This window comes from Anser brachyrhynchus (assembly GCF_964034855.1).
Source record: "Anser brachyrhynchus genome assembly, chromosome: 18".
NCBI lineage: Eukaryota > Metazoa > Chordata > Aves > Anseriformes > Anatidae > Anser > Anser brachyrhynchus.
The window spans coordinates 924011-1199370 of NC_137711.1; the positions used below are offsets into that span (position 1 = coordinate 924011).

Here is a 275360-nt window from a genome sequence, read left to right on the forward strand (position 1 = left end):
CCGGGTGGACGGGGGGCATGGATGTGGCTGCGAGCCAGCACAGCCCCAGGGGCTGGGGGACCTCTGCTCCCCCGCAGGGCACCTGCCACAGCCGTGCCCCGGAGCAGTCGCGAGTTCCAGCAGCATCGGGGCTGCCCTGGGGACGTGCGGGGCTGGCGGGGGGCACGCGGCCCTGCTGGGGGGGGGGGCTGGCACCCGGGGCTCCTCTGGGCCCTGCACGCCTTGGCAGAGCTCACGACCGCTGACAGCGCCGACGTATGGGTGATGTGGGGCAGCAGAAGAGAGGAGCGGGAGTGCTGCCGAGTGCCAGGCGCGGCCCCCTCCAAGCCTCGCATCGGCGCAGCTCGGGCGCGGGACGGTGCCCGGCTCGGCCAGCTCCGGGTGATGTCCTGGGGGGTGGCCAAGGGCTGCCCGCGCTCGGCTCTGCTCCCTGGGGGCTGCTAATTCCCGGCTTTCCTGAGCAGCGGCTGCCGGAGCCCTGCGCTTCTGCTCTTGCCTCTCGGGGTTGGGGGGGGAGGTAGAGGAGGTAAGGACAACGGGGACTCGGGGGCGCACCTGGCTGGGGGCGGCCCTGTGGCCGCACTGGCTTGCATAAGAGCCTTGCAGCAGAGCAGCCAGGATGATAAATGTTAAAATCTGCTGCAGGCGATCGCTGACCTGATTTCCAGTACCGCTGCGGATCCCGTCATCTGTTGCTGGCAGCCTGGGTGCAGATGGGCGCAGTCAGGAGAAGGGGGCGCAGGGACCCGTGCTGCTGGGGCTGGGGTCCCCAGGGGGGCGATGCGGGGGGCCAGGCGTTGGGCTGAGCGCAGGGCACAGCCCCGGCCCCACTGCAGCCCGACCCTGCCTGGGGCCTGGGCTTGGTGCCCACAGGACTCTTGGGGTCCAGCTCCGCTCCCTGTGGATTTCTGATGAGCAGAAACCAAATGCTAATTACACAGCATAATTAGTGTGATGCTGCATCTATTTTTAATCAGCTGTGGAACACGTTCTTCCTTCCACTGCTCGTGGCTTCACTGGGGACCCTCCTGCGGCAGCCTGGCTGCTCTCCCCCCGCCGTGCGTCTGAGCTGGGGCTGCCCCTCCTGGGGTCCCCACGCGAGGAGCTTCCCCCACACCCCTCGGTGCCGCCTGAGGCTTCTGCTGAGATCCCGGCCCCTCTGGAAGCCATCAGGGATGGACGGGAAGGGTGGAAGAAATTGGCTCAGCTCCGCCAAGGTGGCGTTCAGCGGCGGCTGGTAATGTCACAGGAGGGGAAGCCCAGGAAAAGGATGCAGAAATGTTCTGAGAAGGGGAGACGGCAGGGCCAGCCCTGCTTCCCCAGCAGCTCTGCGCCCCTGCTGGGGGTGGGAGGCTGGGTTCACTTCTTGGTGAAGGCTCGCTTCCGAGAGAGCTGTGGGGTGCAGAAAGCAAGGTGTGCTCCGAAAGGTTCAGCAGGGATACAAAGTGCTGTGCACAGCAGGGGCGCACGCCCGCTGTAGCGGGGGGGGGTCCCAGTCCTGCTGGCGTGGCACCAGCAGGATCGTGGCACGTGTCAGTGATGTGCAACGGGGGGGGGTTAGGGACCCCCGGGAGGGCAGAGCTCTCCTTCCGCAGCCAGCAGCAGGGGAGGCAGCGACTTGGGAAGGAAGGATCCAGGAACGGCCGGGCAGAGGGGCGCGAGGTGCCCGTGCGTGAGAGTGGTTTCCCTCCCATGTGAGCTGCCAGCGAGAAGTCGGATCAGAGCTGTAAATCCCAGCTGTGTCCTGCCCTTAAGAACTCTCCCTCGCCCCCGTCAATATTTCTGAGCCACCTCCCCGCGTCGCGGGGCCTGTCCTCACGCAGCCCAAGATCTCCATCTGCTCCGCTGCTCTAAAAGCCCCCTGGATTTAATGCACTCAGCGCTGGTGCGGGAAACGCTCTCCCTTATCCACGCTCTCCCCGTGGGTGCTGGGCTGGCTGTCACCAGCATCCCGGAGGCAGGGCTGGCTCCTGGTGCCATTAAACAGCTCCGTGCCCCAAAGCAGCAGCTTCCAGTCGCAGGGTGAGGCGTCAGGATCGGTGCATCCGTCCTATTGATGGGCCTGCGCTGCTCGTCTCGTCTCGCAGGATCCTCCCTGTCCGCTGCTGGCATTGCTGCAGCGGTGCTGGGGAGCACCACGATGTGCAGGATGCACCCGGAGCTGCTGAGCTGTGCCGGGGGGGGGCTGGGCAGGGGTGGCCGCGGCCACTGTGTCCCCATGGAGGGGGGGACAATGCCCACAGCTTTTTGTGGGGCACCGAGGCGATGAGCAGGGGTTGTCACCCCCCGATGTGGAAGCCTCTGCTCCGCCGGCGCTCGGTCCTTCGGCTCGGCTGAACCCCCGCGGCCGTCGCCCCTGCACCAGCCCCTCTCGCACACGCAGCCTCCCCGCCTGCCGCTGCCACCCGCCCTGCGAGCAAGGCGGCCCCGCTCCAGGCACAGCGATGGCAGGAAAAAAAAAAAAAAAAGCCTGTTAGTGTAGGTTTTTTATTGCAGTTTGAACTGCGGTGCAGCACGCGCTCCAGCTGACAGCATCGCTCCCCTCTCCTGCAGGAGCGGGCGGGCGCTGGCGTTTCATCCCGGCTGCCGGAATGGCTGGGGGCAGCTGGGGGGTGACTGGGGGGTGACTGGGGGGTGACTGTCACCCCCCCACCATGTCCCTGCTCGGAGCTGGGGCAGGGCCGGGGGGCTGGCAGCGATGGAGAACAATGCCGGAGCTGCCGCCTGTTTGCCGAGTAAAAATAGCATTCGCCTCGCAGAGATGTAGGCTGCTCCCACTGCCACGAAACCGAGCAGCCTGTCCTCGGAGCAGCTGGTTCCCGGGGGGGGGGGAGGTTCGGTGTCTGCACCCACAGAGCTCCAGGAACCGGGGGTCGGGGAGCGGCTGCTGGGGGGGCCGAGGGGAGGGGGGGGGGGGGCTTGTGGTTGCACCGCGCGGCTGTGAGGCTGTCGTGCTGCTGATCCGAATCGCTTCTACACCCGGTGGGATCTGAGGAACTGGGGGGGGGGGGGAACCCTCGGTTGCACCGTTCTCAGCACCCCTTCTGTGTCCTCTGGCATCACTCCTCTGATTTAATTCCTGTGCCTGCGTTGATCCCCCTCCTGTCCACCTACGAGCCTTGGCTGAGGCTCCCTTGGCAGCCCATCTGTGCCTTCTTTTTAATCACCTGCGAGAGCGACTGGTGAGTGGCATGTTACGCTCTCAGCCTCTCCCCTGTGGGGCTCAGTAAATTGCCCTAAAACCGTTTTGATGGATCATTTTACCTTTAGCCCCAGGAGGATTCCTGAGGCTGACGGTCTCCTGCCAAGGGTACCGAGCGCCCGTAATTCCGCATCTGCTTCTGCCCCTGGCTGGAGGCGCAGGAAACGCGCTGGGCCTCCAGAAATGCCATCAGACCTGCGGTGCGGTTCGAGGCAGCCTCCCACTCCCTCACCCTTTACGTTGCTGGCTGTATTGAAACACTGAGGCATCCTTAAAAGGACCCGGAGCAGCCCCGGGAGCCAGCGTGCCGAGGGAACGCAGGCTTTATGGCAGGCTGGCACCCGCTGGGGGAGGAGGGGGGCCACGGGGTGGCCTTGGCAGCGGGGCACACGGGGGACCCAGGTGCACGGTCAGGGGAGTCAGCGGCAGAGGCTGCAACCGCCTGCAGGCACTGCTTGGGCAGATGCAGCCCTAAGGGCTGCGGGAGTCTCACCACGGCCGTGCCCTCGCCAGCCCCAGGGAGCCGGGACCGCGGCGTCCCCCTGGCCCCTCGTGCCCCGTGTCCGGGTCCTGGCTCGCTGCCTTCCCCGTCCCTTCCACGTGGTGACTGTCAGCATGTCGGGGTGTGATGCTGGGACGCTTCCCCCTCGCTGACGGGTCTGTTCGTGCCGTTAGAGCTCCACTCTAGAGCCAGCGGCATCCCCTGGGGCCGTGCCACCTCGTCCTTGCTCTTATGGGGCGAGGAAGGGAGCGCCGGTGTCCCCAGGGGCTGCCGGTGCCCGAGGCTGCAGCGCCATCCGTCTCCCCTTCCATCTGCAAGGGGCTGCGGGGGGATTACAGGCGGAGGGGGGGGAATTGTTTCTGCCTGGTTATTAGGAGCACACGGCCGCTTTCCTACTTGTATCTTCCATGCTAAAAGCAACTCATCTGGCAAGCCTGTTGTGCAGCAGATGTGCAACAAGTGGGAATTCGAAGCAATCGCAGGAAATAATGCCGGCTGCCCCGCGCGGCCACGTCCCAGCCTCAGCGGCACGGGGGCAGCCGCCACTGAGCTCTGCCCCGGCATCACCCCATGCCCCAGGTGCCTTGTAGGGTCCCCCCCAGGGCCAGGGCCGCTGGCAGCGGGGGCCGTGGGAGCACTCGCTGCAGGACACGGGTGTCGCCTTCAGGGAGAGCCAGAGGGACTTTGGCTTCCAGCCCGAGTCTTCCAGCAATCAGGAAAAAAAGAAAAAAAAACGCTGCTGTGCACGATGGTGCCGCACACAGCAGGGAAGGATGAGATCGGGTGGTGTGGGTGCTGCAGCCAGCCCCCCAGGCACGGCACGGCTCCGCAGCGGGCAGAAATCCCTGCGTACGCCAAAGTCTTCCCTGCAGAAGGAGGGGACCTGCCCGGGGGTGCTGAGCGTGGGCTGCCCGGGCAGCTGACAGAGCACTTCAGAGAGCCCGCTGTCTTTCTTCACTCTTTATTGTGTAAAAATAAAGTCAACAATTCATGTAATCCCGGCAATAAAATGGAAAAAGCATGAGTATCAGTAGAAACAGTGCATTTTCAGAACTGCTGATGCGGACTGGATGCGTAGTATATCGTAACCCATTCAAAATCCAAAGGAGACAATAGCAAGTAATAGGAAATCTTACAGCTTTGGTTAGCAAAATAATGACAAATTGAGATACACTTACTCTCTCCCCTACTATACACTATGTACACTGCGTTGGTATCACACCCTTTTTATTTTTTTTGGCAAATCAGACGCAAGCGGGACCGGGGCTTCAACCTTTTCGGCGGCCTCGTTCTTCTCAGCAGGTCGTGCTTGTCACTTCGCTGACGGGAGCAGGTTCTTAAGAGGAACTCAAATTAACTCGAGGTGGTTTTTTAAAAAGAGCACAGTTAAAAGACGCTGCCCTGAGCCACAGTTTGTACCAAGGGGAACTCGATCTGGTGTGCGTGTCGCCGCGCGTGCCGCCCGTCCCGCGCCAGCCCCGTGCTCCTCACCAGCGTCAGCCTCGGCCCCGCGGGGCCCGTCCACGTCGCGCGTCGCCGATTTGCCGTCGCCGGAGGTGGTCGGGGCGGCTCTGGAGCCCTGTGTGAATTCTCGGCCTCAGCCTCCACTGCCCCCGGGGGGGGGGGTTCAGTGGGGGGGGGGCTGCGGGGTGATTTCTGCGATCTGTAGTACAAACCAGGAGTTTAGAAAAGGAAAACCATACAAAATGCATTTATTTCAAAATACGCTTCTTTATCTCTTTTTTTTTTTCTCTCCTGCAGAATCTCAAAGTACTTTTTCTCAGGGAGCACTGCTTAATTCTATATTCTTTTTTCTTCATAAAAATACCTTTTTTTTTTTTTATTATTGGTAATAAACTTCCTTTTACAGTAAGAGAAACAATATATTGTATTATCAAAAGCAGAAAGGCTTCAGACTTCTCAGTGGTAGCTAAACTTCCCGGGGACGGTAAAGGCTATTTTTTTTCACCAGCTACGGCGCGGAGGAGGCCTTGGGGGCTGCAGGCAGCGGCCGGGAGGACGTACCTGAGTGAGGCAGGTCGGGGAGCGAGGGGGCCGGGGGGGCCCCGCTCCTGCCCCGCAGCCCGGGGCTATGGCTGTGGTGCTGGGGAAGCGGTGCCAGCCGGGGGGGGGCACAGGTTCTACCCCTCCCGGGGCAGGAAGGAGAATGGGGGGGGGGGGGGATCCTCGCCACCTCAGAGCCCCGGGCGCTGCTGAGCCCCAGCTCCAGGGGTGGCGAGGGGCCCCGGGGGGGAGCACGAGCGGGTTGGGGGGGCTGCAGTCCTCCACCGGCTCCGGAGCGCTGCTCCCCCCCCCCCGGGGGGCTGCAGGGAGGGGTGCCCCGCTCCGCCGCAGCCTTTAAGGCGACGATGCTCAGGGCTGGAGCGGGGCCGGGCGAAGCGGGGAGATGGACCCGGGGCAGGGGGGAGAGGGGAGCAGGACGGGGGCGCAGCCGCGCCAGGCCAAGGCACGCAGGCGTTGAAGGACGTTGGCAAGACAGAAACCAGACGGTCGTGGGGCTCCGGGGGCGGGCAGCCCCGTGGCTTCGTTCTCAGTTGTTTTTGCGCAAAAAAAAAAAAAAAGGAAAAAAAAAAGGAGGAAAACAAAAATAAATAAAAGAACCCAATGAGGAGGCTTCTCTCGCTTGTCCGTGGCCCTAGTTGAGCTGGCGACAGGCCTCGAAAGTCCACTTGGTGGCCCCGCCATAGATGTCGATGTTGGCCTCGGCCCAGGCGATGACGTTTCCCGAGAGAGCCTTGCTGCTGCAGGTGGCCAGGCCGTACACCTCGCCGGGGCTCAGCTTGCGGTCCCACACGTTGAAGTGGGCCAGCTCCCCCACGAAGGCCTGCGTGGCGTCGAACCCACCGCCCAGCGTGTCCTGCGGGGGTGGCGGCTGTCAGGGCTGGGGGGGAGAGGGGGGGGGGGGCACCCGGCAGGGCTCAGAGCCCCGCGCCCGCCCCTCCGCCGGCCCTTACCTGCTCCTGGCCCAGCACCAGGACGCCCTGGGGCTTGATGGGGTGGTAGGGCGCCAGGTTCTCGCCGCTGCCCGTCTGCGTGCCGTCCTGGTAGGCCTCCCACACGCCGTCCCGCGTGGTCCAGGTGACGCAGATGTGGTGCCACTTGCCGTCGTTGATGACAAAGGGCAGCTTGGCCACCTAGGGGTGGGGGTCAGGGTGGTGGCGGTCCCCCCTCCCCGCGATGCCTGCCACCCCCCCGCCCCAGCCAGTCCCCCCGTGCCGTACCCCCCCCCCCCCGGTGCCGTACCTTGTCATTGATGAGGATCTCCATGGGGTTGTTGCCCCACTCGATGAGCACCAGCTCGTTGGCCTGCCCGGGCACGGCGTAGGAGAAGGGGGTGCCCATGCCGGGGGAGGCGCTGGACTTGATCCACATGCAGACGCTGAAGGCGTACATCTCGGGCAGGCTCTTCTTCACCTTGGCGTACATGTAGTTGGTGCGCAGCGGGAAGGTGAGCTGGAACCTGTCCGGGGGCCGGTTGTCCTTCTGGCCTGCGGGGCGGAGGCGCGCTGGGACCCCCTGCCACCCACCGAGGGGGGGGGGGATTCTGCCCCCCTCCCCACCCCGTTATGCAACGGGCCTTGAGACGGCAGCGAGGAGCAAATCCCTCCGGCGCGGCTCCGCTCGGGCCCTAATCCCCGGCACGGCAGCGCCCGCGGCACCCCCGGCTCCTGCCGCCGGGCACCGGGTGGGCACTGGGCAAGCACCGGGCGGGCACCGGGGGCGTCCCGCGGCCGGGGGCTCGGGGCGGAGGAGCGGCCGGTACCTTTCTCCAGGTCGCTGATGCGTTGGTGCAGTGACGTGAGGGTGCTCTCGATCTTGCCCCGCTCCTCGGACTCGTTCTTGGGGTTGAACTTGCCTTCCTCCAGGCTGTTCACCCGGGACAGGACCTGCTTCTCCAGGTCGTCGATTTTGTTCTGCAGTATGTCCTTCAGGTTGGTGGTCTGGCCGGAGGAGTTCATCCTGCTGAACTGCTGCGAGGAGCGAACAGGGGCGCGGGGCCGTTAGCGCCGCACTTACCGCCCGGCTCCGCGCCCCGGGGGTGTCCGGCGGGCCGGGCCGCGTACCTCCAGGTTCTCCAGGCGGGTCTTGAGGGACTGCAGGGTCTGCCCCAGCTGGCTCAGGGTCTCCGCGGCCGGCGCCCGGGACAGGTCCCCCATGGTGTTCTTGGCGAAGCCGGGCTGCCTCCTGCCGGCCCCGCCGCCCTTGGGCTCGCCGGGCGGCGCCTCCAGCACGCTCTGGCTCTCGCACCTGCCCAGCTTGGCCGTCAGCTCGCGGATCGTCTCCTTCTGGTTCATGATGGTCTCCTTCTGCTGCAGCACCGTCTCCCGCAGCTGCAGCACCGTGCTCTTCAGCTCCTCGGCCGAGCCGGAGCCCTGCGCGGCGGCGGCGCACACGTCCCCGTCCAGCGGCACCGAGGTGCAGACGAAGCGGCTCTGCCCGAAGCCCTGCGCGCGGCCGCGCGGCGCCAGCAGCAGCAGCAGCGCCAGCAGCAGCGGGAGCCCGGCGGGCAGCGCCGCGGCCATGGCGGGGCCGGGTGCGGGGCTGCTGCGGGGCCGGCTCCGCCGCTCTCCGCCGGGCCCACTGCGGCACGCGGCCGCTCTTATAGCGCCCGGGCGGGGCCGCGCGCCCTGACGTCACGGCGCGTGGAATCCCGGCCGCGCGGCGGGGGGGGTCCCGCGGGGGTGGGCGTGAGTGGGAGCGGGAGCGGGAGCGGGAGCGTGCGGGGGCGCGCCGCGGGGCAGCACGGAGGGGCCGCGGCGGGCACCTGCGGGGGTGCGGGGGGGGGCGTGCGGGGGGCGCCCGGGCCGCGGCTGCGTGTCCGTGGGCGACCGCCCGTGCTCCGGGGGTGCCCGGTTGCCGCCCGGGGGTGCCCGGTTGCCGCCCGGGGGTGCCCGGTTGCGGTCCGGGGGTGCCCGGTTGCGGTCCGGGGGTGCCCGGTTGCGGTCCGGGGGTGCCCGGTTGCCGCCCGGGGGTGCCCGGCTGCCGCCCGGGGGTGCCCGGCTGCGGTCCGGGGGTGCCCGGTTGCCGCCCGGGGGTGCCCGGCTGCCGCCCGTCCCCGCGAGCAGCGCGGCCGGGGCCGGGGCTGCCGGGCGCGGCGTTTCCCCGGGCTGCCGCCGGGGGGGCTCCGCGGGCTCGCCGGGTCCGTGGCGAGGCGGCGCGGGGGGGGGGAGGTGCGCGGACCTCGGGGCCGCCGTGGGGAGCGGCACGGTCCCGGCCCCGCTGCCCGCGGCGCGGCGAAGCGGCCCCTCGCCGCCCCGGCCCCTCGCCGCCCCGGCCCCTCGCCGCCCCGGCCCCCCGCCTCCCCCCCCGGTGCCGGGCAGGCCCCCGCTGGGGGCTCGGGGGGCAGAAGGGCGCCGGGCGAGGTCGGGGCACCGCGACCCGCCCCCCCCCCCCCCCGGCCCTGGGAAGGAGGCGCAGCGAGGTGCTGGAGCCGCGGCGCTGCTGTGGGCGAGGGAAGGCGATCGCTTCTCTTCGTTTTAAGCAGGGAAAATAAAAAAAAAAACCCTCCCCAGGTGGCGTTTGGATCCGTGCTTCCAGCGGCCAGCGGCACCGCCGCCTTCCTCACCTCCAGCGCCCGGTCCTCGCCAGCGCGAGGTTCGTCCCCGCGGCTGGGCCCCGGAGCCTTCCCTTGGCCCCCCCCGGCCCCGGCCCCAGCCCCAGCCCCAGCCCCAGCCCCAGCCCCAGCCCCAGCCCCAGCCCCGGGCCTCTCCCACCCGCTGGTTTTAGCCGTGCCTCCGCTCTGTGGTGTTGCAGGTGCTGGGGAGCACCCGAGCTGCTGCTGCTGCACCGCCGGTGGTTTCGGACCTCCCAGCCCGGGTCACCGCCTGCCCCACCGCCCCTGCACTGCAGCAGCCCGCGGGGCCGGAGCATTTACACAACGCCAAGTCCTCCCGCGAAATGTGAAGCAATTAATTTATTGGCGAGGTGGGTCAGTAGCACACAAGGTCTGTCTTTCCGGCCGTGGAGCTGCAGCGGAGCCCCTTCGCGGCCCTTTCCCCTCTTCTCCCCGCCCTGGAGCGCAGACCCGAGGAGCACTCCGCAGGAGCTGGCGCACGCGGGCACCGCTCACGGCCCGGTGACTCAGTTTGGTGCCTTTTCTGTTGCAAGCGTTTACCTAGCCCCGAGAGTTTTATGACACACCACCGTGGCACAAAGCGCTGCCTTCTCGCAGGCTTTCTCAGCTGCCCTGGGGAGGCGAGTTCCTCATCCAGCAGCACTCTGCAGGTCACAGCTAAAGCAGCGTTGCATGGCCAAACCCAGAGGCTTGAGGCTGTTGGGCACAGCGGAAAGCGTACGGCAAAGCTGTCAGATCCCCCCCTCTGCCTCGGTTGGGCACGACCCCTGATGCCCAGCCCGGGGAACTGGGCGCAGCACCGGGACAAAGTGGCCACGAAGCCTGGGAAGGTGGCAGCGGTTCTGCAGTGCCCGCGCTGGGCTCCTGGGGCGCTTTCGTTGTCCTCTTCCATCAAAACTGTCGCGACGCTTACGTGGTTATGTGGGCTGTGGGGTCACAGAGCCTCGTCGTCCTTCCTGAGGCTTCTGCTCCTGACCTGGTCCTGCCCCTGCTCAACAGTTCAGGGCCGAAAAGCCCTGGAGGAGCTCACCGCCGGTGCCGTGTGCTTTGTTTCAGGACCTGCTGGGGAGAAGTCTGCGTTTCCCCCCGGGTTCTTCACTTCTGGCTTTATCGCACTGGTTACTTTTCCTCTTCTTTGCTCTCTGCGCCATACAGCATTTGGCTGCAACAAGACTGGAGCAGAGGCAAGTGAAGGAGGGGGACAGGCAGGGGAGGTTTTCTGGGCCGCTCTCCCTTTCTGTGCTGTTTTGTTGTGTTTTTTTTTTTTTTTCTTGGAATAGGGGATGCTGTGGAAAAGGCTGAAAAGACTGCAGGTCTAATTCTTCTGCCACAGGCAGGAATGCAAACTAAAAATAATGTTACTGCAGGCAATGCGATTACACCAGTGTAAAACTGGTCTTAGAGGCAGCTGAATTGGTACCCACTGCTGTTAACATCTGCATGGTATTGACAAAGCTGTTCGTGTCACTGAACCAATTTAACTGGGAATCTTTTGTCATCCACAGTACATTATGCTGAGATGAGACCAAGGTGACAGGTGCAGTAAAATAAACACTCCGATACTATGGTGATGGAGGCCATATAAATACCTAGATAGGAAAAAACAACAAAGCTGCACTACAATAGATAAGCAAAATAACCCCCGTGTCTCCTAATGTGAGGAAAGGACGAGAAAATATGATCAAGATTTCAGCTTTTCCAGAATCACTGAATCATGCAGTAGGATCTGTTATTGCTTTTGCAGATTTAGGAGCTGTATGGGTATAATGGAATAATGGAGCCCCTATTATTTTTAACTCTTTTCTCGCCTCTTCCGAAGCGTTCTCTGTAGCTGGCTGATTTATTGCTCTGTAGATGAAAAGAGCTGAGCGCAGCTATCAGGGACCCTTGGAGATGATTTAGTTCTGAACAGGAGCCAGCAGGCGCATTTGTATTCATGATGGACACGTATAATTTTGGGTGGCCCGGGGTGCTCCCCCCAGGGACCAGAAGCCCTGGCTCTCCGGTGCCCTTGGCCAGTTGTCCAGTGCAGAGGTGCAGTCCGTAAATATTCCGTCTGTCCAAAGCCAACCTTTGTGTAAGCACAGCAGAGCTACAAATGCGTAAAGGACATTTTTAAAGTGGACAAATCTCTTTAATCCCAGGAGCCGGAGCCCTGGGGAGCAGGGAGTGGAAGCTTTCTCTCCTGTTTTGAAGCCTGCTGTACACAAACCATTCTCCTGTGGGGAACGCTGATTCCGCAGTTAAGTCTCCTCTGTGCAGTGGGAGCAATATGATCCATTATGGGATGGAAACAGCTTTGCAATGGGAAACAGTAATGGGTAGACTTCACCGGGCAAGAAACCCAGCTCCTCCTGTTTGTGCCTGCAGGTGCTGGGCAGCCGAGCCGCTGGCTGTGCCTCCGAGGGCCCCGGGGCCACCCCCTGCAGCCCCACTCCTGGCTGCGCCCCCAGCCCCAGCGTGCTTAGGGCAGGACACAGCAGTGGAGTGAGGCTGTTTTTTAATATCAGGGCTTGTTTTTTTTGGGGGGGGGGGCACAGCAAGGACAGGACCTCTGGTCACACGACAGCACCGCTGTCCGCGTGGGTGCCGCGGGAGCAGGGTGCTTCCCAAAGCCCTTCGCCTTGTGCAGCCAGACGAGACGCCTGAAATGAGCACGCACCTCTGAGCTGCTCCGTGGTTAAGTCTGGAGAATATATGCAAAATTTTTCCTTTTTCTAATGCCTTCAAAAATTTACAGATCTCATTAGAACAGCCTGAGCATGGTGTGTAGCTAGTGCAAACGCGCTGTTTGTGAGGCAGAGTATTCCCTCCTGTAGCAGACAAACACTTTGGACTGGAGTTCTGAAATTTGCTGCATTTTGCTGCAGTCTTTCTTTGCAGATCTCTCCCTCTCTGTTTCTCTCCCTCTCTCACTCACACATTCGATCTCTCTCCTTTTTTCCTTCCCTTTTTTTTGTTCTTCCCATCTCAAAAGTCAGTTTCCTTCTAAATTGCCTGACATTTACAGCCAGCGAGAATGAAGAGTGTGTTCTCCGTACTAGTATGTCTCAGTGATGCTATAGAGACATAGGTCCTTTCATTGCAAATAATTAATTTAGCTATATATTGCATAACATCCTAAAAAGCTTTCTAGGGCAATCTCATGCTAGCTGGATGCACAGCTCCTATCAATATTACATTACATTTGGGTACAACAGTTATGAAGTTTCATTAAAAATTTAATTTGTGGTTTAAAACTGCAGCATTCCCTTAAAAGTGTAGCAGAGAAACCATTTTGGCTGCTTGAGGACTGATCTTGCATTAGCCAAAATTGCAGGGAGAGCTGCAGAAGGGGCTCGGGTTCCGGGTGATGCTCCCTGCGCAGGACGCGACGGGCTGGAAGAGGAGCAGCGCTCACACTTGGCGTCTGCCAATACCGGGCTCCTGCTGGGCTCCTGCCAGCTGCGAGAGGCTTCTCTGGAGAGCAGAACTGAGCATTAACCTGTGCCTCTGGTTAGCAGCCACAAATGAGACAAAAAGGGGCCAGGTTCCCAGGTTCTCTGCTCTCACGGCACCCCATTTACCGATCCGGGGTCTGGTTCGTGCGGGAGGAAGGCGGTAACGCCCGAGGAGCGCGGTCAGAAACGCGTGCTGTGCCCCGGGGCTCTGGGACAGGAGCTGGTCTGTGTCTTGTGCAGGCTGCTGGGGAATTAGCTGGGAGCCCGGGAGTCCCTAAGGAGAGGATGCCGATGCCTTTGCAGAGATCACAGAGAGCCTTCTCCACCGCCTTGCGCTGGCGCAAATTAAAAATCTCTTTACCGTCAGCGGAGCTGCCCTGCAGCAGGAACTGGGGGACGGGAGGAGGACTAGGGCCCGGCATCGTGTTTTGTTAATGAAGTTTTGTTGCGACTCTTCAGCAGCGGATTTGAATGGAGGCAGGTTTGAAACATCCCACATCTGCCTCTCAGTTTCGGAATTGATTTGTACAGTAATTTCCAGCCCTATCCGCACATACGCGCACGCATCAGAAGAACCACCAGCTCTTCCTCCAAGACCATCCCTCAAGTCGTTTCTGGCTTTTCTGGCATTTACCTGCTGCAGGAGGCAGCGGGTGATGGACGCGGCTCCATGGCCGCACGTGGAGCTCCCGGCCCCGGCGGGCTCTGGCCCTGCTGCTGCCGCCTGGGGGGCGCGGGGCTGCCGGCGGGGACAAACCGTGACTCCGTTTCTCATAAGAAACCGCACTCGTGATTTTTTTTCTCTGTCCAAAAAAGGAGGAGAAATTCCTAACCATCATGGGGTGTTTCGGAAGCCAGCACAGTCCTGGTGTTTGCTTGAGGTCTCTGTAAAAGATCGCTTCCCTCCCACTACAGAGAGGATAATAATGGGGAGTGGGTTCCTAAATCCCTTAAGCTGCTTTGATAGCTTCAATATTTAGCTGTAATCCTGCTGCCGCCTCCGTCCCGAAACAGCCCCATGTCCCCGTGGCTCCGGGGCTTCATCCCACCTTGCAGCACTCCATTTGCACAGGAGAAAAGGCAGGGCAGGATGCGAGGAAAACATCAAAAGCCAAAGACACTGTTGTGCCCCATTTTTTTCTGTGATTATTTATTATTTTTCGCAGTCTCCTGCTCTCTTTCTCCCACGCTTTCTGCTTTATTATGTTAATGTGTGTGGAGGCTGGGCATGCCTCCGTGTGCGCCTTCGGGAGGGATTTGAAGGGCGGATGGACAGACAGCAGGATGGCTCTGGAGGGGCTTCCAAGTGCACGGGACGCAGAGGGGCAGCCTGTCGGAGTCGTGCGGGTCTGTGTGCAGGCACAGGTACACGCCAGCCCTGGAGCAGGGAGCTCTGCCCAGGCGCCTGCTCGTGCCCCGAGAGAAGCTGGGCACTCCCTCGGTGGTGGGCGAGGGAACAGGCTGCCGGTGCCAAAGTCAATTTGTGTTGGTCGGTGATGGTTCGGTTAAAACACAGCAAGGTTTTAAAGGCAGCAGAGAGAAAAAGGCTCTAATGCAATAGGAATTCATCGCATTTGCCTGCTGCGAGGCATGACCCTCACCTAAAATGTAGCTTTTAGTGGGGAGAGGAGCTCTCATGACATTGAAGATTCTCTGCTGGCAAGGATGCCATTAGGGCTGGGTACGTTATTGATTCCTCTTCCAAGATTTAAGCAGCAGATAGTAAGTGTAACTGGAATGACACAGAAGCTGCTTCCAGGCAGTAAGTGGAGCTGGAGACGTTTTGGCCGGTAAGCAGAGCTGGCGCTTCTTGAGCTGAAGGTGCAGCGAGTGGCAGGGGCCCAGTGAAGGCTACAAGCAGCACTGGGATAGGCAGCAGAAGCAGGATCTTTTGGAGGTGAAAGACTTGCAAAACTCTGGGCTCCAGGACACCTGGAGGGGTGCGCGTTTCTTTTAGCGTTTGTTACAGTACTTTGCACTTGGCTTCTAGAGCTGAATGCCATCCGAACTTGGGAACGTCAGCAATGCCCGGCTTTGGCTTGTGCGCAGTAATAATGTTGTCAGTATGTGGTCTGTGGGTCTGGTTGCCTCGCTTCTGAGGGCTTTTCTGCATGAGAAATCTAAAATAAGTTAAATTGTGAACCCAGAATACGCTAGCTGTGCTGCACTGCTTCCAAGGACAGAAACTCTTGGCATGGTCTCTGGAAGAGGAGTAAGCTTCTCGTGCTTGCCACATCCTGACTGTTCAATCAGCAGTTTAATGGGAAGTCATTAGCGTACTATAAATTCACACATTAGATTTATGTACTGCTTATTTTACCATGTTGAAAAGCCTTTACTTTCCTGCTGTATGGATGTTCCCCAGTGTAAATGAGAAGTTCGTGTATATATTCATCTTGTTTCCATTAATTATGATAAGTCTGGTCACATTATTTCTCTGAAACCTGCTGGAATTTCAGCAGCTAGCATATCAGCCATGAAGCCCACCAGGACTTAGAAAATAAATGCTGATCGTTGTGTCACTCTGTATCAGAAATCTGAGTCTGAAATATCCTAGGCATAAGGAAAAGTTCTCAGATGGTTTATTTCATGGGAATGGTAAAAAGAGGACTAGGGAAGCATGCTGCTTGCATGGACAGTTACATTTCTTGGGTGTAGGAAGAGATTTTTGGATTTCCCCATTTAAAAGGACATCAGTGGTAAACATTGCATGGGGCAGCCCAGGCTGTATGTTCCGTTCAGGGTTTGTTTTGGTTGCATCCAAGTCTCTTGGTTGTTGCCTCTTCTTCGCTCATCATAAAACCAGACCCTTGTGGCTCTGATTCTGAAGCAATCTCTGCATCATTGTGCTGGGCATTTCCAAAGGCTGCTCCGTGAAAGAGCTCTCCAATTCCCACGTTCAGGAAGACGGTACAAGAATTTCTCAGCAATGTCCAGTAAAATGCTGAGTTACTCCTTGTTAGCCGGCTCAGTTCTGGTTCAGGAGAACGCGGAGCCCAGCCTGCCCGCTGTGGGAAGGTGCGCTTGCTGGAAGGTACGCTGGAAAATGGGACGTCTGCTCTGAATGCTTTTGACAGGCTCAGAAGGGTCCAGCAGAATTCGCTGGCTTCTATTTCTAGTGTATTGGCTTTGTTTTGTCGCTGAGTCAGAGCTGATATGGATCTATACCGGCTACAGAGTGTTTAAGGAAAGATTTCTGCTCTTAAGACTGAGAAAAGCAGTGACTGTCTGCTGAGGTTACATCTATCATGTGTTTTTAAACACACATAGCCTGATAACCTAGCAAATTATACAGATTGTGAAGAGACAAAGAAAGATAATGATAACAAATGAGCTTACATTTATATAACGCCTTTCATTGAGATGGATAGTGAAGTGCTTTGAGAACTCTATTAACGGATTCTGCAAACTATCTAATCTATCGTATCCCCAAACGTATTGAGTGCAGCTTCACTCAGGCTTTATGAGAAAAACATCTCCATTAAGCAACCAATTTTTGTCCGTCTTCGGAGTGGTCGTTTAAGTCTCCACAGTGCAAGCAGGAATGCAGAAATCTTTACATTTGTCAGTGAACTGAAGCCACCTTTGGGGTGAAATGCAGCTATTGCTTCACAGTCCAAATTACTTCTAACGTCTTCACTACCTTGTATCCAAGGATGTCAAATACACTCATTAACTAAACTCTACAGCTACTAATTCATCAGGAAACTTGCCCTTTTGTAGCTTAGTGGTGGCAAAGAGTTAAAACAGAACTCCCAAATTTTCTGCTATGGTCGCTGCATCGCCTCTTCTCTCTCCCCTCTTCCTTGGTGAGATATTTCCCCTGATGGCAAACCGTTTCTTCCACTAAAAGGGCAAGGAGAGATTTTTGACCTAGTATTTATTCTGGCCTTTTCAAGGGAAGAGAAGAATCCCATCACACTCCTAATGGGGCACCCCTGACTAAGACACAGTTTACGCCCATTTTCTGTCTCCCATAATCTCAAGGCCACCTGAGTGGCTTCACACCAGCACATTGCTGCAGCATCAGGGGTGGGGGACGTGGGAACGACCAGCAGGTGAAGTGCTGCGGCCACCACCCCCAGCCCTCCCCACGTCCCCTCTGTGTCTCCTCCAACAGGCTGCTGCCTCCCGGGTGTCAGCCCTGGGATGCTCAGAGGCTGATGAGAGCGGATTTCCAGAAGGAAATCTGTCCTCAGAGTGCTGAAAGGGTTCCTGTGCTGCAGGAACCGAGTCCGTGCAGAGCGGGGCTGCGTGGCCGCGTGTGTGGATCTGGATTTGCTCGCTGAGAGCAGCGTGAGATGGTGAGACTCAGTTTGCCTCTGCTTTTCAGTGGTGGTTTCCTCTGCTCCTGGTTGGATTCGTGTTCTGCCCTCGGTTTTCTCCCCCCATTTCTTGTCTTGGCAGGGGAAAGCTTCAGGTTTGCTGTTCTCCCGAGACACCACCGTGAGTCCTGTGTTGCAGGTAAGCTGCTTGGAAAGCAGGCCTTGCAGCAACAGTGGTGACAGGAGGGCATTTTGTACTACAGGGCCTTTGGCAGGAAGGCAGGAGGGTACTTTGCAACACCAAATCTGGCAGGTTTGATACCATAGCTTCTTCTCAACAGCACCGGGACATTTCTCTGCCCGTGTGCATGTGTATCCAAAGAAGCAAGTGAGGAAGAGCATGCCCGTGGTGGGAATATACCCCCGGTTCTCTTCCTTGCAGGGGGAGGTCACTGGGATTCTTTTACAAGATGAAGAGTCAATCTGATGAATCATTTTTTTGATGTGTATCATTTTTTTGTGATTTGGCACATAACAGCAACCACCCCTTTCTCACCTGCCTCCTGATCCCGTCCTCCCCAGGCTCCAATTTCCGCTCCCAGCCTCAAGGCTCTGACTCACATTTACTGCAAGGAGGGAAGCGGGGAAGTCTATGTGCTGCACATGCATAAATAATAGAAATGAAATCATGCTTAGTTAAAAATAGATATTCTTCCTAATAAATATTTTACCTACTGTCTCCAGGATATAAAGCTTCCCTGACTAAAGTGTTAAAACAAACCTTGTTGTTAGCCCCTAAATGCTTAAAACAGCCCTGGCTGTGGCTGTACAAATAACACTTGGCTGAGAGTCCACGCATGGGGAAGGGATGTCTTCTCACGCGTAAGGACACAGGCATATGCTTACTCTTGGAGCCTTAAAACGGATAGACCTTTAGCTCAGGGCGCAGACCTTTGAATCTGACTTTGACTCATTTGGTGACCTGCGAATGTGACTAATGAAAATTAAAGATAAAATCTCTCTTGATATTTATGAATAGTTCTTCTTTACATATCTTTCTTTCTTCCCACCCAAGAGTGGAATTAGAAGTAGCTGGCTGAATAGGGCAAAACAATGGACGCTGACAGGGACCAAGACAGGAGGATTTTTCATTAAAAAGAGTGGCAGGTGGAAGAATTTGTCAAAGTGTGTTTCCAGAAGATAATCCTGCATTTTGGTCTTTAGGACTTCAGTTAATGTGCCTTACTCGACGTGACATTTCCATTCCCTAGATTCCCTAGGAACAAGGATTTTACTATGCTGCCCTAATCAAGAACAGATTTGCTAAACAAGGGCTCAGTTTTGTAAAAGATAAAACTGGGGCTGAAGCACACAGCGATCTGAAATGCAGCGAGACCCCAGCGTGAAGCACAGCAAGCGAGGTTTTGCCTGTGAGCACGAGCGTGTGCATGTTTTGGGGGGGGTGCAAACCCAGCGAAGCAATAAGTAAGTGCCACAAAGAATTCAAAGGGAAAAACTCAGCCTGCGGGCAGGCAGATGTTTGACTGTGGGACTCCCAGTTGTATTTTCAGAGCACTGAAACATAATTGGCATTCCAGACTGAGTATAGGCATGTTTTCCTTCATTAAGCAGGCAGAGACCCAGTCGATACAGCCAACCAAGCTCAGGACACAGCTCGCTTCACCCGGCGCTCGTGCTGATGAATTGCACTGCCAGGCTCTATCGACTGGCTCGACTGGACCTCGGTCTGCTCTCGCAGAGGCCTCGCTGCCTTGCTCCGACACAGACACCCACCTGGCCGCCCCCCGAAATCACGCGGCGCGCAGGGGTCAAGCAAATGCAGCGTAGATGAAATCCCAGCGAGCTGGCTGTTTGATCGCCAGGCAGGCTGGATGCGTGGTGCGAGTTACCGGGGCCACGCTGCCTCCAGGGGAGGAGCGGGGTGTTCCAGGGATCCGCCGGGGGCTGGCAGCTGCCTGGGTAACATCCACGGCTGGCTTGGCTGTGCGGCCGGGAAGCTGCGCAGCAGATTTTCAGACCGAAGCTGAGCATGCCTCAAGCATGTCAGAGGATGGGACTTGAATTAAGAAAGGTCTGGGCAAACTGGAGACACCCAGAAAGATTTTGTTTCGCTTCATTACGGAAAAATGCAATGTTCCTCACTCAGTGTGTGGTAACACGAATGAATGGTGCAGAAGAAAGAACAGGTTGCAGTACCTCCAGGACAATGGTGACAAAGAATCAGGGGATTACTGAGGATCAGCCGCTGCATATGAGTCAACAATGCTATCCTGATTCAAAAAGAGCTACTACCCTACTGGGGTGTGTAAGTAGGCAGGCAGTAAAACACATAATCGTCCCCTGCCCACAAGGCTGTGCCCAGAATGGTGCGAGCAGCCCAGGAACAGCTCAGGAAAGCTGTGAAACAACTGGGGAGAGTCCAGAGAGGAGCAGCAGGGTGAGAGGTCTAGACATGGGATCCGAAAACAAAGACGAAAAGGATCGTTTAGTGTGGAGAAGAAGTAACTGAGATGACTTGAAAACAGCTTTCATATACATAAGAGAGGGTGGAAGAGGATAAATTGTTCTCTCTGTCTACTAAAGGTAGGAACGAAGCACCCGCTTTAATTTTAAGATGGAAAATTGCTGTCGAGCACATAGCTGGAGAAGGTAAGCAGACTCGATCACTGGAGGTCTTAAGAGTAGAAATATGAACTAAACATTATAAATAAATAAGTCAGGACATTAAGAAAGCCCACACGTAGCCCAGCAGGATAAGCACGTACGTAGCCTAGATTATGTACTCTAGTGGCGTGGGGCATGCCATGGTCTATCGAAGTTGAGAAATATTTTGTCTGAGTAAAAGCTGCAGAATTTTCTCCAGAATGAGGGAAACCAGGACCTGACACTGGACTATGGAGTGAAATGAAAGAAGCCCAGGGAAAGGCATCACTTCTAATAACTATTTTTTATGGAGATATAAATGGAAGATTATTTATGTCGCCCTCCGGTCCTTGCCCTATGGAGACTGAAATAAGGTGAGTAGCTTTGATTAAAGCATATAGCTGCGAATGATCAAAGAGAGCCCATGACCACTGTCCTGGAGATTTGCATTATCAGAGAGCAGATGCCACCAGGGCCAACTGCTTGGCAGTGCTATATTTGAATAAATCAACTCATTCTGATTTCCATCAAAACTTGAAAAATTAGGAATTCAAATGGAGACTGATCCCTGCTGACCTGCAGCATGTGTCCTTTAAAAAAAAAAAAAAAAGGATATTTGTGAGGCTTATTCAGAGATCTGATAAAGTGCAGATACATTTTTTCATTTGATATTTATGGGCTCTGGTCAGTTTGCAAATTTCTAGTTGCGGCTTTGCTGAAACTAAATGTTATGCCCTTTTCATCGTGTCTTAAAAAATAACATGTATTTAGCATGGAGATTGTATCATCCCACCCCCATCTCAGAAACTGTCAGCCCCAGTGATAAAATCCGCATCCTCGTGGTAGCAAAGGCTCCATCCTGCCTGAATCACTGCACAAAGCCCGGAGGACTATTTGTTGTGAAAACTGCGAGGAGAGCCGTGATGTGCAGTTGTTCCCGGAACGGGAACGTGGCCGGGCTGCAGAGGCCACGGGGCCTGCCCTGGTCATACAGCCTGAGGCTGGATGGATCCTGCGTGTGCCTGCACCCATGGGCACCCCTGTAAACAAGGCTGGATTTATTCTTGTCTGGAAGGTTGTATACAGCTTCACCTGGCACGGTGTGGACATAAAGGCATAAAGGGCTGCTAAGCCGGCACTCTGTGCTTCTTTATCGCGCAGGTATAAAGAACTGGTGACATGCAGGGCCCTCCTATCAGCCTGTTATTCTAAGGCAAGAAGATCTTGTCATCTATCAATTTAATCTTTTTTTTTTTCTTTTTTCCTTTTTTTTCTCAGAATCAGCCTGAGGGCTTACTCTGCAAGGAAATGGGGAATCCTGATGGTTGTGACATGCATCACATGCTGCTTTCAGCATGGAGAAACTGGCAGCATGAGGAATCCTGGCCAGCAAGGACAAGAAAGGATGCAATTAGGGAAGGCAGAGTGGATCTGCAAGCGGAGCAGCGAGGTGGAGAGGCACAGCTCAGGCCTGAGGTCTGCCTGGAAGCTGCACAGGAGCGCTGCGGGTCAGAGCAGCCGCAGCCAGGGATCGCACAGCCTGCGCTCACCCCCGGTCCTTGTCCCCCTGGCCCAGCCGTCGCTGCAGCTCTGCTCTCCAGCATCCTCCTCCTGCCACCTTCCCTGTCCCTGTTGGAGTGGAACAGAGCAGAAGCGCTGGTGTGGGTGGGATGGCAGAACGGGGAGCACTGGGAACCTTGGGAGCAGGGCAGGGGTTTGGAGGAGTCCCTGAAATAAAGGGGAAGGATGTGTCTGTGCAGGAATGGGGGTACGGACACGGCTCTTCTGGCACAGGCCATGGACTTCGCCCAGGGCACTGTGAGACCACACGGCCCGTGTCTTAACCAGCCACTGCTTTAAAGCTTTGTCTGTGTGAAGAGCGGCACATCTGTGCTCGCTGCCCTCTGCCAGCTGTGTCCTTCAGAGGTATTTGTGGCTTCCAGTGCTGCCGAGCAGCACGTTGCGGCGGGGCAGGCGCCGGCCCCGGCACACGCTCCCTAATGCTGTCGAGAGCCGGGATTAGCGACCGACGCTGCCCGTGCGAGGACCCATCTGTGCCGTGCGGCTGCTGGCAGCGCTGCAGGTAGCGTGCTGGGACTGCGGCTCCCATTTTGCGCGGCTGCCGTTGGCATTAGGAATTCACTCAAGGTGAGCAGAACCACGGCCACAAGCGCTTGGCGTAAAGCACCCGTAAAACGGTGAACCGGCTCAGCCAGCCGAGCAAATGAGCAAAGCAAACGTTGCTGCGCCAGGATCAGAGCCTTCACGGAGCAGCCTCTTCCCGTCTGGAGAAAGGTCTTTGGAGTACGCATTGTCGCATGGATGTACACACACTGACAATGTTAGTCATTAGTACGATTCTATAAATCAAATTATACGTGCATTCTTTGATCTATGCTTTGAAATACTTTTTTTTTTCGCCTTTAAAACACTATGTATAGCTGTGAATGTATAGATACGAATGCAGTTGGACTTGACTACTGCTAAGAGCAAACACTCAGAGGACCTTCAGGAGGAGCGCTGTTTGATCTTAATTAACCTCCGGTTTATTTGATAGCGAGGAGGGTAATTTCTGTTCCTCGGATGTAGGGGAAGCAGCCCCGGCTCCGTGGGACCCCGTCTCACCCTTCCCCGGCTCTTCCCCCCAGCGCCTCCGGGCCGCTCTCGGCTCGGCCCCGCGGCCGAGCGCACCTTGAGCGATGTCCCCTCAGGGACGGAGCCGGGAGAGCCGGGGCCCTCCCCCCGGGTGCACGGCCGCCCTCCCGGGGCAGCCCGGCGGGCTCTGAGCCTCCGCCGCCCGGTGTCTGTGTGTGTGTGTGGGGGGCTCCCCTCAGCGACCCGCGGGCTGCTCCCGGGGCCTGCCCCGGGCCGGGCCCCGCCGTAACCATGGCGACCGCGGGCGGCCCGGCGCGGCGCGGCGTGTCCCGCGCGGCGGCCCGTAGCGCGGTGCATCGTGGGCCGAGGCAAGATGGCCGCCCCCTGGCCGCGGTGCTGAGCCGAGGCGGGTGCCGGTGCCGCGGGACGCGTCGCCCCTTCGCCCCCTCCGCTCCCCCCCCCCCCCCGCCGCGCCGCCCGCTCCGCCGATCCGCCCGCGGCCGCCGGTGTGCGAGAGGCGCGGGGCCGCCATGGGCCGGGCGCGGCTCCCTCCGCAGCGAACGCGGGGCCCGCGGGGCTAGAGGCGGCGAGGGGAGGCCCGGGCCGGGCCCCGCCGCTGCTCGGCCCGCCGAGGGGCCGGGAGGCGCCGCCGACCCCCGCGTCCTGGCGGGGCGGCTGCCCGCGGGCCGGAGGCGCGGAGCCGCCGGGCGTGAGGCGCCGCTCGCCCCGGGCGCGTCCTTGGCGCGGAGCGGGGCCGCCCGCTGCCCTTGCCCGTCCTCGGCCCCCGGGGCCGCCGGGCGCTTGTTGGCCGCCGCCGCCGCCCCGATGGAGTCCGAGATGCTGCAGTCGCCTCTGCTGGGGCTGGGGGAGGAGGATGAGTCCGACCTGACGGACTGGAACCTGCCCCTGGCCTTTATGAAGAAGAGGCACTGCGAGAAGATCGAAGGCTCCAAGTCCTTGGCGCAGAGCTGGAGGATGAAGGACCGGGTGAGGCTGAGGGGCAGGAGGCGCTGGGGGGGAAGGAGTCGGTGCTCTGCGGGCTGCCGCGCTCCCATCTGCGGGCTGCGTTCAGGGGAAGGACCCGCGTGGGATCTGATAGCCTAACGTGCCTTCGGCCTGTGTGCTCCTCATGTGCATGAGGGATGCAGACGGGTCCCAAACGTGGGGCTTGAAGATCCTCAAAGGTCCCTTCCAGCTCGGGGTATTGTGTGGAAAATGCTAATTCCAAGTTCACCGTAATATACTCTGTGAATAGCTCCCTCATTTAAGCCCTTGAAATGGAATTGGTACTTGGTGTTCTTCAGTGCAGGCAATAAAATTAATGAGGTCTTAAGCAGCGCTCTGGATCAGCAGGTAACGATGCCAGCACAAGGCGCAGGGAATGCCATTACAGGTGGCTGGTGGTGAAGGTGCACGGAAGCTTTGTGGTTTCGAAGTTCGCCACCAGCATGTTATGTGGAATATAAAATTAAGGTGTTCTTTGAGCGTGTGACTCAGTCTGAGAGGAAACTGAGATTATATGATTTTGGAGGCAGAAAATAATTAGTGGATGAAGCACTTAGTGTGTGCTATAGCAAGGCGATGCTCTTGTATTTGAATGCGGGCTGTATATTACACGGGTAAAGTCAAGAATGCCAAGCGAAGATCTGTTCCAGGGCGTCTTGAACCCTGTGCTATGTTTGTGTCCTAGCTTAGTTAGCCTAAGCTAAAATAAATATACAAGCAAACACCTAAGAAACATTGTGGATAATCAGCTCCACGCCTTCCAGTTTTGGAATTGGCTTTCGGTTGTTACCGGATTCCCGAGGTCTCAGAGTCGTGTCCGTGTACCTGTGTGCATGATTTTTTTGTGTGACCGAATTCCTGTTACGTTTATGATCCCGTTTGTAACGCTGTGACCTAAACTTGGGAACCGCTGGTGAAACTCCTTCCTCTGAGTTCTTTCCAAAGGCACCATGAGCAGGGACGGGGGGGCTGTGTGTTAATCTAAATGTTCCCGGGGGTGTTCACCCCAATGGTTACTGTGCCCAGAAGCGCTGGGGAAGGCTCGGGCAGAGCCAGAATTGTCTGAGTAGAGCCATGTAGTAAGGATCTGACTTGGCAGATCGTTAATGGACTGAATTGAGTTTTTTGGTTTAGGATCCCATTTAAATGAGCCGTAGAACAGAGTGTCTTGTGGTGTGCCTTCTTTAAAGGGTTTTGGCAAAAAAGTGACTTTCTCTACTAGACTGTGGAGGTGTGATGAGCTCGCTTGTCTATTTTAGTGATCCCTCCGCCTTCCCGTGAAGCTTCCTATTTGCTTACTTGATGATCTGCAAGCTGTCTTTTTCTAAATCGGGAGCGACTTTGCCTTGATGATCAATAGGTTACAGCATAAACGTGAGTACGGGGCTGGTAGTAACCAGCTGCCTTCTCTCTATTGTAGCACTTTTCACGTGCCTGTTACAGTAAAAGGGAATCGTTTTAATGAGGAGAGCGGTGGCTACAGCAGTCGTCATGGCTCAGCAAAATCAGGCCCTGAGTGAATTCATTCTCAAAGACACTGAGTTTTATTTCTGTAAATGAAGAAAATGGAATAAACTGAAGACTTCACATTTGCTTCTTTCTGTTTTCACTGTTAGCTCGAAGCAAGTAACTTTAGAGCAAGATGAGTCGTGCCGATCATATCGTTGTGCGTTTGGACAGCTTTGTTGCTATTGTTTGGTCAAACGTGCCATTATGTATAATTACATTCTGCTTGAAGAACAAGATTTTTTTTTTTTCCCCTCCTGATTTCACTTAACTTGAGGTGTGCTCTCTTGCTTTATAAATAATTCCTCTCGTTTTGTTGTTTTAGCTGACTTCAGAAACTCTCCTCTTTCGTTTTCTCTTTCTCTAGAGCACTGTTCCCCACCGACCCAAATTTTGTGTTGCAGCCGTGCTTGTTTCGGTCAGCATTCAAGGCCTCTGATACCTTTCTGTAGCTGCTAATCAAATTAAAAACAGGTAGTCGTTCCCCTTCAGCCTCCATCTGACTGCTGGTTTGTCGTGCTCCCCAACTGACTTCAGCTTCCTTTACTTGTCTGCTGCTGCCTTACTCCAGAAGCCGTGCCTGATTGCCCCAGGTGGGCGTTCTTCTCTTCCAGGTGCTGTCGAAAGATTTTCTTGAGGGCTGGAGGGGGTGTAACTCTCATCTCTTGGTATGATTTGAGAGCGTGGAAAGCGTTTACTTAGTTCCAATTTGATAAATTTGCTTGTCACAGCATAGGCTGAGCCTATATCTAAACTAAGAAATTCTTAAAGGTCTACCAACCAAAACCTGTATTTGCTAGAGATGCAGATAAGTCTGTGGCATTTTTTCCCTGTGAATCATGGAAAAAACACAGGCTGGGGCTGGTTTTGCCCTTGTACATCATCCTGAGCACTCCCTGCGAAGGGGTGACCCTAACTTCACTGTAGCTGTAGGAAGTGATTCCACTGAGGTTTGGGAATGGGATGACTTTTGGAATGACTTTTTTTTTTTCCATTGCTCTAAAAAACCCAGAGTTTATAGGAAATTGAAGATTCTTTAGAAAGCAGAAATCTAACGAGGGAAAAATCAAGTAAGAAAAGTAATCAGCGGTAAATCTAGGTAAAGTGACTGAACATTCACTTGCCCCCTTTCATCTGGAGGGACTGCTCTGAAGACATTTAATCTTTCGTCTCCTGCTTCGCTGGACTACATATGCCATCAAAGTGACACTGCTTTGATCTATTATTTATTTAAAGTATATTTTTAACACAGGAGGTTTGGAATTATGCTTTGTATATTGAATTAAATCTCCCAGCCTCAGTAGCAGTCAAGTCGTGAAACTTGATTTAAATAAAAAGGTTTCAAAGATACCAGGCTTTACTGACAAGTTGCTGCTAAATTCAGAATATTTAAATGAAGCCATGCCGTACTTACATTGATTTCTAAAATAAGTGGAGAGCAAGAGAGGTAGTTGTAATAGTTTTACTGTAGCATTTTTTTCTTGCTGCCTCGTAACTTGCTGAGTGAGAATTAAATCCTCTTTTTATGAGAAGAGGAATGCACGATCAGGTTTCTATGGAAATGTAGATTAAAACAGCGCCGCATACGAATGCGCTTAGTTCGGAGAAGCAGAGCTTACCTGCCTGCGTGGCACAAGTTTCGTACAGCAAAGGGAGTTAACAAAGGTGGTAACGCTGGAAGCTTGCGCACATTATTTAGCTTCGGGTGGTTGTTTCGGACTCCCCAACCAGACCTGCGCTGGAAGCAGCTTGGCCGCTTGGGCTGCAGCGGCGCTGCCCGCTGGTCTCCCCCCTTTCACCCAGGGCCAGGTCAGCGGGCGGCTGTGAGCCGAGGGAGCCTCCTCGGGTGCGAGGTCACGTTTTGGTGGCAGCCTTTGCTTCGGTTCTGCTTATTGCAGCCTAAGTGTTTGTCTTCTGTTTGCTTATGCGTTTTCACAGACCGTCAGCCGTGGTCGTGTTGAAGAAGCTCATAACCTGGGAATCCGCCTGGGGTCTAAACCAAAGGATGTGTGCTTTCTGCTCCTCCCCCGGTGTGTAGAGGAGCTCCTGGTGCGGCTGGCAGGGAGCGCTTTGCTCCTTTGCCGTGGAGTGGCCCCGGGAGCCGGGGGTGTTGTGACTCCGTCTCCCTCCCAGGCTGCGGCTGGAATCCGCGCTAGCTCGACCGCTACTCCAAGGGGCAGCAGCTGCCCCGCGAGGTGTGCGAGTTGAGTGCCAGTGTAGGGCGCCTGCTGGTTTACAAATGTCTTTCGAAATAAAAAAACAAAACAAAGCAACTCAGCTTCTCCCACCGCCGAACCCCCTGCTGTAAGTAATGAGCGCTGTCATCCAGGTTACGGGTTTGTATCGTCTCTTACCCAGAGCAGGGTTCGTTGTGAATTAAGATCGTTGGGTATCGATTGGATCGAGTTGGGAAGCTCGCGCTACATCTGTCTACAGACACTTTTATGTCTAAGGAGAGAGGACTTGAACAGCTCTGAAGAGTTCTGCAGACTTCTTGCAAGATGATACGTAACTTTTTGTGATGGTTGAACATCGAGTAAATGTGTAATGAGGGGTACATTTGTCAAATCAAGCTTTAAAGTGCCTTTTTTTTTTTTTAACAGACCAAAGCCAACATTTGAACTCCTATTTTAGTTTAAATTAATGCTGGTAGAGAGATGTCTATGTGGTGGAGGGAATCGTTCACTCATATCAGTTACACTTGTGTTCCTGGTAAGCTTAGATTAAAACCTGGAGATGTTCTGCTACATCCCAACTTCAAATGTTTTTTCCTGTGTAATTTAAGATACAAAGTTTTTAGAGATGCTCACTGGCATAAGGCTTTATTAGCAAAGGTAACTTGTGGGATGTGAATGACTACAGAATAAAAATATACTTTGCTGTATGTTTCTTTAGTCATCTGGATTTAATCAGTCTGCTCTTTCCCTAGAGGATTCCAAGACCAGGGACTCTGTAAGGAATTTGCTCCTGTCCCTTAGGAACTGGGAAGCAAGTCAGTTCTTGCTCTATGCATTGGCTGAAGTCCATCTTTAACAATGAGAACAGGCAGTGCACATTAAGCACCACAAGGCTCTGGTTTTGGTATTTCTACCTTTACCAGCTACATGGAGAGGAAAATAATTTTTTCAAATCTAAAAATTTAATGGCTTAGTACACAGAAATGTCCAGGAGTCGTATTCCCTTAAATAGCTCCGTGAGAGAGTTTCATTGTAATTACGTTTGCAATGTGAGTAATAAGTGACAGAAATGCAGTGTAACGTGTTGGGAAGGAGCTGACAACGTTATCAGTAGCAGAGATAATTTTAGAGTGGGGAGAGACGACTTCATCATCAAGTGGAACGATGGAAAACAGCGAGCTGTGTTCTCCATTCAGAAAAGTGCAAGGAGAGGATTCGTGTTTTTGTAACGTGCTTAGTTTTGGTTTTTTGCCAGGGAGACCAGGACGGTTGTGGAGATGTGTTGCTGCTTACTGAGCGTATGGTACCTGGAGAGGAGTTGGGCGATCGCTGCCGCTAACGTCACCGTGTACGTGGGGGGGGCTGATCCCTGCCCGTCTGTAGAAATCTGAAAGGCCTGTGAATAGAAGGCAAGGGGGCAGTACCCGCCTCGAGATCCGTCTGTAAGTGCTGGGCTGTTATTGCAAATGGCACACTTTAATTACAAATACTTAGCACGCTGCAAGGCTTTTCCTCCAACTTTCCGCGCGTGGCAGTGTTACCAAGGACGGGCAGAGCCCTCGTGCCGCGGGAGGTGACCGGGCGGCAGTGGGCTGCTTCGCACGAGGCTCTCGTGGGGAGCGCTGCGGAGCATCTCTTGTGCTGGCAGCTCCCGCTCCTGGGCTGCGGCTCCCTGCGCGCTCCGGTAGCTCAGAGGCGGAGGGTTACGTGAACCTTTTGGAAAGGCTTTGTTAAGGCTTTTCTGGTTCTCACGCTTCTCTCTGCCTTTGTGCGGGTAGAGAAATCCAAGGAGAGCAGCCTTCCTTGGAGCGTCATTTGTGTTTTTCTCCGTGGGTCTCTCTTTTCTGGAGAGGTCTGGGGGTGTTCTCGTTTCTTCTCTGCTGCCTCGTTGTAATCGGCTTGCTGCTGAGCTGATCTTCTACTCGTGAATGTTTGCGAAGGTGACTGTTAGCACAGGAAGGCCGCTGATAACCGAGGGAGATCATTGATCATTCCTTGTGTCTCAGTTTTGAGACAGACTTGTCTGGAAAGGAGAATGAGGGGCTCTTTAGCCAAAATACGTTCAGTAGCGTTATCCTGATCATCTTAGGTAGCTGGGCTCTTCAGAAAGCCGCTGTGTGCTCTCAGTCCTCAGGTTTTCTGCCCTATTTTGATGCTTTGCTACCGCGGTGAATCAGCCAGTTTCATAGCTCTTAACCGTAAGAGCAGTTCTGGCGCATGCGGTCACCTCCAGTCCCTGGGGGCACCTCGGGGAGCTGGGGGCGCTGGGCCGTGGCGCCGACTGACGGCGTTCCCCTGCCGGGTGCTGTTCTCGGGGCAGGTGAACAGCCCGTGTGTTTGTACGTCCTGGGTGTCGGCTGACAGGGACAGTTAGTCTCTGGGCGTAAGAAGGGCTAATAAAGTAAGCAGTGAAGCGGGCAGCGGAGGCCTGCTTTGTGGAGCTGTGCTGGCAGCACTGGCTGCTCTTCAGCTCCGACGTGCTGGGCAGCGCGAAGCTCGGAAGACATTTCGTAGTATTGGTGGGGGAGACAGGGGCTAGAAAAGGAAAACAAACGCGAAGGAGGAGTTGAACTAGGAATCTGGTGCGTGCTGTCACAGCAGGCACCGACCTTTTGGACTACAGATGGCGGAGGCTGCCTGCAGAGGTGTTGCATTATTAACGTTACCTTGAAGTTTTTCTTTGCCTTCTGCTATTTTTGTCGCCGTGGAGAAGCACGCTGATGTTTTTTCATAACGGCGCATTTCTCGTAAACTTTATATAAAAGCTTCCTTGCAGCGGAAAGCTCTCGGTGAAGCTGTGTCACCGCGTAAACGCTACAAATGAGCTGGAGAGGTTGCAGCAGGACTGGTGCCCCTCTTGTGTCTCGGTAGCTGGGTGCTGAAGGGAAGGTCCGTTCAAAAAAGGGACGAGTAGGGATCGATCCCCAGTCCTCGCTGAGTGGCACCGAGTCGCAGCCTGGCGGGCCAGGTGCCCGCGTGGCAGGCAGCGCGTCCAGCGGGGCTCTGCGCTCCTGCGCCTGCTCGCCGCGCGTGAGCGGGACGTGTCCCCTCCGAGCCCCTGCCCTCAGCATCCCTCGCGGTCACGCGCTTGTGTGCGGCTGGGTGAGGAGGGTCACGGCTTCGTCTGCCTCTCCCAAACAGTTGGTATTTCGCAGCTACCTGTGAAGCGACGTGCCAGGTGCCGGGCAGCTGCCGTCCTGGGGAAACTGCTTAAAAACCCGCCCCTAGGTTAAAACTGGAGCCTTGGGCTGTCCTGTGAGAGTCGCTGCATGCTTTGGGGCAGGTCGGTGCCTGACTTGGATGGGGAGTAACTTTTTTTTTGTAGCAGAGTTTTCTCCTTGAGGTCACCTGTGCCTGTTACATTTGTGAATGTATCGTTGGCTTTTTTGTTGCAGCTCTTGTAGCAGAGTTTTTATTGGGCTCCTCATTGTCCTGACCCACCAGGCAGACCTCTGTGCGGGGTTCAGCGCCGCAGCTGCCCTCTATCCCGATGAAACTACTTTCCAAACAAAGCCAAGAGCGAGGGGGACGGAGGGCAAGGCGCACGTGAGCGACGTGAAAGGGATCGACACCGAGTTGCTGGCACAGCTCCTTTTTGAGTAAAGCTTTGGCGTTGATAAACTAAGTGGGGGAAAGAGAGAGGGGAAGAGGTGAAGGTGGAAGGTAAGAGAAGCAGATAGAGAGGAGGAGGATGGCAGAGACGTCGCGGGGGAGAGGACTGAGTCGGCTTGGCTGTCAGCGCAGATGTCCGTTCTCCACCTGGAGACCCGGGGCTTGGCCGCAGACCTCTGGGTCTCGGTGGTTCTGCAGGGCTGCCCGACCGCTGCTAACGCTGGGGGACCGAGCGGCACCTTGCAGCTGGACCCCACGTTGCCTGGAACTGGACCTCTGGGTGTCGTTCCTGGTTTCCATCAAGTACCCGTCGTGCGTGTGTACTTTGTGCCGAATTTCAGCCGTGGGCTTTTTCGCCTGATCCTTGTGTGCTCCTTTGGGAGCCCTTCTGTGACACCCCGAGGCAACCTCCGCCGAGACTCTTGTGTTCGTCTGTGTTCTGGGAAGTGCCGCTTAGCCCTTGTTAGGGCAGCGTGGGGACGAGCGGCTCGCCTGGGACTGCAGGGCTGTGTTGTCAGCAGCACGGCTTGGGATGAAGCCGTTAGCTGGCTCTCTTGCTAATTTTCTACTCCAGAATCCCCATCAGGCTGCAGAACTCCTGTGCTGATGTGGAGCCGTTTCCCTTTCTCCGTGTGAATAGTGCTTCTCTGCTCCAGTTTCTGCTTTCTTTATAAATTATAAATTCCTGTGGCTCTAGCTCTTGGATTTTTTTTCCTGCTGTTCTGAATTGTAACGAGCACCCTGGGGAAGCGAGATGCGGGGGGCTTTGCTTCAGACAAGCGAGAGCCGAACGCTCGATGGAAGTACAGTGAGCCATGCTACTTCTTTTGTTTTCCTTCTTGGTATCAGGATCTAGGCTTGTATCGGTGTATTGGTATTGGGCTGAAGGAGTTTAGAGAAGAGAATGAAGCAGCCAAATAATGTAAATTATGTTTGATCGTGCTGGGTTTGCGTACATCCTTGCAGGGAGGTTGATTTAAAGGACGATGAAGTGGCAGTTAGTGCAATGCTGGGGGCCACGTAATAAACGTAGTTAGAGGTGGATTAATGTTGTCAGAAATACTAGTTAGAGCTTTCAGCTTTGGTAGCCGCTCCGGGATTTGCCAATATTTAAGGTGAATTGAAGGGGAAACTTTTGATTAGAAGCTTCAAGATAACACGTTTTCCATACGACTGTGGACCATTTGCGTGGGGTATACGTACCTGGAGTTCTAAACACCACTTTCTTTGTCTGCCAAAACATCTCCCGCTGCAGAATTTTAGAAAAATGAATAAAAGGTGGAAAAATACAGGATGGCTTCTGAATGTGGCAATATGAAAAAAAAAAATTAAAAAAAAGTGAAACCCAAATCCTTTAGTCTCTTCTTCAGATAATTATAAGCACCTTAGCAGGGTTCCGGTCTCTAGTGAACTGTGTCATTTCAGAGGTCTGCAAGATGTATCCAGGTTAGCTAAATGTGAAGGAAACAAAAAATAAGGACTAAACATTTGGTTATGGTTTAGTTAGTCACTTGGATGTTTTTCCTTTTATTGCTTTTGGTTTCAATATTAGAAAGGACATACTATATCTGAATATTGATCAGGAACCCTGAATAGCATATTCCCATATTTTAATAATACATTTCAGTTGGACAGTGACTAATTTAAGATGCATAGAAGTCCAATGATATCCATTTCCATGCTGTATAAAAGAAGAATGAGCTGTGGAAATAATAATAAAAATAGTAATGTAAAATCTCTAAGTACTGTTCTATTAAAAAAAATGAAAAATGTAATCGGTCATGCCTTGCTTAAAATAGTTTGTGTTAAAGAGCAGATAACGAAGCTTAGTTGAAACCCTTCAAAAGTTATAGTAGTGGTAAGACTTCAACACAAATAAAAATTATTTAGCTTCTACACTAAGTAAGCATTTTATTGTGTTTTCTTTCCAGATGAAGACTGTTAGTGTTGCCTTAGTTTTGTGCCTAAATGTCGGTGTGGACCCTCCTGACGTGGTGAAAACAACTCCCTGTGCCCGTCTGGAGTGTTGGATAGGTAAGTCTTGAATCTTCCAAGCTCCGGATAACTGCATTAGTCTTACAAATACTGAGGTATAGCATATATGGTAATTGCAAAGTTGTCGGTTTCCTGGACTTAAAACTAGGGTGAACAAAAGGAAATCTGGTTTATGATTTTTCCGTGTCTGTACGAGTTAATTAAGTGTCCAGCAGTATCAGCTGCCATAGGTCATCTTTCCTGCTTTATTCTAAAATGAGATAGTATGGAGGAAAAAAGGCTGCTAATGAGCTACTTATTTTTTTATATTTTTAATTTCTGTAGATTTATAAGTATCTGAGGAAACCTCTGAGCGGTTACATCCTTAGAGTGCTCTGCAAAAGTTTGAAATAACCCTGCATCATACAGTCGAGAAATAGGTCTTTAACACGCATGGACTTTGCAGCGGTTCGAGGTGACTGCTCTGAGGCTATTTGACTTGGGTACATAAATTCAGAAAACCTGGAATTATTCCCAAGAATGTCTTGCTAGCAGTGCTAACACATGGGCTTGATACTTTGATGCAGCATTGGATTAAATTTCTATTTTTTTCATTAGGAAGTGAAAAGTTTCCTTGGTTTTGGAGATTTTCAAGATGAGATAAATCTGAAATAATATTAAAAGGAATTGCCTTGTGTAAGAAAACTAAGAGATTTGGGTTTTATCTAGGAATTGAAAATGTTCAGTCTTCAGCGAGTAAGACGCAAAGCCCTGTAATCCTAAACACTGAGCCTTATAATGGGCTACAGTAGCAAATTAATCATTGTATGAACTGAACTTCTTAAAAAAACAACTTTCAGAACATTTCGTTTCTAACCTGTTTTATGAATCGGCAGCGTCTCATTTTGTTTTTTAAACCAAAAAATGCTGATGACTTTAAAGCAATTAAAAAGCCATGAGCATGCAGTAACAAATACGTCTTTTCAGTGGAGAGAACAGCTCGCATTTCTCACTGATCCATGGGTAGAGAGCAAAGAGAACGAGGAGCATTGCAGAGTCATTAAAGTTATTAGTGATTATCATCAACAAAGAGAATTTTGAATGCAGTTTTTAAATTAAATTTTGTGTGTATATACACAAGCACTCATTTCCATTTCTACTGTTTTCAGAAATGTAAAGTTGTGTAATCTGCAAAAACACCCACTGGTTTTTCTTCTGTACAAGAGTCTTAAGAGAAGCTGATGGTGTGTGCTGTGGGAGCACAGTGTCTCTGCCAGATGCAGAAGTGGAAAGCATTTTGCTGTTATTTAAGACTGAGCTGAGCTCACCAAACTCTGCTAACAAACAGCCATCGCTCTCTCTGTCAAAAGCCAGCCGCCGATCTCACCGTGCCTCCCAGATGTGCCCTGTTAACATCCGAAGTGCTTTGTTTTCTCCTCCCAGATGTGCCCTGTTAACATCCGAAGTGCTTTGTTTTCTCCGGAATTAGGCCCTGGCTGGCACGGGTGCAGCACTGACAGGCCGAAGGCAGCGCGGCCTCTGTCTTCAGGGCTTCGCCAGCCTCGTGTGCACGCTCGGGAAGGAGCTGGAAGCTCACACAATGACTGGTGGCACGAGCTATGCTTAGGACAATCTTTAGTTTCCATTGTTTGCCTCTTGGAGAGGCAGCAGCGTACTTTGTTGTAGCAGGAAGGGCATTGTTTCGTGCTCAGTGCTCCGAAGGCACTCCCAAGTCCACTAACTGTATTCCTCTGCTGTCAGAGTGGATCTGAAATATTTTACGTTTCTTTTTTAACGTTCAGCTTGGTCCTTTTGAAGGACTCAAATACATCAGGCTTATTTATTTATTATGCTGCATTTTTGTTATTTGAGCGGTAGCTAATGGCATACGAACTAACAAAAGGTCTTAGGAGGCAGTGTGAACCCTTCTAGTAGTATCAGTGCGAATGCTGCTGTCCTGCAGCTCAAGGGTCTCGGGAACCTTGCCTTAAATAGCAAGGGGACTGCTGCAGTTTGGAGTGACAAAGATTGCTGCAGTATGTAGAAACATTTCTGAAACGTATGTCAGTGAGTGCTGAAACTGCAGGCTCTGCAGAGAGGACCGGAGAACTCATTTTCTTCTGGTGATGCTTCTGTCTAGACTCGTGGAGCAACAGCTGAAGCTAAGCTGAAGGAAATAGATAGGCTTCTCGAAGTCGGAGCAGACAATTTACTACTGCTGGTTATTTGTTTTCAGTCTGTCTGGAAAAATGTGAATGATATATTACCTTAAATCATTCTACAAAAGAATACTATAACTTCAACAAAATCCTGGTTTTTATGTATTCGAGAAAAATAACTCACAAAATCCTGCTTTCATCATGCTTTATTAGGTTTTGTTTCTAACAGTATAAGGTAGAATATTCATAAAGTTGATTTTAAAAACTTCATTGAATCTGTTAATTGCTTTAAAAAATAATTTGTATTAAATTGCAAAATATTAGCTCCTAGACTTTTTTGAAACTTAAGTGTCAATTATAAGGCCATGCTTTTTTGAATGAGCACATAAGCTGAAATTATATTGCTATGGATTGTGATAATTATCTAGTGATACAATTAACTTATTAAAATGGTTATATTTGATGATAAACATTTTTTCCTGATAAAAGCAAAATCTTGCTTCATTTACTACCATTGCTCACTGCTTCAGAGACTATACACCATTTGTAATTTTTGTGTAAGCTATTTCAATTGTTGTTATTTACTACAGAAACATTTTTTTTCAGTATTAAAAGACACAAATGTTAAGCCTTTCCTCCTCTCTTTCAAAACAACTGTATTTATTACCTTAGTGAGAGAAATCTTCTTCCAACTTTGACAGGTTCTAATGGTTTTTAATTTATATCCGAGTGAAGAGTTTGAGGATAATTTTTGGGTGTTACACCTAAGTAACTTCCATGAAGAATGTAACGTTTATGAATTTTAAATTGAGTGCAGGAAAGGAATCTGCGCTAAGTTATCACTAAATGCCCTCTCTTGCATGCAGAACACTGGAGAGGAACGGTGCAGAAAGCTTTGATGCCTTTGTTCTGCAAGGTGTGCTGTTGTTCTTGCTCCGTAGACTTTGGTCTCCAAGGTTGTAGATCCGGATTTTACAGAAACATAATGCGAAAGTAGCTGAAGTTTTAAATGCACATGGGTAACTGGAAGTAATTTCGTCCTCTTGGCAAGCTGAATGGCTCGGTTGTGGTCAAAAAGACTCATTTGTATTTTGTTTCTTAGATCCTCTATCAATGGGTCCTCAAAAAGCTCTGGAAACCATTGGTGCGAACTTACAGAAGCAGTATGAAAACTGGCAGCCAAGAGTAAGTATTCCTTGTGCTTCCCCTCGGCAGCTGTAGACGTGATACTCCTTCATGGTAGAATTTCAACTTAGACAGAAAACTGAGGTGTGTACTATTGTGTGGCGCGGTGCTCTTGCAGCATTTGTTGCTTCTGTCATCCATCAGGATGAATACATTCTTGCAGGCTGTCAAAATATCAAGTTTTCTAGCGGTTGCTTCTTGGCTAGCACTTTCTTCAGTCATGTGTGGGATGGTTTAGATATTAAATTCTACAGCTGAGTTCTTAATTAATGTTCTCCCGTCTTTATTTTTGAGATGTTCTCAGGTTTTTCATTCTGAGTTTGTGGCTTCATCTGTAATAAAAGTGTTTGGCCTCAGCTAGTTTAAAAGTATGTGTCCCAGCACTCATCCGTACTTCCTTAATCTTGTGACTGGAAAAAGTAACTGTTGTATGGTCAGTAGCCAAGGAAGGCGTTTGGTTTGGTTGTAAAATGTAACTTGAGAACTTTGGTAACTGCTAAGTCTATCTATATAGAACTAATATAATGTGTATATAAGGTTTTGAAAGTGACTGTTTTGGATAATAGTAACAAAGCAGAAGTTAAACAAACATGCTCCTTACTGGCTATTTATTTTCTGCTTTGTAACATCTCAGTGTCACTTCTGGGGGAAGTATGTTACTGCTGGGTATTTCAATATCCATAGTTTTGTGTGTCTTAGTAAATAAGCTACATAAAGATCTAAAGAAGAAAATTTGAAGTCTGCAGCATTTTTCAAATAGGTACAAAAACCAAACTGTAGAATCATCTTCCCTATTAACATTTCCCGGTGTGTCCTTGTCCTTATCTGCGTGTTGTAGGGTATACAGATAAATACTGCTCTTCAAAGTACCTACACTATTGGCTACTAAAGCATAAATTTATGATAAGTAATGTGTAACCCAAACAGAAACAATAACTTCACTGAATGAACCTACCTGTAGATTTGCCTTTATTTTTTTTCTCCTTATGATGCGCCAATACGAAGCTGATCTTCATTTGAGGGAGATGTTTTAGAGAGGCCACTGTTTGATCTCTTCATTTTACATTGACTTCAGTAATAATAAGCATTTTTGTCAGCACTGGGACTATATTTTCTGCTTCTAACGTTGCTCGCTACCTTATTTAATGTATGACTAACTGACTTTCTGCGTAATGTTTGTTGGTGTATGGTTTAAGAGTGTGGTCTGCAACTGGCAAAGTTATTCCCACGTTCCTGTCCTCAGTATAGGAAGAGTGGTTGAGAAGGTGCTGGTGTTAGCAGTGCCCGTAGGTATTTTTAACCGATCTTTCTATTTAAACTGTGATGGGTTATGTTTGTTTACTGGTTTCTTCGTAATTTATAAAATCAATAAGGATAGATTGCCGCTGCCAATGCTTTGTTTGAGCGCGGAACTTACCAGCTCCGAGTCTCTGTTCTTGCGGGGAGCTGGGGGGGTTGGCGATGTTTTCTTTCCCCACGTCTTCCATTCCTTCATAAAGGACCAGTACTTTCAGAGTAAAGACAAACGGCTTTGGGATTATCTTTGCAACAGTAAACAATTTTTTCTTTTGCTAGATGCTGAGAATATTTTTCACCAAAAAAGAATTATTGGTGTGTGTGGTTAATAAAGGATGCTGGTGAAGGACTTCATTGTATGCGTTCTGAGTCCCTCTTCTGCTTTTTAACTCAAACTTGTTGGAAATAACATATGCAGAGCAGTTTGAACAGAAATACATGTAATACAGGTTCTTTTATTTCTTGCCTGTGTGTGATACTTCTCTACCCCCTTGTTCAGGGTTGGCTGATGAGAACTGAGTTCATTGTTCAGTGAAGGCTGGCTGTGTTACCTGAAGGAGACTTGCTGTATGTAGCGGCGAGATGTTTACGCTACTAAATCTGTGGGCAGTTTTCTACATAACACTTCAAACGTGAATGTTCGGTGGATATGCTTTTTTTCAGAAGTGTTTGGAAGTATACTTATGTAAGAAGGATTTGTCTTGAGGCGTGTAAGTAAGGTATATATTTAAGACAGAAGAATTTGCTTTGGTGTTTTTCCTTTTGGTGCATTGGCAATTTTTTTAATCTATCTGGCAGCCCAAAGATTTGGCAGAAATTACAAAGAGTGCCTGCAACCGAATAGGAGAAGTAAAACATCTTGATGCAAAGGTGACAACAAACCTTTCTCGGCTCTTTAATAACAGAGTCCATGTTAGTGAGGATGAGGGACAGGCAGCGAGGAGCAGCAGGTACTCTGCGTGTGGGCTGACCTCACGCTGCCTTGTAGAGTTTGCACAAAACATGAGGCAATTACTGAACTCAGATGTTTGTGTGCAAGGTGCCTGGTTCTTAGCAGTAAATCACAGCCCTTTGAAACATTGCAAAGCTAAACACGTACCGTTTTATTGCACTCTACAGGGCTCTTGAGTTTTCTGCAGTAATAAAGAGAAGTTGATGTGCCATCTGCAATAAAACAATAGGAACATTATTGAATTTCCTAGACCTTTCATATAAATACTAATACATCTAGTTTTGTCTATTTCTCAGTGTTTTGGAATGGTTGAAGAATTGATGGGAAGAAGACAATTCTGGGAAAGCTAGGCAGTCTGGAAAAAGACCAAATCATTAAAATCTTCTGAACTAGCGGGTGTTACTGGCTTGTTACTGTGGGTCCTTAAGCTAGGAAGTGCCTGCCATCAATATCTTATTGTGAATGCACAAATAGTGGTAACCTCTGGTAAATGGATTGTCAGTCCTTCCAGTACTGTCCCTATAATAAATGCTGTGTGAAAAGTCCTTTAACATCACTACCGGTGCAGCTCTAGTCTGCTTGTAATTGTAAGATGATGTTTGAATAAATGCCCATTTTTGCTAAATACAAATAGCTTAGGTGAAAAAGCCTTAGAAGGGACAATGATGGAAATTCTTTGTTTCTGGGAGCTCCCAGGCTGCACAGCTGATGCCAATTTCCCTCTAGGTCTTATTGAGCCCCTTTCTAAATAATTTATCAGCTTGCCATTGCTTGAAGTATTTCTTCTGATTAAATTTAAGACTTTGCTTTATTGTTGTGTAGCTACATAAATTTGTGTGCTGCAGGAGTAAGAAACACTTCAGCCATTCTTTCATCTGCAAAATACTGCAGTTAAACAATATCCAGTCATTTCACTGCAATTCTCAAATGAAAATGTTACTGGGGGAAGCAAGGAGGAGATGACAAAGCTGCAGGCATACAATGAAGAATTTATCTCTGAAGATTTTTTTCTGAACAAGTAAGAGGTTTTGCAATTCGGTGCAAAGATAATTTAGGTGCTAGTGAAAAAGTGGGGAGAAAAAACTGAGAGCCCTTCTCCAGTATTGCCATGTGCCATGGGCTTTGAGTTCCGCTGGGTGCAGAAGGGGTTAAACCTGAGGATAATCTGGAAAGGAGGCTCGGTTACAGGGCATAAGTTACAGGGCATAAGGGAGGCTGCCTAAGAAGCTGAGAATGAAAGGAGGAAAAGGTAGGGAAGGCTAGGAGCACAGGACCCCATAGCGCAGGTCCAGGGAAAGCCTTCCCTGCAGCTGCTCTTCGGGTGTTTGGGGGAATCTGCGGGCTGATGGATTAGGGAATGGCTGGAGGAGCTGAGCAGAACTGGGGCTAGCCAGTTACAGGACCCAGGTTAAGGGTTTCGGCAGGCAGTGCCAGGAGAACACCGTGGAAGAGGAGAGCCTTTAGCTAGACAACGCGTTCCGTCACTTTAATTGCCTACAATGAAATGTGTGTTAAGATTCGTTTGGAGATTCTTCATGCGCTCAGTACTTAAAGTATTTAGATAAGATATTGATCGCATGGAAATGGTATTTCTCTGCTTCTGGTCTTCTGTTACCCTTTGCAGAGTTCTGCTTGGGTCAGGTGCAGTGCTGTAGCGAACGACCGGCAAGAGCGCTGCTTTGCCCGTGCTGGCAGTGAGTAACAGATATTTCCCGTGGTGTTTGTGTGCACGTTTAGTTTTGGCAACATCACATGTTGCACCATTCAAAAAGCAGGGACTTTCCTTTTTCAAAGCCTGTTGACTTTTAACTGAGGAATAATACTCTGAATTCAGAGTGCTGCTGCAGTGGCGCAGTAGCTAGCGTGGGTTTTCGTGAGCAGAAGCTGTTGCTGAAGTCCCAGTTCACATCCGTTTGTGGGACGTGAGTTCTTTGCTGTGGGGTTCTGCAGAGCTGGAGCAGAGGGGTTAGGATGAAGGTGCTGCTCGGCTTTCTGCTGCTCCTGCAGACTGGTTTGAGAGAATTTTTTCTGCGTCCTCTTGGCTGGAGCTCTCTGAACCAGGCTGCAGTACCTCTGTATGAAAAGCCCCGATTACCCCGTGTAAATGTGTACAATGCTACCAGATGAGGTTGGCCTGTGATTTCCGGCTCATTCTTAGAAGGGTGCCAGACAATTCTTTTTCCCCCTTCTAGTAATAAAAGTCTCATTACTTGGCTTTCTAGCTTTCCAGGGACATTACTTCCCTTTGTTTCCATTCCTGTGTATTTACCTTTGAATGAGAGCAGGGCTGTGCAGCCAAAGGCAGAATTGCAGGTTGAATGATGCGCGCTTTACATAATTCAGGATCTGGTATGAAGTAGTCTGGAGCATATGCTCATTAAATTTGCATGGAACTCCAGCTTTATTTTTTGTCAGCTATGGCTTTTGACCATTTTTTTAACTCAAAACTGCCCAGAAAATTCACAGGATGTTTTTTTCCCTTTCTCTTATCACATTCAATTTTGACACTTGTGTTGTGATTTCTACTAGTCCAAAGGAATCCCAGCGGCCCTCCTGCACCAGATGCTTTTTACGACACTGTTCTTTATTCTCTGACAGAAACTTTCCCAGTCCTGCCACTGGAAGGTCAAAAAATGCTGTTCATGGTCCTTCCTGAGCAGAGGTTAGGTTAAGAAAGCTATCTCAGAGACGCTTATATTCCTCCGTCGCTTGTGAAGTGCTGCCTTAACACTGGGGGCAGGGGGGCCTGTCTCGACTAAAATCGGTGTGTTCCATTTTTATAAAACCTTTCTTTTCCGGACAGTTTGTGCCGTGTGGTTGTCTTTGCACAGCTAGGTGTGAGACAAATGAGGGATGGATGTTTGTGTCTCCCACAGGTGTGCTTCGGGAAGGCTTTAATTCCGTTTTTAATGGTTCTGTCGCAGCACACGGGAGCGCCGCTGATGGAGGAAGGCTCGCTTAGGCAAGGTGCTGTACAGATGAAATGGAAGCGCTGCTGCACAGCTTGTGGTCTGAAATAGATTCGGAGAGTCATAGAATGCTTTGGGCTGGAAAGGACCTGAACGGCTGTCCGACTCCAACCCCCTGCCATGGGCACCAGCCCAGGCTGCCCGCAGCCGCGAGCACTTCAGGCATGGGGCACCCGCAGCCGCTCTGGGCAGCCTCCGCCAGTGCCTCGCTGCCCTCTGAATAAAGAATTTCTTCCAACAGGACTGAGGTAGGCAAATAGGAGAGTACAGAGGGACCGTAAAATAAAAAATAACAGCAATCAATGTGATGGGGTCTTAGCGTACCAGAAGCCTAAGTCTGTGTGCTGGGAGATGTTGCAGCACGGTGTGATACAGGAACAAGCAGCAAGGGCTTCCAGGGGAGCTTTGAGGATGTGATGAGCAGATGGAAGAGAATGTACTGAGGGAAATGGGTTTGGAACAGCCTGGAGCGTAAGGCTGTAGGTCAGCTCTGTTGGTATATGAGATTACTGAAAGAAATAAGATTTGGAGGGCACAAAGAAGAGGAGCACTAGTAGAGCTTTTTGTAATTCTTAACAAAAATTGGGGAGCAAGTAAGAGTCTTCTGAAATGCTCAAGAAGTAATTTTAAATGAGTTTTGGATCATTAGCTAGCAAAATGACCTCAGGAGGGATTTTGGTGAGAGAAATTACAGCCGAGTGGGAAGAGCAAAAGTTAGGTCAGAGGAGGTCCAGCGTGAGCAGGGAGAGGACACCTGGGGAGCAGTTACAGACGGCGCTTTGTGGGGCTGGACAACGTGAAATCGGCACGCTCACGGCGTCCGGCAGCGACCCTCGCTGCCAAGCACAGCAGAGGACTGGTGTGGAGCTAACCTGGTAGCCTCTGAAGCTGCTCCGTCAGAGGGAATGAAGCTTCATTACGGCATGCAGCAGCGGAGGCCCACGAGTGGGTAGGAGGAAGAGGAAAGCTACGTTTTCCTGCTGTATTTTGATTTTATGCTTGGGCAGATGTCGTCTTTTGATGTGTACGGAGTGTGCAGTGGAGGCCCTTGTACCTACGTGGGGATTTGGCGTTGTGCAGCCACACCAGACAACAAAGTGGCAGCGTCTTCAAAAGCCCTCTCGGTGCAGAGGGAGCGGGCACTGGCCCTGGGCTGCGAGAGATTCGGAAATGAGCTGGTGGTGACGGTGCGAAGACATGAAGTGCTCCGAGCTGCTCCGAGACTGCTTCTGTGGGCTCCTGCTTTTGTATAGAGACCTCTACTTCAAGCTGAAGGTCAATTCTTCTGTGTCTTCTATGGAAGCTGGGATTTTTACACCCTCTGATATGTCACTTAATGGAGCACGAGAGGTCTGTACCTCTCTGTAGGACGTAACCACAGCAAGGTGGTTTGCCATGTTTGGCATCCGGGTTACATCTATTTCCCCCATTCCCCCTCCTGTCCTTTAAGGCCTGCAGCTCTGGGACTTCTTTACTTTGCAATAACCAACACCAGCAAAGCCAAAGAGCTTTAAATGTTAAGTCCCAAAGAATGTTTTTTCTCCCAACCACTTGCCTAAATAAAACAAAGGAAGAGTCGGTCAATTACAGTATTGATTTTTTTCTAATTCAGGTGCTACATTGTTGTCTCTTTCTTCTCTACAGTTCCTCTTTTTTTTTTTCTTCCAAAGACAATCATCTCCAGTAATGCTGTGTTTTGATTGTCTAATGGGATTTCTTGTTAGTATTCCCCTATAGCTCCACCTGAATGGACCTCACTGGAGTGAAGGAGAGTGCCCTGTGATGGGGAATGAAAATACCCGATAGGGGAAGGGCTAGAGAGATCTAGAAGGCCAGACTAAATGTATTTCTAGTTAACTTTGGGAGAGATTGGCTTGAAGACAGGTATTGATAATTGAGAATTTCCGCATCCGTAGTGTCCCTAGCACTGAGGACAGTGTGTAAATAAACATTGCGGGCACTGTCACACAGCAAGCTTGCCTCTGTGCCTTATGCAGTTGTCTTATTGATGCTCCATAACTTAGATTAACATCGCGTATCAAAAGGCAGGCAGTAACATATCTGAACTCATTAGTCTGGCAGATCTAGGTATGTTCTAGGTGTTTCCACGCCGTTAGTTTATGGGGCTGCACCCATTTTTCCCTCAGTTCGAAGAGGTGCCGTAACTGAGCGACTGCAGCAATCTTGCATTGAAGCGACGGCGGGAGGTTGGCCTGAGGGAACGACGAACTCGGTACCAGTCCCCAGAGGGCATGCCTTTCCCTTTCTCATGCAGCATTAACAGAAGTGGTAGCAGAGCTATGGCTATATCATCTTTTTCTTCTGTGTTGTTGGTGTCTCTTAGCGGTGCGTACGTCCCATTGTGCTTAACTGTGCAGGTTTTCAGATAGGTTTTTTTTTTTTTTCCCCCCCAATTGGGTATCATGTGGTGTGTGTTGCCTCTTGCAGCTTGCATCCACCAGTGAGTGGCGATCTCTGAGGAAACATCTCACAGAATAGAGAGGAATTATATATATATATTTTTTCTGGCAAGTCTTCAAGGAAACTGATGCTTTTCTGATCAAACGAGGCTTCTTCCTTCTTTCTTCTCGTCTGCTTCCCAACAGTTTTGTCTTAATTTAAAAGGAAGCGCAGCCAAGATACTTGAAGATCATTTGAAGCGTCTACCTCCTTGTGCGTGTTTTCTGTTGTTGATGCTGTTGTTTCCCTCATTAGATATCTCTGGGCTTTGATACGGTTTCTGAGGTTTCATTCCTTGCATTGCTTCCTTCTGCCTAATTAATTGGTAGGTTGCCTGCTGCACATCAAAGGTTGAGCATTTCCTAAAGAGTAACTACTTAAGCATGAAAACTAATTGGACACATGACCTAATTATTGGTCTCTCTCTGAGTCATACTTTTCCTTTATTTCTGTGGGGTTTTTCTTGTTAAACAACAACAAATACTAATTGCTCCTGTAAAAGAAATATTCCAGAATTCCAAAGGGGGAATTGGAAAAATGTGTACTTGGTCTCCTTATTCAGTAGACATAGGAAAAGGTAACAAAAACTGAAGAAGGAAAAAGGGAAAGAAACCCAACATCGTGACCTTGTTTAACAAAAGTAGGTTTTCCTAGGAGGGCTATGTTTGTTGTGTTTATTTCCCAAGAGCCGCTTGAGTTTGGCAGCTATTTTGGGCTCTGCGAAATTTTGCTGTATCAATCCTTTGCTGTCTTGTTAAAGATCAACCGTCTTCAGCAAAAACTAGCATTTTAAAAAAAAAAAAACGTTTGTCGGAGAACAGGGGTCAACAAGTATAACTGCCAAAAGCAGTTCTCATTCCATCTGAAAAGTTGTTGTGGTATCGTTCGGAGTTTGTTAGCTCTGTGCTGATTTCGTAAAATACTTCCTTTAGAAGAATGGGTAGTTTAGCCAGAAAAAATACAAATTGTGAGCGTGATAAATAGGGAGAGCCACCTTCTTATGTCTTGTGAATATGAAAAGTTGGGGCAAATTCTAGTAAAAGAAGATTTAGAGGAAAAAACAAACCAACAGCCCAGACCTACCTGTGTACCTTCCAGTCCAGTCTCCAGGCCGTATTTAGCTTGTAATCTTCCTTTTGGTGGTTCTCTGACAGCAGTCTGCAGGCTCCTGGGGTTCACGAGCAGTCTCTGCGGATCCACGAAAGGTTTCTAAGAAACGCCTCGGAGGGGAGGAGGGGAGGACTCAACGTGTCGGTGCCGAGGGCCCCACCTGCACCGGAAATCTTTCCGTAACCCACTGAAGCAAAAAGTTTGGCAGTGCAGTTTACTGTCTGCTGAAACACTGCTGTCTGCTCACTGTGCATTTACAAAACATGTTGTGCTTAGAAATAAACCATGGGCAGTGTTTTTTGCCGACTTGTTGTAGATAAGTGTACCTGAGGACCATTTCCTGAGTAAAACTGAGGGATGATACGCCACGCAGCAGGCTTTCGTGTTTAAAGCCGATAGCTACTAGACTCTGTTAAAAGTAGCGGCCGTGTCAAACTCCATCAGATCTTGACATAAGGATGTGAATTGCCACCGACCCAACCGTCCGCTCTGCCTCTCCTCTGGAAGGTGCTGCCCCAAAGCGGAGCTCGGCAGGAGGGGACCCAGGACCCGGGGCTCAGTTTCAGCCATCAACAAAGATGCATCGGGTTGCAGCTACCCCTTCCTGTGCTTTAAAAAAAAAAAAAATACTGAACAGGGCCACCCCTTTTCTTCTGCACTGAGAGGAGGTCCCGATGAACAAGTATGGAGATCTTAGCACTGTAAGTAAGGTCTGCTGGGCAAGGGAACTGCTGGGGGCACAAGGACAAGCAGCAGGCTCTTATTTCACCTGCTCCCTTCCCCTCCCATGCACGTCATTCGGGGCAGCATTGGGCCCTCCTTGCCAGGGTGGGACTTCCAGACGCTGCCTCTGAAATGCTTTTCAGGTGCTGGGTGGTACTGTCCAGGACCTCCTAGCACTTTCAAAATCCTTTATTTGAATGCAAGAGTTCAGCAACCAGGCTTTCTCGTTTCGCTTTCCGTAGTCTTCTGACAACAAGATCCATCCACGAGCTGTGTATTTCCTCTCTGTTTTGTTTTGTATTTTGTCATCAAAACGAGGCCAGAATTGGCGGAGAAGCAAGACTTTTGTATGCTGGAGTATTTCCATATGACCATTGTGCTCTTAATGTCTGTTTGTCCTAAGATGTGAAGAAAGGCCTGATATTAGCAAGGCTTCTTGACAGAGATAAGCAGCTCTGCCTGCTCAAATCTGATTAACGTTTTTCTGTAATTACCACCCAGCCTCTGCATGACCTATTTAAAAATACCTTGTCTTTGTGTTCCCGGGAGAGTGGTGAATCACTGGCGGTTACAGGCGGGGGGAGCTTTCTGCAGGTCCACTGGCATTGACCCTGGTGCTCTTTATCTGGTAAATAACACTGGCATCCGCTGGACGAGGATTCTGTCATTGCAAACTTGGACATGCAAATGGTGCTTTACTAGGCAACTTAAGCTTTTTACTGCGTAAACATCTGTTTTGGACAAAACTTAGAGCGTTAAGAGAGAAAACTATTTACATTTGTATTCTTGTTCGTAGCTCAGGCAGAATGAGAAAAGCCTAACTCTTTTAATTCCTCTCTTACTGATCTTAAAACGTAGACCTCTGGATGATTGTTTTTCCTTCTCCTAACCCATTAAGATGTTCCTTAATCTGAATATCACTTCATGAAGCAATTGCTTTTTAATCAGAGGAAAACCTGGAATTACTAAATTATTATTTGGTCTTAGGAAGATCAACCTCTCATCCCCGCATGAATGCAAGATAGCAGAACGTCCCGTTGAACGTCCTGTTGAGGAGGATGCACGCTGGCCAGAATATGAAACCGGCCGGTTTGAGGTTTCACTCACACACCCGACTGCGGTCCTGCAGCCAAAACTGGGCTCAGCGTTACGCCCCCGTTTTATGTTTAAGAAACAGGAAGAGACAGAGCCTGAAACTTTAAAGAGCTCTTAAAATAGAGGTTGTAAAGATGGAATAGCACTAAAATGACACTGTTGCTTAGGCGTTCTGTTGACTAAGTAGGTTTTAAAGATGTGTCCTGGTCTGTACTTAAAATCCCGTTAGCGTATTTTGTGGTGTGACCTGTCAGAGCCACCAAACTACCTCCAGACTGAGGAAAGGCATCTGGCCTGAGCAGCAGACTGAAGTTTTCACCAATTCCTGTTGTTCATAAACACACAATTATTTGCACAGCCATCTCAAACTGTTTATTTTATCTGAATAAAAAGGGAGGGCTTCTTCCCATACCGTGTAGGCTGGTAGGTAAACTTTTTGTATGTCCTGGAGCAAGCTGGTGGTATGTAGCTGCTCGTAACTGCCGAGGAACACACCTGCCTCTCCTGAATCTATTGCGGCAGATATTCAAGGTTAGCACTCCTGGTTTTTGTCTTCCCTGTCAACATCAGTTCTTCTGAACAGACTGCTCAAAGGTATTTTTTGGGAGCATTATTGAATACCGAATCCACACAACGTGGATGAGGTCCTTTAGAATTCGTTTCACATTGGACTTAAAAGCAAGGTCAAAGACTCTGCAGAGGAAAGGTAAAGGCGCTACAGTGCTGACTCCAGTCAAGTGAATAAATGTTCCACCCGTACAGCTTAGCTCTAGTAATGCATTTTGTCCTAGACATCTAGCAAATTAAGCTGTTTAAGTCTCGGCTGCTTGCAAATATATTATGTTCTAGGAGATTGAGATGGATTTTTAAAATGCAGCCAGATATCTACAGAGGGCTTCCCTAAGACTTCGAAGAGTCTTTCTTGTGGCTTAGTTTAGCTTTTAAATTTAAGTATCCATAAGTAAAGGTATTTCTTCACTGTAATTAGTATTTTTTCAAGCTACCAATAACTAATAATCAGAAAGAAAATAATCTTTTGTATTAACCAAGTTAAGCTGTTGTTTTTAACATCAGTTTGGGATTTCCAGTACAATCTCTTCTACTTACAACAAAAAACTGCATGTAGCTCTCTGATTATCCTCATGAATTTACATAAAGGTAACTTCATGTGCCCACAACCTAAAATAAAAGATGTTTTTATTATTTAAAAAAGCCTGGAATCTGTGGATACGGTTCAACATAACTTGTATTTGCATGCGTGTATCTGATGTAAGAGTTACTGTGGCCATACCAGGTTGTTCTTGCAGGCAATTCAATGTCTGATCGATGGATAGTAGGTGTACATTTGAGATCACTTATTGCGTTGCTGAATCGATCTCTGATGTTATTCCATCGCGTGCTCCTGCAGCGGTTTGCTTCTCTCCCACCTGCTTTGTGCGCTCTGGGCTGGCGCTCATGTTTGCAAGCAGGAGGAAACGAACAGCGAAGTTGCATCAGTGCAAATGTTGTGAAATTCCAAAAATCCTCCGTAAGGCTACGGGCTTCCTGCCAAGCTCCCTGCTAGGCAGACTTTGCCGGATAGTTTGGGACAAACTTGTCGTACCAGAAGCCTTCCCGGGCTCTGTGTAAACTGTGGGTGACTGCGAGGTCTCGTGGTGCCTGTCGGGGATTTGTCTTACGAAGGTTTTGCTGCTGTTTCCCTGTCCGGGGCGGACGTGGAAAACAGCTGCATGAGTACATGGGTTTGGGATAAACTGTCAGAGATCCTTTAGGGAAAGGGATCCAGATTTATTACAAGGCGTACTTTCTACTGATATAGCAAGGGTTATTTCAAACAAATGCTTGTAATGGGGTAGTGCTGAACATGCTGCTAATGAATTCCAAGAAGTGACTGTATTCCTGACAGATTTCCAGAGGAAGGCAAGGTTTTACAACCACGCAGCGTGTGGTTGTGTCTTGCATCTACTACGTAGCCCAGCAACCCTAACGCATCACACGCAATTTCTTTCTTGAGGATTGAAAATTCAGAATTTAAGTTAATGTCCTAAACATTTTGTGAAAATAGCTGCCTGGAGAGACTGCTGCTTGTTACCTGCTGCTTGTTACCTTCTCGGTCACCGAGGGAGCCGGCTGCAGTCTGGGCCCGGCTCTTACCCAACATTAACAGCTGCTTATGGGGAGGGAGGAGAGAACACCACCAACACCCAAACCTCCAGGAAGAGACTGCACCTGGTTAGATGGTACAGAAATCCCAAAATGAGCACCAGAGTCAGGGAAGGTTGGTTTTCTTTCTCATGAAAGAATTCTTTCCCACACAGATTGCTTATTTATCGTGAAATTGTGCAAAAAAAAAAGTACAAGTATTCTTGTACAGTTCTAAACTTGTTGGCTCTTTGATGCGTTTCCGAAGACGGTGTAAATCGAGGATCTTAAATCTTTCTTTGATACAAGGGAAAACGTGTTTTAATCGGTATTACAATTAAATTGCTGTAAATCACAGGACTGGGGTATTAATCACAGTTTTGAAGTAACCAAGGAGTAGAGTATTTTTGCTAGGAATGAGGCGTGTGGCTTGTCGCTGAAAGCGCTCCAGCATCGCACAGCTTGGGAGTTTGCCAGCTCAGCGTCAGAGAGCGAGGGGAAAAGCCTAGAAATTACCGGATCAGAGTCCATAGTAACGAAGGTAGCTTTAAGGAAATTAATGGGTGTAAAACAATTAGTAGTGGAGGTTATTAGGAACATCAACTGCTAGGGTGTTTTGAAAGACTTTGTGGAAGAAGTGAGGAGGCAGAGATTACCTGCGGTTTACCCGACCTTCAGATAACTTCCCCAGCGCTGTGTGTGCACGAACTTGCCGGCATGCTCAGGCTCATTTTGGAGTTCTAGGATTTTTTCCTTTCTTGTTCCTACTCGTCATCGGGAAGTTCCCTAACAAAAAGGACTGGAAGTGATTACAAAGAATTTGTGAATATTCAGAGAAGGAATCTAACTTGACGTTTAGAGAAATGGAAACCAGGGGGAGTGTGAGCATCCAGTCAAGAACAATAAAATCGAAGTTCCAGTCCTTAAAAAGACCAAAAAAATGGCACAAGGCGAGCTTCCTTTCTACTTCACCAGTATATAACTTAAGCCTTTTGAAAAGCTTACTGAATTTTTGATCCATTCTTATTTCCCTGCATATTATTACATTATGATTTTATAGAATGATTTTAAAATAAGTAAATAAAAATGTGAACACTGTAGTCTTCTAATTTATCTAAGCTATTCCTATTGTATTTGTTAATACGCAAGTATAAATCTTTCTATTCCCCTGCTCCTGCTTTAAGCGTGGATTAGTGTTTAAGGAACGCTTTAAAATAAAACAAAAGCTTATCTATACTTAAGATGCCCTGCCTTCATTTTGCTCTATTACAAGTAGTAAATACTAAAATAGCATTTTTTTCCTAATTTTTGCTCTTAATCAGTGGAAGAATTTCTTTGGGGTCACGTAAGCAAGGATCTGAAAGAGTTCCCTGCCATGCAAGTTAAATGCACGTTCCCTTCCACTCTCGGTTCGTTTTTTGGCCTGCCCGGGGGTGGCCGGGGAGCGCCGCGGGTTGTGGCCGCCGGGAGCTGGGAGCTGGCCGCAGCCTGGCTGGCCGCGTCCCGCGTGCTCAGCCGCCGCTGGCGGGAGGCAGACACGTGATTTGGATATACATAGAAGTTATTATCTCTATTTCTGTCAGTGGCGCGGAGGGTAATTTTTCTCTAGGCTTATCTGCTCTATATTTTTGCTGTCCTTATGAAGAGTTTTTCATGCAAGTCTTTTAATAAGCCTTCAGAAAGGCCGATGGTAACGAAATGTTCCCAGCCCATCACCGTAAAAACCCAGTGCTCTTGCAGATTTGGGGTCACATTGGTGGTGGTTTTTTTTTTTTTTTAGGTTCTCCTGAGCCACTTTGTTATCCTGTATTACTGGTGTGCTAGTTACCATGCTGATATTCCTGACGTAGTAACTAAAGCCTAGGGCAACGCTGAAAGATTAGAATTGCTTTTTCCTGTACCGTAATTCAGGGTCAGACTGTAACATACTGGCCAATGAACTAAAAAGGACTCCTTTCAGTTTTTCATGTATGTAGCTGTTTAATTCTACACTGTGAAATTCACAGGATAAGAACAGCATGTATCAAGAGCCTTTATTTAGTGCCTGTTACATTAACAACTTTACAGATGCGCGTGTTGTGTGTGTATGGTACGCCCAGGCTGTTCGAACTGTTCCTGTATCTTAAAGCTAACAGACAAAAACCCTGCCCGTACTTAGCACGGCACAGAGGTTTTGAATTTGTAGTTTGACTTGTGTATGTCAGCATATGCGGCACTGAGCGTTGTGCCTAAACGCAGTAAATGCGTTGGTGCTCCTTAATTGGTTGTTATAATCTAAAAAATATATAAAAATAAACAATGGGACACAGATCGAGATTTTTTGATTTCATCACCAGTTAAACTAATTACTGGCAAAATAAAGGTACGTTGAGGTAGTCTTTGTAGCAATTAGCTCTGAAGTACTAAAAAGAGGAGATATTCCTTGTCTTGCCACTTTGCTTTTGTAATGGAGATGCAGGTTGGCAGAATTTTTATGCAAGCCTGTAAATCAAGCCAAAAGCACGTGCATGTAGGGGTGCTATTGGCTTAGATGTCTGGTAATCTCCTGTATTTTCACCATAATTTGTCTCCTTACACACGCATGCATGCACGTTCTTCTTGTTGGCCCTTTTCATTTTCCAAACTGTTATAGTACTCAACATTTTTTTTTATATTGAGCTAACTAAAAAATGTTTTGCCATCATTTTCGTAATCTTCTTTTTCATTGTTTTATACGCTTCCAGTGTGTTAAATAGTTTTTTATTAAAAACTCAAAAACCACCACAACAACCCGTAAGTGAAATGTCAGTTGTGCTGCTTTGCTTTGTGGCATAACGGCCATCCAATTAATCCGGCTGTGAACGCGCTTGACAGATACGGGCCTGTTTTACGTCTGAGCCAGTTTGTTCCCGACGCTTGGAGAACATGTTGCATCAAACTGACAGCTGCCCCGTAAAACCTGCAGTCCGGATTCATTCAGTTCTGCTCCTTACACTTTAAGGAAAACTAAATCCGGTATTTTTAGTGTTCATCATTAGCAGGTCTCCAAACGTCTCAGGTTGCAGGTGGTTTGGTTTTGTTTTTTTGTTTTTTGTTTTTTTTGGTTATCTCCAAATTGTCTTGCCCAGTTTGATAAAGCCAAGTCCCAAAGTTTAGCAGCAATTTTCCTGTCACTTCAGACCCTGCTGTTATGTCTCCCCCTGTTTTTTTTTGTCCCGCTGTCCTTACAGGCAGTGTGAGCGGAACCAGCTCAGGCAACAGCAGGGACCGAGCCGCAGCCTTCATCTCTTGAGCAGCACCAGTGGGGCTGAGCGCCTGGGCCGGGGGCTGTGCACCCTCAGCCCCGAAGCTGCTGGTTTCCTTACTCTCATTTCTTAGCAACTTCTTCCTTTGTAACTTCTTTCTTTGTGAAGCATTTTATATTTGTCTTTTTCAAATTTGGGCATTGTTCCAGAAACATTCTCTTGGAATAATTAGATCGCTTTGATTCCTTTTAATTAAATCATGTTAAGTAGGCTGGCTGTGTGCGCGGCGAAGTCTCAGGTTTAATGTATTTTCTGCATTTGGAAACTGGCATTCGCGTCTGATCCAAGTCACAGTGCGGCAGCTGCGCGACACCCTGCCATGCCCCATTTATGCAGAGGTTCACCTTGAACAGCAGAGCTGCCTTGAAGAATAGCGTAGAAAAGATTATTATAAATTGGTATAAGCAAGAATTAGGCTATGTTAGGAAAAAAACATTTCTTATAGCAAGGGACGTGCAGCAAATACTGTGATTTTGGGGCATTAGCCGTGGGAAGCCTTTAACGTGGGATAGGTGGGCAATCGCCAGGAAGGGTGTGGGTGGAATTGGTCCCGCATCAGGCGGGCAGGAGGGCACTCGAAGGCTTCGTGGAACCCAGCCTGGCTTTCTGCAGCTGTGCCGGACTGAGCAGTGAGATGGCAAGGTGTGGAAACCCCCGGCTCTTTGTATTATGCATACCCTGCATATTGACTGACAGCTTTATAGTGAACCCTAAAACCCCCAGTGCCACGGCTGCACTGGTTGTAGTTTGTTTATTTTACCTGTAGCAGGAACTCTGGCACTGAATCACGCGCAGACGCGCGGTGCGGTCTCCGTGGTGTGGAGTCTTTCTGGAACCAAGACTGAGCTCCGAGGCTGCAAGGAAATGAAAGATCAGGACTTGAATTTTGTAACCTTGATGGGAAATAAATTTATCCTTTTTGGGTTTTTTAAGGAGGAAAAAAATTAATCTCCCTAATGGAAAATGCCACAGTGCTTCAGCATGCATCATGTATGGTAAGCACATCAGCAGCTTAAACCACTCTCGAGCTGTCAGCCTTAGGTCTCTCTGTTCCTTCCTGTAGAGGACCGAAGCCTGAGGTGAGTCCTGAACTCAGCACCGGGCAGCGTTCAGCACGCCGGTGTTTGCGAGGCAGATACTGAGTCAGGTCCTAGTTTCTGAAACGATGGCAAAAGCACCGTGTCACAAACGCCTTGAGCCTCTGCAGCTCCTGCTCTGTCAGGCGTAACTTGCTGATACCCTGGGAAAAGGGCCTCCGACTTTGGCTTTTCATCGTCGTTTGATTTGTTTTCGTCCCATTCAAGGTAGAAGAAAAACCCGTAATTAGGCAAAGGTTCCAAGGCAGAGCCATTCCTTTAAGCACAAAATCCGTAGAACTGTGGGAATCACTTTACGCAGCCAATACATACTGACGTTTCCCGCTGGGACAGCAGTTGATGAACGCGGTGAATTGGTTTTTCCTCTCCAGCCAGACTCATCTTGGGGAGGGTACCGTTACCGCGTGCTAACCAGTGAACGTGTGGGTGTTTTATTTATCCTTTGAAAGAGCTGAATCCTTCCTGAAACAGATGGGACAAGGGTGGGAGAAGCGAAAAAGCTTGTGCTTTAGTGCCGCTGCTTTTAATGTTGGGTTTGAGCCGTGGTGCTGGCAGTGGGGGCCAGGTTAGGACCTGGCTGGCTCTTCTGTTGGGCTGGTGCTTTCCAGCCCCTGGCTGGTGCTTTCCAGCCCCCGACTGCTTTCCCCTGCTGTTTTCCCAGACCCGATGGTACCGGCGGTGGCAGTCCTGCGCTGCTGGCACCTCGCTCGCGTGTCGCGTTGAAAACAAGATGGAGCTGGTGTAGGTCCTAACAGTACTTCTGAAACCCTAAATGCACCCTGAACGTTGCTCTTGCCTCGAATAAGGGAAATATGTGGCTCCCGTAGATCCCGTCTGTAGAGGATGCCTGTTTCCTCTCTTAAAGATGAATCCTATCATGACAAAATTAAAGCACATATGGAAAGTAAATCTGGGAGTGTGTGATCAGCATCACTGCTTTAGAGCAAAACCGTCTCACTTTAAACTTCGGCATTAAGCAGTGGACTGCGTAATGTCCATCGCCAAAACGGCTGGCTAATGCTTCTGGTATTTAGCCCAAACCGTTTGCTTTGCCTGTTTTGCCAGAAGTCCTTTCTGTGAAAACTCCTCCTGTTTCTCACAACTTTGTCAGCGTTTTGTCAGTCCAGGAGTTTGCGGTATATTGGAAATTGCAATATGTTAAAAATACAATTACGACGTTAATTTTTAAACAAGCGTATAGGAAAAAGGCTGGCTAAACCAATGAGTGTTTCATAAAAGACATCACTCTGTCTCTGGTGTGGCGAGCTTACATAAGAAAGCAAAACTTTCAGTTTTGCTCATGAGTAGAATAATGAGGGTAGCCTGGATCAGGCCTCCACAAAGTTATTGCTTTTGACAGGAGCTCTTCAGCGAGACGCGGAGGTGATCGGAAAATCAAATTCACACCGGAGACGCGGCCGACATCCCCGTCAGCAGCTCCGTGCCCGGCCATCGCGCTCTCCAGTCAGGCGTTGGCAGCTCTCCCGCTCCGGCTGCAGCAGCAGCTGGGAGCAGCCGCTACAGCTGGGCATCATCTGCAGGGGAATCGAAGTCGGGATTGTCTTGGCTGGTAATTGCGCCAGGAAGCAAGGACTCCTCGCCAGACACCACAAAATATCTCTCATCGACACGTAATAGAAGGCAGGGAGGGCCAGCACGGCCTCCAGGTGCAGGAACAATCTGGAACTGGTCGATAGCTGGAAAACAAGGGAAAAACGAGGCATAAAGCCTTTTTTTGTGTGTGTGGGGGGGTATCAACAAGTCACAGAGGTTCAGCCCAACACAGCGTTCGGTGGGTTAGGCTTTCTGCTGCGTCCTGCACTAACTGCTTCAAAGCAGCTGTTTGGAAAAGGAAAGGAGGGGACGGCTGCAGCAGAACATCGGCAGGGCATAGCCATGAATGATGACGGGAGGATGCGGAGGAGGGGGACAACAGGAGGAGATTCAGCACAGGGGCAGTGACTCTAAAACGTGGAGTGTGCATATGACAGCTTAAACTGTGTTTGAAAAGGCTTTTCCACCAGGAAAGGTAAATTCCTGGGTCAGCGTCAGCTCGCGGGGGCCGGGATGCTGCAGGGCTGCCGGCAGGAGTGTGCTGGCGAGTGCGGAGGGATGCGTTCTGGTCTGCTTAATCTTAACACTGCCAAAGGTCTAGTAATCTTTCTGTCACTTCCTTTAGCAAATTTTGGAGACGATAATGTGCTTTGGTCAACTGCAGACTGAACGGGATAGTTGGAAAAAGCTGTGCAGACCCGCTGGAGACGGGCACGTGGAGGTGTGCGGCGCATCCTCCGTGGGGCACAAAGCCAATGGAGGGGCCTGGGCGGAGAGATCTGGAAGAAACTCTCCGAGTCTGGTAGTTTTAAAAGGAAAATATTTTACTTTACTGTAGGGAGGGTTCTACATATTTTAAGGATCCTGGGGTTAGCTATTATTTATTCATTGATATTGATGGCGTTATAAAATATTCTCTAAGTTTTTACTACCCAAAACTCATTAATTAATGATATTAACATCTTCCAGTTAGAAATGTTACACAGTAACATGTTGTCCTTGCTTAGCAGTAAATGACCAACGTTATCTGAATGTGCATCATGCTAAAGACGTCCTTCATTTCCCCCAGGAAAGTAGCCCACTGTCCTTAATCTGTAAGCATTTGTAAAGCCTCTGCTAAATAAAAGATTAAGAATAAAAGCATGGCAGGGAAAAATACTATTTTTGTCATTTTCATGCAAACTGTAGCTTCCTCTCCAAGTTTGCTGTTTAGCCTGCCTTGTCATAAAAAAAATAAAAACACATATATACGTTGCAGGGGAAAAAACGCTCGCGCCTTTTGTGCTACAGGTGACTGTGCCTGGAGGTGGGAACTCTCTGGAGTTAATGCTTCTTCAGTCTCTGTTTTCCTGCCTGCCTTCCCCTTTTGAAAGGTTTCCTTCTTGCGAAATAAGCAGGGCTCCTGGCAGTGGAGTTGAGGCTGTCTAGGAACGGGCCTTTCTGCGTTGCGTTTTTAACACAGCGCTAGGTACAAAGCGTGTGACGACACAGTGGCGGGTTTGTGAAAACAAACAAGCCTTGAGCTGTAATTTTTGGGATGATGTCTTTGGTCTGCGTCTCTGCGAGCTGCCTTTCTGTCGGTAACGTTTAATTCAGCTCTGAAAGCCCCCAGCGCTGGGACGGAGACCTGGCAGCTTGTGCTCGGCCAGCCTGGCGTCCGGCCGGGGCGGTCGGAGGTGGTGGTGGGCACGCAGCAAAGGTTTCCATGCTTTCTCTATGTTCTTCTCAGGGACCTTCGGCTTCTGTCATTTTGTTCTGGAAAGAGACCTTACGTTGGTTTTTAGCAGTTATTAAAAATAGCACCCTGTCCCACGGAGCGTCAAACGAACTAGTGAGCTGCTCCTCTTCCCCCACAGCCGACATCCCACACCGCCATCAGCTGAACAAACCCTGAGCTTTCCTTGTAATTACAGCATTTACTTGCCTGGTATTTTTTCCATACCAATGAAAAAAGTCTTGAAGATGTTACTTAATAAATAAATAAATAAAATCTGGTCTAGTTTGTTACTCGGTTATCTATTTGTTGTATTATGCATGTGAATGATGCGTAATAAAGTCATGCCTGAAAGTCCTCGGCTGACAGGTCGGTGATTGTCTGCTTATTTACAGGCTCCTTCCTCTCCTTTTCATTCTTCTCAGCCGTGTGTTTCTCTATGTGAAAATGATATGTTTACAGTTTGGGTCTTTAGATCTACAGCCTTTAGTTTTAGGGTATGAATTCACCTCCATTAATTGTGAGCTGCATTTAATATTTATGCTAAAGCAACGTGAGGAGTGTTCCAATGAGCCCGTTCCCCTTAAAAAAAAGGGAACTGAAAAATTGCCAACCACTCCGGTTATAGTGTCTTGTAAAGATGCCAGCAGGCGGACCGTGATTTAAGGTGCACGTTTTTGCACATCAGCACCTTGATAACAACACTGAAAGGCGAGAGAAAGATGGGGGCCGGGGAGGGCTGTGCTAAGATTAATACAGCCTCTTATCTTTACTTAGCGAGCAAGTCCCCAGAAGGAACGAGCGTGTCAGATCACTGCCTCTTTCTTAATATTTTTTCTGCATGTGCTTGCTTTGCTCCATGGCCGTAATCATGTAAATGACACCATTCTTCGTACCCATCTTGCCTATTGACTCGAGATGCCGCATATTAATTGAACAGCATGATATCTATTTTTCAAGCTGCATAGATAAGCAAAACAATTTTATATGAAATAAAGTTATTCATTCTCTTTTACTATCATATTTTAAGACTTTCTTACCTTTGCATGTCATAGAAGAAAACTTAAAAAGCGTTGACTTTTGAGACCTTGATTTACAAACAGGCTCTCAATGGCAGGTTTTTGTAGAGGTTTGTGACAGTTGTCCTACTCTTAAACCTGGTTCTTTATTTAATGCATCAGCTTTAATTTTTTAAGCCATTGTGATTCTGGATTCTCAGTCTCCCTCTGCACGTCTGGAGAAGAGAGGGAGAAACAGGCTTTTATCTTTCAAAGGACAGTTGAAAGACTTTTTATTATTTGGCCTTGCTTCAAAAAAATGCACTTTTGAGTATGACAAACTAGCTTACTACAGAAGCATCTTGAACTTAGTTGAGTAAAAATGTTTTTGAAGTATTGGGTTCGTTGAACGGTGTTGTCGCCCCCCCTGCCAAACATAGCGGCGTGCTATGATTTACAAGCTTACAGAGTGGTGTAGTTCGGAACAATATCGGAGCGTCCCCAGCCCAAGCTGTGACAATACCGAGTATCAGCTGCTTCAGAAAGCAAGGGTCAGTTACCAAGGGCTCTCGATCATTTTGCCCTCTTCTTACCCAGCTGTCTGAATAGCAAATTCCTGGAACTTTATGCATTTTCATCTTGACAGTGCTGTTGTCATAAAGTATTAGAGGTGAGATTATGAAATGTAATAGCAATTATATTCATACATCTTCATTAGCGTGGAGGTGCATGCAGTCTGGAATAACCGGGTGCCTGATTTTAACAGCTAATAGTTAAGAAGTTAACTTAAAAATTTCAGTGCTGTGTTAAATTGCATGTGTGTGTACAGGTATACAAGAAAAACAGGTGAGGGTACTGAAGTGTAGAGACTTTATTAAGAGCTTTAGAAATGCTGCGTTACTGTCAGCGCTGCTAACAAGTGAAGAGTGAAGGGAGTGGAAAGCGGAGCTCATTTACATTTTCCTTTTCCGTCTGCTTGAGCCTCGCTGCAGTTTCACTTTCTTTGCCTTCAGGCAGCTCTGCTTAGGGTTGGCGTTGAACTGCTGGGAGGCAAGGAGGAACTGCAGTGCCCGGAACACCGTTTGGGCTCCTGCGCTCTGCCGTGGGCTCGGTGGCCCCGTCCCCGTCCCCGAGAAGGTTCCTGCCAGGAGCTGTAGCCTCTTGACTGCTGTGGCTCCACCTAGAAATGGCAGAACGCTGCGTAGGTTTAACGTATTTGCTGAGATGTTGGTCGACCTTCTTTTATATCTACCTTTTTAATAAAAGGGGATATATTTATGCCACAGAGCGAGCTAGTCTGGGCTTGGGAAGAGCACGGGGCTGCTGTTATGATTGTTATTCCACACAGGGCAGGTATCTGAGCTTCTCCTCTGCTATTCCCTCTGATCTTTTTGTTCCTTGTAAGGCTCGAAGTGAGAGCCTTGTCCCTTTTCCAGGTGGGACAGAAGGAACAATTTGGTATGAGGCCTGAGGTTCGCAGTGTACCCGACTTAGACGATTTTCTGTCTTTAGGAGTGATTTTTTTTCAGTTGGAGATGTACAGGGTATGAATGTGATGATTAGAGAATTGCAGAGGGTTATTTTTGAGGCCGACTGATGTTTAAAACATCTCTGACCTTCCCCAAACACCTTGCATGTTGTTTAGCCCCGGGGGAATGGATCGGACCCCAGGTCTGTGATGCGCTCACTCACACACAGCCGTTACTCTGTGTGTGCGTATTCCCACACACCACGTAGCAGGCGTATTTTGTGTATTCAGGTTTCCAGTAAATGTGTTTTTTACTTTTTTTTTTTTTCCAGCTTACCAATTTATATAAATGCTTCTGCCTTAAGTAAGTACCTGCATCTTAAATAGTTTTGGTTTTACGCTTAAAATGATTCTTGTATTTTCTGTTACTAGGCCAGGTACAAGCAGAGCCTTGATCCTACGGTGGATGAAGTTAAGAAGCTGTGCACGTCTCTGCGTCGGAATGCCAAGGAAGAGCGGGTCCTTTTCCACTACAACGGACATGGCGTCCCCAGGCCAACAGTGAACGGGGAGATCTGGGTCTTCAATAAGGTGCGTCTTTGAGCAGCAGCGTTAAAACCAGAGGGAGCGTTTTGATTGCTCTGCAAAGTCTTGCAGTCTTCTGGTAGAGAACGATTGGATTTTCGAGGTTTCCCTGTGTTCACAGGTACTGGGTTCCGCGCTGACAGCTGTTTGCTTTCTCCGTGTTCTTGAAGTTCTCGGAGACCAACCGGGCTGTCCCTGCCCTGCGGCGGGGCAGGAGAGGTGTTCTCGCAGGTTCCCCAAGGGTCATTGCAGAACCCTGCAGAGCCAGCTGCTTTCATGCTTCTTCTGCTTTCAGACGTAGCACCCCGCTGCTGCCGTGCCTGGAGCAAGCAGGGAAGGTCCATGATGGACTTGGCTTTGCTGCCTTATGTCACTTAATAATAAGTTCTTACAATGAAGTTTACTTCAAATCTCAACTACCTCTGAATGGCCATTGTTCCAACCCCATGGGGATAATGCACGAGGACCATCAATAATACAGTTAGTGTAGTTCTGAAGCAAAGAGTACTGAGGAACCTCTAAGTACAATGCAATAGGTATATTTCATTTTTTAAAGACTTTTGCTGCTCCTGCTTAGCCATGATTTGTACAGCCATGTAGAACCCGTGCAACACCTTTCTGGTGCTACCTGGTGTGACGTAAATGTACTTTGCTTTCCCTCTAGTTAAGCTATTTAGTGTCTATTAAGGGTAAGTGATTTAGAACGGAGTCTTAAGAAATTGTGAGGTACTGCTCGTAGCTGAAAAGCCCATCCAGCTGACAGAGGACTTGCACAGATTTGCTCCTATTTTATTTTGGGGACTTGCTGAACTTCTTTTCTCATACTTCCCATGTATTAATTGAATGAGCATTCAATAATACTTTGAAAGGGAAGGGGAGAAAGTGCAAGAGGGCGTCACTTTATTCTGGTGCATCTATATTGGAAACTTGATTAGTATTCAGACCACCATTCTAAACGATTATTTTGAAGCTGAATTTGGTGTTTCAGAACAAATAGGAGCGACCTTCTTCTTACTGAACAACCAGTGGGTAATAAATAAGCCAGTAAGAACGCCGGGCAGAATGTGTTACACATGGAAGAAGAGGAAATTACTGCTCAATGAAGTTGTGTGTTGTGCCAAATGCTTTATTAAGAGCTTACTGGGTATTTGCCAGTTTGCCTGCAGTATCAGCTGGGGGAGTGTGGTGTGGACTCCGCTGGTGATTAGGAGCGGAGGTCTCTCTGATTTATCTTACAGGCTGTGGGGAAAAAAAAACTAATTGTCATAAAAATTGACGGGTAAGTTTGAGACTTAGTAATTTTTGCAGCATGTTACCAAGTATTTTTTTTTTTAAGAAATTTTAGAATATCAGAAATAGAACTTTTTTCATTTAAGCAAAGAATTAAATTTAAGGAAATAAAGGAAAAATAAAACACCAGTATTTAGAAGTCAGTCCTGAGGAATTCAGTCTCAGGTCTCAGCAGAGGGCCAAATGAGGATCAGTATTACAGCCGTCTTGAATTGAAATAGTGGATGTACTGAGATTTGACTGTGCTGACATTTTAAACATAGATTTAAAATGCTCATGCACGTACTTGAAGTCTCAGATAAAATAGCAGGAAAGCAGACCTGAAAGGGACCTTGAGATCATCTCAGCTAGGGAACAAATACAAATTTGCAAGCAAATAAAAATTATTGGATTGATTCTGCCTTCCCGTGAGGCTGGGCCGAGCACCTTTCTCACGTTCCCAGAACCTGGGGCACTGGGGCTGGTCGGGCCGATAGCCGGGTCTAGTGCGGGTGCTGCGGGAACGTGTAGGGAAGAGGGACGAAGAGGGTGTAATGTCTGTTTTCGTTCAGTGATGAAAGGCAGCAACAAAACTCCAAGAGCCTGTCCAAACATTTCAATATACTTTTGCTCTCAGTTGGTAGAACTCCTTTTTCCTTTCCTTTTTCCCCCCTAATAATCGTTACAGGCTGATGGCAGGCGATGACAGGCTTCTCCCAGAGCCTTCCAGCAGCCAGCGCTGCCTTCCGTGCCCTCCTGCAGCCCGGGTGTGCGCAGCGCCGCGCGGCTCAGCTCCCGGAGGTTTCTGGGGTGTGCGGATTAGCAGACCTGATCCTCTTTCACGCTGGTTTGCTGCGAGGGAAGAACAAGTGAAAGCAGCTTTGCAGTGCTGTTCGTAGCTACCATCAGAGAGCCTAGAAACCTAGAGAAACTGAGTATCAGTGTTCCTCTTTTCACCCTTGTCTCCCCTAACAAGCAGACATCTTTGGAAATCCTGCCTCTGCTGTCACAACGCTTAGTTTTATTCCTCATCTTCTGTTGGAGGCTGTGGCTTCCAGCTCTGGTAACGCTCACGGTGCTGCGAGGGTCGCGGTGTTGTCTGAATGCCCCAAGCAAGTCAGGCTGGGGCTGGGGACATCTGTGGCAGCCAGGGGAGGAGGGCATGGCTGCTCATAAGCATCTTTCCTGTAGCACCACAGATTAGTTAAAGCTCCCAACATGTGCAGGCAGTCTGTCAGAGACAGCAAAGAGATGCAGTGGTGCAGGAGCACTTTGCAAAGATGCTGGAGAAAGGTCGCACAGTGTTAGATCTTCATTAATATCTTCTCCATAATTTCTCAAGATTTGGTATTTTAAAATTAATTTAAGCTTCTGCCCCTGCACAGTTGGTTCTCTGGCTGAACTGATGTTTTAAAATGTTAATATATGGAGAATGCTTCTCTCATATGCTTTATTCTCTACTCTTCCGAAAAAGTATCTGCTCGTGGAACTGATTCAATTAATTGACACGGCCTGGCAGATGGACCGCTGGACTGTCAGAGGTGTCCCAGGAGCACAGCAGCCCGGGTGGGTGCCCCTGCTCTGCGCTGCTGCCTCTCATGTTGCAGTTGCAGCTCTGCCCCAGAATTAATTAGCAGATTGCCTCCTTGCCCTGCCAGAGGAGACCCTGAGTTGCAGCTGATCTCTGTGGATCGTAGGAAGCCTTCCTTGCCTGGCAGAACTGTATTCAGGAGAGGTTAAACAGTACGTTCTGATATGTAGATTAAAAAAGATAAAAAACCTTCAGGAAGCGTCGTGTAGTCTGATGCACTTCGGCTTCCCATCCCAGTCCCTTTGTTTAGTTAAACAGAGTTCAAACGCTCCTGGAAAGGAGTGCGAAAGGGGAAGCGCTGCGGTGCGATTTGCATAAGGCACTCGAAAAGCTTGTGGCTGAATTAACTTGGTCTTTAAAAACCAAACCTGCCTTCTCTCCTACAGGCAGGTTTTCACTGAACTCAATTTTTATAGATTTTGACGAGGTTTGCTTTCTGTAGTATAAATACCTTTGTGGTTACCTTCATCTTCCAAGGTTTGCCTAAGAAGTAAGCCAGGGCTTCTGATGTTTAATCTAGCCTGGCAGATGAAGGAGGTAGTGATAAGTAAATAATTTGATACTCATCTGTGTTCATTTTGTTGGAATTTATACCTGATCTTCTCTCTACGTTTTGTAGAAAAAGCCGGTAGCGAGGCGCTCCTCCGGCTGTGTCTCGCTGCTCAGAACGTCAGAAAGTGAGGCAGGGCGCCCGCCCCTCTTCCCCGAGCCCTTCCTTCTCCCCTGGAAACCCACGTTCAGAAATGGCCTCAGCTCTGTAAATTCGTGGGGAAAAAGTGTGTGCATCGGCAGACGCAAATTCTGCTGCTGATGTAACGGTATGAGACACAAAGCGTGCATCATCGTTGTCTTCCCATTAAGTCTGCTGGAAATACTCGAAGATCCCTCAGCCTGGCCACAGCTCCGCTGAAACACCGCGTGTTTGGCTGAGCCAGGGCCAGAAGCTGCAGCCTGCCTCCGTGCTGGAGAACGTCGTCCTGGCTCGTGGTTATAAGCCAGCAGCTCCTTTCCCACATTGCCAGCCAGTCCTTACTTACGGAATCGGGTTCTTTTGCTGTAGGTTTCCTGCTCTGCCTTGTTGTACAAAGGAAGGGTTGAGACGGTCCTGGTGAAGGGGTTAATTTGGCATTTTCTGGCGTTTTGCCAGCCTGTGGCGGTGCAATAGTGTGTCATGTTTATTGTGAGTGCTGCTGTGTTAGTAGGGATCAGTGCTCTCTGTAGCTTTGCTTGCTGCTGTTTTCTAACAAAATCCTAGCATGATTGTTGTTTGTTTATTTATTTATTTATTTATTTTAAAAATGAAGGAATCACGAACCACTTCAAACATGTTTATCCTGCAATTCTGGGGAACTTCTCTGCAATTGTGTTAACAGAGCAGAAACTTTTTTTGCTAAAAAATAATCAAAGTCGATGCTGAGGACAAAACGTACAAACAAGTTCTTTGGTACTCACAGCCCCAGCATGGCAGAAGCAAGAACAGGCATCAAAAGATGACCTTGAGCAACCATGCTAGAAAATTATTTCTTTTATCACTCCTTTTTTTCTTCAAACTCTCTGATTTATATATCATTAGCAAATTTGATGAGTTGTATGGGACCCCCACAGTAAACTTGGAGCGTAAAATTCTGCTGGTTTGAAATATCTCAGTATTAGTCAGGGCTATACTCCTTAACTGTAGCAACACGCGTTATAAATTTAAAGTTAAAACAATGTGTGTCCATAAAATCTTAACAGTTACGTATGGCAGAGCAGGTTTTTTATACGCAACTTAGTGTGATTGGAATGGGCTTAAAACTAGCGATGTCCTTAGAAATGGTCCATGGCAATGCGAAGTGTATGCATCTTCCTTTCCTGTAACAATTTGCAAAGCTCCTAACTCCTTAAAACTTTTACAATGATTTTTTGCTATTAATTTTAGTAAAACAACACAAACTTTTATAGATGGGCAAAAGTGTATTTTGAAGTGACTTAGTATTTCCTACCTTACCTAACATACAGTTTATGATCACTTCTGTCTTTATATACGCCAATATGTGTCCTTGAAAATTTGATTTTTGTAAAAGTTTACTGGTTTTATTACAGCTATTTTAAGTCTCTTGAATTTAAATGGGAGTTATGATCCCATCCATCATCCTGCTGATGTTAATAGTAACATCACAGCTTTTACTGTTGGTTTCGGGCAGAGTTTAATGCTGTATGAACATGAACAGGTTGCCCTCTGGCTGCAGATGAGGAGGATTATGCAGTCAGCCACTGTACGTTTGGCAGTGACTATTCATGGGTTTAAATGGCAGAAAAATCCTTTAGTTTATATTTTCAGTTCTGCCACAGAGCTTGGGGTGTGCCCCTTCATAGCTAATTCTAAGCCTGATTTTTGGTCCTCTTTTTAGATAAGAAGCTCTTGCCTCCAGTTATTTGGTTGGGTTGAAGTGGCAGAGAAGGAACAAAATACTTCATATTTACAGAAACTGATTTGTTGGCAATTCACTGTGCTGAAGGCAGGCTTTGTCGGTTTTAATTTTATTGGTTAATTCTGAAAGTTGCAGAGAAGTTAAGGGCTGTAATAAAATCATGAAGCATCTCATTAAACTAAGATGGGGCAGCTGCTGATGGGCTACGTAGTCTTAATTATCAGTCTTGATTTATTGATGGAGTATTCAGTTTAAGATGTTCTGTGTTAAATTAAAGACATCTGGTTTACATCCTTTATCAGTGTTGCAGAAATTTGAGATAAAACTGGACTATTAAATGCTGGTTGGAATTGGTTGCGCGTATCAAAGCACTCCTTGAGTTTTAGAACTTTCTTTTAAACTTTTTAGCATTTCAAACAATGCCGCAATGAAATATGATGTGTATTTTGTATTGGAATTGGATTCATAGTCCTTACTAGTAGGTGTTGACTGGTATTTTTTCTTGATCAATATGCCCTGTGTTCAATCAAGGTTTTATTTCATGGTTTCAGAACTATCATATGTATTTTATTATCTAACCAATGCAAGTGCTGTTGCTTTTCTGTCTGTGTAACTCCAGTGTTTGTTTTTTTTTCCTTCTTACAGAATTATACTCAGTATATTCCTCTATCCATCTATGACCTGCAGACTTGGATGGGCAGTCCTTCCATTTTTGTCTACGATTGCTCTAATGCTGGCCTTATTGTCAAGTCATTCAAACAATTTGCACTACAGAGGGAGCAAGAGTTGGAGGTGAGATCACAGTCTATTGCAAGGGATTTTGTTTCTGTTTGTGCTGTAGGGTTAAGTTTAAGCTCGTTTTGCTATACACAGCTGAAAAAATACTTTTAAAACCATGTTGAAAGCCACATTAATTTGCAAATAATTTTGCCACTCCGCTCTTTCTGGTTTGGTTTGCCATCTTATTAAAGTTTGAATTTAATGTTAATAGAATGTTGTAATGTTAACAGAATGAATTAGTGCCCTAATGGCCTTTTCTGCTGAGATAAATGCTGAGGTGAACTAAACATTTTTGTTTTAGATGCAGAAGTCTAGTACCTGGGTATGTATTTCGACGCAGTTGGTGTTTTGTGCTGTGGAGTGAAATGTACGAATGTAAAACCAAATTAGATAAACCTGATGCACAGAGGGGTTGTCACTGATGGTTTCAGTATCAAAGAACTCATAAGCTGAATGTGTTTCTAATGGAAAGGTGCCTTTAATTGCAAATGTAATTACTTTTAAATTTATTAAAGTAAATCTGAAATGCAGAGTGGAAGGTAAGAAGTCAGGACTCATTGTGAAGCAACGTGGGGGATGGCAAGATTCTCCAGTGCCAGATACTTCTGCTAGCTCCACTCTGGAGAAAGCACATATTTTAAAGGTTAACTTTTAATGCTCTTGTAGTTTTAAGACATGGAATTTAGAAAAAAAAAAAAAAACTTCAAGGAAGAAATATTAATTAATGAGGCAACTGACTGTCGTGAGTGTGACCTTCAAGCAGTTACTAATGTCCCTGGCTCTAGTTCCTTTCATTCTAAATTCCAGTTTTTGAAGATGCTTTTGTGGTGACTTTTTGGCGAATAGAAATATTTTTCTGCTGGCAGAAACCAGTCTAATCGCCTGAGATATGTAGGTCTTTTCATCAGTCCTTCTCTTTTCAATCAGTGACTTTACTGTACGTTGTAAAGATAAGAATCTTCCCGACGTCTGTGGCTTGGGAAGAACATGAAACTGCTATGCACGGATCGATAGTATTGGTAATAGATGCCTTTTGAAAGTTACAGTCCTTTAAGGTCATCAGAGAAAATGTCTGGTGCTCATATTCTGTTCTCCTTTTTCAAGATTTTCTATCAGCCTACAACTTCCATTCCAATATTCTTTGCAGTCTTTCTCTTCTGTTTGTAAAATTAAGCCCTTTTGGATTTTTCTTTTGTTTTCTCATTCTGTTCCTAAGCACGTTAAAAACCTTTACTCTCCCTTTCCCTGCTTTTGGTATGAGTTTCTTTTTCTCCTTGGCTCTTGCTGGACTCCAGAAGGACTGCAGCTGTTCTGGAAGGAAGGCGGCTGCTGGTGGCTGCTGTCTGGCAGATAAATTGCTCAGGTGAAGCTTGTGCAGGAAAAGCTCCCCTCTGTAAGTCAAACAAACCAGGTACAAGGGCAGTTGGTTACAATGAGAAGGATGAGCCCAAGTAATAATGTCAGTCTTTATTCCAACAAAAATAATAAATTTTATTTGCTCAGTTTTTTTATTTTGTCAAAATATGTGAGGTTACATAGGGAAACTGTTCTAGTATTTATTCTCTTTGCAACATAGATTAAAACTACTGGTTAATTTGATTATGAAAATACTTTCAGATTGTATGTCAGCTTCCCATTCTGTGTCTTTAGACTTCATTAGCTACTGAAAACTCACCGAGATAACAGCTTTTTATTAATAGAAAGCAGAAGACTTGGTAACAGAGATAGAAGAGTGCTTGCAGAGTCATACAAAATGTGGATGGCAATGAATTTGGAATGCTGTAAATCATTGCATTGGCCGAATTCATGACAAGTGAAGTAAAACTGGAAGTGGTACTCAGAGGGGCTGCTAGGGTGATCAAGATAATTGTTAGCCCATCTTACTGAAAGGAGATTAGAGGAGCTTGCTGTTTTCCTAATCTGATAGAGCGGAGGCAGGGGGAAGATGTGGCTGCGTGTACAAATTCATTGAAGCTTACGGGAGGGAGAAGGATTCATAGAGTAATGTTGCCACAAGAACAAATAGGTTCTTGTCCGTGAACAAATTTAGTCTGGAAATAGGTAGGCTTCGAAGAAACGAAGGAGGAGGTTCTAGAACAACCTGCTGGCTGGGATGATGCAAACCAGCTATTTCTCGATGTGTAACCGTACACAACCGCGAACATCAGCAGTGTGAGGTGGGTGCTGGTGGCAGCGGGACACTGTCCCTCCCAGTAACCTGGCATAAACAACCCTGTTGCTGCTGGGAATGCCTTGTTGAGTGGTGCCGTCTTCAGGGCTTGGGCATCCTGCGCGTGTGAAGCCCTCGCTAATTCCGGAGCGTGCTGTGGTTCTCACACAGCGCAGCCCCTCTGCCGTAGTAAGCTTCTGCAGTCGTAAACTGTCAGGAGTAAACTAATTATTCACCAGTCACAACTAATAACTAGTTTTTTAGGTACTGATAGTAATGTGATTCTTCTCAATATCCGTTAGATAGCTAGAAATTAAATGGTAAAGTTAATTAAGGAGGGAGAATGCTATGAAGCATGGAGAATGTGAGGAAGGGATTACAGCTGTAGCAGATGGGTAGTCGTGTGACACAACTACCAACAAAGAAATTGAACTTTCAGGTCAAGCACACAAATTTTATTTCATGGCTTTTATAAAATACATATCATACTTAGGACAGTCTGATTTCATATTTTTTCTGTTATTCCGGTAAGTTGGGTTTTGTTTGTTTTTGGATTAAGCATGGTCAAGCAATCTTTAAGCGAGTTTGAGAGACAGGCAGACAACCCACGTATCAGAGACATTCTAGGGAAGTAGTGAGTCTTCATTTTCTGCAAGATTAATGTTTTTATCTTGCAGTGTTACAGTTAACGTATACATTGATCAGTTAGGTCTGGTATGTGATCTTCATTTACCAGGCTCAGATGCAGCCATGGGTGTTTATTTTTTATGCATCCCTTTTCTGGCTGGCACAGAGCACTGGCCAGGCACCATCAGATCATATAGTTCCACCAGAAATGTAAAAATTAATTACAACATACTTACAGGTGTGCTTACAGTCCCATTATATTTAGTTTTCATTGTTCACAGAACATAAAGGCTAGTACTCCTTCTTAATGAGAAATCTAAATCTTGCTCATTCTTCAAAGAGAGGAAGCACAAAAAGAAATAAATTATGAGTGACAGGAAAGCAGTTAACACTTCTCCAAGATACCTGAGAAAAGATGATGTTGTAGTACTGCATGGTACATTGTCTTCTTTAGAGAGCTGCCTCCAACATAGCACTTGAATAGTAAAAAATAAAAATAAAATAACAATAATAATAATAAAAAGCCTTTTGTCAAAACTAAGATATTGCTGATCTGTGTGAGCGGAGAGCTGCGCAGATAGAAAGAAGTCTCTCAGTTCCAGCAGGATGATGATGATGACTTTGGGTACCGGAGGCAGGAATCTGCCATGTCTTATCCCGGTAGGCACATTACGACTGTAAATATTTTTTGTCTTCAGCAAGGCTACTTCTCTGAGGGAGATGAGGGTGAAGGGCAGAAGGTGGAGCTCAGTGGCCTGAGGATACCAAAAACCAGTACAGATACCACAGTTTTCTGGTGGGATGGGAATGTGTGTATGTGGAGGCAATTGTGTCGCTTGATTATAGCTTCATAACATGTACTTATACTACAACAATTAAGCTAATAAAGTCTACCAATCCTTACCATTCATAATATGTCACAGTGTTTCCAAATTTTAAGATAAATGCCATTGATACAGGGACTGGCGGTCTCCCAGGACTGTGTTAGACTTGGCTGTGTCACAGAAATATCTGCATTTTGTTTGAATTTCCAGCTGTGTGGGCAGTTAAGGTCTTGGTTGAAATCTAGCTAAACAAAAGCACATATTTTGCAAATAAGAAACATCCATTTGGCCGCATGATGTGGATAGTAAGAAGTGGGCTATATTAGTTTAAAAATTAATTTTTCCAGTTGGTCCTGCCCTTTTTGGGGGGCAGTGGGGTGTTGTCCTAAGATTCGTAACAGAGAGCTATTGTTTTCCTTTTCCAAAAGACATTTTTCAGAGCTGGAAACTGACCCCAGCTTTCTGAAACTGAAGTTCCTGCTCTTGCTTTCCTGATTCGTGTCCTGTCTGGCATCACCGAGCACAGCAGCAGTGCAGCCAGCAGGAGAACTGGTGGCGAAAGAGGGTGCAGAAGCTGTCTCGCAGGGACCTGACCTCCTGCTGCCATAAGAAAACGGCAATAAAATGATATCTACAAGGCTGGCAGAAGCCTGTTTAGAAAACTCTTTGCGTATATCTGCCTTTGAACTCTGCTTGTAACCTGTAACGGAAGAGAAGGCAATGGATGCTTTTAATCATCTCATTAGCTAGCTCTGATGATTCTGTGAGTGTCTATAAATACAGCGTAATTCTGGAAAATTAAGCAGGCGTCTTAAGTGTGCTGTGCTAACAGTGATAAAACAGCAGGCTGGTTATTTCTGATTAATTTTGTGTGTAATTGTGACATTGTGTTTCCTCCGACTCAGAGCTGTTCCTTCCAGAAAAGGTCTGTAGTCTTCAGGCCACGTTTGAGATGTACAGAAACGAAAGCGGAAAATGTCTCTTGGATGTGTGCTTTGCTGTAAGAAATGCAACTTTTTGGTTTTCAACTTCGTTGTGTGATTTCTGACAGCGTACCTCATAGCCACGTACTAACTTGTTCTGCGTTTAGCTGAGTGGGAGCTCAGTTTCACGGCGGGAGCGCCTGTTCTTTCTCCCCTCCAGCAGCATGTCTGACTAAATAGTCCGAGTCGGAGCTGAGGAGCTCACAGATTTTATTTTTCTATCTTCAAAATTAATTCTCAAAAAAATTAGCTTAACAACAATACTGCAGACTGTTATCTGGCATTAGCATCATGTCTGGGGGGAGAATTCTTCTAATCCACCATCTGCTGGGAGAGGAACAGCTCCTTTTCTGAGTTGCATCAAAATCTTCTGCAGGGGGGAGGATGCTCGCAGCAGGAGTTGTGGGAAGCTAGCAGGTCACCTCTTGAAGTAACAACAGCAGCAAGTGTCTGTGCTGGGTCAGAGTTTCTCCCAGGTTTAACTTAAACATGCCTGTTAATTCAAAAACACCTTTTTTTTTTTCCATCAAGTGTTTGCTTCTCAGTGTAACTATATTTACATAAATGTTTTCAGTAACAGTGGTTTAAAACATATGTATTGTTTCCCTTTCTGTTAGTTACGGGCAGTAATACCTGCAAATTCATCAGCTCTTCCTCGTGGCAGAGCACCTGCAAATAGCAAAACTAAGTGCTCCTTACCTTGGGCAGCTTTAATTTGCTTTCAGAACAAATGAGCTACTACCAGCTTACAGGAATGATTTCAGCATGTTTCAGTGTAACTGATAAATGAATATTACCGCTACTATTTTGTCTTAAAGGCTGTGGCTTGTCAGTTGCCCTGAAATAACAGCAAGCAACGCAATAAGTACTTTGTTGATAGTAAGGACATTTTTACTCACAAAGCTTACCCCGGAAAGTATGCATCTCTTTGGTTTGAGACGGCGTTTCTGCTGACAGTTGTGAGTTAGGTCTGGTCTGCTGCAAGATCTATCTACATCTAATTGCTTTCTTCTAGAAACTGTTGACATATGAAAAAACAACTAAAGATTGTAGATAAATACATATTAATTTTGATAACATTTCACATATGGTAGCTTCCCATAGTTTATTTACTGTTCTTGCAGTTGTGAATTAGTATATTTTGTTTTTAACCAATTTGTTTTTAACCTTCTTTAGCCATCTACTTATTCCATGTCTCGCCCTATGAAGAGCTACATTTGTAGGGAACTGAGCAGTCTAGAAAATTTGACTTTGGTGGATGTTCTAAGGATGCAAAAATAAAGGTTCCCACTGGGCTTTACCCTCTCTTTCCTTTCACACTTACTTTGTAAAAGACTGTTTCGCTATATCATTATCCCTAGAAATCTGATGGTCTGTAATTGCTAGCTGGTATTGTATGTTCACTTTCTGCTTGTTAATAGTTCATCTCCTAATGGGCAAATATTTACATTGCATGTGTCACAGCTCCTTCAGTTTGTCTTGCTGTGTAGAAGCCACGAGCTGAGCCCGTCTTGGAGTATGAGCTACTTCTGCCTCAGAACAGGGGCACTGCCAGAGCATGACAAATGTCAAGTCTGCAGGGCTTCGCACTACTCAGAAAGCAGAAAATTCATGTAAATGTACTTCCCGCCTACGGAGCCCCTTTATGAGGACGTCCAGAGAGCAAGTCTTTCTTTAAGGAATTAATAGCTATAACTAAGCAGGTTGGCTGCTTTATATTTATACATCGGTAAAGAGCTAATGCTTTTTCTCACAGTCTGTCATGCCTCTCTTCAAATAAAAGATCTTTTCATTATTGTGATTATCTTTTTTTTAGTTATTAGCGTACAGATTCAGTTTTATTGAGAAGTGCAGTAAATATCACTGGAGGAGAAGTGATGACTTGAGCATAGGTTCGCTCCCACCGAAGCTGTTGCACCAGTCCTCGCTGAAAGCACTGCAGCTCAACTAGGAGCAAGGACGGGTCTTAGCTAATCTGGGCAGGTTGAGAAAGCCGAAGTGTGTCAGTGCTCCCTCTGGGATTAGAATGGAAGAAAGAATATTTAAAGAATCACAAAAACTAACAGGTTGCAGAACTTGTGAAATATCACCTGAAACTTCTCCGTAGCTTACTCGGGTGTTTTGCTCGACAAGAGGTTTATGCTTGTGCCAGGCTCTGGGTCTGTAACACAAGCATTCTCTTCCCTACAAACCCGGGTGAGACACCGAAGTAATTTCCTCGAGACAGAATTTTGAAGAAGTATGTATGTGTTTTGAAGACAGAATGTGTGAGGATGGTAAAGAATGAGCTTATTAGTCAACTGTATCACCTTACTAGGTTGGCAAAAACACTGAAGTCTTTGAAAGGAATCTACTTCTGTTTGCTCAGGTAACGCAACATAGAGATCACTGTGATAGCTCTTTGTTTTCTAGATCCTGAATGAAAGGGCAGCGAAGGTATTGCATGTGTTAAAATTTCTTTGCCCTATTCATTTAAGAAATCCTGAGTACCACAAATCAAAATTAGGAGGCTGAATTGTTTGTTTTGTTTACCTGTTTCAGAAAGGTGTGGGAAAAATTATTGATGTTTTCCTCTGAATCCAACGATATTGGGCTTTGATAGCTCTTCACTGCTTATTTTTGAAATGGTACAGAAATTTACTTTCCGGGATGACCAAATTCACCAAGTAATTTCTTTGGTCTGTTCAGGTGGCTGCAATTAACCCGAACCATCCACTTGCTCAAATGCCTTTGCCTCCATCCATGAAAAACTGCATTCAGCTGGCAGCATGTGAAGCTAATGAATTGCTACCTATGATCCCCGATCTGCCAGCCGACCTTTTCACATCATGCCTTACTACGCCAATCAAAATTGCTCTGAGATGGTAAGTACCGTCCCCATTATTGAAGGCAAGTGCATAATTTGTGTATTTTGTCTGTTGAAATGATAGATTATTTTTTTTTAAGCCAAATGCTTTATCTAACCTAAATTTTCTCTGCAGTATTCAATTACAGGATTTGAACTATGCATTTGGGATAGCATTTTATTAATCAGAACTAGAAAGGTGAAAAAATTATCTTCTACATATTACATTTTAGATTCCAGCTCAGTATCTAGGTTTGCTCAGATTAAGGGATTTACTGTTCTGGGAATTAAATATCGGCTTCTTCAGAGAGCCGAAATATTACACAGTACAATACAACTCTTTGCAAATTGCCCTTCATACAAATCATATTCCAAATATTGCTGTTGCAGTAAATAATGCAGTAGCGTTAAATAATGCTGTAGTGAAAGAAATCGAGCGATAAACTAAAGAAAGATGTTACAGAATGGCATACCAAGTTAATTGGGCAGAAAGATACAAAAGCCTGCTGGAGATAGCAGGAGCTTTCAAAGAACAATATTGTTCCCCGACAACAGGGAGGATCACAAACAGTTGTGGTGCCAGCTGAGGACACGGTGTGAGAAATCCAGTATGTCCCCCCAGGTACATGGCTCCGTTGATTCATTCCTATCAGCACATTTCACTTGATCTTCTTAAGGTTATTTGTAGTCCAGAACAAAAAGCTCCAGGTCCCTCGCTAGACTAGGTTAGAACAGGCAGAAGCATACAGACGTCGCAGACAATGGTAAACAGCTGAGTCACGGCATCTTCAAGAGTTACTTGGCTTTTGGAGATACTCGTAGTAACTTACAAGGCTTACGCTTGCTTTGACTTCTACAAACAGAGTTAATTTGACCAGTTCCTGGCGTAGATACATAGTGCCTTTGGACAGGTACCCTTTGCTTGTAAACATAGGCTAAAGTCTTTGATAATAATAAGTCTTTGATAAGTCTTTCATGACTCATGGCAAAAAGCTTCAGAGGCATGAGGAATATCTTAGGGGGAAGGTTTTAAGAGAGCTAATGAGAAAATGGTTTTCCAACCCAGGTGTCAGGGACACGGAGTCTGACGTTATGGGAGACTAGGCTAGAGTTTGTGCCAGGGAATGACAAACCTCTGAATAAGTTAGGCAGCTATGTACTCCGCTCATAGCTTTACAATCTTTTTCATATTACTTTTTGCTTTTTCTACTGTAAAAATGAATCATGAAGTTGTTTTTCTAAAATAGCAGTCCAGTTGCAATACTAGTCACTCATCAAAACTCACAAGTGAGCACCTCCAGACGTGCGAGGGACTGAGCCTGATGAGGCAGAGACATTTAATCTCTCCAAATCCTGAGGGAATGGTGTGCTTCCCCTCTGGGAGAGGGGAAGGGCAGGAGTAGGCTGCCTTCCAATCCAGCTGTTAGCTGACAGCTCTTCACCGCCCAGGTGACTGCCGTGACTGGGAGCCTTGCTTGTATGCCCATCTCCACGCTGATGTGCTGGTGGTAGGACAGTCCTGAACTCCGCTGCATGGAAATTCTCGAGCTGCCTGCAAAAATTCTTCTCTTTAGAAGCTGAGGAAATCACTATGCAGCAAAATTCCTTTAGGGGAACTTTTAGAAATGCTGTGTTACGTAACCAGGAAAATACAGTTCTGCTGTGGGACTGCTTTTGTCGTATGGTCACTATCACATCGCTGCTGTCCAAGCAGCGTGGTGTGAAGGAATTACAGGTTTGTTTCTGCTGGTTTTAATCCATGGAGACTTTGAAATCTAAGTGAACGTTCCGCCTGGTTTGTGCAAGGCTAGCCACAGGTGACAATGAATGCGACTTGGCAAATACAACGGCTGTAGCTTTTTTCTTTAAAGAAAAAAACATTATTTGAATGGAGTGCAAGACCAATAAACAAAAAACAGTGAAGGATCCAGCCTATAGAGGTTTGAGTTCAAGTTCTAGGGAGAATGTTTTCATTGAAACTCCATGGTGATGTGGAGAGAAGAATTAAATGCTATACGGGTTGTCTGAACTGAGGCTTGTAATTATTCTGAATAACTCAGTATTGTGCATGTGAGTTAAATCAGAACCATGAAGGTACAGCGTTATTGCTTAATTGTTGTTGTTCTCACTATTTCGTAAATCTTTGTGGGAATCCGTAGTATGGGCTGTGATCCTGTTGAAGCTTAGCTGGTTTGTAGCAAACCGAAACTTCTTAAGAGTGAGAACTCTTGGCATTGAGACTTCAGTGTCCTCCTTCTCCTGTGATACAGAGCTGTGTTCTGGTTCATGCCATCGTTAACGTGGAAATGCTAAGGCTCTGTAAGGGTTGTTTCTGTTGGAGGGAAGGCTCCTCCAAACATTAAACCTGCTTACGCGACAGTGTTTAATGCACAGTTTATATATATTGAGAAAGGTGTTTTGGATATTATGGTCTGTTCAGGAGGTTTCTGTTGCTTCATCTCCATGGGAACGTGGCTGACGGGTGATCAGGGCAGGCTCCTGAGCAGAGCTACGCCTGGCAGAAGGGTGAGATATTTGGGGTTGTCTCGTTTGCTTGACAGGAAATGTAAAAATGCTGTTCAGGTAAAGGGTTTAAAACTGTTAACCTCAGCTGTTCTTGGTGTTGATGCTGGTGGGTGCCATGCTAACTCCTGCTTAGTGAGACATTTCCTACTACCTAATGATTATGTGTATTACTTATTGCACATAAAAAAAAATTGCTCTTTACTCTGAAGATCACACTCCCTTTATATTCGCTATTGATTGGCATTATTACGGTTGTGTTTTTATCCATGCAAATTCTGTAAATAGGAGCTTGCTTGCAGAGCATTGTTATTCACTGCTGTTAAACGTAATAGAGGCAAAGCCAGACTCCACTCCAACTTTCCAGTTGTTCAGTGCAAACTGTTTGTGCACTGAAGCAGGCAGGGAACCAAAAATAAAGATGTACGCCTTTGTCATTAAAACTACTCTTTTAATTCAGTCAGGCCCTTTTATTAAAGTTGATCAAGAACCCTACAGAATTCTGTCTGAAATACAACATTTTTGCAATTCCAGACTGACAGGCTAATGAGGTTTCATATATGGAATTTATGGGCAAATGAAAGCTGGGTGAATAAATTCCTGTACATCCCATTTTGTGTTCTGTATTTTGAGTAAACTGATACACAAAATCACTTATTAAATGGGGTTGCAGATGCATCCACTTCAGCCTTATTTCAGGGAAAGAAAAATTGATGTCAGCAAGAGAAATGCAGGTCAATTGTGTCCTTCTGAATGTAGTGCACAAAACTCTTAATAAAACCGTCTGACAATTTCAGGAATCTAGTGTATAAGTTCGGGCTAACTTTGTACTGGTTGCCTTCCTGTGTAGTGACTGTTGGGAGCTGATATTCCAAATGTATGTTGCAACTATGTATAAGGTAATCTTAAAGATAAGACATATGGATCATTAATATTGACCGAACTAACCAGGAAGGAGACCCAGCTGTTGCAGAAACAGGCAGAAATTAATATCCAGTTGGTGCATTGTTTTGAGCAGCAGATCTATGTCTCATGCACTGTCTAAAGTAAAAAGGCAACTCTGTTGGGAGCTGTGATCAGCGGTGTGTCATATGCTTATGTTATTGCCAGTCCCTTATCGCATAAACAAGCTGCATGTATATTGTCACAATTTTACACATCGGGGAGAAGGCTGTGCTTGTCTAAATTGTCTGAAGGACCCACTCGTGTAAAGGCTACAGGGCTCCTGAAAAGTGCTGGGACACCCCTCACCCTACCCTCCCCGCCCCCCAAACCACATATATATATATATATATATTGGGGGCTCAGACTTAGGACGTTTAGATATGCAGCTTTGTACATTGGAACCCAAATATAACAAGTTTGTAAATGCCTGGCAAAAAGCTCTTGACTTGTGACAGCTGATTTTATGTTGGGTCAGGTAAACATTTTTTTTCCAGTGCATTTATTTTGCATTTCTGCTTTAACATTTTTGAGGTTAACTGGACTAATCTGTCTCAGAGTTAAAGAAACTAAATTGAGTTTCAAAACATTCCTGTTATCTGCACAGAATCTGGTTGAATATTGTTATGAGTATTTCTGCTTTTCTTTATTGCTTGGCATTCATGCAGCTCTAGCATATCTTGCCTGATGATTGTGATGAGGACACCAACCATTCACTTGAGACATCACGTTTAGAGCCTTGGAGTGTTGAAAGGGGGGTTGCAGATACAGGATGAGGAACATTCTGTTTACAAGTACATTTTCTTGGCAGTTGCTGGTTGCTAGAGAGGAAATGCAGATAGTCTGTTACTGGTTAAATGGGGTTTTAATGAACTAATCTTCTTCAAAATTTTCATAGCAATGGTGGCGATTTTTAAAAGAAATACTCTAGCAGTCAAGTATATACAAAAGCAGTAAGCACTTGCTGCTTCACTCTCATTCAGGTAAATACCAAAGAGATCTGTGGTGAGGGCAGAAAGGGTGCTTTTCACTAAGTCTAATGTGATCTGGTTTTATGTCCTTAACTTTGAGGATCCAAGGGCTTGACCGAAATAGCTGAGATCTAAGCTTATTTACATCTCGCCTACAGTGCAGCTCCCTACGGAAGTGCTAAGTGACAGCTGTGCAACACATTTAGTATGTGAAAATGTCTGTTTATACTTGACCCTCAAAGGTGTGCACATCTCGCTGTTACCAAGCATTTCCTACAATTTCTGCGTTTCTTACGTGTCCTGAGTGTCCGTATGGAGGGGGGAAGCTTTCTGCTGCTTAGTCCAACCAGCTGTAATCAAAAGCTTTGTGGTTAGGAGAAATCCTTGCAAAAAGGAAGCAAATGTATTTGTTTGCCCTGTGGCCAATGCACTCTGCTGCCACACAAGATCCTGCTCATCAGTTGTGGGTCTCTTGCTGCGTGGCCCGGAGGAGGCTGGCTGTGCCGCACAGGGCTAGCGAGCTCATCCTTCTTTGACACTGTGTCTTGCAACAGCTTGCAGCTCCATCGTATTAATCTATGAGCTTGTAAAATATTGCTGAGTGAGGTTAGGTCAAATCATAACTCAGATGAGAGGCTTCCAAAGTAAATACAAAATACCGTGTGACATGTTGATAGGTGGAACCGTTCTTTCTTTATAGGAAACAAATGTGTAACAGTCCAAAGTTGTGCTGGCTCTGTTTTAATCCTTTCAGATATGTCATAATGTAGAGGCATTGAGCAGAAAAGTTAGAAAGTGTTTTGGCATCCACAGTCTACAGGGAGACTCCAATCTGATTCCAATAACCTAATTCTGCTGTGCTGAAATCTGCTTGCAGTTTTTGTTCGGCAGCAGTGTTTCCCTGCGTGGTTCTGTAATGCAATGTCACAAGATTTTTATGTTTTAAAAGATTGTATAGAGGTTTCACTGTAGCATTCATAGATAGTTTTATGACTTTTTTTTTTTTAATTGAGGGATAGCATGTGCATCAGAAAAGCAGCCTAGAGACCACTTAGGTTTTCAGAGCTCATCCCTGTTCTTGGCAATAATGGATATCCTGCAGGCAATGGATACCGCAAGGAGAACTGGAGGGTCCTCAGGGTTTCAAGAATGAGCTATGCACAGCTTGATCTCTAAAGAAGTAATTGCTGTAAATTGTAACCTTTGCTAGGGAAGAGCCTTTTGGATGAGGATATGGTGGTGAAAGGAGGGACACTTGGTGCAGTAACTCCAGCTGCTGCTGGACGTGGGGAGGTTTACCAGGACATCAACCCCCCCAGTACCGCCCAGCCTGCAGAGCCTTGTGTTCCAGCGCGGGGTGAAGTGTAGGGGTTAAACATCGACTTGTTAGGCTGGTGGGTCAGGTCAGATCTTCCTTAAACAGCAGATAACAGATTTCTGAAACGCTGGGGAAGTGGGCTGGGAACGTAGTGGTATCACCGAGGAAGTCACTTCTCAAATGAATTAGCTGCTTTTTCTTCCCAGAACTATTGCTTTCTGATTCTGCTCCCTGGGCCACAAAGCAAATGCCCAGGAGCTTTGGAGGAGGGAGGCAGGCAGTGGGAAGCCGGGCTGGCGGTCGTGCAGTCTTCCCGCGTGTGCCTGGGTTTAGCTGCCGATGGGATTTCTAGTGCAGCAAACGCTCGTGCTAACGGGCTTTGTGTCTTCTGGAGCCGGCGTTTCTGAAGTAGCGGTATTTGCGATGCTGAGGAAGTGGAGTCAGCATTTTTTTTAATTAAATAACTGAGGTGCTTGAACTTGACACATCCCTCTCGGTGTCTGCCTCTCTCGCTTGCCCTGCGTGCCGTGCCAGCCCTCTCCAGGGAAGCCCGGCCCGCACTGATCATTATTCTGGGAGCATGCTCCTGCCTCCTCAGCGCTGCCGTCCTCCTGCGCTCCCGAGGGACCGTGCTGGGTGACTGTGAACCCTTTTCCCTCCGCTGTGCCGTGGAAAACTTGTCACCGTGACAGTTCCAACGTCCCAGGTTTGACACCCGATGATGGAAATCGTCGCATAATCATGAGTGTGACAAAAATTGAGGGCCTTGTTCGACTCTTATTATGCTGTGGCAAAGTTTTCTACCCAAACGCTATTTTAAAAGCAGAAACACTGTAATAAAGAAACCTTCTTCCACATTCTCTCCGCTGAACCTTGTCATTAAATATTCAATTTGTATGTTTTATTTTTATTCTCTCTTCCACAGGTTTTGTATGCAGAAGAGTGTCAGACTGGTGCCAGGAGTCACACTGGATTTGATAGAGAAGTAAGCCAAATTTTATGATTTTTTTTTCCTGTTGCTCGATCTCCTGGTTATTTCTAGCATTTCTCCTGTTTGTCTGAGAGGAAATTTCTTCGGAAAGCTTTCCGCAGAGTCCCTCCGTGCCGAATTTGTCATTCCTTGTCCTACCACATGCATTTGGGGCCTAGGCCACAGGGGTGGGCGCTGCGCGGGGGGACCGGGGTGCCCGAGCCACGCTGGTCGCAGCCCTCCTGCACTGGGCCCGATCCGGCCTGGGGAATGGGAGCTGTGGGCACGGGTCACGGCCCAGGGGTCCTGTGCTGAGCAGCCACACGTGGCTGGTCCTGGCGTGCTCCAGCCGCAGCTCTGACAGCAAGGATGCGCTCGTGGGCTGTACGCCCCACAGCACCAAACCCAACACAAGCAGAACAACGCTTACCACTTCTCATTTCATCGCAGTGCTGTCCTATTATGCTTTGTCTGATCGTGTTATGTTTCAGACTTAGCACCATTGAAATGTGCTATAATCCCTTTACCCAAACAGTATTTGAGCATAATTACTGGTTCTCAGGCAGCTGAGGCAAACCAATTAGGTAGAAAACTGTTCTTAAATCTACTTCAGTTTATACCAACAAGCTAGCCTTTGAAATAATAATTGCCCACTGTAGTCCCTGCTGGGTTTTAAGATTTTTATTTTTTTAATGGGAAACATGTTCTTAAAGTCAGGGCAGTAGATGCAGGCATTCTAACTCCTTGCAGATTATTTTTTAATATCCTATTCTTGGAACTTTAATAAGCACACACAAACTGGCAGTGATTAATGCAAGATCGTTCAATTTCTGAGGCATTTTGACTCTAGAAATATCATTGTCAAGATTAATTAGAACAGGCCATATGTCTACGCTTCTGACACATGGATGTCCACAGTCCAGTTATCTTTTGTCTGAGATGAAAACTGTAGAATTGAAGGGCATCCTGAAAGGGGTTAGGAGAGCAGGAACCTGGATAATAAGTGTGTACTCAAAACAGAAATACATTATCATACTTTCTTGTTTTTTCTAATAAGCTTCTGTATGGTGTAACGGAGCGCAGCAATCATTCATTGCTCGTGCTGCCAATAGCAAATGATCTCTTACAGAAAATCATGAGGGTAAGGTTGCATTAGCTAAAATTTCTTGTTCAGGTTTTGCTTTAGTAAATCATTCCCTCGAGTAACTTCCATGCTTTACGTTCAGAGGAGGTTAAAGGTGCTTCTCAATGCCATTAGTTCTTCCACAATATGTATTTTGGAGAAGACAGGCTTATCAGTATTATCTAGGTCTTTAATCATGCTGATTTTATGTGTGAAAATGTGATCATCTTATCTCAGCTGGGGAAACTAAGTACTGATTCTTGTAAAACTGCATTTCAGGGCACTAATCTTACCAAAATAAAAATCTTTTTCAACTTTCAAGAATAGACACAAGACTTGTAACAGTGACAAGCAGATGCATAGGTATAGGCGGTATTTATTTCTTGAGTTCAGTTGTTTGCTGCCTTAATGCAGTACCTGGTTATTCAGGCCACATATCCAGAGGCTGCTGAACTGGGATCTAGATAAAGTTGTTTCCAGGTCCGGGCCAGCATGCTCACAATGACAGATTGTTTTAGAAACCATTTTAGGGAGCTTATTTGAAGAAATAGAGAAGACCTCACCTCATTTTATGTAATAAAAAGGACAATGCACGAAAGTCAGAAATTTCTGTAAACAACTAAACGAATTAATTTATTTCGTTGGAGCTGTTGTGCATTCTCAGTATGCCTCGTATCTTGGGGCTGTGCTGAGTTTTCAGGTTCTTTCTGATTGTCACTGTTAGCTCATCACGGCTTACCCCTCAGTTGTTCCGTGCTTCCAAAGTGTTCAGTGCAGCCCTCGAACTTGTGCAGTCTGTGTGGGGCATAAAAGTCTCTACTGCTTGGTGCTTTCCTCCAAGTTACATTATGCAACTGGCAGAATGAAAAGATGAGAGGTGTTTACATAATCCTCTAGAGCATAAATGAATCTGGAAATACAGGCGTCCTGTAATGCTCCAAAAGCTGGGTGACATGTTGATATATTTCTATGCATCTGTTTTGTTTTCTGATTGTTCCGTGAAAAATAAAGTTGGCATTGCCCACCGCAGCTATCAAAGTGTTAGAGCAGTTTCCAGCTGTGTGTCGGTCTAGGAAAGGGTCCACCACTGGATTTTCTCTGAAAGCCATGAGTGAAAATGCGGTGGCTTTTGTTTGACTGTCTGTCAAGGAGATGAGAAGCAGGAAGGAAATCCGAGGGCTTGCTTTGCCTGCGTACTCACAGGAATGCTAACGGGGTCTTGTGGTGTGGGAAGGATAAAATGGGCCTGAAGTTAAAAGTGATTTAATGGTAGAAAGGTGTGTGGTTCCCTGACCGTTGCTTAAACGGGCAGAGTGAAGGGGACGTTGTTTTGGGCAGCTCTGGCTGTGGGACACCACGGGTAAGCAGAAGTTCCTCCTGAACCAGTGGGCTCCTTATCAGTGCAGATTGAGGTCGCCTCAGGTCACTGAATAACTGTGTTCTAGAACAATGGCTGTATTGTGTTGATTATAATTAATGCATCGCTACAAGAATGTATCTAATCAAAGAACATATGGCAAGGGTCAGGGAAAGTCTGAGCCAGGTAGCTCAGGAATCAGCTTCTCAGAACATTTGATGTACTGCTGAGGGTTAAAAGCTCTTTAAATAATAGGCTACTGAAAAAAAATATTCGGGATTCTTGTTGATTATACACAGCACCCATGGATTCTGTAGGATCACAGAATGGTCTAGGTTGGAATAGACCTTCAAAATCACCAAGTCCAAAGCTTTAAAGGCTGTCCTCATGGAAAGACTGCTGGAAATAGGTTCCTGTGGGGTTATCAGATATTTAAACCTCCTCATCATAATCTGCTGCGTATTACCAGTTGTAGAAAGCATGTTTTTTTATTGTCATCCCAAGATAGGCCTAAAATACCTCCTGGATTGCCTGTGTGTATATTGTAATTTATAGTTTAGTTCTCTTTAAAACTGGGGAAAGAGCTTATATTCTAATTAGGCTGCAGACTTTGAGATGAAATTAGTCTGCACCTTCTTTGAACGGCCCAAATTTCTAATTATCTAGGCTAAACCAGCATCCTGATGAATAAATATGTGGTGTATCCTGATGTGCATTTATATTACAGTTCTGCTGAGGTGAAGCCAAAACAATCCCTAATTTAGAAATAAAGGTCTTTGCTGGAGCCAGGCAATAAAATGTAAAGAAAAAAAGAAGGAAAATTATGTTGGTGGAGTGCTAAGAATTTAGGAAGCTGTGGCTGCCACTTCAAGGGACCGTCTCCTGTGGCAGCACTGATGTCAGGCATGCCTACGGGCTGGGTTGGTCTTTTCTGCTCCATGGCAAGTTGTCTTGTCAGCTGTCTCAGCATAACTTACTGCGTGGCTCCTTAGTGAAAGGAACTGGTGCTCTGTTCTGCCTTTAATTTTTTTTTGGAAATATCCTAGGGAGTGGTATAACTTGGTGTAGGGTGGGGATATGAAGCTGGGTACCAAGGATCGGGGTGTACGAGAACACGTTAATCTATATTGCTGCATCAGGCGCTCTCCCATGAAATCACATTCTCACAAGAGTGAGAGCAGCATAGTATATTGCTTTCCCAGGATTTTTTCCCCAGGCCCATTTGGTACTTGGCGAAGGGAGGGAAATGTTGTCCCTTGCTGTCAGGGTTTTGTTACAAAGGACCTGGTGTGAATGTCAGCTCTGAGTCACGCAGGCAGGAGCAGCGCGGGAGAAACTTGCCTTGCTGCAGCACATGCTGTTGCCTGCTCTGAAAGCAGAGAGCCCATCTTGGGGCTGTCACTCACCAACAGAAAATCCATTTATAAAAATCACTAGAAATAATAAATTTGAGAGTAAAATTAATTTAGGTATTACGGGCTGCCATGAACTAAACATTAGTGATGTTTTAGTGTCTATCGAGTATCGATGGGTGATTGTTGAGTAGGAGCCAATTTAAAGATGATGTCGGAAAAACAAAATCCCAAAATATCAACAGCAAAAATAATGTAATTGGAGAAAAATGCAGAAATTTTGCTGTAATATAACAAATATCTTCTGTGCATGCCCTCAGAACTTAACTAATCAGTTGCCTTCAGAATGGTAAATTGAGGGCAGGTGATGGAGTGCAGCTGGTTACTATCATATTTTTCCAGGTGATCCCAGTTGATGTGCAATTTGAAATTAGAATTATTTAATTAACCATGCGACAGTCCAAATTCTGAAATACTGCAACCTGTTTTTTAATATTGATTTAATAAAGTTGATTTTTTTTAATGTGATTTGATTATTACTTGATTTATACTTTGAAATCTAATTCTTAGTTTGCCTTTGGATCGAATTTAGGCAGCTTTCAGCCACTTTTATTTTCTTCTGGAAAATTCAGTGCAAGGCATTAGAGTGCGTATTTCAGAATGTGTTTTGCTAAGTACTGTTTAGTCACAGCGTAACAGGGATAGTGTGCCACGCTACCTGTCTGTCATATGCGGCTTGTTAGTACATGAGTTCAGGGAGAACTTTGCTTTTGAAGATGTTATTCCAAAAAGTTTCTGTTCTTTAATAAATCTGGTTTTATTGAAATGGAGTATTTAATTTTATCACCATTGTTACAGGCTATCAGTCTCTAGTGTAGGCAAAGTCTATTGTGTATACAAACTGAAGATCACACTCAACAGGATGGTTTTCATGGCAACACCTCTTTCATATCTTTATACGGAAAGATGACGGGATTGAAAAGTAGTGTACAAAGCCTTGCAGCCCTCTCAAACAAATGATTTCAGAAGCTCAAATGTTTTGTCTTTCTCAAGTAGTTTGCCAAGGTTTCGGGCGCCCAATCCCAGCACGCCTGTGCCATTTGTGTTATTTGTGACGAGAACGTGTCTTTGAGCACAGTAGCTCTGTTGATCGTTTCTAAGCAGTTCATGCCAGTTCAAGAGATTGCCAAAGCACATATGCCGCGTGCGTTATTGTTTTACAATTCTCTATGATACAGTCTCCCCTTTTTTTTCCTGAAAGAATGAAAACTGAAATCTACTTACAATTTTTTTCCCAAAATAAATTATGGTGAATGTCTGCAGGTACAAATCAATGCAGATGCATTTTGTTTTCTGAAGTCCAAGTATCGTATTGCGTATCTCAACGTTATATGTATTACATTACAAAAATGGAGGTAATGATGGAGCCCATCCACAGGGAAAATCTGGCATCCTTTGAAGTAAATGCTTCCCCTGTAATTAAAGTGATTCATGGGATTTTGCTAAATTTCTGACAAGGACAGTGATGTTACACCTAGCACAAGCTCTTTAGTGACCCTGACATTTTGTAGTCTTCACTTTTCACAATAGACTGCAGTGATTTAGGTCTTTGTAAAGGCGTCTGTCAGGAAGTTGATGGAAGAAGCAATTGAGAGTCCAGAGATGTTAAATTGAAGCCAGCAGCTGAGACAGCCTGCCCTTTTTTCCTTTTCTTACTCTCCCTCAAAAATAGATTTTACAAATGAAGCCTGCTTTGTCCTTACTGTCAAAGGCTCTCTGGTGATTGTCAAACCATAATGTGAAAGGCACCAGGAGAAGTGGTACCGAGACATAACAGGGGGAAATACTTTGTGGACCTTTGCAACTTGTGGACCTTTGCAACTTTCTGGCTGTGTAGATGCATGTCCAAATAGAAATTAAAAGAAGCTTTAGTTTAGAATCATAGGACAAGTTCAAAAGAGTTCATTGTGCAAGGGATATATACTTAGTCCCCCAGACATAATTCGTCTGAAAAATGGCATCTTTATAGTGGAACTTAAAACAACCGTAGTAAAGTGACCTCTGCTCTTTAGGAGAAGTATAGCTGATGATTAAATAATAATAATAATAATTTCAAATAATTCCTTATAACTATGGTACAGAAACAGATAGATTGCTGTATTTCTCTCTTGTGATCTTCTAGTATATGTGGTGGGGTTTTTTAATATGCTGTGCTGGAGCTCTCCTAACGCGTGGGAAACCTCAGAGCTTCAGTGCAGGGAGACGGAATTCATCTGATGTGTTCAACCGATGGTCAGCTGATTCATTGTCCTACCATTAGAGTATATTTGCAGCCTGAGAGTTAAGAATCATTCTTCCGTGATCCTTGGAAGTTTAAATTTGTAATGCTCAAAGATGATCAAGATCTACTGTCATTGAATAGCACTGTGTTAAAATCCCTCCTTCAATCATTCAATTTTTCATCTGAGTAGTACAGGCTGTCCTCTAGTTTCTGGGGTGAGAGTTTGAGTAGTCCAGTCTAGGAACAGAAAACACATTGTATTTATTTTCATCTGCCGATTTATAGTGCTGACTGTTCCAACTTTAATTGATTCCTGTGTGCAGCACAGAGAACAGCAGTGCTGCCAATTTCCTTCTAATGGCTGCTTTCTAGTTCCCATCCAAAATCTGAAAGCTCTGGTAGGGTTTTGTGCAGTTATTGAAATGTATTGCCTTTCATTCTTGTGTTATTCCTCACTCTCTCTACCCTCACCATTAACACCTAATGCATAGGTTTTTAAAGCACTGAACAGCATTTATCTTCACACTACTGGAACCAGGTACCAAATCAGTATCTTCCTGAATATATATGAGAGCAGAGAGAAAATGAACTCACCTGATGCCACATAAGATATGCAAATGACATCCTGTTAATTTCTGCTTCTTGACTGCAGTCCCTAGTAGCTAGCTGTATTTTCTACAAATCTTGCAGCCAGTCTTAGAAAGCACAGTTGCATAGTGCAAAAATACCAAATGCATTTTAAAATCCCAAATAAAACCTATGCTATACTAATAGGTAGTCATTTTAATCCTTTCAGTGCAAAAATAAGAAGCATACCTTGTTCCCTAAGAAAGCAGACTATTCTAGTCGCAAGGACTTTCTAAGACTGGGCTGCTAGAAGCAACTTTGGCTCTCAGCCTGTCATTTCTGCTTAGCATGATCAGTAAGATAAGTATCGATGCACAATTTGCATTTAATAAAGATAATCTATTATGAACTGAAAGCAGAACTCTCCATCTGGTGTAAAGATTTGAACTCCACCATGAAAACGCAGTTTCTATTTCCACTGAAAACTGGCTTGAAAGTGGCCATCGAAAGGTTTAAGCTCAGCATTTGGCTTGCTAGGAAGTCTCAACAAGGAGTGCTTTGGTTTGTGGTTAATAAAATTCCAACTTAGGAAATGCTGTTATTTTGCTGCAGAGGGTGTTCTGCAATGCAAATATTTGTGTGAAAACCTCATAAGAGCAGTTGTGTGGCCTTGTGTTCCCTCTGCTTGCTCTGGGGGAATCAGTTAACAAACACTGGTTCAGAGATGTGTATTTTTCCTCTGATATCAGGACAGACAGGATTTTTTTTTTATAATATGTTAACTTCTAGCTGTTTCAGAAACTGTCTTTATGCCAGGGAATGTGCTGCATGGGAAATAACGCCGCCATACATATCAGACCAATTTACCACAGACAAAGCACTTGCTCTTCATATAGATTGTCTTGATATTTTTAATATATAAAAACTTCTTGTGAGAAGCAAAAAAGCATTAGAAAGCACACCTGAGAAAGTTGCTCGGGATGGAGCCAGAAGCTGCGAGATGCTGAAGTTCACGGCCACTTTTCTTCCTTTAAGTAACCTTGTGCGTGTGTTGATTTTGAGTCACGGTAGATTTTTTTGTCTGGTCTCTTAGATCACACAATGAGCGTTGGTCCTGTAGTTCCTTTGGGCCTCTTGTTATGGATGAGCAAAGACAGTGGGAGTTCAGCGCCTGGATGAAATAAATTTGAGTGACTTTTTTCAGTCTACAAAAGCAAAGAACCTCACAAGTGCCAGACCAGACCGGTGTCTTTCTCTCCTTTGGACGTGAAGCATGCCTAGGCAGTGCCGTACCGTGTCGTCAGTTCGTACTGACAAGTGAGCGGCTAATTTTGGCTACTGCGAAAAGCTTTCAGATTAAAATCTGTCTCTCCGTGGACCGCAGGCTAAACCTCTTCAGTTTCTGTCGTGTGTCGCCGGGATGCTGCAGAAGAGGGGCGTGCTGCTCTGCCTGCACTGAACGTGCTCCTGTCAGGCTGCTGTCTCCGGTGTATTGACGCTCGGAGTAAGAAATGTTAAACCCAGCGGGAACGGTCGCGTTATCTGCTCTGCCCTTCTGCGTGTCTCAGGCTACAGAATTTACCTGGCTGCCCCTCAGCAGGGCCGAAATAGCTGATGCTCCTCTGAATTATGTATACCTTAAACCTTTGAAAAACAAAGGGTCAGTTGCTCCCCTTTCTTTTACCAGTTAAACGCTCTTCTTTCTTCATCTGCTAGTGTAAAGTATTTGTTAGCAGCAGGATTTTTCCCTCTTGTGGGTGTTCATCCACAGTGTTCAAGTTGTTCCTTGGTGTAGGAATGACCTTAAATTTCTCAGTGTGACATCAATTTAATGTCGTGGGGTTTTTTTTTAGCGTTTCCTGCACCTGATATATTTTGTATGTCCCATTTTAAATGAATGCCAAAACATGACTGCTGGGCACAGCATTCTAGTATCAGTCTCAGCAATACCAGGCAAAATCAGCTCTCCTCCGCTGCTCTGTCTTGTCCATCACAACATGCTGCTTGGCGTGCACTGACGCCAGAGATTTTGGAAGAGAGGTTAACAGCTGAACTAGGTTTTCTTAGGATCTTCTTTTAAATGCAAGTCATCTTATAGCCGAAATAGGTACGTACATATTCACATATAATCCACGTGCTTGAAGGAATTGTTTTGGTACGTTTCTGAAGAGTGAAGGGCCGTTAGCCAGTACAGTCACAGGAAAGGTCTTCACTGTGACACACCAAAATGTTATCTCAGCCCAGTACTTCTTGTGTATGTTATAATCAGCCTCTGGCTTTAAGGGAGTGTACTTAAAAGTAATTATTTATTAGATGTTCACGCAATATGCAGCTCTTTTATCCCTGTGGAATCAGTAGCTGGTCCTCTGCTTTTGCTTTAAGAACTGTATGAATATTTCAGCTTTTCGCAGGATTTGAGTTATTTTTTATTGCATAAAATCTTAAAAAAAAAAAAAAACACGAAAGAACAAAAAAAACCCACCTTGCTCACTTTCAGTGAATGTCCTATGTGTTTGCAGGGACAAGAGTAGATCGCTGTTTGGAAAGCTGCCATCCCGGGTATTGATTAGTGCCACTTTTTTCTACTTTAAAAATATTTAATACAATTAGCCATTGGATTCCTCAGCATTTTTAGTACCTTACTGCACCACAAATAGACTCCAGATATGTACTGCTGACAAGAATTTGGTATTTTTAGCGTTGACACTGCACTCCCTATTTGCAGCCTGGGCCGACAGGCACGCTGACCAGATGGAGGAAGGCCGCACGGTCCCGTGGTGACGGAGCAGCTGGCGGCAGCGCCGACAGTGCCTGCTGCTTGCTTCCCTCGCACGCTGCGCGAACAGTCCTCTGACTCTTCTAGGAGAAGGAATTCATCCTCTTCAGGAGGAAAAGAAAAATAGAGCACAGTAGAAAGAAACATTATTTTCTTATATTTTTTAGACATGCAGGTACTGCCATGACACAAGTGATTAAATTATAGTGACTATGCACAGCATTTAGAGTAGCACTACACTGAAACCTGGGCTAAGTAAATAGTTTTCTCTAAACAGGGACCAAGTCTTGCACATAGCCAGCATGAGGGTAAAATGTGCTGCCTTGGTTTCTGCTGTGGCTTTGCTGTGGGAGGGCTCCAGAATGCAGCATTCAAGCAGCATTTTGCTTTCTTCATTAGGAGGCGCTTGTCAACGGCATCTTTTTCACTCACAGCTCAGTGATGCCTGTTTACAGAGCTCACAAAGAACGTGCCTTTTGCTGGCACCTTTCTGTGAAGCGTTATGTTAACCTTAAATTCAGTTAAGGAACTGGCATTCAGTTGACTGATCTCTGTGAATGCCAAGGTGTACATCAGAAAGGTCTTAGCTGCAGATAATGTCTCCCATTTGAACTGAAAAGCCGCTGATTATGCTTAATAACTTTATGCTTAACAACCCTTTAATCAAGATACTACTTGTGCATCTGTGTACAGCACTGATGGCCATGCAGTGAATCCCTAGCTAAATTCACAATGTCAAGTTTTCAAGGAGCGTACAGGGTGGCAAACTCTGTGCCTTTGTAGGAAACAGCAAACGTGCCCCCCAGGTCTAGTAATTAATCTTACAAGCCACTTTGTACGTAATATATTTTGAAAAAGGACAGTTTGTCTAGCAACATTAATTCTTGCTTTAACTGTTTTGATTATGATACTGCTGTTACCTACTTGATCACATTAAATAGGTGCTCTATGAAAGAAGTAGATAAAGATTTCATTTGTTGCAGCATCTCGCTTCAGGAAACCTGTTAAGTGGTAAAAGGTTGGGGGGGGGAACCTTTTGGCACTAGGAGAATTAAAGTTCTGGAATATGGTCTTCCGTGTGCCTTGACTGAAGCTTAGAGGTGTGTGTGTGTGTATGTGTATTAAAACAAACAAACAAACAAAAGGTATGTATATTTAAACAAAAAAAAAAAAAAGGAAACCTGCTTATCCCTCCCTTCCTCTCCTCCCCCGTAGGATTCCTGGAAGACTGAATGACAGGAGAACTCCCCTGGGAGAGCTGAACTGGATCTTCACAGCCATCACAGACACCATTGCGTGGAACGTCTTGCCTAGAGGTAGGACTCAGGCAGGTGAATCAAGTTTTCATCAGCAGTGATCGTTACTTATTCAAAGTAGGATGAAGAATTAGATAAATGAGACACTGAAATAAGGAGAAAATTAAAGCCTGATATTGAAAGAGCAGATCAGATGTGATCTTAAGGCTAGTTAAATTCTTTGTATTCATTCTTCTCTATCAGAAGAATTTTGGTAACATGATGAATAGAAACAGGAAAAGACTTTCCAGTGCTAACATGATTCCTTTACCTTGAATAATTTTCTTACTGTATTTGGAAAGAGCAATCTATTTTCTTCCAGCTTTTGTTAGTATCATGCATAACATTGTTGTTTTTTCCCTCTTTGCTGGTAAGACAGTCTGTCTTTAGCATGAGTAACTTCATCCCGTTTTTCTCCACCTGTTCTGCTCTGAATTCATTCTTCTGGAGCACAAGTGGCCGAATTTGTACTGGAATAAAATATTAACATGTTTTTATCATTGAAATGATTTTTACTTATTACCTAGAGCACTCAAGTTAAACAGATGTGTATGTAGTAATTCATGCAATCTCTTGACAGACCTTTTCCAGAAGCTCTTCCGGCAAGACCTGCTTGTGGCCAGTTTATTTCGTAACTTTCTCTTGGCAGAAAGAATTATGAGATCTTACAACTGTACCCCGGTCAGCAGCCCTCGTCTACCTCCAACGTACATGCATGCGATGTGGTAAGTTGCACAGCCTTGCTACAAAGGCTGAGTGCCGATGCCTTAAGGAGATTTCGGGAGCTGTGCTCAGGAAAGATTGTTACTACTTAAATCTACACAGTGCTTTACTGATTAAGTCACTGGATCAGAAGTGAAAGAGCATGTGGCAGTGTTAATACCCACCTCCAAATGTATGTCTTTGTGCATACATAATTGTAATGTAATTCTGTAATACGGAAGCTTCAGTTCAGCTATATAATCTTTTATTCCAAACAGAAAGGAAGTGGGGCATCTGCTACCTTTATTTTCACAAAGCAAAGCCAGTCACCTGTAATTGCAAAGAGTGGGAAGAGCTGGGGTCCAAGGGCAACATTCTTACCTTCTGTTGTAGAAGAATCTTTTTTTACTGCAGAGTTCATCTACTGTCAGTGTTGCTTTTAAGATGATTAACATAAATGGAGGTGGTGCTGTTATGGAAAACCTCTTAAATGTGGTTTTGGCTATCAAACAAATTAATTAAATGCTTACTTTGATGCTAGAAGAGTACAAAATCTGGCTAGCTACAAACTGGTAGAGTCAAGCTAATGTAGTTCTTGTAGGAGAAAATGATAGCTGTGTAACTTGCTAAAAGGCTAATAAAATGACAGCTATAGGTGAGTGGGCTTAATGTGCCTGTAGTTTCAAAATCCTTTTGATAAGTTTCCTCCATAAAAATGTGGAAGAAAATAAATGTAGAGGAGATATGGAGTGATGACGATCAATACAAAACTGATAGCAACATCACCAATTTAAATGATGTTGAATGTTTTCTCTAAGGAATGTAGGCAAGGTAACAGAGAGCCCCAGTAGCATCTGCAGGTGCAAGCAATCAACGAGGAGGCATTTGCTGGTAATACAAAGTTGTTTTAATAATTGAAAAACATGGAGATGGTAGGATAGACTTTGGATGGATTTCTTTGCAAATTGGATAGCCTTGCTGAATGTGTTGTGTGTTTGTACGTGGCGAAGTTCTTAAGTGCTTTGAATCACCAACTTTTGAGGAAAATCATTTCAGCCACTTATAAATATGGGGAGTTGTTTTATCATTGCGTAGCATGAGGCACTGGGAAATTTGGGAGTGAAAGGAGTAGAAGAAAACCTGAGAGTTCCTGTGGTGTCTTTCAGATAATCTTACAGCTCTACTGGGCAGAGCTTGAGCCATGGAACCGTGCATTCACAGTCGCAGTAGAACAAGACATGTTTTTGCTGAAATTTTGAAATGAATACAGTCAATTTCCTGAGTTATTTTTAGTTTGCTTATTGCCAGCATATTAAAAACCTATGTTTCTGGTTCCTAATGAGCATATAAGTCATGCTTATTGCCAGTGTACTAAAAGCCTGTATTTCTTGTTTCCTATGGAGTATTTGACTTGGTGTTGCTGTCTGGGTGCTGAAACACAGGAATAGAGCTCAGAAGACCTGGATCCCATTCTGTGTCTCTCACGGACCTGCGCGGTAACGTGGTGGATTCTAGAGAGGCATTCTTCTCTCGTCTCGTAGTTCTCCTTGTGAGAAATGGAGATGAAAATACCTTTGTAAAGCCCTTCAGACCATACCACGGGATAATGGCATAGTTGCTGTTTTTTAGGATTTATGGGAAGAAGAAATTACTCAGGAAAGGTCCCATGTACAGGGCTTTCCTCCTTGTGAATACCAAACACTAGCAAAGGAAAAATCAAGCGCGCAGAGAATCTCCTGATGCATTTTTTTCAGTGTCCTAAAAAAAAGGTGCCATTTGAATCAAATCCAGGAAAGGAGAAAATTCCACTTTTTCAGAGGTGGCTCAGTTCATTATTATGAACGTTCAGAGAAGACAGATTTAGAAACTAATTTAGGCCTCAGTTAAATACTTTCTAAAAATAATCCTCTGCACTTTACCTGTCACCTTTCATTCAGTACTTTTCTATTGGATTCCAGATCTGAAACCTCCAAACCCATTTTGTTATTTAGATAAACTAAATAATGTGACTGGGAGGAGGGGAGACTTGGCCAGATGGGCGTTGACAAGAACCGAAACTTTGGAGTGATTTGATGATCGCCTTGAAAGGGAGACTGCATGGATGATGCAGCAACTTTCTGCAGGTTGTTGTTTTATGGAGACCTTCTCCCAGGGATTTTGTCGTGTCCCATCTCACCCCCCCCCCCCCCCCGTGTCAGACTGAATATTTTGGGGAGAGAGGTGAGTCCTGGCTGCTGTGTTGTCAGCAGGTTTGATCTGCAAAAGGCAGACAAGAGCCTCCAGGGTTCTCTCCTTCGGCGTTACGGATGCATAATGAATGCAGATACCGTCTCTGCAGAGTGCCAGGCAGTGCTCCTCAAGGACCTGACTTCAGACTTTAAGGGGCTTCCCCACACCTCATCGAGTTCCTCCTCTCTTCTGTGCTTTCTGCGTGGTGTTTGTGTTAGTGCCTCCTATCTTTCACTGCTCCCTTGTAACCCTGATCCTGTGCGCACTGGGTACGTGCTCCTGACTCGGGTTTTGTTTTATTGCTTGCAGCTTAGACGGTGGTTTGAAGTGTAGCTTCTCCAGCACATATTTGCATATATCCGCTCTTCCGTTATCCTCTGGGTGCCAGTCTGGCTTCCCGGACTTTGCTGCTCCATTCGCAGTGTTCGCAGAGCATTGCCAAGTTTCTCTCCTGAGAATAAAAATGGGATCTGCATGTAGACCCGATTTGTGTCCCAGCAGAAGGCTGACTGGAGAAGCAAACTACCATTGTGTTAGTATATTGTTTTGCACTGTGTTTTGCAGCAAAGTCATAAGTCAATGCCAGCGTTGCACTGGAAGCAGTAACACACCGTCTCTTCTGAACTTCCCATATGCTGCCCTGATCTCGCTCCTTGTCTCAGGAGCAGCAGTGAATTTGCCCTCGTGGTGCTCTGCACCGGCCTTGCAGTTCTCGCCGTTACTGGCAGGAGCTATGAAATGTTTTTTTCTGCTTTACTGAAGCATCAGTTTGCCTTATGAATAATTATGCCTGCCCCTCTTCTGAAGTTCAATCTGGACCATTTGCTCTATTTTTGCTTACCTTTGGGCTTGTTTGATAATTTTGCCGAAGTCACATGTCTTGAGAGTCTTGCACAGGTGTAATAGTGTCTCTCTTTTTAGTCCTTTTGAAAACAAATTTTTAAAATTGTGACCAATTAAATCATCATTCTATGCAATTGCTTTGGGAGAGCACTGCTGCCTGTTTTGTTAATTGTCCTTTTTACTTAAACAACTGATGAAAAGTGAAAGCTTAATTTTTGAGGGAAAATTTGACCCACAAATTATCTGTCCTTATATTTCACCAAGAAGGGCATCACATTTAGGAATCAGGAGAGCTGATCTCTGTGACCTGGTCCTGCTCGGTAGGCCCTGACGTGCTGCTTCATTCCTCTGTGGCTGTCCTTGGTTGGCTTGCTCTGTTTTACCTGCTTTAGGTGTAAACCCTTCCAGGCATGGGCTGATTGTATCTGTATGGTGCCTGGTACTGTAGGTTCTGGTATTAATATTAATATATATTGATTGACTGGCTGAGCTATGCAACTTCGAGAGTTGTTTTGTCTGTTGTGCAGTACAAATAGGAGGCCTGATGCTCTGTCAGCATCTTGGTCTCTGTTGTGATGGATTATGGTTTATACATTACTGCTGTTGGCAGCAAGTTATATTCATGGCCTTTGGATAGACCCAATAATGTATTTAGAAATATGTCCTAACATAGGACATATATTAAAAACAAAGTACCTTAATTACACTGTGGAAGAACTATGATTTGTCCATAATAGAAATATTGCAATAGTATATAAACCAAGCATGAAATTCCAGTTGAAAGAAAGTCATAATATACTGCAAATAAAATACACTTGAAATTCTAGCTGAAAGGGAAGTCATAATACAGCAACCCAATTACAGGTGAGAGAGGAACTGGAGTCTTTGTGGGGGAGTTGCCAAGTAGATGCAGGTCTGCTCGCTGATTTCGCAGAGAAATGAGCCTCGGTTTGGCTGCACAGAAAAGTCTTAGCATCTCGGCAAGAATAACGTGATGGTTTGAAAGGGTATTTGGAACTGTTCAGCATTTGAATAATTAGATTAATTCAGATTACACTGTTGATTTAACCAGGTATTTTGTGTGTCTGTGTTAGTCCACTGGTGGTTCCTAGAAATGTTAAAAACTACAGATAGCTCAATGGAGAGAAATGTAGGACAAACATAGCAAAGCGTGTGCTTTAAGTTGCAGCTAGAGTGAGGGAATGCACTGGTAGAAGGGTTTTGTAGTTGTGCCAAATATTCATAGCAATAAATATATATGTATTTCAAAAATAGCTGTCTGAGCATCTTCCCAGCTGTCTTCCCCTAAAGCAGGCTTAGGGAGTTCACAGTGTCACTGTGAAGCAGGTGAACTTAGGCTGAAATCTGAAAATTCCATCAAACAGGGTATGTTGTTGAGTTGTACTTGCAGAAAAAACATAGAAAATCTTGTCCGACGTATTTGATACGGAGTGAAATATTTAACAGTTCCAGAAATACAAACTGTGAGCAGTTACCCTGATGCCTGAGCCCCTAGACTACAGATGGCTTCAGCTTCTCCTTAGCTGCTCCTTAGCAGTAAGAAATACCATTTTCACTAATACTATGTGCACTGCAATATAATACAAGCTACTCCCAGAAAAAGACAGAATGCCAGAAGATGTCAATAATACTTCATTAAAAAAAAAAAAAAAGTGACATGGGCGTTAAAAGGATTAGACACTGACTCAGAAAATTTTAGTTGAATGTGAGAAAATCTGCCTTCATGCCCTGCCAGCTAATATAGCACATGTGGGTGAAGAAAGACTAAAGCACATCTCTAACCATGTTTCATTTATGTTGCTGAAGTATTACTGTGGGCTCCCATTTCTGAATGTTTCATGGATTTGCACAATAAAACGGTCATTGAGCAAAGCTGGCGTTCGCGGCCTTCTGTTCCTTGTGTACAAGTCCAAACTTTGCAGCACCCTGGGGGAAACAAAGTGAAGGCAGCTGGATGAATTAGCGTTAAGTTAATAAAAGTTTAAACAGTCCTAGTGTAATGAAGTTGGTATTGGGGAAGGGGGAGAGATGGAGTCTGGGGGCACGCGAAGGGGGACTTTGTGCTGAAGGGCTAAGAAATACTGATGCTGAAATGAAAAGACGTTTTTCTATCTTGAAAGGAGAGAGTTAATGACTGGATTCAGAGCTCTCTCCCTGTTTAATTTTTATTGTGGAATTATGAAAGAGTAACGTTTTTTCATTTTTCCTTTTCGTGTATTCAGAAATGCTGTATCCTTTCCCAAGATGATAGCTGGCACCTTGCCTTTTGAGGACCTTGTTGAACAGTGCGGATCGGTGCGGGCATCGCTGGCTTGTGCTCTGTACAGGCTGTTGTCTCTATTGCTCTGCAATGGGGACATGCGGTTGTCGGGAGAGTGCAATAGCGAGGGAGGGAAGGACAACGCTGCGGTATTACCCAGCTCTTGGAGCTAATGTAGTGAAAACAAATCTTCCACAGCACTTTGCAAACAGTAATCTCCACAAAGAAGGAAGAGAGGTAGCAATCTCTTGGGCTGGCTTTCATAAATCACTTCTAGGACACGATGCCACCCATCCTTGTTCCCCTGCTGCTCCCTAATTTATCTCCTGTTTGTGTGCTAAAGCGTAGTATTAGTTCAGAGAGCATATCTACAAATTGCCTACCTTTCTAGTTCCCTTTGGCATATTGAAACAGTCAATCACTTCTCCTACTACCCATCGCCAGCAGGCATTATTTGCACCGTGACTGTATCAAGCAGTTTTCCCCTTCTGTTTTTCTCCACATACTCAGTGGCACCAGTCCTCTACCATTCTTTCGTGGCTTGTTTTGAATCTTTTAATTACTGTAATGCCCATTTAAAAGCAGTCATTTATTTTGCCAATGCAGTGAGTTAGCTGAGTGACAACTCATTCATGAATTATGCAGCCTAAAGTCTAGCAAGCAACGTGTAGCTGTTCTTCTAGGAGTCGGAAATAGCGTGGTGTGTACTTCAGGCAAAACGGTTGTTTACTCATGTGTCTCGTTGGGTGGGCAGGTTTTCTGTCTTGTTTCTTACAGAGAGGAAGCAGAAATGGCATGTTGGGCTACTTTGGAAAGGCTGGAGAATCATTTTAAGCAGTTGAATTGATGAGAGTTTCTTAAGCAGTTGATGTTAATCAGTAGGTCTCTAGACTGTGATGAGCAGTAACGTTAAGGTTTTATGTCGGTGGTTACACTCTTTTAAAAGATTGAATAACATTAGCTATGTGGCCACATTGATTTTTAATGGCCTGTTTTTTGAAGCATAAAAAGAGATTTTGTTTTAATCTGCTAAAAGCTCTTTTTAAATTTTGGTTTGTTCTTTCTGATAACATTTAAAACCTTTGAGAATTGACCTTGCAGGGCTGCTTTAGACATTTTTATAGCAGTATTAGTGCCTCTTACCTAAAATGACTTTGAGGAGCTCAGCATCTTAGTTCCGTGCCTCTGCAGTGTAACGACCCACGCAGAACCCTTTTATAGGCAGCCACTGTAAGACCAGTTGTCTCTGATCTCTAAGCCCTTTTCCTCCCTCCTAGTAAAACTTGCCTCAAAAGGCGATGTGTATTGGCATATTCTAAAGTCTGAGAGAATTTCTTCAGGTGATACTGCCCGTTCCTCCAAGCACCTGAAAGTCAGGAATATCCATTCTTTGCTTGAAGCAAAATTATCTTTATAATTGTACTAAGTGACTTCCTCAACGAGGAATAAACATATCTCATCAGTTCTGTGTAAGCATTTTGTCTCCAGTATGGGACTTTACTGAGCATGTGGGAAGCATTTGTTGCCTGCGCTTTGATTGTCTCTTGACTACCTCTTAATTATATTGGCAGCATATTGTCAAGTGGAAGGCAAACGCTGTGAAGCAGAGGGACAAGGTCTGGGACAGCTAAAACGAGCTGCATCTCTTGAATCCATAGAAAAATGCAAGAGCCTTGTAGTTTATTTTTCTATCTAATTGGAGAGGTTGTTTTTAGCTGAGAACAGCTGCCAGTTAGGCTAATGGGATAGATTTCGCTCGGTAATTCTGATGGGAGGATTTGTTTGACTTGCAACAGGGTGATTTAAGAACTTACTAGAGCAGGTAACTGAAATGCACTGTATTGATTATCACCTCTGGCCTTATGTCTGCAGGCGTTGCTAGGAGAAGAAAAACGGCTTAGCCTATTGAGGTTAACACATGATGGCCACAAGTCATTAAAGAACAAATGTGTCTGGAGAGTAAATCAGTTTCTTTTGTTTAAGAAACCCACGAGGTGGTGGTTTAACTTGCTAGCCTCTCAGAGTGCATAAATTCATGTGTTAAAATGAAAAGAGCATGGGATGTCTATGGTTAGTGTGGGGATAATGGTTTCTTGGGTAAAAAGTACCCATTTCACATTTTTAGAGGTGTTTCAGGAACTTTGGAGACCAAATCCATTCATTTTAGTTTGGTCCTCTTTTAGTTTGACTGTGAGCATTTTGAAGCAGAGCAGTACCACGTTGCATTTGCACTCAGTCTACCACAACAGCTTCCCTGGCCACTGTACGTAGTTTATGTGCTGTTAGTATTATAGATCACAATACTTTAGCTATTATGTAGTACTGCGGATAAGTGTAAAACCAGAACTCTTCAAACATTTCCTATTCTTCCGGCTTAGTGTACATCCCTCCATCCTTAGGGTGAGTCACATGGAGGAACTTTTTGTAAAGAAGGTTGCTGTGCAAAACCAGCCCGGAGTTAGATTGCTGGAGACTGAGTTCCTTTTCTCAGTGATATGTACAAAGACAGTGCCTGCGTCGAGGATGCTGAAAAGGAGAGTTAGAGCAGCGGTGTAGGTATATCCCCATGGTACGGGTTGGAGGGCTTGTCAGCAGGACTACATCTTCCCGACCTGTTCTGACGTGCCTTGAATACAGAGCAAGCTAGGCCTTGGACATACAGGGAGGTGTGTGCTGAAGGATTATGGCTTGGAGCTAATCTAGGATTGAGATCATTTTTCTAATTTAAAAAAAGTCATCCATTTTTGCATGAGAACAGATATATAATAACACTTAATTCACTCGTGCTTCTCCGTGCATTACAGAGAGGAGCAGTTTCTGTGAACTTCAGCTAGAGGTATTGTTACCTTGCTCACATTGGTGGGGCAGCATGCTATGATGCTGCACTAGACCTCCTCAGTGCCTCTGAATAGTTTTCATGCGTCATAACTGCCTTTAGAAAGGGAATGTTAAGCATTGCTAAGCCACTACGACAGCATAGCTTTGTCATTTTCTTGTATGATACTACTTATGGATAACTAGTAATGACTTTTTCCTCTTTCACTGTTTTGTCTAGGCAAGCATGGGACCTTGCGGTTGATATTTGCCTTTCCCAATTACCTACAATTATAGAGGAAGGAACTGCATTTAGGGTAAGTTACATAATATATTGAAATGTTGTGTCCCAGCATAACCCGTTCAGCACTTCACTTTTGCTTTTTTTAATTTGAATTGTTGCAATTTAGTGGTTTATATTTTTGGAAAACTGTAGATCTAGATTCACCTCACTTAGAAGAATAGATTTAAAATAAACTTTACACTCTTCACTGGTGTATATGTCTGACTTAACCCACACTGAATTCAAGCACCTGTTTCTGTTGGTGCATTTGTATGAAATATATATAGTTTGTGTGTGCCATGATGCCTTTTCGATGTAAAATACCATAAAAAAGACATCTACTAAATGATAGTTTTCTGGTTTTAAAAGTTGGTGAGGAAGAAATTCCTACCAGTAGAAATAGTGTTTGAGACCTGACTTTCAAAATTTCAGAGCACTCAATCACAACTAACAGTATTGCTACACACACACACACACAAAATGCCAGCATGATTTTTGTAATGAAAGACTTCAGCTTCACACAATGCAAAAATTAGGTCTTAGTGAAGGTATTTTCAAGTAAACATAAAATAGAGGAGATTGAGCATATGTCCAAAGCCTTTTCTTACTCATAGTGCCACTAATATGAGTCACTGTATGTTTTTTTTTTCCATTTTATTTGGTAGCAGAGAGCAGAAAGGTAAAGCTTTTAATATTGCATTTGGCTTAAGTTCCTCTAGTCAGTATAGATTTTTCTTGATATTCCTTTGATATTTTATGGATGGAAACCTTTAAATAACAGTTACTGTAGAACCTCAGATGCCTATTCCACCATGACGTTCTCACAGATTCTAGATTGTGAATTCCATTAAAGTCACTTAGAAAAATCCATATCCGGATATGGGATATTCGTATCCAATTATAGCCAGCGTCCTATCTCCCAGTTTGGATTTGCTGCTGAAAGTGTACCCAAAGAGATTCCGTAAATGGCTGACCATCTCCATGTTAACAGGAGCAAAGTTTCGGAGTTTTCTGGAATGCTTTTGTGGTCGAATTGGTTAAGAACTGAAAAAAACCTGCCATAGCTGGATTTTTATTTTTTTATTTTATTTTTAAAAAAGGTGTTTTTAAATTGAATTACTATTCCCATTGAAACAACCACCAAAAAGAAAACCAGACGTCTGCTTTGTGTCTTTCTTCACAACCAGCACTTGTATTTTATTTGTTACCAAACTTTAGAAGATTTTCTGGCTGTGATTGCCAGTGGTCTCTGAAGACCGGAGTACAGGAGGAGAACTGTTAACTTCTGCAGTGGTGGGGGTTGATAAAGATGCCCTTTAATATTCTCACCCCTTTTTTCACCCACCGCATGTGCTATATTTTAATGTATACATAAATACAACTTTTCCTCTCCTAGCCTGTTGATTTTTATCTCAGGCCTCTGACAGTGTCAGGGAGTACTTTTGTGTTGGTCTTGGACGTCATCTGGACGCTGACTGTTAAGCGAGTTGAAATCAGCAAATGTGTATTTCAGGGGTGAGAGGAGGCGAGTACTAGGGAACAGAGGAGGGATCAGCAAATAGTTATTCTCAACTAGCAACTGACACAAGATGGGGTTGTAATGGTTTATGAAGAGGTTTCTGGTCCTGAAAAATGTAATTTCTCATGTATTTTGACCAGACCTTGAGGTACGTGGGGCTCTCGGTCTGCAGTCACAGCTGGAGGAGCTGGATGCTGCACGTTCCCAAGCTGGCACTAGAAGTAAAGGCAGGAGCAAGTCCTCATCTGTGCTCGGCCTTACACTTCTATTTAAAATCCTGCCTGGTTAATACCGTGTAGCTCTGTGCCGGTTCTATAGAGAACAGTTATTAGCCTGTTGAATGTCTCTCTCTCAGACACCTACCGAACTAGCACGAAACTTGGCTGTTAGGTTGGGAGGGAGTGGAAGGGGCTTAGCTCTGTACTGTGACAAATGGTGGGGGCAGACAGACATCGCACGTCTCTGATCTATTCCTTGTGTTCTAATCAAAATTTCACCCTCAAACCTCTTGATTTATTCCAGCGGGAGGTGGTGTATATCAGAGGAGGCTAGCTGCTGCCGGCCGGCAGTAATGCGGCGAGGAATGGTTGTTTAATGCCAGGCAGGGGAAGGGGCGCTGTGTTCCCGAGGTTGGTCGGCCTGCTCCCTACCCGGGCTGACAGAAGCGGCCGTGTCTGGGCCCGAAATGCCCGGGGAGTCACAGATCACCCGCGGCCCTTCTCTGGCCCCGCGGGCCTCTCCGGGCTGAGCGTCCAGGCTGGCCCCGAATAAAGCGATTGGTAATCTCTTTAGGGCTGTTTTGTTTCAGCAGCACAATATAAACCACGTGCTCCCGGCTTCTGCTTATTCTCCAGGTGTTCTTTGCCAGTCAGGCCTGGACAATGCGATAACCCGAGGGAGCAGAGCCTGGGGGCTAACGATGGCGGGGTGTGGGGGGCTTCTTGTGGGTTCGGGTGGGTGTAGGCCCCCTCCTCCCGTCTCTTCCTGCCCTCGATTTTTGTTTTCCCCAGCATTTCTAACTGGATGTTAGTACCTTCTAACACCTATTTTGTACTATGGGCTGTGCGAGCTACTTGGCAAAAGGAAAGGGGATGCTGCCTGGCTGACGTGCCCAAGGACACGAGAGCGCGCCGTGGAGCAGAGCTTTGGGAGTGGGTGTTGTGTCATTGACCACTCACCGCCGGTGTTCAGGGAACAGAGGTGTTCTGTGCAACTGGGCAGCCTCCTGGGGCTTGAATAAAACGTGCTGCAGAATGTCAGATCCAAGCAAACTTCCTATTTCATCAGCCAGTGATCGTCTTGTTCGGATTAACGGGTCCGAAGCTCTGAGTGATCGTGGAAACTTGGTTACAGATATTCTAAATATTTTAGGTTTTTTTCCGTAGTACCTTTCGTACTATGTCTAAGCACCAAAGCACAGCTGCTAGGTATTAGCTGATGTTGGGAGTTCATCCCACTTCTGATACGTTTTTCTGCTGCCCTGCTAAAGGTATTAAATACTGCAGCTCTCTGCAGGTTACTTCTCTGTTCATTTACCCAGGATATCTCTGTTAGTGGGTTACCTCCAGGTAAACGTGTGGGTTCAATATTGTAAGTAAACCTACAGGTTTTTTGTTTGTCTTTAAAAATTAATTTTAATGTGCTACGGGGGTCAGAAGTGATGGATAGCTAAATAAAAGGTTTGAATTAAAAAAAAATAGAGACATCTACCTTGCAACCCAAACCAGCACATCTGAATGGCCACCTGTTTGTAGGACAGGTTTATGGCAGCCAAGGAGGAGTGAGATGTGGATGGATTCATTTTTCATTGCTGTTGGACTGCATTCACTGTGGTCTGGGCAGAGGCAGCACTGTGTGCTAAAGAAGTGAAAGTACCTCTGCAGAGCTGATAAATTGACCGCTCTGTCTGCATCTCATGTGGAAAGGGTTACCCAGATTTCCCCGAGAGCTTTTGTGATACCTTTTCCTGTTTCTCTAGTCTTTCCTTCTCCTTTTTCAAACACGTATATTGGAAAATGCAAGTATATTTAAGGGAAATTGTATCTGATCAGCCCTTGGAAAATTTCTTCATTAAAAAACAGACGAAACAAAAATTAAACAGAATAGTTTTTGGAGACAATAAACCGTGTGAGTCGGTAGGTTCCAAAACTAGCTGCTTCACTTGTTTTAAAGCCAAACCTGCATCCATATTCTTGCTTCAACAGCACAGTCCCTTCTTTGCGGAGCAGCTGACGGCATTCCAGGTGTGGCTGACGATGGGCGTGGAGAACCGCAACCCTCCGGAGCAGCTCCCCATCGTCCTGCAGGTGAGTGCCAGGAGCTCGGCCGCCGTCCCCTCTGCGCGCGCGGCTCTCCCTGCCCGCTGAGTGCTGTGCTGCCAACCAGATGGCGTTTGGGTACAGAAATTACGTGGGCTTCTTCAGGAATAATTAGAGCTGATTGCGTGTTTGCTAGACCTGTGCGGATGAAGATAAAGTGCTTTTCTTCCCCCGTACCTTCGCTCTCTGTTGAGCATGACTTCCTGGTATCGTCCATTTGCAGCTTCAGCAGTGTCAGGCTGTGCTGCCTCCTATTTTGCTGTGAAATAGCAAGACTTTTTCACAGAGTAGCACATCTGTTTTCTCCTGTAGTTTCTCCTCATGTATGCTAGCTCTGTCATGCAGAGACTTTATCTTCTGTATGTTTTCTCAAAGTGGGTATTGCTGCAGTGTAAATGGTTTGGAAATGGCTTCTTTTTCTGTGCTGCTGGTACAGCCTGGTAAGTGTTCCCTTTAATGCGATGGTGAAATTTTGCTGCAAGAACAGAAACAAGTCTCTGAAGACCGTGCCTGGAAGGAACGTAGAGTTCTGGTAGACATTTGCTCAGACTACACAAAGTTCATTTGTAGAAAGAAGAAGTAAATCTAGCAGAAACATAACACCTCATTTCAAATCATGTTTTATAGCAAGGAAAATATGACAGTTGTTCGTCTGCTCTTGCCCTCTCCTCCTCAGATGTTTGTATTGACGGAAATATAAACCCTCATTAAGGTAGCTGTGGTCTCTTTTCTATCAGGCAGCAAAATTTAAATTCTTCCTGTTTAAAGGTACATGGTTCCAGTCATCTCTACAAGGATGTGTGATTTCTTTCACTAAATGTGAGAAGACTCACCTTCCCTCTGTTAGCTACCAACTTGTTTTGTGACTGACAGCACCATCAATCTTTGTGAGACCAAATCTTAATTTCCCTAAGCCTCCCAAGTCTCGAGAGATCAGTTGGATAAATAAATGTAAGGTTTGTCTCTGTCACTGCAATGGGAGAAGGCAGGCTTCTACTCTAGCACCAACTTTGCTGCTTTCCAGAGAATTATTTGGCACCAGAGGGCTCTGCAGGTAGCTTAACCTTGCAGTGGAATTGAGAGGTCACCTGGCGAAGGAATCTGCCTTCCTTCCTGGAGCAAAAATGAGCTAGGACAAGGTAATTATTCTTACAGTTAAGGCATACGTAGTTGTTGAGTGGGATAAGTTGGCTTGTTAACAGTTCGGAGATGCTTCGAATCAGAGAGCGACAGCTTAAGAGAGGAGAGGAACTGTGTTTCAGACCCCACTTCGAGTATCTTTTTGCTTTGAGCCCCTGAGAGAGCTTAAACTGCACTGCTGCAGCCTGACAAAGGTTGCTTCTGTTTTCCCATTTTAGATGTGCCCCTGGGGGAAGATAGTACTTGAGTGCCAGGGGCACGGTGCCAGCCATGCAAAGCTTGGCTTTGTCAAGGACACGGAAACGGCCCTTTGTAAATGGCCTTCTGTTGGCTTCAAGAAGTTCCAGATTCCACTTCTTGAAGTTCCAAATTCCATTTCAAATCTTGCTGTGTATGGGGCAGGTCGGACACAGGTGGCCTCCTGGTGCGGGGAGGAGAGAAGTTACGGAAGACAGCAGTCAGCATATGAAAGTGCTCGATGCTTGCGGAGGTGCCTCCTGCCATAGGATTTTTGTATCTTCACCTGGAAATCCTTTTCAGTTACATGCATTTTTTTTCCCAGCTACAATAGAATTTATGACTTTACTTTCTTTCTTTCTCTTTTTTTTTTTCCTGAAGGTCAGATAATAACACCATTGTCAAATCGGTATGCCTCCCATGTCTGCGTAAGCACCCTACATCTAATATGTTCTTTGCTGTCGTTTCAGCTCTGCCCCAGCTTCCACCATGCCCTGGTTTCTATTACTGCTTTAATCTTAAACAGCTGGCCCTGTTATTCCTGTGCTGGGCATCTTTAAAGCACACTGTTAATCGTGCCAAGTTCTGTAGTAAGTTTGTGGAATAGGCTGGTGCCAACTAGGGCAGGATGACCAAAATGCTTTCTCTTATGACCTATCCTGGGATCTGAGCTCGCATATTCAGAGGTGAAACAATTAGAGCAATTAACACACCCTCCTGTGTAACCATCTTCTTCATCTGGACTTTCTCTGCACAGCTTTAGCATCTAGTGTTAGTTGTCCATGATATGAGATGTAAGCCAAGTAATTTAGTTATTTTTCAATATTAAACATGAAAAACAATTTAATTTGAATATGCAATGTGGAGAAAACATTGAGAAGGGGATGGAATTGGGGAGCTAAATCAGCGAGCTGCTTTCCCTAAGACCCATGCTGAGGGATGTTACTCATTTTAAACTGAGGATTAAATGTTGCATTCCAATATCTTACATCTGTTAAGGAGATTAAGAACTGAAAGTCTGTCTGTTAATATTTCACACCAGGATAGGTATAAGCCAGTAAACTACCACCTCATTATCGTTGTCAGACTCCGTTTTAATGAGATTTTTATTAACGACTAATGTGACCTTTTGCTTCCCCCTTAAGTCTCTTATATTGATTTGCCAAGGAAAGCAAAGCCTCTTTTTCTTCTTCTGAGCCGTTTTGAGTACTGGCAGGCTGGTGCTTTTGCTCACCTTTGAGTCCTTCCTGCAAATGCAATCCTGTTTCTGCTTTACCGAGAAAAGGCAGTAAGCTGAGAGTATTTCAAATCTGTAGTGGCTGCTTCCATCTAGCAGGGCTGTGCTGCATAGGTACCATTGCACTTCAGAGAAATATTAACAGGGAGAGCAACTGGAGCAACGACTGGGAGCCGGAGGGTGCCTGTATTCTGTGGAAAATGTTTGCAAGTGTCTGCTGAAAGTTCATGGAGGGGAGCATTGCTGGGGGGGAGCAACTCACTGGTGACGCTATTCAGTGGGGTGAAAGCTTTCAGCAGCCAGGGTTTGTCCTGCTGCTTTTTCCATTCAAATCATCATTTTTGTCAAAGTTACGTGATGATCCTGAGACCCTCTTATGTTCGCAAAGAGGTTTGTTCTTTCTAGTAATAACTGTTGTCCCTTTCCTCTACAGGTTCTTCTGAGCCAGGTACATCGGCTCCGAGCTCTCGATTTGCTGGGAAGATTTTTGGACCTGGGGCCCTGGGCAGTTAGCTTGGTGCGTTTGTGTTGTGTAATGTCTTGTAAAAGTCAATTAGGCTCTCAGTGTAGGTGCTAAATATAAATGGTGATTTATGGAAGGAAGATGTGGAGGATAGTCCACGGATTTGACAAATGACTGTGTTTTCTGTATTCTTCACTCATATGAAATGGAGCGAGCATCCCTAAAAGAAAAGTGGTTTATATTAATCAAGGAGGCCAAATAGCTTTTCATTTGCGTTACTACAAACAGGAGTTCCTTAGACACGGTTGAGTGTAAAATATTGGAAGCTACAAAACAGGAAGAAATATCCAGGTCAGGTAAGGAGGTTTGTCATGTAAAATAAGTAACAACAAAAAGCACGTATGTTTATCATCCTCTCCTCTCTCAGCTTACTAGCTGCATCATTTTCTTCTCTTTTTTATCTGTTTGGTCTCTGGATTGCATAAGCTTTGTATAAGCTCCTCTGAGAGAAGGCAACTGCCTTCTGCATTTTGGAAAGTGGCTAGCACAATGCAGATAATAAATAAGAATGAAACAGGAGCAGTTAAAAGCACTCTTGTAAATGGAGCTATTTGTTGATAATGGTGATGAAGACGAACCACCAGCTGGCAGAGAAATGGCTCTATGATGGGTCTTTTTATTGGCCTTCTTTACCTTTCATTTTCGTCTTCAAGACTCCTTCCTGCACCACCTGCAGCTCTTCACAGCCAGCTTATCCCACGGTAGTAAGAGGAAAGTATGCTTTAAAGGTGGTTTTAAGCCCTCTGGATTATAAACTTCAGTGAGGATCAGAACGTAGCTGTGGGTAAGCCACAATGGCCTTTGCCGTGGCTGTTCTGCACTTTGTGCACCACATCGGCCGTGCCACTGTGTGATGCTCAGCTCCAGTGCAGGCTTTCACAGCGCGTGGCGGGGGACCCCCCAGGAGCCCAGCCTTCCTGGCTGCGTGCCTCCCGTGCAGCTGGTACGTCCCCGAGGGAAAGTGCGATCCTTCCCGTACGGGTTCTTTACGTGGCAGTCTGGGAAGGGTGTCTGCAATCACGGTGGGATTCTCGAAGATTTAGCACATTGCGTGTCCTCCTGTGAGCAAAAAGCTTGGTAAGAAGTCTGTGTAAGTGAGAGGCCTGTTTAATTTCCAGTGGGAAGACTGTAATTATCGAGCTTTTGCAATATGTTTACTTGTGAAAGCAAATGGCCCCATCAGAGAAGAACACGACATATCATGAAGCATAAAATAGCACAGGCTGTAACGAGTAGAAGCTAGTGCTAGATTAACTCTGAGTCTCACCGGAGCAAATGAGTCTGAAAATATCTGGTGACATCCAGGATTAAAATGAGCAATAGTCAAATACACAGGGATCCCCAATTTACTAGAAGTGTGTGAAATTGTTTTGTACCAGATTTCTCATCTGTGTCATTAAATGTGCTACATCGTCACAAAACGTTCAGTTCTGCCCCTGTGCAGTGCTGCTTCTGCAAAGCTGAGGAGTTTATGAGGGTTTGCTCTTCTCTCTGGCTCTGCAGGCCCTGTCTGTCGGCATCTTCCCATACGTGCTGAAGCTACTTCAAAGTTCAGCTCGTGAGCTGAGACCACTTCTAGTCTTCATCTGGGCCAAAATTCTCGCAGTGGACAGTGTGAGTACTTCCGAATACGGCTGATCTCTGTGTTTTACAGCACTGTGCCTTTTTCCCGTTTGCTTAATCCAGTTGCTTTACAATTTAGATTTTCTCTTGAGGCACTTCAAAAGGATGCTGTATTATCTGAAGACCAGTGTATTTCTCATTCAATTATCCCACTTGTATGCAAGCTAGCTTCTGAAATCTTGGGAATGTGAAATCCCCATTAAGATACTGGCAGGCTGGACGCTTGGCTGCCCACCCCTTCATACCTGCATGAGGTGCAAGCATGCTTGCTCCATCTGTGTAAGTGCTGCAACGTCACTTTAACATGTTCCAGCTCCTGCTTCCCTCCTTGGTTCTAGGCTGCTCTAGGTGAAAGCCATTAGATCTCACCGACTGCGTCTTTGCTGGGGAAGGTAGCGCTTCTCTTGCTGAAGGAGCTTAAATGCCCCTTCACTCCTGTTGTTTTTTAACACTCATATGTTCTGTCACGTCTTCGCAGGTGAGAGAACATGCACACTCTCTCCCATCCCCTCACCATCCAGATTTGTTCATTTTAAATTGTTATCAAACTTGTTTTGTTCAAGACTGTTCCTGTCAGCTGTCAAAACAGGCTCTGGCTAGTTTTCAGACCCAGATTTTTTCTAAAAATAAAGCGAAACTGATTTTTTTGGTGACTTTAACTTAGGAGTCCTCTTCCAACTCTAATGTGATACTATCTTTGTGCACTGCTGCATTGAACATGGTTGGGGTAGAAGTATTTATCCCCCACAGAAGACAGTTTATTCCTATCACAGGTCCATGGTTCTGGTCTTCTCTACAGTATTTTGTCACCTACAGGTTAAGGTTTAAAAATGAACCCTGTTTTTTTTTAAAGGTGGTCTTAACCGGAGCTCTAGCTTTTTGTTGTTGTTAGTGGTGGTTTTTTTTAAATAAATAATTGAGCAGATAAGTAATTATAGATAAAGTTGTATAGTCGTATATATGACTAGAATTTGTGGTTGCAGTTAGTTGAGCGCTTGAAAATTATTAGGAGTGCTACACACAGTTAATTGTAGGCACAATTATAAGCTGATCTACAAGCAGTTTAGACAGCTTTATAAGTTGGATCTTGCCTATTTTGCTTTTTATTTTTATTATATCTCTTCCATTTCAGTTTGGAGAATAATACTGAATTTGTTGGAATTTTTCCCTACTGCTCATATAGCATTGTCAGGTTTAGTTTTATAAATATATTTTCATTAACATCCTAAGAGGATTTTGGAAAGCAAAGAAAATGAAAACTATTCATCTTAAAGCTACTCTTGAAAATCTTATTTTGATGCATGCCTCTCCATGGCTCACACTTCAGCCCCAGGTATGTTACAGAGTAGGCTCATGTATAATTTACGTGGGTGTCACACCATCCTTCACTGTCTCTGGTGGCAGAGCCAATCTGAGAGCGCTCTCTTCCCCCCTACCCTCTCCTGCCAGCATCAGTATTGCTCCCTTGCTCTGTTTCATTGCCCTGTTCATTTGGTAGGCCACGCTTTAAAAAACAAAACAAAAATGCTTTTAAGTTCTGTGTTGGGGTTTCTTCCCATTGTTTCAATTCCCTGTCTCCCCAGATGAGTGGTGTAAGTGAGACGGGAGGAGAGGGCAGCGGCAGCAGGAAAGGGGAATGGACGTCACCGAGGCAGGGGACAGGCAGCTGCTTGAATTGCTGCACCGTAAAGGGAGCAAATACATCCTAGTGTCGGAGGCTAAAGGACTGCTGTATTGATAGTTGGCAAATGAGAAGAAAGCGGTGTCCTTCCCTCCCCTGCTGACACGAGGTTTGGCCATGTACATTTGAAACAAACAGTTGCAAAGATTACCAAAAAATGGTATAATCGTGGGTGTGTTTTGTGTTGTGGCCAAGTTCTCTGACATTGCACAGTCTGCTGCATTTCCTCCAGCCCCCTCTTTTCCAGAAGGTAAACACACCTGCACCGAGCGGTACCTGCACCGACCACAGAGCGGTACCTGCACCGAGCGGTACCTGCACCGAGCACAGAGCGGTACCTGCACAGAGCGGTACCTGCACCGAGCACAGAGCGGTACCTGCACCGAGCGGTACCTGCACCGAGCGGTACCTGCACAGAGCGGTACCTGCACCGAGCACAGAGCGGTACCTGCACAGAGCGGTACCTGCACCGAGCACAGAGCGGTACCTGCACCGAGCGGTACCTGCACCGAGCACAGAGCGGTACCTGCACAGAGCGGTACCTGCACCGAGCGGTACCTGCACCGAGCACAGAGCGGTACCTGCACAGAGCGGTACCTGCACCGAGCGGTACCTGCACAGAGCACAGAGCGGTACCTGCACAGAGCGGTACCTGCACCGAGCGGTACCTGCACAGAGCACAGAGTGGTACCTGCACAGAGCGGTACCTGCACGCTGCAGAGCGAGAGGCAGGCTCCCAGGGGCAGCCGCCTCGTAAGCCTCACGAGGGGGATGAAAACCCCAGGGGCATGCTCTGGGAGTGTGAAGGAAGGCAGTCGGGAGCTGGTGCTTTCCCTCATCCTGCCGGCAGTATTGAGCTGTTAGGCAGCACGCACGCAGGGGTGAGCAGGAGGCTGCGGGGCCGCGGTTCTCACCCTGCCCCGGGCCGCGCTGCCTGGGCCAGCACAGGGTGAGTGGGTGCCACCTCCGTCACCCGGGCAGAAGCCATCGCCCAGCATCAGGGGACGTGTGCGTGTCCAGGCGGTCTGCCAGGTAATCTTCATCCCTGCCGTACCTGAGCAGCGCTGCCTCCTTCATCCACCATCCCCCGTCCGTGCACTGTGTTTGGTTTCAGGAGACCGGAGCTGATGAAATTACTTCCGTTAGGACTGGAGCTGAGCTGATGGCTCATGCCTCTTTGCCGGGGGTATGAGTGAGAACAAATTATGTAAGACTCATGAGTGCCCTGGAGAGCAGAACATCCTGCTGAGATAATGCTGGATCAGGAAGGTGTTCTGGCGTGAGACAGCAGCGCAGTGTGCCCCACGTCCCTTCAGACAGCACCGTCCCTACTCGTGGTATGCCGTGAGGGGTTGTACCTCAGCATTAAAAACTCACAGGACAAATTAGCCATGTTATAGCAACATCGCATCTCAGAATTGTTTATGTGGTATGTAGGTGTCCTTTATAAACACGGGGGTATTTAGATTAATCTCCTTTAATTCCATGTATAATCAGATGATTTTTCATAGGATATTCATTGAGGACTTTAGTCATCTCTGCCTGAAGCCTGCTGGAGTATTTCTAGACAGTCCACCTGCAGAGCTGCATAACAAGTGATGGTTCAAAGTTGTCTCCTGTAGGTATCTGGCAGGTATAGGTTGGTGTAGGAGTTGTATTATGTGCTGCCACGTGTAGATGGCTATAAAACTTGCAAATGCAGTTTAGGTCAAGATTTTGCCACATGCTACATTGATAACATTTGGTAAACAACACCACCGAAATTTGAAATACTTGCATTTAAACAGAAAAAAATCCTCCCTCTTGTAATTAAGGATTATAATCAGAAATTTAAGCAAGACAAAAAAAAATGCAAACCTATGCATAAAACAATGCTGAAAAGAAGTAAATATTACTAATATGGGATAGCAAAGAAAAACTTCGTAACACCTGAAATAATTGTCTGAAGACAATAGAAAACAAACATTTGTCCTACTTTTTGAAGGAATAGAGTAACACAAATTTTGTAGATGTGACCTTTGGTAGCAGGATTGTGACTACTAACTCATCTCTTATGATTAACACAAATATTCAAGTTAAGTGTTCCATGAAGATGATTTGCTGCCCACGTAGGGCAGTGATCGGGATCCCCACAGCTGTGGCAGTGCTGCTGAATTCCAGGAACTTGTGAGATTTCTAGAGACAAGTTACACAGCACACATGTCGTTTCAGGGAGGAAGAAGAAATCTGTGCTCTGTGGCTTGTTTTGGTCATGTTGTGTTGTTATTCACAAGAATCACTGCTTATTCTTTGAAGAGGTGTTACTGATGTTGGCTTTCCATATTGTTCAATAGGATCTAAACAGGGAGGATTTGAGTAAGTGCGTTGGCTTTATTAAAGCTGCTTCTCTCCCTCGAGCCTCAGGTGATGGAGCAACAGTGGCAGCACAATAATGTAGTGTAAAGACGGGCATCTTCTCTTTGCTGGTGTCTGTTTGCCTACATTGCAGCTAAGAGATTTTTTTTTTCTGAGGAGTTAAAAGCGTTCATGCTGAGAATGGAGGGTGGAGGGGGGGAAGCCTATTTTTTGTGCAGCGTTACACAAAAGTCAGGGAAGCCTCTCGTAGCTGCAGCATGGCATCAATTCATTCCCTCTGCTTATTTGGTCTGCCAAAATAGCGTCTTTACTCCCTTCAGCAATAAAATATTCTCTTGCATCTCTGTCTTGCCATCCCCTCTCCTTTCAACAGTTAGTTCCCTCCTTCACCTCCTATGCCTGATAAAAAATACATGATTCTGTCTCTGGCATAAAGCATACAATAGAACCACTGTCACAAGGGAAATTGAATGCCAAGCCAGTTTTTACTCCCTTAAATTTTCACTTTAGTAGTATGCATTCTCTCGGTTTGACCCTGATATGTCATACATGAAGCCTGAGCTGGCATGTTAGCACAAAGAGGCGCAGGAAGAAGTTCTTGGTGTACGCTGAGCTGTTGAATCAGGGCCATGTGCTTCACTGCTGATGCTGCCCTAGAAAACCTGCATTCTCCTCCCTGCAGGGCTTACCAGGCAGCGGAGTTACTCTGCAGGCTTCGACTGCGTGTAGCAGGAGATCGTGTTGTTACGTGCTGCTGTTATACCAATGCAGGACACGTCAGCACTTGACCAAATAATGCGGAGATTAGTCGTGTGTGTGCAATGAGTTGAAATCTTCTTGGCAAAACACAGCCTCACCCAGGTGGGGATTGCACAATATAGGGGATGAATAACTCCTTCGCCATCCCCTTGCAGGTTTACTGGTAATAGCTCAGTGACGTCGGTCACTGTAAAAAAAACACGTGCTAGGTTTATTCGGTGCTGCTGTCTCCGAGAGTTGTCCTGCTTGTAAAGACGGTCCTTTAACGTTCACGTAGACACCTCGCATCCTGGCTGCAGGGCTGAACTAGAAGGCTGCACCTTCCATAACTGGGCAGGGGGTGAGGAACACGAGAAGGGTGACATGCCAGACTCACCTCGAAGCTTCCCCGGCTCCGCAGCCCTGTAGATCAGACTGGGGCCAGCCTGGGGGAAGAGACACCCGGGGGCTTTGGCAGCGTCCGAGTGCTGGGCAGCCAGATGTGCCCACCAAGGCAAGCTGCTCGCTGGGACGGTGCTAGCTGGCCTGTAGCCATAATGTCCTCTGAGAGGCAAGGTCAGGGCCTTTACCCCCGTACCCGGGGACCATTACAGATTTGACCAGGATTTCACACCCGTTATGCAGATATCCAACTGAACAGCTAGAAGAAAGTGAGCAGCAGTTAGCAGCAAATCTGATCTGTGGTAAGCCAATTGCCAGGGCATGGGAATGGAAGTCAGGTGGAGAAGTAGACCAGAAGCTTTAGGAAGACCTTGTCCTACAGAATTCTTATTTTGCTATATGTAAAAAAACAAACAAACAAACAAACAAACAAAAAACCCCTACTTTTAATCAGATTCCTCCTTGGTTTTGTCTTTGATGGCTCTCAGACACTGGCAGAGGTGTAATGTGGGGCAGAGATGTCAAATTTAACTGTTCCTCGGTAGGTGGTCATACTTCTGGTTACTGTTTCTGTCACTTTTGTGGCTGGCACAAGGCTCCTTGCTGTCGTTACCGCTCTTCCCTGCTGTCCCTTCTGAGGGGCGGTTTGCTCGTGGCCCTGATGGAGGGGGTGCTCTCTCCTTTGCTTCTCACATGAAAACTGGACTTGAGAAAAATGGTTAAGACATGAAATATGCATACATCATTGGAAGAAAAAATACTTTTATGTCAGTGTACTCATTGTTTTTTTTTCCCTTGTCTCTGTCTCATTTTTCAGTCATGCCAAGCTGACCTTGTGAAGGACAACGGTCACAAGTATTTCCTTTCAGTTTTGGCAGATCCTTATATGCCAGTAAGGACAAGTCATCTTTATTCAGACTCTTCTAGCATTTGCTTAGCTTGTCGGGGCTTATATGTCGCTGTTCTGATGCAGCTGGTGCTCAGGTGGGGCTGCCTCCCAGCTCCAGCTGCGGTGAGACCTGCTGCTGTGCTGCAGTCAGAGCTGAGCTGTGGAGTCAGTGACCGGGGAATTAAAAATGCTAGTGCCAAGCTGCATGATGGAGACAGCCAAACCAAACGAGGATTTGCAAACTTGTGTAAAGTTATTTAAGCCCAGATTACTCAGGGGTGAAGATGGGAGCTGTGGGCTTCTGGGGGCTGGGTGCAGAGGCAGAGCAATTTCACTGTAACTTTCGTAATTCATTCTGCAGAAGTTTTTTTGTGTGGTTTCCTGTAATGAATATTTGTATGCCTCCTCCAGAACAATACACGGAGGTTGGTTGGGAGGATCATATTGGCAGCCTGAGGATACAAGTTTATCAAGTGTCTGAGGTGTATGACAGGGCTGGATGACAAGAAAATTCCAGTTCCCTCTCCTCTCTCTTGCTCTTTTAATGAGATCGTTCTGAGTGCAGTTTCTATCGCATGTTTCAGAAAGTGTGGAATATAGTTGTTCTCTGACCTGTTTTCTAGATAACAATTAGTTGTATATTGTTTTAAGGCTGAACACAGGACAATGACTGCTTTTATTCTGGCTGTAATTGTTAACAACTACAACACAGGACAGGTGAGTCCCAACAACCTTTTTCCTTTCATTGTCTCTCCTATTTGTTCTCTGCACTGTGCCTTTCCTTTGATAAAAATGTCCCGGCTTGCATTAATGCACTGCCCTGAACAGGAGAACTGAAATAGAAGATCGCTTTACATTATTTTTTGGTGGAATAAAAGAAAAATTATCCTGGAGGTGTGACAAACACATTATGGACGCAGCACCTGGAAGCGGAGGTTAAGGACACAAGTCACTGAGCAACCACCCCTCCAGGCAGAACACTGACACGCTGTCAAAGAAATAGCGCCTGGTTCCTGTCGAGTGGAAACTTGATGGCTGTGATAAAGTTCTTGGGAAGAGTGTATGGAATGAGCCATAAACCTTAGGGCTCTGACAGCTGCAAGGAGTATTTCCAAAGAGGAAAAAACAAGCTTTAAATAATACAGAAAGTATTTCTAATGCTGAACTATTTAGCTAGCTATAACAGCGTGTAGTTGACCTTCCCTTCGTGCTCCTTCCAAATGGTATTTTGGAACAAAATTAGTATATGACCGAAGAATAATTATTTTCTCTTGCTTTCCTGTCTATTTCAGAAATAATCTTCTTTGTTGATGATGCGATGGGAAGATGTCAACCAAAATAAATTGCATTGATTTGTGTTTTAGGAAGCCTGCCTTCAAGGAAACCTGATTGCTATTTGCCTGGAACAGTTAAACGATCCACATCCTCTTCTGCGTCAATGGGTAGCCATTTGTTTAGGACGTATTTGGCAGAACTTTGACTCAGCCAGGTGGTGTGGTGTGAGAGACAGCGCTCATGAAAAGCTCTACAGTCTCCTCTCTGATCCAATCCCAGAGGTAAAAATCCAACTTTTTAAATAAACACCAGCCAAGTTGTCAGGATTCTGAAAGCAGGCTGCAGAAGTACTCATAAAACCAGGGCCTTCAAGAGCTTCATGATTGTGTCTGGTTCAAAGAAAGATCTTATCTCACTGTTTCTTCACGATGGTTCAAATCATACAAGCCCTGTGAGAGAAGCAACTAAAGAAATGCAGGGGCTGTTCCTACAGCCCAAAAGTCTCAAAATCTTGGAGCTGGCGATAGGAGACACCACCTTTTTTTGCTTCTTGGCATATCAGAGGCATTTTAAAAATGTGGTCCCAAAGCTCACTGTGTGTTTCAAAAAACCCTCTAATCTTTTTTATCTGAGTATAAAAACTGTTCTCCTCCCGGTATGTGTGAAAGTACATCTTTAATTGAATGTGTTTTACCCTTGTGGCCAACTCTCCAAGAGAGAAGAGATTCTTGTGCGGAGCATGACTGTGATTGACAGAGCCTGTCAGACCCCAGTGAAATTACATTGCGTGTGGGAGAAGTAAGCCTGGAGATAAACGCCATTGCTGACTTGCAGTGATTAAAGATTGGATTCCCTTTTACATTCAGTCTTTCTGTCCTGTATCCTCTATCTCCTTTCTCTTGCCTAATCTTTCCCCCGTTTTATAAATCGTATTTATTCAGTGATCACGTTTACCTGTCTTTAAAACACATCTGCAGCTCTGTTTGGGGAGCTAGAGTGATCATTTCTGCTTTGTGAAGCACATTCTGCACTCACTGCTCATACTGTATCCCCACTGTTTTCAGTCTGCCAAGGCAAGCTGTAAGTTTACCAAGCCATCTGATCCCTCTGTTCTTTGTGTGATCTGGCAAAATTTGCCCAGATTTGAGCTGCTATCTTTTCTCTTTTCCCATTTTCTGCTACCTTTTTGTATGCCCTTATCTGAAGACTGTAGTTCAGCGCTGTTATTAAAGAGATCCACATGCCAACAGTAACTCCCAGTGTACCTTATTCCTATTAATTAATATTCTATGCAGTGTCACCTGGAAAAATCACCCAGGGGAAGGTCACCGAGTATTCTGGGAAATTAAATGTACTCCTTCATCTGTGAATACTTAAAACTCAGTGCTTTGATGAACCTGTTTTGGTTCTTAGTCTCTGTGGGCTTCTGTTTAGCCCTCACTATTTACCTGACACAGTAGCCTCGGTTTCCAGAGATGCCATTCGTGAGGATAAAACGTCCCAGTGGTTAAGCTCCAGGCTGGAACCAAGAGAAAAATAACAATGAATGTTTGCATCTCGCAGGTTCGCTGTGCTGCAGTCTTTGCACTGGGAACGTTTGTGGGCAACTCAGCTGAGCGGACCGACCACTCCACCACCATCGATCACAACGTGGCTATGATGTTGGCCCAGCTCATCAACGACGGGAGCCCCATGGTTAGAAAGGTAGGGAGGGGGCTGGCGGTGCAGGAGTTTGGTGGATTTGTGCTGATGAGCTCCGCACCATGCTGAATCAGAGTGCATTATTGAATAGACTTTTTATTGAATCAGACTCATTTGGAAGCATCTGGTTCGTTGTGAAGGCTTTTAACTTTGGTTCCTGCTGAGAAGCAACACGCACGCCGACCACACCGGTCGGGCAGCCTGCTCCGTGCAGGATGGCCGCGTGCAGGAGCACGCTGGGATGCTGGCTCATCTGCTTGCCCTTTTTCAGTGCACCATGTACTATGATGTTTCATTTACCATGCAATGTAAGGAGTCCACTGAAAGGAATAATATAACCAGTGTGTATTAAGTCATAGTGTCCAGTAGTTGACAAGATCATCATTCAGATCAAGGTTCTGCTTTTTAACAGTGGACCTCTGATTTAGATCATTTATTCCATTAAGCAAATGTCTAACGCAGCAGTAACAATCTCAGTTTTGTGGGCATTTTTGTGTGGTGGTGTTTGTTTGTTCTTTGAATTTAAAGGGAATGCAATAATGGAGATAGGAAGGAGAGGAGTTACACTGAAGTCATTTTCAGGTGAACAAAACCCTGAGAATCCTGGCTAAGCAACTATTCCGTTAATGCTCTTCTGTTGGTTACTGTTTTGATTGCAAAATCTTACATTACAGGATCTCAGGTTTTAAGTGAAATTGTAATCTGTTGCTAGAAACATGGAGTATGTGACGGTCCTGGGGGGCAAGAGAGGAGGGAAGTAAGAGTGCTGTGGAGAGAACATGAGAGCTTGTAAAAAGATCTGCTTGCTTTTAGAAACCATAAGGAAGGATGACAGAATGGTTCCAAGTAATACTTCAGGTCCTGGAGAATTATTTTCTGACACCATTGTAAAACAGTGGTACATTTGATGTTTTAGGTTGTTTTTGATGGGATGTAGTTTGGTGTCCTAATGCTTGCGTTTGCTTAACTGGAACATGAATACCCCGACAAGCTGTCACCAGCATTATGAGGATTCATTTTTGTTGTCTTTTCCAGCATTTATCAGTTTAATTAAAGAGAGAACCGCATGTCACGCTATGTGCTCTTTGAGATTCATAAATCTCTATTTTGGAGATCAGTCCCCTGAACAGAGAACAGCACTGCCAGTTCTTCTCCTCTCCTGTTTGCTCTTTCCAAACGCGTAGCAAATGCTATCCATTGGAGGGCCTGAACTTCACCATCTCTACCCTCCCTACCCCAGTAATTCAAGGTTTCTAAGTTGCACTGATGAGAACGAATTGGCTTGATCCTTTGTGGGTACGCAGCATCGTCCTCACGTTAGCTGCTGATATGGCAGGTCATTGCAAGGCTGGCTGTGGGATTCAGCTTAGGGCCAAACAGCAAATAGCAATTGCTATTGGTTGTTTCTACATTTTCTTATTATTAGTCTGGATGTCCATCCAATAATATCAGTAATAATGACCATATTATTCTGCCTTGTCCTTTCGTGTGTTATTTCTGATCTATATAACAACGAAACACCTGTTTTCTTCTGCTCTTTCCATAGGAGCTGGTGGTGGCTTTGAGTCACCTGGTGGTTCAGTATGAGAGCAACTTCTGCACCGTTGCCTTGCAGTTCATGGAAGAAGAGAAGAATTACCCTCTCCCTTCTCCAGCTGCCACAGGTTTGTGGTTTTTGTCTTTATGGGCAGGAAACTTGCAGCCTGTTAGTGCTTGAAAATGTTACTTGAGTACTTTGCCCAACACAGTGAAATTATTGCTGGTGGTGATTGGTCAAACAACACCACTGCTACAAATTTGAATGACATGGTGGGTAGCACTGTAATATATTTGTCTTGGAGAAATGTGTCCTCAGCTAAAAGATACCTATAGCTCACTAGAAAGTTGTGGAGACTGAACACCTTGCCAAATTCAAAGAGATTCCCTTCAGATCAAAACTGAAGTATGGTTGGTACACAGGCTTACCAGACTTCTCTCAAATTATGTGTGAAATTTCAGCTTTGTGTTGACCTAATGGGGCTAATAAGAAGCCTTAGCACAGAACAACAAACCAGATGTATTCCTTGCTACTTTAAAGCACCAGATGAGAAGCAGTCAAGAACTTCATGTTTTGTGTCTATGGTCCCAAACTTTTGTTGTGTGTATAGCTTTATATAGGAAATGAAAAGCCCAAGTGAAGTTAATGCTGACTTCATATTTTCCTTATATTAACCTTGAAAATCATCAAAGATAATGGGACTGTTGCAACAGAAGCTTGGAGACGAGCATGTGTTGTCTCTGCAAGGAGTAGTTTAATCTCCACATTGTCTGAATAAATTAAACGTATTAGAAAATGAGCTTCTTCACATTAATCTTTTTTTGCTGCAGGAAATAATCATTATTTATAGTTTACATAGTGCTTTTTCTTATCCAGAAGGATCCCAAAGTACTTTATAAGTAGGATGCACTGGAAGCATTGCCTCAGTACCATAATGCAGCCACCTCCGCATTGAAATGAAATAGCTGTTCTGAAGTCATGATACTGTCTGTGTATTCAGGAATGAAAATGAAAAAGTTTGGGAAATTTTAATTATCCAGGTCATGGATGAAATACAAGTTGAAACCAGGTCTGAAATTTGGTCAGGAAAACAGGATTTTCATAACCCTTTATAATGAAAACATTTTCCAGAGTTTTAATGAGCAGAAGCAAGCAAATGCCATCTTCTAAATGGTGCCTGCTGTAGCAGCCTGTCCGAGCACAGTATCTGGGCAGTGGCCCAGCACCGACCTGGAGAGAAGAGTCATCATGGTCTCTCTGGGTAGCCTGTAGGCACTGGCAAGGCTCGGCTCACCTGGTTTAATTGGATGTAACAAAGTCACAGCCTAAACAACAGAGAAACATGGTCCTTACTGATTATGTTCAGGGAGGAGCCTGTCATACCTCGTTCTGTTTTAACATAATGGGCGATGGCTAAATTCTGTTCGTACTGGTAATACTTGAGTGATTTATTTGCTGGGAATCTGCCAACAGGCTATGATCTCTCTGGTTGCGTTTGTAATTGCTAAATTTTGCATCCGCAGAGGGTGGGAGTTTGACACCAGTGCGAGATGGTCCATGTACACCGAGGCTGCGGTCTGTCAGCTCTTACGGAAACATCCGAGCAGTTACCACAGCCAGGAACCTGAACAAGTCCTTGCAGAACCTCAGCCTGAATGAAGAATGTAAGAGAGATTTGAAAATTCTGTCATTTTCCTATACCACTTCTTTTCTCACCCCCATGTGCTACCATGCAAGCTACCATGTGCAAACCAATATGAACTGAAACTAACATTTTGGCCCAAATTATCTAGCTGACAGCTCCAAGGGCTTAGATGAGGAGCACTCTCCTATTTCAATTTATTTTTACTTTTTTTGAAGTGTCTGGTGACTAAAAAGGTGTCTTCTGACATCCTGACATTCGTGGATTTTTAACTGAATCATTTATGACCCCTTGGTGCTTACTCTGTATTTAAACATTCAGTTTTTAAAAGGGGACTTTGTGGATTTACCTACACTTTCACAGAGGGTTGTAGAATTTGCAAATGCTGTTATGCCTGGGTAAAAATTGTTCTCTCCCCAGTTCCTGTTTAAGCATCTGTCCTCTTTTCTTTTGGCAGCGGGAAGTTCTGTTGCATTTTCTCCTGGGAATCTCAGCACCAGCAGCAGTGCTAGCAGCACCTTGGGCAGCCCTGAAAATGAAGAGTATATCCTCTCGTTTGAGACTATTGACAAGATGAGACGAGTCAGCTCTTACTCTTCTCTGAATTCACTGATAGGTGAGTAAAGACTCTCTCATCCTTTGTTCAGTGTCGCCTTTCTTTACATGTTTGCACTAGCTTTTGCAGAAGGTTTGGATCTTAACTCCTCCTAGACCTCCAGCAAGACATCTCGTATCAGTAGTAATGCTACTCTTGTGTCTGGGTAAGCTATATGCAGAGAAGAGTCCCTCCTGCTCAGATGGCACTGGAAGTGAGAGCTGTTGGCTTCAGCTGTGTGCCTCACCATGACAGGCAGCAATCCTCTTAGGAATTTGAGAACAAAAATGTAGCACATACAGGAATTTTACATCCACTGCAATTTAGTTGGATAATCAAAACAAGCACTCGCCATCCCATGGATGTAGCAGCTGGGCTCTCTGGCAATAACCCCTTCCCCCGGTTATTTTTCATGTAGGTTGTATTTCTGTACAGCACAGCCATTTTCTTATGTTACTGATACAAGGAAACCTTACCTAGCTAATTACCATGCACGTTTATATGTAAATTGTTAAAATAGGACTTAATAAAGAAGAAACCCCAGACTGAATCTCAAAGCCAGAGACTAGTTATTTCACAGAAATTTGCTTTGGTGCAAAAAGTTCCATGGCTGATCCCACTGCCTCCAGGCCCTGTCCATTATTCCCTCCTGGACAGGTAGCTCTAACATCAGTAATTGCACTGAACTTTTTAACACTACTCAACAGTCCTTTTTCTCTGGGACATCTGACTCTTTGTGTAATGTACAGACCTCTGCGGAGTGAAGTGCTGTAGCACAGAAGGAAGGGAGATTTTAGTTGCATTTATGCAGTGCACAGCTGATTTGCATGTAATGCTTGATTTGCACTTCTGTAGAACAAAGGTGGTATGTTTATATTGAAGTAATTCATTTTTTTGTTCGCTTGTTTGTTTTTAGTAACTTTTCCAATCCTGTCTGTTTGCTACAATAGCATTGCTTTAAACTAGCTGGAGGCTGCCATTTTCCAAACAGTCTAAACCGTTTTGGGATGGTAACAGACAATGTACAGAAGAGGGTTAGCTTTTGGAAGAGGCTCCTTCCAGGGAGCAGAGGAGGTGGCATGTAGCAGAGAAACAAATGTTGAGGGAAATCTGTATCTTTTTAGTCTATCAATGTGCCTTGATCGATTCATTTCCTTTTGATTATGGGTAATGAAGTTGGGTCTTCTAAAGCATGACTGGAATGTTAGGAAATTTCTCTTTGTCTTAAGCTAGAGCTTGAGTTTTTCTCATTTCCACTGGTGCAAACTGGTGTCTGCTTGATGGCTTGTGCAAGACTCACAAGAGCTTTCAGCACATTTGAAAAAGAATCTAAAGATGAGCTAGAGGTGAGCGAGGGAAACTTAGGAAAACAAAAAGCAGTTCTCCAAAGCCTCCCTCATTCCTATTCAATCGGAAGAGCTCATATCCAGCTGGAAACAGCAGAGCTTACAGAAGTGTTTAAAATTCATAACTCACAGAGAATCCCATTACTTTCAGCATTTGCTTGCTGAAAGCTGGGCTTTTTTCATTTCTACCGAAGAATCACCATCCTTCAGCCTGTTCTCCCCTGGTCCCCAAGGAAAGAGTTTTCAAAATACCATCAGCTCCAGCCACCCTCAGTAGTGCTGTGGCTGCTGTGCAGCTAGCCTGGGCTCACATTAACCCTGTTGTGGGTATTTTTTTACTTGTAAGTAGCAGCTGCAGCTGGCCTGTAGCCTTCCAGAAGTGCCCTTCTGCCTTGCGGATGAAGTCCTTTCTTCAGGTTTTAGCATGCAATGAATACTGCTGTACTACTAGCAAGAATGGGGTAACTGAGAGAGGAGTCGCCTGGGTGATAGACCTGCCTTGACTGTAGAAATGTTTTGCTCTATTCTTTGTCTTCTGGGAGAATTAATGGCGATTTGGTTCTGAGGTAATGACCGTGCCAAGTATTTGAGACAGGAAGAGCAGTAAAAGGGGTGCATTGGGCACGAGTCGAATCAAACCAAAGCAGAAATCTAGTCTGTAATAATGAAAGGAGAAATTATAAACCACAGTTTAATTCTGTGTTCTGTACACAACATTCTCTAAGTCGATTCACCGATGCTCAGGGCTTTCTTCCCCTCCTGTGATTTTAGGAAGATGGTTCTTTGAAGGGTTATTCCGGATCAGTCTCTCCAGCTTATTGATATTGTGGCGATGTACTTCTTCCCGTAAACCTGAGGAAAGCCTCTGGACTCTCTTTTCTGCCACTTTATAAACAACTTCCTAGCTAAGTGGCAAAATGCTGCCTTGTATGCCCCCAGAAAATGCAGCATGTACTTTTAGTCTAGGTGTGCTGTTTTCTGGCAGACCGTTCTTTGGCCAAGCAATCCTGAGTAACCAGAAGACATTTATCTCTGGCCCACGTGTCTCTAAGCTGGCAACGGCCAGTTTTTGGGTAGTCAACAAAAACATCAGTTCGGATTGGAAAATAAGCCTTGCTTCTTTTTCCATAAAACAAGTCATTAATCTTTGCCTCCTGAAATTTAAGTTTCGTTTAGTTTTAGCATAGGAAAAGAAAAGGAATTAAGATGAGGGTTTTGCGTTCCTTGAGGCTGATTATTCATATCTAAATTGCATGATTAAAGTCTTTGTCCTATGGAGACCATCACTGGAAAGATTATATTAAGGAATGATCAAAGGAGGAGGAAAAAAGGATCTTGGAGCAATGAAACGCTGGGGAGTAGTTCTCTTTTCCGGCAGGAGAAGCTGGGGATAGAAAATGTTTGCCATGTCACAGGATCCGTTCTGGAGAGCTACCTCAGAGTAACATTTACAGCCGGAGGTTGCAGTAGTGAGGATGAGGAAGGCGAGAGATGGAGGTGGACAGTGAGCCACAGGGAATAAGAGCTCTGGGACAGGCAGAACGTCCTTCTCTATCACTGGGCACCATATTTAAATTCACAGTCATAAAGAGAAGTGATCGGTTAACCAGTGATATTTATAAACAGTAACTTGCACGCTGGCAAAACCCAGGGATCCGAGTGGTTTTTGGGAATGGAAGCTCGACGTGGAGGTTTTCCACCAGTTCACACTATTTGCCCTGCATTATGGAACCAGGGTGGTAGAACCTGGTGCAGCGGCCGGGGCAATGCTGCGTAGCTCAGAAAGGCAGAAAGCAGTTTGCCGTGGTATTGCTGAGGCACTGGGGAAACCAGGACGGGGAGAGAAATGCCAGGGTGTGGCAGCAGGCATCAGAGTAGCAGGGTTGGCTTTTTGTCCTTGGTTTTCCTTCTACCCTGATGTGCCACTGTTCGCCCTGGCCTCACTGACATTCTTTGCGGAAAAGGTAAGGAGATGTGGCGTGGGCTTTCCTGTTTGCTGGGACAGCCCTGGTCCTGGAGAAGTTCCTGCCCTGAGGGAATGTACCTCTTCCTGATGAGCTGCTCCTGGTTTCTGTTAAATCATTAAAAAACTCACGGTTTGCCATTTGAGTCACCACCAGGGATGGCAAGGTGAGGCATTTAAAGTGTTTTTTGCCAGTGCTGTGGATGCCCAGCTCATGTCAGCTAGGGGCTTGGCAAACAAAGGCAATACGTCCCTCCTGCTCCGTGTCACTCCTGCTCTCTCTGAGCCTTCCTCAGGGCCCTGACTTTGCAGGAGATGATTATTATTCACTGGGAGCAGCTCGCAGAAAACCAAACTTCATTGTAGCAAGGAGTAGCGAGGGAACGGCCAGTCTCAGGCTGGCTGCAGTGCTCGGGAACGCTTTTGCATTGCCCCGTGCAAAGAAACCAGCCTGCAGACTGTCAAGTCTGTGCAAGAAATATTAATTTGCCATTCCTCCAGGGAATGAGCTGCTCTTCACATTGTCAAAGTAGAGTTCAGAGAGCCATCAGAATTTCAGATGTTTTCTTCATCTGAGTAGCTCTCGCAGGACCTTTTGTGTCGCTCATGGGAAGAGGAGCGGCTTGTGGGATACAGATTTACAAATCGGGTGGGATTAGCACCGATGGGAAGCAGATAGCCGAGTCCTCAGGTACTGTTCGGTGTGAAATACTTCAGCTGTATGTTCTCATTGCATGCCAGTCCCAAACTTGCTTTTCCCTGCAGGCAGAACGCACAGAAAGCAGAGCTGTCTCCGGTCCAAGGCGCGCAGCAGCGCCGGTTCAGCTATTGGTCAGTTTTTGCTGCTGTGCTGGGTGGGGAGCGGACTGCATCTTCTCCGGGAGATCAAGGCTTAAAATCACTGCAGTGATTTTTAAAGGGGATTAGAAAGAGGTCCTGTCAAAACAGAAAGAGTAAATAAAAACATTAGCATTCATTTTTGCATCCCGCGTGGTTCTGGTCTTCGTGTACTCGGTGACCAGGCTGCACGACCTCAGCCGGGTCCCTTCCTCGGGGCCACGGCGTGATGCTGGCTCTTAAATTGGACTAGGCGTTATGCATATGCAAACAAAATCAAAGTCATCGGCGATGAAATGCAATTTATTTTTGACATTCTTTGCTGAGAGAAATCATTTTGTAAATCTATACTGCAAGGTCCATTTAACTGGCTTTGAATCAGTCTGACTAATTACGGAGCTGTCTGCTTAAATTAACACCCCGTCCCCCTTGCTCTGCTCTTTGTTTGCATCTCCTGGCTATTTTTTTCATTTCAGTCCGTTATACGAAATCAAGCTGCTGTTCCTCCTGCCGCCTCTGCTGCCTTCCATTATCCCACTGACTCCGGTGCTCAAGTTTTTACAAGGGGCTGTGTCGGATGTGTCACCCGATTGAATCAGTGTAATGAACAGCCCTAACGTAGGGGGGGTGCAGCAGAAGAAAGGAGCAGTCCTCCGAGCTCCAGCTCTGAGCCTTTGTAGAAATTCCCTCTGTTCTTTTCAAAGGCTGCTGAGCGAATGAGGAATTGCAATGGCGCAGTTCTGTTTTAAATTTGTTTTTCATGACGCTTAGATGTATAAAAAATGTCGCTGTTTTTTTTCCTTCGTGACTGCATCATGAGTGAGCTGGTTATCAGAAAAACTGGAAAAACTGATGGGTACCTTCTTGCTCCCCTTTTCTCCCCCTCTCCTTTTACTGTCTTTGAAGGGCTTTAAAGGAAATCAGACCACTCAGATTCCCATCGGTCCTTATGTAACTGCTAGCACTGGACCAAAAGTAGGAGGCAGAGCACCGAACAGACCTCAGATGGCATTACCTGGCTACCGCTTCAGTGGCTGGGACTGTTTTTTTCCTGCCGTAGCTTGTAGCACTGCATGTCTCCTGCTGTCTCTGCTTCCCCCACCCCCTTTTCTTTTCCTTGTAGGAGTAGCTTCCAGGAGGAATGTGGCAATTGCAGAAGTGAAACCCAAATGGTCAGAAGCCCAGAAAGGACAGACAAGTGTTGTATCACCATCCCTTAAGTTTGGGAGGCCTGACCCTCTGCTGAGCAGAGACTTACTTTATTGTGTGTTGACATTTTCAAACATGGATAAAGAAATTCTGAAAAAGATGATGACTTTTGCCAGTTGTGACCAAGGGCAAAGCCTGAGGTTGGATCAGCACTGTTCTGAGTCAGTTCTGTTACCCACCCCCCCACTGTATTCACGTGTTCCTCAATGCAATACACTGTGAGCTCTGTCCCCTATAGCGTAAGCCACGTATGACAGATCAGTGCCATTTGACTCTGCTGCATCTGGACAGTTGTTATTGCTTTCTGGGATCATCAACTTCATCATTTTTCCTGGGCAGGTTTAACATTGTCAAGCCCCGTGTCTCACCTGCACAGGAAAGGTTAGGATTAGCTGAAGGAGTCTGCTGTATAGGTAACCCCCAGCAAACAGGCGGCACTGGGGGGTACTGCCATAAATACTTGGCTGTGAGATTTCTGCCTGAAACTCTGTAAGTAGATGCCCCTCGGAAAATTCTTTGGATGTCAGCTGAGTAGGAGAACCTTTGCTTTGCAGGCGAAATGAAGGGATGGAGCTAGATTACTTCCTTTGCGTTTTGCAGGATGCTTTGTCACCTGTTGGGGAATTTTTCTGAGAGAAGAAAGATTCAATTGTCTAATGCAGATAGCCACATGGAAGTATAGCATGCAAGCTGCTGAAGTTTGTAACTGCACGCCACTTGCATTCTTCAGCCAAAGATCAAAACTGAATTCTGTCTATTTTCTGTCGGTTTCAGTATCAGGTTTAGCAGCTATGCAAGGTGCTTGTTGAACAAGGGCCCTTTCTTTGTAACTTAACATTTTATATTTAGATGCCTACAGAAACATGAAAGGAAATGCAGTAACAGCTTGATCTGTCATTTACCATTGATTGTGACTCATCTGAAATCCCTATTTTAGTTCCCTTTTTGTTAGTGCAACCACTTTAATATTGTCCAAATGGCTCAACTCCCAAAAGAGAGTGTTGCAACTATTAAACGTTATAAGGGTTAGAAGAAAGAATAACAAATTAAAGATTCACCTAAAAGCAGCAAAATGCAATGTTCACAGAATTCTGTCGGTTGTTACAAAAGCTTATTAATTTGATTTGTACTTTGAATCTGTCAGGCCCTTCTGCTGAAATACCGAACTGCAGACATTCTTATTAAATAACAAATTGGCGATTGAGGAATTGATACAAATGTTGGTAGAAGAGGCTGAGTTAGACTTGCTGCTTCTCAAAGGTGCAGTTCTTAAAGCTTCATTTTAACATTTAGTAAACTTGTAGGATACACAGAATCCTGAACAGTCAAGCTGAGTATTAATCCTTAAAACAGCAATAAAACTAAGCGTCCGAATATAAGCCAGTAACTGTTTGTTGTTTTTTTTTTTAGCATTTAGTATTTTAGCTCAGGAACTCCATAGACACTATCTGGTCTTACTTTTGGCCTTTTCAGATTATTTACTTCAAGGGCATAGAAAACCAGCAGTTCGAGGCCTATTTAGGTAGTCTTTATTTTGCTTTCTCCCACCCTCGTTCTACAAACCCTTGCAGAGTTCACAAAGAAAGACAAAATGCCCACGTAGAGTATTTCTGAGATCTTACCTTGATGTTTTCTTAGATGTTATTGTGATGTTCAGAGTTCTAATGAGTTTTCTCACATAAGATGAAAGACTTTGAGTTGATGGATTGTCATGTGCTCTGGGGCTTTGTTTTTTGTTGTTGTTGTTGTTTTACTATTTTAGGTGTGAGTTTCAACAGTGTTTATACCCAAATTTGGAGAGTACTCCTTCACCTAGCTGCGGACCCCTACCCTGATGTCTCCGACTTGGCTATGAAAGTTCTCAATAGTATTGCCTACAAGGTATGCTCTTCTGCGTGCGTGTCTGTGAGGCTTTTCTCTGTCAGCTCTTTTTATGGCTAGGCAAAGCATAGGTAGACTGAACTAAATAGGTCCATTGGAGGGCTCTGGTAAGTGATCCTAGTTCAGTCTGAATCTATTTCAGAAGGAACTTTTAATGTTTCAAATGGGGGAGGGCCTGGGGTTGTTTTAGGACATAAATTAGGTATGGGCCTTAGACAGTAGGTCTTGTTTAGAAGCCTACTTGTCTAGATCAGTCCCTGGGAGAAACCTTAAATATACTTCATTAAATTATCCGTTTGCAAACTGATTTAGATTATGCAAGTGGGACTGGCCTGCAGACTGAAGCCACAACGGCTCTCCAATCCAGGTGAACTAGTACATGTGAGTCAGCATGCAGACACCCCTGCCACTACTCACCTCTTCAACCCAGGCCTAATCCGCCTAAACCACCATCCTCATCACATTTCATCCTCCAAGGATGACAAGATGTCCCTGGAGGCTGCCATCACTGCTGATTCAGAATTGCCAGCTTGGGGAGCTGTAGCAGCACCCTCACTTTCCACCTGAAACGAGGCACCAGGCCACCCCAGAACATCTTCTCACCAACTGCCTTCCCCTTGTCCGCCCCAGTCGATGGTGTCAGAAAGCTATCTGAACGCAGTCCTCCCCACATGCTTGGATTCCACCTTTCTAGTTGCTCTAGCATCAATACCATGAGCCATTCCAATGCAAGATGACGTCTCTTACTGATGATTTCTAATGAATAATCCTAAATCTTCAGACTTAGGCTTCTGAGCTAAAGTTGCAGTAAGAGATGCCAGCATTGTGCACTGCCATTTTACTGCGTTAGAGACTTCTTGCTTTGAAATCTGATTTTTCTCTGGAGAAAATAGTTACTTATTTAAACTCTTCCATTTGTTTTAATAATACATGTCAGTGAGTTGGTAAAGTCTGTGTTTTGGGATAGAGAATAATTTTGAGAGTGGGGAAAATGAGGTCTGGCCTTCCCTGGTGATACAGATGTACAGCAAATTACTGTCAGGCTGGAGATTCCAAACTAAGGTGAATAAAAAAAGGAAAAGTTAAAAGATTTCCATCTCTCTGTTCTAGGTGCATGAAGGTGTTTCAGCATTGTGTTTTGGAAGGCTCTTTGCAAAATAAAGTGTTAGTCCAACTATGGGATTAAAAGGGTAACAAAGAGGAAATGGATGTGCTTTTCCTGCCTTAAACTGTTTTTTCAGAACTTACTCCCTTGCTCTAGTGGAAAGAGATGTATAAATATTAATAAAGATGCAGTTGTACCCTGCAGGTGTCTTCACTAGCACCACTGTAGTTCTGCTTAGCCATCAGGAATTTTGATCATTTGTCGTGATGTCCATAGGAATGTTATGACTGGTTTGATAAATTTTTTGTTGATCCTGACATGTCTGGACGTAAATATGTTGGTACAGAAAGGTGTCCAAAAGCTCGGGTGGACGTATATCACGCATCTCATGCTGTGCTCCTCAGACAGCTGCTCTCTAAGGCAATGACTTCTCAAATGGTTTTGCAAAATGATAAAAGCATTCCTGTTTATGAAGACTTTTATCTGGGGATGCTTCAGTGAACAAAATTAACTTGTTCTTATTAGCCATATTTGTTCTGTGTTAGCCATAAGGTGCATAAGGAAAGCATCGAAACGTGCAATTTGTCCAGCACTTGGGGCAGATGCATACATGGGGGCTTAACTGCTGCGCACCTGGTGGTGGCGTGCGTTTGCTGTTGCAAGTATTACCTGGCTTAGGTAGCTTCTAAAATGGTTTCTTTTTGTGAAATGTTATTAACAGCCCACCAAAATGGAATTTAAGGCTTCATACCGTGGGTTACGACCTGGCCTCTGCTCATTTCGTCATGGACAAAGCTCCCGCTGTGAGCAGTGCTGCCAGGATTCACAGCCTGAAATCTGCCTGTCTCTGCTGCTGTGAGCTCAGATAGATTGTAGGAGTTGTCTGTCATGTAATGCAAATTATTAGCAATTAAATTTGTGTTACTTGTACACTGAAATCTTTCCTTGGTGTTAATGGAGTGTTGGTTAGACATCAATGGAGCAGCCTGAATGCTTGGCCACAGGCCCACTGCCCCTTCCGAGTAAAGCACATGCAAACAATGTGTTTCTATTTTGTTGTTTGCTTTAGTTTTGAATAGAAACTAAAGTTGATTTTCTTAAAATATATGTGTTTACATAGAGAGACATACACAGTTTCAGCCTAGGTAAAGAACTCGGATATTTGGGGTTTCATCCTCTTGTTCTAGCTGATACAAAATTTAGGGAAAGAGAGGCTTCATTTCGGACCTTGGACAGCTGAGAGTTTCTTGTATTAACAAAACACTTGCAATTTGTATGGCATTGCCTGTTACTGTTGTTGTTTTTTTTAAGCTGAAAGACCTGAACAAATTAGCCATGGGCTTATACTTCTGAATGGTATCAGAAGTAGTCCATGTTCGTGTTTGGTTAACTAAGTATTTAGCCTCAAAATGTTGCCAAGCTCTGCACTTTAAATCCTTATGATTTTTAAACATATTTTGAACCAGGCAGGTGTCAGTCATGCAACTCAGTTGCCCTGACGGGTGTTCAGACAACACATGGAGAGTGGCGTGGTATGAGAGCGTCAGAAATAAGCACTGCTACACGCTAAGACAGGGCCAGTACTGTGAGTTTGGTGACTGCAAAAGCTCAGGTTAAGAGTCTGAAATTGTAAAATAGGTATTTGCAAGGCACTGTGTGAACTAAAACCAGAATTTTTGTTTTCAAATGAGGCAAGTTCTATTCAGTTGAACGGAGCCATGAATATAGATCTTTATGTACAGGAGAACTCCAGTGGTCTTTAAATAGGGCGATGTCTTTCTGAGCAGCTGGTGAGTAGGTTGCACAGACGTGCACGCTTCCTGGATTTGAAATGTGCAGTTTTATTTCATGGGCTCATTAGACATTGCTGGTTCTCATACAGATTGCTGCTGTGTTGTGATTTATATTTATGGTGCAGATTGGAAGGGTACAACTCTCCTTCCCAGCCTGATCTTTTAAAAAATCAGAACGTGTTTTTTGTCTGTACCAAAGCAAACAAACACGAAGGACCCAGTAAGCAATGCTGGCCTTTTAAGACTTTTTGAAATCAAAATTAATTAAGGAAAGTTTGCTTCCTCCCAGGTTGCTTCATTCAGCTGTTTTTAATGGAAGGCTTGAGGCCGAACTATCCCAGAAGTTACTCCTCCAACATCACTCCTTGGTACAGCCTTTTCTGAGTATGAGCAAGCAATTCTGATGATGTGCTCTCTCTCCCCCTGCCCCCATCCCCCTTTTTTTCTCTTTTCTTTACGTGGAGTCAATTTGAAAAATTATGGATTATCATTTCCCTTCCTGAAAAGAGATGATTTGACTGGCAGAGGAGCAAATCCCTGGGAAACGGGGAGCTGCAGCCTCAAGCAAAATATGCTGTCATGTCACTGAACTGCAGCCCTCACACGCTGCTCACTGCTTGCAGAAAAGAATATTTTTTCTGTTTTTTCCCAGGAAAAAGGAAGGCTGTCTGCCACATTCATCTCTGTCTACCCCTTCAACAAACTGTCATTAGCTGACCTTGTCCCTCTGCTGTGAAACAAGGTGACCTGACCCATTTTGGGTGACAGAGACCGCAAGGATCTTAAAACCGAGCCTCCTATGACTAATTAAAACTAGTTATGAATAATAATCCGTGACTAGTTGCTAAATTGCTTCTGCTTTCCTCCCGTTCTCGTTGTGTGATCTCCGGTGCCAGCCCCGTGGGGCACCAGCTGCTCACCGGAGACCCCGCGGCAGGCCTGACTCACCGAGCTGAGTGGCCTTAGGGCCCTCCTCACCCACGGTACGGGGCGGAGGAAAAGAACACAAAATCAGTCTGTCTTTAGCAGGAGGCTGGCTCAGGGACCGGCCTGGCTAGCCAGAGGTCGTGGCATTTGCCTTATCAGCCACAGCCAGCCGGTGTTTGCCGTGGTGTGGGTGTGCGGTGCTGTGCCGGGCACCCGCTGCTGCCCCCGGAGCCAAACAAACCGTGGCCAGGAGGGCTCGAATCCTCTTGAAGGCCAGGGAGGGGAAAAACTACTTGGGTCATTGGAGGAAAGAGGTGTAGGGTGTCTCAGAAGGCCTTTTGGCCCCACAAGGGGCAGGCGGGCTGTGGTCCAGGCGCACACACCTCCCATTTCGCTCTGCAGCACTACGGTGGGCGTGAAGCGCGGAGGAAATGCTGCTGTTCGCACGTTGTTGCCCTGCCTCGTAAAGGCACGGACGTGTAGAAGGCCTGTTAGCTGCCTGGCTTCCAGGAGACCTCACATGCAGTTTTTTTCTTTCTGTACGCTCGGTGTTTCAGCAGCTGCTAGTCTTACCTTGCCTGGATTAGCTTCAGCTGGAAGCAAGCCCCCGTGTCGGCACCTCAGAGCCTTGCTCAGCTCTTGTGCTGTGGGACGCGGATTTTCTCTAACGCTCGAAGAGATGATAAAAGTCAGCCTGCCTGTGGGATAGCTGTAGTTGTCCCTCCAGGTTTTTTATGCCAGTTTGGGGCTTCCCTTAAGTTATTTCAATATGTATAAAAATTCACAGAAGGCAGGGTGATGTGGAAGAGAAGGAGGGGAATCCACAGCAATGGAAGGTTTCTCCCTTGTCAGAGGGGAGGCTTGTTTGTGCAGCACAAGCAGTGTGCTCAGCCTGGAGAAATGAAAGATGGTGATGGAGCTGTCTGTTCACTCTGTTCCGCCTTTCCCTGGCTTGCATTTGAGGCCTTTCCTAGGAGAAAGGACAATAAATTCGTAAGGCTTTTGCAGAAACAGGTCTCTTGTAGCAGGTGGGAGCGTGCCGTTTTGCAGGAGCCTGGCTGTATTCTGTAGAGCTCGGAGCAACCCAACCTTGCAAACCCCTTGCCTTCCTTATGAGAGCAGATGGGAGCTGGTGTTCCTGGAAAGGGCATCTTCTGATGACCTCCAGAAAAGCTTGGCTCTTGTTAGGAGAGGTGGAGAGGCAATGGGAGGCAGCTTTACGTAGCTGCCGGATTTATGAGAAGAGCTCGGACCCGAACACGAGACCTGGGTCAGAACGGGTGCTGGGGCTGGCGAATTACTGTTGCAGTAAGAAATGCAGCCCTCCATTGCGAGGGAGGAGAGGAAGCCTTGTTGCTGAAGGAGAGCCCCTGGGCTCGGTGTTTGAAAGTTCTGGTCCAGATCTTGGGCTGTGACTGATGCGAGGGAGAGGCTGATGTGTTAGTCAGTTATTTCCCCGTAAGCAACAGAAGGATACTTTCTGGTAAGTGTTGTCAGACTAAAAGAGTAGGAAAATCATCTTACAAGTTGGGAACTGTGCAGTGGCTTTTCATATGCATTTTTAAACACCCACAGACACTGACAGAGAGCTTAACTTCATTTAACCCCAGGTGTGCAATTGTATTGCATAATAAATAACTGCAGTTGGTATTTTGTAGTCCTGGCTGTTCACAACTCTGTTGTTTTTTCCTCTAGGCAACGGTAAATGCTCGCCCCCAGCGCATCCTCGACACCTCCTCACTGACGCAGTCTGCCCCTGCCAGCCCCACCAACAAGGGCATGCACATCCACCAAGTGGGGTAAGCTCAAGCACCGCTTTCGAGGGCTTTCGCCACAGTGGGGTTAGGTGCTCCCTGTCCCCGCTTGAGCAGCCATCCCCATTAGCTGCAGCAGAGAGAATAAATTCGCAAAGGTCTCGGTAGCTTCTTGTTTTAGTGCTGTTAAGATGTTCAGAAACAAAGGCTCTGGGGAAAGGTGGGGTGTTTCTTCCTGTTATTCTTCTTAGGACAAAGAGTAACAAGCCACACTAATTAGCTGAAGATGAATTGAAAGGGAAATTTAAATGTTGCTGATTTTACTGACACCCTCTGGCCTGACCTGCGAGGTATCCAAATTTCCCATTGAAGTCTGATCTGTTTCTGCATGTTCAGCTGATAAAAGCCAGGGTTATCTGATGATCAGCGAGTGATGCCTAAACTCCAGCGAGATAATGGTACGAGCAATGCTAGGGCTTGAAAATCTGATTGCTTCCTAAAGCGTGCTGTCCGAGAGAAAACACCTGGCTTAAGATCTAGCAGCTTCACAATCAGCGTGTACCAGGAATATTCACGGTTGTAAAGGAGAGCCCAGAACTGCACGGTGATGTTTTTAATGTCTTCTGATAGTATTATGCAACCGTGCAATAACAGAAATCTTATTTTACGTGTAAATTAAAATACTTTCCCTTGGGCTGACGGGACTCCCAATCAGCACATTGAAATAAAATTGCTCATCAGTGTGCCTTGGGTCACACACCGTTACCCATGGCTGCGTGACTGTTGGATCTACAGGTTCCCAGAATTTTGACTTTCTTAGCCTGAATCTGGAGTTGGCTCAGTCAAGATTCACTCTTGGGGGCTATATGTGTTTTGGAGGCGGAGGGGAAGGATTGTGTTTGGTTGGTTTTGTGTTCTTTAGTAGAGAAAACACAGCAGGGAAGTATAAATCTTGTAATAAAGAAACAAAGCAAAAAAGTAACCTAATTCACATGCAAGAGTAAAGGCAGTGGAACAGGTAGTGGTAATGTGGCTGGTGTTATCCTCTGCCCTCCATGTTCGGTGGGTCAGCAGTGTTTCTCCTGCGAGAGACCATTGATTTGCCTTCTGCTTGTAGAAAAGCAGGTTGATTCTCAAAGGTGGGACACATGTCAGGATTGCAGTTCGCTGAGACGTGCCAGGTTTCAGGAGGATACCTATCAGGGAGGTTCTGAAAATGAGGGCAAGTCTCATGTCCACTGCTATCTAAATGCTTTTACTCTTTTTCCATTTGTAGAGGGTCACCTCCAACCACTAGTACAAGCAGCTCCAGCTTGACAAATGATGTGACAAAACAACCGGTCAGTCGGGACATCACATCCGTGAGACCTGCCAATGTAGGCAACATGGGGGTTCAGTATACTCCCCACTCCCACCAATTCCCCAGAACAAGAAAAATGTTTGACAAAGGACCAGAACAGGTAAAGAGACTTTCCTTTCAGTTCTATTTCCTTGCTCCACTGGGTTTTGTTTCGCATTCTGTTCTTTGTGTTTTATTTCTGCATATCTTTTCTTCTAGCTTCTAGCTCCTTCTTACACCAGGTTAGCTTCCTCTACCCAGGAAAATAAAAATTGATTATTTTTTTCTTCAGAGTAAATTTTGTTTTATGGCTTTGATAGGGCATTACTCACTTCTGCTGCCACCGAGTAGTGTTTAATCTGAGTTGATTGTTTATTCTTTCATAAACATTTGTCTGCCTGAGTGATAATGCACAGCCAGATCTGTGACCGTCAGATGCTTTTTCTCCAACCTCAGCAAAGCAGGAATAGACGATGATAAAGGGGAGAATCCTCTTCCTTTACCATACAGATCAACGTTCCTCTTGAGATACTGGTAGATGCCCTTGCGCCAGAATATTCCCCTTCATTACAGCAGCCCTGACCCCACTCCGTGCTTGGCAGCCCCTCTTCCCTGTGCACAAGGGCAGGTGTAAGCTCAGACTAGCACTAGGAAGACCAAAGCTTATTACAGGTCACTCTGCTGGAAGACAGCTGATAGCCGAGAGCTGCAGGAGCCTCTGGGAGGAACTGCAGTGGCTCCTTTTTCAGCACGCGGGCCAACGGGGGGGTTGCATCCATTTTAGCATTCCAAAGACAGTCATCGGGTGCTGGGCATTTTTCCACTTACAGAAGCATGAAGGACTGATGTGCTGCCAAGTAGAGCAGTCCTGTAGCATGCACAAAGGAGTCTGAATGTCACCTTCAGATGACTTCAGATGACTCATCTCAGATGAGTATGGTTGAGTCCAAGCACACTCGTGTGCTTGTGGCCACCACTCAGAGGCAGAGACTGTACTTACCAATGGGCAGTGTTCAGGATTCAGCCATCTGGCAGTAGTTGTGTGTTTACCTCTCTCTCAGAGCATTTCCAGGATTTTTCTGGTGCTTGCTCTGTGAGAGGAAACTGGAAAAGGCAGCAGGTGTGCTCTGCTGTGTCCTAATGCACAAAGCCTGGTGGAGGGGGGACATTGAGCCTCCGTTTCCCCTTCCTGGAACTATAGAAGGGAAAGATGCTCCCATCTGAAGTGGTAAGGGGTGTGAATTGCAATCCACAGGCCAAGTGGGCAGCACAGATTTCAAATGATCTGACTACTGAGAAGTAACACTTCTTTCCTTAAACTGGCATTTCTGCCTTTCTTTAACGAGCAATCTCACAGAAGCTTCTAGAGGCGCAGAGTCGATACTTCTGTGATTACAAGAAAAAACTTGTGGAAGCCTTGGTAGGAACACCTTCAGTTCTAAGGGGTTTGCAGCAGTAGTCGGGATCATAGCTCTGAAGGAACCTGGGTGAAGGGAGTGATACTTCCATTTTCTTTTTGGATGTCTTATGCTTTATAACAGACATTTAATGCATATATGCCCTTGATCTGAAGCTGGGTGCTGTGGTGCTTCATCCTGAATCATCTTCACTGCGCCACGGTTTCTCATGCCACATTCTTGGGAGATCATGAGAAAACTTGTCCCGGGACTTCATTTTTTGATACACTAATGCTTCAGCGCTGATTTACGTGGTAGCCTGATTATGCTGTGTGCTGTGCAGATGAGGTAGTTTGTGCATTCTGAACAGTTAATGTGATGACAGTGATCTTAAAGCTACGTAGAAAATTTCATATCCTTGGCAATGTGTTTGAGCTTTTTTTTTCTGCCCAGGGATCTGTCAAAGGCGATGGGGATATTATTGTGTATACGTTTTGCCCATGTGAGTGGGATGAACATGAGATAACATCCTGTTCTCTTTCTGAACAGACTACTGATGATGCGGATGATACCGTTGGACACAAAAGTTTCATTTCAGCCACAGTGCAGACGGGGTTTTGTGACTGGAGTGCGAAGTATTTTGCTCAGCCAGTCATGAAGGTAATCCTTTCTGGGCATGCTTTCTGAATCGTGGCCCTGCAGCTCTGGAAAGGTTGGGGTGCTGGTGTCCTTACTGTAGGCTGCTGGCTTAATCTATCTGCCTTCCTTTTCTCTTCAGTCTGGGGAGGGAAAGGAATGTGGTGAGCTGCATGGCCAGTCCCTATCAGAGGTAGCTAGAACAGGCAGTGACAGACGGGACAGCAATGTACTACTAGGGAAAGAGCCCAGGGCTAAAACCCTACGCCCGTGGAATATATTCAAGAACAAATGTAAAAACAAGGAGAGATTTTGTTGCAGGTTGCGTTACAGAGTTGCTTCATTTTAGACATTACGCTCGTCTTTCTATTGAAAATGGTATTAAGTTAAAAAAAATTCTCTGATTTTTTGGGTGGCATAAATACTGATTCCTTTACCTTAGAAGGGAGAATATGATAGTTATTGGAAGTCTGCATGACTGTCTGAGAAAAACTTTAGAAGCATCATTATTCTTTTTAAAGTTTAAAAAAAATACTATTACAGCCAAGAATGAGGGTGGTAATGACAAATCTCCATTGAGATCTCTTTCGAAGTGAGTGTGTTCTGATAACTCTAAGGTGGTTTTATGTGAAGTGAGAGATACACTAAAGCCTTGTTCTAGGAAAAAAACCAAAACAATAAAACAAAACAGAGCTCTTCAGAGATGAGCAAAGATCGTCAATGACTGGAAACAGAAACTTAAATTCCCAGAATCTTTTAGCCAAAGATCAGGTTTCAATCTTAAGTATGAAATCAGAACAAGCAGTAAATCTTGCCTTATTATAAGTAAATACAGTGGAACAGACCTGCAGGTACCTTGGGATTCAAGCAGCACAAACTGTAACCAAACTTTCAGCTTAATTTTTTGGAGGTGTTGCAATTTATGTGAAAAATGATGCACAGTCTGTATTAATGCCACTACCCGAGCAACTCAGCAGTGGATGTTTATATGCAGCCACTGATATTTAAATCTTCAGAATATACAAAGAAATTGTACGTTTTATGTGCTGTCTCATCGAAGAATTGCCACTGAGCCATCTGTTACTGCTCCTTCCAGCCTTTGGGTATGTAAATAGTTTGGTGATGAGGTGAGGTAATTGCCCCCAAGTTTGAGGATAGCCGAAAACGATGACATGGCAGCCAGGTCTCTGTGTAGCTTCGATTTCTTTAGAGAAACACCAGAAGGAAAGACTAGATGGTAAAGCGATTGCCTGATGCTTCCTCAGCTGCTACTGAAATTCACTTTCTTCTGATACCATTAGCAGAATAATTCATTAGAAAATACATCTGGCCTGTGGGGCTCGGTCAAGCTTTCCGCTAGGGTTTTCTCTCATCAAGATGAGTTTTGGTGTCTTTATTCAAGTCCAGAAAAGAGTACAAGAAAAGGAGGAGGATGTTGTTCCGTCTCTTAGTTCTTATTAAAAACATTTGTCTACTTTCTAAGGAAAAAGAGGGGTGTCTTTATTAATACGGTAAATCACGGTTGACAGCCAACCAAAATGCAGTCTCAATGCGTAGATGGGGAGCTGTGTGTGTAGATTTAGTACTTCGTGTGCATAAAATTGAGAAAATTACTTTGGGGGAGGAAAAAAAACATATGGAGCGTTCCCATACAAGCCAGGGAGGGGGAATCACGGCGATGGAAACTGCGGGCTTCCCTGCTCCACAGTGAGCCCCGACCAGCTCCGTGCGTCACCGTGAGAATTCAGATGCCCCAGACTACATCTGCATGCCTGCCACGTGTGCAGCGATCTGTCTCTTCAGCTTTTACTACAGCAGCAGGAGTAGTAGCATATGTGACATGAAAGGGTCTCTTAGTTTGCGTAACTGTTTTCGGTTGGTAACATTCATTGCCTTGGGTTGTGCGTTCCGAGCACAGGCTGTCCTCAACAACAACGTTTTAGGTAAAGTTCGAGCAAAAGTAAAGCTGTGTTTTCTGGTGAAGCAAGGAAGAGAATTGATTTCCCCATTACTTTTGTAAAGCAGCTTTAAGAGGCAAGTAGAGTTCTTCCTGCTGAAAACCTTGCACGTTACGCTGACTGATAGCGAAATGTGTGCAACTTTGTAATTAGAGTGGGTGGTGTGTGTGCAAGGGACAGGGAGAAGTCCCTCTGCTAGAGCTTTCTTTGTCATTTCTTGATTGCTGCTTATGTAATCAGGCAGGACTGGCCATCCAGTAACTCGTATGCTGGCTGAATTTCCATGGAGTGCTCCTTTCCTAGAATCTGTTCCCGCAGCAATAAGGAACAAATAGCCCTGGCTTGTGGCTGCTGTCTTTGGGGAACTTTAGCCTCATGAAAAAGGCAAAGAGTAAAGTCTACCGAGTCCTGATGGAAAAAGATGACACTGATGTTCAATTTCAATGCTTCATTTGGAGATGCTGCCTCCCATCGTAAACAGGGAAAGACAAGACAACTATTCCTGTAATGAATAAACATAAAATGGCTGTGAGTGCATCTTAGTCATATTTAATTTATGAATTTAGTTTTGCTTCATAGACCTTGCTCTGAGAATGCTTTCACTGGAAAGATTGAGGGATTAATTTCCAGTGTAAATCACTGGCTGAGTTTCAAGCCATGATACCAATTTTGATTTATTGATTATCTAATCAAATAAATGGAGAAAGAAAATACTGCATTGTAAATTCTCAGTGTGCCAGGAAAAACAAATACCTACCGCAGCTCCGATTGCTACAGAAGTCGTTCCTCTTCCTAAAAGCCCTTGTGGCAAAAGGCTGTTCTGCTAACCACAGGCGGCCCTGGACCGAGCGGCACAGGAAAGCCTTGTTGCCAGCTGTCAGGAAGCCCTGAGTCAAGGGGAGCGGGAGCCAGCATCTGTTATTTCCAGGGCTGGCAGAACATGCAGGCAGGAGCTGGTAAGGAGCCTGGAAGGTGAGAATTACATAAGAAATCCTTCCTGAAAAATCCCAGCCTTTGCTTCAGCGCTCTTACTGCTCTATGTCTTGGCCATCGTTCAAAGTCCTGCTAGAGAGGCGAGCCTTCCTTGCAATTGCTGCAGTCACCTTAAGCAGGGAAAAGCTGCGTTTACTGCTGAAGCGATCTGCTGAATTTTCCCTGCTCCCCTCCCAGCACTGACTTCCATATTGAGAGGGAGAGACAAAGCATTAAAAACAAACAAACAAACAAAAACTTTGTTAGCCGTCAGATGACACTGCTTGGTGGGAGGTTTCAGAGTCGTATGGGTTTGTGTCTGGGTGGAAGCTCAGAGATGTTGGGAGTCGGTGGCGTGGCGCGATCCTCATGGCAGCGCTGTTTGTGCCTCCCACGTACCTCGGGGAGCTCTGCTTAGAGGAGAGCTGAGCAACAGCCAGAACCAGGCTGTTGTTTACTAAAATGACTTTCTAATGCTTAAATACAAGGTGGAGGGGAGGGGAGACGGAGACATGAATAATGAGCCTAAACAGCTAGCTCTTTTGAATAATTTCTGCTTTTCCAGCCAGCAGCAGCTGGGCTGGAGGTCACTGCTCTCCGTTACACACGCGTCCTACGCGGCTTTGCCACAACAAGTTCCCCTGTGGCTGTTCTGTGGGGTTCATATTCTCATAGATCGTGGCACAGTCCTGACAAGATCATGCATGGGAACGGGAGGAAAGAGCTTGCATTTACCTGCGTGCTCCAACTCTTCCTGCTCGCTGCAGTGCTGGTCTAAGGGCATGCTAAGGGCCGTCTGCTCTGCTGCTTGCAGGTGTTACGCAGGACACGGCAGGCAAGCCTTTCTGGAACGGAAAGCCCAGTGCTGCCACCAAAACCCCTTCACCAGTTTCCAGCAGCTGCTGTGGCAGATGCTGCCCTAGCGAGGGGCGCGTCTGGGACCGGGCAGTGCAGCGCTCGCTGCTCTCGGAGCGTGGCCTGGCAGCCCCGGCCTGCACCTCTGCCTTTCTGCACTGCTGCTCCTGTTTCTGGGAGCCCGCAGGCTGTCTCCCTCCCATCAGAGGATTTCACAGCGTGGACATTTGCACTGTCCACTGTGTGCTTCTGTTTGTGTCGGAGGCTGGTCTTGCAGCCCACTGATGCTGTGCTGCGCAGGCTTAGTGCTCCGGGAGCCACGTGCTGGGAGATCCCGTTACTGGAGGAATCGTTATTACTGAAATCAGATGATAAAGACAGCTTCCAGCTCAGTCTCCTCAGAAAAGTTCTTTTTCTCCACCCGGCAGCTTCTTTAAGCTGATATTCTTTATCTGCTAGAAAATGGAAGAGTTCCTTGCTCAGCTGCACAGCTGTTTCTTAGCCCTAAGCTGGGAAAGCTGCTGAGTGCCTCTGGGAAGATTTGCCATTCTGTTCATGCCCTCCTCTTCCTCTGGCCTTTTAGGTCTGCCTTTAATTTATTCCCAGAGAAGCCAGATTTTCATTAAGGTGTAGGTGTAATCTCGCTACTCTTGAATCTCCTTTGATGTATTTTATCTTAGGTTTGTTTATTGCTTTACATTATTGGTCATTTGTCATCGCCTTTCTAATAAATCTCGTATTCTTGAAAAACTGAAATAGCAGTACTTTTTTTTTTTTTTCTAGCAGGTACGGTAGGTTTCTTATCTTAAAGAGGCAGCAATTCAGCTCAGTACTAGTTGTTTTCTAAAGCATAGTACATTTTGAAGATAGTACATATAATAGTGGCAGATGATTTAAGTGCTTTCTCGTTCAGGAAAAAAGTGCGTGTTTGTGGGGAAGAGGGAAGGAGCAAAAGACTTGGTCTTTTATGTCTCCTTTCTCCAAGACTTACTCCTTTTGGAACAGACATCATCAAAGGAAGCTAGCTCATCTTCTTAATTGATCCAAGGATGTTTCTAGAGCAGTGACATTACTAGTCCTAGAGATTTTTTTTAAGCATTAAAAAAAAAGACCTGTTATATCTTCTGCAATAGTTTTGGGGATGAAATCATGTGAGTTTATTCCTTTTGATCCTGTACTTTGGCTAAGGACACAAATAGCCATGATCTCGGTGCAGCATCTTGACTTACCTTGCCTGCCAAGGCCCTGGCAGGAGCTGCCGGGGGTGCCGCTGCCTGCAGAATCCAGCCCCAGCTCTTCTGGCTCGAGGACAGATTTTGCAGGAAAGCCGTGTTAGCAGGCAGAAGCCTGGAGCTATGGAGTGTGAATAAATATAATAAAATAGGTCAGAGTGGTTGTATACTGCTCAGGGCCTCTATCCAATTTCAGGTGGAAGAGTGTGTGTAATCAAGCCCAGATCACACAGAGGAATCATTTTCTTGCAAACAGTTCTGGTATGGGAAACTAAAACAGTTGTCGTTACTAGTAATGTGATGTTGGTAACTTGAGCATCTCAGGGATTCAACAGTAAAGCAATGCATTTTTTGGCCTGCAGCAGTCTGTTAGTAATGAAAGATTTTAAGATGTGTTCCTAGCTTTCTGTCTGCATCAAAGCCGTGTTCCCTCTTTCATCTCAGGATTGCTATGTGATGCTTTCAGCTGAAAAGTTTTATGCAGAGTAATCTGTATTGCACTGAAATTAGACTCTCAACTCCTTCCCTCCCCAAGCAGTGTAATGACTGTGCAGCAGGAGGGGGTTCCTCGCCAACCCATCCTGTGTGCTACGGCGGCAGATGAATGATTTGAATGCACGTAGCTCTTTAGAAACTCCCTGTCATTCACTGCGGAGAAATGCCTGTGGCTTAAAAACAAAACAAAATATAGGGCAGCGAAAGGAAAGGGGAAGATTTTACAGATGATGGGAAGGTTTAGATCAGAAAGATGCTTAAGTATTTAAAAGCGTAAGATCCCACGAGCTCCTCCACTTACTGCCTGGAGATGCTAAAAATATTTTTTTTGGTCTGACATGCATGCATACGAACCTTTATTAAAAGTAATACGTGGAGCTTTCATTTACTGTTGTTTTGTTTTGTGAACGTATTGATATACTGAAAGATCCCAGAAGAACATGACTTGGAGAGCCAGATTCGCAAAGAGAGAGAGTGGCGGTTTCTGCGCAACGCTCGGGTCAGGAAGCAAGCCCAGAAGATCATCCAGAAGGGTGAGCTTCCCTCTTTCCCGTGCTGCAGGTAGCTTCCTGGGGCTCCTAGCGTAATTCCCATTAATAATGCCTTCACAAGGCAGTGGTTGGGCCAGAATTCTTTAAACGTGGGAATTTATTCCGAGTCACCCCCTGAAGTGCCCTCAGGAGCCTGCGGACCTAAACGATTCCTGCCTGGTGCCTCGAGGGGCGCGGGCTGGGCAGTGGCAGCAGCGCGAGCTCCCCGCATCCTCCCTGGAGGGTTCCCAGGGGGCAGAGCCGTTCGGGTGCCTGGTGGTCCTCCCCTGGGACGCCAGCTGAGGCACACGGAGCTGGAAAAGCAATTTTGCTGAACGAAGTGCTGCTCGAGGCTCAGCCTGCTGGGGGAACCTCGTTCTCCGGAGGTTTGCTGGGCTCAGGTCAGCACAGTGGGCAGCGTAATGTCGCGAAACTGCAGCATATCATAAACCAGAATAGTAAGGAAATGAAACGGGAGCCCAGCAAATGGCTTGGGGGATCTTTCTGAGTACAAAAAAGAGGATAGTTTGTGCTTGCCTGAAGAAGTTAAATTTTTTTTCTAGACAGCGTTCACATTTGGTTGCTTGACCTGAGCAACTGCGATGCCAGTATTCATTTTAAAAAATGAAATTTGGAAATAGTAAAAAGAATTAAGATAGACTTAGAATCCTTTAATGAAAATTAGATTAAATGGATGCGTTTTGAAACTAACTAGAACTGAGTAAATGTCTCTTGAGCTTGCAGTTTTGTGTGATGAATTCATGGTGTGCCAAAAATGCAGTTTCAGGGATCCTAAAACTGTGAATCACAAACTGTTCTGAAGAGGGGGAGGGTAAGGTATTTAGCTATCATTTTAATGTCTCGGTGGAAAATATATTTTTCATTTGGAAATTAACCTAGCGTCTAAAAGAACTGAAGCAAAAGATTAAATAAATAATTTGCAAGCTGAATTGAAATACTTTTAAGTTGAATAAAGTAAGTTTGTTTTGTTTTATTTTTGGGAAAAAAAAAAGGTGGGGGGGGGGTCCAACACAAGCTAGTATTTCTTCGGACTTGGTTGGGCTTGCTCTGTTCTCTTCGGCGACCAAAATAAAGGATCCCATGATCTGTCCCCACCGCTTTCAGTTCGTACCTTAAGCTAGGCCACGAGACAACGTGGAGGAGGCAGCGCTGTTGGGTACCGGGAGGCCGAGAAGGCTCCTGCAGGAGGAGGGTGGTGGTGGGCCCTGGTGAGGAGCCCCCGCGAGCAGGAGAGGGCTGGGGGCTGGGGGCTGAGCCTCCTCCGTCCCTGGGGAGCTCCCAGGCGCTGAGCCCTGGCTGCCTCCTGTCCCCTCAGGTATTTCCCGGCTGGACGATCAGATCTTCCTCAACAGGAACCCCGGCGTCCCCTCCGTGGTGAAGTTCCACCCCTTCACGCCCTGCATCGCGGTAGCCGACAAAGACAGCATCTGGTGAGAGCTGCTGGAGAGTTCTGGCAGGCCACGGCAGAACGTGTGCGGCCTGTGGTTACGTGGCACGTGCAGTGTGCGTGGGTTATCTCAGGGAAGGGTTGTGGTCTGTTGTTCTTTTCCCCGCTCCCTTCCGGGGCCAGCCTTCCCTTTCGGAGGGCAGGGAGACGGGGCCGAAGTCCTGGGGGTCAGTGGTGCAGTCGTCAGCGTTGCACCGGGTCCTTTTCTACGGGAGGTGCTGGGCAGGAGGGCTGCACGTGAGTCCTGACAGAGTTATAGCCCTTACCAACAACTGGGCTTTTATTCTATTTCTTTTGCAGAAGGTGGACCTCTGTTACTAATAAAATGATGCTGAATACTGAAGGAGGAAAACAAATAGAATTGCTATGCAACGTGGACACTTTTTAGTCTAGCTGCTATGAGTAGATCTCTTCTATAGCTTGCACAAGAACTAACCTGATATTTTTTCTTCCCACAGTTTTTGGGACTGGGAGAAAGGAGAAAAGCTGGACTATTTCCACAACGGGAACCCTCGGTACACCAGAATCACAGCGATGGAGTACCTGAATGGACAGGACTGCTCCTTGCTGCTCACTGCCACAGGTAGGTGATGCATGTTCCCGTGCATCGTGGCAGAATTCAAGTCTGTGTGAGCTGTTCTGGACCTCTTGCTCTCCCCACTTTGAATGTGGCCCAACTCGGCCCTTCCCCTCCACTGTGGCTTGCCTGTGTGGTCTCAACTGAGGAGGCACTTCCAGGATCAAACATGAAAATTGCTTCTGGCAATACTGAAATATCTGAGCCACTTAAGTAAGTGCCGCAAATGCTCTCAATTAACTGAAAAATCAAACACTTGCTGAAACCATTTCCCATCACAGCTCTATTTGTTACGACATTTTGAGTCTCTACCTATCACTGCAAAGTCATGGTAAGCTCCTACACAACAGCTCACGCAATGTGCTTTTAGTCGGTTAAAAGCTGCTGCCCAGGGCTGAAACAGAAATCATGCTGCAATCAACATATAAGAAATCAGATTTTGTTACTTGTGCTGTTTTAAGTCTAGAGCAGACAGGGCTTATTTTAAGCTCTCAAACAGTTCTGAGCTTCTGGGTGAGTCTCTCTAGTCCTTATATCTCACCCAGGGGACAAAGTTCTCTAGAATGCCCCGTTGCATCATGTAAGGTAGCGTGAAGAGCTCTTTTCCATTCATTGGTCTGTAAAGCTGTGAGTAAGATACGCTTCTCTCCCAAGGAACCATTCTAAACCTGTCAGTCTAAGTGTTTTCAATAGCTTTTCAGACTTCATGCTGAAACGTACAGGTTGGGTATAATTAAGAGAGGTGGAAGAGGATTTGAGAGGGCCTTTAGGACATTTTTCTTTCAATGTATTGATTCTTAGCACAAAAGTTTCACAGGTGGGGAACAAATTGAAAAAAATACATCATGTTCTTGAAAGATTTGCTGCTGATGGGCTGGGCTTTGATTCAGCTTCTTCTGTGGGGTTGTATTTTGTATTTAGGAGGGTATTTTTGTGGAACTTAGTACCAGTAGCAAGGAGGACAGAGAAAAGTCCTAGTTAAAATGTATTGGTCAAAGACATAGAGCAACATCTAATGTCAGGTGTTGTTTGTGGGAAGGAGAAAAGCTCTTCCAGAACAGTTCCCCGTGGAACAATCCTTTAGACTTTATGGATGTAAGATTAAAGAAAAAACAACTCTAATAAAAAGTATTAAATTCAAGCGACACTCTCAGTTTTGGAGTTTGTATGACTCCAATTCTGCTTCTCTTCTTCTCTGTATTGTGCACGAGTAATTATGAGGGTGGCATCAGCGGTGGCATTGCATTGTGTTCTCTTTTCTGTGCTTCCCAAGATGATGGTGCCATCAGAGTATGGAAGAACTTTGCAGACCTGGAAAAGAACCCAGAGATGGTAACTGCTTGGCAGGGGCTGTCAGACATGCTGCCAACTACACGAGGTAGGTCCCCACTAAGATTTCTTGTGGGAGGTGGGGTGGAGGGGTTAAAAACGATTTGTAATGTTAGGGCTTTTTCTAGGGATGGGTAGAGTAAAATGGGTTTCTCAACCTCAGCCACCAGTAACATCCTTGTTTAACAGTCTCTGCCTTTCTGGAATGGCCTTAGGCCAAGTCTTGGTGAGGAATTACTTTTCCAGTTCTCACAAAACGAACCAACAAAACTAAAAGCCCAACACAACAACCTCACATACGTGCTGAAAAACAACCAGAGCAGCCTCTTGCTGGGGAGCAAAAGGGCACGAAGTTCTTGTCCTTCACAAGCTTCACAGCAGCTGTTTTGGCCAAGCGTTCCTCTAGGCTGTTCCTAAGGAGAGAGCTGTAGAACAACGGTGGAACTGGGCACTGTCCTGCTCTGCGCTCATGGTGGTCGGAGGTTACTCCTTCCCTGTCGGTGGGATAGTGGCTCACATACTGCCTCTTTCTTTCTGATGGGCTGCTCAGCCTTTGCACAGCTTTGCATGTCGCACCTCTGACTTCATTTAGCTCAATTTTAGCACTTAATCTCCACTGCTCATTGTGGGTCAGGAGGTGGCAAGAGAACATGCAATCTAGATCTGACGCATACGGGACAGCACAGTTAAACATTGACCAGCTTTGAATGTTAGGAAATGTAGAAAAAGGTGTAAAAAGGGGCACTGGTGTCCAGCCATACACAGGATGAAACCAAACGACTAGTTTAGGTAACCCTGAAGTCTGTTTTCAAAGACGTTAAAGGAGGTGGACGTTTTGTCCTCCTGAGACCTGATAATGTACTGATGCTCTAATGGTGATTCTCTGTCACTTGAATATTTTTAATCAAGGCTACAAGTTTTACTAGGTGCACTGTCGTTCAATCAGTGCTTGTGGGATTGATGCAGGAATTGCTGGGTGAGGTTCTCTGGCTTGTGCTGTGCAGGAGGTCAGATGAGATGACCATCATCATTCATTCTGACCTTAAAATCTGACAGTTCTCATTTTGGAGCCTGCAGGGCTCATCACAGGAGTCTGACACAGCTCTTTTAGCTATTCATTGGATTTTACCAGTGCTGCCTTGTTGAGCTCCTATTTGTTGTGTTTTCCTTAATACCTCATGGTCCATCTCTGGTGTTTTAGCAAAGAGAAACTGCATTTGAGGTAATGTTAGGCTTTGTGCCTTGCTGAAATATGTGCACAAAACTGATTAGAAGCTGCTGGAAGTTTGCAGCATACTGTGAAAATTGCCGTGGTCAAAACCTGCTCTTTGCAGCGATGTCAATAAAAGTAGGACGAAAGCAGTGGTAACGCACAGTGCATTCCTCCTTAGGCAGAGAGGAAAGTAATCAGTAGTCATCTCAGGTTGCCCTTTGTAGCGTTCAGTTGGTGAGTATTGCTTTCTTGTCAACTTCGGTTTTCGTGAAGGACGTTGGTTAACGTTTGCCATGCCTGGGTTCAGGATCTTGCTTCCTTGGTGCTGGTAATGGACTCACCCAAACAGCCGATGTCCGGGAATTCCCCCCGACTGCTCTTAGCACATCACCGGCTTCTTGCTGCATCATCACTTGTGGTCAGGGAAGATGCTGACAGCTGTAGACCAAACCTTCAGGCTAATTCTTTTTCCTGCCTTACTTTCTACGTGCACCTTACAAAGGCATAGCATTTGCTGATCTTACCTTACTTTCTACAGGGCTTTAATGTAGAAGGAAGGGTTGTACCAGAGCATCAATGTTTGATGTTGCAAAATAGGTTACCAGCTGAGGCAAGAGCTGATTTAGCTGTAAGAGTTGAATGGTTACACTTGCCAAAACAAGTGTGTTGAAACTTTTAAAGCTGTTCTCTTTCAAATGTTTTTTGCCCTTTTCCTTCTGGTAAGGTCTTAGGAAGTCTGGGCCCTGTTTTCTTTGCCTTTCACCTTCAGAACAATAGAATTAGGTTCAGAAGAAGAAAAGGGCAGGTTTTTTTGTGGAGAGAGAAATAACTGTGCTCACTTCAAAAGAGCTATGTAGACCAAGTCCCCTTGGAAATGAGACGCTCCATTGAACAGTCATCTTTTGCTGCCAAGCCCACAGTTGTGGTCCAGCACTGGCTCATAAAACTGAGGATGCATCTTTGAAGCTGCAGAGCTCAGGAGTTTTAATGGGGTTTGTTTGCTCTCAATATTGATTTCCTTCTCTCTTCTCCCATCCTTTTCTCCCATGTTATGCTCATTTCTGAATTTAATAATCTTCTCGCAACCTGAATACTGACTTTTCTAGGCAGTTGTCCCTCTTATAAAAGGAGGGAGGGATATACAAAGCCCAAGCACATCCTCTGGAAGCTTGAAAAGCGTCACTGGGTTGTCAAAGTAATGGGAAGTGGACAATAACAGACGCTAAGGGGCTGCTGGGTATGGGGGAGTGATCCAAAGTGAGGTACAAAACCTAAACTTACTCTCTTTGGGCCTTGCTTGTGTCACGCAGCTCAAGGTAAGAGAAATGAGCTAATGCAGCGAAGTGAGTGTTAACCCCCGTCTGCACTGCGGGGCTCACCCAGAAGCAGCTTGGCCCCAGTTCATGGCACTTTAGTTGACCTGAGACTCAGACCCAGGGTGGGGGGGCCTTTAATTAAACATTGTCAAACTGCTGTGCGGGCACACTTTTTATTTCTCTTCTTTTTCCAATATGAGATCTGTTGATTTTGATCTTAGATCTGCACTGACGGTGCACCAAGAAAGTCTCTTAAAATCAGGATGTTTATGGTATCAACTGCTCTAGCAAAAAGCAGCGTTACGTTTTGTCTCACCTGACAAATATGAGAGAGGGGTGGGGAGAGAAAAAGGCAAAACACATGTCGTTAATCGCCGTAGTGTTTCAAGCCATGATAGATTTTGCAGAGAAGATGTAGGAAAAGGTAAGCATTTTCTAGTGAGCGGTGTAGGAAGAATGTAAATCTGACGTGCTCCAAAGCTGTGATTTCACAGCAGGAAGCTCTTGGAGTTCAGGCAATTCCTATAGAAAGGACGTTGGAAAGCTGCTGTTCCTGTGATGGGCGGGAGCTTGCAGGGCAGCACGGTAACCCATCGCCCGGCGCCTGCGTGAGAGCTCGGTTCGGGGTTGCTCTGACTTTGCTCTCTCCAGCTGTCTGCTGCGACAAGCGGTCACACAAGTGCTTCTGCAGTTTTTTTGTGTTGCTTCTTTGTGACAAAGGGAAACGAGGTGTGGTCCCCCAGTCAGGATGGCTTTGCCCTTTGAAGCCCTGCAGCTCTGGAGTTCGGACAAACAGAGAAGTGTAACCGGCTGCTTGCCGACTGCCACGGCCTGCCTCTCGGCTGGGCCCTCCCCAGGTCCCTGCGTGCTGCTTGCTGAGCCGGCGTTGTTTTCCCTTGTGTGGTTCAGCAAGGCGAGCCAGAGCCTCACTCCGCGGGGGCCCAGGAGGGCCGGACACCTCCTCGGGGTCTCTTCCCGAACGCCCGGGCTCCTGTGCTCGGGCTTTCCAGGGCCACCCCGAGCCGCCTCCCATTCCCCGCTGGCTGCAGTGTTCTCTTACTGCCTGGGAGCTGACAGTGGATAGGAACTAACCCGTGTCCGTGGCTCGCTTCCCACGTAAGGGCCGTTTAAATGGAGCTCTTGTAATGTGTGTGTGCCCCGGGTGCTGAAGGAGGTGAAGGGGGGGGCGAAGGAGCCGCAGTACAGCCGCACGAGCCGCCTGCAGCCGGGCCCTTCGTGGCAGCCACTTGGTGTGTGGTGTGTGGTTCGATTTGTGCAGATGCCATGAGCTATTTGGATTTCTGTCTGTCACTTCCTGATACATTTCACTTCAGAACAGGGACCAGATCATACAAAGGAGTCTCCTTGTTCGAGAAGAAATGTCAAATCTGTGCTGTTGTCAGGCAGCCAGAGCACTCACTGCACACACGACAAGCGCCGCTGTTGATGGCTCCCAGGAAATGCTGTGACTGAACTAATGCCTGCTCTCTGGATGGAGGCATGTGCTGCTCTTGGTGCTTCTGCTTCTCTTTTATGTCCTTTCCTTTGATTTGAGTTGCTTTTTCTAATCCTTTTTTAAGATTTATTTTTGCTCTGGCTGACCAACTTACCCTTAGCGTCAACCCCTTAATCCCTGTCTTCTCACAGGTCTGGCCCGAAGGGTTTCAATCTATCTTGACAGAAGTAAACAGGGAGGTGAGTGCTTTCTTTCCTGTTACCTATGACCAGTTGGGGTGGGAAGGAGCTCCTCGTCTGACGTCTGGTTGGTTGACTGTTGTTTTTTTTGGCATTGTTTTTGAATGATTGCTGGGTCCTTGTGGTTCCTGGAAAGCTTTGCTGCTTCTCCCTCTCCCACTCCTTGCCTTGTGTATGTGTCTGTAACAGCCGTGAGCGGTGCAGGGAGGGTGCCGGTGCTCTCTAGGGAAGCTTAGCCAGCCACCAATGAAAAGGACAAAGATTCGTGTCATTCTTGGAGCTTTCTGCAGCGAGAGGAAGCATGGGTGGGTTTCTGGGATGTAGAGATCTCTATTTCTAGGAAGATCTCAAAGCATCCCTGGGCAAAGGAGTTTGACAGGTTCCACATGTGAGCGGCTGTTAAGCTAATGTGGTGCTGGGGTTTATTTGTAATGCACTTTTGCTATAAATATCGTCTGAAAAAGAGAAGCTTTTCAAGAATCTTTTACGAATCTTACCCAGGAGGCTTAGAAGAGTGGTCGTAGTCTTTTGGCGAGAATATGCCCAGTAAATTGTACAAGTTCTGTTCTTTCATGTGGAAGAAAGGTAAATGAACTCCCCAGCCGCCGGCTTGTAGAAGCCAGGGCTGCACGGAGCCTGCATCGTTGTGGAGCCTGCCCCCTCCTCTGCTGCCGAGGTCTTTGGGGGAAACAGATGGCTGATGTGTCAGGGCATCCTTGTGTGCCTGCACCTCCAGGGATGTGAATGTTGACGTAGCCTTCCTGGGCTGTTCATCAGTCATTAATATTTGCTGACTGATAAGAGCTGAATGTGTCTGTAGTGATGAATAGAGCAAAGGTGACTGCGGTGCTGTGCAGTTCGAAGCTCTTCAGCTTGAGGTCTTTGCAGATCTCTTACTGTTGGGAGCCTAGGATAGAAATTAGCAAAGCTGATGCGTTGCTTTCAGCATTCTGGCTCTGTATTTCACTCAAAAATCCACTGGCCAATGGAAAGGCTAAAATTACCTCGAGCTGGCTGCGGGGAATTCCCCGCTCCGGTAAAGCAGGCGTCTGAGCAGCTTAAGGAAACACCGGCCACTCCTTCGTGAGATCAGCGCTGCTAATGCCGAGCAAGTGCACTCTGTCCCAAGCACACAAATAACTGTGAATCAATATAAAAGGGTCATTAGCATTTTCCGACCAGGCATTTTCCTAGTGAAATATTCAGCAACAGGATTCCTTCTCCCTCACCAAGGAAGTCTTAAAAACATAGGAGATCAGCCATTTGCTTGGCAGCGGAATAAATCAGCTGTATTCAGTTAAAATGTGCTCATTTTGTCGCTAAAGCACCAAAAATCGGCTCTCACTGCCTAGCCTTCTGTGGGCATTTTGCTGAATGAAAGCTAAGGATCTGTCTCTCCGTTCATGCGTCGCTGGATGCCGGGTGAGGCAGGAGTCACCAGGCGCTGCTGTACCGCAGCTCAGCGGCACGCTGCAGGAAGACCAAGGGCTTAATAATGGTCCAGGTCGTATCGGGCCACTCCGTGCAAGTCAGCACAGAAATCCCTAAAGTTCACAGTGAGCACAGAGCGAAGCCTGCAGCTGGCAAGTACAGCGTCCCGAAGGCAGCTGAGCCGGCCGGAGTCTCGGGGTGCCTTAGTGTGACCCTCTGCCCGGGCTGCTTCACCTCCTGTTCCGGCAGAGCTCCCTCGGGGTGTCTCAGCACGCCGCTAACCAAATGTGCGGTACGAAGCAGGAGATGTTGTTAACAAGAGGGTGTACATCTGACCTGTGCGCACTTCTATCCATCGCTGCCTCGTGGGGGTTTTTAGTTCTGATGTGTAAACAGCCATAATCTGTCCTACCTCAAGAAAATTTCTACTTATGACAAGCAAGGAAGAAAAAGCACATAGTTGCCAGTTCCCTGCTTCCTTCCTGCTCCCCCGGGGTTTCCGATACAAAACGAAGACGTCAAATACCTGCTTTGCAGAAAAACAGGACCTTACCCTCTGGAGGCTCTGCTCTGCTCTGCTTTGAATAATGCTGACTCTTCTGGCAGTCTGTGAGCAATCCAGATGGGAGAGGCTGGAAAGGCAGCCCGAGCACTCTTAGAAATAAGTTAGCCTCCTGGCGGGAGGTGCCACGGGGAGCTGCAGGGCTCCTGAGCCACGTGGGGCAGCCTGTGCCAGAGGAGCCTCAGCAGAGGGAAGGCTCTAACCTGCAAGAGGAGCAGATCAAAATCAAACGGAGCTTATGCTGGAGAACAGGAGGGGGAGAGAGAAAGGTAAAGTGAGTCTTCCCACACCTCCCAGGGGCTGCTACCATGTCCTTTAGGAATAAGAAGTTCGGGAGAACCTCTTTAGTTCTGGTCAGATATTTTTACAGAAATAAAATAATTGGAGGAGTTTCAGCTCCAGGGGTTTGTGTTCTTTCAATTGGCTTCCCAGCATCACAGGTACTCTTTCCCCTTGCTGTGCATAGTCCTTGGCAGGAGAAGAGTGACACTTATTGAAAGGATGTTGTAGAAATTAATGAAGAGTGAGGTCACACCACCCTCCCACTGCTTCCTGGAAATTAAAACAGTGATGCGCCTCATTGCTCAACCAGGAGGGCCGGTGATTAAAAAATCATCAGTCAGAATTGGAGTTGCTTTTATTCTGTGGTCTGTGTAGGTATTTCTGATCTCATTGAAATGCCCAGTGCAAGTTGGCCACGTTCCAGTCATGATAAAAATAAGTGCAGACACCCAGAATGCAGCTGCTTTCAGCACCACCGTTATTTATTGAAATTTATACAAGGAACTATCCCATTGAGACAAATATCTGATGCTCAGGGGGAATTCTGAGGGAACAGCAATAGAAAGTTACAGCTTCAAGAACGGTTATTGATGTGTTGCTATGTGTATCATCTCGCATCATGCAGAACTGCAAGTATTTGTGTTAAAAGACTCAACAAAAAAAAATAGTTTTTTTTTTTTTCCTGAATTGTGGAAGATTTGTTGCTTGCTATCTGAGAATGTAACATTCCTTATGGGAAAGTGTTAACCTTAATTAATGATGCATTAAAGGAACTATGTTGTTAGGGTCTTGTCCCTGCAATTCCTCGGCCTCTGGGAGTGCCACGGTCCCACTCCCAGCCTTTGTCAGGCAGGTGCGGAGGTGTCACAGCGCTGCCTCTCGTTGCTCCGCTTCTGTAAGTAGGTGGGTGCTCGGAAATAGGGCAGCAGGTAATACACGAACCTCGTGAGGTGGCTCACACAAGGAGCTGAGCTTGCGTTTGCGGAATACATCATTACCCTTTTGCCACAGTAAGGCTGGGAGGCATCTTACGTGACACCTGCGAGCCAGAACACAGCAGGTGAGCTGCGGTCTCGGTTGGAACATCCTGGAGAAGGACCTCTGTTAATTAAAAAGGAAATGGCAATTAGTAGTATGTCCCCATTTGCTTCTCATCCCAAAATACTAGGAATTTCACATGTAAACATGAGCCAATGCTGTGTCATTTCCACCACGAAAACATTTGCCCTTACCTAGAAATAGTTCAGCTATTTCTGTTCCGTTTCATGCCGCGTGTGTCAGCGTCGAATTTAACATTTCGCAGTCAGGAGAAGCCTTCCCCGTTACACGCTGCCGAACAGCTTAAGGGAGTATACAAAGGCTTTTGTTCTTTCCAGACGTTTAATTCCAGTTTAGCATTTCACCCGGCTGCGTGCCAGAGCAGCCTCGGAGGCTCGTGCAGCCCCGGGCTGCAGCCGTGCTCCCCGCAGTCCCCGCAGCCGCTGCGCCGGCACGCGCGCGACCTCTGCAGCCGGAGCCCAGCAGGTCGGGGGCTGCAGGAGAGCTGCTCCCTTCCCACCCTGAGGAAGCCAGGGCTTCTCCGTGCCTGTGCCTTCATGCAAATATCCTGGTATTTCTGTTGCTTCGGGCAATGTGAGCACCCTGTAAGCTGAGGAGAAGCAAGGATGGTATTTTCTTGAGAGAATGAGGCTGGCAAGAGAAGAAGATTGCTTGTTGCAGGATGAGCGAAGTGCTCAGAGAGCACTCGCCTCTCCCAGAGCAGAGGTTAGCGTTACACAGGCTCGGTACGTTTTATAAGGGAGGCAGGAGCTGCGTTGTCTGCATGTCAGACCCCGAGCCGCACCACGCACCGATGTGAAGTTTTGGAGCCAGCACAGTGAGAGCTGCCCTGTGTGAATCGCCCCCCTCCTTTCCTCCCGTCAGTTCCTGTTTCAGGGGTAAACCCTTGTCCTTTCTACCCAGTAACCTCTCATGGGAGCTCTCTGTACTGCTTTTACACAAACTGACGCCACTCTGGGGCTTCTTCCCCCAGTGAAATATTTTCAGTGATTACATTCCCCGCAGATGCACCCAGGGAAGCTTAGACAGCGGCAGCGCAAAAGCTGCCACCCCTCGCTCTGAGCTCACCGTCGCTGTCCCCCACCACAGGAGGTGCTGGGACCTCAGCAGGTCGGGGGCTGCTGGCACCCGTCAGACTGAAGGAAATCGTTGTCTTCAAACCGGGGGATGTAACCGGAAAATCGGGAACTTTAAAACTGCCTAAGAGCACGTTGCTTACTTAACTCCATCAGCGATGGTAATGGCGATATCTATCTCAGCCTGCCAGGTTTATCTTGTCGCATGGGCCATAAACAAGATGACAAATGAAAACACTTCAGTGATGTTTATCATCTAAATCACTGCCTGCTTGTTTGCCTCAGCTCTCGAGCAGCCCTCTCTGCTGCCAGGCAATCTGAAGTAACAATCAATTTGACTCGCAAGATAAAGATACAAGCGCTCAGCTTAGCTGGGAGTCCTGAATTTCCTTCAGTAAGATGAAAGACTGTCAATAAATGTCAGTAATCTTCTCAGTGGTATGCAGCGAGATCAGGAAACGGCTTGAATGTGATGCTAAGGAAGGGGATGGGCAAAACGTTTTATTTGGGTCTGTACAAAACAAGGTCATTTCATCATCTTTGGAAAAAAAGCTCAGTGTTCATGAGTTGCTTCTGTTGTTTCCACTTGAAAAGGTGCTTGGTGTGGTAAAAAGTGTACTTATGGCCCTTAACTGGCAAAAAGCATGTCGTAGTATGTTTTAGTGTCCTGCTAGGGCTAATTCCTAGGAGTCAATTGTGGCATGATCATGCTTATCCCTTTTGGACAAGCCAGGTGTGCACTTGTCCTTGAAGTATGTGCAGGGAGGGAATAGAGGAATCCCCCTGAAGGCAACCATGAGAGGCTCAGGGCAGGAGCTCCCAGTACTAACGTGTTGCAGAGGGCTCTGGCTCGTGTTGTGTGTGGCTGTCGAGCACTTCCCTCGGCAGCAGAGTCCCAGCTGGGCACGCACAGGACAGCGAGCTGCTGCTTGAGAGGAAACAAGATGCTCCTTCTGCCGAAGGGAGAGCCCTGCCCGAGCAAAGGCAAACAGGCAAAAACTGGAGTTCTCGTCAGGTTCACTCATGTAGTGCTTCTGGTTTTTTTTGTTTCTTTCTTTCTTTTTGTTTTTTACCTATGAATAAAAGTCTCCCTGGAAAACTCGTAGATTTGGGGTCGGTCAGCCTTTGCAGTATGAACAGCAGCAGATAGCTGGTGTGCAGCTCTCTGCTTCAAGCAAAACATTTACGTGCTGGGGAGGCAGCACACAGGTGGTACAAAAGTTCTTCTAATTATTCAAAAATTGTACCTCGGGGATTTCCCCCATCGACTCAGGGGTTTCACTGCCAGTTACTTCCCAGGCCCAAATCTCTCTTCTGTTCTGATGGCTGTGTGCTCCGTGCTTAGGTGAGGGAGCTCACGCTGTAGCTTTTGGACATTTTATTCCCCCAGCTGGGAAAGGAGGTGAAATACACTTTTCTCTGGAAATTGCCATGCCAGTGAAGTTCATCAGCTCATGCAGTCTACCAACCTGTCTGCAAGCAGATGCCAATGTCAAGTGTTTGGGGGATAGAAAATCCATCCATGCTGCAAGAGAATTACAAGGGGATTTTTTGGTAAACTTCAACGAGCAATCAGTTTATGCCCTTAAAGATGAGGATCAAAAGCTCTAATAAATGTATTTCAGTCAGTATAATTGCAGAATGTTCCCTCCTTATTTGTCAGTGTAGCAAATTAGTTTTTACTCCTACCAAGCTGTTTAATTCAGTATCTTGCAGCAAGGATGTTGCTATTCCTTATTTAGAAACATCTCAGCCAGATTTCTATTAGAATGAGGAATCATGGCAATTCAATGACTCTCGCCTCTCGCTGTGTGCAATGTCACCAGTTCAGTCCTCATTTAGTCTGGTATCCTGTAAGGAGGTGGGTAACTTACTCGGACTCCCTTAGAAGACCCCAGCAGCCTCGCAAAGTCCCTGGAGCGCTGCATCCCCCTGCCTGTGGAGGCCATCTGCTCCTAGGCTTTTCTGAGCATTTGAGCTAGCAAAGAGGTAAAAGACATATTTTGGACTCAAATCCATGACCAGCTGATTTAATCCTATTTGGAGGATGTATGGATGTGTGTGTATGCAATTGTAAATTTTCTCTAATAATGATAGGATCACGGCCTTGTGCTACAGAAACTGGTGTTGTAATTAGCACCTGTGCTGATGCTGAGAGTGATTTGCACACCCTGCCTGTGTTTTCTCCTAGGAGCAGGAATGGTGGTCGACTGGGAACAAGAAACCGGGCTCCTCATGACCTCGGGAGACGTGAGGATAATCCGGATCTGGGACACAGATCGGGAAATGAAAGTGCAGGTAACATTTGCATGCTTGTCCCAGTAACCTTTTCTCTCCCAGAGCATCCCACACACCGAGCTAGCTACCCATGCACTGCCAAAGCGTCTGAGACTTGTCTGTGAAGAGCTGACAGGCCCATGGTTCCGGATCCGCTGCTTTCCTGCTTCAGAGTCGTGTTACAAGACAAATAAAAAAGAGCACATGCTTAGTGTCAGGTCTGGAAGCTGCTGCTGTTGCTCTGGATGGTGTGCGGTAACGTCTGGGAAAGGTGAGGCCTCTGAAATCCGGAGGCAGTCACCAGGATGCAGCCAGGATTTCCTATTAGCATGCAGTTGAAATAGCATAAAAATCCTTCAGGAGACTTAGTGGTGAGCTGGCCAGGTGGCAGAGCACTCGGACCATCCCCACCTCTCTGGAAGCACGCAGCACTGACCAAAGCACAGTGCCGCTCTTGCACCTGTGGGCCGAGGGCCTGCTTCCAGGGAGGCCGCGTTCACTCGGCGCTCACGTACCTTCAGGGTCTGCCCCGAGTGCTCAGCGGGCCAGAAACACCAGCACCCCCTGACCACACGCTGCTCAGATGAAGTCAGGGGGGTTGTTGCCAGCTTCAGCCAGGCTGACTCAGGCCAGAAATGTGCTCGGTGCTGCATCGCCCAGGTACCGAAGCGCGTCCGTGTCTCCGAGCCTGCGGGGGGCTGCAGACCCACGCGCTGGGGTGCTCAGGGGCTTTCGGAACGGGGCACGGCACCTCTGAAACGAGGCAACACAAACGTGTTGTGTCAGTCAGGCATTAATTTCCATACCGTGTAATGGGGAAAACGCAGTGCGAGCGCTCGTGTCAATTGTAACCAGGTAAAAGGTTCTGAGGAATTACAAGGAGAAGCAGCTGGCCCGTGAGAATGAAGTCACCATGCTGGAGCCAGAAAAAGAAGACCAGTTTTCAAAGCTGCTAGAAATTAATTACCTGTGGATGAACATTAATTATGACACTTTGACCCTGCAATGCCGGATAATTAAGCCTATGTTGATCTTAATTACATTCACGTACTGTTTTTTCTATGTAAATTAGGGAACATCAAAATTCAGGAGGTGAAAATCTTTTAAATGACGAGGATTAATGATTGTATTGAAAGTATCTAAAAACACGTTGTTTCTTTTTTAATTACAAAGATTGGTTGTGTTGAAATTCAAGTGATTGAAACTTCCTGACTCAGTAACACTGGGAAACTGAAATTCAGCACAAAGAGCAGCAGGGCTGTGTAATCCAAGCTAATAAAGGTGCCTTCCCACTCTTTGAACTGCAAAAAAGTGAACCTCTGGAAGCACTTTGGATGTAGCTGAAGAAGCAAGTACTTCATTTTCACTTCTGCTGCTTGTTTCTGCTTCAAAGACATGATCTGCTTTTAGGCAGTTAGAATAGCTGTCTGAAAACAGCCCCTGAAGTTTGGTGCCTCCAGCCAACAGCTTCTTCACTCAGCCAAGGCTGTGAATAGCAACTAGGAAAGGTGAATATGCACAGAAGCAAAAATAGGATTGAAGTGTGAAATTAGCTAATGCAGTTCTAACGTGCCTCCTGATTGTCCTCCTACTTTTGCAATATTACTTAGTTTTTACCTATTTCAATTGATTTGTTTTCTATATACCCATCATAGACATAATTCCAAATAATTCTTTTGTTTATGGCAAGTAGAAAGGGGGAAAGCAGCAAGCATCAGAATAAGAATGTGCAACATGTTCCCAGCACAGCTGTCCATGCAAGCTCCAGTCTTCCTTTTCCATGTTTGTTTGTTTGTTTTTAATGCACACAGTGTCTGGCATCTAATGAGATAACCTGAATCTTCCTCTCACGTGGTCCTAAAGCAAGGATTGATAAGTGGCATAGCACCAGCCGGCTTTATCTTGCGTAAAAGGTTTTGTGGCACCACGTTGTAGCTGGGCAGCTCATTGTGTTGTCAGGCTCTGACGTTCAGGAGCACCAAAGCTGCTGCAGCAGCACTCGCTGCCTTGCTGGGAGGGCAGGGAGGTCACGCTCAGCCAGTCCTGCTGTCTCCTGCTCAACTTGACCCATTGCAGCAAACACCGGGGTGCTGCAGAGGTGCAGTGATGATCCTAATGGTGAAAGGAGGAAGAGAGCTAAGTGCTAAAAAAAAATAAAAATTAAAACCTTATTAGACCTGGGTTTATTGCGTAGGAAATATTTCTCTTAAATCAATCATCCGGTCTGTTTTGCATTCTGCTGTTCAGGGTTTTTCTGTAGATTCTTCTACAAGAGACATTTGAATTATTTCCTGAAAGTTGTTTGGGCATTGATTTGGTGCACAAGAAGGGCTGACATTTCATAGCCTTGTTCCTTGAGCAGATTTTTCGTAGATAATATTGCCTTATACCATACTGTGTGCCTGGGTTTATATGTGTTTTTATATGGCATTATGAGTTTTTCCTTTCTACAGGTATATTCATCTTACTTGACTTTACTCCTCCAAATATTTAGCATCCAGCCTGCCATTCCAGTGGCATTCAAAACTTGTATCCAAAAAAGATGGTTTATGGAGAAATAACTCCTCTGGCCATTTACTTTAACTAATTAGATATTTTTAGTAGAGAATAACATTAACTTTTCCTTCACAAAACAGACCTTGCCTTGGTTTTGGTTTATAAACCAGAACCAATAGCTGGGTTTGCTGGAATTCTTTCTCTGGGCTCTTTGGGACGAACTGTGGGCTGCGTGGCTCTGACACAGGACAGCAGCAGTGACCGTCATCCTCAGGGCCACCGCTCCTTCACTTCTGGTCATGTCCAGAGAGCCTGGAGAAAAGCTTTGCACCAGCGCAGATCAGGGTTTAACCCTGGTTTAGTTTTGGACTGATGTACAGAATGGTGCATGGAAGAGGAGGAGGGCGCAGGGAGCGTCTGGCTCCTTGACTCTAGCACCTTTTCTTTGGGGTTGCAGACCTGAAGACACACCGTGGTCTCAACTGGGCTTTTGTGTGCTTTCTCCTTAGGACATCCCCACCGGAGCGGACAGCTGTGTGACCAGCCTTTCGTGTGATTCTCATCGTTCACTAATCGTGGCAGGGCTGGGTGATGGCTCCATCCGCGTGTTCGACAGGAGGATGGCTCTGAGTGAATGGTAACTTCCCGGGTTCGGTGGGATCCTCGCATTTCCTCCACCTTCCCTTCACAACGTTTCTCCTCTCTGCTTGTTCCCCAGCCGTGTCATGACCTACCGAGAGCACACAGCCTGGGTGGTGAAGGCATACCTGCAGAAACATCCTGAAGGCAACATAATGAGTGTCAGGTAAAAGAGCTTTTACTCTTTGAGCGGTTTTCTCTTAAACACAGCTTGCTTTTCTGTTTGAAATCCACCTCTGGTATTTCAGAAGGTAAGAGCGTAAAGCTTTTAGGTTGACATTTGCTTCAGTAATTAACTCCTGCTCAAACGTGGTAGAGAGAAGGCAAAAAAAAAAGTGAAGCTTTCCTTGGAAGCCTGTTGGTTAGGTTTGAGAGTAAACAAGAAGGTATCTGTGCTGAAATCACTATCACGAGGCATGTGAGGGAGGAATCAAGTGAACCAGAAACCTAAGCTAGATATAGCATATCTTATGGTTGTTCTTCTTGATTGCCAGCATCTTTGTGGGGTCATTTGAGATAGAACATGAGAAGGAAGGAGGTTTATGTTGCATCTGTTGGGCATATTGCTGTGCAGGATTACTTTGCTGTTTAGCAATTTTCTACACATAAATCCATTTCTGCTGCCTGGTAAATACTGCATAGAGAGCAGCATATACTTATTTAGCCATTAAAGAACAGCAGAATATAATTTATTGTCACAAAAACACTGCACACAGAGAGGCCCTTTTTCTTGATTACAAAATGAAAACAAAACAGTTTTCTAGGGTGCAGAACATTTCTGGAGTGGGGGATGGGCCGGCAAAAAATTATTAAGATTTTCAGAAAGGGGCTTAAGTGATGCCGCTGACAGATTTGTCAAGCTCACATATTAGAGTTTTTAATCTTCCTTTCTGTAATCTCTTTCAACAATCCCAGGGGTCAGGCTTGTATACTTGGTCAGCCTGTATCTGAAGGCTCATTTTTTCCCTCTCCTCAGTGCCCTCATGAACAAATGATGCTTTTTCTCAGGATTGACAAAGTATGAGAAAATGTTATACCTCAAAAGGCAGGGCTGGTCCCATCCCAGAGGAACTCTGTTTAAGACAAACCACACCACTCTCAGTTTATCCCGGTTCACTGGCCTTTAGTTGACAGCAAGGTTCAAAAAAAACCCAACAAATGTTAGGATGTAAGAGGGCCTGGCATAACTATTTCCTAAAAAAGAACTTCAAGGCATTGTATTGCTTGTAGAGTAATTCTCTGAATCGTAGAGAAACTTTTCATCCAGACCAGGGATGGGAGTTTGCAAGACAGGCTGGGTGACTCAGACCCGGATTCTGCTTCTCTCCATCGTTCAGCAGTGGTTCACCACGCGATGTTTCGCTCAGCCTCTCTGATCTACGTGCTAGTGCCGCCACAGCATTTTCCTGCTCTCCAGCAGTTCACTAGTGACTTCCCCCAAAACACTCGTGGAATAATGGGAGAATTTGGAGCTGGCAAATGTATGGTAGGCTTGTTTCCTAGTTACTGGCAAGCTCTACAATGGCAACACACAATTACGTAGGACATTAGGGCAATGTCTTTCCCCATGTCTCGTTTGGAAGTTACACCTAATTAATCAGCAGTCCTGCTTCTGTCAGGCTGACAGCATTGTCTGAAAAGGTCCTTAAACACCTGAATATCCTGGTTTAGTAGTTAGCTGTTGTTGACTTGTTGATGACTGTTATTGTTCACTTGGGCTGTGCTTTCTTAAAACCATGTTCTCATAAGTAGTCCCCTCACCACAGAATTTCGTTTCCATTTTAAAGCTCTTACATGGTCTTCCGATATATTCCGAACCATTTTCAATCGTATTGAGGTTCAAAGCTTTAAATGAATTTACTGTATATTTGATCTCTCTCAAATAATATTTCTATCCAGTCTTCAGGAATGAAATCAACCCGAAGTTTAATTTGTCTTGGATTTAATTATGTGACAGCTGGAGTTGCAGCTTCTTATAATGATATCAGTAACCCTGTATAACAGCCTTTTGATCACTATTAGATATTCCAGAGGTGAAGAAACTGAAGGCAATATGCTTCTTAATGCTTTCAGATGTTCTTAACTCTGTAGTTGTATATGGTCATCTTGTCATACTACTTGGAGGGAAGAAACGCTTTAAAAGTTGTGGTGCCAAAAGCAAGCCTTACTTCTGCTGCCAGTAGAATAAGGTCAGATGAGTTGACGCTGACTTTAGTTTCCGTAAGATTTCTGTGGGTCTTTCCCTACACCAGTCTCTTCTAAGAAGCACGGAAGAGCAGATGTATCATAGCAAAATCCTCAGCCCTCTGTGCCAGGGCTATAGGGGAAGATGCATCCTCTTCACTTTCAACAGATGTGATTCTACTGATGTATTTCAGAGAGATCTCTTAACAACAACGAATCATTTGTGTTTGAAAAGTGCTTCATCTACTAAGTGCAGTATCCTGTCACTGCCATTATTGCTTTCTCCCCTGTCTTTTCCCTGATAAAGTCATTAATAGGATTGACATATCGCCCGAGTGTTAAGCAGCATTTGTTACGCCTGGTCCACAGAGTACTTTGGACAGCAAGAACATGCGTCTGTGTCCAGGCATTTGGCATAATAGATCGTACCAGCAGATCCCATCTGGTTACAGTTCTCTAACACAATTTCCTACTGTGAAAAGGAGAAGGAATTTGGTTCTGACATGTAGCTTAGTGTATTGGGTATGACATAACAGTAAAGGCACTTGCACTCGGTGATGGGCTGTAAGTGATAAAAGTACTAATGGATCGCTCCTGAGGGCAGAGGCAGGCTGTTTGCACAGCTCTTAATGCTTTGTGGATGGTACCAAATAAAAGTGACATCAGTGGAAATTCAGCTGCGCTGATAGAGAAGGCAAGGGTGCGTGTCTTCTCTATCCTAATTTTCTGATGCAGGTGGTCAGCTCGCAGACAGGCATATGGCTCAGTTCCCTGGGCTTTAGGATCTGGTCCGGGTACAGCCTGACATTGTGAAACTCCTGTGTTGGCAGTGTAAATGGAGATGTGCGGTTCTTCGACCCCCGGATGCCAGAGTCCATGAAGGTCCTTCAGATAGTCAAAGGGCTGACGGCTCTTGACATTCACCCACAAGCCAACCTCTTTGCGTGGTAAGTTCCAGTTTCACCTCCTGCATCTCTGGAGTGGAAAGAGAGGACAAATTGTCTCTGCAGACATCATTCGTGGTTTTTTTGTTGTTGTTTTAACCTCACCATAAAAAATGCAGTTTCGTTCCCATGTTTTCAGTTCAGGTATTTTATCCCCGCCATGCCTTAGTGCATCCCACTGCCAGCAGAGTGACGGCATGCTGTCTCTCACTCCCATGTCAGATCCCTGTATAAATTCAGCACGTGTGTGTTTGGGCACGGAGCAGGGGACCGGCACCCGGTCCGCAGCCGTGTGTCCTGGAGGTTGCAGGGGGATCTGCTTCCAGTGAGCGCGTACATCAGCTTTTCATGTCTTCTCTCTCGGTCACACAGTGTAACAGGGGGCTGTGGTTCGAGCCTTTCTGCAAATCTCTCTGTACTGAGGTTGCCATGGTACAGCTGAAGTCGATCTCACTGCTTATAAGAGCTCCTCGCACACTAGCCTGATGAGCTGAGGTCTCCCCAGCTGAAAAAGGGGCTGTGGGTGATAACACCGGTGTTACCACAACACTGTCAATGACATCGTGTTCTCTTGATTCCTTTCCAGTGGCTCAATGAATCAGTTCACTGCAATCTACAATGGAAATGGTGAGCTGATCAACAATATCAAATACTACGATGGTTTTATGGGACAAAGAGTTGGAGCCATCAGCTGCCTGGCTTTCCATCCTCACTGGGTCTGTATTCTCTTTTTGGCTTTTGGAATTTGCATTTCTTAGTTAAAGCTGGTGTTGGACGAGGGAAAGGCACAGAGACTCCCCCAGCACGGAGAGGTGCTGTCCCAGCGTAGTTTTCTGAAGGCCCTTTGAGCCTCCCTTCCAGCCTGGGTCCTTCATTGCTCGTCCTCCAGCCTGTTCCAGGTGCCTACACCGCAGGTGCCACCAGTGCTGCTCGTTTCTGATGTGCAGCTAAGACCAGAACACGACTGCCAGCTGCTGAGCCCTTTTTACCTGTGGGCCAGCTTGGTATACTGTTCCCATCACTCCGGGTCCGCCGCCTGGTGTAGCTCTGTCTCTTGCCACAGAAATCCTCCAAGGTGAATTTGCCTGGAGCTGAGTGGAGAGGTGCAGTCTCTCACTTTCAGCGTGCCAAATGTTGTGTGCTTATTTATTCCGTGCCTCTGTTCTTGTAGACAGTAGGCTCACCCTTGTGTCTCTGGGGCTGCTTTTACGCTGTTGCTTATGTAAGGCTGTAGGAAGACCTAATGCTGTGCAGTAGAAAATCTGTCAAAAAAAAAAAAGAGAGATCTGCAAAACTTAAAGGCATAAGCTGATAAAGTCTAGAATAAAACAGAGTAAAAGGGAAATTTCTGAATATAGCTGAGGTGGCTCTGCAGTCAGTTGTTAGAGAAGCTGCTTGCTACTTAATTAGGAGGCAGGTGCCCATCTGCATTACGGACTGCTGCTCACACAGAGAAGAGAATAAGAGAAAGGAGATTGAAAGACCGATTGAAAACCAATGTGAATGGGTAGGAAAAACAGGAGGAGAAGGCATTTAGGGAGAGAGTTGTATTAGAAACCTGCCAATCAGAACACAAATACTTCATATGTGATGGGAAACAGCAGTGGGAATGACAAAGGGCCTGGAGGAGGGGAGGGAAGAGCTGTGCCACCTTCTGCTGTGGTATTAGCTGGGCAGGCAGAAGGAAAGCTGTTTTTCTGCAAAGGTCACATACGTTTTACATCCTGAGGGTAATGGGGTTTAAAGGAGAACTTATCTCCTCTTTGGTGTTGAAAAGTCACTTTGCAGAAAGCTCAGCGGTGATTTTGCTGTCCTCTGGTTTGGGGGACGAGGGTGGAAGTGGTGGATGATTTGAAATGTTTTGTTCTTTAAATAAGTGAGCACACAAAGCCCTATCCAGCCCGGGTCTCCATGGCCGGGGTCGTGCCTGGCCTCTCAGGAGAGGGAATGTTAATTTTCAGTCCAGGTGACTGTTCCTAACAAGCAGATTTGCAGTCATTTGGAAAAATTATGCTAGGTGTTGGCAACTAACAGTCACCATCATTTTTTCTGCTGGCTGAAATGGGCACAGAGCTCGCTGCGACAGTGTAGGTCCTGGCAAAATGTCGTCAGAGCTGCGTTGGCAGATGCACTTAAGAGTTTTCCAGCATCTGGGTGTTGCTGCTGAAAATGTCACCCGTTACCATTTTCCCTGCGATGTGCCTCTCATCGCTGCGTAACACCTGTATGTTTATCCCTGATTTGCTCTTTCCACAGCCTCATCTGGCAGTCGGAAGCAATGACTACTACATCTCGGTGTACTCAGTGGAGAAGCGGATCAGATAACGGCTCGTGGCAGCGTCACCGGAGAAGGGAGTCCCAGCGGGCAGGGCCGTGTCTCACCTATAATGTACATAGTGAAATTATCGACTTGAATGTTTAGTGTTGGCTGCTGCTGCAACCCGTAACTTGAACTTTTTTTTTTCCTGACTTAGCTACTGATGATTTTGACAAGGGGAAGAGAGACAATCTCCTATTTTTTTTTCAGCTGTATCCTCTAAAAGCTACAGAAAAGGAACATTTTATTTTTGTTTCCAGTGGTTGGCTTCTCTGTTAGGAACACGGCTCCTGAGCTCTGGACTGGATGAGGCAGTACCCTTGAAAAGGGCTTTTTGTTTTAGTCTTTGTTTCCATGTTTTGCTGGAGCGTAGGTTGCTTTGAGGTCTGAAGTCAGGACTCGCCTACAGCTCTGTGCGTCCGAGCTGACCACGGGACCCCTCCAGCTGCTGCCTACCCCGTGCCAAACAGCAACTCCTCTGGCAGGGCAGCGAGACTCAAGCTGCCCGCCTGCAGAACCGTGCGCCTGCTCCTGCGCTGCCTGAGCATGGGCAGGGGAGGCAGGGACGTGTCTCCTCCGCGTGAACCTTATCCTGTCTGCAGTTTCCCCTCCAGTGGAAGTAGAGACAGAGGACGGCTTGGTGGCAAGGGAAGGCAGGGATCCTGAGGGAAGTGGCTTGAGGAGGTGATGGGAGCAGAGCGGGATGCCACCGTACCGTAAGGGTGCACACAGAGGAAAGAGGGAAGAAAGAGCGTGAGCATCTCTGTCATCCCAGCACGTCGCTGAAGTAACCACTTTCCACCCAAGCACGTGGTGCTGGTGCAGGCGGGGGTGTCTCTGTCACTGTTACTTCTGCAGTCGCTGTCCTGCCCACAGTGAACTCCGCAAACGCGTTTGATAACCTGGAAACTGCCCAGCCGGCAGGGGAGGCTGCGGGTTCAAGCCACAGGCTTTCATCTCGCTCCAACGTGCTAATATTCAGCAAGGTGATGGACATGAGTATTTGTGCACTTCGTGGCTGTGTGTCTGCAGCTACACACACTGTGTACGTGGCTGTGGCTTGTCCGTGTGTCCCTGCAAGGACTGGGTGTGTAACCAGCCACACGTGATCTGAGCACAAGAGAATCACTAAAGAGAGGGAAGACAGCAGGTCGTCCTGCTTAGAGCAAAACACCTTTATCCCAGCTACCCAGGGGAAAGGCAGCTCCATTATCTGCACCTTCCGAGTCTGTATAATGAATGTTTCTGTCCCTTGAAGTCCATGATGTGTCTGGAGGTCACTGTGGGGAAGAGGTAGGCAAAGCCAAAGGGCAGGTTTCTTTCAAGTGCTGCTGTGGTGCAATTTAAGCTGCCCAAGAACAGAACTTGCGCTTGTGCAAAAATCACTGCATTGACAAAGGTAGGCTTCCTAAATCCAAAAGTCCCCGGTTTTTCTTCTGGCCAATATACTGGGTCTGCAGGCTCCCAGCAAACTGTGCCAGCAACGAGGCTGACGGTGGTGGACATACCAATGAGGGAAGGGCTGAGAAATGTTCTCGTACTGTGCGGATGGCGGCTTTACCTTTGCCACGGCACCTGCAGAGTGGATCTGACCCACTGCCGCTCCTTGTGTACCAGATAATCCAGTTCCCTGTGCGTTGAGGCAGCTGGGCCATGCAGGGTTAGAGGAATTGGCCCAGTTGCTATTCCAGCGTTGCTGCAGGGAAGCTGAATATGAAATGCTGTATGCACATCTGGATATTCATTTGGTGAGGTTCCATGAACGGTGGAGGCGGAGAGAAGCCAAAAGCCGGGCACTGCGTCCTTACCCTTGAGCACCGCTGCTGTTCCCCCGTAGCAGGGAGGCAGAGGGCCACCAGGATGATGGATCAAAGGCTTTAAACTTAAGGAAATACTACCTAGAAGTCCACTTTTGAGTTACCAAAAGTTAATTATGGTCTAACAGAGCTGTGCCTCTTCCTGACCCACTGAGCTGCTCCTGTGCTGCTCCAGCCTGTCCCAGCGGTACGCGCCCCCAGCCTCTGACCACCCTGCGCGCCCCGCACCGCCGGGGCCAGCAGTGGGCTTCTGGCAGGCGTGGGGGCAGTTTGGGATCTACACGTAACCGATTAACATACACAGCTTAAAAAACAAACGATAGATTTTTAACTTGTATCAGTGTATTTGTCAAAGGAACAAGAAATACCTGGCAAGATGGGGAGGTGCACAGTGGGAAGCTGCTGCTCCTCACCAGCGTTCCCGGGTGCCCCGCCAGCCTGCGCAGCCAGGAGATGGGTTTTTAACTAACTGGGCCTGTTTAGCTTTCATCTAAGCGCGTGTGTGTGGGCTGAATTTTCACAGGTCTGATGCAGAGATTCAATCATGAAGTTTAACCAAGGATCTGGAGAGCATCCTACCTAAAAGTTCACTTATCTCTATTTATTTTACAAAAACAAAAAAATATTAAAAAAAAAACAGAACACAATTGTAATGTGAGAGTAAAACAATTACAAACAAATAAATGGTTAATAAAAAATAAATGCAGAAATACTTCACGGTCTGAGGATCGCTTTCTGGGCCGGAGGTGGGGAGGGGGCAGTGCTGCAGGCTAAGAGGCAGGGAGGGAGAGCTGCGTCCAGCAGCCACGTTCTGTTTTTAGGTGGCACACTGTGTGATTTGGGGCTGTTTGCACACAAAGAGGCCGCTTACACGTCGAGATCCTGGGCAAAAGAGATTTGCACAAGCCCAGGTCACTGCTTATGAGCCGCCGGGGATTTGCCGGTGTAAATCCCTCTCCCTGCAGCTGGGGCTGGTGCTGACGGGGGAGCAGGGGGGCAGCGTTAGGAGGCTTCGGGGGGGCTTTGCTCCTTGCGTTTGAGGGATGCTCACGTTGTTGCCTCTGGCTGCTGCTCTGGGTTTGCAGCAGCATGGAAGTGAGAACCAGATCCTAATGGCCTCCAGAGGTGAAAATGTATTTGGGAACGACGGGTGGTGCAGAGCAAGCCGACGGATGATTTGGGGAGAAAAATGCGGCGGTGAAAAAGGGGCGTTTTCTGGTGTGTTGTCTCACAAATCCCAGTGGTCTCAGCTCAGATCACTTCGGGGAGTGCCGTATCGCAGGCGCCACGCGACCAAAACCCGCTGCGGCTGGCGCGGCAGAGGCAGCGCGACACGAGGGGGCTGCACAGCACCAGGCCCCGAGGTGTGCACGCCCCGGGGGCTCCGACATGCAGGGGCCCTGGGATCGGACGTGGTGCCTCAGGGACGCACCGGTGGATCTGCGAGGCTCCGGCACGTGGGGAGGGCGCTGCCTGCTCTGGGACGGAGACGGCCACGGCCGCCGCCTGCGGGACCACCAGCACTTTTCCTGCCCGGCTGCTGGAAGTGAAACACGAAGGAAAACCAGCCCCGTGTCCTGCCCGCACCCAGCACCCAGGGCCAGAGCCCTTCCCGTGCAGACACATCCCAGGTGTGGGGACACGGGAACGTGGGGACACGGCAGCACCTCCCTGCGGGGGAGAACAGGGATGGGGCCCCCTTTGTCCCCACCCTGGGACCCCCCCACTCTCCCCACAGGGACCCCACAGCTGCCCCTGCCCCAGCACGTCTCCTGTCACACCCCCAATGCCTTTATTGCCCCATCCTCTGCCCTATACCCCCCATTCCCTACAGTCCCCCATCCCTTTAGTCCCCATCCCACATAACCCCCTTCCCCACCGCTCCCACACCCCCTACAGCCACCCTCCCCTATACACCCCATCCTCCATAGCCCCCTTTCCCTACAGACCCCCCCCAGTGCTGCCCCAACCCCTACAGCCTCCCCCATCCCTTCCCCTCCCCTTTACCCCCACCACCCCCTGAATGCTTTGTCCCATAAACCCCCCATACAGGGGGTAACCCTTCTCCTGTAACCCCCCCTCCCCTATAGCCACTAACCCTATACCTCCACCCCTATAGCCACTAACCCCTACACCCCCACCCCCTACGGCCACCAACCCCCATACCCCACCCTCTACAACCCCCTTCCTCTTTTATAACCCCCCCTTCCACTCTCCGTCCCCTATACCCCGCCACCCCCTACCCCCCTCCCCAACACCCCCTATTTCCTACAAGCCCCGTACCCCGCTGCCCTATAACTCCCCCATCCCCCTGCCCCACACCCCCCCCATCCCCATCAGCCCCCCCCACACCCCCAGCCCCTTCCACACCCCAAATCCCCTCTCCCGGCCCCCTCCGCGCCCCGCTACCGCCCCCCCGCGGCCTCCTCGCCCCGCTCTCGCCTTCCGCGGGGCCGGGCCCTGCGCGGCCGCCGTCGGGGGGCGGAGGCCGGGGGGAGGCCGGGCCGGGCCGCCCGGGGCCGGGCCGGGGCCGAACGGCGGCGGGGCCATGGGGAACCTGCTCGGGAGGAAGCGGCGCAGCCGCGTCACGGAGCAGGACAAGGCCGTGCTGGTAACGGGGGCTGGGGGGCGGTGAGGGCCGGTGGGGCCCGGTGGGGCCCGGTGGGGCCCGGTGGGGCCCGGTGAGGCGGCGGCGGCTGCCCCGGCTGCCCCGGTTGCCCCGGGCCCGGCCGTGACGGCGGCCCCGCTGTGTCCCTGCAGCAGCTGAAGCAGCAGCGCGACAAGCTGAGGCAGTACCAGAAGCGGATCAGCCTCAACCTGGAGCGGGAGCGAGCGCTGGCCCGGCAGCTGCTGAAGGAGGGCAAGAAGGAGTGAGTGGGGCGGCGCCGAGCCCCCGCGGGCCCCGGGCCTTGCTGGCGGGGGGGGGGGGGTCCCCTGAGGCTTCTCTTCCATCCGTCCCCTGCCCCTTGTGGCCGGGCTCGGGTCTGGGTGGCTGCACGACAAACCCCCTAGCACGATAAACCCCCCGTCCCCACCAAGTACACCTGCGTTTCCAGGTGCTAGGTAGCCAGTTTATGCTTGATTAATTGGCTCACCCTTATCGTTCACAGGACCAGCTCAGAGTTCGCATTTAATTTACAATTTTGTTTCTCCTCTTTCGGAAAAAAACGCAAAACGAGAACTGTTTAAACGAGTACCGTCGCCTAAAGCGACCTCTTTAGGCTCATCTGCTCTCTTCTGTGCTGAGTTGTCCTGCTCTTCTTTTCCCCCAGAAAAGCCCTGCTCTTGCTAAAGAAGAAGCGCTACCAAGAGCAGCTCCTGGACAGAACGGATAACCAGATCAGCAACTTGGAGCGGATGGTAAGCGCGAGCTGGGCCTGTCCCTGCGGGCAGCCCGCTGCGTGCGGGGGGAGCGCCGTCCTGGGCCGGGGGTGACTGCCTTGGAGCTGCCACGTCCTGCTGGGGGCAGAGTCCTCTGCCCAACGCGCAGCTCTCTGAGATCGGCCTCGTGCCACGGCTCTTCTCTAAAGAGTCAACGTGAGCTTGGTTTGAGTCCGTATTGCAGGCTCCGTGTTAAATACCTGTTCGGTGAGTTAGTAAAACTTTAGTCGCAGTGCGGGCAGCTGTAGGAGAAACTTCCTCTGGTTTGTCTTGGTGCCTTGGTTTTAGGAACAGATGTATTTGTTCTTGTGTGGTCGGTGAAATTACTGCCTCAGCTTAGATGGTCAGCTGGAGAGCCAGAAAAAGGCCTGCTGGATATACTTTTGCGCCTGCCTGCGTTAAAAGTTTTTCTGTGCGTGTTTCGTGCTGCTGGTGTAATTCAGGCTTCTGTTGGGACTCTTGGCTGTCTTCACCTTGCATTTTCTCTGGGAATCTTGGCAGTTTGTACCCGGGCTGTGACAGCCAGTGATGCTTCCCCCTCGCCTTCCTGTTTCAGGTCCAGGATATCGAGTTCACCCAGATCGAAATGAAGGTCATCGAGGGCCTGAAAATAGGCAACGAATGTCTGAACAAGATGCACCAGGTATGTGTGAGCGGCTCAGCTGAGCGTCCTCTTGCCTCGGACTAGGCTGGGCCCTGGGTGTTTGCAGCTGTCTCCCTGCAGGCCTCACTTACGCACGAATTTTGTCTCTTCAGGTTATGTCAATAGAAGAAGTGGAAAGAATAATAGGTGAAACCCAAGATGCTGTGGAGTACCAGAGGGTACGTACTGTGTGCATGAACAGTTGTGAGCAGAGGCAGCCTGCCACGCCGAATTCCTCTGGCGTGCAGTATGTTCCCAGCCTTATTTAACAGGCAATCAGGCTGGGAATTGAATCTTAGTCGCCTGCAGAAAAATTAAGTTTGTTAGTTTTCTGAGTACCCCTTCAGCCTGTGTTTATGTTGATTTCCCACATCCACGTATCCTGCCGTAAGCCACAGAGTTGCTTCTGTGCATTGTTGTTGACTACAGTATGTCTCTTCCTCACTTTTATAGCAAATAGATGAGCTATTGGCTGGCAGCCTGACTGAGGAGGATGAAGATGCCATTCTAGAAGAATTAAACACTATTACTCAGGTAGGATTAATCTGATGTTCTTATAATTATTTGCAGCGTGTGTTTCCAGGAAGCTGTTTGCAGTAGGGGAAAGTGTCTTTTTACCACTCATGACAGCTTTTCTTCTGCTACCTGTTATAGTTGTACCTGTTTGTGCCTAATTCCTGTGTCAGCAAAGATTAAGCTAATTGCTCCATACACAGGGGTCATTTAAAATGGGATGATTTTAAGGGTTGTACTTTTATTTGCGAACTGTTACAGTCAGCTGATCTCTGCTCTTACTGGAGAGCTATTCCACTTCAGTAGTTGAAGATCTTGAATGAAAGTCCTGGGTCATGCTCAGATAAACAGAAAGCAGCGTACGTTATCACTCCCACCCATCTCTGTGCTGCCCGTGGCTCCAAACACTGGCTTGGTTTGGCTTCACTTACTGGGCAGTGCTGAAACCCATAACCCTTCCCGCAGTTCTGGGGGCAGATGTCCGTTTGTCTGTGAAGTCTCTTTTATTACTGTTCTGTTCCCAAACAGTCTTGGCACAAAACTGGGGTGCAAGGGTCTGGGACCGCCGCCTGGCGCGTGGGGTGTGTGTCATGTGTTGTCTTTAATGTTCTTGCAGGAACAGCTGGAGCTTCCAGAAGTTCCTTCTGAGCCACTCCCGGAAGAGATCGCAGGTATGCTTTCTTTTCGGTTCTGTGCAATACTTGGAGACCCTCTCCTTACCGTAAGTGCCTCTGACAAACCCCTTTTTGCTGAACCTTTACCTTAAGAGGCCTCAAGGCCCTGGTCCCTTTCTGTTAGTCAGCATCTAGTCATTCCTGGAAGAGTTCCCCCTTGTGTGACTTGCACCTGCCGTTCCCAAGTCACGCTCTGGACCTGCTGGTAGGCTGCCAGCTGCGGTGTGTCACGTTGCGAAGCTCCGCGAGGGATTCCTTCCCTGGCCCTCTGCTTGATCCAAAACTCGACTGGTCCCCAGCATGTCAACGCAGCGTGTTGGCATGCAAGGACGATGTTTGGTGACCACAGATAGGAGCATTCGCACTGGGGGAGGGAGGGGAAAGAAGGAGTAAAAAAGGTTTCAGTGAGACTCGCGATGGTTTGAAGCTCTGTTGACCTTCCTGCAGCTGACCACAGTGGCTTTGAGCTGGCTGGGTGAGGGTCGCTGGAGCCCCAGAGCTCCAGGGCTGCTGGAGCGTGAGCTCCGCAGAACCGGTGTGATGCCGTGCTCCCTCCTGCGCGACCCAAAGCCTCAGCAGCAGGGGCTGTGCAGCTGGATGTGAAGGAGGGGGAGAGGGCTCAGAAAGCAGAGTGTTACCGGGCGGCTGCCCCTGCTGAAAAGCTGAAGGCAGGGCCTGCACTGGGGGCAGCGAGGCGGGTGAGCAGAAGCTGGTTTTCAGCCCGGCCTGTGCAACCCAGGGGCTGTCGTTAAGCTGCTTCCTCTGCATGGAATCTGGCCGGGAGAAATCTGGGCTGTGGGAGATGTTTAGTCGTAGTGCTTGTTTAGTAAACACGGATCAGTTGTCACCTCTGCGTGGTGACCGCAGGACGGCCAAATAAAATACGAGCTGCCCTTGCAGCACGCAGCTGGCTGAGCCTGCTTTAGGTTGGCGTTGTCGGGACAAAGGGGAGACAAAGCTTGCCCACCCCCTGCCCTCCGAGCAATCGCTGTTCTAGATCTGTTTCTCTGGGCTGGGAGCTAGCTGAAGTTGTGTCAGGTACATTCTGAAACTGTTTTAATTCTTGAAGTGCTGTGGAAAAGAGGGGCAGACGGGATATGTAGAATTATTTATAATGAACACTTACAACTCAGTAACTTTCCAGGCACTGTGCAAGCATTTGTTGCTCTTTTGAGAAGTGGAATGAGAGTCGTAGTTCTTCCTCGGGAGATGATTCTGGAGATTGTTTGTGTTCTCTGTGTCTGTAACAAGTTTCTTTTTCCTCCACAGAACCAGCACCAGTCAAGAACAGGCCAAAACCAGAGCTTGTGGCAGCATCCTAACTCCCACTTCTGGGGATTCCCCCATAACTTTCACCCAGGACAGTTTCCATCCCAGCCTGTGCTGGGAACAAGCAATGCCTTGGCAGCATCCCAGCTGTGCTGGGCGGATTGCGGAGCAGGATTCCCTGCGCAGGGTGGGGAACCTCAGCTGGTTGATTATTGCTCTTGTATCAAGATTATTTTCTAGTGCTTTCTTTTTTTGTAACTTAAATTCTGAACTCACTCAGCTGCGCTGTCTCGGGATTAAATAACAACTCTCAAACTTCCAAAGCCAAATGCTTTCTTAGGTTTGGTTGGTTTGATTTCAGTTGTAAACCTGCCTCTGCTCTGACAGAATCCCCATCAAGCCCTCCCTTGGAGGGCTTGTGGCTGTCTTAGGGCCACCGCGCTTGTGAACCCTCCTGACCTTTCTGGTGTCCGCACACCTCTGTCCCTCTGCTTCTCCTCTTCTGGCTCTGTTTGTGGAAGAGCTGCTGATGTTTCTTGTCCTCACCTAGATCAGGCTGCCTGGGACGAGCAGGGACCCGCGGGGGCCCCGTAGGCAGGGGCTGGGTGCAGGCAGCCCGGGGGAGGCAGCAAAGCCTCCGTGCCGCGGCTGGAAACGGTTCTGGCAGCTCGTGCAAAACCAGCATACGTGAGGGTGCTTCACTGGGGCGAAGCTAGGAGTGATTGCTTGACTTTGCCTGCAGCAGCGCTCGCGGAGAGGGACGCAAACCTCTGTGTGAGGTGAGGAGCTGCTCTCCGGGCATGAGTCAGAGGCAGCTGGTAAGGATTCCCGTTCAGATCCCGCTCTGCCTCTGGCAATCCGTGGCACCGAATGCAGAAGTGGAGTTAAGAAATCTGCTGAGCCTCTTAAAATTTATAGCAAGGAGCATTCTGCCGATGTTAGGAGCCAGAAGTCACCCCGTGTTGGCTCAGCACCTTCATCAGAGTCCGAGTTCACCTTTGCAGTGTTCAGGCGGACTGAGCTCGATTCTGCTGCCCGCTGTCAGCTCCTGGTTGGTATTTCCTCGTGTGCAGGAGACAGGAAAGGTCAGGCTGGGTAGGCGAGAGGCTTGTTCTGCACCAGACGTGAAGTTTGAAGTTCTTTAAGTCCGAAGGCTCTGCTCAGTAAGGAGCTAGAGGGGAGGCCGTTTTCTCCTGAGACCTGGCTGCGGAGGACGGTCCGGTGCTCAGCGCGGTGTAGCGGGGCGCCGGGGCTGGCGTGGCTGATGAGCTGCTTGGAGAGCTGCCTGGCCAGCCAGGTGGTGGGCAGGTTTAGCCGTTCTTGGAAGCACGCGTACTTGCCAGCTTGCAGATGCTCTTCAGGACGCTGCAGATCTTTATTTATTACGGTCTTGAAGCCACAACCCTCAATCCCTGTTTCTGTGACAGAGCGGAAGGACCCAGAGCGCCCTCTGAGACTTTCGGTGGCTGCCTTTGGGGCTCTGTGACCTGGTGCTAGACCACGCTAACTAATCCCGGAGGCTGCTGCCCCCCAGCCTGCAGCGAGGAGTCGGCAGCGACTGGGGGGTGTTGGATTTTTGTTTGTTTGTTGCTGTTCTGTTGCGTTTAAGTCATGCTTTCTGTTTCGTCTCCGTTTGTGCTGTTCCAAGGACTGGTGGGGTATCCACGTCGCCCTGCCAGGGGCAGGGCGTGGGGCACAAACCCTCGAGCAGCGTGCACTTTGCGGTTGCCCTATTTTCAATCTCACCGCGCTGCCTCTCTCTTAATTAACGTTGCATAACAAAGCCTCTGCCCCACAAGCTGCAGACGTGTTTACAAAGCAGTGCAACAGAAAACAACCAACTTTCTCCGAAATTGGCAGAGGGGGGTTTGAAACGATCCCTGTGCCTATGCTGAATGCGCCGGTGACCCCAGGCAGTGTTTGGAACAGCCGCGTTACAGCCGCCTGCCATTCAGCTTTCACAGCTGAAGCTAAAATAGGGCAGAGCTGTGTCTGTTTTGCACTCCTGTGGTGGTTTTTCTCCAGGCAAGGCTCTTGCTGCTGTTACCACCCCGGGTGGCTTGCAGTGCCCGCTGTTTCCACCAGAGAGAGCCTTGTCCTCACCGGCGCGGTGGCGCCTGCAGCACTGGTGGGACGTTTTTCTTCCAGCCCCCTTTGGGCCGTTGCTAGCCTGGTGTCTCCTTGTTTAATCTTCCCCTGTTTAATTTGTGACTCATAGGAATGAATGCTGGACTCTCCCAAGAAGAAGGTCTCGAAGGGACCTCTTGCTGCTAGCGCTCTGAGTAAGCCGTGTTACGCAGGGTTGGCGCACGTCGTCGCGGTCTGCGTGCTCCTTTTCTTTCCCACAAAATTCCTGGCGACCAGGGAGGCACGAGCAAACCATCCCCTGGGGAAGCTGTGCTGATGCTGTGCCATCAGGCTGTGACTGCAGCCGGGGTGCTGAGCCGCTCCGTCTGTGCCCCCTGCCCCGTGGGAGCTGCATTTGGGCAGTGCTGGAGGGGTTAAGGCTGCTCCCTGCCCCGGTGGGTGCCATGAAGGGGCCGCACGCTGACCTCCCGACAGGAAAGTTGGGAGCAGATCGCCAGCGGCTTCCTCTTCTAATCCCTGTAGCAAACATTGCGCTGTGCCTCCGTGGGAGGAAGAGCCAGGAGCGGTGTGTGACCTCCGTGGTGTGCTGTAACAATAAACGATTTCTAATGGTTTCACCGATTCCTCTTTCAGTCTCGTATTTTCAAAGTAAATGTTTTCAGTGAGTAAGAGTTGCCTTCCTCCCTGCTCAGCTCCCTGCTCCTGGGAGAGGCTTGGGCAGGAAGTTTCCGAACAGGCTCCGTGTGTAAGAGAAAAACAATCCCGTCTGCCTGCCTGTCCCGGGAGCGCTCCTCTCTTGGGTAACGACAGCAGCGGTGCCCTGGCAGACGTGGCACAGGCAAAATAAGGTGAGGTGGGGCTGCATTTCAGAGATACCGTGCATCGTATTATTGCTGCGGTGGTGAAGCTGCTGCTGTGGTGCTCTGCCTGCCCCCTGCTTGGCACGGCGGCTCCCCAGGGTCGGCGCACGAGGCCCAGGGCCGTGCACAGCGCCTGCAGTGCTCGGCTCCCTGGAGAAGGCAAGAGCACCACGAAGGGCTCACGGGAGGCAGCAGCACCGGGGTGGATGTTTGAAAGTCAGCCCTCCTGCCCGTGGAAGCTGGGCTGGGTTTTGCTGGGTTCATTCTGGGATCTTTAAGGAACCGCTCAACGGGCCCAAGCTGGGGCTGTCGGAGCTGCCTGGCCCTTTGCTGGCTCCCTGTTATTCCGGATGCAGGTCCCTTTTGGGGGCTGAGGCCGTGGGATGTCTCTGGGTCTCTCCTGCCCCCAACCACCTGGACCCTGTGCTGCTGCTCGGCCTCTCCACCTCTTGCTGGCACAAGGAGTTGCTGCGTCCCTGGGGGTGCAGCTCCACGGTGTTTAATTATCGCTCCCTGCGGCAGCGGGGTGGGAGCCGGCCCCCGGCCGTGCGGGCTGAGCCCAGGGCTGCTCCAGCTGTGCTTTAGCTGCCCAGATGTGCAGCTCCATGAAGGTGTCTTCCCTCGAAGCGCGTCGCTGCGGCAGCCTTGCTGCTGCTAATTAAACCCCGCAGGATGCGGGCGGCCCCGCGCCGCTGCCTCTGCCAGCCCCGCACAGTGCCTGGTGCCCGGGGGGGGGGTCAGGCCACCGGGCTGGAGTCACACCAAGCATCCCATCACAGACCCAGCTCACGTGAGGGTGAATTCCAATCCCTTTGTATTTTTGGGAGCAGGAGACTTGTCTCTTCTCCCGGAGCCGCTGCCGGAGTCCCAGTGGCGTTTCCGCGGCACCAAGGGGTGCCCGATCCCGTCCCCGTGGCGTTTAACGGGGCGGGTGGCCATGCGAGACCCCAGCCCCGCACGCGAGCCAGCGACATCCCTGGCGACATCCCCGCGGCCTGGCAGCCTCTCGCCACCTCGCAGCCGCCCTTCCTCTCCATGCAGCCAGCAGCGACGCCCGCGGAGCCGCGGCAGTTTCTATGCCGACACGGCTGGAGCGCTGCCGGCCGGGGCTGCGCGGGGGGCTGGCGGCTGCGGACCCCGCTAAGGCGAACGTTTCCTGAAGCACCCGTGGAAACCACGGCGAGGGGAAAACCCGAGCGGCCGCTGCTCCGCGGGCCTTGCTCCTGCCTTTGCTCTGGCTGCTCCTTGACATCGGTGAGCGCAGGGAGGCGGCTGGGGGTCTGCGCCCACCCTGCGCAGCCCCAGGTCTGCGGCCCTGGGGCAGGGGGTGACTTGCAGCAGTGCCCGGGGGGCCCCCTGGCCACGGCTCTGTGCTCCCACCCTGCTGCTAACACATCTCCTTCATCCTCCACCCTCCTTGGCAGAGACCAAGTCGGGAACAGGCGGTTTTGGGGAGGGTTGCGGGGTATTTCTATTTTCCTGCTCCCCTTCGTCATGCCTCACCCCACGAAGTCTCCCTGCAGCCCGATGCTCCCTGTGCCCAGCTCACACAAGGATGGCACAGGGGGGGCATGGTGCTCGGAGGCAGCGCTGGCAGCGGCCGGGTCTGCAGGGGCAGCGTGGCAGCCTCGGCCCCTCGGCGTGCTGAGGACCGTGGGCACAGCCGCTGGCTCCTTCCTTCTCCCCGGTCACCTTTTTTAAGTGGCCGGGTGTCACGCTGAGTCCCCAGCTGGAAGATGGAAGAGCCTTTGGCAGAGAACAAGCCTGGGTTTTGAAAGTTCGACTGTGGGAAAAAAAATCAGTGCAATTTCCTGATTGGAGCAGTGGTGGGGACAAAGCAGATTTGTTAGAGAGCTGCACGCCCGAGCGCAGGAATGTGACCTCTGCGAGCGCTGAGCGCTACCCAGGACCTCTCAGTGCACGGCGGTGCTTGGCAGCGAACAAAATGCTGCCGCAGCGACTGCTCTGATGGAAGGGAGTCGGGATTTCACCCTCTGGGGTCGCCAGGCCCACTTCCAGGCTGGTTTCTGGTTTGGGAGGAGCACTGGGAGGTGACGGCTGGCCCCGGGTCACCCTCCTGCTACTTCCCTGCTCTGCGGAGGAATGCGGTTCCTCAGGTCCTCGGGTCGCGGGTGAAGCTGCGGGCACACACCGTGCCTTTGTACGGCCGTCACGGCAAAGTCACTTATTGTCCCCAGCTGTCAGCTGCCGCCACCCGGCCACCTCCACCCGCGGCATCGGCTGCCAGTGAGCGACCGGTGGGGCTGCGCGGTGGGGCTGGTGTGGGCTGCACCCAGGGCTGCGCTGAGTCACGGCCCGCACGGGCACGGTTAGCAGGGGAAGGAACAAGTGGAGACCAGTCCCGGGGATGTGCCTGTGCCGCCGGGTCGGGAAGCGAGAAGGCTCCTGGCACCGACGGGTCCTCGGGCTGGGAGAGCAGCCCCGGCCCCAGAGGGCTCCGCAGCACGCGGTGCCCGGTGACCCCGGCCAAGGCTCCAGGGGAGGCACTGCCCGGTGCAGCAACGTGATGCGAAATCCCATCGTGCCAATTATGCAAATCGCATGAACTATGCCTGCTATTCAGAAGTATCCCCAGAGATCTCCTTAGCGAGCTGTAATTCAGCATTACTCACTCCCGAAACCAGGCGCTGGGGCAAGCCAGGAGCGCGCGGGGCTGTGCCCGGCTCAGCAGCCTGGCAGTGCCCAGGAGCCGGTGCCCCCAGCCCCCTGCATCCCCCCCTGCCGCCCCCCCAGCGTCTCCTAGCAGGCCTTGGGGCTGCCATGGGGCTTTGATCCATCCACCTCTGGGCCTCGGCAGGCAACCTGCTGGGATCTGCTGCTGGCCCCGCACTGCTGCCAGCCCAGGCCCCCACCATGCCCTGTCCTGCCTCCCCCGGCCCACCCGGCGCCTCCATCCCCGCCGTCCTCCCAGGCCCCAGCACAGCGCTCTCCTTCTCCGCAGAGCTTTGTTCTCCCACCCACTCCCTGCTTTCTTCCGTCACTCCAGCTCCTCCCTGCGCTTGCTCTCCCCCGGCCCCACGGGAGCGGCTGCTCCACGCAGGCTCCCCCGGCTCCTGCTGCCAGCCCAGCACATGTGGCCCCGTGCCGGCACCGCACCACGGCACCGGTGCCACGAGAGCCCTCCGCCAGCACGTCCCCTGCCAGCCCACGCCTGCACCCTGGGCCACTTCTTTAATTTGCCGTCAGTGACCCCGGGGACAGGCACTGATCCCGGCAGCGGTGCCCAGCCAAGCCCCGCCGGCCCAGCACCGTGCCCCACCTCTGCCTGCCCCTGCCCTTCAGGCTAACGGGGGGCGAGTTGCGCCGCTCGCTGCGCCTCGCTCCCCTCCCCTGTGAAGTACCAGCGACCTACTTGGTGGCACGGATGGAGTCCTGCTCAGCAAAGTGCTAGACAAGGGCTCGAAAGTGCTGGCACCAGTGTTTTAGCCTCTGTGCTGGATTTCAGCACCACAGCTTCCACCTAATAAAATAAGAGCCCGAATTGTTCATCCTTTGCTAATCCTCCATAAATGGCTTTACTTGATTTGTGCTTTGGGGGGGGGTTTAACTGGCTGACAGTTGCTGACACACTCGGGGAATCTCCAATTTCATGGCAACTTTTCAGCCCTGACTCTCCAAAACGAAACCCCAAAAATCTCGCATGTGCAGTGCGCCGGTGGTGGCACAGGGGAGGGACGAGGCTGGGAAGGACACGGGGGTGCCTGCTGCCGTGGTGGGACCAGGGGGCACCCAGCTGGGCACCGAGGGCAACCACGGGGCATCACAGCCACCCCGCCAGCATCCCGACACCATCAGTGCTGCCGTGCACTTGTGCAAGGCCCCGGGGATGTTTCCATCTGCCGGAGGGCAGTGACCGGCTCCAGGTGGTGGGGAGAGCCCCACGGAGCCCCCGCGCTGCTGCTGGAGGGGGACGGGAAAGGCAGCAGGCAGGGAGCGCAGCAGCCTGGAGCTCGACGGCACAGGTCAGGGCTCGGGATGCAGCCGCATGCGGACGGGAACCACGCATCGATCAGAAATACCCAGCCAAAGAGGCTGAGCGGGACGAGACGGCCAAGGGAACAGCACATCCTGCACTGGGGGCTCGGGTGGTTTTGCTCAGACCCATTAGGCCGATTCCCCAAAGTGCCACGTCAGACGCCAGGAAAATCATATTAAAATTGCTTTAGAAACAAATAACTGCTGGCAGAGCGTGGAGAGGACCCACAGCAGAATAATGCGCAGCAGCGCACCGGGGCTCTGATGGGGAAGCCATCCGCGTGAGACAAAAAGTCCATAAATTTCCTGTTAATCTCATTAACAAGTTGACACTTGCAGGTGCGCTCCTGCCTCGTGCCACACTGCTCAGAGGGGCTGGAGAAGGAGATTTTCCTTCTGGCTCCTTTCATTTCTGCACGCCGCAAGCAGGGCACTGCTGCTGTCAGACCGACGTGTGGGGAGCAGGGCAGCCCCTGCCCCTCACACCCACGGTCCCAGCCAGGCAAGTCGGCGACAGAGAAGGCTTCTGCCACCTCGCCCAGCCAAGGGAGCCCTGCTCCACGCTGCCAGCAGCCCCCTCCCTCCGTGCCCCCTCTCCTGCCCCTGCCCACCCGGGGCAGAGGCACCGCCAGGGCTGCGGAGCCGGGCGGCGAGAGCCGGGTGTCCTCTTGGTAGCGGCTGGGGACACGTCGTGGCCAGAGGTGCGAGGGATCATCACCTGCCTTCAGGTTTTTTTTTTTTCCTGAGGCCACAAGGACACGGGAACTCCACCAGCACCTTGCAGCATCGCCGTCCCCTCCCCGAGCAGCGATGCGGCCCCGCAGCCACCTCCCCTGGAGGGACTCTGGGTTGCACGGATGGGCGTGCGCCTCTCCACCTCGCCACAAACCCATGGGGGTGCCGGCTGTAACAGAGCCTGAGGCGGCAACTTTCCACGGGCTAAGCGTGTGGTGCATGAGAGGAACCCCCCAGGCCCCGCTGAGCACCGTCCAACCCCAGTTGTGCCACCGAGCCCCTGCCCTTGGCCACCGCCACCCCAGCGCGGTGCTCGCCCCAGGTGCCGGGGCGCGTGACCCGGCTGGGCGCGCTGGCATGACGCCACGCTGATAATTAGGAAGGAACCTAATGAAACTTCTAAAATAGCACAATTTCCTCCACACACCTGCAGTCGAACTGGGTGGATTACATAAGTTGGTGTTGCCACAGCAACTTCGCTCCACCCAGGGCTGGAGGTGGACGGCGCCGCGTGCGTGGATGCGCCGTCACCCTGGGGAGAGACCGGGCGCAAAGGGGGTTTGGCGACGGGGAGAGCTGGCTCGGCGGCCGGGGCTTGGGTCTGACCTCTGGGGCACGGGAACCCCACTGGTGTCAGAGGTCTCGCGTGGAGGCGAGGTCCCTGCCTCGGGTCCTGCTCCTCCAGCCTGGCCCCCGCTCGGTCCCCGCCTGGCGAAGCAGGAGGCGAGGAGCAGCTGAAGGCGCTGCCGGGATGTAAGCAAACCGAGGGACTCCAACACCATGGTTACCCTGGGCACGCTCCAGCTGCCGCTGCTCCCTGGGGAGTGAATCACGGTAACAAAAAGACAGCTAACAGAAGAAAAGGAGAAACCAAAGCAAATGCTAGGGCACGAGGCGCAGGCAGGTTTTTTTTCCTGCCACAAATTCCCAGGGCACTGGAGGCAGGCGGTCCCGTGGTGGGATCGGCAGAAACACGGCCAGGGGCACCGACGGGGTGCCCGGCAGCGGGTTTGGACACGGGAAAAGCCAGGGGTAAATGGAGTTTGGTAAATCCTTTCCTTAATGTACGAATAAGAAACCAGCAGATGCTTACAGATGAGGATTTGCTTTGGGAGCGAGGGGGTGCGAGGCAGAAAGGCTTTCAGTACTCAGATTTCCTGGGGATAGAGATAAAGAGAAGCAGAAGACAGGAAGAAAGCAGAGCAGTTTGGAGGCTGGGAGCAGGCCTAGATGCGCGAGATTCTCTGAGGGTCGTCCCAAAAGGCCTCTTTTATTACGAGAAATTACAAATCCTTTTATCTTCTTCACCAGAAGAACAGCTTGTTTGAATTGCTGGGCTGTCACACTGGAATTAGATGCAAGAACCCCCCACATTCGTGACGTAGCGAAGAACTTACATAACGCAACTAAAAATAAGGTGATGGAGACGCATATGGAGGCACTCTCCTCCCGGCCGCTTGCTCTGAAATCCATCTCCAGCAGCGGAAAGCCAGCAGCGCCTCGGCCACGGGAGCAGCCACAAACCTCAGGCAGGAGCAGCCTGGAGCACAAAGCAGTGCATGGGCAGCCCGGGGCCTGCCACCCGTGGGGATGTGCCACCCGTGGCGATGTCCCACCCGTGGGGATGTCCCACCCATGTCGATGTCCCACCCGTGGCGATGTCCCACCCATGGCGATGTCCCACCTCCCCTTCTGTCCCCCAGCCCTAGCAGCAAAGGGTTAACCGGCCACGCCAGAGAACAAGAAAAGCCTGCACACACGTCGTAAATTCTTCCCTGTCCCCTGGTGTGGGAAACCTCTGAGAGGCCAAACTGGGAGCCAGGCGTGCCCGGGCTGAGCGGCGCCCCTGGGTGTCCCCCGGCTCCTCGCCTGCGGGAGGTGGAGGGGAGGCAGCAGGGGGGCAGGAGCGGAGCTTTGGGGCCGAGATATTGACTGGCTGGGGCTGCTCCTGCGGCTGCTGCTCGGAATCGATGGAGGAGATGACCGAGAAAGGCACGCGAGGCTGCTTAACTACTTCACTGCTCCCCGTGGCCGAGGGGCAGGAGGGGCAGGAGGGAAATGCTTGCTCCGAGGGCCAGGAGAGGCTGCCCGTGGTGGTTTGCACCCTGGCACCTTCAGCCCCTGGTGTGGCTGCAGGCATGCAGGGACAGGGACAGGGACAGGGACAGGGACAAGCCCCTTGATGCTCTGGTTCAAGCACAGACAGCACCGCAGGGAGCAGCAGGGGACGGCTGCATGGTGGGGACGGCCGTGAGGATGAGGACGGTGCGGTACTGGCCCGGAGGCACAACCACGCTGCTCGCATCCCTCGGGAGCAACACAAAATGCACTGCCATCAATCCGAGGGATGGGAGTGGGGCAGCTCCACAGCTGGGAGGACTGAGGGGATGCTGGAGCACCCCAGTGCTGGTGGGGCGAGGAGGGGAGAGCCCGGGGGGCAGCAGGCAGGGGCTGCCTCCCCTGCCCGGGCCAAGCCCTGCTCCAGGTTGTGCACGGACACCGTGGGCCCCATGCCCATGACCGCCCGTGGCACTCTCCCGTCCTTTCTGGATGGCATCTGACGTCTGTCCCCATCTAACAGCAACACCGTGCAGCCACCGGCTGCTCCTCACCCGCCCAGCACCGCGCGGGCAGGAGGACGGGGTCAGCATGGGGGGCAGCGAGGGTGTGTGGCACAGCGGGGACTGCAGGGCACGGCGTGGAGTATTGCAGGGGCACACGATATGGGATGGAGCATCAGGGGCTGTAGGATACGGAAGAGTAGGGGCTATAGGACAGGTTATGGGGTGCAGTGGGGGGTACGGATGGGGAATGGGAATAGGGAATGGGGTGGGAAAGGGGTGAGGGATGGGAATTGGGTATGGGATGGGAGTGGGTTATGGGATGGGAACAGGGAATGGGATGGGAATGGGGTGCAGGATGGGAATGGGGTATGGGACGGGAATGGGGTGCGGGATGGGAACGGGGAATGGGATGAAAATAGGGAATGGGGTACAGGATGGAAATAGGGAACGGGATGGGAATGGGGTACAGGATGGGAATGGGGAATGGGGTTACGGGATGGGAATAGGGAATGGGATGGGAATGGGGAATGGGGAATGGGATGGAAATAGGGAATGGGGTAAGGGATGGGAATGGGGTACAGGATGGGAATGGGGAATGGGGTTACGGGATGGGAATAGGGAATGGGATGGGAATGGGGAATGGGGAATAGGATGGAAATAGGGAATGGGGTAGGGGATGGGAATGGGGTACAGGACGAGAATAGGGCATGGAATGGGAACGGGGTGTAGGATAGGAGTGCAGCGGGGCACCATGGCACACGCAGGGGGCAGGCATCAGACGGGGCACAGCACGGTGCTGCCCCCCGCCCCGGCCGCCCCCCGCCCCCCGCTCAGCACCCCGCACCCCGCACCCCGCCCGGCTCAGCCCGGCTCAGCTCCTCCCTGCGGGCGGGCCGGGGCGGGCCGGGGCGGGCGGCGGCGGCCGGGAGCTGATAAAAGCGGCGGCCCCGCTCCGCTGCCTTGCTCTCCGCTCCGCTCCGCACCGCCCGGCCCCGCTCCGCACCGCCCGGCCCCGCTCCGCACCGCCCCGCACCGCCCGCCCATGGTGCTGCCCGGCCCGCCCGGCATGTCCCGCTCCGAGGAGGTGCACCGCCTCACCGAGAATGTCTACAAGGTGAGCCCGGCAACAGGTTTTTTCCCCACCCCCCCCCCCTTTTTCTTTTTCCCTTTCCCGTTTTCCTCCCCTCCTCCGCCGGGCGCGGGGGCAGAGCGGGGGCTGCTGCGGGGGCGGCTGGAGGAGGAGGAGAGGAGGAGGAGGAGGAGGAGGAGGAGGAGGAGGATGTGCCGCCGCCGCCGGGGGGGCCGAGCCGCCCCCGCTCCCCCCCGCAGCCTGCACGGAGCGCTCCGAGCTCCGCCGGGGGGGGCGCCGCTGCCCGAGCCGCCCCCGGTCCCCCGCACCCCGGGGTGCGTCGAGGTGGGAGCGGGGCCGGGGGGGGGGGGGGGCGATGGGCGGCCCGGGGGGGGCAGGGAGCGGCCCCCGGCCCGGGGGGGCCCGTCCTAACCCCCCTGTCCTGGGTCACCCCGGGCCGGCACGGGCGAGCCCCGCCGGGGCGGTCCCTGGCTTTCCTCGAGCACCCAAAGCAGTCGGTGTCCTGGAGCTGCTGAATCTCCCCATCGCCCGATTTGCCCCTTTTTCCCTCCCCCCCGTCAGTGGCATGAGAAAAACGAAATGTTTCGCGTGCCTTGCTCTCCCCTCGCGAAGGGAGAGCTTTCTGCTCTGCTGGGTGCTGTGGCCGAGCCCGGGTGAACCTTTCTGTCCTGGCGTGCGTGTGGGATGTCAGTCATTAAACCGGGAGGTTTGCGAGGTTTTCTGTGTTGTGAGGGGTCAGATCGAGTTCCTTGTGAGCATTAAGTGGAAAAAAAACACTGACCGAAAAATTTAGCCTGAAAACCATCGAGGTAGTAAAGTTCTGAAGTCTCCTGCTGGCACCTCGGGCACAGCAGCTGTTCAAGCAGTGCTCGTGGCACCCGAACCTGGTGTGCAGCAGGGCTGCGGCTGGAGCTTTCTGCCCGGGCATCGAGCAGCACATGGGGTTTGGGTGTCTGTGGGACTCCATTGCACCCTTTAAAAGCCGCTGGTCCCCAAGTCCCTGTGCTGTTGTCACACACGGGCAGAGCCCGTCACCCTGGGGTGCTGATTTAATGGCCCCGTGCACCCAAAAGCTGCCCTCTCCTGCGCTCTTATCAGCTGGGCTGGGCGGGAGCCGCTGGAGCCGGGCGAGCACCGCGCTGTGCTTTGCACACCCATGGTGTGCTCGGGCTCCAGGGGCAGCTGCTCGGAAGGGTTTCAGCTGGTGACTCAGGTGTTGTTTGAGGGGTGTTGTCCTTGGTGATCTGCGGCGATGGCAGCTTTGTGCAGCAGGTAACCATTTCTCCAGGAGTCTGTGCGCAGTGAGCGCGCAGGGTGGCTCTCGGGCGGCTTCAAACCCACCTTGGTGTTCGCCTTGGCTGGAGGGGAGTGCTGAGAAGTTCTGCCCCAAAAACAGCTGCACTTAGCGGCGCTGGTCCCCTGAGAACCCAAGGGTGGACATTGGTCGTGCTCTTTGCTTGCCTCCCACCCTCGGCTCCATCACTCCTGTGCTGTGTGAGCCGTGGGGCTGGGAACTTGGTGAGGAGCTCGCAGCGAGCGGCTGCGCCGCCTGTGTCTGAGCCTGACCTGGCTGAAGGTGGTGTGGGGATGCCCTGGCTCGCTGGGCCCCGAGAGCAGGCAAAGGAATTGTGAAGGTGACAGGCTGCAGTCAGGTCGCACCTGAATCTGTTTGAGGGAGCAGCTGGGGTGCGGAGGTTGAGAGCTTGGAGCTGGAGGCAAGTCTTGTGGCTTTACCCAACAACATCCGAGCTTCTCAGCCCTGGCGACTGAAGGAAGACAGCGATGACTCTATTTGCATTTTCCTCAGTCAATGGAGGTGCCTTTTCTCTGAAGACGACGGTGCTTTTCTTGGCTTCTGGAGGAGTTGCATGGGGTACGTGCAGGAAGCAGGCGTTTGCCTCTTCCTTGGAGGACTCGCGCAGCCTCGTGGGGCGCAGCGCCAGGGCTGGTGGCTTGGGGCGCCGCTGGCTGTGAGCTCCCGGAGCTCTGGAAGCTTGGGAGTCTCCCAGTCCAAAACCAGTCCCCATTGTCGAAGTGGTTTTTGTCCCGTGCTTTTCTGGCCTTTGCTGGAGCCTGAGCACCACCTGGGGCAAAAACGGGGCCAGGAGGAGCCAAGCCAGAGGAAGGGGCCAAGGCGGAGGCTGAGTGCTGCCTCCCCTGAACCAGGGCACAGAGTGTGGGTGCAGGTGGGGGCGGCAGCTCCGTGCCTCCCTTCCAGCCTCCACCACCCTCTCACCAGCTTCCAGCCCCACTGGGGCCACGCCGCTTCCCCTGTGGTGCCTGGAGCAGCTCTCGCAGTCGCTCCCCATGCCTGGCACCCTCTCCCCCAGCACAGGCTTTCCTGAGGCGTTCTGCTTGGGAAGCCCATTGTAATTATTTTCCAGAACCAGTGTTCACCCTCGGAGTGACTGTGCTAATGAGATGGTGGAGGAGCTGTCAGCCGCCCCCTTGCCGATGCTGCCACTACAGGCAGCTGCCTACACATGTGTAGTAATTACAGAGGGAGACGGAGGATGCTGGCACCTCCTGCCAATGTAATCCCACCTTCCCCTGGTGCTGATTCACTTGTGTGGACCTTGCTGTAGCAGCACAGCTGCGGGGCTGGCTCCGAGGGCTCTGCAAGTACGGGGCTGGGCAAAGCTCCTCCTGTTGTAGGATCGGGCTCTGGCCACCCTCCCTTGAGCCCGGGCTGCTCCCCGTGCAGCAGCTCCCGAGCCCTGCTTCGTCCTTCGCACATCGCACAGAGCCTTCCTTTGCAGGAAGGAGGGACGATTTCTTCTTCCCCCGAAGACAAATCTGTCTCACTTACGACAGATTAGATTACTGCAGTTTACAGGCCAACCTCCATTTCATTTTAAAGCCATTCCTTTGCGTGGAAGATTGCTTTGCAATGGTGTGTGAATAGCTCTGTGCTTGGAGAAAGGCTTGCTTAAAAACACCCCAAACTCAGAGCCTCGTTGTCTCGCACAAACGCAGACACAATTTCTGATAGTCGCTTGCTCCACATCAGATGTAATAAATGTTATTGCCAGCGTAACAGCCTCTTGCCTCATTATCTCCAAGTCCAGAGGGAAGGGGAGATTCTTGCTCAAGTGAATCAGAAGGGAAATGGTGGGTGGCTTGGTGTGTTTGGCAGCGGAGGGAAAACGCGCTGTGGCAGAAGATGAAAGATCTGGCCCCAGAAGCCAGCCTGTGCCACCCCCAAATTTCGTGCGCTGCACTCTTGGGCCCTTGGAGCACTGGGTGCTTCCTGTACCCAGGCTCTGGGGCTCCGAAATGAGCCCTGCAGCACCTGCGTGGGTGCCGTGCTGGTGGCCGGGGAGCGGGCTGTGCCGAGCTCCTGCCCAGCAGTGACTGCAGGAGGGTGCAGGGTGGAGACCGGGATCGGTGCCTCTTAGCGAGCAGGGCCCAGGGCTGTGGTGTTTTCGCAGGGACAACCCGCTTCTGCCGAGTTGCACCTCTGTAGGCGGCTTGGCCTTGCGGCAGAGCTGATTTGCAGCTTTGTGCTGATCGGGCGCTTCTGGCGGTGCGGGGCTGCCCTCGCTGCTCCTTCCCCTCCGTGCGGGCACCGCTCTGCCATGGTGTGGAGAGGGGTTCGTGAGCTCTGCTGCACCCCTCAAAACCACTGAAACATGCGGGTCACGAAGTGTTATCCAGAAGGTAGCTCACAAGTTGCCCAAGGTACCCCCGAATGCTTCCCGTGCCGCTCCCTGGAGCGGTGGCAGCCGCTGGCTTTGCCTTCGGTGGCTTCTTGTGCTGCGCCTGCTCCCAGCTAAGGTTTCGCAGCCCTGCTGCTCACGTTGCAGGGCGTAGGGCAGCTCGCTGCAAACATCCCCCGCGCAGGCACTGGTCTTGCAAAAGCCCTTGGCAGAGCTGAGCCCTTTGGCACGGGGGCTGTGGGAGGAGTGTCCCTGCAGCCCCCAGCTCCCGGTGGCTGTCCCGGCTCACAGCAGAGCCCTGGAGCTGGGGCCGGGTCTGCCCTGTGGTGTTCCTGCTGCTGGGATCCTGCGGGGTGCTCCCAGGGGGTGCCACGAGCCAGCGTGCTGCTGGTGCTCAGCACCCTGCAGGGCTCCAGCTCCCTCCAAGCCTGTACCCAGGCTCCAGCCCAGAAACTTGGGTGCCTTCATCCTCTGACATGGTGCCTAGGTGAAATTAAGTGGCCTAAAGCTTGAAGAAGGGTCCCTGTTCTTCCCTGAATCTTCCCTGAAGTCCCTTGCCCCTGAGCATCATCTCCAGTAAAGGCGGTGCTGAGCCCTGACCATGCTGTTGGGCCGTGGGGCAGGGGCTTGTGCTTGCCCTGCCCTGAAGACCACCGCTGAGCCCTTCCCGCTTGATCACAGCGAATTTGGGGAGCTCTTGGCACGGCGGCCTTGCCGCTGGCGAGGGAGCGGTGTGGAACAGCAGCCGTCAGCAGCTCTCGTTGGGAAATGCTGCTGCTGTGCTGCGTGTTACGGTATCCGAGACCCCAGGGGCTCGGGATGGTGGGGGAATTCCTGGGGCAGAGCAGCGGGGTGTGTTGGAAGGCGCTGAGCATCCCTGCGGCCAGCACGGCCGGCCCTGCAGCGCCCAGAGCTGGGGCTCGTCCCACCGCCGAGCTCAGGGCAGGGCGCGCGGAGGTGGCGGCAGCAGCGGGGTTTGTTTGGACATTAAATATTAACACAGAAATAATGGAAGGCGTTCCTGAAGCAGGGCTGACCCATTTAGAAGCAAAACTTCCTCGTAGCCGAGCTGCTGGCACAGGGTGGCTGCGCTGTAAGGAGACCCCCGCGGTGCTGCCCCCTCGGAGCTCGGCACGGCCGCGGTGTCCCACAGGGGTGCTGTGGGGTGCCTTGGGGGTGCAGGGTGGGCTTCGGGGGAGATCATGAAGCCTGTTCTTAATTTTTTTAAAAGACTTCAGGGAGGTGGTGTGAAGGTCTGCCTCCTATGCAAGGGAAACTTGATACAACGCGAGCCAGCTCCACTTCCAGCTTGTTCTTGGGGAGCACTCTTAATTAACTTTTAATTGTGGGCTGGTTATTATGGCACTGGAACAGCAGGTGAATCCTTGCTGTAGCACAAAGTGGAGCCCACTCGGAGGGGAGAGAAGTTGAGCTTGCTTTCTGTGGACTCTTCTCCCCCCTAATTCACAGGGCTGTGTCCTGGAGACCTCGTGCTTTGCATTAGTTTCGTTTTTGGCAGCTGAAAAAAGCCATGCCAATCCCAGAGAGCTGAGTGGTATTACCCAGGGAATTTAGCGTAGTGGAACAAAGCAAAGCCCTTTCAACCTTTAGCTGCCAGTTCTTTTTGTCTGTGTTTTTCTAAACTCTGCCCAGGCTGGCATGTGGAAGGCAAACAACTTGGGGGTGGTGCTGATGGAGCAAAATTTGAGGGAGAGTGAGATTTGCTTTCAATGCCAGAATTTTTCCAAATACCAGCTTCACTGTAGTGTCTGGCAAACCTGGCTTCACCTTCCCGGCTCACAGAAGCCGCTGCAGGAGCACACGCAGACACACACAGACTGCTCCCTGCCCTCTCCGCGTGCCTGTCCGGGGGCTGCTGGAGCACCAGTCCCCCCAGCAGGCAGCTGCGGTGCTGTGCCGGCTCTCTTGGGCACGAGAAGCGGTTGCTTGTTGAGCACAGTCCCTGATGTCAACGTGTTTATCTTCCAGTATTTGTTTCTTCCTGGCAGCTGGTAGCTTTCCAGCTTCTCTGTGTTGGGGGATATGGAGGTGTTAGTTCTGGAGCTGGCTTCCTTTCCCACCATGGCAGTGAAAATAAGGGTTGAAAAACTCTATTTTTATCTCTGGAGTGAAGAGTCCTTTATAATGCCCTCATCCTGCGGGGTTATTTATGTTGGAGTCTCGAGGCGATGTCTTAAAGGCATTCACTTTCAGCAAACTTCCTCTTAAGGGTTTCAGGGATTTTATTTGGCCAGCACAAGCCACTTCCCTCCCCTCCCCTTGATTAGCGGGATCCTTTCTGCTGCGCTCTTCCTCTTTATTTGCTGCTTCAAAATGGCTGTGTTAGTCTGTGGCTCTCGTGCCTCGGCCCCCCGCCCGGGGAAGATGTGCTGAATTTTGGGAGGGCGTTTCCTCAAATCCGTGCGGCCGTGCCGTGTCCCTGCAGGTCGGGAGAGGAGCTCAGCTGCTTTTGGCCCCGAGCCCTGCTCCCTGGCGCTGCCACCTGCACCAGTGCCCTGCTGCTGAGCCCCCCGGGCTGCTCCCCGGGGATGGTGCTGGGTCTGCAGAGCCCATTCGGGTGCTGGTTCTCTGAGCTTCGTGCTTTGGGGAAGATTTGTTTACTTGGGCACTGCTGCAAAAACTGGTTTATTTATATACACATGCATGCATACATACATAAACACTCACTGCACTTAACCTAGCAAACTGTTTAAAAAATCCTCTCCCTGCAGAACTTCTGCCAATTTTCCTTCTGCACGGGCGCTGCTCAGCCTCAGGTGGCTGGGGCCGAGCTCTGCGTGGCGGTGGCACGCCGTGGCTGTGCTGGCAGCGGGGACGCGTCCGACCGAAGCCAAACGTGACGTGGGAAGGACAGAGCAGCCCTCCCCAGTGCTAATTAGCTCCTGTGCAATTGCCTCCTACAATTATGGAAAACAACTCACTACGTGGCTTGTTGCTACAGGTTCATTTTCTCCTCTCAAGCTGAGCGTGTTCGCTGAACGGCTCCGTGCTGCCCCAGAGGAGCCCTCCTGTGCTGTTGGAGGCTGCGCGGCCTGGCCCACAGCTCCAATTAGCCCTGGAGTCCTCATTAGCCTCGTGCTCGCCACGCCAGATCCCCTTGGGTTGTCTCCTGTCCCTTGCAGGGCTGTGCATCGTGGGCTCTGAGGCTTGGCAGCGTGGCTCGGGGCTGCCCTGGGGCTCTGCCCCCCGTCCCCCAGCTGTTGCTGCGTTATGTGGGGGATTTGGGATCCCCAGCGCCAGCAAACACCAGCACCGAAGCGATGCCCCTTGGTGTGCTTGGCACAGTCTCTGGGCCGGGGCATCCCACGCAGGTTGCTGCTCACAGAAATTAAATCTGGCTGTTTTGAAGCAGGGGAAGGCGACAGCTCGGCCGCCGCAGTCGATCCGTCCTGCACACAGGCACCCGCAGAAGAAAATTAAACCGCCGTACCCTGGAAAGGCCAGGCAGCAGGAACTCGGGATAAAAATGCCTCAGGCAGAAAATGAGCTTTATAGTGTTTGGCCAGCTTCAGATGAGGTGACAGATGCTTAATCAGCTTATTTGACAGAAGTGTCTGTCTGTTGCCTTCCCAGCACAGGGCGCTGCCAGCAGCGGTGCAGGGCAGAGCCCCCGTCCCCCGGGCATCGCCACGTGGGGACATGTGGGCAGCTGCCCACGGGATGGGGCAGGGATGTGGGGCTGGACCCAGGGTTGCTGCAGGCTGGTCTGGAGGGCGCAGTGAGCACGGAGGCATTGCTGCCTTTTCCCCAGCCCAGCTGGGAGTCAGAGCTTTGTTGTAGAGAGGCTGTCGGTGCTGGGAGTGAGTCGCTTTGGCAGGAGAGGGTCAGTCGCTGCTGTGACAAACGTACAAAGAGCTGTTCTTGTGTGTGATCCGATTAGTCCTTCTCTGCCTCATGGTTAAATAAGGATCTTAAAGGGAGGGAGGAGGGAAAGCCCAGCAGACTGTCTCTGGTGTGCTGTGTTCCCGTGTCTGCATTTCTGGGCAGCTGGAAAGTGACACCAAGTGCTCGGCCACCGGGGTGCAATTCCTCCCATGGAGCCTTAGCCACAGCTGGCACCAGCTTGCTGGGGATGGTACGCTGCTTGCAGCTGCGTTGGCTTAGCGGTTGCTTTGGATGCTGCCCTCCAGCCCCTCCTGCTTGTCCGTGGTGGACCAGGCTGGTGCTGCCGTGCTGGTCCCAGGAAGGGGCCGTCACCAGCGGTCACCTCCCAGAGCGCCGCTTGGCCTGAGGGCTGTTGGCTGCCCTCTCAGCCAGTTATGGTCATTTATGCCACGTTATGGCCGCTTTTGCCATATCTGATAACGTTCTGGTCTGGAGCAATTATCTCCTATGTTGTGTGAGGCCGGAGGTCCCAGCTGCTCTCCGACCAGCGCGCTGCGGAGCCGCATTGCCCTGCACCGTCCGCCCCGCGGGGTTCAAAACCTGGATGTGGCCCTCCCTGGCAGAGCTGCGGGATGGAGGGAGGGTGCTCGGGCTGTCTGCCCACCCCCTGCTGTGCCTCGGCTCTGCCCCTGGTATCAGCGGTCCCTGCTGGAGCCTGCCTGGGGAAGCTGCTCCAGGGGTGGCTGCGCTCAGCAGACTGCGGCGGTGCCCGCAGTGGGGCTGGGCGAGGGATGGCTCGGGTTGTTCCCGGCTGTGTTCAAGAGTTGTCGTGTCAGATTTAGCGTTAGGCTACTTCTGTGCGTTGTCCATTCAGTTACCCACAATGGAAATTACCCCAAGTTACCCCACTTGCCCTTCTGGGCCATTAGGGCCGCTGGTTTGGAGCAAGGCGGGTAGGATGTGGCTGTGCCGGAGGCTTCGGTGTGCAACCAGCGCGCTCAGGGTGTCGGGAGGTTTGTGCTGCGTTACAGGGGGCTTTGCTCTGTTACTGCCTTCACGAGCACGGAGCTGGCCGTTCGGCGTGAGCCCTGAGCTGCCCCCAGCTCCTGTCACCTCTGCTAACGTCTGCTGTCCTCTCTTCCAGACAATCATGGAGCAGTTCAATCCCAGCCTCAGGAATTTCATTTCCATGGGGAAGACCTATGAAAAAGCCTTAGCAAGTAAGTGAAGCCACACTGCTGGTGTGATTATTGCTGAAATGCTGGAGGGTGCAAGCCCTGTGCAGGGTCACACATTTTTGAATCGTTAGAATTATTTAAGTTTCATTTAAGTGTCACTTAAATGTTCACATTGTCCAGAACAATACATTGGAAAAGAAATAATAAAAAAAAATATTGGTGGCAGCTCTCAACTGGGAATATAGGGTCCCATTGGGAGCCACCAGAGAAGTGTAGATTTAACTGAGCGAACTGTGAATCGATGAAAACCAAAACCCAACTGTTTTGAACTGATGACTTTGGATGCCCAGCTCTGCAGCAGCTCCGTGCAGAGCTAGCTTGCTTTGCCTCTGCTCGCTTCAGAAAATTGCACTGCGTGTCTCCCGGATTTTATTTTTTAAATTGGTTCGGTGAAGATGCCTTCAAGGGAGGAGGTTGTCATAATCTTAACTCAGTAGAAAAAATGTTTGTCTGATGTTCTTAAAGGGTGGTGCTTGAAACACGACCTCTGGGAAGGATCTGAGCGTTCCTGCCTCGTGCCTGGAGCGTGTCTTGTTCCCCGCAGCCAGGCCGGGCTCCTGGATGTTTCCGCGGGGGTCTCGTGGATGCAGGCCCCCTTGGCATCCCTCCGAGCTGTGCTGCCTCCCTGCCCCTTCCCAGCGGTGTTTTTGGGGCTGAGGGGGGTGAAGTGACTGTGGTGGGGGTGCTGTGCTCCTGGGGCACCGTGGGCTGGCACTGCACAGCCCCTAATGATGCTAACGAAGTGGGGCTCGTGTCTTGGGCGTGCTGCTGCCACTCAGTCCCCTGCTCAACCTCCAGGCTGGTGCAGGCACTGGGGAAAAGCAGCCGTGGGGGGCAGAGGCTGGCACTCAGAACCTGACTCGTATCTGTTCTGAAATATTACACTGGTGCGTGGTGTAACCGCCTGGCTGGCACAGCCTGCTTACAACGTGCCGGGTTTGTCACAGTTTGGAGCTGGGCACGCTGTTACCTCAGTGCTGTGTGGAGAACCGGTGTGATCATTCAGCTTCTGTTTTTCTCACGTCCCTGCTCTGGATGTGCTTTGAAGCCAAGATCTTCCCGTAGTCTTTAAATCTTTGTGTCTGGTCATCCTTTATTTGGGATCCTGGAGCTTGTGGGGGCATCTGAAGGAAGCACACTGATCAGCGAACGATGCTGGAAGAGCTTCGGTGCATGATCCGGTGGCGTTGAGCTGGAGCTGTACAACATGTTCTCGTGATTAGAGGAAACCCCCTGCTTATCTGATTAAAGTGAAGTGTGTAGCTGGAATGTCAACAAACAAGACTGAACTCTAATGAATGTCTGTGATAGTCAATTATTCCACAGTGCTTTTTCTGAGCAGCGCTAAGCAGGCTGATGGTTACGCTGGAATGAAAACCACCTAGGTCTTGCACGTACCTTTTTTATTCCTAAATAGCTCTGTAATCTTGCTGTGCCAGCTTTCTTCCTTGGTGTGTTCTTTCTTCGCTAATTTTGCCTGTTTGTTGTCTCGCCCCTCCCCGTGGGGTTAAGCCCTTTGAAGTAAGAGCTTTTTTGTTTTAGTGTCTAGCACCTATTCAGTGCCGTGGAAGTTATAATAGCCATGAAAGAGACTATAACCTGCCTCTTCTTGATGCTCTTAGGTATGACATACGCAGCAAAAGGATACTTTGATGCTCTGGTTAAGATGGGAGAGCTGGCCAGCGAAAGCCAAGGATCCAAGGAACTGGGTAAGTCGCCCGCTCACGGCTGGACGGAGTCAGCCCAGGGCAGGCTGAAAGCGGCGGGGATGGGACCAGCTCTGTGCTGATGGGGATAAGGAGCTGGGTATGGGGCTGATCCTCCTGGTGTAAATGGTGGTTGTGCCTCTATTCACTGTTAATGTAGCTTAAAAAAAAATCCTGCTAATCTTAGTCTCTGGGTTCTGAGAAGTCAGCTGCTTGTGGTGCTGGCAGAGGGGAAGTGTTTGCGCAGAGATGCTCTGCTGGTGCTTTTGTCTTGGTTCAGAGCGGCCCTGGCTCCCCTAGAAGCCTCTGGGGTCTTTGGTCCTGCAAAAGAGCAGGAGGTGGGGATGCCTGGGGACACGCAGGTTGGGCGTGCTGAAGCAGGGATCCTGGCAGCATTGTGGCATGTGGGAGCTGCGGTCATACCCAGCACCCTGCTGAGCTCAGCAGAGCCAGTGCAAGGGCTGCTCATGCCCTGTCCGCTGTGTCCCAGCGCGGTGCCACTGGTGACCTTCCTGGGCTCGTGTCCGAGCTGTGATGTGCTGAGTCCCGCTGCTCTGTGCCCGTTTTCCCCTTCTTGCATTTGCTCTTCGGGGAGCTGCTGTTCCCAGGGCTCTGCCGCAGCTCGTGTTCCCCCTCTGCGGTGCGCAGGCTCCCCCGGGGGTGCTGTGCTCTGTGCCCAGGCTCCCTGTGCAGCCCCAGCTGCGCTCCCACCTGCCACCTCGCTGGCCAGATGCTGCACAAGTTGTGCTCGTTACCGTCATCTGAGGCAGTCAGTTGGCAAGGAGGCTGAGCTGAGGTGGCTGTGAAGGCTCCCTGGGGTGCTGAGCAGCCCCCGGCAGGGCTGGCGTTGGGCTCGTGGTGCTGTGCGGTGCCAGAGCCACGGCCGGATCCAGCTCCGGCTCTGCTGCGCGCGGCTCGTTGGCGTAGTCTGGGTTTTTATGGAGAAGCACGAAGTGTCTATGGAAACCAGCTTTATCACTCGGACTAAAGCTGCCTATAGCAATCTGTTTCTGTTTAATAAATAAAGCGAGAGCCCTGCCGGCGATGCGTGCAGCAGGCGATGCTGAAGGCTGTACAGACCTCGTTCAAGGGCTTCCTCTGCCGCTGCTCGCGAGGCTTTCACTGCCTCTTTGGGGCCGCAAGCCGCGGTGGCTTTGTCATCCTGGAAGTGAAAGTCTGGGGAAGGTTCCCCAGAGCGGTTCAGCCGCGCGGGCGGGAGCTGGGGCCACAAACCCGGCTTCCCCTTCGGAGCAGCTGCAGGCTTCGCTCGCCCTGGCATGGCCCCTGGTGGCCCTGCTTCCCAGGGGAACGCAGCCTGAGAGCAGGCATTGCAAGGGTTCTCCCGGTGTGCGCTTGGTACGTGACCTGGATATTTTGGGGTTGGTTTCAAATGCTCGCAGGTGACTGCGCCTCCCATCCGTGGTGTGCGGTGCGGGGGCTCGGCGGTGGAAGGGGATTTCTGGCAGCTCCTGTTAGCCCCGACCTGTAGCCAGTGGCTGCTCCTCGGCCCTCCTGCTGCGGTGATCTTGTTGATATTTATTGTGGCAGCTGCTCCGTGCAGAAGAAAGTGGAGATAAAATTTCTGGCTGTGGTTCCCTGGAGCTGATAAGAGGCAGGGACGCCACCCCATCCCAATGGGATGTGCGAACGGGCTGAGGAATGCTTCAGCCTGGGCTGTGCTCGCTGCGCCAGCCAAAGGTAGGCAGTTCCTGGGAACACCTTTAGCTTATCAGCCCTCTGCTGTGACTGCTGATAGTGCTGGAAGCGAGCCCTGGGGTCTGGGTTGTTTCATGCCTTACCAAAGGCTGTAGCAAATGGGGCTGTTTGTAATGACCGCCCGCATTCATGCCGTGGGCCTGAGCTGATCCCGTTGTGGGTGGATTTCTCCCCAAATGGCAGCACAGGGGATGCTGCTCCAAGATGTCCGGTGGTGGCTCCAAGGAGGAGGACTGGGGATTTGTTTCCTCCTTAATGCTCTTTCCTGAGCATGGGCATTTTTCTGGTGCCATTTCTGGGACAAAGCATCAATAGAAAGTAAAATACTGCAGATCCTTTCTGAAAGGTGATGAAAGGCAGCATCTGTCCCAGGTCCCGATGCCTGCCCTGGCTCTGCACCCTCCATGAGCAGGGTTGGGGCTGACCCTGCCGTGGCCCCTCCAGCCCAGCTCAACGCCGTAGCAGCACGTGCGGCTCCGAGGAGCTTGTTCTTTAAGCTGGGCACTGGAAAATCACCCACGGGTGGTCCCTGCCTCAGCAAATGCGCTGGGTGTCCGGCACAGGGCAGCCCGCTGGCTGGTTCTGCTTGGTGTTTGCTTTATTTAAAAGCAAATTCCTCCGACTGCAGTGATGCCGCACGCTTACCTTGCTGCAAGCTTTCAGCAGCCTCCCCAGCGCCTGCCAGACCGCTGCCTGCAGCTCGGTTCTGTGCTCACCAGCTGCTTAGCGCTTCACATGTTTCATAAATTCCCCACCAGATTTTCGGAACAGTGTGTAGACGGGATAATCTCACGCAGTAACGGGAAACCTAGCAATAATGAAGCACTTGAGTTGTAATCGGCTCTGTGCCCTGGGTTTTTGGGTGCAGGCGTCTGGTGGGGCTGTAGTGCTGGCAGCCCCACTGCGGGGTTTGGGACGTTCAGAGTCTGGTTTTCTTCAGAGCTAAGGTGATGTCCCGGCTGGGTACGGCGTGCAGCTTCCCACGGGCCCTGCACAGCAGCAGGGTGCCCCAAACCAGCTGCTTGAGGCAGCTCCGTGCTGGCTGAGCTGTCCTGTGCCGCCCTGGGAAGCGGTGATGCTGGGGGTTCGGGTGCTGAGCTGGCCTGGGCTGTGTTTTTTATCTCGGGGCTATCAAATGGGTCAACAAAAAAAAACAAGCTCCCAACACTTTAGAAAACCATTTGCACTTCGTACTTGTCTGATGACGGTGATGCTCCAGGTCTGTGCTGTGCCTCCCTTGTCACCGGGTTCAGCAGCACCCATCTGCTCCCTGCTCCATCCTCATGGAGGAGCTCAGGGTGGCCGGGGGGGCTCGTGGTGCTGGCAGGTCCTGGGGCTGGGCTGGGTCCTGGCACTGCTGGAAGCTTGGCAGGGATGGATGGATGGAGCCGCCTGCCTTGATCCAGCTTCTGGTACTTTGAGGGTTAGACCCAGGCCCGCAGCCCCTCAGAGGGGCTCCTTGTGCTGTTCGTTGTGTTGTAGGAGGCTGAGGAGGCTTCTGGGGAGCTGAGAAGCTGGAGGCAGTTAACGCTGCCTGTCTGATCAGTGGAAACTTGCTCTGGGCTTGATCTGGGAAGCTCCTAAGGAGCCTGAGTCTGCCCCCAAAGTGCTTGGGTGACTTTGGCCCTTGTGCTGCTGCTGCCAGCAGAAGTGCAGCACTGAAGTCACTTGGATGCTGCTCAAAGTGCTTCTTCCAGGGGCTGAACAGCACCTGCAGAGAGCTCCTTCAGGCTGGGGGAGGATTTCGTTTTGGGGCTGCTTTTTCTCCAAGGTCCCCTTGGATCAGAGACTGAGTGAAGCCCGGCGCCACGAAAGGGGAAGGAATGCAGTAATTAGTTTTCCATTGTTCAGCTGCAGCGAGCCTCCCCTAGATAATGGGCCTCTTGGTGCCCGGTTTGCCCGATAAAATCATATCCTGTGGCACCTCTGTGCTCCAGTCCTCTGCTGCAGAGCTGCCCAGTGCCAGCCGAGGAGGACACCAGGCTCCAAGAGTGGTGCACAGCTTACGGACCTGGGGTGCTGGACCTGCCTCTTGCAGGCACCACGTGCCCCAGGAGGGGCTCCATGGCCCCAGTGGGGGCAGCCCAGAGGTGCTACTGGTGCAGGTGGGAGCAGCCTGGTGGGACACCCCGGGCTGTCCAGGCATGTCCCAGCTCCTGTTCTCGCTGCGGTGCTGCAGCCTGACCCCAGCTCTCGGTGGCCTTGGCGCGGTGCGGAGGCTTTGTGCTGCGCTCATTTCTCTGGGGAGGTTTATTAATCTTTTAATTGGATTTGCAGCTGTTTTGGGTAGGAGCTTCCTGCAGCAGATATAGATCCCGCAAGTGCCAAAGGTCATCGTAGCAGCAAAGTGTTTAATACGTGAGCCGAAGAGGCCGTGATGTGCTGGAGCAGGCTGGTGGTGGCCGTGGGGCTCGGTGCCTGCTCGTACCCGTGAGAGCAGAGCCTGGGAAACCAGCGCTGCTCCCAGGACATCTCCCCCTGCCATCAGCAGCTTGTGGTGTCCCTGCAAAGTGCCCCTGGGTGGGAGAGCAGTGGGAATCCCGTGGCATCACCCTTCTGAGGTTGGACTTAATGATGCGCTTCAGCAGGTAACAATTTGGCACTGCCAGAAGGACGGGTGCTCTGGAGCCGGGTGCTCCTACCTGCAATTCTGTTGAAGGCCTCATTTGCCGGAGAAATTGTTCCTGAAATTCAGGACTCTGCCTCCGAGGCTGTTCTTAGCCTTCCCAGGTTGATGCAAGTGCTCCTGGAAAATGGAGCTTGCAGTTTGTGCTCAAGTAAGGAAGGTGCACGTCTTTGCCACAGCAGCCTGTGTCTGGCTGAAGCCCATTCCCCCAGAACAGGCGTTTCCTGGGGATGTCAGTGACACCTCCTGGGGGGGTGCCACCTGCCTGCGCCCCCAGTGCCCAGCCCCACAAGGACAAGGCTCCCCGGTGCTGTGCGGTCCTCCCAGAGGTGGGGTGGCCATAAGCCACGTCCAGGGGCTGGCCTCTGCAGTCCAGCAGCAGCAGCAGAGTTGCGAGATCGTGAGTTTTAGGCAGGGGTGCATCCTCCTCCATCTGGAGATGGGGATGTGAGGAGCGGCGTGCTGGTGGCACTTCACATCCTGCTTTACTTTCTGAACATCTGGTGGTGCAGAAAATGAAAGAATTGGGCTGGTGTCAGTGAAAGAGGAGACGCTGGGCAGTGGAGCTCAGCAGAAGTGGATCTCTTGCCGGGCTGCGCCCTGCTATGCCCACAGCCTGCCACCAGCCTGGGGGAGGCCGATCTGCACCCGAGCCATGCACTGGGTGGTTCCATTGCTTGCCCAGACCTGGGTCCTGGAGGTGCTGGGTGCTCGTGGGGGTCCGTGCTCTCCTGTGCCCATGAATTAACCACAGGCCAGAGGCAGCAAGGGCTCAGCCAGCGAGGGCCTCCTGCTGGAAATGTGCCCTGCACCTCTCTTGAGTCAGGGTGTCTGGGGAAGCCTTTGCCTCTTTCTTTACCTCATCTCAAAAAAAAAAAGTCTTAAGCTTTGCCAAGATGGGTTGAAACGCAGGCTGGAAACAGAACTGATCATTATAATGCTGATGAGTTGCTAATATAACATCAACAAATCCTGTGTGATCCTTTTGGGCTGCGATAAATAAATGAAACCTTTTTGAAGAGGAAATAGATGAATCAGTGGGGAGAAGCTGATTGTTTTCCCATACTTGTATCCTTCCCACTGTACATGCACGAATCTTCCTCCACGTTGCCCTGCAATTTAATGTCAGAGCTGATAAAGTCAGGTTCTGGAGCCTTCTTGTCTGAATCAGGGGTTCAGCTGAGAAGTGCTTTTCTCAGTGGCTTAAGGGCTTGTCTGTGGCTTGTGCAGCATCTCATGAGCTCGAATCAAGACGCATTAATATCAGGGAAGAAATAAGATCGTGGAAGTTTTCAGCAGCACGCTCCTGCCGTAAATCTGGCTGGATGAGACTTTCAGCAGATCTCTGCGAGCCGCTGGAGCTGTTGCCAGGCTGTGCCTTTTGAGGACAGGTTGGGAAGCATCCGCACGCCAGCTCGGGTGCCGAGCTCTGACTGTGGGAGCCCAGGGAGCCAGCCAGGCTCGCTGCTGGTCCCAGCACTAACTGGTGGTGGTGGGAAACCCGCCTGGGGATGCGTGAAACTGGGCGGCACCGTGGAGGGAACTGGGGTGGGTTTTGCTCTGCCAGGTTCGTAGCAGCACCCTGAAACGATGCTCCGTTCAGAATGGGCACAGACTGACACCTCCCCTTAAATAACTGTTGGAGCCTTGTCCATGGCACACCTTTGGCTGTATGGTTCAGGAGGCAGCACTCGGACAACTTGCCCTGTTAACTCCCTTCCCTTTTCCCATTTAACAAACTAATTCTCCTTTCTGCCTGCTTGGCTATTTCCATCCCAATGCTGTCACTCTGCCTGGTCCTCCTTAAAGCAGGGGAGGAAGAGCGGTGGGGCTGGGCCCCTGGGCTCCTTGGTTTTGCTTTCCTCTTTGCTCTGGGCTTTTCCTCCCTTTTTGCTCTGTTCGGGAGCCCCTGGAGCGAGAGATCCCGGTGTGGAGCGGTGCTGAGGGGGCCGCGTCCTCTGCGCTCGAGGCGTGAGGAGCGGTGCTCAGCGCACTTTGCTCTGCCGAGCATCCCCGCTGCGTGCTGCTGGGGCGCTGCCTGGGCAGCTCCTGCTTTGTTTGGTGCTTTTATTGGAAACGGCCTGCATGGAGCTCGAAGAGGAAGAGGCTCCCTAGGCTCAGGGCTCAGAAACGACGCTGCCAGCCGGCTCCTACTGCTCTGCCTTCTGGCCGGGCAGCTGGCTCCTGCAGGGCTTGCGGTGCCCGATTGCAATCTGAGGGATGTGGAACAACCTGTTTTGCTGTTCCTCGCTGGGTGTGGTGGGGAAGGGCCCACAATAGCCCCTATAGTTCTGCGAGAATGATACTGTGAGTCAGACAGATGTAAATAGCAGCTCCCTTTGCCTCCTCAGCCTTCTCGCCCCTGTGCGTGCTCTGCAGCCGTGGCCGTCCCTGCAGGGAGCTGTGCCCAGCCTGGCACGGGCGAAGCCCTCGCGCTGCCCTCCTGCCGTCCCGCTGGGACTTTGCCTGTGACCTTGGGTGAAGCACTTACTTTGGGTTTCTTGACTCGTAGGATGTGTGTTTTGGCACAGAGCTAGCCCGGTGCTCGCGCTCTGTGTGATTCGCAGTGTGACCCACGCCATTTCCCTGTCTGTGGCCTGCTGCACGGCTGTAATTACAGTGTTTAAGCTGCAAACAGCCCTTGTGCATGGTGCTGGCAGCTCGTGGCGTGGGAGGGAGCTCCCGGTGTGGCCCCGTGCTGCCGACACCGCCGCGAGCGCCTTGCACCGTGTACCACTGGTGCAGTGCTGCAGATCCTATTCTGAGCCAGGGCTTGAAATATTCAGGCTTCCCAGCCGCGGCTGTATCTCTTAGTCACAGTTTAACTTCTTCCCTGCTGCCAAGCTGCGTTAGTCCAAGTGGTGTCAGGGCGAAGCGTCGGTTCGTGCCTCACAAGGTCCGTACCCTTCCTGCAGCGGTGAGGCAGCTCGTGGTGCGAAGGCAGCAGGGTGGCAGAGGTGCTGGGTGTGCCTTCGCACAGCACCAAAGGTAGCTGAAATCCCGCTGCCCTGCGTGGGCTCCCGGCTACGGAGGCTGCCATGGGAAACCTGGGGCTGGTTTCTTCGGGACTGGCTGCCCTGTCTCCTCCTGGGGAGGAACCTCAGAGGAAGCCCTTGTGACTTGACGCCGGGCAGGCGTCCAGCAGCCTTCCTGCAACGGAGCCTGGGCGCAGCACGGAGCTCGCCTGGAGCTGCTGCAGGCACTGGGCTGGTCCCGCTGCACCTCCAGCAAATTGGGATGGGAGCGGGGCTGGGGGCTGGGTCCGTGCTGCTGCCTGCTCCCCGTGGGGACGTGCCGGCGGGGCGCTGCGTGCCCTCGGTGTCACACTTAGCACCATGGGTGCTCCTTCCCAGCCTGCCCGCAGCCCTGGAGGCTTCCTGATGCTTGAGCTGGGAAAACAGCAGCGCTGACCCTAGTGCTTGGGAGCACGCCGGGGTGGACCCGGGGCAGCTCGAAGTGGGGCATGCCGTGCCAACGTGGCTGGGAACAGCTCTGCCCCTGCCCGGTTTGATGTGGGGTGGGTTTCAGCCTCGGCTGAAACTCCCCGTACTCTCACTGCGATAACAGCCAAAGGGGGTGGTGGAGGAGAAAGTATCAGCAGAGATGGTTATCTGTGTCCTGGGAGGCGTCCCAGCCACCTCTCCTGCTGCCGGGAGCCGGCTGCTTTACCCCAGGCGGGGAGCGCAGGGGGCAGAGCCGCGGAGTGCTGGTGCTGCTGCACCTCGCTGCTGGGTCTGGTGGCGCGTGCGTGATTTCTGAGCACCCCGGGCCCTGCTCTGGGAACGTTCCTTGCACAGCACTGATGGCCAGAGCTCTCTGCCAGCCCTCACCTGGCCCTTTCTGCTGCCCAACTTGGTCAGCTGGGGCTCTGCTTTGGTCAGATGGGAAGGGAAAAGGAGAGGGGATGGCGCGAGCTTTAGAAATAAGGCCACCGATGCACCGATATCCTCTTGGAAAAGGAACCTCGACCCAGCTCCACCATTACGTCATTCTTCTTGCCCTCCTTGTAGTGGGAATTTGTGCACTTCCCATGATTGAGCGGCCGCAGCCCAACCGGAGAGCAATTTCCTGGAGGTCTCGTAGTGGTGACCTTTTGCCCAGGCCTTCCCATTCATGCGTGGAGCTATTCATCCCAGATGTGCGTAATTGCCAGAGCCGCTGCCAGCTCCGCCTCAGCGCTGTGGGCTGCTTTGCTTTGTTCAGCACCTTGCAAAGAGGCCGTAAAAGCTAACTGCCTGCCCGCTGCTGCGCGGATCTCGGTGCCCGGCTCCCCGGCGTGGGAGCGGAGCGGGCTGGTCACCTTGCTCTGTGCATCGCTGCTCCTCGCGGGGCCGAGCAGGGGACGGCTGCTCCGCTTCCTGCCCCCTGCCTGGCTGAGCACCTTCAGCCCTCGGAGACAAATTTTCCACCTTTCAAAGCACGGAGCCCGCAGCAGAGGGGCTGGCGCCCGCCCAGGACTCAATGGGCTCGGATTTTAATGTTTGCAGAGAGTTTTGAGACACGCTGTGCGGGTGCAAAGTACGAATTGCTTTGGCCCCAGGAGCAAAGGAACGCTGGACCAGGCTGTCCCCAGTTACCCAGCACTGTTGACACTGCTGGAGCACAGCCTGTGTGCCCGAGCACGTGGGGCTCGCTGCTGGGGACAGGGTGACCCGGTGGCAGGCTGGGGCTGGCCCAGTATGCGCCAGCCGTTTTTGTGCCCCAGAGTCTCACGCTGCCGGTGCGAGAGCTCTGGGTGCTCCTCACCCCCAGCCGCTTCTGGGTGGCAGCACCATGGGTCCGAGGCAGGCGCAGCTCTGGCAGATCGCAGCTTTAAACCCTCAAATCGCTCCCTGGAAGCTGCCTGTGAAGCCCCAGCCGCTGTGCTGGGGGTTTGGGCTTCCAAGGTTGGCTTTTACAGACAGCTGACGGCACTTGGCTCTCCCTAAAAGCCGAGAAGGAGCCGCTGCTTTTAGCTGAGCAGTAGCCCTGGCTCCTCTCCTAAAGACGCTCCGTGGGGCCGCCGTCTGGCTCCAGCCGCCGCAGGGTTTTGCTGAGGCAGGATGTGGCCCTTCCTGTCCGGGAAAAGAATCGCGGGAGCACAGCTTGATGGTCTTGCATTTGAAAAGAAAAATTAAAGGAAGAGTGAAAGCAGAGCTGGGGTCCCTCTGCCAGGACAGCCCTTCCTCCTGCAGCCCCGGCTGCTCCGTTCCCAGCCTGGGGACGGGGGTGGCAGGGCCGGGACTGGTGCTGGGCTCCCAGCCCTGCGCGCTGTAGCCCAGCCACTGGGGCTGAACGGGTCCAGGGGCATCGAGGCAAATGCCCCAGGGTGTAGGTCTGCCTGCAGCGGGCTATGGTGAGCTGGGCTCATAACAGCACTGGATGGTGACCCCAGTGGGGATGGGGAGTTTCGTGTCCTCCCATCTCAGGGCCAGGGGCTGCCAGAGCCGTGGCTGGGGTGTGATGGCGTGTTAGGGCCAGGCTGCTGCACGTCCTCCTTCCTTTTCCCCAGTGCTACAGGAGGCAAACGTTTGTCCAAGTGTCTGAAATGTCTGATCACCTTTGTCTGGAAGGTGGGCACCAGGGGTATCCCGTGCGCTCCTGGAGCCCCACAGTCTGGCTGCAGACCCCTTCCCACCAGTGGGGTGCCCCCAGACCAGGGGTGTCCCCCCTGCTCAGCACCTCAACCCCCTTCCCATGTCTTGTCTTTCCAGGAGACGTGCTCTTCCAGATGGCAGAAGTCCACCGGCAGATCCAGAACCAGCTGGAGGAGATGGTGAGCACGCGTTGGTGCTGCAGCACGGGGGCTGCTCCTCAGCCTGGGCTGAGCAACCCCCCCCCAGCTCCTCCGAGCCCCCAGATCTGATCTCAGCCAGCCCCACGTGGATCTGCTCGGGCACAGAGTTCGCTCGTATCAAAGCCAAGCTGCTGGCGTTGCGGCTGAGCAGTGTCCTGCCGGGTCCCTCTGTCCATCCCTCAGTGCCAGCAGCATCCCCTCCAGCCCCAGACCCCTCCTGCTGCACAACGCAGTGGCCGTCACCGCTCTTTGTGCACCTCCCTGGGCCCCCTCGGTTCCCACTGCAGGGATTTTGGGGAGCATTCGGCTGCTGCTGGGCTCGGCAGCCCACACAAACAGCCCCTCTGTTCTTTCTCTGCAGCTCAAGTCCTTCCACAACGAGCTCCTGACGCAGCTGGAGCAGAAGGTGGAGCTGGACTCGCGCTACCTGAGCGTAAGTGACCCCGATGGTTTGCTCCTGCTCCTCCCTGCCCTGCACAGGGCACGGCCGTGCCATGCACGGAGGGGTCCCCAGGCCACCAGACGTGTCACCCACACAGACCGGTGGTTTTTTCCCCCGGTGTTAGGCTGTCACAGCCCTGCTTGTTCTCTCCTTGCCTCCTGGAGGCCAGTGGCTGTGTGCCTGCCCCTGGCTGCACGCTGGGGCCGGGCAGCAGCACTCCAGCAGCTCAGAGCCTTCTCCTCTCGCACCCAGGCTGCGCTGAAGAAATACCAGACAGAGCAAAGGAGCAAGGGCGACTCGCTCGACAAGTGCCAGGCAGAGCTGAAAAAACTCCGCAAGAAAAGCCAAGGAAGCAAAAACCCCCAGAAGTACTCGGACAAGGAGCTGCAGGTAGGAGCCCGTGCCCCCGTGCCTGTCACCCCCCTGCAGCCTGGGGCTGCTCCGTGCCGCGTGCCAGCGTTTGGATAATGACAGGAGGAGCAGGCAGGGAGGTGTTGGTGCCTGTGATGGATAATGCAGGAGGTGTTAGAGCAGCAGGGCCGGGGGGGGAGGCAGCCCCCAGCAGGTGCTGTGCAGGGCGGTGCGCTGGTGACTAACCCCACCGAGTCTGCCACGGCTGGCTCTTTTATTCTCCCCCCCCTGCCCGCCGCGCTTAATGAATGAACCCAAAAAGATCATTAGTTTGTTGTGCCAGATCCATCTTCCTCTGGATGGTGTTTTGCTTAAATATTTTCCGTGCCTTCTGACGGGAGTCCCTTCCCCCAGCCCGCCCGGGTGGCGAGCGCGTGCTGGAGGAGGCTGGCGAGTGAATCACGGCAGCGTGACTGCGGTGTGGGCTGCGTGCGCCCCGCGCCGCCTGCTGCGGGAGCTCGGGCTGGGCTGCGCCGGGTCCCTGGGGGCCCCCACTGCGGCTCCTGGCAGGGAGCGGGTCGGGACCGAGGTCTCGTCGCGGAGCATCCCATGCGCAGCCCGTGCCTGGGTCGTGGGGGGGGGGCTGCGGTGCAGGGTCGCCGAGGCACGTGTGGGATGAGTTCAGGTCTCCTGAAGTCTGACCTGTGGTCTGAGTCGCACCTGGAGCGTGTCCAAACAGAGCATATTTTAATGAGAGGTTAATGCATCTGTCTGCAAACCTGCCTGGCTCAGTGCTCCTGCTGCTGGTGGGGTTAGGGGCATTCAGTGACCGCAGCCCGACTCGTACCTCGCTGGGTAAAAGGGAAAGGCGAACTCTGAAGCCAGAGATCTCGTGCTCCTGTCTGTAAGCAAGGCATGCGAAGGTGATATGTTAGGATCAGAACCTGATACTTCAGGTGCAACGGGCTGATAACACGACCAAAGTGATCCACCTCTGCCAAAGGTGATCTAAACGCCGATGGCACTTCACCAGCTGGGGCTGTGCACAGGGTGGCATTTAAGCAATCAGCAGAGAGCTGGGGAAGTGACATTGTTAATTGTACTGAAATTTGGGAAATCAGTCACTCGCCTGGTAGCATGAATCAGGATAATCGCTGAAGGAGAAAAAAAAAAACATTTCAACAGTCATCCAGGCGCTGAGTGCAGCTCCTGTGCTGAGCTGGAGTGCTCTGAATCGAGCTCCTGCTAATTTGCAGCCTCCCAGCTCCTGTGACTGTACTGAAGCCGCTTGTGTGAGGCATGGTTAATTTGAGCATCTTCAGAAGGTGTTGCTGCAGAGTGACTTAGGTGTCCTGCGTGCTGCAGCGAAGGCTGGCACTTTCTTGAAAGCTGAGCAGTTTAAACCACTTCGGAGTAGTGGTGTCTCTGCAATCTGTTGCTCCACATCTCCGCAGAGGGAGAGCAGACCCGTTGAGCAGCGAGGCGGCTCTCAGCGTGGGGACGCTCAGAGCATCAGCACCTGGTTTCTGATCCCCTCACCTGAGGGAGCTGCTGGCAGGGATGAGCAGAAGTGCTGCCGGGGCCACCTGGCTCCTGCCTGAGTCCCCAGGGCTGCCGTGTTTCTGCAGGGATCCCCCCAATGCAGGAGAGAACCTGCCCCGGCCATCGGCTGCGTACGGCCGAGAGGGGCGATGGTGATGGCTTGCTCCCGCCATGGAACGGCGGCAGCAGGGCTGTCGTTCTGCAAGCACCACTTCTTTGGGCAAAGAAAAACAGGATCAGGCTTTCATTCTCTTAATCTTTCAGCAGTAAGTATTTAGGAAGCGCTTATCTCTACAAAAAAAAAAAAAGCCTTATGAAGAGCTTTAGCTTAAAGAGCCGTGAAACTGCTCAACTGCTTCCACCCCCCACTCCAAGCTCAGAGATCAAAATAAGTTAATTTGCAGAATTCAGTCGAGAGGGCGGTTCTCCCTCTGTGCTGGCTAGGATGCTGCTATTGCTTGCTTCAAACAGAAGAGGAGGAAAGCGTTCAGGGCAGCCTTGATGCTGTGCTGGGTTTTGGCAGGTGCCAGCTCCGTCGGCTCCTGTCGGTGCGGGTGCTCGGCCGTGCCGCTGATCCAGGGAGCGATGTGCAGGCAGGGAAAATGCGATGTGCTGGGGCAGGGAAACCAGGAGGAGCTGGGGCCAGGCGCTTGCAGCAGCTCCGGTACTGGGGGAGCTGCTCGTGTCGCAGCATGGGGTCGTGCTGCATGAAAAAACTTTTCTCTGGCATCTTTGCAGCAGGGAGTTGTGTGCAGCTTTGTTTGCCTGGCACGGAACCATCCCCACGGCCAGTGCTAAAACTCAGCCAGGAGGAGCCTCCTCGGAGGCTGCTGAAGGCACCTCCTGGGCTCACGGGACGCTGGAGTCAGCTTCAAGACGGCGCCTGGGGAGCTGGGCAGAGCCAGCTGGAGCTCTGCTAATGCGGCGCTGAGCATCGCTTTGGCTTGTAGTGGGAGAGGTGCTGCTGGCAGGAACGTCCTGGTAGCTACATAAGTCATCCCATTCAATAAAGCAATAAAATCTTACTCTTCCTTTGAAGACTCATCCACTTAAGATACTGTAGCGCTCAGCAGCCAGGAGGCTGGTGCTCTGTCATCGTCTCTGCGCTTCCTGCTGCGGGAAGCAGAATTGTTCCCCTCTGCCTTGCTGCTGCTTGCCGAGTGGCCGCGGTTTGTGCCCCCTGCGAGGGATGTGGTGGGGCCAGCCCCGTGTGGTGGTTCTGGCATCCAGCTCCTGCTGCAAGGGCAGGGCTCTTGGGGCAGGGGGCAGAGGATGGTGCCAGGGCACCAGCCTGGCCCAGGTGCTGCAGCCTGTGCTGAGTTGGTTTAAAAAAAAAAAAGCCTTGGATTGTCTCCCCTCCCTCTTCTAAGCAGATTTCCCCCTTTATAAGGTGGAAATAGGCGCTGATGTTCAGCAAGTGCTGCATGTTGCTTATTATCTGGAGGACAGAGCTGGGGGTTGCTCGGGGCAGGCAGCGGGGGCTTCTGCGGGGCTGCAGCAAATGTGGTGCTTGGAGAGGGCACGGGGCTTGGCCCCAGGTCCCACGTCCTGTGGGTGCTGCCTGGTGGAGCTTAATTGACGAGGAAGGGCTTCACAGCGTTAAGATGGTTCTGAACTGAAACACCTTGTGGTTTTCGAGGAAGACGACTCATGTAGCTTAAAAGCAGCTCCAAGCGCAATTAGGCTGCTGTAGCGATTTTTCAGCCTCCAAAGCTTCAGCCTGTCATGGTCAGGAGATGCTGCGGTTACGGGTTGTTACTGCTGAATGTCGCAACAAAGCCAGGGGTTTATTTCTCATGAATCAGTCCAGAGCTGCTGTTGTACGAGAGGAATGAAAGCTTGGACCGCAGTGAGACAGCCACTGCCTCAGATCTCTTGCCCTAATTATGTAGTTGCTGAGATTTTTTTGACCTGTGTTCAAAACTGGGGGAATAAACCAATTCCATTCACTTCACGTCCCTTATAAAGAAGAACGAAAACAAATATGAAGATTAAACAATCATCAAGGAGCCTGAACTGCTGTAACTCCATTAAATGCTGGTTATGGCTGAGGCATGAAATCGAGGTCACGGTGGGTTTAGGGCCTTGACTGAATCAGCACGCCAGCAAGGGAGCTACGTTGGTCCAAGCAGCTCATCACCCCCTGGTAGTGCTGTGAGCAATTGGATTGCTTGGTGAGGCCGGTGGAGCAATTGGATTTGTTTTTTTTTTGGGGGGGGAGCACGGTGCCCAGCGTTGGGGTAATACGGGGGGCACGGAGCTGCCGGGCACGTGGCCAAGCTCAGCTCCTGCCTGCGCCCCTCCTGCTGTCCCCCTGTGCTCCTGTGGGGATGCTGTAAGCGTTAAACACCCCTGTGCCAAATAGCCCAGAGGTTTTTATAAACTCTTGTAATTGGAACCTCGTTCTGATATTCCCACCAGGAGAAGTAATTTTAGCCATAGGTCAAGAAGCACTAACTGACGAGGAGTTTGTGCAAACCAGGTTACGAGGGCTTATGTAAAAGTCAAGTAGGGAAGAATTATGTAAAAGCTCTGGCTCCAGATAACCGGCTCCAGCTTTTCACTAGCTTTCAGCCCAATGAGGCTGAGTCCCAGCGCAGCGGTTACCCGCGTGTGCTCCGTACAGCCCAGCAGCCTTACCTCCTGCAGCTCAGGACCTGGTGGGAGAGCTCGTCCCTTGCAGCATTTTGTCATTTATTCTGTCGTTCACTCTGTAATTAGCTGGGAACTCGCGTGCTGGCATGTCGTCCCCTTGCGCCACATGGCTGTCAGCATTCAGCATCTCGGGAGGCTCGGGGCGCTGGTGTGGTCTCAGCACCGTGCTCTGGGAGGTGCCGGACCCTGTGGCCGTGGTGCCACAAGGGCCGTGCCCTGCGGTGCCTTTTCCAGGCTCTGTGGTCTGTGAGCGCCGATGGCAGAGGCAGCACCAGGGGACGAAAGCCTCCCTCCCTCCCTCCCAGGGCTGGGGCTGGCTCTCTCTGCTGCCCTGGCTGCCGTCGGCACCCCTGCTGCCCCCAGGCTTCCTGAGCTGGTCCTACCCATCCTGAAGCAGCTGCTACAAATCCCCTTAACCGAGGGGTTTTCTGTATAAATGAAGGCTTAAACCACTTTTTCCCTCTCTGGCTGAGAAGCCTCATGCTGCTTCTGGAAGGCTGATCTCCCAGCCCGATGTGCAGGTTGGGGCTGTGCCCGATGCGCATTTCTGCAGCAGATCCCATGCACCAGGGGTCGGTCTGCGGTGTCCCCTGGGCGCGGGGACGTTCGCAGCGGCTGATGAAGCTCTGCATAGCCCGCTGCGGCTCTTGGAGCTCATTCCCTGAACATTTTATGTAACACCACGTGTGCGGCACTGTACAGGAATAGTAGAAGGATGAGGCTGCTGCCCCGCAGAACAGATGTGAGATAGCAAGCGTAACGGGGGAGAACAGCGTGCCTCGGGGAGAGGGACGGGAGGCCAACGGCTGGGGAGCGGGGCGCTTGTTGGCCTCGTGCTCGCAGGACCAGCTGGGCGCGTTTCACCTTGGATAACCGCTGATGCCGTGGCTCTCTGGGCATCTGCTCGCCCAGCGAGCTGGTTCTCGTAGGGAGAATGTAGTTTCTCTTGCTTTGGAAGAGGTCTGCGGGCTCATCGGGGCACGTGAGCAGCTGCTTACAGCAGCCGGTGCTGCTGGGAGCCAGCGTGGGGCTCCGTCTGGGATGGGAAGGGCGAGCTTCCCCAGAGAGGGGGTTGAGGTGTTTCAGTGGTGCCGTGTACCCTCGCATGCTTTTCCTACCTTGTTTCAAGGCAGCAGCTTTGAGCACAGCGTGCAATGCGAGGCCGACCCCTACCTGAGGTGTCGCAGCCTGCAGAGGGGCTGGCACGCGCGTCCCACGCTGCAGGGCACGGCTGGAGGCAGGTTTTACCCAGTTCTGCATAAACCCAGGGCAAGGAGCGTAACTCCCGTGCAGGAACCAAATTCTGGAGACAAGGAAACCCTTTTCCCTCCCCAGGAGCCGAGGGGGTTGAGCACCCCCAGAGCTGTTCTCAACTTTGACCCTGCGCTGTGCTAGGGCTTGAGCTGTGCTTCCTTGAGACTGTGACAGCTTAAAAGCTCTTCCTCTGTTAATCAGCCTAACTTCTTTCCTATTTTATCTCGTTACTTTCTAATTATTCTCCCTTGTGGTTCCTTAAATAAATCCCCATTTCTTGTGTTTACTTCTTCTGGATATTCCAGCCTGCCCGTATCAGGGCAGCACAGCTTGCAGACTCCTCTCCCTTCCCCTCTTCCCTCAGCGTTTTCTCCCTGCTGCCCTGTACTGCCGTGCTCACCTCATCTCATCCCAGGAAAGAGCCCAATTTTGGGGACAGCTTGGGGACACGGTCCCCTCCCTGCTCCACATTCGGCTCAGGGCCACTCACTGCCCTGAAAAGTGCCCGTAGTGCTCTGATTTTCTGGTCCCTGGGTTTGTTGCCGTGCCCACAGCAGTGAGATGGAGACCTCCGAAGCAGAGCCTGGCTGGCTCCCGCCTGGTTTGGTCCCCGTTGTCCTCGCAGCGGTTCCCTCGCTCAGCCCATTTCACAGACATTGTCAGCGCCCGTTCGCTGATAAAGATCTGTAATGGTTATTTACACAGTGGTGCTCAGTGCTGCGGCGATTAGCATTGCCCTTGGCTTATATTCATAACTAATTTTCATGTTCTTGCCTTGGATAGAATGGCTTGAACTGATTTTTTTCATTACGGCCGTGTTGTTATTAGAGACTTGAGTGAAATTCAGTAACGATGCTGCTGCTGCTGCTTCGCCTGCACTAACTGCACTGATTGCAGCGTGTGCTTGAAGAGAACCCAGGTCCTGACATCTGTTAGCAGCCCTCTCATCTTCACACACCTCCGGCTGTCCGGTTTGAGTCCGCTGGGGGGATGCTGTTAGTCCGAGCAGCGGGGCCCCTGCGTGCCCTGGCTTTTCTGCAGCAGCGAAGGCAGCGGCTGTGTCCCTTTGCAGCGGCTGCTCTGCTTTCATGTTTCCTTGTTCCGAACTGCCTGGCTGGGGGGGTAGCTCGGAGCAGCTCCCGTGCACGGACCCTCCGTGGCGCTGCTGGCTGGACCCGCGCCCTGCTCCCCCCTCGCTGCCCTGGGCAGCTGGGTGAGCCCCGGGAGCTGGCTCCTGCCACCTCGCTAACTGGGTCAGCGGAGCTGCTGGAGGCGAGGTGGATGTACTGAGGAGCGGGGGAAGGGGGGGGTTATTTGAGGCCTCTCCAACCTAGAAACCCAGAAAAGCTTTCTGGAGCTGCCGGTGCGTGCGCTGGCTCCTGGCACCACGAGCACCGACCGGGCTGGTGCCATCTCAGGTGGCCCGGCCACAGGTGGGGCTTCTCCCCTTTAAGCTGGGATTTTTATTGAGGCGATGCTTAGCGTCTGAATTTGAGGCTGGCGGCCTAAATCGAGCTCTGAAACTCCACAGTGGAGAGGTGCGTGCCGGCAGGCGCCTGTTGGGAAGCGGTGATGGTGTGGCCACGCTGCAGGAGCCCGGGTGTGCACCTCCAGCTTTGAAATGCTTGGCTGGGACGTGGGTCATGGGCTGCCCCCAGGGACCCCCCAGGAACCAGGCTGGGAGGCAGAGGTGTTGCTCCTGCACGTGGCAGCAGGTAACCCTAACGAGAGACGGCGCGCTCTCCTTGACGTACGGTAGCGAGAGCGTACGTTGTGCTCTGCACGTTACTTTTTCCCGTGCGTCTGGCACAGTTAGCGAGGTTTTTATTTAAATTGTGTTTCAGTGCTTTGTTTGAAAGCCCATTTCCATTTGAACAAATCCAAAATGAAAGCTAGCTGGTGAATAAGAGGTGGCGTTCGCCATTTTGTAATGTAATAAAGTGTAAAAATCAGGGCTCTGCATAAATCAATGGCACATCGTGCTTATTTACATAAAGTATATAAAGCAGTGAGAATCCTAAATTTAGAGCACAGGCTCTCTGCTTGCAAATCAACATGTTCTAACTGGCTGCAGCCATTAAGGCAAGCCTTTCTTTAGCTAAATAATTAAAAGTATACTTGCGAAACAAGATTGAAATCAGGGATGTAAATAAGACTGACTTGCACGGTTAAGTCACAATTAAAACTTGAAAGTTTACCATTGCTGGGAGAAGTTCTGCCTGCCCGGCGTGGCAGTGTGCTGTGCACCCGTCCTGAGCTCCTCGCCTTCCTGACGGCTCATTTAGTGAATTAAACCGGCTCAGTTTAGGCTGGGGGTTTGCTCTCCAGGGAGGGTGCTGTGTGTGGGGGGGGGTGCTGGGACTCCAGCTCTGCCGCAAACCCCCTTTGAAGTCCGGGACGTCACTTAATCTCACTGCTTTGTTGAGGTTTGTTCCATTTTGTGCCTGCTAATAAATACCGTAGCTTGCTAAAAATAACTGTTAAACATGAAGAAAGAAGAAAAGCTGCTTTGGGCCCTGAATTTCCAGTTTAATTCCCTTCCCGGGGAAGCTCAGACTTCCTGCAGCAGGTTTAGCAGTGCCGGGGCTGCTCGGGGCTCTCCTGCGGCGCTGCCCTTACTGGGACGAGGTGGTGGCAGCCGTGTGTCTCCGTGCTGTGGTGCTGCCCGCCCTGTGTAGGGCAGGACACAGCCCCTTGGTGAGCACGATGCCCCTCGGGGACGCTTGGTGGCTGCTTCTCCTGGGCCGCTTCAAGGGCAGCAGCTCCTTGCTGAGGACAAACCAAGGGCAGGGAGCGGGGAGGAAGCGGCTGGTTGAGGGAGATGGGGACATCTCGCGTCCTCCGGTGTGCTGATGGATGTGGCCGTGGAGGGCACCGCGCTGCTCTGAAGCCCTCCCTTGTGCCGCGCTTGCACTGCGTGGCTCTGCCCCACGTGCTGCTTTCCAGCTCCCTACAAAAACCTCCACAAACGTGCCCCGTTCCCGCTGGCACAGCCTGTGCGGGCGCAGCCGAGCTGGCAGAAGTCACGTAGGTAGAGCAGGAGCCGTGCCAGCAGAGGAGCCTCCTTCTGCCGCGTCTGCAGCATCTCAGCCCGCTGCCGGCGCGGGGCTCCGGTGTCGTCTGCGTGGCCCCTGGGGGGGGGGGACCAGCATTGAGGAACGGTGCTCAGCGGGCAGGGAGCCCCGTGCTGGTCCCGTGTGCCGGGGGTGATGCTGTGCGCTGGGCTGTGCCAGCCTGCAGCGCTGCCCTGGCTTCGCGTGCTTTGCTTGCACGGGCTGTCCCAGGGGGTGCAGGAGATGGGTGGGGGCTGCAGGAGCTTCTGCTAGCTTGGGATGGGGGGGGAGGCCTGGGGGCAGCCTCGCCGGCCCCCGCTGGGGCTCAGGCGCCCGTTTGGTGAGAGGGCGGCTGCTCGGGTACAGCTCGTCCTGCCCGCCCGCGCGCTCCCGGCCCCCGTGCTGAGTCAGCGCCTCTGCGTGGGGGGCTCTGATGAGTAAGGGCGGGCTGGGGGGGACGTGCAGGCACACGTGTGTGTGTGTGTCCTGTGCTGGGGGCCTCCCACGGGCACCCCCACCGCTGACCCCGTCCTCGGGATGCTGCGGGTCTCGTCCCCTGCTAACGGGGCTGTGGGCGCTCGCTGGGCGAACGGGAAACCGCAGCCCCCCCCCCTCTGTGCTTCTCTGCCCCCTCTAGTACATCGAAGCCATCAGCAACAAGCAAGGGGAGCTGGAAAACTACGTCTCGGATGGGTATAAGACGGCTCTGACGGAGGAGAGGAGACGGTTCTGCTTCCTGGTCGAGAAGCAGTGCGCGGTGGCGAAGAGCGCCATCACCTACCACGCCAAGGTGAGTCAGCGGGGCCCCCGCCGCACTCCCTGCGTGCAGCCCCCGTCCGTTAGCACAGGAGCAGGGCCATGCCCTGAGAGCCACGGGTGCAGCAGTGCCCTGGGGCTGGGGGAGCAGAGGGCCCGAGGGGGGGGGATGCACCGGCAGTGCCCCCCGTGCTTCCCCACTTGCACGGAACTGCCCTCGGTCTGATGGGTGCGTGTCTCCCATGGGCGCTGCTCTGTGTTTTGAGGCAGCTTCAGGCTGTGTGGGGTAGATGGGACCAGGGCTGGAGCCCAGCAGGGTGTCCTGCCGCTCTCTGCCTTCTGGGCAGCGCCAGCCATGGCCTGACTCTATCTGTGCGGGGAGGTCACGCAGATCCAGCCCCCCACGCTCCCCCTCCTGTGCACCTTGTGCCCATCGAGCGCTCGGTCGCTGCGGTTTGAGGGCTTCACCCGGGTGGGGGCTCACCCAGTTGCTCGTGCACCAGCTCCGGGTTTGCAAAAGCAGAAGAAACGCAAAGCAGCGGCGTTCCTGCTGCGAGTCAGAGCGGAGCTTGGGGCTGTGGGGGGCAGCGGGAGGGCTCCCTCCCACCCTCATCACCCCCTGGCCATCGCAGAGGAGGGAACGGAGCCGAGAGCAGCAGCCCCGGCCGCCCGCCCCCATCCCCTGCACGGGGACTGGGGCCCCTTTCTCTGGGATGCAGCAGCACCGTGCTGGAGCTGAGCCCATACGAGGGCTGGGTGCGCGCGTGGCTCCCGGCAGCCTTGTGCTCCCCTCCTGCTTGCTCCCCGCTGCCGCCCCCCGGCACTCGCAGCACCCATCTGTCACCGCCGCGCCTGGCGCAGGGGAGCAACGGGAAGAGATGGGCTTAGTCAGCACCGTCCCCGGCTGCGGTAGGTGCTGAATCAACCACCAGCGTATGCTAACTGCGGACGAGGTGCAGGAGGGAGAAATCCCCCCTGGGGCAGGTGGGGGGGGGCGGCAGATGCGGTGGCACCGGCACCAGCAGCCCCGCTGTGGCCGCAGCGTGGCCAAGCCCAACGCTCGCTGCAGCAGGGCAGGGAGGGCGGCTGCGCAGGAGGGGCTGCGTGGGTGCAGCGTGGGCACCTGGCCCCACGCGGAGGCTTGGCCAGCTGGAAACACCGTGCTGCCACCAGCAGCAGGCAACCGGGCAGCGAGGTCCCTGGTGGATGGCAGGGAAACCTTCTGGGGCTTCTGCACTGGCTTCAGGAGCCTGTTGGGATGCATCGGGATCGATCGTGTCTGTGAGGGCAGCCACAAGGCCGTGTGGGGCTGTAACGTCCCCCCCCCCCCCCCCCCCGCAGCTCAGCTCTGCTGCGGGTGTGCATGCGGTGCGTTGCACGGGGGCTGTGCTGTGCGTTTGGCTGGGGAGTGACCACGGCGTGGTTTTGGACGTCTGCTCCCGGGGAGTCACAAGATGGGATGCGCTGTCCTGAGCCATGGTTGTGTTATCTGGGTAAGGACGAGGCCAGCGCTGCCTCTGCCTGGCTGGGAGCAGCGTGCCAGGTGGCCCCGGGCCCTGAAGCAGCGCTGGAGGCTGTTGGGGCTGAGCAGCCCCGAGCACAAAGCTCATCCCTGGGGGCGTGGGTACCAGCACACAGCATGGGTGTGATCTTTCCACCTCCATGTGCAGGAAAGGTGTCACGGGCATCTGCCGCCTTGACGTGTCCCTGCGGTTTGTGACGTGAGTGTCCCTGGGCCTCCCGACCTGCAGCTTTATTAGATCAGGGTTTTACTGGTGGGGAACAGGGCCATGGGCACAGAGGCGCTGTGCCGCAGGGACACAGCGATGGTCGTCACCGTGTGTGCTGCTCTCGCTGCTCATCCCACGGCAGAGCCTTTGAGCAGCTTTTATTTCCTTGCATGGCCGCTGGCTTCTTGCACAGCCCCGCTCCCTGCAGCTCGTCTGTTCCCAAGCTGCCGCACACGGGGGGGATCTCAGTCAGCTGGGGACCGAGTTACTTTCCCCTTCCCTCTATGTTTTTTTGTGACCGGAGTGATTTTATATTTTTCGGAGCCCGAAAGCAGCAAATCCCCGTGTTTTACCTTGTTTGTGCTGTGTGTGGAGGAGCGCATCAGTCGTGCTGCCCAGACGTGGCCGTTCTCTCATCAGATCCTTCCCTACCAGGGCCGGGTGCTGCCGCGGGTCCCTGCACCCTCATGCCTCGCTCCCTGCACCCTCTCACCTCGCTCTCTCCCTCGCAGGGGAAGGAGATGCTGACGCAGAAGCTCCCCCTGTGGCAGCAGTCGTGCTCCGATCCCAACAAGATCCCGGACCGCGCCATACAGCTGATGCAGCAGATGGCTGCCAGCAGCAATGGCACCATCATGCCCAGCCCTCTGTCTACATCCAAGTCCAACCTCATCATCTCTGACCCCATCCCCGGTGCCAAACCTCTCCCTGTCCCCCCGGAGCTGGCACCTTTTGTCGGAGTAAGTACCCGGGAGGTGGAGGTTGTCCTGCCCTTCCGAGCAAAGCCGGAGGGATGAGCCCAGGCCAGCAGCACCGTGGTCCTCAGCAAGTTGCCTTTGGATGGATGGGCGCAGGCGGGCGCATGGGGTTGGGCAGCCCGGTGTGCACTGCCCGGGACGCGGGCAGGCTGGGGTTGGATCTGGAGCACCATCCCTCCGCCGTCCTGCCCGGGGGTGTCGGGGGGCTGCGGGGGGCCCACGGGCTGGGACCGGAGCTGTGGGGCCGTGCTGAGGCACCCTCGGGAGAAGGGTGCTTGGGGTGACCCTCGCGTGATGGAAACGCCCTTCCGAAGGGGGTCTCCTGCCCGATGTCGGGGCGTGAGCTGAGCAGTAGGGCTCGGGAGGGATTTATTGGGTGTGAGCGGTGAGATGCCGTAGAGGTGCCCCTGCTCCTTTCCCCAGCAGTCTGTATCAGGTAGGAAGCTGGAGGCCGAACCCAGCGGGCTCGGGCTCTGGTCTGCCGTCAGCTGCGTTCCCAGGCACTGCATCCCTGCCCGGGGAGCTGCTGGGGGTGCCCTGCTGATGAAGACATCTCCCGTCTTCCCCCCCCTCCTCTCCTTTCTCCCTAGCGCATGTCGGCACAGGAGGCCATGCCGGTGGTGAACGGAGCCTCAGGCCCAGACAGTGACGATTACAACCACTGGGCTGAGGTGAAGCCAGCACAGCCCAAATCTTTATCTCCTCCCCAGCCTCAGAAGCAGCTGAGCGACTCTTACTCGAACACGCTTCCAGTTCGCAAAAACGTGCCGCCGAAAAACAGCTACGCCTCAGGTGAGGCTCCCCCACCCCCGGGGGGGCTGTGGGTCACCCCGATGGGTGGTGGGGTCCCTTCGTTAGCGGTGGGGTGGTGACGAGCAGCGTGCCACTGCTGTGGTGCTCTGCACCTCTGGACATGGTGCTGGGAGCCGAGCAGAGCCAGGTTCTGGCACAGCTCACTGGAGAGCGGTGTCTTGGCCCCCGGGTGGGATTTCCAGGAGGAAAACGTTGAGGAATGGGGAGGAAGGCAGGCAGGGAAGGCTCCTACAGGGAGGCTGCTCCTTTATGGAGCTGTTGGATGATGCCGAGAACAGCGGCTGGATCCTGAGATGGATCAGAGAGGTGTCAGGGGTGCAAATCAACCACCAAAAGTGGTGTTGGTACTGGGGGCAGGGTAAGGGAGCCAGAGACCCGGCCATGCGGGGCTGTGCCCGGGCACGGTGACGGGTGAAGGACTCGGCGCTTGTTGGTCCTTGTCTCCTGCCAGCCGAAAACAAGACGCTGCCGCGCTCCAGCTCCATGGCCGCAGGGCTCGAGAGGAACGGCAGGACGAGGGTGCAGGCCATTTTCTCTCACGCTGCCGGAGATAACAGCACCCTCCTGAGCTTCAAGGAGGGCGACCTCATCACGCTGCTGGTGCCGGAGGCCAGGGATGGGTGGCACTACGGGGAGAGCGAGAAAACCAAACTGTGAGTGCCGCGGCCACCCCGAACCCCGCTGCCCCCGGGGCTGGCTCCAGGAGGGCTCAGCCTTCTCTGACACCTCCGTCGATAAGCATCAGGTTGGCTTCATCCCCTGCCTTTGCCTTTCAGGAGGGGCTGGTTTCCTTTCTCCTACACGCGTGTCCTCGACAACGACGGCAGCGAGCGGGTGCACACGAGGTAGGAGCACCGCGTGCCAGCACTGGGCAGGGCTGCGGGGGCTTTGCGGGACGGGGACCCTCTGCTTCTCCCAGCCCTCTCCAGAGCAGGGTGCTGCCTCAGAACAGGGATATTCTGCTTTGCCACGCACAGGAGGCATGGGGGAGCAAAGGGGAGCAGGGAGGGAAGGGGTCCCCCACGAAGGGCTCTGTGCATCTCGCGCTCATCCTCGGTGCCACCGGCGGCTTGCTGCCCGAGGTGACTCGGTGGCAGACGTGGGCTGCTGCTGATGGCCCCGCTCTGCCCCCCTTCAGCCTGCAGCAAGGGAAGAGCAGCAGCACGGGCAACCTGCTCGACAAAGACGACATCGCCATCCCGCCGCCCGACTACGGCATGTCCTCGCAAGCCTTCCCGTCGCAGAACGTCAACACCTTCAAGCAGAGGCCGTACAGCGTGGCTGTGCCCGCCTTCTCCCAGGTGAGCCCTGACTGCCCGCACGGCTTTTCCGGTGCTGGGGGGGGGATTTTTTAAAAACGGGAGGTGCTTGAGCGAGCCCCAGAGCCTCGATCTCTGCTGGAGCATGCAGCTTCTCGGTCCTACCCGTGTTTTAAAGCAGAAGGAAACGCGTTAAAGCGTGTGCTTGGTGTTAGCGTGGTGTAGAGCGTGTGCCGGTGAATGGGGGGCTCCTCTCCAACAGGCCTGTGTTCGTTGTTTGTAGGACTACCTTATGCCCTATGGTTGTGCAATTAAAGACTATTCCAGTGGCCTCTGCCAACCACCCTCCGCCCACTACAAGCCTTACGCTAGGTCAACAGCTGTAAGTCCGCACGTGCGCAAGGTTGCCATTGGGGCTTGCGGGCAGCTTGTGCCTGGCCCCCTCGTGCCTGGCCGGACCCCGTCCCCTTCTGAGTCTCTTCCCTGGAGGAGAACGGGATGGGGAAGTGGCAGGAGAGAAGGTGGGGACAGGGAGGATGGGCCAGTTTGGCTCGCCTGTGCAGAACAGGCAGGACACGAGGGGTGATGGCACAAAACGGCACCGCGAGCCCCCAATGGCCAACACTTGCCAACTCCGTGGGAGCCTCCCACCAGAAACGAGCTGCTCACAGGGAGCTGGAAGCGTTTTCTCCTGGCCGTGCTGGCTCAGTTGGTGGCTCCAGGGACACGAGTGCCACTGGACACCGGTGACAGTCCCGTGGGGACCTGGGGCTCAGGGTTGGGGCAGACCTGGCCGGGGCTTCCCCCGCCAGCAGTGTCCAAACCCAGCGCAGGGCTTCTTGGATAAGGAGTTAGGGACGGTGCGCGTGGTGATGAGGGCAGCGTAGCCTGGCCATCTCTGCAGGGGATGGGACAGAAACACAGCCCCAGTCCATGCCAGTGGAGCCAGGGGAAGCCAGGCCAGGGCAGGGTTTACCGATGGATTTGGGGTTTTGTGTTCAGGATCATTCCCGGGGCAGTGGGAACACAAGTGGCAGAGAGCAGCAGCTCGGGTCCTTCCTGGAAGGCTCCCATTTGCCACAGGGAGTGGAGCTGCTCGTGGCCAGACCCCGGGGCATGTCCTCACCTGGAGCAAGGCATCCTCATGGGATCGCCTCCCAGCCCCGTTCCCACACGTCTCGGGGATCACTGCTGCCCTCCGGCCCCCCCAGACCGCCACTGAGCACCAGCTGAAGGGAAAATGGTCCAAAACCCTGTGCGATTTCTGGTGGGAGTTAATACAGCACAAACACCTTCTTCCACAGAGCATTTCACTGATGTTTCTCAGAGTTTTGCTCCCTTTTCAAGTGTCTCGCATCTCGAAAGTCGCTGGAGCTTTGAGCCAAGGTGGGGCAGGGCAGAGCAAGCCGGGATGCTCGGCTGCTGCTTTCCCTTGGCTCGCTCCAAAGAGCCCCTGCTGTCTAAATCCCATTTAAGCCATCTCCATCCTCTCCCTTTCATCTCAAAATGCATTGGTCTTGGCCCAAGCATCCCCGGGCGCCGATGCACTTTGGGCTGTTCCCGTGACCCTCCGGTGGCGGCCGAAGGGGCACAACCCAGCTCTTACCATGCTTCCTCTCCTCCCCGCAGGGTCTCGATGACTACGGGACGAGGTCGGTTAGCAGGTAAGATTCCACCTTCCTGCGGCGTTACCCGAAAATGAGTTGTTGGTGTTGGCTCTGGGCGAAGCCGTGTCCCTGGGGGGAGTCTGTGCCCTGCTGCCCGCCAGCCCTGGGGACAGGCGGTGGCGAGGACCGGGCTGTGCAAGGATGCAGTGCACATCCTGCTGGGGCACAGCACGACCCAGGGCAGGTCCTGGGGCCAGCCCCAGCCATCCCTGACCTCGCACCCCATGGGGTTGGTGCTTCTCTGGAGAGCATCGCATCTCCGCAGCCGCCTCTCGGGTTTGAACCTGGGAAGCAAGGCCGCAGCCAACGGCGCTCTCGGGCTTCCCCCGTTCCCTCCTCGGTGCTGGCAGCCCCACGCCATGGGGCCGCCTGTCCCTGGCCCGGAGCCACTTGTGGGTAGGGCAGGACGCGCTCGGTTTTTGGGATAGAAATGAAAACTTTGGGTGGCGAGCGGAGCGGCACCGGCTGGGCTCGGCTGCCGCCCGCGGGGCAGCATCCCGGGCACTCGGGCAGCCTCCTCTGCTTTGTTCCGCAGCGGCAGCAGCAGTCTGGTATCAACGGTGTGAGGACACCGGGCTTGCAGCGGCACCGTGCTGCTCAGAAGAGCTTTCTGCTTCTTTCTCCCCCTTTTTTTCCCCCCCTGTTTCTCTTTCTCTACTTTCGGATTTTAAACTCTCGCGATCTTCAAGGAAACCATGGTGCTTCTCCACCCCTCCCTGGTGTTCACAGTGCCCTTGTTTCTGAAGCCTTTTCAGAGCAGAAACTGCCGATCGGTCTGTGCTCGCTTTGAAGCAGCCTGGATGCAGTTTACACTTTTAGTGGGACCCAGTTTTTGTACTACTTTGTGAATGTTAGAGATGCACTATCCCTCCTCTGGGGCTTTTCGCACGCCGCGGTGCGCGGGCAGAGCTCCCCGGAACGGAGCCCACATGCATGGCCTCTGGTGTACGTACTGTTACGGGGCAGCCCCGGGGCTGGCCACGAGGTGGGCACGGGTCCCCTCGGCCCCTCGGATCCGCTTCCCCCCAGCCGAGCCGCGAAGGCTGCGTTAGGAGAAGTGGATGGTGCCGAGCCCCCGGCCGCGGGGAACGGCTGGTTCTCCGCTGGGGCGGCCGGCAGCCCCCGAGGGGTTCCTCCTTGTTGTTTTATAAATATCTATATTTTTTTGTAGCAAGGTATTGTTACCTCACCTTTAGTGCGGGGGGCCGGGCAGAGCAGTCCCGGGACGTGCTCGCAGCCCCGCGCGGCTCGGCCGTGTCTGTGTGTCCGTCCCAGGCAGGGCTGGGGCTGCCGGCACCGCCAGCGCCCGTCTGCGCTGCAAAGCTCTACACGCTTTCCTTTTTTCTGATGTGATTTTTAAAACCTCTGACATGCCTGTTTACTAGGACATTGCTGGCAATACACACGGACAAGTTTTTGTTTTATATACCAGACTATGGGCATACCGTACCGAGACCCTCCTGCAGCGATGTCATAATTTTGCTAAAGATTTTTAACCCAGGATATTTCATGCTGAGTGACTGAATGTAGAGGGGGGAAAAAAACCCACCCTAGTAAAACTTGTATGGAGACTGTAAAGTGCTGAAACCTTTTTTAAAAGCCAGAGAGAAATGTGCCCTGTACTGAGTTATTGTTTGAATAAAAGTTTTATTTATTGCATTGAGCTGGGCCTCGGTGTCTTTTTCGGCTGCTGTGCCTGTGCGCTGCCCATCACAGCCTGCATTGCCATGCCATTTTTTTTTGTTTCCTTCTCCATCCCTTCATGACAGGGGCCCAAACCAGCCCCTCCATGCCACATGCCTGTGCTCAGTTTGCAAGTCCGCCCGGTTTCTGTTTAAACAGCTTTGCTGAATTAAGTCGCTAAAGCTGTTTAACCGCTCGCTCTCTGCTCTCTCCCCTCTGTGCTGCATCTTGGCTGTCCCCTGAGAGCCTCGCTGCGAGCGCTGTGCTGCATGCGAGCGGGGCTGCCCCCCGCCTGCTTCCTGCTCCCAGGGGTGCTCCTGGTGGGGCCGCGGGAAGGAAGCAGCCCCCTCCCTTCCTCCCTTCCCTTCCTCCTGCCGCCGTGCCGCCCGCTCCTCTCCGCAGGTTGGCTCCGGCTGTGGCCATGCGTTTCCTTCCCGTCCTCGCAGGGCGCATGGTGCCGAGGGGCCGTGCCCGACATGCTGCCGGACTCGCAGCTCTCAATAAATCCCACTTTTCCTCCCACTCTTAAATCCCACTTTTCCTCCTTTTTTTTCTCCTCCTTTCTCTGCCCGGAGATGCGTGTGGCGCAGCCGGTGTCCGCCCGGTTCTTCTCATTAACCACCACCGTTTGTTCCCGTCAAGGCGGCGGAGCGTGCCGGTGTCCTACAACCTGCCTTCTCTTTCCCTTGCAGCCCCGATGTTGAAGTGGCCAGGTTTTGAGATGCCCCTGCCCGTAGTTAGTAAGTTGATGGTCTCCGTGTGCCCCTCGCTGTGCTGGGCGCTGGGCACCTCGTGCCACCGCGGGGCTGTGCGTGGGGACGCTGCCACCGCTCGGCTTCCTGCGCCCACCCTGCACGCCTACGGTGCCGCTTGTCCCCGTGTCCCGGTGACGGGAGCCCCCCATCCAACCCCGCTGCCGCTGCACGGCTCCTCGCATCGCCGGGCACTGCTGGTGTCACGCTGCCTCTGCGGGGGCCCCCGGCTTCTCGCCCCGCTCCTGCCGCTGCCCGCCCTGCTCCCGACCCCGTAACGAATCCCTTTGGTTGTAGGTCGTCGGTGTTCGCTGCCCCAGTGGCACCGCATCACCCCTGGACGCTGCTGCGCTGTCCCCGGGGCAGGGCAGGACCACACGTTGTCACTAATTTGAAGTTTTTTGAGCAGCTTCTTTTTGCTTGTAGATGCCGTTGCCATCCCCAGGCCGGCTCTGGGGACGCATCTCGGAGCCGCCTTTTTCCGACTCCCCCCCTGGGTCTGCTTGCGCAGTGCCTGGCCCCTGTGGAGCACAGGGGAGCCAGGCGGCAGCCCCTCGCTGCCCCCTGCGAGCCACGCGATGATTTCCCCGTGGTTCTGAGCCGTGGGCTCCTGGCCAAAGTGCTCTTCTCCGCCAGAACAAAACCAGTTAAATAATAACCCCTGGTGACTCATCAAAGCAACCTTTTCTATCCTTTCAGTCTCGAGAATCTATTTTGGCATCCTAGGGGGAAAAGTGATCTAAGAATCTGCATTAATTAGGTGGGGAAATTAATTACCCTATTTTTAAGCAAAAGCCATTTATCTTTTGAGGAAGGCAAAAGCACGCTTCAAAAGGTGAGGCATGGCGAGGGGTTTGGGGGCAGTGCCGGGGGAGCACCAGGCCCCTCCTGCTCCTTCTGCCGATGCCGGAGACATCTCCCGAGCCACGGGCTCTGCTCCAGGTGGGGGCAGCTGATAACCACGGCTGCTCCTAGCATCACCTTACCCCATGTTCATGCCTGTCCTGCTAACAGGGTGCCTGCGGCGCCAGCTCAGGCATGGAAGGGCTGGGGGAGCGGGTGTGCAGGGCCCCAGGCGGCTGACAGCTCCCTGCTGCAGGCGTGTGCAGGTTTTGCTGTAGCTGATGCGGCTCCTGGAGAGGGGTGGGGGCAGAGGCTGGGGGCTGGCCAACAACCAGGGGCTGCTTGTGCTCAGGAAGGGATGCAGGGGGCTGTGCTGGGCGTGCAGGATGCGTGCTGGGGCCGTGCACTGTTGCAGGTGCTGCGTGTGGCGATCTGCCTGCCAGAGACTGTGCCTCCATAGCCGGCGAGCGGGGGAGGCTGCGGGATGGCACTGGGACAGCAGGGCTGGAACCGGCTCAGGAGCCTCCCCTCTCCCTGCTCTCTGCCCCTTGGAGGTTTTGTTGCTTCTGAGGTTTCCCGGCCAGCTTGGCCCGGAGCTGCAAGCTCTGCTTTTGCCCGCGGGTCCCAGCACACCTTAGAGCAGACAGGGTGCAGTGAGCCCTACCCCGCGCATGTTGCAGCTGCCTCGGGACTCCCCTGTACGGGAGGTGCCCGGGGGTTGGAGCAGCTTCTCCTGCTTCTGTGCACCCTGGGCTGAGCACCCCCAGCTCCCTGCACGCGTCCCTGGTTTTTCCCTTTGGAAGAGCCCGGCTTTGTTACTGCTGAAAAGCAAGGTAGGAGAAAATCACGCGTTGACCAACCCCGCCGGCTCGTCGCTTACGTCCGCCACGTCTTTAACCGTAAGAGGCATGGAAGAGTGCGGGGACATCTCGGCGAGGGGCTGGGCAGGGCAGAGCAGTTCCAGCCTCACCGCTTCAGAAACGCTGCCCGAGGCCGGGCTGGTGGAGGGGAGCGGGGCTGCAGGTGCCCACGGCCGCAGGGGGTGCGCTGGGCTCCGGCTGCAGCCGTCGGAGCCCGCGGCAGCCTCGCCTCCTCAGCCAGAGCTTTTGGGGTCTCGCCAAGGTCATCGCTCGCTGCCCCATCCTCGCAGGCCCCGTTACGTGCACGGTGAGAGCCTCTGCTAAACTCTGCCCTCCTCTCTCCCTGCAGAAACCCCTTTGCCAACGTCCAGCTGAAGCCGACCGTGACGAACGACCGCTCGGCTCCGCTCATCAGCTGAGGCCGGGAGCGCTGCCGCCGTGCCGGGTGGCACACGCCGCCTCCTCATCGCCCGGTGCATGTCTGCCTCCCCAGAACTTCATTTTTAGGCAGAGTTTATTTAATCCTGCTGCTTCGAAAGCCAAAGGCTAAAGCTAGTGCCCTAATTCTCGCCCTTCTCTAGGTCCTTACTCCTCTCGGAGGCAGGGGGTTAAACCGCTGCCCCTGGCCTGACCCCTGCTTGTGCAGAAGGGAGCGCGGCGCTCTCGGCACCTCTCCTGTAGCCAGGTTTGCTTCTAGGATTAGCAGCAGATGGCAGGGCTGGGGAGAACGGCCTCAGCTGGCGGCTCCCCGAGGGCTCCCTGCTCTCCGGGGTGCAGCAGCAATGGCAGAGGGGAGATGGGGGCCCCCCGGCTGGGCGGGAGCCCTCAGGCAGGCAGGAGAGCCCCGGTTCCCCACAAGCCAAGGGGGGGCCAAGCCCCACAGCCAGTGCCCGGCCTCCTGCGGGACCTCGGCCACTGGTGCCAGCGCTGCAGCCTGGGGATGGGGCCGGCCTCTGCTCCCGGAGCTGCTGCAGCGCCACGGCGGGTGTGCACAGCGGGGTGTCACGGTACTGCTGTAAGATATAAGCTAGGGAAATACTTGAGGAGGGGCGGGCTCCGTGGATGCGTGCCGTGGGGTGCCTGGGGTGGACGCGGTGCCCAGGCCACGGGGCACCCGGTGTTTGAAGGAGCGCTCCCCTACAGGCTTGCCCCTTGAGCCCTCTTGCTTCGCTGGTTTCCCTTCCTCTATTCCAAGGTTGCATGAGACCGATATATACACACATGTACTCGCTGAGCTTACTGCTAGGGTGCGCGCCCACGAGCGAGCGCGCTGCACGGCGTTGGCTGCGCAGAGCTGCTGGCAGGAGGGGGCACGCCGCCCCGAGCCCCCTGCCCGGCCCCCACCCTCCTCGCAGGAGGAGCAGGAGCCGCTGTGGGACCGGGGTGTGCTGCCCAAATGGGAATGGGTTTTCCGAGCAGGATCTGCATCTTCGCTGCGCCAGCAGCCGGGTGCCTGCGGCTGGCACCAGCGGGGCACACAGGGCGGTGCCCTGAGGTCCTGCCTCCCGCTCTATTTGCCTTTTTGCACTTTTTAATTGCTAGATCTCAGAGGACCCCCCCCCCTCGGTGGTTGCTTTGACGGTAGGTTTAGCCCAGGTAGCAAAGAGACCCGAATGCCTCGGCCGCTGCCTGTGGGGTTCCACATTAGGGCTGCTTCCCAGTTAGGCTCGATGGCTGATTGCTGCTGTGCCCCTCCCGTGGTTTGCGGGAGTGCCCTGGTGGGGAGCATCTTCTCCTGGGACCAGCAGGCCTCCGTCTGCTCCCAAGGGCACGGTTCTCTCCTGGCCGTGGCACGGTGTCCCCAGCACCCCGCTCACCAGAGCTCACCTCCTGCTTCCTCTGCTGCGCATCCCTGGGGCGGTCACCTCCAGCTCCACGGCTGCCGCATCGTGCATGGGAAGCTGCCACCGCCTTGGCCCGAAGCGTGTCCAAACCAGTGACACCCCGAAATGCAGTGCCGGGGCTGCGCAGCGCCTGCTGTCCGTGCCCATGCCGCAGGCGGGGGGAGATCAGCCGGGGGCTGGGGGCAGCCGTGCGGTGCCAGCCATCGCCGTGCCTTCTTGGGGGGGGGGGGGGGGTCCCACCAGGAGCTAGGGGGGCACCAGCCAGTGTGAGGGCCACAGGCAGGCGGGGGCAAGGGGAAGGGGCTCCGCTGGGGCACGGGGCCACAGGATAGGGCTGGGGGCTTGTGGCCAGGCAGGGGTCAGGCCCAGGGTCCACCTCGCCGCCGGCCCCGCGTCGTCCTCTTCCAGCCCCACACCAGGGGCTGCCGCCCCCCGGGGCTTCACTGCACCTCCTGGCTTGGTGGCACCTGCAAGATGTAACCTGAAAGAATTTTTTTATGGAAAAAGTAATTTATGAGCAATAAAATTTACCCCCACACACACACCACTGGGTACCCCGTGTTTTCCTTAGCCAGGGGGGTGGGGGGGGGGCCATCTGTGGTGATGGAGCCCTCCAGTGCCGCGGCTCGGAGCTCTCCCACGCCTCATCGTCCAAATCCAGAGCAGCCCCCGCCCCCCCCTGCCACCAGCGTGGCCCCTTCCTGCTTGCCGGGGAATGATGCGGGCAGGAAACGGCTTACGATATTTTTAAAAACTTTATTATTGGCCCGATGATGTTTGACACACATGCTGGGAGCTGTATGGAAATCAGCACTGATAAAAAATACAGCAGTTATGACCCGTATTGGTAAAATATACAATGTAATAATAGCCTTTCTATTAAAAAAAATATCCCGCACACAGCTCTGTTCTCATGCTGCCCTCCAGAGGCAGCTGCCTTGCACGCCATAGACCAAACCCTGGGCTGGGGGGGACATGGGAGGGCTGGGGTGGGGGGGGACAGGGGCCCGAGCACCCCCAGCCGCAAAGCAGAGAGCCCAGCGGAGCCACACTGAGGCATGACCGGGGGCAGGGGGCTAGGGCCGGGTTAGAGCTTAAATAAAGCACTTAAATAAAGCACTAATTGAGCTCAGTAAATTAGGAAGGCTGCGGGAGGTGCAGCAGGGAGGGCACGGGGCAGGCGCAGCCTCCCCGGCCTTCGGGGCTGGGGCTGGGGACCCCGCTCGTCCCTTGGGGGGCAAAGACGTGGCACCGGCAGCAGGCACGAGATCAGGGTGGGCTGGCGAAGGTGCGAGGGTGGGCAGGGACGTGGTGCCCGGCGAGGCTGCGCCTCACCCCGTGGCGTTTGCCCCCGCGCCGTGCTGGGGAGTGGGCTCGTGCTGCAGCACCGAGCCACCCCCCCCCACGCCAAAAGCAGCCCCAGCCCCATCCCATGGCACGCAGCCACACGTGTCTGTGTGTGCACACGCGTGTGTCCGTGCACGAGTGCACTCACCCCACGCACCCACGGGAGCCAGCCCGGGCTGCAGGACACTGGGGGGGGGACGGGGGGGGGACTGGGGGGGGGGTTATTTCTCACCTCAGGGTTTGGTCTATTGGCCCCAAAGGAAACAGCCCTGATTTCAAGGTTTCGCTCAGCTCCGCTTAGTCCCATTTCCTTCTGGAAGCTGGAATTGCACAATTATCCTAAGCCTTAAATGAATTTAAAAAACAAAACAAAACAAAAAAACCCTGAACAAACAAACCACAAGACCCCCACCCCCCCCACCCCCCCATCCCCCAATGCCTCCACGAACTCTTTACATCTCTTTGGCAACAATAACTTAAAACCGCGTCAATGTGAGTTCTGTCAACAGCAAGTTTTGTTGTTTTTTTTTTTTTTTTTAGTATTTTTTTTTCCTTTTCTTTAAATACAAAAATAGTCGGGTTGGCGCTCCCCCTCCCCAGCTTCTCAGCCCCCCTGGGGGGGTCCCTCACTGGGCCAGGGGCTGCTCCCCAGAAGGGCCAGGCAAAACGTGAGGGCTGGGAGCTCCCCGGCCCCCTCAAGCCGTGCTGCAGGCCCTGTAACCCCCCCCCCCAGCCCCCCCCAGCCCCCAAGAGCCAGCGCCAGCCCGGGCAGGGAGGGACACGGGGGGGCATCGAGGTGCACGGCACAGGGGGACGTGGGGACAAACACCGCCTCGGGAGCACATGTGGGCAAGAAGCCAAGGTGGGGGGGGGGGGGGGGGGGGGTCTTCACTGGGGTGGGGGGGACTCCGCAAATGTTAGCAAGGTCAGGGCACTACCCCTTAAATGCTATAATTTATATATATATATATGTCTATATATATATATATATATGTATACACGCGCAGCCATCCGCTCGCGCACGCACGGCCGGCACCCACCGCCTCGCCCCGGGCCGTGCCCGGCTCCGACCAGCAGCAGCACCCAAACTCCTTCCGACCAAATCCCCCTAAAAAAAAACGGAGCTCGGTGCCGGGAGCCCGGGCCAGGCCCCACTCCGGCCGCCCCTTGTCCTCCGTGGCCGCCGGCCGGTGCCGGTGCCAAGGGCGCTAGCAGGTGAGCACCCAGGCTGGCTCACTCCCGGTCACCGTCTTCGCTGCTGCCTGGAAAGGAGCGGAGAGGCGGCGTGAGCAGGGCACCGGGCACGGTGCTCGTAGGGACGAGGTGACCCGGGGGTGACTGGTCCCCGAGGGGACACAGGTCACCGAGTGTCCGGGCTGCAGGGGGTGGCACTGTGGAGAGGCGCCCTGCGGGGCAGCAGGGGGTCCCGGATGCTTGGGGAACCCCCCCCCCCCAAGGGTGGGCACGTAGCGGGGACTCACCTCCTATGGAGTCCATGTCCGAGTCGGAGACGTGGGTGATGGAGAACCGGGACACCGGGGCAGGCGAGACCGTGAAACGGGAGAATTGGATGGGCAGCACCTGCTTGGGCGCCGGCAGCAGCGCGGGGACGGACGGGTCGGGCTCCGCCGGCGTCCCCGACAGCGAGGACATCAGCGACGGCTTCACCGGCATGAGCGGAAAGTCGTCGTCCCACTCGAAGCCACCGCCTGTGACGCAGAGCGAGGGGGCTGGGGCTGAGCCCACGGGGGGGTGGTCACCTGCCCGGCCCCAAGACCACCCCGCTGCCCCCACCGGCCCCCTTACTCTCTTCTGAGGCATTGCCGTCCGAGGAGTCGTCGGAGGCGCTCAGCCTGTCCGTGGGGCTGGCGGGGCTCGTGGGGCTCGTGGGGCTGCCGCTGGCCGGGGGCTGCCCTGAAGGCTCGGGGGCATCCGGGAAGCTCTGCTCGCCCAGCTCCCGCGTGGGACTTTCCTGCGAAGGAGGAGATGCTGGTGGCTTGCTGGTGGCAAGCCTGGAGCTCAAAATGCCCCCACGCCGTGCCCACCACCGTGCGCCCTCCCCGGGCCCTGCCCTCACCTGGTCGAAGAGGTAGATGGTGACATCGTCGTAGAAGGACACGGCCTTCTTCTTGCGCTCCAGGTCCTCGCAGAAGGCCTCGGAGAGCAGGCTGGGCATCTTGAGGAGGCTGCGCAGGTTCCTGCTGCTGTGGCTCTCGGCCACCACGATGGGCACGGCCGCCGGCTCCTCCTCACTCTCCTCGCTCTGCTCCTGGATGTTGTAGCAACGCAGCTCCTCGTCCGACTCGTCGCTGTCCTCCGTGTCCTCCTCCTCCTCCTCAGGCTCCTCTCGCCGCTCCGAGGTGGCCGGCCGTGGCTCCCGGGCGGACGGGAGCAGGGAGAGCCCCGGGGGAGAGCGCACTGGTGACTCGGCCCCCGATAGCAGCGTGCTGGGACCTCCTGGCGCGTCCCCTCCGGGGGCGATGCCCACCCCGGTGCCCTCTGGGGACAGCCCCGCTTCCCCCAGCCCTGGCGTGGGGGACACAGTCTGTTTGCCCCCCGCTGCATCCCCCCCCAGTCCGGGGATGCCCTCAGCCACGGGGGTCCCTCTGCCCGACGCTGGCTCCTCGGGGCTCGCTGGCACTGGGGACAAGAAGAAAGTCTTGGGCGGCACAGAGCCTGGAGGGACGCCGCAGACCCCTGGTGTGTCTCCATCGGTGCCCGGCCCCGTGCCAGTGACTCGCGGGTCGGTGCCAGCCTCTTGTGCCGTGGGGCCAGCCGGGGCATCCCCAGCCTCTGCCCCCCTCCAGTCCCCTGCAGAGACCCCCACGTCCGGCGCTTCAGATGCCTCTGCTGTGCTGGGTGCTGCCGGGGGGCTCGCGGGGGCTCCTGGGGGGTGCAGCGGGTCCTCGCCCAGCCCGGGGGCTTGTCCCAGGTCCTGTGCGTGGGGCTGGGACCCCTCCTTCTCTGCCTCCGGGGTCTCAGACCCGTCACTGTCCTCGTCGTCCTTGGGGCCACGCTCGGCCTCGGTGTCGTAGTCGGAGAAGTAGGCAGAGTCACGGTACGGGTTTTTCTCGGAGAGGCCGTGCAGCTCAGCGCTGAAGGATGCCGAGAGCCGCGTCTCGGGGGCCGGGCCGTCACCCTCGCCCCCCGGCAGCCCTGGGGGCGGCTTCCCCAGCTGGCCAAAGGCCTCTGGCTCTCGGGGCTCGTGGGGCTCCTTGAGGACAAACTCGGGGGACTCATTGTTCTCGGTGTCGTAGCCGCTGTCGAGCGCCTTGGGCTGCCCAGCGGGGGCGAAGGCGGTGGGGCTGAAGACCTCGCAGGAGCTGGCTGTGGAGGGGATGTCCAGGGACTCCAGGGAATCCGGTGTCCCCACCTGCTTTTGCAGGGACTTGAACGCCGGGGCCATGTCCACCCTCTCCATGTAGTCCCCGGAGAAGTCAGTGAAGACGCCGGAGGTCAGCTCTGCCGTGTCCTCGTCGCTCCCGTCGTCCCCACCGGGGAAGCTGGCGCTGGAGAACGTCTTGTCCGGGGTCCTGTCCGTGTCGCTGGCAGGACACGTGCCGCTGTCAGCAGCGGCCTCCCCGGGCACCGGTGCCTCAACAGCCTCCGGCGTAGGCTGGGCACCATCTACACCGGGCTCCGTAGGGGACCCGGGGTTTGGGGCAGAGGTGCCAGCCATGGGGGCAGCCTCCCCCAGCCCCAGCACAGGGCTGCAGGCAGGGCTGCTCCCCTCCATGCCCTCGGCCGGGCAGGCATCCTGCGGGCACGGCTGGGCCCCGGCTACGGCTGCCGGGGCTGCGCCGGGGCCCCGTGGCGTGCCGGGGCCACCAGCCAGCGCCGCCGCCTGCGAGCGGCCGGAGGCTGATGAGTCACGGCTCTGCCAGGCCTGGCTCCGCGGGGAGGGCGAGCGGCACGGGGAGGAGCCGCCGGCCGTGCTGAGGGCCTGATCCTGCCGCGGGCGGCGGAAATCGAGGCCCGGCGGGGACCCCCCGAGCTGGGGCTGGCCGCGCGGCACGGTGCCCAGCGGCTTGGCCATCAGCCCGCGGAAGGTGATCATGCGGCGGTAGCACCAGCTGTCACCGGGCTCGCGGGCGGCCGGGCTGCTGCTGCCACCGATGTTGTTGTTGGAGGAGCTGTTGGAGGCCCAGGGCTGCTGCGGGGCCGGGGGGCTGGCACCCTCCGGGAGGGGGGCGCCCGGGGGGCTGTCGTCGCCCAGCTCCAGCGCCACGCAGTCCGGCCGGGTCGCGCTCTGCCCCGGGGGCTGCCCATAGCCCCGGGGGCTGTAGGCGCAGTTCACCGAGGGGGAGACGCCCAGCGGGTCGCCGAAGATGCTGTGCTGGAAGCCAGGGACGGGCCAGTCCTTGCCGCCTGGCTCGGTGTGCTCGTCCTCCAGCAGGTACCGCTCGGCACCGTGGCCGGGGGACGGCTCGTAGCCGCGCTGCTCCTGCCCCGGGCAGGCGTAGGGGTAGTACTCGGCGCACTCCCACGAGCCTTCGCCCGCCGGCGCGTGGCCCAGCAGCGGCTCCATGCTGAGGGAGACGGTGGGGCTGCTGTCGGAGTCGTAGGTGCTGCCGCCCCGCGTGCCCTGGGGTCTCCAGCAGGACGGGGGCCGCGGGGAGCCCCGCTCGCCCTCGGGGCTGTAGGAGCACATGGCGTAGTCCAGCTCGGCGCCGCCCTCGGCCGGCCCCTCGATGCGGATGTAATACTCGCTGCCGAGCGAGGGGCTGTGGGCGCCCAGGATGGGCACCACGCCGGGCGCCGGCAGGCCGGGGCAGCCGGGCTGCTTGCACTCGTAGCAGGAGGGCGAGACCCCCAGGCTCAGGCGCCCCGCGGACGCGGCCGGGTAGTAGAGGTCGTGGTAGCGGGCGGCACTGCTGGGGCTCAGGGACCCCAGGGGGGCCTGGAAGTGCTCGGTCTTGGTGTGCTCCCACTTGTACTCGAAGTTGAGGCCGTGGCTGGTCTCCATGACGGTGAGGATGTCGTCCCCGTCCGAGGGGAAGCCGTCGGCCGAGAAGTGCTCCAGCAGCGGGAAGGAGGAGAGCTCGGCGCCGTGGTGGCTGCCGCTGGCGCTGCTGTTGGGCTTCATGGAGTTCCAGCGCTTCTCGAACTCCTCCTCGGCCTCCGTCGCGCCTTTGGCGCAGAGGTAGGAGAGCAGCAGGTGCACCTCCTCGGCCGTCGGGCGCTGCTCGGGCTGCAGCCAGCAGAACTGCATCACTTCATACCTGCCGCGGCGAAGAGCGGGGCTCAGCACAGCCGCTCTGCTCCGGCTCCAGCAGCTGCTCGCCGTGCCGGAGCCGTGGCACGGGGTGGACCCCGCCGCAGCCCCCACCCCCCACCCCTGGGAAATAGGGAGAGGAAGGGGGCAGGATGCGGCCGCAGCCCGGCCCGGGCTCCTCACCAGCGCTCCGACAGCGACAGCTTCAGCTGGGGCTTGGGCAGCTTCAGCTGCTGCTCCTTGATGGCGTAGGCGAGCACTTGCCGGTCGGAGTAGTGGTCGTAGGGCTGGCTGCCCAGCTCAAACAGCTCCCAGATGGTGACGCCCAGTGACCTGCGGGCACGGCGGCATGCTGGGCGCACGGGGACCCCCTCTCCCCCCAATCCCACCACCATCCAGCAGCCCCACAAACGATGCACCCCGACGTGTCCTGCTTATGCCAGCAGGTGCCGGCTGCCTCCCTCCGCACCTTTAGACCGAGCCACGCCGGCAGCAGCCCCCCCCCGCCCCCGGCCCCGTGCCCCCCGCCCTGCTCACCAGACGTTGCTGGCCTTGGTCTGGTCCACGATGAGCAGGTTGCCGTGCACTTCGTCGATGAGCTCGGGGGCGATCCAGCGCAGCGGCACCCACAGCTGGTCGGCCGTCACGAAGTAGTCGTCCTGCCAAGTATGCAGGGTCAGTACGAGAAGAGAACGTCAAACCTACGCGTAAGGGACCGGCCACACCGCCGCGCCAACTGCCCCGGCACCCCCCCCCACCCCCAGCCCCGCTGTGCCACCCCATAACCTCACCCCAAGCCCCTCGGCACCCGCTCTGCTCCCTCGCCAGCCCCCAGCCCCACCGTGCCATTCCTCCAGGCTGGCCACCCCCTGCTTTCTGCCTCCTCCCTCTCCTCCTGCTCCCGCCGTCTCCCCGTCCTGAGCCCCCGGCAGACCCCCAGCCTCCCCCCACCGCTCGCCTTCTGCCTCCCAGCCCCAGCCCTTGCAGCTGCCAAGGGGCACATCCAGCCCCGGCAGGGGCACAGGGCACTTGGTGGGAGCAAAGCCCTGTTCGTGCCGTGGAGCCTGGGCTGCCTGGGGACGAGCCAACACGGACAGCTCGGTCCTGGGGCACTGAGCACCGCACACAGGCTCTGGGGTGGTGGTCTCTGGGGAAGCACCCACCCGCTGCCCCAGCAAAGGGCATGGGCAAGGGGCTGCCCTGGCATGGCAGGGAAGGGTTGGAGCGGTGTGTGTGTGTGTGTGTGTGTGTGCAGAGCTGTGTGTGCACACAGCAGGTCCCTGAGCCTCCCCCCGCAGCCGAGCGCCACCCCCTGCTCACCCAAACCAGCCTTACTTTGTACTTGCAGTGCGAGAGCCCGTAGTCCCCGATCTTGACGGTCAGGTCGGCGGTGAGCAGGCAGTTCCGCAGGGCCAGGTCGCTGCCAAGCAAACCTCGGCGCTGTCACCACCCCCCTGGGGGGGCACAGGGCACCCACCGCCCAGGGGCTGCGGGACCACCACCCGCGGGCACCCCCGGCAGCACCGCGGCTGGCGGCGGGAGTGGGACCAGGGTGGCTGCGCGGCGGCCAAACGCCGGGCGTGCCGATACCCAAGCCACCAAATGCACAGCAGGAATTCCTGCGCGGCGCTCCAGCTGCGCCTCTGTCCATCCGTCCGTCCGTCACGCGCTGAGCCAAGCAGAAAGCAGGTTCCCCGAGCAATGCACGCCCGGGCACTGCCTACCCGTGCTGGCACCAGCCCTGGAGGGGGTGCGTGCAGCTGGGGCGCACAGCAGGACAGTGCGGGTGCGTGGTGGGGAGACCCTGAGTGTAGCAGGACCCACCGAGACCGGGATGCCCGCAGGAACCCCCCCTCCAGCACAGCCATGCTTCCCTGCAGCCCCCCCAGCCACAGCATCGCTCGCAGGGATGCACCCGAGCAGCCCGGCTCAGGTGGGGTGGCCCCGACGGCAGCGCTCCCCTTCCTCAACAAAATCACTGATGCTGGAGTCTCCGTGTGCAACTCACTCAGCACCAGGATATTGTTGGGCAGGAGGAGCAGAGGTCTGGGGGGGACGCTGGTGTCCGGTGGGGGGGCTGCCCAACCCGCACCCCCCCACCCCAGGCGGCCTACCTGTGGATGTAGTTGTTCCTGTGCAGGTGCAGGACGCCGCAGGCCACCTCGCACGCCATCCTCTGCAGGGTCAGCGGGTCCGGGGCCATGGTGTCGGCCCCCCGGCAGCTCCGCAGGTATCCCTTCAGGTCACCCTGCGGGGCGGTGCCACCGTCACCCCGCTCCCCTCCTGCCCCAAGGTGCTGGCTCTGCTCTCGGCTGGTGCCAGGGCTGAGCCGTGCCAAGCCCGGCAGAGCCGTGCCTCGTGCCTCCCCACCACGATGGCACGCCGTTCGGCAGCTCGAGTGGCCACAGGGGCTAGCCATGGCCCCGTGGCGGCTCCCTGGGGACACGGGGGACTCACCAGCGGGCAGAACTCCATCACCAGCAGGTACGGGGTGACCTCGGCGCACTGGGCCAGGCACTGCAGCAGGTTGGTGTGCTGGAGGGCCCTGCGAGGGGCAGAGCGAGGGGCACGTCGGCACCACGGGGCCTGCCGCCGAGCCAGCCGGAGCTGGGGGTGGCAGCACCGGGGGGGCCCCCCTGGGGCGCGCGGGCTGACGGGAAGGGCCGGGAGCGGGTACCACTGTGTCCCAGCACCCCGGGACACGCCACAAAGGGGCATTTGTTCAGCTCTCACAGGGCACAGGCCAGCTCCGTGCCCCCCCCTCCCTCCATGCCCATGACCTCAGCACAGCCGGGGCTGGACAGCAGCAGCTCCCCGCACCCCGCAGCCAGCGAGCCCCAGGACGGAGCCGTGCGGCACGGAGAGCTCGGCGAGGCACCCAGCGTCTTCCGTGCGACAGCTCTGCTCAGCCAGATGTGACATGGGGGGGACAGCCCACAGCCTGGGGGCTCCCCCCCTTACCCCAGCAGCCCGGTGCCACCACGGAGCGACCCCGCACCTACCTGTAGGGCTGCGCTTCCTCCAGGAACTGCATCTGGTCCTGCACGCTGGCGCTGGCCTTCAGCTCCTTCACCACCACCTGGGTGCTGCTGATGCCCGAGTTCACCTCCCCCAGGAACACCTCGGGGCAAGGGGGCAGACGCGTCCCGCTCCATCCTCACCAGTAATCCCCAGCCCTGCCCCCCACATTTGGCGTCCCGACGGGCACACGCAGCCCCCTGCAGCCCCCGTCCCGGCGTGGCACGAGAGCTGGAGCAGCCCTGCAGGGACTGGATCCTGCACGCGCCCTGCCCCAGTGCCCCGGTGTCCCGACGTCCCACTGCCCCGGTGTCCCACTGCCCCGACGTCCCCGTGCCTCCACGGCCCCGGCTCTGCACCCCCCCCCGGCAGCGCTCACCTTTCCAAACCAGCCATGCCCGATCTCCTTCAGGTACAGCAGGCTCTGCCGCCCCAGGTCCGCGGACTTGAGGAGCTGCACTGTAAAGGCGCACATCCAGCTGCCCCTGTGCCCGCGCGCCCGTGCGCCCGTGCGCTCAGCCCGCCCCCGTTTACCCGCCGGTGCCGGCCGAGTCCCGGTGCCCCCGCTGTGCCGCCCCACGCTGTCCCCGGCTGCTGTCCCCTCAGCACCGGGGGGGGCAGCCCCAGGCACCCCGCAGCCAGGGCGCTCTCCCTGCCGGGCATCCTCTTGGGGCTGTGCTGGCTGGGGGACGTGGGGCACCGGTGTGCCCGGGCACCGTCCCCCACCCCTTCTCCTCCCCAGGGATGGGGAGAGCGGAGCGCAGCCGAGCTGCAGCGCTGGCATTTAGCCCCCCCCTCCCGGCCCCCTCCCGGTGCAGGTCCTGCCCCTCAGGCACCCATGCCAAGGGGTGCAGCAATGGGGCCATTGTTGGGCCGCGCTGCGCCGCCCCGCACCGCGCCGGCCCCATCACACTGCTGCCATTCTCCGAGCTGGGGAGCGCCACAATGGGAGCGAGGGGGCTGTGGCACAGCGGCCCCCCCCCCCCTCCCCCCGGATTCCTCTCCCACTCGCTGCCTTGTTTACGCAGGGCTGGGGCCGGCGGATGGCATGGGACGGGGCACTCCGTGTCCCACTGCACCCCGGTGGGGATGCACGCCGCTCCCCTCGGTGCCAGGCGAGGGTTCAGGGTGCTGGCCAGCAGGGACCCTTGTGCGGAGGGACCTCAGCATCCTGCCCCTGCCCGGGAGCTGCTTTGGCTAAACCCTTAGGCTGGGGTCATCCCTCCTGGACCCTCCCCACAGGATGATGGTGCAGGGTCAGGTTGCACGGGGGTCCCGGTGCCCACCCCTCGGCTTACCTGAGCGCCCCGGCTGCTTGGCCATGGGCAGCGAGACCTCGGTGAGGGGCAGGATGTAGACCTCGGGGCCATGCTGCGGGGCGGGCGAGCCCTGGGCCGAGAACTCCGTCACGTAGTCATCCCCCTCGGCGTTCTCAAACTCCTGGGCCGGGGCGGAGGGGGGCGCGCAGGGGTGGGGGGACACACACCGAGCAGAGACAACTGACCCCACGGACTCCCCACAGCCCGTCCCACATCCCCCACACCCCCTGCACATCACACACCCCCATGCACGGAGACCCCAGGAAGGTTCCCCCAGCGGCAGGCGCTGCCCCAGCCCCTAACCCCAATACCTGGTGGCGGCACCCATACAGCGCCCGGCTCCCGAAAGCCGCCTTGGCGAGCAGGTAGGCGAGGGTGAGCATCGCCCTGCCCCAGCCCAGCCGCCTCTCATGGTGCTGCCAACGCCGCCGGCAGCGCTGCCCCCCGGGGTGCTGCGCGCCGCAACCCACCGGGCACGGGCAGTGCCCGGCCGCGGCTCGGCGCCCCTATATAGCCGGCACGGGGGCACGAGGGGGCTCATTGTTCCCCTGCGGCACGGAGAGGTGCTCCGGACGGTGTGGGATGGTTACACAACAGCCCGGCGTGTCCCCCCCCCCTTGCCTGACCCCCCTCCTGCCGCGGGCGCCACAAGCCTCCACAAAAATCCCAGCAATTAGGGAAAACTGTTTCTCGGCACATTCTGTGCCTGTGAGGTCAGGGTGCCTCCCACCCCGGGGGCGTGCGGGTGGGACTGCGGCGGCCCTTAACCGTGCCATGGCCTGGCCCCGCGGAGCGGGGAGCCTGGCGGGGTCAGGATACGGCCCGCAGTGACGCTGAGCCCTGCGGCATCCCGGCACTGTGCGGCGCAGGGTCAGGATACGGCCTGCCGTGATGCTGAGCCCGTGGCGATGCACGGGGGCTGAGCTCCCCGGAGCGACACCGTCCCGAGCTGGGGCACATCCTGCACTGGTGCACAGCAGCCTGGCCCCGCGCTGGGGGGCTGCACCCCCCCTGCCCACCCCGGCCTCCCCCCGCGCTCACCTTGAAGCCGATGTCTCCCTTCTTGCAGCACAGGCAGGCCAACATGAGGAAGATGAAGGTGAAGAGCCCAGAGAAGGAAACGGCCACGACGGCCAGCGAGGAGGACCAGGAGAGCTCGCTAAGGGGGGTGCCGTCTGCGGGGACATGGGGGGGGCACGGGGTCAGGGGAGGGGTCAGGAGATGGACCAGGGGGGCCCTGCCCGGCGTGGGGGCTGTGGATGCACCCTGGGGCTGGGGCAGGCAGGGGCACTGCTCGCAGGCTCCCAGCACCGCTGTGCCCCCAGCTCGGGACCAGGACAGGGAGGGGAGCACGAGGGGGGCCCAGGGCCGAGGCAGGACCCCGCGGGCAGCCTGCACGGAGCAGAATCCCCGTGCATGGTACCTGCACGGTGGCAATGACACCCCATGCACCGGCTCGGGGGTCCCAGGTCCCCCCCCGCCTTCCCAAACCCCTGCTCCCGCTGACACCGGCGGCTCCCCGCACCCTGCCCAGCTCCGTCAGGGGGTGAACACCGCTGGGCAATCCACAGCCCCGGCTCCCCAAGCCCCTCACCAGCCCCACACCACATCCCACTGGACACAGGGCTGCTCCTGGCCGGACCCCCCCACACCTCCCGGCACAGAAACCCCAAATCCTGGCGCCCACCCCGCGGGGCCAGCCCGCACCACGTCCCCTCAGCCACCAGCCCCCCGTGCCCCCCGCGGGCAGGCAGCTGCCACATTACCATTCCGCCCAGAGCCTCCCGAACAACCAGCGGATTGTGGCAGGAGGAAGCGAAAGGCCTCCAGCAGGGAGCCGCAGCGGCACCGAGCGCCAGCACCGAGCGTGTCCCCGCGCGCCCGCCTGCACCGGGGAACTGCACCCGGAGCCGCGGGCAGCAGCGCGGAGCCGTCCCCGCGGCACCGAGGGCAGGGAGGGCAGGGATGCGGGGCCATCCAGCCACGCGCTGGACCCCCTCCCAGCACCCCAGTCCAGCACCACAGCCACGCTCCAGGCCACCAAGCGCGGCGCTGAGCCGCTCGGAGCTGCTCCCACGCACGCGCCTCGGGGCATCGCCAGCGCCGGGGCTGCGCCATCACCGACCCCAACCCTCCCGCCTGCAGCGGCTCTGCGCTGGGCTCAGCACCACGCTGGGCAGGGAGCAGGGCCGGCACTGCCAGCGCAGCTCTGCCCCCGCACCGCGTGCCCTTGGGAAGCACCTGAAGGGCAGGAGGGCTGGGGATGGCCCCGCTCGCCCCGCACAGCCACCCCGGGGCTGCCCCGTGCCCTCGGAGCGCGGCCGGCCCGGAGCTCGCCCAAGTGTCGGTGCTCGCCGAGGAGCCCCAGAGCCATCTTCTGAGGCTCAGCGATGCACAGCCGAAACCTGGGAGGAGCCGGGGGTGGCATTCTCTCTGCTTTCAGCTCGTTTCCATGGTGAACACACTTTGTACAGCGAATGTCACCATTTTCCTTGGATAGTGGGACAGCAAGAGAGAAAATGACTCACCCAGCAGAGCCTTTTGAACGCCGACAGGGGAGCAGAGCGCGGCGACAGAAGCCCTTCCAGCAGGGACCGTCAGCTGAGCCGCCCCAAGGCCGCGGCTCAGGAAATGGAGCTTTTCCGATGAACCAGTTCCCAAAACAAGGCGCAGCGGGGGCTGCCTGGGCCTGCCTCAGTTTCCCCACCTGCACTACTGGCGGCGTGGGAGCTGTGACCGGCCCCGTCCCCCCCCCCGGCCTTGGCACCGCGCAGCCCCTGCACCAAGGCTGGGCACCAGCAGCCTGGGGGGGCAGAGCTGGGGCTGGGGGGGCAGCACCCCAGGGCCGAACCCCAGCACAGCCCCAGACTGGGGCAGGAGGGGGGTCACCAGCACCCCAGGAGGGCGGGGAGCCCTGCACAGCTCTCTCTGACACCTCCATGAGCCCCCCTCCCCGCTCCAGGCCACGGGGGTCCCGCGGGACCCTCCCAGCCGCAGCCCCCCCCCCAACAGCCCAGCCTCGCCGCGGGGTCATGCCGAGAGCGGCCAGCTCGGTGCATCCCCAGCCTGGCCGGGCAAGGCAGCGGGAACTGCTGCATCACCGGGGGCCAGCCCCCGAGCGGGGATGCTCCAGCGCTGCCCGCAAGGCAGGCAACGCAGAGCCCCGGCCCCAGGCTGGGGGGACAGCAGGGGACAGGGGGGTGGCATTCGGCAGAGACCCCAGGGTGCCACCTGCCCCGGCCCCCGTCCAGCTCCGGCAAACGAGGGCAGAACGGCAAGGCACAGACACCGGCGATGCTGAGCGCAGCGGGGTGCAGCGGGGCACAGCTCTGCCCGCGCTGCCGCCCCCCTGCATCCTGTTGCGTCGCCCACCAGCTCAGGACAACCCTCCCGCCACCCCCAAAAAAATAAATAAATCCCTTTCTTAAAAAAGCACCGGGAAAGGCTGCAGCCCACCCCCCCCACCCCCCCCAGAGCCCCGCAGCGAAGGGCTCAGCCCTTCCCGGCTCCTTTGCTGACTCACGTTCGCCGAGCGCCTGCGGCCGCTCCGCCAGCCATCGCGCGCCGCCGGGATGCTGCCGCCGCCGCCGCTCGCCTCTGCCCGGCGGGAGCGGGCGAGGAGCGAGCGGGGCTGACGTGTGCGGAAGGGGAGAGCCCGGGGCTCCCCGCAGGGCTCCGCACCGACAGCCGGGTGGGCAGCAGCGGGGTCCTGCCCTGCGGGGTCCTGCCCAAGCGGCCGCCCGCCCTTGGCCCCCCTGCTCCTTCCCTTCCCGCTGGGGCAAACACCCGAGACCCCCCCCCAGCTCCGTCCCCCAGCCCCTTGCTGGAGGTGCCGTTCGAGCCACTTTACCGTGCCTCAGTTTCCCCACCCGGCACCTGCAGCACGGAACAAGGACCCGCTGCCCGCAGGATGGGGATGCTCGGGGAGAACAACGGGGACACCCATGGCCCCACGGCACTCGGACCCCTTTTGTCACCCCACCATTGCCCCAGGGACCCTCTCCGGCACTGGTGGCAGCTAGGCGTAAGGGAGTGGGACAAGGAGGGAGCACCCCGGGGGGGTTCCTGCCCTCTGGCATTGCCCCGTCTGTTCCAACGGGGAGCAGGAGCCCATGTGGGAGCGGGCAGGGTGCAGGGCTGGGGCTGGGCAGGGTGCAGGGTGCAGGGCTGGGTGTGGGCTCCAGCAGGGTGCGGGTGCCGGGGCTGGATTTGGGCAGGGTGCTGGGCTGGGTGCGGGTTTGGGCAGGGTGCAAGGTACAGGGCTGGGCGTGGGTTTGAGTAGGGTGTGGGATGCGGGGTGCAGGTGCTGGGGCCAGATTCGGGCAGGGTGCAGGGTGCAGGTGCTGGGGCCGGATTCAGGCAGGGTGCTGGGCTGGGATCAAACTCGCAGGACCCATCGCCACGTCCAGCTGCTCCCAGCAGCTCTCCCGGCGCAAGCACAACCCTGGTAACATTTTAATCCCCGGCCAGACGAAGGGCCCGGATCTGCGGGCAGCTTCCAGGAAAGCAATTTTACACCTCAAAGGATGAGCGCTCTGCTCACCCGGCTGCATCCAGGCAGCAAGAAGCCGCCCGCTGCCATTTAGCACGCCGACACGAGGCTGCTCCTCGCAGCCCCGGGAGGAAACTGAGGCACCCGGGCGCACGGTCGGACAGGGTCACCCATGGGGAGCCGGGTCCAGCAGCAGCCACGCAGGAGCCCGCGGGCAGGGCTGTGCTCCCCTGGCACCCAAACCCGGGGTGCGAGGGGGCAGCACCCAGCACTCACAGCCCCGGAGACCTCCTCCCATCAGTGCCACCCCTGCAGCCTCTCCGGGGTTTACCAGATTTTAATTTTAAATGCGAGGCGCGCCTCGATGATCTGCTCTCCGTATGTGTCTTTTAATGCGGGCTGAGTTAACCAGTGCAGAAGGATTTTAAAAGGATTGATTCTTGCCTCTTCGTTCTGGTTTTATCATCTTGGGACGAATTAGCAGTAAAAAATAATTAGATGGAAAATAAATTAAAAAAAAAGATCATCCGTCATTTTCTAACGTGATGAAATAAAAATTAGGGCTGCGATAAGTGCAGGCCAAGCTGCATCATTGTTGTGCACACACCGAGCGCGTCAGCTTGATTAGAAACGAAAAAATCAAGTTCCTCCATCAAAGCCTCTCCCGCTGCAGCCCCGCATTTCAAGTGGGTACACGCCAGCCACGGACAACTCTCACCTTCTTCTAAGAAAACAATAATTAAAAAAAAAACCACGCGAAGCAATATTAATTGATTATTTAAATCACATTCTCTTGCTTTAAATCAGGCCTGAAGGCAATCACTGTAACGCCTCCCACGCCGCCAGGGACGCTCCGGCTCCGGCTCCATCACAGGAAACCTGCGGCCGTGGCTGAGGCGAAATCCCAGGGGACGGCGCGCGACGAGGGCTCCTCGCGCCCGCACCGTGGGCAGCAAGAGAGAGCTCAGCACCCGCAGTGCCCCGAGGGAGGAGAGCGCGGGGGGGTGCCCGCTGCCGCCATGCCCTGCGCCCGGAGGGTGCTGCGCTGTGCCGCGAGGGCAGCTGTGCTGGTGGCGGGGGCACCGTGGGCACGGCACCACGGGCATGGCACAACGAGCAGGGCACCGTGGGCACGGCACCACGGGCACAGCACCGTGGGCACGGCACCGTGGGCACGGCACAATGAGCACGGCACCGTGGGCACGGCACCACGGGCACAGCACCGTGGGCACGGCACAATGAGCACGGCACCGTGGGCACGGCACCACGGGCACAGCACCACGGGCACGGCACCGTGGGCACGGCACCGTGGGCACGGCACCGTGGGCACGGCACCGTGGGCACGGCACCACGGGCACGGCACCACGGGCACGGCACCGTGGGCACGGCACCGTGGGCACGGCACCATGGGCACGGCACCACGGGCACAGCACCACGGGCACAGCGCCGTGAGCACGGCACCACGGGCACAGCACCACGGGCACAGCACCACGGGCACAGCACCACGGGCACAGCACCGTGGGCACGGCACAATGAGCACGGCACCGTGGGCACGGCACCACGGGCACAGCACCACGAGCAAGGCCAGGACCAGACTCCCAGCAGCCGGCGAAGCAGCCTTTACGTAACGGCGGGAGCGAAGCCGCGTGGAGCGGGGCAGCCTATTTTTATCAGAAATGCTCAGCGACGTTATGAAACAAGAAGCTTCAGCTCCAAAAACGGGCGACAGAGGCGAGCAGGTCTCCTGCAAGAGGCTGAAGCCGAGCGCATCCCCACGTGCCTCCGACCTCTGGCTGGGAGCTGGCACCGGGTGGCCCCGATGGCTCGGGATGCCCGGGGATGCCCCGGGGGCAGGCAGAAAGGCAGCGGCTGGGGGCTGGGGCACACACAGTGGGTCCCTGCCCACCCCCAGCCGCAGGGAAGGGTCCCGCTGATTTTCAGGGCCGATGCCGTGCGTTGTGCCCGGCCCTGGGGAGCTCCCCTTTGCCTGCCCCAGTTTCAGAGCGCTCGGCTGCGCGACGCCTTCCCCAGCTCCCCCGGCCCCTTTCCACAGGTCTCCAAACAGCTCCGGCTGCAGCGGGCAGGGGGAAGAGACCCCGAGAATTAATGGGATGGGATTTTAGCAAGCCTTCTTGGCGTGACGGAGCCCCAGGTGCTGGGGCTCTACGTCCATCCACCCGCGGGGTGTCGGGGATGCTGCGAGCAGGAGCAGGACGGCCGCTCGGTGCCAACTGGGGGTGCGCAGCCCCCCGCAGCCCTGGCCGCCCCCGGGGTCCCCCTCTCCCCGCACACACCGAGAGCCCGGCCCTGCTGCACCCCACACTCACTGCCTGCCTCTACACCGGAGCTTTCCTTCGCTCCAGCGTTGAAACAAACGCGGCAGCAGGCGGCGAGGGAGGGCACCGGCCACGGCTGGGAGAGGCGAGGGGACGGAAACGGGGCCTCTGGCCCCTGGCGCTCGCTCCCCTCGTCCCTGCCGCAGGCACAGCCACTTGCAGGAAATCCTGAACCTGCTCCTGCTTCCTCCGGCGGCCAACCCCTCGCAGCGCTGCCCAACACAGCCCTGTCCCCTCGACCAGCCCCAGCACCCCCCGAGCCCGCAGCCCCCCTCTGAGCAGCGGCTCCACCAGCCCCCAGCACCCCGTGCCATCCGTGCGGCCGCCCTTTGGGATGGAGACCTCCCCCCCCTCCAGGCCGCCCCAAGGAGCCCGACACGCTCAGGCTGGTCCCAGGACCCCCACCTGGCTCCCCGTGGGATTTCTCACCCCGTGGGTGCCGGAGCACTGCGTGGGACCCCAGCCCAACCCAGCGAGCCGGGGGCCAGGCTTGCTGCGCCCCCCGGGCGTTTAACCCCCGCGCTGCTCAGAGACCCGGCTTGGTTCAGAGCTCCGGCGATGGCAAACGCCGTTGGAGCAGTAATTGCCCTACGACAGGCGAGCAGCACGCTCAGCCAACGCTTCCTCAGGGCCTGCGGGGAGATTAATGCCCACAGGAGATTTGTTCTGCTGTCCCCAGGCACGCTGTGTCAGCGCGGCTTCCCTCCCCTCCGCGTGAGCCCCGGCGCCCTCCGGCCTCCCCGGGGCTGCGCCGTCCAGGAGCTGCTCCAGGCTGTGTCCCGCAGGGTCCCCACGGCTCAGCCTGGCCCCGAAGGGACGGGGCCTTTGTGGGGAAGGGGCAGCCGGAGAGGAGCAGAGACCGCGAGCAGATGAAGGGCACAGCCGGGACCCCCACCCCACTGCTCCCAGCGCCTTCACAAGCTCGGGCTGGGCTTCCAGAGCCGCACGGGGTAAGGGCAGGCTCAGCTGTGGGATGAGCACCACAGCCGGGACCTGGGTGCAAGAGGAGCCCGACCTGGTGGGGATTTTCCAGCCCCAGGAATCAGCGAGGGCTCGGAAGGAGCACGGGAAACGAACGAGGCAAAGGCTGGGAAGTGCACGACACCGCTCTGACAGCCCGGCCGCGGGGCAGGACAGGGCACAGCACCAGGCAGGCCCCAGCTAAACGCAGCCCCCCAGCAGGATGCGCCCCCCCCCCCAGCTGGAGGCAGCCCCCTTGTACCACTGGGGCCGTGCATGCAGGTGCACGGCTCAGCCCCCCGCACCCCTGCAGCACGGTGCCGGTGCCGGCTCTGCCCCACGTCCCCGGTGCCACCGGGCAGGGCGGGAGCTGCGCTGGCACCTCGCGTCCCCCGGACGGGGAGAGCCGGGCAGGGAGCCCGTGAGTCACCGCCGCGATCGGAGCCCTTTCAACCTCAGCGTATTAATTTCTCCTAATTGGCTTTGACAGGGATCCGTATCGCCATCCAGAACGGAATCACCCGTGCGCGCGGGGCGGGGGAGCAGGGAGGGAGCAGCAAGCCGAGAGAGGGAAGGAGGGGAAAAAAAGGGGGGGGGGGGGGGAGAGCAACCGGGCACCCCCGGGGGAGCGGCGCTGCCGGCTGGATCCGTCCTCCCGCAGCGCGGGGCCCAGCTGCCCTGCTGCACTGCGGTGCTGCGCGAACGCCATTTCCAGCGACAGCCCAGCTGCGAGGCTCAGGGAGGGGGGCACGGGGCTCGCTGCCAGCCCCCCCCCCCCCCCAGCCCCTCACCCTGGCCCTGTGGGACCCCCCCTGCCTCCACAGACGGACGGACAGACGGCCCCGTGCCGCTGACACCTTCCACGCACCGGCTCCTGGAGGAGACGTGCAGCCAGGCGGGCGCGCAGCTCCCCACGCTCTGCCGGGCGTTACGCCGCCCCCACAGCAGCCGCCTTCGCCCCACGGCCCAGCTCCCTGCCCCACATCCCCCCGTCGTCCCCAGAGGCACCCACCCTCCTGCCCTCACCCCCCTGCATTGCGCACGGCCAGGGAGGGTTTGGGGCTCCTGGTGCCCCTGGGGGCTCGGCCCCTCTGCCGCTGCGCTCCCCCCAGCCCCCTGCCACGCAAGGCCCTTGTGACAACTGGGGCAGGGGGCAGCAGCACGTGCCCATGTTTTGGGGGCTGTGGAGAGCCCCCCTCGCTGCCCTGAGCCCTCGCTGCCCTGACATGTGTGGAGTCCAGGAGCGGGACCCCAACCCTGCTCCCCCCAGGCTGCACGGCCACGCTTGGAGCACCTGCTGAATCCGGCCACTGAACCCCCACCAGGACCAGCCACGCAGGTGGCGTGCGGCTCCCAGCGGGGTGGGGGGCAGACGGAGCCTTCCCAGGGCTCACAAAGTGCCGGGGCACGGCCGTGGGGCACCGATGGTGCCCGCAGCCCCAGGGGCACGGAGCAGCCTGAGCACAGTCCCCGTGCTGCCCGCAGCGCCCCGCTGCCTCCCAGCACACCAGCCGGGGTCTCCCACCCGCACCCAGCGGTTCCGCTTGCTCTTCCGTTATTAAAAAGTCGTCACTGCATTGCTCGGAAAGAAAAGGGGAAGAAGAAATATGGGCAGGGGAGGAGAGGATGTTTCTCACGATTTCAAAATGTGCTCCTCGGTCTGAGACGGGGAAGTCCAGGCTGGGAGCCAGGGCACCGGCAGAGCCGGGGGCAGGCGGGGAGCAGGGGGGACATCCTCACATCACCGCCGGAGCTGCCACAGACTTCACAGCGCGAGGATGGGAGCTTCTTTGGCCTCAGAGCAAACGGGCACGTGGTGGGACATGGCCCGTGAGGACAGGCAGGGGTGCGGCAATGCTCCCGGCCGCGGTGTGGTCACCCTGGTGGGAGCCCAGCTCCAGCATCAGCCCTGAGCCAGCTCCCTGCTCACCAGGCGAGGGCATCCCCAGGTCTGGCCTGCGGATGGGTGAAGAGAGACGGGAAACCAGCAGGAGGGGGAACCAGGACCCCTCCCTGAGCCCCCAGCGCTGGGACAAGACGGGGAGCATCCGTCCCCCAGAGCAGCACCGGGCACCCGGCACAGCCTGGCAGGGGCGCAGCCAAGCAGCCTCACCGATGGCACAAGCTGAGGACGGAGCAGGGGCTTCAGCAGCACCTCCACCCCCAGGTGACACCACTGTCCCCGCACTGTCCCCGCACTGTCCCTGCTGGTGGCTCGGCCCTCGGGGCCCTGGCCCCTGGCCGCTGTGCCAGGCTCTGCCCCCCAAGCGCTTCCCCCCGCTCCGTGCAGGCACCAGCAAACACCAGGGAAATCAGGGCCGCCGCGCAGACAGGAGGTGCTGCCAAACATCCAAGACCGACAAGCCCGTGAAGCAGAGCATACATTTTCCCCCCTTTAATTTCTTTCCCTGACGGTAATCGTGGGTGTCAGTTGTATGAACAGCAGAGTCCCGGATTCGGGAGCGCGCTCCGCAGCATGGCGATAGGCAGCAATAGAAAACCTTCTTGCAGGAAGATTTTTAAATCAAACGTGCCCTGCAAATCCCCAGGTTGACAGGATTAGCATGGCAAATTGGGCGCTTTGAGAAAACCCGGAGAAAAATTATACCGAAGGACGAGGACGGTAAATACATCTTCATTCCCAGCGCTGCCACATTTTAGATGCAAATAAAGAGGTTTCCTCCCTAACACAAATCAATACCGAGCAGGCTGCGAACCAAGTCTCCACCAGCAGAGACCTGGCTGGGTAAATCCCGGGCTGCTGCACGTTGAAATCCCTCCACAGCCCCAGCCCCTGGCGGCCACCAGACCCCGCTCCCGGTGAGCAGCAGCGGCGCAGCGCAAAGGCGAGGAGGGGACGAGGGACCCGGTGCGGCCGGGTTCTGCAGCCCGGCGCTGGCGTCCAGAGCTGAGCTGCGTCCAGCGAGGGGAGCGCTCGGTCTCCGTTGCACGAGGACCTTGCTGGAGGCACGAGGGCACGGGTCGCTCCGCCGGCAGGTGCTCGGTGCCGAGCCCTGGCGCCGCTTCCCCAGCTCCGGCAAACAAAGGGACGGTGCCAAGGCGCTGGCACCCCGCAGAGATGCTCCCCTGCGGGTTCACCGCGCATTTCGGGCGCCGCCACCCCGCCGCCTGCTCCCGGGGGGTCGGATCCCGCGCGCGAGGGTGTCCCCGTGCCCCTCGCACGTGCCAGCCGCACCGGGAGGGCCGCGAGGCCAGGGCCGGCTGCCCGCGCGTCCCAGCTACCGGGGCACGGCGCCGCGGCGGCCCCGGGCGCACACAAAAGCCGCAGCCCCGCTCCGCGCCGGGCGGCAGCCTCCCTGCGGAGGCAGCGCGAGCGAGGCCTTACATAACGGCCCCGCACACCCCCCGCGCACCCCCCGCACCTCACCGGCCTCCGCCGCCCTCCTAGCGCCAGCGGGGGCTCCTCCCGGTGCCCGCCGCGCACCGATCCGCCACGGCGACGGCTGCGGGCTGAGCCCCGGGCGCCGTCCTCCTCCCTGCGGCGGGCCCCGCCGCGGCCGTGCGGGCGGGAAGGAGCGAGCCCGGTGCCCCCGGAGGAGGCGCGGCCCCGGGGGGGGGGATCCCTGGGTTCGCCCCGGCCCGGGACCGCAACGGCGCCCGGCCGCAGCAGCGGTCGGGGAGCGGCGCCGAGCTGCGCCCCCGCGGAGCGCAGCCCCCGCGGCTCGTTCCCATCCGGCACAGCCCGGGGGGGGCGGGGGGGGGTGCGGGGGGGGGCACCGGAGCGACATTCGGCGGCGCGGGAGGCGAGGGCGCGCTTCATTCATCGCCGCCCAGCGGGGCCCCGAGCGGCACCCACCGGGCGGCGGGGACGGGAGGGGGCCGGGGGGGTGCGGGGTGCGGGGTGCGGGGTGCGGGGTGCTGGGCGCCGGCAAACCGAGCCCGGGGGCTGCGGCGGTGCCCGGGGGGGGGTCGGACCCACGGTGGGAACGGGGGCTGCGGGCAGGGCAGGGGAGCGGGGGGACCCCTGCGAGGATGCGGGGGGGGGGGGGGGCGTGAAGGGAGCCGGGGTTGCTCTGGGGGGGGGGATGCGGAGGGGCTGCAGCGGTGCGGGGCGATGCGGGGAGATGCGGGGCTGTGCGGGGCGATGCGGGGCGATGCGGGGCGGTGCGGAGCGGAGCGCGGCTCCCGGTGCCCCGCGAAGGGCGGGCGGCCCCGGGGGGGGGGGGGGTGTGGGATGACGGGGGGTGCTGCGGCACTCACCGGGATCGAAGTGGGAGCTGAAGGCCAGGCTGGGGCTGAGGAAGGCGGCCGACATGGCAGCGGCGGCGAGGCGGCCCATGGCGCGGCGGCGGCGGCGGGAGCCTCCCGGCCGCCGGCTGCCGCTGGCCCCGCGCTGGGCACGGCGGCGGCTCCTCCTCCATGGCGGCCGCGGCCCCGCGCCCCCTGCCCCGGGGAGGGGCCGCGCCGCCGCCGCCCCCGAGCGGGATTTGGGAGGGATGGAGGAGGGGGGGGGGGCACCGTGGCGGGGGGGGGGGGAGGACCGGGGGCGGCGGGTGGGGGGGGGGGGCGGCAGGTGGCGGCTTCCCGCAGCCCCCCCCCCGCACGCAGCCGGGGAGGGTCGCGCCTCCGCCGCCCCAGCGTGGCCCGGCCGGAGCCCCCCCGGGGAAGGGAAGACCCCCCAGCAGCCCCCCCCCGGGGAGGGGAAGACCCCCCAGCAGCCCCCCCCCCGGGGAAGGGGAAGCCCCCCAGAAGCTCTCCCCCCATCGCCGGCGGAGGCAGCGCCCCCCCCCGCGGAGCTGTGCCGGTGCTGACCCACCCGGGACGGGACAGGACGGGACGGGGCACACTGCGGGTCCGCAGCCCCCCCACCCTGTCCCCACACCCCCCCCATGTCCCCCATCTGCGCTTCGCCACCTGCAGGACCAGGACCCCAGCCCCGGCCCCCCCCCCCCCGCTGGCAGCACGCCCCCCCCCCCCCAAGCCAGCCCCCCCTGTACTGGGGGCTCCCCTCAATCGGGTGCCCCCCGGGCGCAGCCCGGCCTCGGGCGCTCGACGCCGCAGCCCCTGCATGTGGGGCTGCAGCTCCGAAACGTGCCTGCGCCACAGGCGGGGGGGGGGGACAGCCGGCGGCATCGCCCCCACCACGGGCAGCTCCCAGCCTGCGGCCCCACAGCCCCCAGGGGGTCCCGGTCACCGGCACCCCCCGGCCAGCAGCCGGCTGCAGGGACCCCCCAGAAGGGACATCCCAATGGGTCCGTGCTGGGATGGGCCTGCCCCAGCCCCTGAGCCCCCCACGGGGACCGCGGGCTGCGTGCACGGGGCTCTCGCTTCCCCACTATCGGTTTTAATATTTTAAAGCCAAATTTTTTTTTTTGCGTACACAATTAATTTTTTACAAGACTTCAAGCCTGCAAAGAACACCACGCTGCACATGTCACGTTGCCGCAAATAGATACAGGGCTGGAAAAATTACAGACTTCTCGGCGAATAAACATTCCTCCGTCAGCTGGAGCCAGCTCGCTGCGCCCCAGCCTCCGCGCTCGCTGCTCCGGAGCAGCTCTGACCTGATCTGCACGGCAGGGCAGGGGGCAGCTGCTCCCCCCACCACTCGCTTTGCTTTCAGTGCCTTGTGGCACCAGCATCCCCGTGACCCCCCCACTGCCCTGCCCAGCAGCCCCCCCGGGGGCTCTACTCCCCCCTGGCTCTGCGCAGGCCACGTCCCCACGCACTGCCTCGGTGCAGCTGGGGGACGCCCCCATGTCCCCCCCATCTGCCCTGCCTGGTCCTCAAAGCAGCTGAGCAACCCCTGTGCTGGCCTTGCATTGTGCCAGGCACCCTTGGGTGACATTTGGGCGCTCTCGAAGCTGCGGTGGCATCTACACATCCCAGGGAGCCACGTCTGCTCTGGCGCCCCAGGCTGGACCAGCTGCCCCCTCCCCGTGCCGCTGTCCCCCGGGCATGATGCGGTGGCCCCGCTGTCACTCGCGCCGTGCCAGCTCCGGCTCTGCCGCGCGACCGCAGGAGCCGCGCTGGGCTTGCTGGCCAGAGATGCTGGGTTCGAGGCACTGGGATGCGCTGGGGCAGCAGGGTGGTGGCAGGAGCTGGACCCGGGGCCGTGCCGACGGTGCCACGAGGCTCCACGAGCAGCTGCTTCCACGGCTGTCCTGCTCCTCGTGCCGCTGAGCTGGCGCCGGCTGAGTCACAGCAAGGCTGAACCGAACCGGGGGTGGGCGCCTGCGCAGGCACTCGCGCTGGGCACCCACCGGGCTGCACCGGGCACCCGCACCCGTCCCCGCCGGCCTTGGTGAGAGGAAGGGGACGAAGCGACCCAGCCGTGGCGTTCGGTGCCCTGCATCCATCCCCAGCGGGTGTGTGAGCACGGCACAGCCCCTGGCTGGGGTGGGATGGGGTGGGGGGGGGAGTGGGGATGGGGTGGGAATTGGGGATGGGATGGGATGGGAATTGGGGATGGGATGGGGTGGGAATTGGGGACGGGATGGGATGGGATAGGAATTGGGGACGGGATGGGATGGGAAGTGGGGATGGGATGGGATGAGAAGGGAAGTGGGGACGGGATGGGGTGGGAATTGGGGATGTGATGGGATGGGATAGGAATTGGGGACGGGATGGGATGGGCACAGGATGGTGCATGGGGCCTGCCCAGCGGGGCAGCTCTGCCCCGTGCTTGTCTGCAAGGCTCAGGGCCCCCAGCTCAGCAGTCCCCATGCCCAGGCAGGAGCAGGGCTGAGCCCTTCCCAACCCCAGCACAGGCCTGGGCCCCTCCATGCCCGGTGTCCTGTCCCCCCCCCCCCTCATTTCCTTGCAGCTTTCTGCCACCACCATGGGGAAGACGCCAAACGGAGGCCAGAAGCCCTGGTAAGGATCCCGCAGGCAACACCCCCGCGGCGCCTGCCCCCTCCGAGCTCCGTGCTTGGGGCTGTGCTGGCAACAGGCATGGGGCAGAGCCCCCCCAGCGGCCTGAGCAGCGTCCCCCCTGGCCAAGCAGCACGCCCCAATTAGCAGGGGAGATTACCCGATTACCCCGCGTGCATCCTGCCCGCTTGCTCCAGCCCCCCGGCTGATTTGTCTGGGGCCGCGGCTAATCCCTTCCCCGGGCAGACACCAGCTTGAGCCGCGATCTCCGTGCGGCGGCTGCCAAAAGCACCCAGCCCTCCTGACCTCCTTCCCCACCGAGCAGCTCGGCTCGCTTGCAGCTAACGAACGGGCTCCACTGATCCCGGCTAATCCACGGCGGGGTGGGGGGGAGGCTCCTTAATTGGGGAGCTTTGGCAGAGCCGGTGACAGCCTCGCTATGTCCGCCTGGCAGGGACGGGGACGGGGACAGGGCTCGTGCCGCGCAGCCGGCAGCCCTGGCCCTGCTCCCGGGGACCCTGGGCATGGGGGGGTGGGGGGGGAACATGCAGCAGCGGGGCGCAAGCAGCCATCCGGCGAAAATCTGCATCCCTGGTTATGCAACGCCGCTGGTTTATTCATGCCTGAACCGGGCACTGGCCTAGAAACCAGCCTCCGTGATGCCGGGGAGGGGCAGGGCTGGGCGCGGGCTGGGGGCCGAGCCCACCGGGGAGGGCTGCGGGCACGGGGCGGGCACGCAGGGCACCAAGGGGACCAGGCACGGGAGCCCACCCGTGGCTACAGGTTGGGGACGGGGATGGGGGCTGCCATCCCCACCGAGTGCCGGGGCCGTGGCAGCAAAGAGGGCCCGGGGCTCTGCAGGGGATGCTGCAAATCCCTCCCTGGGGCAGAGGCACGGCACAGCCCCCCCGGGGGGGCAGGGCTGCGACAGGAGGAACCCCCCTGATCCCCAGCCCCAGGCAGCAACGCTGCCCCAGCAGTGGATGGTACTTTAAGGACACGTTAATAATTCCCCCGCGAGCCCCGTGTGCACCGAGCAGCCCCCTGCAGAGCCACGGCATGGCCGGATCCTGGCTCAGGCCCACCAGGTCCTCCTGGGGGGCTTCACCCTCCCCGGCAGAGCCAGGGGGCAGCTCCGTGGCTGTGCTGGGGGGAAACGGAGGCTGGGTGGGGGGGACCGGGTGCTGCAGAGGTGAGGGGCTCCCGGGGCTCCAGTAGCAGGACCAAGGAGGGGAAACACGGAGGATGCCCCAAAATTTACCCCGGCAGACCTGGCAAGGCTCATCGCACGCCTTGCTTGGGCCCAGCCCTGCCCCAGGGGCTCTCCCCGGGCTTCTTGGAGCCCGCAGGAGGGCAGAGGATGGTTTCCTCCTCCGGCATCTCAGATTCTCACTCAGGTCCCAGCAGCGCTCCCGGCCCGGCTCACCACGGGCACGGCTCACGGCGGCCGCAGGCGTCACGGCCCCTCCGTGCCGGTGTAGAGGCGCAGGAGCCCGCTGCGCTGGAGCCGCTGCCACAGCTGCATCTCCAGCTTCAGGTCGTGGTTGGCGAAGAACTGCACCTGCTTGTGCCTGCGGTCGAAGTAGTGGTCCGAGTACGCCCGGTAGCCCGGCGTCATGAACCCGAAGGCGCTCACCTGCGAGACACGGCGCTGAGCACCCTGCTGCCCGACCCGGGTGCCCGGCGCAGGGGTGAGGGGTGCCGCGGCTGCTCCAGGGGTGGCACGAGCAGAGACCACGGTGGGGAGGACGCATGGGTGCAAAACGGCAGAGCCACAGGAGGGAGCAGCTGCGGGCACGGCGCTGTGCCACATGCCCTGTGTCCTGAGCCGTGGGGCACGGACACCGCAGCGGAGCCGGCACGGGCTGCCCACCTCGTCGCAGGTGTGGATGGCGGCCAGGAGCATCACGGCACCGGTGGAGGGCCGGTACAGCGGCCAGAGCGGCGTGGCCAAGATGTCAGCACGGAGGAACCTGGGGGGAGCGAGCAGGAGCCGTGCTAAGGGACCCGCGCCGCGGCGGCTGCGCCCACCGCCGCGATGTCCTCGCTGCGCGGTGGGAAGGGGGAATCCCCCCGGGGGCTCCTCACCGGTTCCTGAGGTAGCGGATGAAATCCGGGTGGAGCATCCTGAACTTCTCGGCCCGCAGGTCCTGACCGAAGTAATCCTGGGGCCTGCAGGGAGGTGCCGGCGGCTGCTCAGAGGCACAGGGCGGAGGGGACCCGCCTGTCCCCCGCCCGAGCCCCCACGCCCACCACGTCCCCGCTCACCAGGCCCCCTTGTCCCGGCCCCTATCCACGCGCTGGCGGGTCAGGGCCGCCCGCAGCAGCAGGTAGTCGCGGTCGTGGTCCGGGAGGAAGACGTAGCGCGTCTCCTGTTGCAGGGGACGCGGTAAGATTGGCACCGTCCCCAGGCCGGGAGGTGACAAACGGGGCCCTGGCGGTGCCGTGCCCGCGGCTTCTCCCCTCCCCGTCCTCGCGCCCCGGTGCAAGCTCCCTCACCGGAGTCTGGGGTGGGTGCTTGAAGCCGTCCGCGGCGTAGCTGCTCAGCGAGTTCATCATGGTGTTGGTGGAGAAGACGTAGAAGGACGTCCTGTTGCCGACGTCCCTCTCGAAGCCCGCCGTGATGGCCCCGTTCACCCTGGCGGAGAAGCGGGGAGGAGGGCAGGCGCTGGCCCTGCCGCAGCCGGGGCCGGGCCGTGCCCCCCGCGCGCACCCTCACCTGAAGACGTGGTGGTGGGCGTCGATGGCGGGCCCCATGCGGGACCCGTTGAGGATGCCGCCGTTGCCCACCACGGCGCAGCGCACGCAGGGCGCCGACGCCTGCCGGCTGTCCGCGAGGAGCCCGCTGGCCGACGTGTTGAGGAGGGACAGGGACGCCTTCAGGACTGGGGGCAGCCCAGGGCTGTGAGCGTGGGGAGGGTGCAGCGGGGGGACCCCCGCACCCCGGCGTCCCGCGCCCCCTCCCCGTGGCACAGCAGCCCCCGGGACGCAGCCCCGGTGCCCGCGGTGCCCACCCCTTCATGCAGGGCCCCCCCCTGTGCCCCCCGCAGCCCCCCGCACCGTCCCAGCCGACGTTCTTCCAGCCGTGAGCCCCCGCGTATCTGCGGAGCCGCCGGTACTCCTCCTCCCGCGCGTGCTGCGCCCACTGCAGCACCGGGACGGTCGCCAGGAAGGCGGCCCCGAACTCGGTGGCCGCGATCCTCTTCCTGATGCTGCTGGGGCACTCCTGAAATCACGGGTGACGAGTCCCTGCCTGTGACGGCGGCTCAGGGTGCCCCACGCCGGGGGGGGACACAGGTGTCTCCTTGTCCCTGCCCCAGCCCCGCAGCGCCCGGGGCTGCGCCGTACCGAGCTGCGGTAGGTCTCATCCCGCCCATACGCGTCCCCGAGGCTTGGTGGCAGGCTGGGGACAGGAGTCGGGCGCGGTGACCGTGTCACCAGCTCTGGGGCCTCTGTCGTAGGGGCTCTGGGCGCCTGCAGGCGGGTGGGGGTCCTGCTGGGAGGAGAGAGGCGGCTGGGGGGGACACAGGGTGGCGGACACGTGGGTGCCCCATCCCCAACCCCATTCCTGCCCACGAAAGCACCAACGGAGGAGCCCCGGGCAGGCGCAGGAAGTGCTGCTGAGGCTCTGCCGGTGCCATTGGGTCACCGTGGAGGTGACGATGGCCGGTGGTGGCGATGAACACCCCCTCCCTGGCTGCCCCCGTCTTGCAAAGCAGAAAGCAGGAGCTGGGGTTGGAGCTGGCCGGAGCTGCCCCTGCCGGACAAGGTCCAAGCCAAGGCCGGGAGCTGCAGCCAGGCACCCGTGGAGAGGGCAAACAGGGATGGACTCGGGGTTAATCATTTCCCAGGGCAAAATGGCTCTGGAAAAAAAAACCCACCCAGGCCAGGGGGCAGCCGCACCACCCACCCCCAGCCCAGCACCACGACCCCCCCAGCCCCACGGTACCTGGAGAGCTCGAGCCCCAGCCTGCGCTGCGCGGCCGGGAGCAGCAGCAGCAGGGCGAGGAGGGCGAGGAGGGCGAGGGCCAGCCCGGCACCGCGGGCACAGCGCCCCGGGCACGGCGCGAGGGCGGCGCGGCAGCAGCCGAGTGCCGGGGGTCTCCTCATGGTGGCTGCTGGCGGAGAGGGGAGAGGAGAACCCGGCCACGGTGCGCGGGGCTCCGGGCAGTTCCTCACCCCTGGCTTCCTCCAGGTGGCCGCAGGACCTCCGCTCGCACGTGGAGGGACGAAGTGCAGCCGCTGCCCGCGAGGCTGGGCAGGAAACCAGGGGACAGCCCCTCCACCGGCTCCGCTCCCAGGCGCCTCCGAGCAGCGGCACCGCCGGCCCCAGCTGCCGAGGCCTCCCGCGTCCCCGCTGCTTTTCCCCAGCACCCAGACCCGCACCGGGCTCCCGGCCCCGCCGCTCGGCCTCGTTGCCTCCCGCGGGCACGGCCTCGCCCCAGCCGGTGCTCTGGGGACCGGGGCGCAGCCGTGCTAACGGGGGCAGCGGGGGCACAGGGCACGGCCGCAGGCGGCCCGGGGCGGAAGCGTGCGAAAGGGAGGTGAAGAAAGGAGCGGGGTCAGGAAGCGGGCGTCAGAAAAGCAACAACGGCAAAAGCAGAGGCTGGGCGCCGTCTCCCCGCGCAGGATGGGGCTGTGCGCTCCTCCGGCACCCTCTGCAGATCGGGTCAGACTCTCAGCCACCAGCAGCCGACACAACGACCGTCCTCCAGCCGCAGGCGTTGGGTCGGGAGCCGCTCGGTCCTCAGAGGAAGCGGGTGGTGGAGGTGCCCCCGGCCACCGGGGCAGCGCGGGTTTTGCCCCCCAGCAGCGGTCCCGGTGCAGGTCCCACTCGGGGCGTGCGGCTGCCTGCTGCTACCAGCGACGCCTTCGCTCCCCGACGGGTGTCACCGCACCGCGGCCACCCGGCATCCGCTAACACCAGCACCAAAAAGCACCAGCACCAAAACGGGGGGAGAGGGAAAGGGGCTGCTGCAGGATCGCTCGGCCCACCTGCACGTTATGGCCACTTGCCTCACAAAATGGAATATTTTACGGCAGGTGAGGCAGCCTCAGCCGGCAAGCACCGGACCCTGGGGGGCTGGGACCCCCCCCGCCTTGTGCCCCCCGCCCCAGCTCTCAGCAGGCTGCGGCCGGGAGCAGATCAGGATCCACAGAAAGCAGCTGAGCACCTCCACGGCTCCCTGCGTGTACCCCCCCAGCCCCGCAGCAGGGCCAGGACCCCCCCCACCCCTGGCAGCCCCCCGGGAGGACAGGGTCCCGGCGGCAAGGCTGTGGGACGTCCCAGCCCACCCGGCCCCACCGGTGTGAGCACCGACCCCGTGGCACAAAGCCGCAGCGGGGCGCAGGGGCTGGCAGGACGGATGAGAAACGCCCCGGGGACTCCGAGGACAAAACCTCTGCCGGCCCCGAGCGCCGAGCCCCGGCCTCCTCGGGGAGCAAAGCCTGCACGCAGCCGTCACGCACGCCCTGCCGGGAGGAAACAGATGCCCCGGGCTCGGTCCGGGCGTTTCCCGTTGCTGTCGGGGGGTGCTGAGAGATTTGCAGGTAGCAGGGGCTGTGGGATCACATCCTGCCCCGGCACCACCTCCCCCCATCAGCTCAGCTTCTCTTCCCATCGCGTCCCCCCCGGTATTTCATTTTAAAAACAAAAACAAGGTGCAGAGAAGGGAGCCAGGCACAGCCAGACCCACACCCGCGTGCGCTGCACTGTGTGGCCTCCACCCTCCAGCCGTGCCCCAACCCGGCCCGGTCGCAGCCAGGTGGGAACAGCAGAGGTGCTGAGCTCCTGCCGCACAGAAGGGGCTCCTCTCCCCCAGCCCTGCCTCCGTGGCTCAGCCCCGCAGCTCCAACCACGAGGCTCAGGACCCAGGACCGTGAGCGAACGCAGCTCCTGCCCCGACGCCACCCCGCAGGGGAGGGACAAACGCATCAGTGAAGAATAAATTAAAAAAAAAAAGCCAAGGGTGCCAATAGCACCGAGGCTTCCCTCTGCCCCCCCCCCCCCCCCCCCCGGCCACAAATCAAACAGAAACGGCTGTAGAAACCAGCACAGCTTTTACTGGTAAAACGTAACAGAAAGCTGAGCATTGCTGACGCGTAAAAAAATAAAAAATAAAATCCTGGGGGTGGGTGCCCGCCGAGCGCCCCGGGCGTTATTTGGCTGCCAGCAGCTGCTGGCGCTGCTGCTCCAGGAGGGCCTCCAGGTGGTCGGCTCTCTGCACCGCCGCCTGCAAGAGCACGCGGGGACGGTGAGCTGTGCCCGGGGAAGGGCTGCAGCAGCAGGGCAGGGGCAGCCCACCGCAGCCCCCCCTCGCTCACCTCGTACTGCTTCCGAAGGCTGCTCACGTTCTCCTCCTTCCTCGCCACGGCCGTCTTCACCCTGAGCAGGAGGACGGAGAGGGGCTGAGCCCGGTTCCAGGCGCCCAGCCCCAGCACCCGGCTTGCCCCGGGCCTCAGGGCGGTGATTTCGGCACAGCTCAAGGCAGCCCGAGGATGCGCAGCCCCTCTCCTCTGCATCCCCCCCCCAGCAATGCTGCGGCAAGCCCGGAGCAGGGCTTGGGGTGCCAGGGCATCCTATAAATGCCTTCATTCATTTGGGGAGCGTTACGTAGTTTGCATCGAGGCCTCTGCAGGAAGAAGGGGACATCAGCCTCACCAGACTGAATTAACAAGGTCACAGGGACGTATATTCCTGTTTCCCACACCCACGGTCGCTGCCTCATGGCCAGACACTCCCACGGCTCTCAGAGCACCAGACCTTCCCCATTTTGCCAGGCTGTACGCAAGGGACTGAAGGCGAAGGGGAACCCCGCTAGCTGACACTCGAGGTGTGACTCAGAGGGAATGGGAATCGCTCGGCTGGCTCTGGGAAAGCCGCTGAGCTTCACGTGCCGATGCAAAACTCTCCCACTGCGGCTGGAGGCAAACACCTCCGTGCAGGCACTGGCAGCAGGGACGGGTCTGGATGTACCGCCAGGGCAGCCGGCACAGCGCTCGGCCCCACACGGAAAGCGCGCCTGCAGCAGGCGATGCCTTCCCAGCGAGATAAAATTCCTCCCCCGCAGGCGGACGGGGAGGGAAGCGAGGAAGCACTGTGCTGGCTGCTTGATGCCGAGCCCGGCGCCGGCTCCTGCTGGTGCTGAGCCCCCCCGCAGCACAGCCCCGCGGTGCCAGAGCCCTGCTGGAGAGGCGAGCGCAGCCCCTGCCCGCTGCGAGCCCGGTGCCTGGGTGCCGTGCAGCCGGCAGCCTGCGGCGCTGGGGCGCTCCCGGGGATCATCTGCCCGGCCCCTTCAGAGCAGCGAGCCTGCAGGGCAGGGCGACACGTGGCACGGGCTGCCCGCAGCAGAGCCCAGAGCAGGGGACAGAGAGTGCAGAGTGCTCGGGCGCTCACACCCGGAGCTGCACACCACGGGCCTCCCCTGGCAGGAGCCACGCAGCCCGGCACCGCTGTCCCGCAGGCACACAAGGCAGCAGCAACCCTGGGGAGTGGACGACACCGAGGAGCCCAGCAGGCACCGCAAGGAGCAGAGGATTTGTGGTGGCAAAGCAGGCAGCCAGCCGGGGTGAGCGCTGCCCGTTTGGTGCCGGCAGGACGGGAAGCCATGCCCGAGGATGCAGCACTGCAGACAAGCTCCTCGCAACGCACCCTGAACCAGGGTGCACCATGCACCCAGCTGCGAGCCCACAAAGCCCGGCCAGCCTGCCTCACCTCCTGTGCACCTCCTCCAGCTCTCTGTCCTTCTCCCGCACCACCCTGTCTAGCTCCAGGCGCTGCCGGGCTCGCATCTCCACCATCTCCGCCTTCAGCCTCTTGTTCTCCTCCTCCGTGCCCACCAGCCTGTCGGCGAACTCCTGCCGGATCACGTCCGCCAGGCTGCTCCGCTCCTGGGCCAGCTGGTCCCGCACCTGCGGGGGGCCAGAGGGGTGACCCCGGGGTGCTGGAGGCCCGGGATGACGCCGGGGCGCCGGAGCAGGAGCCCCCGGTTGTGCTCTCCGCTCACCTTCCGTATCTCCTCCACCTCCTGCTCCCTGTGCTTCAGCAGGCCCTGCAGGCGGATGCTCTCCCCCTCCAGCTCAGCCAGCCGCCCCTTCAGCTCGTTGCAGCGCTCCTGCAGCTTCCGCTCCGACCTCTCCAGCTCCTGCAGCTCCACCTCGTACTTGTCCCGGATCCTCTTAATCCTGGAGGAGAGGACAGAGAGCTCAGCCTGGCGCTGCAGCCCCACCGGGAGCATCCCCAGCCCCCTCCAGGCTGCAGCAGCGACCACGACACCGCAGCCGGCGCAGGATCGGCCCCACGGGAGGTGCAGGATGTTTTCTGGCCGTGTTCAGAGTGGTTTCACTGCCACTCTGCCACAAGTCCAGATGTTTGCCTAGGGGAAGGCTGCCCCCTGCCACATCGCTCCGACATCCCCAGGGATGCCTCACCAGCTGGGGCGAGCAGGGGCGCACACCCTGCGGCGTGCCAGGGGAGGGGAGGACGTTTGTCCCCGCCAGCTGCTCCGTCCCGAGCTCGTGCTGCGGGCATCTGCGAGCTGCAGCGCTCTGCACAACGCCGTGCACGCTCCCCGTGCCCTCGCACACGCAGCAGGCAGGGGCAGGATACATGCAGAGGTGGCTCAGGAGGCCACGCAGGTGGTGCCTGGGCAGCACAGCCCCACAGCGTGTCTGGAGCTCGTGTGGGAGGCACGAGGCCAAGGGAAAAGAGAACTGGGATCGAGGACTCAGCGGGCTCACGTCTCCCTCCCCACCTGTTCTCCGCCGCCCTCTCGCACTCCTCCTTGGCGGAGGACATGTCAGCCTCCAGGCGCTGGATCACCAGCTCGATCTCCTTGTCTCTCTCCTTCCTCACCTCCTCCCTCAGCTCCCGCTCCCGGGAGAGCAGCCAGGCTTCCTGGGGACGGCGACAAAGATGCCAAATGCCGCTTCAAGCCCTCTCGGAGCTCAACGGCAGCACCTTCCGAGGAGAGCAGCCCATTGCCTTACCTCCTTCTTCACGTAGTTTGCCTCCCAGGCCTGCTTCTCCATCTCCAGTCGCTCCTTCAGCGCCTTCACTTCTGCCTGCAGAGAGACCAGAGAACTGCTCGCCTCCGGTGCTGCCTCCAGGGTGCTCAGCAGTGCCAGCAGGCAGCGCCTCGCTCACCCCAGTGGTGTCGGGGCGGGAGAGCAGCGACAGACCTGATGCCGCCTCTCCCGCTCCTCCTTCTCCTTCGCGTACTCCTCCTTGAGCGCGGCGGTGACGGCCGAGCTGCTCGCCTCCAGCTGCCTCCGCAGCTCCTCCGCCTCCGCTCTCTGCCTGCCCACGGACACAGCGCAGCTCGCAGCACCCCGAGGGAGCCTCAACGAGGGCGACCAGCCGAGGGCGACCAGCCCCGGGGCTTCCAGGCGCGGGGCTGCCGGTGGTGCTGCTCTCACCTGGCCGCTTGCTGGCTGAGCCTCTCCTTCTCCTCGGCGACCTCCGCGTAGAGCCGGCGCCGCTGCTGCTGCAGCGCCTGCTCCTCCTGCTCCAGCTGCTTCTCACACCTGGGGGTGGGGGGGACCGGCCTCAGGGAGCTGCCAGGCTCGGAGCGCTCCTTCCCCGGTGCTCTGGAGCAGGGCAGCGCAGCGCCGCACGGCTTTCCCTGCGCCCTGCCCCTTCCCACCCCTCGTGCAGCCAAGCTGGGCGCTGCTGCAGCTCGGGAGGACGCCCCTGGCTCAGCGACACCTCGCACGGGGCCGTTCCACGTGGATGTTAATTGCTGCTAACCCGTTAACACCAGCAATCCGCCCAAACACCGGTTCTGGCCACCACCCCCGTGCCGTGGCGCGCGTACCGCTGCCGGGCCAGCTCCCTCTCCCGCTGGCCCTGCTCCTCCTTCTCGCGCAGCAGCAGGCTCCGCAGCTCCTCGGCCTGCCGGCAGTACTGCTGGGCCGCCCGCTCGTCCGACTGCAGCAGCTCGGCCTCGTGCAGCATCTTCAGCTTCCGTATGTCCTGCCTGTGCTTGGCGATCAGCTTCTGGATCTCCGGCTCCAGGCCTGGGGCGGCGGGGGAGGACGGTTAGCGCAGCCTCGGGGCTGGCCGGGGGCGAAGCCAGCGGATTTGGGGCCAGCGCAGGTGCCCCCGGCCCCGGCCAGCTGGTGGGGAAGCTGCGAGAGTTGACTCGGCAAGGACAGGCTGGTAAGGAAAGGGGAGAGCAGGCGTGCACTGGCTTTGTACCTTTCACGGTGATCTCCTTGATCTTTTTGGTTTTCTCATCAATCCACTTCTCCCGCCGGATTTTCTCTGTTGCGCTCATCAGTTCCTTCAGCTTCTTGATCTCCTGGTTGGAAGCAAATGGGAACACGTCAGAGAGAAGCCAGGGAAGAGATCCCTCGCTAGCCTGGGAGCCCAGCTGCAGAAAAGCAAGGCGGGAGCCGATGACCCCAGCCACACACAGCACGCTGCCCCACCACAGCACCAGTTACACACTCTCCCAGTGCCCCCAGCCCCTTGCAGGATGGGGCTGCTGCTGCCTGCAGACCTCCAGCACGGGGGGAAAGCAAAACCCTTGGGAAAGCACCTGCTGGTGTGACTGGGAGGGGGCCTCCCACACAGGCAGGGCAAACCTCTGGGGGTGACACGAATTTACTGTGCCCGGCTCCCCAGAAAACAAGCGGCTGGGGCTCCCCGAGGCGAGACCAAAGTGCCCGGGGCAGAGGCCCCAGGTGAGCCCCCCGGGGTTCCAAGTCAGCTCCCCGCACCCCGCCGGCCCCGTCCCTCACCAGCTCGTGCTGCTCCTGCATCTGGCTGATCTTCTTGCTGTACTTCTGGTCCACCTGCTTCAGCTCGGCTACCACAGCCTCACACCTCTCGCTCAGCACCTTCTTATCCTCAATGAGCTGGGGGGGGGGGAAAGGGAAGGACGTGAGGCAGCCAGGAGGGCGCAGCCGCCTCCAGCCCGGCCCTCGGCCTTCTCGCTGCAGGAGCACCAGCGATGCCCCACCTGGTCGATGAAGGCCAGGTGCCGCTGTATGGCCGCCTCGTACTGCTCCCTCTGCAGCCTCAGCTGGTGGCCGAGCTCCTTCTCGGTCTGTTTGACGTGCCGGACAGTCAGTTCCCTCTGCTGGGCCTTGTAGGTGCAGGAAAGAAACGGCGACGTGAGGTGAGAAGTCACACCAGCCCAGCCCACGTACAGGAGATCGAACATGATGGATCAAAAACGGAAAGCGCTGTTGGGTCAGATCACCCAGAACACCTCAACCCAAGCCCCTGGTCCCCAAAGCTCCTGCCCCGCCGTCAGCAGGGCCGCCCAAACCCCCAGCGACGGAGGAAGGGAAAGGATTTAGCACAGCTCTGCGCTGAGCACTGGCTGGGCGCCTGCCGAGGCGGTTTTCAAACCACGAGGCAGCGAGGAGAAAGCTGAGAGAAAGCCCACAACGGAGGGGAAGGACCTCGAGGATCCTTCCCCTGCTAACAGCAACTGAGAGCGCTGCGTGACCCAGCACCCCCCGGCCCTCCGGCTCCCCCGACGGCTCTGGGAGCACCGCGGGACTTGGCCCTGCCGGAGCACGGATGGGAAGCCCAATCTGCACTGCCGCGATCCTGCGCTCCAAAGCCTCTGCTCCAAGGAGCGGGTGCTGAGGGCTCTTCTCCTTCGCTCCCCAGCAAGCAGGAGAAGCTGAGCCACCCACCAGCGCTGTCTGCAGCAGGCTGATGGCCCGCTTCTTCTCCTCCACTTCCAGCTTCAGCCTCACGATGGAGCTCGTCACCTCCGTGGCAACAGCCGACGCCTGCTCCAAGTGCGCCAGCTCCTCCTCAGAGAGGAGCCCCTGGGACGTGGGGAAAGAAAAATAAATTAAAAAAAAAAAGGAGTAAGAGGAGCTGGAGGCCACCTGGGCCCTGGAGCAGGGGGGAGAGGTCTCAGCACCCCGGCAGCACAAGGTGCTCAGCGCCCACCTCCCGCTGCGTGGCCGAGGCGGCGGAGCGGGGCCTCTCCTGCTCGGACTTCTCCATCTCGTCCAGGAAGCTGATGATGCTTTGGAGTTTGGCCTCTGAGAGCAGCGCCCCGTCCTCAGGGACCCCGGGGGAATGGTTCAGCTTCCCGAACTTCTCCAAGTTGTCAGCGGTCAGGGAGTTGGAGCTGGGCTCCTGCTGGGCAGACGGAGCTGCTGAGGAGGGCGGCGAGCCCCAGTGGTGCCCAGGCTGGTGCCGACTGCTCCCGGTCCCCCCGGTGCACCCCGGTAGGCAGCCTCATCCTCTGTGCTCAGCCCTCACGCGGTTTTGCTCCTCCACGGGGATGCCCCAGCTGCACCCAACTCCTCCGCTGCCTCCTCTGGCGTTCCCAGGGGCAGGGAAGCAGCTCCTCAGCCTTTTCTTGCCCTCCACAACCCAGCGAGCCCCGGAAGGAGGCAGCCCGCAGGGGGGCCCTGCCTTCACCAGGCTCTCGCTCTGCTCACCCCATCTATCCAGGCGTATTTGTCCTTCTTGAAGAGCTTCGGGGGGGGCAGCAGCTCTGGCTCTTCCTCCAGCAGCCTGAGGGTGTCCAGCAGCTCGGTGAGGGTGACCTTGGACTGAGCCCTGCTGACGGCCGTCACCACGGTCTCCAGGTCCTCGCCTCCCGTCTCCCTGGAGCTCACATCCTAGAGGAGAGGAAGACGCACCTTGCAGTAAAACAGCTTGCCCGGTCTCCAGAAAAACGAACCCAAGCTCCAAAGCCACCCCAGCAGAAAATCTGGTGCCGGCAGCACCTCGAACCGACGCCAGACCCACCTGCGGCTTGTCCTCTGCCCCCTGATCCTGCGAGGGCACGGAGCTGAGCCCTGCAGGGCCGCTTGCTTCTGGCTCTGCAGCTACGGCGCGGAAATTGGCATCTGCGGGGACCAGACCGCTCTCACCTGCTCGCAGCAACCCGCTCCCCGGGGTGAGAGCCGCCCTCCACCACCCTCCTGCCCCCGGCCCACGCCGCTGCAGGCGCAGGGGGGACCCGCAGGGGGACGCACCAGCGTTGTTGGCTTTGAGGCCGCCGCTGGCTGGGCTGCCGTTCCTTGCAGCAGCAGGCTTGGCAGGCTTTTTCTTTGCTACCCTTCTGCTCTCCTTCACCAGCGCAAGCTCCTCTTCCGCCGAGCACTTCGCGTCGGGAGCCTTTTGGGCCCTCTTCTGGTGCAGCTCCTGTAGGGTGGAGAAGCCGTCGGCGCGCACTGAGTGTGTCTGTGCTGCTCCGAGGGCGAAAACAGGCCCCGGAGGCAGCATCGAGGCACGCTCAGCCGCTGCAGGGCTAACCGGGACGACCCTGCTCCGAGGAAGGGGAAGCGCAGGGCCAACAGCTCTGCTCTGCTGCGGTGAGCAGGGGGCCGTGGTGGCCGGGTCCCACCAGCTCTGCGCGCACACAAGGGCTGCGCACCGGCCCGGCACAGTGCTGCGGCTCACAGCTTGAGGGCCAAGCACCATACAGCAGGGGGACACCGCCGTGCCCGGGGTGGGGGCTGCCTTGGGAGAGTTCTGGGAAATCACTCCAGGGACATGCACGTTTACGAGGCTGCTGCAGCGTTTCGCCACCCTCCTCCAGCTGTTCGGTGCCGTGCCTCCCGCCAGCACCCCCGCTGAAACATGACTCCATTTGGGCCAAAGAGAAACTGGGGCTCTTAAAAACCCTTTCCACTACATTGCAAGCCAGCACGCAACTCCCCGTCCTCCACCACAGGCCCAGCCCCTCAGCTTGGCCCCAGGAGCACCCATCCTGCCCCAAGGAGCTGCAGCAGCGTGGCAGGGGCGGTGAGGTGCCTCCTGGAGGCACGGCCCGCGGGCACAGAGGGGCATGCAGCCACCCTGCGGGGACCTGGGCCCTGTCCCCTCCTGGGACCAGTCCCGTCCCTGGCTGTGATGAGGAGCTGCAGTTTCCCAGTTCCCAGTCGCCCTTTCCCCGAGAACTAGCTCGAAACCAGCTCCGGAGGAGCTGCCAAGCCTTGGCAGGAGCACAAAGGCAAACTGCTCTGTGGCACCTCCGTCTCCACGGGGAGCACTCCGTTTCCAAGGCTCGCTCAAATTCCTCTTCGTGGAAAGCCCCCCGAGAGGCAGAGCGGCCCTGCCACTGCCTCCCGGAGCTGCCACTGCCTCCCGGAGCCGGGCAGCCAAGTGGCCAGGGGCAGGCACGGCGCCCGGGCCCCGTCCCTACCTGGATGGCAGCACGCCGCGCCAGGCGCGCCTTCTCCTCTCGGATCTTCCTGCGGTCCTCGTCCCTCCGCTCCTGCAAGCCCAGGATGTTCCCCTCCTCCGTCCGCCGCTGCCTTTCCTGCCAGGAAAAAAGGTCAAGGCTGAGCGAGAGCTCCCCGCGCCCACCGCCCGCGGCAGAGAAGTGGGGAACGAGGCACCCCAAGCGCCCCCCACCCCGGCTTGCTGCACCCCCGGCCATCCCCTCCCGCAGGTAAAGAGCCGTCGGGAAAGCTCTGCTCATTTTCTCGGGGCACTAAATGCAACCATCAGTCATCCGGGGCTGAAACCACCAAGGAGACGAGGCTTAAAAATAGAAGCTCACATGCCAAGAGCCGCGGCGCTCGCTGTTGTTTGGATAAATAATTAAACGCAAAGCACCACAAATAGCTGCAGATGCCACGGCGCTCTCCAAGGAGCCGACCGTCGCGGCTCTGCAGCGAGCCGAGGGAGGGTTTTCCCTCCTCTGACCACGAGGGCGTCTGGGATGGGGAGAATTCAGCAGGATTTGTGCCGCTGCCGCCAACGGCCTGCAGCCAGAGGGGAGGGAAGGGACAGGCTGCAGGGCTCCCGGATCCCTCTGGCACCCCAGCAGCGCTGCCCACTGCACTGGGGGACGGGGCCAGGACCCTCCCCACCCCGCTGCGAAGGGCAGAGCCCCCAGCTCCGACAGCTCGGGTCCCGGCTGGCAGGTCTGCGGGCTCCGGGAACGCACGGTGCCCGTCAGCAGGGCGGGGGCACCCCAGCGGGGTTTGTGCCACAGCCCCGGGGACAAACCTCCCGCCTGGAAGCCAGCAGGCGCCCCAGAGCCGCTGCTCCTGCCTTGTGCCGCTGCGAGTGGCGTCGGTACCAGCGCTGGATGGTCACGGCGGCGAGGTTCACCTGCTGGATGAACCTGCAAAAAGGGAGGCAGCGTCAGCCCCGTGGCCCCCCGACCCCCCCCGGCACCACCACACAGCCGCAGCACGGCCACGACGGCACCCCCAGCCTCGCTCCCTGGCTCGGCAAGGCCATTTCGGGGGAGGACTCGTTCCTCTGACCACAACTCGGGAGCGCAGAGCTGAGTCGGGGGCAGGGAAAGCCAAACACAACCCCTCAGCGGCTGCCTCGGCCCTTTCTGAACCCGGAGCCCCACGGGACACGGCCCGGCCCGCGCTCAGCCCCACGCCCTGCTCCTGCCCCTTTCCCTCAGCCTCCCGCGCCGCCTCACCTCTCTGCCTCCTCCTCGGTCACCTCCTTCCTGCGGGGCAGGCCGCCGTTGTTGTTGCGGGCCGTGATGTTGTTGCTGGAGAAATTCTTCTGAGACTTCACCAAGCTGCTGCTGCTTTCGCCGTCCTCGTTCGCGGTGGCTTTGACGACGTTGCTAGGGCAGAAAATAAAGCCCTGGGGCTCCAGCCTGCCCTGCCCCACGCCTGCACGGCACGCAGGGGGGGCCCAGCACCGACCTGGGGGCAGCGCAGCCCCCGGGCCGGGTCCTCCCCAGCACTTACTTGAGGGAGCTGGGCGCCTGGTTGGAGCTTTTGGGCGCGGGGCCCCTGTCGGCGGTGTAGTTGTTGTGCACCATGGTGGTGACGCAGTTCCCCATCGCGCCCTTGTTGCTCCTTTTTTTTTTTGCAGAGGGATGACAACCCGTCAGGGCTTGCCGGATCCACGGGGACAGCACATGCCCTGCACTCCCCCTCTGCGTGGTGGCTGCCACCCGGCCGCGGTGCCTCGGGCACCCCTCAGGGCAAGGAGCAGGGGAGGCCTTGCCAGGACCCCCAGACCCGAGCTGGCTCCTTGGGGCCGGTGCCAGACACACAGACCGGCAGACAGACAGACAGACACAGCCCGAGCAGACCCAACAGCCCGCTGGTCGCGCTCAAACTCCTGGCCCTGAGGTTGTCACCCCTTAGTGCTCCCTTTCCTGGCCTCTCCCAGACCCGAACCAGCCTCCCCCGAACGCCCAGCCGCGCCGGCACGCTGCCATCGGCCCAGCCCCAGCCCCACCTCTCGTGCCTGGGTATTTTCAGTTGGTTTCCTGCCAGCACCAGCCCTGCGGGCTCCCGGGGGGTGGGGGGGGGCTGCCCCCTTACCTGTTGTTGGCGGTGAAGTTGGCCGCCAGCAGCACGGCCGCTTCCTTCTTCCTCATGCCCGCCGGCGGCTCGGCGGCGCAGGAGCCCGATGGGCCCGGGAACGCTCGCGGCTGATCGTCCTGCGTGGGGCCAAATACCAGGGTCAGACGGCACCGACCCAGCCTCCCCCACGCCCTGTCCCTCCTGCGGAGCCGATTTCTGCCCCGCACCACAGAGGTTTCTGCCCCGCAGCCCTGCAGGGCTTTGCCCGCACCGCTGCCTGCCTCCGTCGGAAGCCAGGAGCGTGGAGCCGGTGGCCAAAACCCCTGGGCTAGGGGCAGCAACACACGGCCACGGCAGGCCAGGGGACGTTCACGCCACGCCAGCTTGGCTGCAGGCTGAGGATGAGCGGCACCACCGCGCCCTGGCTCGAGGAGAAACCCCCCGCCCAGCCACCAAACTCCCGGCTCCTCGCACGAGGAGCCGGCTCCCCCGCGTCCCCGCCGAGCCCTGCCCTCACCAGGACGTTCCACGTGGTTTTCTGCTCCGGCGAGGCCGTGCTCAGGGTCGCCGCTTTCTTTCTCCCACCAGAACTGCTCTCGAAGAAGGCCAGGAAGTCTCCCGTCTGCTCCGAGCTGCAGCCCAGGGAAGGCAGAGAGAAGGATGCGCGCGCTGGGGTTAACGCCGAGCTGACAAACGGCGACGAGGCAGCAGGAGCGGGGTTCCCGTCCCGCTCGGGGTGCAGCGCCCCAGCAGGCGGCTCTGATCTCGGCAGAGCAGCGGCAGCAGCGCGGCAGGGGCCTGACGAAGCCGCAGCACGCCCGGTGCCTCTTGTCCGGCCCCAGGGGAGAAAAGGGGCAGAGAATCGTTACACGGTCAGGAATCTAGGAAGGGTTTGTTACAGAGAGCCTTGCGCTTCTGTAGGACGTGTGTGAACAGAGCGCAGTAAGGGCAGCAAGAACTGAAGGTCAGAGCTCAAAGGCAGCCTCCAGGAGATCCCTGGAGACGGAAGGAGACGTTTTGTCTCCTAACACAGCCTGGCGGGCCCACGAGGGGCTGTTCTAAGCGGAGGGTCCTGTCCTCATTTCCCCAAACGCCACCCACGTGCCCTCCCCTGCAAAAAAACCGCACTGTGCCTTTCCGAAGCCCAGCCGTAGCCCCGTGTGTCGGACAGAACTTCCTAATGCCCAGCTCCGGCAGGCCCCGCTGTCCCCGTGGGGCAGGGGAGGGCGCGCGGCGCGGGGGGTTCCTCGCGGTCCCATCCCGGCGCGGTGCCGGGGGAGCCGTACCTGCGCCCGCTGCTCGCCCGCTGGGCGACCTGGGTGGTGCTGTTGGACCTCCGGAGGTTGTTGATGGCCCGGGAGCCCGCATCCTCCTGCAGGGGAGAAAGCTCAGCTCAGCTCAGCGGAGGTTTCGCAAGGGCAGGGCTGGGATGCCCGGAGCAGGGAACGAGCGCGAGGGAAGCTGCCGAGGCAGCGGGGATTACTCAGCAGAAAGCACAAAGATCCCGTGCTGCTGGAAGGACCTGGGGCTCCCTGCCAACGCCAGCGCAGTTAAAACCAGCCCCGCTGTGAGACACCGGGACGCCCCAGCGCCTGCCGGCCGCGAGCAGAGGGAGCTCCACGAGGCACGGTGCTGGGAGCACCCGGCAGGAGACCCCGGGACCCCAAAACTTCCCAGAGGGAAAGCACCGAAGGGAGATGAAGGGCCGGGGAGGCCCAACGCTGCCTGCCCTCGCTGCCTGCCCTCAGGCACGTGGAAGAGCCGAGAAGGGACCCAGCGAGCAGGAGCTCGCAGGGGATGAGGTTTGGGAGCACGGCGCCGCAGCGCCCAGATCCCGCAGCGGCTCTGCTCATCCCGAAGAGAGCAGGGGGCAAGGCAGGGGGGGTACGCGAAGCCCCCTGGGACCCCCACCCAGCCCCGGCAGCCCCTCGGGGGCTCAGACACCGGGCAGGAGGGCGCAGGAGCACCCCAGCGCTCCCCCCGCAGCACCCACCAGGGCGTTCCTCTTCGGCTTGCCGTCGGCGATGACAGAGAGGGAGCGACCGACGTGCTTGGCGGGGGAGGCGCTGCTCGGGCGCCGCACCACGGGCACGGGCAGCCCCGTCAGGCTCAGGTCCACGGCCACGCCGCCGCAGCCGGCGCCGCGGCACGAGGAGCTGCTCCGGGCGCTCCTCATCCTGCGCGGGGAGAGGGCAGATGGGTGCCGAGGAGGTGGATCGCAGCACGATCCCAACGCGAGCCCAAAGGGGACCCAAGGGAGACCCAAAGGGGAGCCAATGTGGACCCAACACGGACCCAATGTGGATTGCAGCGCAAACCCAACGTGGACCCAAAGGGGACCCAAACGCAGACCCAAAGGGGATCCGAGGGGGACCCAAAACAGAGCCAATGTGATCCCAAAGTGGCCCCAGCTCAAACCCAACACAGACCCGATGTGGATCGCGGTGCGAACCCAGCGCAGACCCAAAAGGGGACCCATCGTGAACCCACCATAGACCCAAAGGGGATCCAGAAGGGACCCAACGCGGACCCTAAAGGGATCCCAAGGGAGACCCAGTGTGGACCCAAAGGGGTCCCATTGCGAACCCAACTCAAACCCAGCATGGACCCAAAAAGGACCCCAGGGAGACCCAGTACAGACCCAATGTGATCCCAAAGGGGCCCCAAAGGGGCCCCAACTCAAACCCAACACAGACCCTAGGTGGATCGTGGTGTGAACCCAGTGCATCCCCAGAGGAGACCCAGAGGGGACCCAGTGTGGACCCAAAGAGGACACAACACAAACCCGCCATGGACCCAAAAGAGTCCCAGAGGGACCCAATGCGGACCTTAATGGGGTCCCAAAGGAGACCCAGTGCGGACCCAAAGGGGTCCCAAGGGAAACCCAGCATGGACCCAAAAGGGACCCAGAGGGGACCCAACGCGGACCCTAAAGGGACCCAAAAAGAACCCAAAGGAGACCCGGCACGGACCCAAAGGGGACCCAGAGGGGACCCAACGCGGACCCTAAAGGGGTCCCAAGGGAGACCCAGCGCAGACCCTGCGGGATCCCATTGCGAACCCGAATTGAACCCAGCGCGGACCCAAAAAGGACCCAGAGGGGCCCCCCCTCGGCCCCCCCTAAGGCCCCATCCCTCGGGGCCGCCTCCCCCGCCCCGTGCCCGCGGCCGAGCCCCCCCCGGCCCCCCCCCACCGCGGGGCCGCCCCTCACCCGGCCGGGCCTCCGCCGCCGCAGCCCCGCACCGCCCCGGAGCCCCGCCCCCCCGCCGCCATTGGTGGGCGCCAGGCGGGCGGCGGCCGTCCCATTGGCTGAGGAGGCTGCCGGTCAGGGGAGGGGAGGGGCGGGGAGCGGGGTTGGTGGAGGCGCTAAGGGGGCGGGGGCGAGAGGGAGGCGTGGCCTGGCGGCCAGGGGGCGTGGTCACGTGGCCAGGTGGGCGGAGCCTGGGTTCGGAGAACCGCGGGTTCGAGTCCACGCGCCGCCCGGTGCCCGCCGCTGCCCGGGGGTTACCGGCGGCCGCTTGGCCCCAGCGCGGCCGGGCGGAGAACCCCAAGGCAGCCCCGTGGCCCGCAGCCCCTCGCGGAGCTCAGCCCGGTGCCCCAGCCCCACCCTCCCACCGGCCCCAGGCCAACGGGGAGCCACAGTTGCCCGCAGCCCGGCTCCCGGCCCCACGGTGCCCGGACGTCGCTCGCCCCGCGGGGCACAAAAAAGGACAGGAGGGACGCGACCAAATCATTGAGCTCTGGCACCAGCCCCTGGCACAACCCCCATCTCCCCTCGGCCGCCCGCAGGTCCCTGCCGAAGCCCCGTTTCGCTCGCCCCTGCAGGGCTGCTCCTTTATTTCCCCCCCCGGTGCCGGGGGGGAGCCAAGGCACGCGCCTCCCCCAGCAGCCCCCGACAGCGTGGAGGAGCTGCGGGGCTGCCCAGGGCCGGGCGTCACAGCAGCTACACGTTGAGGAAGGAGAAGGCAGAAGGCTCCCGGCCGCCCTCGGCCTCGCTCTGACCGGGACCAGCCCCGTCCTCGGGCTGGGGCAGCGTCCGCGGCTCCGCGGGGGGAGAGAGCGGGGCGAGCACCGTGCCCGGCCGCGCCACCAGCTCCATGCCGGCAAAGAGGGACAGGCTGCGGGGGGGAGCAGCCGCGGCGGACATGTCCCCATGCAGTCTGCTTGCTGCCTCCTGCTCGCGCGGGCTGGCTGCTGCCGTGGGGCCGGGCTGCCCCCGGGGCTCCATTTCCAGCCGGGGCTCTCCCCCGGAGGCCGGAGAAGCAGCGGGGAGCGGGGCGGCGCTCAGGGGCTGGAGGATGCCCTCGCTGGGCAGGGGGGGGACGTCCGTCAGCAGGTCTGCAGCGCACGGGGACGAGGCTTCGGCGAGGACGGAGGACGCGTGAGAGCTCTTTGGGGACGAGCGGCCTCTGCACAGAGCCTCGAACTGCCGCAGGAGCTGGGAGGAAGAGCCGGGACAGGGCGCTGAGCTCCTGGGGCAGCGGCACGGAGCGGGCAAACAATTCCTGCCCGCCTGCGACACCCAGAACCGCCCCCAAGGGGCTGGCAGCGAGGGGTGCTGCTAGGGACGGGCAGACCGGTCCCCGGGAGCACCGCGCGCCGGGAAGGGGCCACGGGGGAGTCCCGGCGGTCACCTTGGTGGCTCGGTTGGCCACAGGGCCCGGGCTGCCTTGGCTGAGCTGCTGCAGGTGCTGCTGCGTCACGGCGAAGATCTGGTCCAGGGCCAGCAGGTCGGAGCACATGAGGGACGAGATGGCGCACATGGACCGCTGCGGGGGGGAGGGAGCTGAGCCGGGCGGGCACTGAACCCCCCCCCGGGGGGGGAGCGAGCTCCTTCCCCTGCTCCTGCGGCCCCTTGGGGCTGGCGCAAGCAGCGCAGGCACACTCACCATGCGGACGCTGTCACTGGGGTCCTGCAGGGCCCGGCTGAGCAGCTCCAGCACCACCTCGCAGTTCAGGAGCCCGCACCTAGCGCAGGGGCAAGGGTCACCCCCTGGGAGCCCCCCTGGCCGAGGGAGCGGGGCTCACGCAGCCCCCACAAGCCCCCGGCCCACCACGTCCCCCCGTGCTCGTGGGGAGCACCCGTTTGGGGCACTTACTCCTTGAGGAAGTGCTGCGCCTCCTCCCTGCTCAGGAAGACCCGGGCGCCCTGGGTCAGCGCCGCCACCAGGCTCACCTCCCGCAGGCAGTCGCC

General features: G+C 53.3%; 8 protein-coding genes and 2 long non-coding RNA genes across 22 annotated transcripts in view; 4 read left to right on the forward strand and 6 right to left on the reverse strand.

Moving 5' to 3' along the window:
* Window positions 1–4649: 4649 nt before the first annotated feature.
* On the reverse strand, window positions 4650–8314 carry NPTX1 (neuronal pentraxin 1). Of its 2 annotated transcripts, none has more exons than XM_080560521.1 (5): window positions 7790–8314; window positions 7489–7693; window positions 6969–7213; window positions 6680–6859; window positions 4650–6582 (listed from the first exon to the last, which is right to left on the reverse strand). In XM_080560521.1, exons 1-5 carry the CDS (start codon window positions 8246–8248, stop codon window positions 6361–6363), a joined length of 1311 nt encoding a protein of 436 aa, XP_080416647.1. In that variant the 5' UTR covers window positions 8249–8314; the 3' UTR covers window positions 4650–6360. The 2 variants fall into 2 exon arrangements, with proteins under 2 accessions (XP_080416647.1, XP_080416646.1); XM_080560520.1 differs by having other exon boundaries at window positions 7489–7696; window positions 7790–8313.
* A 14301-nt stretch (window positions 8315–22615) lies between these two features.
* RPTOR (regulatory associated protein of MTOR complex 1) lies at window positions 22616–168489 on the forward strand. 2 transcript variants are annotated; one of them, XM_080560980.1, is made up of 35 exons: window positions 22616–23251; window positions 32496–32598; window positions 35800–35882; window positions 59177–59335; window positions 65246–65392; window positions 72673–72848; window positions 79509–79568; window positions 90225–90325; window positions 90885–91029; window positions 99415–99490; window positions 103180–103281; window positions 106341–106424; window positions 107934–108044; window positions 114047–114121; window positions 114770–114835; window positions 115483–115674; window positions 116957–117097; window positions 118641–118758; window positions 120155–120295; window positions 120731–120889; window positions 127986–128104; window positions 133625–133728; window positions 134960–135143; window positions 136969–137079; window positions 142995–143100; window positions 144434–144548; window positions 145024–145148; window positions 146416–146520; window positions 150648–150695; window positions 157297–157403; window positions 160388–160515; window positions 160597–160683; window positions 163532–163648; window positions 164232–164361; window positions 165902–168489. In XM_080560980.1, the coding sequence occupies exons 1-35, from the start codon at window positions 23090–23092 to the stop codon at window positions 165968–165970; spliced, it is 4056 nt and encodes a 1351-aa protein (XP_080417106.1). In that variant the 5' UTR covers window positions 22616–23089; the 3' UTR covers window positions 165971–168489. The 2 variants fall into 2 exon arrangements, with proteins under 2 accessions (XP_080417106.1, XP_080417107.1); XM_080560981.1 differs by lacking the exon at window positions 150648–150695.
* On the reverse strand, window positions 108051–114040 carry LOC308180022. Of its 2 annotated transcripts, XR_013940709.1 has the most exons (4): window positions 110426–114040; window positions 110316–110331; window positions 110112–110198; window positions 108051–110049 (listed from the first exon to the last, which is right to left on the reverse strand). It is a non-coding gene; the product is annotated as an uncharacterized lncRNA (long non-coding RNA). The 2 variants fall into 2 exon arrangements; XR_013940708.1 differs by lacking the exon at window positions 110316–110331 and having other exon boundaries at window positions 110112–110159.
* Window positions 168490–170231: 1742 nt separating the features above from the next.
* Window positions 170232–176968, forward strand: CHMP6 (charged multivesicular body protein 6). The gene is made up of 8 exons (XM_080561025.1): window positions 170232–170390; window positions 170540–170649; window positions 171052–171139; window positions 171717–171803; window positions 171917–171982; window positions 172257–172337; window positions 172933–172987; window positions 174260–176968. The coding sequence occupies exons 1-8, from the start codon at window positions 170328–170330 to the stop codon at window positions 174310–174312; spliced, it is 603 nt and encodes a 200-aa protein (XP_080417151.1). The 5' UTR covers window positions 170232–170327; the 3' UTR covers window positions 174313–176968.
* Window positions 176969–185451: 8483 nt separating this feature from the next.
* On the forward strand, window positions 185452–228965 carry BAIAP2 (BAR/IMD domain containing adaptor protein 2; the record flags this gene model as incomplete). 6 transcript variants are annotated; one of them, XM_080561023.1, is made up of 15 exons in its annotated part: window positions 185452–185616; window positions 194242–194317; window positions 195958–196044; window positions 206077–206138; window positions 206521–206592; window positions 206854–206991; window positions 216094–216246; window positions 218455–218682; window positions 219291–219492; window positions 219965–220166; window positions 220290–220358; window positions 220652–220814; window positions 221056–221154; window positions 222402–222436; window positions 226927–228965. In XM_080561023.1, exons 1-15 carry the CDS (start codon window positions 185545–185547, stop codon window positions 226994–226996), a joined length of 1728 nt encoding a protein of 575 aa, XP_080417149.1. In that variant the 5' UTR covers window positions 185452–185544. The 6 variants fall into 6 exon arrangements, with proteins under 6 accessions (XP_080417149.1, XP_080417147.1, XP_080417145.1 ...); XM_080561021.1 differs by lacking the exon at window positions 221056–221154 and adding an exon at window positions 224815–224862; XM_080561019.1 differs by lacking the exon at window positions 221056–221154.
* A 1321-nt stretch (window positions 228966–230286) lies between these two features.
* On the reverse strand, window positions 230287–251493 carry AATK (apoptosis associated tyrosine kinase). Of its 4 annotated transcripts, none has more exons than XM_080561018.1 (14): window positions 251330–251493; window positions 240362–240495; window positions 239300–239441; window positions 238381–238460; window positions 237986–238104; window positions 237441–237528; window positions 237098–237231; window positions 236319–236403; window positions 235521–235642; window positions 235167–235316; window positions 231846–234990; window positions 231575–231740; window positions 231250–231477; window positions 230287–231030 (listed from the first exon to the last, which is right to left on the reverse strand). In XM_080561018.1, exons 1-14 carry the CDS (start codon window positions 251406–251408, stop codon window positions 231002–231004), a joined length of 4701 nt encoding a protein of 1566 aa, XP_080417144.1. In that variant the 5' UTR covers window positions 251409–251493; the 3' UTR covers window positions 230287–231001. The 4 variants fall into 4 exon arrangements, with proteins under 4 accessions (XP_080417144.1, XP_080417143.1, XP_080417141.1 ...); XM_080561017.1 differs by having other exon boundaries at window positions 235521–235660; window positions 251330–251479; XM_080561015.1 differs by lacking the exon at window positions 251330–251493 and adding an exon at window positions 242844–246276.
* Window positions 251494–254536: 3043 nt separating this feature from the next.
* LOC308179835 (alpha-N-acetylgalactosaminide alpha-2,6-sialyltransferase 2-like) lies at window positions 254537–259858 on the reverse strand. Of its 2 annotated transcripts, none has more exons than XM_080560569.1 (9): window positions 257892–259858; window positions 257291–257435; window positions 257003–257168; window positions 256662–256827; window positions 256442–256580; window positions 256211–256314; window positions 256031–256114; window positions 255816–255915; window positions 254537–255578 (listed from the first exon to the last, which is right to left on the reverse strand). In XM_080560569.1, the coding sequence occupies exons 1-9, from the start codon at window positions 258050–258052 to the stop codon at window positions 255399–255401; spliced, it is 1245 nt and encodes a 414-aa protein (XP_080416695.1). In that variant the 5' UTR covers window positions 258053–259858; the 3' UTR covers window positions 254537–255398. The 2 variants fall into 2 exon arrangements, with proteins under 2 accessions (XP_080416695.1, XP_080416694.1); XM_080560568.1 differs by having other exon boundaries at window positions 257291–257438.
* Window positions 259859–259987: 129 nt separating this feature from the next.
* Window positions 259988–273825, reverse strand: CEP131 (centrosomal protein 131). Its single transcript, XM_080560566.1, has 26 exons — window positions 273378–273825; window positions 272160–272343; window positions 271453–271538; window positions 270684–270798; window positions 270185–270303; window positions 269600–269710; window positions 269320–269472; window positions 268887–269004; window positions 268075–268191; window positions 266903–267071; window positions 266673–266773; window positions 266360–266542; window positions 265860–266051; window positions 265595–265732; window positions 264907–265032; window positions 264686–264802; window positions 264141–264243; window positions 263758–263959; window positions 263360–263467; window positions 263123–263240; window positions 262931–263005; window positions 262696–262838; window positions 261949–262126; window positions 261657–261853; window positions 260267–260327; window positions 259988–260175 (listed from the first exon to the last, which is right to left on the reverse strand). The coding sequence occupies exons 1-26, from the start codon at window positions 273470–273472 to the stop codon at window positions 260101–260103; spliced, it is 3384 nt and encodes a 1127-aa protein (XP_080416692.1). The 5' UTR covers window positions 273473–273825; the 3' UTR covers window positions 259988–260100.
* On the forward strand, window positions 272336–273263 carry LOC308179838. Its single transcript, XR_013940614.1, has 2 exons — window positions 272336–273036; window positions 273114–273263. It is a non-coding gene; the product is annotated as an uncharacterized lncRNA (long non-coding RNA).
* Window positions 273826–273973: 148 nt separating the features above from the next.
* Window positions 273974–275360, reverse strand: part of TEPSIN (TEPSIN adaptor related protein complex 4 accessory protein) — a 4159-nt gene continuing 2772 nt past the window's right edge. Inside the window, exons 10-13 of the mRNA XM_080560567.1 lie at window positions 275266–275360; window positions 275056–275134; window positions 274801–274935; window positions 273974–274604 (exon numbers count right to left, since the gene is read on the reverse strand). The exon at window positions 275266–275360 is cut by the window's right edge and continues 19 nt beyond it. Of these exons, the coding sequence (XP_080416693.1) occupies window positions 274110–274604; window positions 274801–274935; window positions 275056–275134; window positions 275266–275360 (804 nt within the window). The 3' untranslated portion in view covers window positions 273974–274109. The remainder of the gene's footprint in view (window positions 274605–274800; window positions 274936–275055; window positions 275135–275265) is intronic.

What these genes read in the sequence shown, in the direction of transcription:
- NPTX1 (XM_080560520.1), bottom strand. Translation starts at nt 8,248, where the DNA reads ATGGCCGCGGCGCTGCCCGCCGGGCTCCCGCTGCTGCTGGCGCTGCTG. An exon ending in AGATCCTCATCAATGACAAG is followed by an intron (nt 6,860 to 6,968) that starts GTACGGCACCGG and finishes CCCCACCCCTAG; the next exon opens with GTGGCCAAGCTGCCCTTTGT. An exon ending in TGGTGCTGGGCCAGGAGCAG is followed by an intron (nt 6,583 to 6,679) that starts GTAAGGGCCGGC and finishes CCACCCCCGCAG; the next exon opens with GACACGCTGGGCGGTGGGTT.
- RPTOR (XM_080560980.1), top strand. Translation starts at nt 23,090, where the DNA reads ATGGAGTCCGAGATGCTGCAGTCGCCTCTGCTGGGGCTGGGGGAGGAG. An exon ending in GGAGCCCCATGGTTAGAAAG is followed by an intron (nt 117,098 to 118,640) that starts GTAGGGAGGGGG and finishes CTCTTTCCATAG; the next exon opens with GAGCTGGTGGTGGCTTTGAG. An exon ending in CCCTTCTCCAGCTGCCACAG is followed by an intron (nt 118,759 to 120,154) that starts GTTTGTGGTTTT and finishes TTGCATCCGCAG; the next exon opens with AGGGTGGGAGTTTGACACCA.
- CHMP6 (XM_080561025.1), top strand. Translation starts at nt 170,328, where the DNA reads ATGGGGAACCTGCTCGGGAGGAAGCGGCGCAGCCGCGTCACGGAGCAG. An exon ending in AGCAGGACAAGGCCGTGCTG is followed by an intron (nt 170,391 to 170,539) that starts GTAACGGGGGCT and finishes GTGTCCCTGCAG; the next exon opens with CAGCTGAAGCAGCAGCGCGA. An exon ending in CTGAAGGAGGGCAAGAAGGA is followed by an intron (nt 170,650 to 171,051) that starts GTGAGTGGGGCG and finishes CTTTTCCCCCAG; the next exon opens with AAAAGCCCTGCTCTTGCTAA.
- AATK (XM_080561015.1), bottom strand. Translation starts at nt 243,399, where the DNA reads ATGCCAGAGGGCAGGAACCCCCCCGGGGTGCTCCCTCCTTGTCCCACT. An exon ending in CCATCTACCTCTTCGACCAG is followed by an intron (nt 231,741 to 231,845) that starts GTGAGGGCAGGG and finishes CCTCCTTCGCAG; the next exon opens with GAAAGTCCCACGCGGGAGCT. An exon ending in GGACATGGACTCCATAGGAG is followed by an intron (nt 231,031 to 231,249) that starts GTGAGTCCCCGC and finishes GCTCCTTTCCAG; the next exon opens with GCAGCAGCGAAGACGGTGAC.
- LOC308179835 (XM_080560568.1), bottom strand. Translation starts at nt 258,052, where the DNA reads ATGAGGAGACCCCCGGCACTCGGCTGCTGCCGCGCCGCCCTCGCGCCG. An exon ending in AGCACCCACCCCAGACTCCG is followed by an intron (nt 256,315 to 256,441) that starts GTGAGGGAGCTT and finishes CCCCTGCAACAG; the next exon opens with GAGACGCGCTACGTCTTCCT. An exon ending in CCATCCACACCTGCGACGAG is followed by an intron (nt 255,579 to 255,815) that starts GTGGGCAGCCCG and finishes CGTGTCTCGCAG; the next exon opens with GTGAGCGCCTTCGGGTTCAT.
- CEP131 (XM_080560566.1), bottom strand. Translation starts at nt 273,472, where the DNA reads ATGGGACGGCCGCCGCCCGCCTGGCGCCCACCAATGGCGGCGGGGGGG. An exon ending in GGCGGCGGAGGCCCGGCCGG is followed by an intron (nt 272,344 to 273,377) that starts GTGAGGGGCGGC and finishes CTCCCCGCGCAG; the next exon opens with GATGAGGAGCGCCCGGAGCA. An exon ending in TGCAGGAGCAGCACGAGCTG is followed by an intron (nt 264,244 to 264,685) that starts GTGAGGGACGGG and finishes GCTTCCAACCAG; the next exon opens with GAGATCAAGAAGCTGAAGGA.